A 288,358-nucleotide genomic window follows, 5' to 3' on the forward strand; every position below is an offset into this window, starting at 1 on the left:
GGTTGCACAAGTGAATTGCTTTCACCTGTGAACCCAGGGATGGCTCTGCCCCTTCACCAGGTGCTCAGTGATTGGTTCAGGCCATTACTTATTAATTCCCATACAAAAGACAAATGGCCAGAACTGAGGATTGGGCTTTTGGGGATTCTGTGTGAGTTCTGAAGTGAAATTGGTCTGGTTTGCTAGCTGCTCTGATGCTAATTGGTAGCTTATGGATTCTTATTGTATTAAAACACTAGTTTCATTAGTATGCTGTACTGTATGTATAATTTCAAGCTACTATAGAAAACGTGGTAATTCTTACTATTCATAGTTTTAACAGTGTTACTGTAGTTGCTTGTAACGTTCTAAAGTTCTTGATAGAATCAGTAGCATACAGAGTTCAGTCCTCAATTTTAGTCCTCTTCTGTACTGTTACTGTGTAATGCACATCTTAATAAGTAAATATACTTAGCTACTTATTTTGTTTTGCTTTCCCAAATTCTGATGACTATCACTTAATCTTTTGGATCCGGTTTTTCAGAGCAGGTTCCTGCTTAGGAGAGTTTGTTTTTCTTAGTTAAGATTTTAACACAAGCTCTTTGTCCATATTCAAGTAAAAAAGAAAAAAGCAAGAGAATGAGTATTTGTATGGTGAGTAAGAGCAAAGAAATAGTCAAGGTACGAACTGCCTTATGTATCATAATGCACAACACAGTTTGAGCCCCATGTTTTCTGATTCTTGGTATTGAAGACAACTTAAAGGCTGGCTGATTTCTGGTTTTCTGCATGGTCCCTTATAAAATGTGGAAAGTTAAGGAGTTGAAAGATCATTTCATCTTTCAGATGGCAAATTTCCATTTCTCAGCAGCAGTCTGCTTCAGAAGCAGCTGCCATCCCAACTATTTGGCCAGATAATCAAGCCTAAAAATCAGATTGCATGAAGTCCCATTAGCTTTCTATTACTTCAGGATAAATTAAATCTGAAACATTATTGTGAAGTTCCATTACTGCTAAAAAGAAGGATCTATTTCTGAGAAATGTATTTTCATACCACTGGTCATTTTAATGATGTGCAGTCTTTTGTGTTTTCTGGAGTGAAACTTCACATAACATGTAGGGAGGTATAGGTGAGACTGAGCAAGAGTGCATTTTTTGGACATTAACAATATTAGGTCTCAAATATTTTTGGGGGATAATTTCTATTTACCATGAATGTGTAACTTAGAAATGTAAGGAAGAATGGGCACTATGAAGCACCTAGATGAGTTATAGACCTTAAACTAGTGAGCCACGCTTCAGCATTTTACTTCTAGCATATGCTTTTATTCACAGGTGAATGGGCACTTGACCTCATTAACATCAGGCCAGTACTCTCAGATATGTTTCGTAGGCTTGTTATGGTCTGAGTTTTTCAAAGTCACAGAATATTCTGCACTGTTTGACTTGTCATTATACACACACTCTGCTTAGTTGGTACTTTGTTTTTCAGAACATATACTGAGCTGGGGTCAAGTTGCAGTAGTCAGGAGGTCCTAACGCTTCTGTGCAGATGGTTTCATCAACAAAGGCTAATACTTGAATCAATCAAATATTTATTCCCTGTTTCATAAGTTTCTATTGTCTAAAACAGAAAACCACATGATTATTCCTAATCCAAGTACCAGAGGTATATTTGGGCTGTTCTGCTCTAATCGCTCTCCAACTGAGACGCTTCCAAATGGAGTATGGATATACTCAAAATTCCTTGCTAACTCTGAGCCTGTCTAACTTGCACAATCCACAAAACACTGAAGTCTTCTATGACAAGTATACCATAGCATGGTAGATATCTGAGCAGCATCTGCCCACTGCATACTGCCTGCCCATTCAGGTAGACAGCTGAGCAGTACCTTCTTCCTGTCTACATGCACTGCATTCTTGAATCCAAAGAATTGGCAACTGCAGGGGACTATCCCAGGGCAGGAAGGTTCCTTGGTCAACGGTACAGATTTACTGGTGAGCACAAATTTTACTGGTTTCAACCTAGGAGAATATTCCAAAGGACTTGCCTTGCCACACTCACACTATTTTTATCCAGTCATACTCTTCCCTAGGAAATACCCCTCCTTGATGCTTTTTTGGAGGCCTAGCCTGTCCTCTAGTGGTTGGGTCATTAAACAGTATGCACATATGAAAGGACTTCACAGAGGTGGCTTGAAGGAACACTAAACAGTTGCAGCATCTGTAGTGAGCTTGCTGTTGCCATGCACAAAACTGCTGGTACTGGTATAAGTAATGCTGTTTGTGTCAGTGAAACATTATCCATGAGAAAAGATAAAAAAGCCTTTAGGGAAGAGTGATTGCTGGGCTCTTTCAAAGGCCTGATGTCATTTAAGAGAACTGAGCATCTACTGCAGCTTAAGCTGTGTTGAGGGGGAAAAGAGCAGTAAGGGCTGCCCTGTATGATTGTTCTGGAAGGAAAACTGTAATTATGTGGAATAATGTGATGAATATTTTATAATGGAAGTACAAAACTAGTGAGCTTTATTGATTCACCTGTAATGCACACAATATGCTATAAATCATTAATTTGAGAATTAAGAGTTTTTTTATATTTGAAGCTCTTGTTCTGTTGGTTCCCAAAAACATGCTGAAAAATGAAAGTATCAATTTTCCACCAGTAGATTGATTGCTCAGATGCAAGCATTTCTCATATTTTCCCCAGGGACTATAGCAAAGTAAGAGCTGCAGCTTTGATCTCAGGGACTGGCAGTCTCCTCTATTCCTCTGGCATGCATTCACCTTAATTATTTTAAGACAAAATTGGCTTTTGTGGTATTCTCTGTGCTCTGCCAATTTCTTAGCCATGTCCTTTCAGCACAAGAGATTTCTAGGTATGTTTCCATAGATTTATTTCATCATTTTGTTCAGTTCCCTGACAGTAACATTTATCCCTGTTAAAGTGCTGAAGGAGCTGTGGCAGAAATGAGATCAATAAAAGCAGATGCAAAATGTAAAGTAGTGCATGTATGCAAGAAAATGACACTTAGTCCAGCAAAACAGGGGGCAGAGAAGATAGCCCACGGAGAACTGTGGAAATCACTAATATCAGCATCTGAATGAATCATTTGTGTCCCCACTGTACAACAGAGAGGAACTATAAGCCTGCAGGAGGGCACTGTTTGAGTGTTACTTTCCTGTCATCTGCATGTAACTCAAAACATCCTGCTGAGATTCATGTAGCTTCCCATCCTTCTCCCACGCGCTCAAGGCAGGTTGTGTTGACTGTAAGCTCAAGCTTATGGTTATACACAAATTACATGGGAAGATACAATCTATATCCTGAAATATTTTGCAGAAAATATTTCACATAGAGCTTTGCAAAACCTGGCAGCCAGGGAGACCTGCAGCTCTGCATTCCTTCCTCTGCTCTTTGTTTTTTAAGTCACACATGCTCTTCACCATCCTCAAAACACCTGCGTCTTGGAGGCCACAGGAACACAACAGAAAGTAGTGGATGGCTTTCACTGTACACTACACTCACCTTTCTCCTGCTGTATGCCACGTTTCTTCTAGCTGTTAAATCCCATTCAGATCATATTCACCCTGATCCTTTTTCACCTGCAATAAACCAGAGCCTTTATTTTCATGGCAAATGACTGGATGAGCACCCCAGGCTGGAAGAAGGCTTCAAGAAAAAAAAAGCCCTGAGGTGTAGACTGCACGTTCTTTCCAGCTGGTGTGGGTTTACCACGGGGGAGAAGTCTCCGAAATATGCTTGAGCTGCTTATTTTAACTAAATGCTATATATTTTCCCATAACCCTGTCAAGGACACCTCTGGTGAGGCAAAGGCGGATGCCGGTAAATCGGGCTCAAGCTGCCTACCGGGGAGCTCATAGAGGCTCCTCTGATCACACCTGGCTTTCCCCTACAGCCCCGTTCCGAGGGTCACGCCGGGGGCCGCTACCCGGCTCGCTACCTGCCGCGCTGAGGCGGCGGGGCCCTGGGCGAGCCCATCGCGCGGAGGAAGGGAGGGAGGGAGCTTGGGAGCGGCGGAGGACGGACCGAGCGACCGGCGGGCGGCAGGGAGGGGGGAGCAGCAGCCGCCACCAGCCGGGTGTGCGGCGACCTGAGCCCTGTCCAACATGGTCGCCGCTCACACCTCCCATTCCGCGTCCTCTGGCGAGTGGATCGCGTGCCTGGATAAAAGGTATCGGGCGCGTTCACAGGAGCGGCTGCAGGGGGATGCTGCGTGCATGTATGTATGTATGTGCGCGTGTGTGCGTGATGGTCCTCCCTGCTCCCCATCAAGAGCTGCCTTACATAAGAACGGGCAGGTGGGAAGCAAAATGCCCGGAGGAAGCCGAGCGGGGTAGAGGGAAAAGGCAGAATGAAGGGCTCGGAACGCTCCCGGCTGCGGAGGCGACGGACAGCCCCCGGGGTAGCCGCTCCGCGCCGCTGCCCGGAAAATGGTGCACGTGGCGGAGGAGAGGGAGCGCCAGGGCGGGGAAGGGGCGCCGAGAAGTGAGGCTGCCGGGCGGAGATGTGCCATGCCCGCCATAGCGGGCCCGTCGCGCTCGCTCACGGCTCCGCGCAGCGCCTAACCTCACAGCCCCGAACAGCTCCTCGCATCACCGCACAGCCCCGCGCTGCCCCTCGCATCACCGCACAGCCCCGCGCTGCCCCTCGCATCATCGCACAGCCCCGCGCCGCCACTCACCTCACCTCATAGCCCCTCACTGCCACTCGCCTCACCGCACAGCCCCGCGTCTCAGCGCCCCGCGCCCCTCTCAGCGCAGTGCCTGCCTGCCCCAGGCGCCTAACGATCGGGTGGGAAGGGCTGGGTGCCCCGTGGCACAGGCAGATGCACGGCTGCTGGCGGTAGGAGGACGTGAGGGGAGCACGTCTGCCCCGAAGGCTCCCGCAGGGGCAGCCACCTCTGGTAGAGAGGCCGGTGGCATAGCCTAGGGAAACATTTAAGAGAAATGCAGGCCACAGCCACACAGTGCTGCTCAGAACTCCAGAGCTGGCTGGGTGCCGAGGCAGCCAACCTCTGGCACCAGGTGTGCCCCTGTGTGCACAGAAAGAAACATCCTTGCATCAGTTCTGCGTTTTCCAGGTGACTTCCTGGTGTTCTCAGGACTGCAGCACCAGGAATGTTCTCCTTACTCCCAGCAGCAAGATGTGAGGGGCTGAAACTTGCTGTCTACTGAAACACTGTCCAGTCAGCCTCCCCAGCCCCCACCTTTGGTGCATAACTTAAAAAAAACCAAAAACTACACACCTCTTAGAGCTTAGGTAATGCATGTAAGTGTTGAAAGCACTCCAGATGTCAATATGAACAGAAGTGGTGATGGTAACCCAGCCATAAATAAACAGTGAAGTGGAGGGCCTGATTCTTCACTCTAAACTGACGGTGCTCAGGTGTGAAGAAGCAGAGTGCAATTCTCAGCACTTTGGTGGTACTGTCACATTTCTCAGGATACTCACATGCAACACATGGCGACTCAGTTTGTAAAATGAAATTCAGGGGTTCATGCTTAATGAAGAGTGTAGCCTTGGGTTGTGAGTGTCATTTCTAGGAAGTATAAATGAGGAATTTCATTTAGGAATCTGCCAATTTGATGTTGAAAGTCTTTTTCATCCTAAATGATTCTCTGATTCTCTATATATGTATATGTAAAATTGATATACTGACTTTTGTTATAACGGTAACCTCATTGGAGCTGTTAAGATGAAACTTTTTCTTCCCTTTCTGTGATTTGATATAATTTGGTAGCACCTGACAAGTGGAAAGAATCAATTCCAATTGCCCTGAAGGATTATTTACTATGATCCATCTTTCCAGAAGGCAATCTGGAGGCAGGAGAAACCCGGGGTAGGAGAGACTGCAGGCTTTTTCCTAGGTCCTGCTGTGCTTTGTTTTGTAATCCTAAATTACGTATGCATACTTTCTTCTGTTTTTCCATTTAAAAAATACTGTTACAGTTATGTCGGTAAAGTACTGTAGGAGTCTTACTGTTTGTTAAATAAAGTATTTGTTACATAGCTCTTATTTCTCTAGGCCTGATCAGAGTTTAGAATTCAAACAAGAGCTTTAATTTGATTCAGATACAAACTTTTTAAATAATGCACAGCATTCACAAATCAGATTCCAGGATCTCATAGCTACCTGCAACATCCTGTTTTCATCTTATTAAATACAACCTTCAGTGCCTTAGCAGACTGGAGGAGCAGATCACAGAGCAAAGCATGCAGCTGTTGTGCTATGAATGTTATGATCTTTGCTCAGTTGCTTATAAATTATTTAAATATGAATAGGTGTTTCACAGACATATTATTCCCACTGAGCTTTTGTGTCTAAGGTAGACCTTAGGCTTGCGTGGATTTACTTTTAACAAGACCACAATAATGTGTACAGGATAATAGTTAAGATTTATACTTTAAGCCAAGCTCCCATAGATTTGAATGTAGGTTCAGACTGAAGCTATGTAACAGGAACAGATTTGAATTTGTCTCGTGGCTCATCATAACATGTCTTTGAGTTGTAAGTTACGCGCTTAACAGTCAGTATTTTCTTCTACATGTGCAGATGGACTAGAATAAAGAGCCGATATTCTGAAAGAATTGTAAAAACATAAGGACAATTATTTTTTCCACAACTTGTAATTGTCTCAGAGATAACAGGATATAGACTTACAATCAGGCAATAGAGTGAATATTTTAGACTTAGGGACAATGTTTTAATTTACTCTTAAAATATATCTTTTTAAGACTGATAAATTTTCTTAGTTTGGGACAAAATCACAGGCGTACACTGCAGCTCCTGTTGGCTTACGCACTGTGCATTTTTTCTGTGTGTGCGCCACATGGCTGAGCAGGTGCATGCTTAGCTCATGCCTGCCTTGCAGTACCTACAGCAAGCGTCAGGATGTAGAAACCAAGAGAAAGAACAGTCTAGTTCTAGTAGGCGTAGCCTAAGTGCTTGCTAGCACTCTCGCAAAGGTGCAAACTTCTGAGAGTGATGAATGATAACAAGTTTGTATTTCCACATCACACACCTCATTTTCTAGTCCAGTACAAAGGTGCAGCCTTTGATGAATAAGAAGGTACTTTTTCTTTCTGCATCTCCTCAGAAAGACCAAAATAATTGTTAGTGTAGCCTGCCATAAACCTGTTGCTTTCTGCATTTTTGTGAGTATGCAATGTCAAAATAGCTCATAGTGAAAGCAGAAGTTGTATTCTGAACAAATTCTAGCTGTTTCATTCTCTTCTATCAGAGATTTAGTACCTGCAATACCAGCCTCAATTTCTTACACTTGGTTGTACTAAGTTATTTACCTTTTCTGTGCATGCGTATTACAACACAGAAGAAGCAATAACCCTAACATTAACGAACATGAACATTATCACGGCTCACTAGAACAGACTAATATGTACATAGATCCACTAGAGCATGAAATCTGCAGTTTTAGTTGGTAGCCTTTCGGAGCAGTGCAGCAATTAGATTGGTACAACAGGAAAGACATTACAACAAAGGTGCAATGATAAAAGGACCAGCATAATAGAGAGATGACATAAAGGAAAAGAAGAAGATTGCCCATATGCTAATATTTGATGAATATCTAGTGGTTGCTGGACTTAGAGAACACAGTTTCAATGAGCCAGGTTTGTTGATACTTTTTTCCTCTGCTGGAATATGAGCTTCTGTTATAAAAGACACTTAGCCTGCAAAATATTTATTTATAGAATACGTAAAAACATCAAAACCACTCCATCTGTGAATATTTTTTTCATCAACAACCATCCCACTTTTACTAACAAAAACCAGAGACTTTCAATGAAAATAGACAATTAACACACAATATCATTAATGCCATACAGCATTCTGCTCAAAATCAACATTTGAGAGATGAAATCCTAACTGCAAATAATTCCAGCAAATCAGTTTATATAGTTTTCCAGTTTTGACCTGTAGCAGACAACATCTGCAGTTGCAAGAGTAGCACACCAATCAGGTAGCCACTTGTATGGGAACTGAGTCATGGCCTGAAGCACTGATTGAACACCTGGGGAAAGGACCTGGTCAGCCCTGGGAGCACAGGTGAAGACAATTCAGCTGTGTGACCAGAAGGGGTGGAGCCTGGCTGCACCTCTCTTAGACAGCATTTAAGGGCTGACTGCCACTGGGGAACAATTTCTTCCTGGGGGTCTCTCCTTGGTAAAGTTTTTCCCTGTGAGCCTAGAATCTTCTGGTATGGTATGGGTGAGCAATCTTCCTTTCCTTCATGTCATCTCTCTGTTGTGTTAGTTCTCTTATCATCATTCTGTTGTTGTATTGTACTTTTCCCTATGTATTGATCTGTTTAATTGCTGTAGTTAGTATTTCTTTCATCTAGGGTGGTGCTGTTTTTATCTGCATTTTATGTTTTCCTACATTGTCATGATATTGTTCTCTGTTAGTATTTTCTCTGCCGTATGAATGTGCCTCTCATTGCTCCTGCTACTTTATCTTTTCTTCAGTGAATATTTCCTGAATTGACTTTTTACTTCATGTTTGAATTCAGCAGCTCTCAAAAATGTATGCAGATCAATTTAAACATGGTGTTATTTCTTAATTATTAAATATCTGTTTTCTTTAATAACATAAGCCAAAATGACCAAGTATGTGTTTTGTGTAGTTTGTTTTGAGAATGATAGTGGCCAGAGTTCAGATGAAAGTGTATTGTTTCTTGTGCATGTTGTTCAGTTCTGAAATACACTTGTAGTGTATCCCTTAGTTTGTCTTCATCTTAAAGTACTTTTATTGACTACTATGAAGTTGCAGTGCTGGTTAATGTAACTTCATTCATCTCTATTCCAATCAAATGGTATGTTACCAGTGCTGAGCTACGAAAGTTGAAGGCTTAATTCAGTTAAAGCAAGTTATACCTTAGTTGCAAAGAGTGCAGCATACGCTTTTTAAGAATTGAAAGGTGAAAACTTCCTTGCAGTTTCTTTTTCCCTTGAAGTATTTTGCCCTTTTAACAATGTAAAGGTACAAGAAAATAACTATTCTTGCTTCCTGTTATCAGTGTATTGTTCAAACAATTCATTTTTAATTTTGAATCTTTTTGAATATAATGCTTAATAAATACATTGTTTGCCATTCTACTGCTTATCCAGTTTTAAAAACTGATTTGTTGGGAAGATGCATAATTTGTAGGGCAGGAAAGAAATAAAGCATAGTTGATTGCTTTGTCTTTCTAATAGTTACTCACTGCTTTGGCCAAACAGATTGAAGGTGCAAGTATAATTGAGTGATATAATACTATGAAATGAGTATGTAGGTGAAGGGGGAACTCTAGTATTTGCACTGCCTGTCACTGAGGAAGACAGAAGAAATTGTCTGACAGAAGCTGATAGACTGTCAGTCTGCATTTAACGGAGTAGTCAATCAGTGCCCACATAAGTCAGGATTATCTATGGCATTTCTTGGACTCTGCATAGCAGAACATCAGAAATTTATTCTGATTTGTTGGAAACAAAGTTTTGCTTGTGTTGTTCTGTTGATTTGTTAGTTTAGATTTTATTTCTGGAAGGATATGTATGTGTAAGAATCCTAGGGAAAGGGATTTAACTAAATTTTGACTACCTGTGTTGCAGAGGAAATTAAAAACAAATAAACAAACAAACAAAAAAAAAAAACAGGAATCCTGAAGTCACACAATGACAAGCAAAGGAAATGAACTGTCACTGATTTTCTGAAAGCCTCATTATGGGAGAGCAAGGGAATGTTGAAGTGAATGTTGAAAACAAATGTTGGAAACATGGATTTGGTATATTACATCGCATGTGCTAAGTGCCTCTTGAGAAGTGAATTGCCTTCTGCCCAGGGAAGTAAGCCCTTGCATGGACATTGCTCATGTTACAAGTGGCTTTGTTTATAGTTAAGACCTCAGTCTTACTGGAAGTCTAAAGTATTTTGATAGTATGCTGGTATCCCTCTCTTAGACTTCTTTTTCAATGAGAATTTAAAAGTCATAAAGCCCTACAGCACTGCACAGAGGATAGGGGTGCTGTAGTGTTGAGAAGCAATTAATTGATTCTACAGTATTTTATTATTGCTGTTCTATTTCCTCACTGAGTAAAACTATCCTGCTGAAACAAGTCTCATTGTTACAGATTATAAGTTATTAAAAGAAATGAGTTTGAATATTGCCATTGCACTCCAATCTGAAGTTTTTCACCTGCAAAATTCTGTGTTCTAGTAAAGATTAAGGGCTACTTCAACTTAGGGCACCTAGTGTAAGGTAATTCCTTACTCCTAAGTGCTGGGGATTTCTCCAAGGAAAGCTCTATAGTATTCAAAGTGACCATTTAGTGGACGGTGTGCAGACATGCTCTGGACAGAAAGAGGAATCCAGATTTTTGAGCATAAGCATAGTTGCAGTCCAAGTGGAAGTAACATCTGCAACCACAAGGCACTGTGGCTCAACTGCTTGCTGAAGTTAGCCACTAAGAACGTTACTTTATTTTTCTCAGTAACTATGGAATTTAGTTTCTCACTGCTGTGCTTGTGTTGAAAATCCTGAGAAGCATGGCTTAGCCACATGTGACAATGCTCACCCTCCTGTGATGGCTCATGTTACCAGAGCCAAGAAGCAGTTTTGTCAAAAAAGCAAGTTTTTCCTACACTTGATCTGTTTAAGATGTGACATTCTGCATCAAGGGAAGCGAGCCCTACTGTCACCTTATTCTGAACTAGATGGAAACCCTGTCCCTTTAGCAACTCAGAATAAAAAAAGCTGTATGTTCTGTGGTGTATGGTAAGCCCCCCAATCTTGTCCTTCTGGCAGTCCCAAAAGTAGAAGGGATTCCAGCATTCATATTTCAAGAATATTGGATGATGTTGATTAAATTTATAAAACCTGATGTGTCTATTTTATGTTTAATTCTGTTTGACTTTCCCACCATCCAATGGCATTAAGCAATGAAGGAATGCTGAACACTAAGATCCTACACTCAATTCTATGCAGACAAACTGGTGAACTTGTTCAATCTTCGAAGAGCAGTTGTATGAGTGAAACAGCCTCAAGGGGCTTTCTAGCAAAAGAGGATATATGGAGAATGATTTCCTTTTCTCCTTTCTGGGTTTTGCGTATTCATTTTGAGAGTCCAAAAAGGATTGCAGTGTTCCAAGTGCTATTGTAGCTTGGGTAGGGATCTTGTAAAAATGGATTTTAATTCTATTTGCTGGCTGCACCTTCTTATCATCTTAAAAGGGTTTTGACAAGAGAATTATGTTTATTAGTACCTGTCAGCTAAAAAAGATAAAGGTGAATATCTTCCTGGAGAGATTTCAAAAAGGAGCTGCTGTAGTTTGAAGTGGTAAGAGGATATCACTGTGCTGTAGAAGCAACTGTATACACCAGAGAGTTATTATTCAGATCTGTAGTTAATAAGGGTAAGTTGGAGTATAAATGAAGGTAGACATTTAATCCCTGCTTGACTTAATTTAATAAGAGAGGTAAGAGCCAGAGACTTAATGTGAAGAGGATCTGGGATTCTCTCATGAGACAAAGATTTGGATTCCTAAAGTCATTCCAAAAAGAAGTCACTAAATTCCTGCTCCAAGGAGTGCTTGGACTGAATTTGAATTGTAAAGATTTTATTTTACCCAGATAGAGAGCATGAGTTTTTGGAACTGGTTCTGGAGGCTACTTGTGTGTTCGTGCATCTATGCATCTGTTCCCTTATAGACTTTACTATATATATTATATAGTATATATATTTTACTGTATATGATTCTAAGCTCATCAGGATGTAGACTGTACCATCATGTGGACTTTCATAGATACTGCTACAGCAGGATTTTGTGCTCAGTGGGGCTTCTATGTTGAGATAATAACAATCGTGCTAAAGTTGATAACTGAAAGTAGGATGCCTTGAAAGGATTTCATTATGTACCTGTAAAATGATTTTAGTTAATTTATACTATGGTGTGACTTCTAACGTCAATATTTGTGAATTTAGTACATGCAGATGGATAGGTTTCTCTGATAAAGCCATTAAGAACTGTTTCCTTTTGTTGTCTTGCAGACCTTTGGAACGTTCCAGTGAAGATGTAGATATAATATTCACACGATTGAAAGAAGTGAAAGCCTTTGAGAAATTTCATCCAAACCTTCTGCAGCAGATATGTCTGTGTGGATATTATGAAAATCTGGAAAAGGGGATCACATGTAAGAAAGCTTCATATAATGATTTATTTTAAGTAGGTAAAGTTGATGTTTAGGTAAGAATTGTTTCTAGGAGATTGTTGAGAGAGCACTATCAGTGCTGTAAATGGCTGTAAAAATGTTTACAGTCTTAGTGATGGGAGAAGGCAGGACTAAGTTCTGCTTGCTCTACAAATACAATATGTGGTGAATCTATGGTAACAAGACACACATTATTGGATTTAGGACTCTGCCACCATTTTGTTGAAAGATTAGCAGCAGTTGTTGCACTTAAGCCTCCTTCTTCCCCTGTAAATGTATCATTGATCTCCTTAATATATGTACTTATATCACTGAGGCATATCACTAATTGCATATGCTTTCAATCACAACATCTGCAGAACTGCATAGTTCTGTAGGGTGCAAAAGCTCTGTGCTTGCTCAGGTGATCAAAGTGCAGATAAAGCTGGACAGTTGTGCTGAGTCTGTGAAGCTGAAGTGGAAGTGATTGCCCTGTCATAGAAACATAAGAATTGCTGGAGTTAGACCAGGAGTGTAGCTAGTAGAAAACTTCTGTAAGCAATGTTTGGTAAATTCTGAGACCCCCTCAGATAAATCTGACATTCTTTATGTACACAGCACTGAGGTTAGAGTAATAGGAATTCTGATGCTCTGTAATCACACTGATGGAATATCTGAGTATCAAAGTCCTGCAGTTGTTTCTCAGCCAGAACTCTGAGGGCAGTTCAGTGCAGGTAGTACTTGAAGATTCTAAATTTCAAGGGTACATTTTTCAGAAAACTTTTTTGTTACTGTTCATTTGTTAACTAAATAACAGTTTAAAAAAAAAAAAAAGCAAACTGGAAAAGAACAAAGTTATGTGTGATTTCACTGGTTCAGAAGTCTCTTGATCACTTTACTAAAATGTGTACTTTCCAGTGTCATTGGAAATACAATTGGACATAGTAAATAGTCTGATATGGCAAATATTTTACTGCCAGCAGTGACTATCGCAGTATAGTAATATGAGGGAAAATATTTGATAATGTTGCTATATGTGAGGTGATACCTCTTATTTACAGTATTTCTTTTTTCCAGTATTCCGTCAAGGTGATATTGGGTCGAACTGGTATGCTGTTCTGACAGGATCACTGGATGTGAAGGTTTCTGATACAAGCAACCACCAGGTAAAACACTGTTTGTTGTACTGTCAATTGGATGGTTTTAACAAGAGCTTAGGAGTTATATCAAGATAGAAAACAATGGGATGTATTGTACAGAGATTTTTTTTCTCAGTGGTCCTTTTCTCTATGGAGGCAAATCATGCCGTTGATTTCAAGAACGCTGGAATGAAATGCTCTGAAGAGGGATCTGCATGTGAATATGAAACAGGAGTCCTAGTATTTTCTCATAGTGCTGTATTCAGTTAAACTAAAGATGTGTGAGTTGTTGATTCCCAAGAAATATAACTCAGTTTTGGTTTGAAGTTAAAAAAGAAACCCACCAACAGCACAGTCTAACAGCATACTGCAGTCTCTCCTGAAGGAAGGGAAAGATGTGAAAGTAATAATGGAGTATCAGAACTGTTATGTTGAACCTGGAGGAAATATATTTTCAGTCTAAAGAAATAGAAGAACGAGTAAAATACCAGCAATTTGCAAGTGATTACTCAATATTTTGACACTCCTGATTTTACAGAAATTGGAGTTTTGAATAGTTTCCAATAAAAGGATGTCAATTTAAAAAATCCATTACCCAAATTTTATTATTGTGTCCCAGAATGTGTTGTGAGAAATTATAGTTAGGGTTTAGACCTATTTTGATTGAAGGGGGTTTGATCAGTGTAGCTATGGAATAAAGATTGATACACATACATGTGTGTATGTGCTTTCTTCCAAGTAGCTTGATGTGCCACATCAATTTTTAACTTTGGATAAAGCAGTAGAAATGTTTTCTCAAAAAACCAGCTGTATGAAGGATATCTGCAGTAACTCAGTGGTGACTACTTCCCCCCCCCCCTTTTTTTTTTTTTTTTTTTTTACCACTGGATGAGTCTGGCTTAGGAATTGGTGCTTCTCCCAGCAGTGAAATATCTCCTCTCAACTGTCTAGGGCGCTCTCGGATAAGTAGTAGTGCCTGCCTTAGAGTTGTCCTAGGATTCAGAGCTCAGGATAGGCTTCGAAACCTTAGAAATGGATTGTTCCATCTTATGACATGACTCAGTGTGCCTTCACATTAGTGGTATAGCTTAGCTACCAACCACATGAAGTGTAACACTACCTCCTCAAATACAGAGTGCACCTGTCTGTACATACAGTTGTGATTCTTTGTGTGAAGTTCAACTGACTGGGGAAGGCTTCTTTCTGATGATGGACTGATGAAAACTGGAGTTCTCACTTAGCTGAGTGCAGTGTTACTGGTGAATTTGGATTAGAATGCAAATCAGGGCACTGGGTGAATGCTGGGTCTTTCAACTTCCAGTAAAATGATATAAAAAAGGAGCTGCTTTCATGTAACTTTTTTTTAGCAACCTCTTCATTATAGTACCTAGAGACCTAGTAGAGAGTAATTAGCCCAGTTTGACCAATTCTCCACATTGCCTGGCTGTTGTTGATATTTGGACTTTGAGACACTTTGTGTCTCAAAGTGTTTGAGACACTGTGCAAGTCAGAAGCAATAAGGAATATTATCTGGTGTTTGCCGAGAGATGGCACTGCACCATTGTTAAGACAAATACTCTTTACTGAATGAGAAATAAATGTATTCCCATGAGTGTTCTGAATGTGAAAGTTAAGAATCTGGAGTGTTGATTTGTTGCAGTAGGTGGAGGATTGAGCAGTTCAGCCTCTTAAGAAATGTAAATATTTTTTCTGCTCATTCAGGTTCACTGCATTTTCCTGCCAACAGGGAACTACAGAAATACAGTTCATGTAGTTCTAGTAATGGAAATTATATTGTGCAGTAATTTCTAAACCGTTCATTTCCTTCTCACAGGAACAATGAACTGAACTCTACCACTGTCTAGTTGCCATAGGATACAGCCTCACTGCTAGAAGGAGCAGCTCATACATTTACCATTCTAATGCTGGAGAGGTTGTATGGGTGGGGACCCCTGAATAATATCTGAGCCCAGTATTTTCTCTGGCTTTGCTCCCATTTTCTGTTTATCCTGCCATATCCTTCCTGTTCCTTGCTTTTCTGCTCCTTGTCCTGATTTCAGCTCCAGTGTGTCCTGTTCTCGTGATACCTTGGCTCCCTCACTGGGATAGTGCCAGTCCTTCTTGAGTTTGAAATACTTACTAACTCTCTTTCCTACTGTGCTTACTGCAAACCCAGATGATGGAGGACATATGCTGTAGCTCCATGGACTCAGCACTGGTAGATTGAGTTGCTCGCATCGTCCTAGCTATGAATGGATGACCAGTGCTCAAATGCCTGTAATCTGTCCTGGAATGCATTTTCTAATAGCAGCTCCAAGGAGCCAAAGCTACCTTGGCCAAGTCGTGTTTGTTATTAATTGCTTTTTTTTATTCTTGTGCCATAAATAGCACTAATGCTGATGGAAAATAATTCCTAATATTTGAAGGGAATTAATCTATTAATGACACCATTCCTCATTTTGTTCTTTTAACCTGTGGTGCGCATGCCTAGATGGGCTGTTACCGCTATGAAGAGAAAGTGTTCCTGGGAGACAGCTGCTTGTGATAAAGGCTGTTTGCTGCTTTGTGTATCCATGGAATCAGTGATTGGTGGTACTGCAAAACAAATGATTTCATCCTATTTTTGGAATATACAGCAGAGCCAATAATCAACTCTCCCGGCAACTTCCATCTTCTGTTCCACGCCTGTTGAAGATGAGCTAAATCTGACTATTTGTCAGTACCAGAAATGATACATTACCAGTCACGCTTGGGTTATGAACCATGTGTATTGATTCTAGAGCTCTGAATAGTCTCACTGACGGAGTCTTGGCCAAGAAATAGGAGGTTTTAAGTTTGCTCACAGGTTGGCTTCTCAATCATCTTGTGTTCAAAAGTATGCCTTCCAAGTAGAGGTTTAAAGCTGCCTTTAGGGATTGCGTTTTGTTTTAGTTCATGCTGTTTATTGCTAGAAAATAAATAGCTGTCCTCACAGAAGTGATCTGGGAAAGAAAATAAAACTCAGATCTGCTTCACTTCCATTATTGTTTCATTAGTCTGGTTATGGTCTCTTAACTGGCAACAATTAACCAAATTTCAACAGGTGCTTTTCATTTGTTAAGCCTGTTTATCATGCTGGCCTGTAGCTGCGGAAGAGACTGAGTGCCTCCTGGAAATTGTTAATTTCACATCCAGAACCAAGAAACTTGGATCAACAACTTTGGCTCTTGTCCCTTCGTAGTTGTAGTGGACAGTCTTTCTGAGATTTTGAGCTCTTCTACTGTGGGGTTTATTGAGTCTTGAAAGGTCTCTTTAATCTGGGTACCTGTAGGACTTAGAAGCTTCATTCTGCTATTTTCCAGGACATGGACATGTTGTTCTGAGCCTAGAAATCCAGGCCCTATGCTTTTCTTGTGGTGTGTGTTTGCATTTAGCAATGCTCTGACCCAGAAACAAGGTCTTATTTTTAAATATTTTTTTCAGTGGATATCTTGCTCATAACAAAGTGTCCTTAGAAAGGCTAGCCTTCATTCGCTATTTAGTGCATGTCTTGCTCTGTCTTTTAAACCTTAATCTGCCTTTGTTACTTGTTACTAAGCTTCCTTTGCATTTTCTTCAACTTCTTGGACCATTTTTACTTCAGTTTTCTGCACATACTAGTGCAGAAAGTGTTACAAAAATCTGTCTAGGCTTATGTGTTTATGAAGTAGAATTGTAGAAATACTATTTTGTATCCCTGAGAAAAAGAGAAGCTATTCTTATTAATTAGCTTAAATTGTTATTAGTTAAAAAGTTATTTGTGGTCTATAACTGTTGATGTTTAAGTTTGTGAAAGTTAAAGTGGATGACCTGAGGTTTTTTTGCAGCTTGTTATCCTGTAATTGTATGATACTGAGTATGATGTTAATGTAAATATGACAATGGTATTTTTTATTAAAAATGAGATAATACTTCCTCTTTTGGTGTTTGTTTACCTAGGGAGCTTGTCTTTCATTGAGCTTGAGAATAAATGTTGTATAGCTGCTAATATGTTCTAACTCCTTATGAAGCTATGTTTGGAGATCGGCTGCTTTCTTTTGTTGAAAGCAGTCAGTTATTGTGTTGTATCCTTACTAGGAGTATCTCAATGGCTTTTATTCTTACCAAGGCATGTAGTTACATATCTTGCACAGGAAAATGTATCTAAATGTGTGATTGTATCAAGTCTTCAGTGAACCTAATGAAGCATATCTTCATAGAAGATCTTGGTGTGTATAAGGTCATCCAGACACCTGTGATTATTTGCAGGAAATGTTAGTAATGCTGCTAAGGACCAACTTGTAAACATGTAAACAGTGTTAATGCTTACATTACCTAGGATTTTCTAACATAATAGGAGGCATTTTTCTATTTATTAATTCAATAATAAACATTTGGGATCTCATAGATAAACTCTGAATTTCATCTCACTTTGGAAAAACTTTTTGACTCCTTGCAGAGCTGTGTTATGTCACAAGAGGGCAGTGTTAGAATACGTAATGAACAATACAGGTGCTGTTTAGCACTGAAATGGCTGGTTTGAAAATCATATCAAACTGTTTACTGAATGCCTTAAAGAATTCTACTAGTTCAGATTTCTGTTACTGTTATTTCTGTTCCATTGAGGCAGTAAAATATGCTGGCTGCTGATGATCATGGCAGTAAATTCATTTGTCATTGAAATGGGGTGATACTATATTATTTACTATATATGGTATTATAATAGATTTTACAATCACCTACCCAGTATATCCTGAATGGTGGTTGGTCTGCTTTCTATACAAAATATTTTCAAATTTTCTGGATGTTGAATAGTTGAGAAGAGACTGAAGAGGAGGATGTGAGTTTTTGATTTTCAAGGTAGTATCAATGCTAACACGTGTAGAGGTAAGTGTAATGAAATGCTTGGTCTTACCTCATTTTACTTTTAACAAATAACCTGGTTGATACTAAATCTTTATGAAACGTTTAAATATAGTAAGTACACTTCAAAATAAACAGAATTGGCAGCCTGTTTCTGTTTAGAGATACTGCCCTCAGTTATGAACAGATTCTGAATGTAATTCTTACTTGTCACTGTTATCTACCAAAATATATAGCAGTATAAGTTCATTTTAGAGATTTCTAGTTTAATGTTGTCTCAAACGCTGTCAACTGCCTCATCTTTGCTTAGGTTTTGAGGTTTACTTCGAAAATGAACAGGTTATGAAGGATGACTGTGAGTAGTGTCTCAGAATAAAGCTGGGAACAAACGCATGACAAAAAGATCAGTATGACATCTCTGCCAGATTCCTCAGTGTTGTTTCACTGGATTTGATTCAGAGGCTTTTACCCTAAATGATAAAGATTTATATGCTTGTCTGATACTAGAGGAAATTTCTTCTGGGAAGAAATGAAAAGAAGGACAAAGATCAAACAGCACTTTAATCTGTGGTTTTGCTGTAGTTTGCCAGCTGATTCAGTGCATGCTCAGGGCTGTGGATAATTTGTCTGTTTGGAGATTTTTTTTTTAAATGACAAGATTTTAGATGTTAGAAGCAGACCAAACTGCTAAATGCAAGGTACTGACTTCACAAACAATTAGCCTTCTTTAGCTAAGCTTTGAAGGAGGAGCTATGAGTGCTTAGGTAGTACAATGCTGTCAGCTGTAGGAAAACGCAGAGGGCTGAGGATCAAAAGCCAAGTTAGTGGTATTGCTGGAAAAAATGACCATGAAGAAAGAGATACAAGTGTCTGTATGAGAAAGAAAAGAATTTCCTGTGTGTCTGAAGCTGAGAATAAAGAAGGTATGTGATAAGATGAAGTGGAAATGAGGGAAAGGATTTCAAGATGACAGTCCTTGCAATGCTGTGTTGTAAATGTAAAATGGCATTATGAATTTTAGGGATAACTTACAAGAAGCTGAGACATAGGTTTTTACTGCAGTCTGTAGTGAAGTGTAAATGTGAAGTCTTAAGTTATTTAAGCGTGATAACTGCTCTACTTTTTGTAATACAAGGATTGGGTGGATAGACAGACTTTGGTGAGAAGCCAGGTGTTTTAGTGTGCGCTGAGCTCTACAGCATTGTGGTTATCTTTACATAAGCTAAGTTAAATCAAGAACATCTAGAAAAATAATTTTGATTGTCTGCCAGACACCCTAGGAAAAAGACTGAGGTGTTGCAGATACATTTATAGGATTAGATGGGAATGTACGGAAATAATGTTATTACAGTACAGTTAATCTGATCTGCAAATACTTAAATTAGGAACTAGAGGAGAACTTGTTCCCGGTCTTTCTAGGAGTAACGATTCCTTTAAGCAAATCACTTTGTTGCTTGAAAGAATGGCCTAATGTGTTGTCAAACTGCAGTTCTGCTGTGGAAGGATATTGCTGTGTTACCATTAAAAGTAGTGATAATAAAGATTTCCTTTCTGAATTGGGACTGAAGCACATTTTGCAGTGGAGGCTATGGAGCAGGGAGATCACTTCATAGAAAATTTAATTTACTTTCACATGAATCCTTTGGCTTCTCTGTTACAAAGGGAGATTTTTTGCTGAAAGCAGGCTGAGCTGTGTTAAAGTACTAATAAGCAAATTTTCAAAATGCTGGCTTTTGCAAATTTCCAGTTAAACATTGAGATGATATCGAGTCCTGGAGGGACACATGCAGAAGTGACATAAAAGTAGAAAGTATGGGAAAATGATGAAATTAAAAACAAACAAACACAAAAACACTACAGCAAGTATAGTGGAAACTCTAAGTCAGAGCTTGAATCAGTGATTGTGCATGTGGTGGGAAGGCAGGGGCTACCCAGGGAAGTTCAGGTGCATGCAATGCCTCTGAGTGACTGGGAGGGGTGGAGCCAGGATCCACCCCTTCCCAGACCTCATCTGAGGGTTGGGTGGAGGTGAGGGAGTCTTGCTGGAGATTCCTGTGTACCTGTGGCCTTACTAAGGTAGTTTCTTTATTTCTGTACCCACAATGGCTGCATTCGAGTAAATCCGAACTTGCTGCAGTCTGGATCTTGCTGCCCTGCTATCACTGCCATGCTTTCCATCTCATTACAACCAGATCCATCAGTTTCCCTTTAAATGCAAAATATTATTAATATTAACTTCAATTTCATTAAAAAAAATCCCACTACAGCAAAAACCTTCACCCTGTTTCTTTCTTCCTAACATCAGTCAATTTTTAAATTTTCTTTGTTTCTGTCTTATACCGTGATTTTGCTTAGAATGCAAAAGCTTTGTATGTTGGGTTAGAAAGTAGAGAGTCATGAGTCAGGAGAAGAGAGTATGCAGGGATGCGTCTTATGGTTGGGGAGGGAATTGTGCAGAACCTTAAATTACTAATTCATAGCTGTAGAATGCTTGGACAAAATCTTTGTTTTAGATTGGTTTGGGGTGAGATGGGCAGATGGCTGACGTGAACTCTGTCACCATGTATCTTACCTGCTAGTGATAATGAAACTGAATGTACGATCAGCCTGTGCTTTGAATGGTACCGTTTTTACAGTGTGTTCAGAGAACAGAAAGCAATGGAAACAATCTCATCTTTTTAAGTCTTTAATACTGCCTTTTAAAGAACTGTTTGAATTTTAGCTGGCTACCACCAGCTAGAATTTCCTGCTGCTTCTGTGATTGTGGAGGGCAACAGCAAACTGAGTTTTGAGCTGTCAGCAATCCTCCTGAAGTCTTCACTGAACAGCAGGGGACTCTTGAGTGTAATGTTAGCAGGTGTAACAGGAAATGCACACCTGATTCCTGAGGGGCTAAAGATGTGTAAGTTGAGGGCAGAGAGAAAACAGATCTCTGAAGCCTTCAGGAAGGCAGATGGGCTTGCTCCTTAGTTGGTTGAGGATCTGCATCTCTGTGGAAAGGGATGATGGGTGGAGGAGGAAAAAAAAAAACAAAACTTTCACTTGATAGTAGCCTGAACTTTTCTTTAATGAAGATGGGCAGGACTGGTCCATCTCCTTCACCTAATGCTTCTCAGTGTTAACTTACTTCTAAGGCCGAACAGCTGCCTAATCAGATGTTCTCTTAGAAAGTGGTTCCTTAACCAGTGTTTCTCCTTTTCTCTTTTTCTATTCTGCATGTACATTCTCTAAAGTTGTAAAGAAACAAAAAAGTGAAGGTTTTCTATGGAGTTGCTTGGGGTGCGGAGGCAGGGGGAAAGAAGAAGGGGAGAAAGAAGTTTAGAGATGTAAACATGACTTAAAATCCACCTAATAGAAACTGATCGTTATTCTGCCCTGAACAAATCTTCTATCTGAACTTTCTCAAAGTTGAGCATAATTTTAGTGCTCTACCTGTATTGTAGCCTACTTGTAGGGGCACCCTTTTCTTATGTACTCACTGCAAATATTCTTTTTTCAGACAGTGCCTGTTCATATCTGCTTTCCTTAAGTGTGTTTCTGAAAGCCAGTAAATTCTTCCCGGATCTTCTCTAAAACAGACTTGATTTTGTTTTCTTGAACAGATAATGTTATATGGTAATATCAGCAAAAGCAATTTGATGTGGTTCAGGGAACTGGACTGTTATGGACATTTGTCTTAGTAATGCAGTTATAAAGCTACAAACTTGATCTTAATAACATTTGCCTATTACCACTTATTAGATACTTGAAAGGAAAACTGCAATTCTTAAACACAAATGATGCTGAAATATGCTTATGTATCTCTCCTGAATTATCATCTAAGATGAAGTAGTAGATGGAATGACAACATTTTCTGCTTCTCTTTTTGTAGCCATTATGTGAATCTTACACTTTGGAATTAATCTACATTTTTAATGATGTATCAAGTAAAATTAGCATATTTTTGTTTATGTATTTGTCTAAACACATGTACTATTTCCTTAGAACACTGCAGCTTACGTCTGTTTAGATTTTTAATGCTGCTTCTATTTTTGTTTTTAAATTACGGAGAAGGTCAGTTAGGATCCAGCTTAGGAGATCTGTGCTCATCTACAGTGCGGTGCTCAGGAACAAAACCACTTCTAAGCACAGAATAGGGCGTGTAACTAAAGACCTTTATTCAGTAAGGTATTTAATTTCTAGTAGTCTAATGCTTTTGCCTGCAGGGCCTCTTGATTTATACTGGAACAGTCACATAGGAGTTCCTGGCCAATAGATTTGAAGTAGATATTTTTCTATCACATGAATGGTGTGTGCTCTTAGATCTTTTGAAGTGGCCTTTACTGTGTGCTTAGGATAATCCCAATTACTCCAGACTTAGTCCAGGATGTTTTCAAGCTTAATAGTTTTCTTGAAATACCTGAATTATGTGAATTTGATATTTGTTTTTAATCAACAGGCAAATCATTATGAATGGAAGAGTGTATTGTAATAATTTTTATTACTAAGAAAATGTAAGACAAATTTCCTTTTTGATGAAGGTATACTGTAGTGGGCAAGAATTTTTGTTCCAAGTTTGCCTTATTGACACTAGTTACCTTCTGATCACTCTATTTCTAAAGGATTTTGTCATCACAGCAGTCTTTACAGAATATTTAAAGATAGATAAACAGAGATCATAACTTTCTTCCAGAGGTGAAGGTTATTACTTGCAGCCTGATACTTCTCATCCAACTGGTGGTCATAGAAAACAGAAGTTCTTGCTTCCACACTGAAACTTTGTGTGCTACCAACCAGCATATTGTGAGCTTTCTTTGTTTGGTACTCCAAACTTTTTTAAAAGAAAATTGCTAAAATATGTTAAGGTGGTGCTGTTAGCAAATGTGGTATTAATTCTCCAGGATTTATGGGTCTTTAATATGTCCCTTTTAATTCAAAGGATGCTGTAACAATATGCACTCTGGGAATAGGAACTGCTTTTGGAGAGTCCATTCTGGATAACACTCCTCGCCATGCTACCATCGTTACCAGAGAATATAGCGAGCTCCTTCGAATTGAGCAGAAGGACTTCAAAGCACTTTGGGAGGTAAGTTCAGATTTATTTGCAGTTTATGCAGAACAGAGATTTAATATTTTAAGTGTTAATAATGAAATGCAAGCACTCTTGTAGCCTAAGCATAGGAATAATGCTTTAAAGTTAGTTTGGACAAAAAGGAAAGTCTCTTATTTTGACTGTGTGACTACACACTACTGTATTGCTTTCTTATGGGCTTCCAAATTAATTTCTTATTTCATGTCTTCTAATGAAGTAACTTAGGTGGAGTTTCCACTGGAATTTGTATACATGCTGCAGGTGTTGCTGTCTTACACTCAAGCTTGCTGTTATTACTGCCTGCATTTGCGAAGAGTGCACCCGTACATACTGTGCACTGGTTTTAAATTATTCTGCTTTACTCTGGTTTCATTAGCAGTTATAAGGAATTTATATAGGCAGATGGATAAAATCACTTTAAGTAATCGATTATGTCTGAGTTCCCTGAGTTCACTTTTCCTTCTAGAGAGCATACAGCTGAAGGTCTTTATTCTTTACACTGTGTGTACTTCGGTATTCGTGCTGAGAAAACTCAATCAACACATTGCTGTGCTAAGATTTCAATATGTTTGTTTTCGTAAGCATAGCTGGAAAAATATTCTGGGGATTTCAAGGTATGCTTTTGGCTTGGCCTGTGCTGTACTGCACTTGTATTGCCCATTTTAAATGGCAGCTGCACAAGTTTAGGTGTTCCATAGAACTGTCAGATGGTAAAATGGTGTCCGGAAGGTGCTGCTCTAGTGGCTGCACTTAATTAATTTTAAGAAATAGATACTGATTGTGGCACTTCCCCTGCAGAAACTGAGTTACAGTTCTGTGCCATGGCTTTACGAGCTTAAATACGCTCTTTTATTTATTGATCTATTTTAACATATGTTATAGAAATTTTTCATATAGGTACTTTACAAAGTCCTGGTGTAGGGTAATAAATCCAATCAGAGGTTTCTTAAGGAAAAAAATGATTTTTTTCTTTAAATTCACTTCTAACTGATAAAAGCAGAGCCCTTTATGTATATGACTTTTCTGTAAAGCATTTAGAGGTGTTAGTGTCCTATCAGAAATACTGGGAGAGTAGAGGATAAGTTCCTGTGTTTAAAATCTTGAATTTAAAAGTATGCTTAAAGCTGTTTTAAAACAAAAATACCTGCATCATTTGCTCTTTGATCACTAATATAATGTTTCTAATAATTTTACTGACTTGATGAGTCTTACTCTTAAAATGAGTCTTTGCTCTTAAAAAGGCCACATGTTGAAAGCGTGGGGAGCTTTAGCAAAATTTTTAAATGTCAAATTTTATGAAATTTTAGAATGTGTCACAGATACTGCAGGGGTCAGTCAGAGACCACAGTAAAGCTTTATGGTGCTTTTTTGTTTGCAGTGAAATGTTCCATGTTTGGTGTGGTTTATTTTGGGGAGACTGGAACTTTGCTTTTAGTAAGAATGCAAAATTATGCAGTACACAAAATAACTCTATTGGTTAGTCAGAGGTAGAGAACAGTGTAATTCACTTTTTTGTTTTCAAGGTAATATTACCTTGGTAAGTACTAATCCCGACACCTCCCTAAAGTGCAGTTCAGGTATGGTGAGCAGTGTATTCAAAACAGACAAAATTATTTGAGAAAATTCCCCTGAAAACATATTAGCAATGGAAGTAGTAGCAATGGTATGTTCTTATCCCATTTAATATCTCTAAAGCAAATAATTTTTCTCTAGGGAAGCTTTTATGTTATGTATTGTGTTGTGGTGTTCAATGTGACTTATCCTGAAATTCATATATCTTTGGTTTGTTAAAGCCCATATGAGGAAATGATTAGTGATACCATTCTCATAACTTAAAATGTAATGAAAATCCTTACACAGTGACCACAGACACTTATTATCAGTGGTACAATGGAAAAAATGCGACAGGGCAACAATGTCAGTATCATCACAGCATAAATAAAGCAGAAACTGAAGTCTTGTGCATACACATATCAACTCTTGTATGATGAGAACTTAATTCCAGAAAAAAGTAGTTTCTCTATAACCAAAATGTAGTACTGCAGTTTAAGAGCAACCTAACTTGTTGGTCTGTCTTTCTTACCATTGTTACTACTTTATGAATTTAGGATTTCTTTGATTAATGATAAAAAGTGCAAAAATTATGATTGAGGATGGCTATTTTTCATGTTTGTTTGTTTTGTTCTGTGATACTTCCTTTTAGTTAAGAGAAAATGAAAATTTCCTGACTACAGACTTCTGGCAAACCATAACTGCATGTGAGTTATGAAGCTGCAATTAAGATATATATATATATTAGGAGGTGAATATAAGCTTGGAAAATGAACAAATATATACTGACATTCAGTTATTGTGCAGCTGACCAGAAATGATAGGACTGGGAGCTACGATCTTCTTTCCTTTATAGTAGAAGTATCTTAATGCTGAAGCCTATTGAATCCCACTTGCAAGAAATGGGCTTCTGCTATCACAAATCTAGGCAGTGTCTTGGAAGATAAATTTACATTCATACTGCTTATGAGGCTTTTGGTATAAGTTCTAAAGCTATATCGTAAGAGGGAGAGAGATCTATTTTAATTTTTATTTATATAAAAATTTTCAATATCTCTATGATATGTTCTATGAATTTAAACAAACTTTTCTGCTTTTTGCTTAAGTAGAAAAGTAATCTTCTGTATTAGCTGTATTGCTTTAAGAAACTGTACTTGTATTCATGTGTTTAACAGGCCACTTGTGGCTTTTAACATATTTAATGTACAAAATGCAGCAGGATGTGGTGATTTCTTAAAGTGCAATTATAATTGGGTTTTATCTGAAAGATTGCTGAAAGATTTCTAGGTGACTCTTTATCGTTTTCCTTTTTTCAGTTTTATGGACTTGAATACTCTTTGTGGAAAAGACAGGATATTCTTTATCAAAAACATGATTAGCTGCCTTCTGTGATGCACAGAGCCTCATACTCAGCTCTTTACAGAAAGATTTTTCTACAATCTCCACCTTTAACATTCAGGGAATGCCAGTCTAAACAAATAATACTGTCCCATTAACACCAGTTACCACTTAAAATGGCCTAGTCTTATCTCTGGTGGCTGTATCCATTTAAGTAGCATCCTGTTCAGGAACCTCTGCTGAACTTCCGCGCTTACTCATCCTTGGAGACCTATTTTTCTATCACAGCTGCTAGAATAGATTGGAGATGATGAAAACTGTGGTTAGGTTTTCACCCAGCCAAACACTGTTCTGAGGAAAGGAGCTCTAGGAGACTGTGGGAATCACGGGTGTCAGATGTTGGTGTGCCTCCTGTCCCTGGTGCTCATTTCTGAGGATCTGTAGCAACTGCAATAAGCACTGTAGACTTCAGTGGTCCTCCATGAATGTGTGAGGATAATATACTCTCTGGTGGTAAGAGTGTGCTTTCCCTCTTTAGCATCGCTGAATGCAGTATTAACTACCTTGCCCCAAACCACAAGGGTGGTTACATCCAAAAAAAACTCAAAACAAACAAACAAACAAAAAAAAAAACGCACACAAGCAGCTCTGGTCAGGCATGCCCTGATGGGTCAGTGGCTTGCTCTACCTTCTACTAGTTTAATATTTTAAACAGAGTGGGAGCAAAATGATTCTATTTGAACTGTGTTATTGTTGCAGAAGTTCTCTGTAGTTCATCCCCAAGCTTTGTCCTTCCACACAATTGTGAAGTGATTCAAGTCCAGACAGGAAGGGAGTGAATCTGCTGAGAGGTGGCTTATTTTTAGAGGTCTTTCCTACCACAGTGAATTACTCAGGCTTCCTTGAATAACATACAAATAACCAATTTCCTTTTGTGTGGAATAAGATTCAGTTAGGAGTTACTGAATGTGCTCGGAGAAACACTTGATCTTGAGTAAAGGAAGAGCAACTACTACCTCGGAATGCCATAACTTCAGAGAGAGGGTGTCTTGGCCCCTGGAAGGTCAGAATGAATATTTTAATTTTTTTCTTTGTAACCATTAACACTTAAGCATCTCATTGTCTGGTTAACAGTAGTGTCATTTGTTTCCTAGTTTTGTCTGCTTGATCATCTGGTAGCCCTCAGCAGGCTTCAGAGGTCTGAAACAACAGCTTTGGAAGAAACTGCTTTCTTAACTTTATATTCTGAACATTATAAATATTTGTGTTTAGTAAACTCTTTCAAAACAGGCTGCCTGTCAAAAACAAAAAATAAATTTTTAAAATAACTTGAATGGAATGCTGTTTAGGAAATAGCTGGTCACTTGATACATGTGATTTAAGTGCAGCATACAGTGATACTTCTGAGTAAGTTCTGTTTATGTTCAACTGAATTGAGGGTGTAGCTCTCAGTGCATTTCCTTATATCAGTTTGTCTTTTGAAATTGTATCTAAATATTACAGTAGGCACTGTAAAAATACATTAATGGAAATAAACATAGACAAATTTTTCATTTTTTAAAATTCATTTTTGCCATAAGTGCATTATCTATCAATATATGTCACGGAGTCACAGGGAAAGCAATACAGTAGGCAGCATTTTAGAGAGGCAGCCTTTTCCTTGCCTTAGGCTACTGAGAATATGTCACATTGTTACAGGAGAGAGTTCTTGCTTCTCTCTTTGGTATACTTCTGATTACTTGGACATTTTTGAAGAGTACCAGGAATCTCATGTCAGTATCAATACTTCCTGATGCAGTGTTCCAGATCAGAAATTTCCATCTCATAAAGTGAGAGAATTGTTAGGATGTGAGAAATTAGGTACTGGAGAAGGGGGGTGATGGTGTGATTGGAAGTGAATCAAAGAAATAATTGGATTAAAGCCCATCCAAACAGACTCTCAGATTGATTTTACTGTACTACTGTCAGTATGTTGTCTAGCAATCAGTTGCAGAAGTCTTTGCAACAATTCACTGATTTTCTGTAGATAAGTATAGCAGGGACATAAAACTGTAGTTAATAAAATGAAAGCAGTTTAGCTTTACAGAATGGATGATAGTGTTATTTAAAATAGTGAAGAGCTTGGAGACCCACAAAAGTGTAAGAAGGTAGTAGTGGAATGTCTGGCTTTCTTTGCCTGCTTCATGTCACGCTCTCCATTGACTACTCAAACTATATCTTGATTATTCGTGTCTCTAATGCAGTTTTATTTGAGAAATGTGGAAGATGAGGTTCTAGTAGCTTGTCTTTGGACTGTAGCTGGAATACTGTGTTCATCAAACTTTCAAACAACCATCTTATAAGAATAAGGAAGAACTTTTCCATGGTATTGGATGGGGAATACAACATGGAATTTAGATGTGGAAGGACTCAAGTGTGTAGAATTTGTTGTCTTGTGCTGTCTGCAAGTCTTCAACTGCTGAGAGATTCAAATTTGTATGCAAAGAGGCAGAGCCAGTGTGTTAGACATTGAAATACGAAGTGATGATAGGCAATCAGTTTTCCTAGACTAACACATGGAAGGGGGGAGGAATAAGAAAAATCCTTCCTCCTGGCTTTAGAATATGACAGCAAACACAGAGTTGGCAAGATATGAGCAAAGATTTGTAAGTAACATTCCACCTTCATACCTTCTGTGTTAATACTGGTAAAAACATGAAGTGAGTAGTAGGGGAAGATTCCAAAGTTGTTGGTTTACAAGCATAAATTGTGAAATTGTACCCCTAGTTTTACTGGTGCAAAGTGAGTATATTTCAAATGAAGACAATACAATTTGATATACATGAAGCTAAGTGGGAGCAGAGCCTTGCCTTTAATATTGCTGTTTTGTTGCCTTTCATTACTGTTGTAATCAACTCCTTGGATCTTCCCTTTTGTTTTTGTGATCGCTTCTCATGACTCTATCTTATAAGGTGGACTTCTGGTTTGTTGATGGTGCAGTTTCTGCAAAAAATAAAGGGGATCCAGTCTGAAGTTTGTAAATTTCCCTTTCCTTGTTCTTTGTTTATGGTGACTTAGGCACTCAGGATATTCCTTAAACAACAGAAAATGCTGAAAAATAACAAGTAAGTTGCGAAGACCTGAGCCTTCCTTATGTTTCTCTGCAACATGTCTTCTTGGTTCTTGTTCTTCAGTGTCATCTGTTTGCACCTCAGTGTTCCTTTTTATTCCTATTTCTATTTTAGTTGCAACACTTTGTGGCTGTCATTAATTAACCACTTGGAGACAAAAGTTTTGTAGAGCAGTGTTTTCTTAACCTTAGTGTGCCATTTCTCATAGATACAATTCTGTGTCCCCATAATAACGCCCGTTAGCTTGAAGCCCATGATGCCAGATAGTGTGCAAATATATGGTTACTTTTGCTTACATCCCTTGTGAATATTTATCTTTATTAGCACTTCAAAAGAGTCTTAAATTATATTGTGAAGAGCTTGACTTAGAGATTCCTCACTAGGAAAAGAGCAAATAGACTAACATGCTTGCTGGATTTCTCTTCCTGCTAAGTAATTCATTTATTGGCTTTTCTCATGTTTTTTCAATTTTATTTCTAACATAATAAAATATGGACTCATCCAGTTTTCAAGAAAAGGAAGTGTTTTGATTATTCCTAAAATATTTAAATTTCAGAAGAGCAAACTGCAGTGTATATACTTAAGCTGTGCAGATGCTTTTGAGGCTATGATATATATATTTTTTTTCCTTGGAAGCATTACTGCCAAACTTGCATTTTCTATAACCAGCTTTTTTATTAGTAAAGCAACTGCTTTTCATCCTCAGCAGATTGTATTACTTAATGTGGTATCTCTAAGCTTGATATGCTAAACAGGGAAAAGTCATGTATTGTAACACAATTGGAAGCCTATGCATATTATTTCGGGGAGCAAACTTTCATTAGTCCTTTTTTATTATGTCTTTCAGAAGAATCAGATTTGATGCTTAAAAAATAGGTTTTTTGGTCAAATATACATTTTAACTATTGATCTTGTTCTCATCTGTCAGAGGAAAAAGAGCTAACACTTTGTATGTAGCTATGTGTACATAATCTATTATCTATCTTGCATGTATATATTATTGCATTAAATAACTCGCTCAACGTGTCAAAGTTCTGTGTCAAATTGCCTGGAGCTTGGAACTGCACTTGCTGGCAGGGTATTTTATTGCCTTTAGAGTGGGTACCAAAATGATCAACTCCACAAGGCTTCGTTCATTTCTTAACTTTTGGGTTTGACACTGCTCCTCTTCTCAACCACGAGGGTGATGTGGATGAGTTGGTTTTGGAGACTGATGCTTTCTGATCTTCTAGTCAGCCTTATCTCAGTCCTTCATTTCTTTACTTCCTCACACAAAACAAATCTATTGTCTATCCTGAGGCAATTTGGTTCCTGCATGTTCTTGAAAACAGGAATTCCTTAGCAACTGCTTTTCAGCAATGAATTACAGACATTTATGGTTGCTTTATGGCAATGGATATGGTTGTGTGTTCCTCCAAGACATTTCTTTAGAATGCATGCTTGCATACTGCATTTGAATATATGCTTTCTGGTTGTGCTTTACAGTGGGTAGGGCGATTAATGTAATGCCATTTATTAGATCAATGAATGTGTTTTAACATTGATGTTTTTAAAATCCATTTGCTTAAAGCTGCTGGCACTTAATAAAAGAAAAAGACTAAGATCTGTAGTGGTAGAAGATACTTTGCAGATGAGCACATTGAAAGCAGCACAGTTATACTTTAGTCTCTTTTCTGACACTTTCGTTTATAAAATACCTTGTGAAATAGTTTGTGTCCACTTGTTCAGCAAGAACAGTATAACCTGCAAGAGCCACTTATCACAATGTGAATTCATCTTCCCTTAAGGAAGCACTTGCTTGAATGAGCATTCAACACCTTAAAAGACAAAACAAGCTAAAACACTAAAACATACCTATTTATTAGTTTTAGAGTTTAATAAATGGACTCAAAAAGAAAGACTTTTATTTGCATTAGAACAGTTCTAATAGATGTCTTTCATTTTCTTCGATGTAATCAGAGCTGTAAGGTTCGGCATTTGCCCTTTCATTTGGACTGTATCCTTTCCTCTTCATCCATGGTAAATACTACCTTACTGAAGTCAAGGAATGTTGTGGGACTTCAGCCCAGGTAATCAGTAATTTCTTTCATCTCCTTATGTAGGATGCATTGCAGGCTGTTTAAATTCTGTTTACCCTTTTTCTCTTCTGTGATTGTTTTTTATCCAGTGACATATCTGGTGTGGTGTGAGAGCTTGGCATCACTGAAATGATTTGGTGGCTTGGTAGTTTGGGGTGCTTAATAAAATGCTCAACTCAATAGTTGTACTGGGGTAAGCTGTATCAAAGAGTTAAAACTCTTGGCATCTTGGAGATGCATTTGAAAGTGAAAATATAAAGCACTATTGACTGAATGAGGAATATCTCCTTCAGCAGAAAATAACAATTAGAGGACCCAGCCTTTCATTTATGCTGGTTATGGCTGGTACTAGGTGAGGGGAAAGAGGAAATGAATAAAAAGGTCTGCTCTGTAATCAATCCTTGTTTCAGTCTGAACACTGGTACTCAAGCAATTAGAGTTCACAGGGTTTGTGCGTTGCTGTGATTCCATTATTTTTTCCTGTGAGCTACAAAATTCCTAGAAATGTGTTCAGTAGCAGTGTAGAAGTACCAGGTCTGAAACATGCTCTAATGGGGCCACAGGTCCCCTTAAATGCTTAAATCTCATGGGAATTTATGGAACAGTCTGCTTGTGTGGATGTATTTATGTAGTGTTTTGGTGAGTGGCTATATAACAAATGTTCATGAACAGCACATAAGAGATAGGGGCCCTGTAAAGCATATACACTCTGTATCTTTGGAATCTGTAAAGGAGTGGATGTTCACAGAATGATTGTATCTATTATTGCTGTTTCGTGCTGTTGTTGAATTCAGGGGTTTATAGGAATGTGTAAATTCATACCATGCTGTCAGTGATGTGGCGCTGAAAGTTCTGTTCCTTTTTCATTCATTTTGTCTTGATTATATAATGCCACTAATGTGTATTTTCACTGAACTCTTCTTAAAATAGTTATTTGGTTGCATTTCAAAAGCAAAAATTAAAAAATGTGAGGTTTCCAAATAAAAGCTTATATTCCAAGTATCTTCTGATTTCTGTTCATTTTAAATTACATTAGTAAAATTCTTTCTTTTTACACATGGCGCTTGGCTCTTAACTAGGCTTGTATGCCATGCGTTTGAGGGTGATAAATAATCAGCATTTAAAATTAAGCCTTGCCATCTTGTGTTTAGTACTTATTGATGTAATTAAACTTACATTCTAACCTCTGACCATTTCCCGAGTAATTTCTACTTAATTTTGCATTCCACTTCTCTCGTGACCTTTGAAAAATACCATTTTTTTTTTTGACAACCAGCACAAAATATTTTATTGTGGTATGAACCACTTCATTTTTTAAGAACACTCAGACAAGCTTTATTCTGTGAGTTTCCCAAGAACCTCATTCAGACACTCTCAAGTACTGATTAGTGGAAAACAGCTAGAATATCATGGTTCTGTTTTAGCATCATAAAAATATGCTGTGCAGTACTATTTTTATATGACCCAGTCTTTGAGAAACTGAGTCATTCAAAGAAGTTATGCTGTTTTGAAAGGGCTGACTTGGAACTTGCTTGAGTTACCTTGTCTTTTATGCTTAATTCTCTCCGGGGATAATGCTGGAGACTCTTAGTACAATTAAGGGAAGATTAAAAGCTTGGTACAGGTTTTTCTCCCATTTTCCCTTCTGCCAATAGTCTCCAAGCCTGTCTCCTCTGTAAAAGCATGGAACTCTTTCCAAAGGTCCCTTTCTAAAATTTTACCATCATTTTTGAGACAGTTTTCTGATATGCTTCCCTTCTATACATTTATCCATGTGGTCTCTCTTTCTGCACTTGTCATTATTTATCCTGCTAGCATTTTATGCTGCAATAGTTGATCTCCAAGGAAGAGTTCATTGAGTATTTCTCCCTAGGTTTTTCTGGGTGGTTAGATAATCAGAGATCGAGTGGTTAGGAAATAACTCTTGTATCATTGGTGAGAATTATACCGTAACTATGTGTATTTCTTAGTACTCTTTCTAGCTCTACAGAGAGAATGTAAAATGTGGTAAATGTATGGACAATTAAGCAGTTGTCTGAATACACTGATTCAGTTGTGAAGAAGGTACCATTTTATGTAAATCATAGTTCCTCCTTTAAAGAGAAGTGTAATCTGGGCAGGTAATAGCTGGAGAATTTACCTATGCTGTTGCTGTGACAATGGTCAAAAGTCTATATACTTTGAGGTTGCAACAGAAGTTCACAACAAAACTGATTTAGCAGGTTGTCTGATGTGTTTACATACATCTGCCATATGGAATTTCCTTAAAGAGTGTGTTACTTCGATCTGATCTCATAAACAAAATGTACTCTGTGCTATTTTCTTCTGAGACAGGCTTTTCCTGTTTTAACAAGGGGGGAGGATTTTTCTGCCTTCAAAACTTTCTGAAGGTTTTTCAATTATTACTTATATTTCATCAGAAAACAGTGCATGCTACCAACCAGCCCACAAGAACTGATCTTTCAGTGAACTGCTGTCAACTTTGTTCTTTCATGTTATATAAAGCTGCAGGGAACAGGAAATTCTGGAAATGCATGCTTCAAGCCATAGAAACGGTAGTAATGCGTATTTTATTACCATAGGAGTTCTAGGAGGAATGGATGTTACAAAGGCATCCAAACTGTTAATGCAAGTATCATTGCAGAGTGGTAGGGGAATTGTTTTTCCTGGTACCAATGTCTTTGGATGAGAATTGAGTTTATCTACATTGACTAAAACATAATAACTGATAACGTTATCCAGAAGCAAAACATGAGTTATATTTCCCTCCCATTCTTTAACAAAATAATTCCTACAGTGAATAGTGATTGTGCACGCAAAAAGTGTGAGAAAACAGCAGAGTACACAAAATACAATCTTTGTGAGGCTGCTCTGTTGCAAGTAGCTTTCACAGAGCTTGAGAGGTTCTTTATACATGCCTATTCCCCGTATTGAATATATATAGAATTATAGAATAAAGACACAGCTCACCCTTTATGTGATTGCATGTATATGTTAAAATACTGAAATAGTATACAGGAAGTTGACTGAAATAGATTCTTGACCATGATTGACTATCATGATTGCCCAGCTATTGCAAAGCTTTAGTATGCTCATATCCTTGCCAATTAATGTTTCTTTTGATTTTTTTTCCTTTCAAGTATGTCTTCATTGCTGGAATTTCATCCTTGGTTTATGCATTCGTAACTTTGTTACCTGATGAAAGTGTTGCTGTATGTACAAATGAAAATGTTAATTTAATATGCTAAAGAGCTTTTATGGAAGGAAAAAGCAACTCTTACTTTCAAATCTATTAAAACAATAATGAATGCTATCTATTATATTTAAATGATCAGTTTTGAATAGTTTTATGTGCAAGTAGGATTTGCTATAGGAGATGCCCATGTAACTTCTCAGAATTAGATTGCTCAATATGATAAAAAATAAGAATGTCTGATGCCACAGAAAGGAAAATCGCCTAAGAAAGGGAAAATTTAAAAGTTTTAATTGTCAAATTGTAAGTAGGGCACACACTGCCTTCCTCACCGTGAATGCACTGCCTTTCAGCAGTTCCGTAATAGCAGCACTCTCTCGGCATTTTTTACTTCTTCAGCTGTGCTCATCTCTTTGCAGCAGGCATCAGCCACAGACTGCTCCAACAGGGAGCTGAAGGAAATTCTTGTTAGATGCTCTGTGTGGTGAGAGAGCAGTAGCACACATCAAGTATTTAGAGTCTTAAGGTAGTGAGCTTCCATTAAGTTGTACTTTTAATAGGATGTAGAAAGGTGCAATGCTTTAAGTGTCCAGTTCCAGTAATTTCAGTGCAATAAAGGACAGTAGACTTTGTCACACATGGGGCAAAGGGCTCTGCATCCTCTGGCTTCTGTCTCTTGCTGTTGTCTATGTATTTTTAGAGATTGAGTTTAACAACATAGCAAACTGCATAAATGAAACCTGTCGTGCTTTCTCCTGGTCAGTTTTAAAGAGTAGTACCAGATCTGTCCCTTCTTTTGAAGCTAGAATGTCTTTATGTGATAGGATCTTTATATCCATTTCTATTTTTCCATTCACTGTTTTTATCTCCCTTCCAGGCATATATTATTCTGTTCTGTGTATTCTCTAAAGTTTTGTCTGTTCACATGTAAAGTAGCCATCCTGAATGATTTGTGAATGGCCACAAGTTATAGAGAAATATGCCGCAGTTCAGTGTGTCGAGTGCTACAGACAAGGTTATTCTCATTTCCCTTCCCAATTTTAAGACTTTATTCTTTGGTTCTTATATCTACTGCTTTCATGTATTTGAGATAATTTTTGCCTTCAGTACTTACATTCGTATGTTTGCACACAGTTGTCATAGCTATGTACTGGCATCACTTAAAAGGAAAATTTTATACATAACTATTGATAATTTTTCTGGAATTCCATCATACTACTGTGAATTTTCTGATCTGTCTTTCCTCTCTACCTGGACCACATTAAATTAGCAGTATTTTATGCTAGAACTTGGTAATTGTTACAGTAACGGCTTTTTGTCTGTGTTAAGAAAGGCTGTTGTTGCAGTTAATCTTTTATAAGTATCTACAAAGAAATGGGGATGATAGTGATAAGTAATGTGCCATGTACTTGAACTATGTTCAGGATTGTTTCCACTCACTGGCTCTACTTAAACATCTCCCTCGAATTTTTTCCAAATTGACTTTTCCTTAAGCATTTCTAAGTCTTTGCAGACCTATGCATCACTTACTTATTTTGACTATTGTTTCTACCTTTTCCTTCTTTGGTGCTTTTATAGTGCTATGAAGTAGTTTATTCTCTTTCTGAGACTTTATATAAAAAAAAAAAAAAAACCAACAAAAAAACCATGCCCTTTTAGTACATCTTTGGACTCCTCTTTTTTTTGTGTTGCCATGTTTCATTACCTTTGGTTTGCAGTCATGTAACTTTTTTTTTAAATTTGCATGACAATGTTTCCACCCAAGGCATTTTTTTTGAGCTATCACTGTTTGGGATTATACTGATATCCAAGTATGTGACAGCTACTGCAGCTCTTTCTTCTACCACTTCAGCAATATAAAAAATAAAGCTTATGATTGTTGCTGTTGATATGAGGAGTGAGCTCTGTAATCCAGTGGGAGTCATGTTTCTTCCCTTGCTTATGAAAAATATTTTCCAAGTGTTTTTGATTTTGTACAAGTTGTAAAGTGTCCCAGTATGCTAGGTAAGTTCTGAACCAAAGTGAAGTTAATGGTGTAAATTACACCACCTATGTGCACTGGATGATAAATAGTGAAATAACCAGGGTTCTGATACTGGAAAGTTATACAGAATCTCTTGTGAAGTTCACTCTTAAAAGAATGAAGTGTTAGAAAATGAGGCATTAAAGAATGCAAAACTCAAATTATTTACTCCCCAGAGTTCTATTCCTCCCCTGAGTTATTCCTAGCTCTAAGGGCAAAATTCACCAGTGTAACCTGGTGTAACCTTCATTGCATTATTTTTTGGCACATCTACTAACACTTAAAGCAACTTAAGCTTTTTGACCTTTTATCATGATTATTGCTTTGCTAAATTTACCCCTCTATCAGTATGTGTGTTGTTACAGAAATAAATAAATTGTATAGAATCTCTCAATGGTAAATTCCATTGGTGACTCTGAGATAAGCAAGTATTTTTCCATATGTTGAAGTTGTGTCCCGGTGTTTGTGCAGTATTCCTTTCTGTTAATGTTGCAAGAAAGGAGAGGAGGGAAGAAGTGATCCCATGCCTTTTTGCTTCATGAAGGTTTGTTTTTTCTCCAGTCAAAAACCATGTGGCTAACTGCATACTGGCAGCTGAATTAAGGGAGAAACAAAGTAGAAATGAAATAAATGTTTTATCGTGCAGAACCTGTACCGTTCAATGCATGTGCTGTTGACTTCATTGACTATCAGAAGTTATGAATCCACTTCTGTGGATTCTGTAAATAGTCATGTGAAAGTATATTAAGCAACTTCGTCTGTTTTCAACTCCTGCAGACAAATTTGCTCATCTGAAGCTTGGTTATAAGTGTTGTTTTTGACTTTTCAGAAGTACAAGCACAACTCCTTTTTTGCCTGCTCCAACCTGGTGGTTGATGGCTTCCTTATTCATTTCTGATCTCTAAAATGCTTTGATTTTCAAAATGCAGTAATGTTTAAGCAATCATAACTCATTTTTCAATAACTCTTTATTTCTCTATTTCTTCTTTGGACTCTTGGATTTTTACCACTGCATGACTGTTTCACCTTTTTCAACATGCTGTTCTGTGAGAAAACTACCTTATTCAGGTCTTTCTGATTGAGATGAGAGGGATGTTGCTAGGAACCAGAAACCTTTGGAAGTTTTTCTGTATGGAAAAGTGAAAGTATCTTCATCAAACTTGATTGAAAAATATAAAAAGAATCCCCTGTGGGACAACCATACATTTAGCATATCAGGATTTACTTATTCCAAGCTTAGTTGCAGGAAGAGAAATTATCTGCATGATATCCAATGAAAAATTCAAGGAATTGATTTCTGGACACTTTATGTAACATTATTCTTTCATCTAGGGGTAGCTGTTTACCTTTGCAGAAAGTGTTTTTTTCTCTTCACTCAAATTGGATTTTAACCATCTCTAATGTATTTCAACTGTGATTTAAAATGTCTTACAATGGCCTTTACTCATGAACTACCTGAAGCTAAATGCTAATTAATGAGGGCTTGTCTGTCAATTGAACAAATGCAGCATTCCCTTTCTCAGTTAAGGAATTAATTTCGTCAGACCAGGTTGAAGTTTTTAAAGCTTTTGAATATACATAAACATATATATGAATTAATGAAAGATTCAGCATGTCAAATATTCCTTAAGGGAAATCAAGAGATAAAACAACTGCAATGTTTACATTGCTTTGCAGTCACTTTATAGCTGTCATCCTTTATTGTGTTCAACCTTAAGCAAACCACTGGAGCTTACAAAGAGCAGTTGATTCTTTTTAGTGATAGTGATATGATGGCTGTCCTAGTACCTGGTGGGGTGGGGGGGGGAAGAAGGTGTAGTCTTGAATGTTTGGGGAATTCACGTGTTGCCACTTCATGGACTGCTGTTTTGACTCTGGCTTGTAATGGTGATAGCATATCTTGTCACTGGTAATGACATGATCCACAAAACTGCCATCTTCACCCTTATATTGGTTCAGTGGCTCCTAGCAAACTTGCATATAGCGTTCATTCTGTTCCTGAGTGAGCAGTCATAGAACTTACCTGGCTCAAACTTTGCACTATTCCAATGCCACCATTGTTTCCAGCATGTTGAAGCACATACACAGTTCTCGGGTTGTAATCCTCTGATTCTCATGAATGAGCTGATAAGATGCTCTCCACTTTGTGGTGTGACAGCTGTGCGTAGCCATCCAGAGTGTGGATTATCATTCACGTTGCTGTTGCTGCTGCCAAAATGCACCATTTATTCCCTGATGGTGCTCACACCTGCTGTTTGGTCCCCACGAAGGTTCAGCAAGTGTCAATGAATGTCAGTGGGTGCAATTTTTTCTGCATGAAGGAATTCAGTGGCACATCTTTGCTTCATACACAGTTCCAGGTCAGATACTTTTTTGTCAGACTGCCCCTCTGCTGCCATCTGTCGTACAACAACAAAATGTAATGGAATATTGATGGAAGGGTTCAGCCTCTAGTGCCATACCACCAACATCTGCCTCTGTCATCGTGGACCAATGTAATAAAATAAGAGGCATTACTTTTGGAGCAGCCCTGGTAGATTTAGATTTGTTGTTAGGGTGAAATTTTTGACTCAGATGGTGATGAGGTGCTGGCAACATGTTGCCCAGAGAAGCTGTGGATGCTGCATTCCTGGAGGTGTCAAGGCCAGGTTGGATGATCTGGATAACCAGCCTGAGCTGGTGCCTAATTTAGTGGCTGATAAGAGCCTGACTGGGATTTAGAGCTGGATGATATTTAAGTTCCCCTCCAATCCAAGCCATTCTTTGATTTTGTATTTTCTCTTACCCATGTTTAGAAGAGACAAACTCAAACTGGAGTAGATGTGGCGAAGAGCTGCCATGGTAAGAAGAAATGGAGTGTCTATTTTATATCATGAGACTAAAAGAGCATATCTTGTCCATTGATGTGAAAGCTGATAGGAAATGAGATTGCCTTCTACAAATACATAAAACCACCATTCAGGAGAAAGAAGCTGTTAAACAGTGCTGTTCAGGGACAGGTTGTCACTAATGCAGCTTGGCTATGTATTAGAAGCATCTCTCTGACCATTAAGAATGAAGCTCTGAAATAGCCTTCTCGTGGGATTTTGGGGGCAAAGAAAGTCCCTGATTGGGTCTGTTTAAAGTGGAGTTGAGCATTTTTAGGCTAACTTTCTACTTACTTAGAATAGTGGTGCTGATGGTATGCTTATTCACCAGATTTCAGTATTTTGGCAACATGTTTTTTTTTTTTCCTGCTTCAGCAAAGACCTACCTGAAACCATAGAGTTCAGATCTTGTATCAGTTCTTAGTGGAAAAAGTGTCCATATGACTGACCCTTGACTTTCAAAGTTACAGTACATTTCACTTTTGTTTGCCACGTCAGTGTTATGCTTTGCTTTGCAGATAGAAGCCTGTCAGGATTCTTCTCTTCCATGGGGAGACACTTGAATTTTTTTGTTTTTGTAGCACACTTTTCCACAGATGGCGCATGGATTGGAGCGCAGCTAGCAGAGTAGATATATTTCTTTAAGACATTGTCATGAGATGAGAAAGTTGGGCACTTGAATCACAGTACCAACGATGCAGTACAGAATTACTGCTCATTGGGTGAGTGCAGTCCTGAGAAGGATTCAAAATAAAAGAGAGGAGCAGCACTGTCTTCTGTGCCAGATTTCTTTTAAACTCCTTCAGTTGTTTGAATTGTGGTGGTAGGTACTTAGCATCCACAGGCTTCCCAAACTCAAAATTGTAGGATGCTTACTCAGCATCTGTGAGGAGCTTAGACTTGCAGTTATGTGATCTCCTCAGTGTTCATTTTGCCAGCTTCTGGATGTGCTTTGAAACACTTTTTGAGCTTCAGCTCTTTCCTGAGGAGGTCCTCATTCTGGCTTCTGAGTGCCCTTCTGCAGTCACACATTTCATTCCTTATCAACAATGCACAAAAAGTGGAAGAAATCTGGGGAGGCTTGAAGGAGTCATGTGAAGTGCAGCAACTAGATTTTTGTTACTCTCACAGAATTGTTTTTTCTGTGATAATGAGCATGGATAAGTCTTAGATTCTGTGGCCTAGGTATTGTGTTCCTGTGGTAAATATATGTAAAATGCAGAAAGCACTTTGAAATGGATACTACTGCATTTTGCCACAGAAGACTTTCATGTTAGAAGAAAAATAACCCCTCTTTGTTTTAGGGTTTATTGTAAAGCAGTAAACTAATTCTATTTTCCTCTTTCCTGGTTTTCTGTTTAGGGTGAGATATTCTGTGTACCATTTGTTTAAAATGGATGCTGATGATAAGCAGAAGATAGGTCTTTGAGTAGGCGGAATTTGTGTGCTATTTAAATATTACCGATGTTTGAGTGGTACATATTTCTTGGTTAATATTCAGCTATGGCATTTGATTTTTGGAGGATTACTTAGCCTCTGTGATCAGAAGGAGTAGCAGTTAAGAACAGCAGTGATGTGAATCATTTTGACAGTGAGCAAACTTGTCAGAATGTTCACATTTTCAAGACTAGATAGTCTAAGACATCCATTTTTCCTAAATATTTTTCAAAGTCCTAATGAAAATTTAAATAGCTGTGTCTTGTGGTTCCTTGAATTGAAAAGATCATGAATTAACAATTGCTTTTTACTGCTGAAATATTTTTTGTTTACTGGAAAGTCACAATAATAATAATAAGGTTCAGTGAGGTTCTTTGTAACACTTTTAATAGCTAAATTTGACAGTTCCATATGTAAAATATGTCAGTTGTAGGGAGAAAAGAGAGAATTCATAATGAAAAAATACACTGTAAGGCAGTGAAATATTTTTTAGCTGAGTGAATTAATATGGTAAGTACCTTTAAGCCCAAGCTTTTTTTTTTTTTCTTTCTCTCTGTAAGCTCTATTTGTATTAATTGCTCATTAACCACTTTGGTATAAATCAGAGTTCTACTGCGTGCATATGATACCTTTGTGTTAGAAAGTGAAAACTTCATGTTTTTGACTGAAATGTTTGTGTATTACAGCCGTTTCTTGCCTAGGGCCATCTGCATAGGAGAATATTCTTTTAACAGTAAATCATAAAAAGATTATAGCAGACTTACTGGAACCATTCTGCTATATCCCTGACTACTGTTAATACTAAAGCTATTAAAAAGAGGCTCACTAGATCAAAACATGGTATTTATGTGAGAATACCTTCTTCGCTGTTGTTTCAGAGAGAAAATTCTGTTCTGTGTTCACTGGCTCTTTAATTTGGATTGCCAATGATAATGCAGAGTCTACTGCTAAAGGAAGGTAGGATGCAGAGGCAGAAACATTAGTGCTAATCTGCTGCAGAAGGACTAGATAAATCAGCACAGCTCTCATACATCACTAAGAGAGAAGCTGATTGCAACTTGACCATGTGCCTAAGTGGTCACATCAGCAACAAGAACGCAGCATGGATAAAAAAACTAAAATGTACCCTTAGGGCTACTTGCTGTGCAGGACACATAATAACACATCAATGTAAGTTTAAGATTTCTTTATTTTTTGTTTCCTTCTGTAATCATTGGTGTTTACAAGATTGTTTTTTTATTTTGCATAGATTTAGAGGGAATATAATGAAGTATAATGCTAAACAGCTGTTAGTTTGACAATGTTTGTGAATAATAACTGGCTTTACTGCTGTGTCAACATAGCTCTTTTTTCAGGGATGTTTTAATATTTAATCTTAACAGTTGTATCTCAGAAAATGAATAAGCTTTTGGGAGAGATGATAGTGAGATCTCTTCATCTCTGTTGTCTTACATTTTGAAAGGGCTTGATAGGCAGAATGCCACAAATATATGTTACTTCTCCTGGGAGATTTTTTGCATTATTTTACTATTTTGGTTAAGAAAAGTACTTACAAGGAGTGATTTCTGTGGACCTTTTTGTATTCCTGTATTATGTGCAAATGGTGATTTTCCTGCTGTTTTAAAAACCTGTGCAATTGTTTAATTTAATGTCACTTGAGCATCTGCAAAAAGGGGAGGCAGGGATAACATGGAAACTGAATAAGCATTGATTGCCAGTCTGAAAATTAAATTTAAAAAGTTTTAGCAGTAAATCTGATTCCAATTTTGTTTTTTACTAAATTAAATTATCATATTTAAATTCAGACTATAATATAGCAAACAAATGTGTGAGAGTATCCTGGATAGCCCACATTTCTAGCTCTGTAAGACTGTGAAAATCTTGTTATTTTTGCTACCAGGAATCTCTCTATAGCAATCAGTGCAGCATGTTTAAGTAATACATGGAAAAACAGAATATCGCAGTTCAGGTGTTAAGGTGATGCTTTGCTCAAAGAAAAAAGTGTACAATAAAAACTACCGAGGTGGAATCTTATACTTTCTCTCATGACTTTCGAAGAAGAGGCAGGAAAATCCAAGATAGCTTTTGCTGTGCAATTGGAAAATGGGGAAAGTTTGGAAGCACTTCAAAATGCAAAACAACAAACAAAGATGCTTTAAAGGCTTACGATGCATCAGTGAAAAGACACAGAAGAATACCTGTTTATTTTGTATTTTGCAGTTGTGGACAAATATAATTAGGCTTAGAAACAGGTGTAGTTTGCATTTAATCTACTAATGAGCTGTTTCTGTGGCAGTTTTAAACTGTAGGTATAGTTGTATGCTTTTTTTTTTTCCCCCCACTTCATAGAGCTAAAATACTCAAAGTGAGCCAATTTCAGGTCTTGGGGTGCAGATGCTTTTGTTTTGACTAATGCCTGTACCAAATATATGTTCTTCTAGTTAGCTTACACTTATTAGTAGATAAGAGATGAGATTGGAAAAAGGGTGAGGCTTTATGAAAAAAGGTTGTTCTTCTCAGCAAAATACATAACCAACCTGGCAAGCTCACAGGTGAAATGTGGACCAAGTGGACAGTTGATTTTTGTGCAGAAAATGTGTATGTGTGATCAAACAGGCTCTCAGTTACTCATTCCCTGAAGCTGCTGAGTTTCTATTGGGAATCCATAAGCTTAACATTCTCATTGGAAAAATAATGGAAAATAAGAGGAAAGCTGTATGGCTATGGGAAACATGGAGGATTGGAGGTTTCTTGGACGTGGTTTCTTGTGTTCTCATTTACCCAGTGTGGTATTAAGATGTAAACTGCATGACAGATTCCTGTATTTTTCACATGTGACAACAGTGGAATCAGTCTGTTCCTGGGAGTAAAATCTACTTCTGTTAGTGAAATAGAGGCATCTTTTTTTTACTGAGTTCATTGCAATAGCAACATATTACTCTGGTTTACAAAGATAATGAAACAAATGTGTAGTCTTCCTTCACTTGTACCTGGACAAAGTTTTAAAAGATTCATTTCAAAGTTATACTGAACAGTTCAAAAGTGTTACATAGTCTGTAGTTGTGTTTATAGTGTGATCTTAATGCAAAAATTTGTTTCTGTGTATTTCTATGAAGTTTACTGTGTAGTTGTACTTAGATTATGTGCTAAACGAATTGCGTTGTATGTGGCAAAACTGGATCATGTTTTCTATTGTTTTATTTTCAGCTGAAGAGGCAAAAGTGCATTTTGGAGGCTGAGTTTGGCTTTGTATGTAGTTCAGGTTAGTCAAGAGAAGGCACGTACTTTTGCTCTAGAATGAAACTCTGAGTTTGTTTATTATGCTGTAGTTCACAGTTATCTTTTTAGATCTTTCACTGGACTCCAATCTGGTCTTCATTTTCACTCTGTTTTAATCAAATTTATGCTAATTATGTTATGCTTAAGGGAAAAGTATGCTAACAGACATCATTCCCTGCACTTTCAGAGCAGTAGGGGATTCACTGATGCTGACTTCAGGATATTGAATTTGCTTAGACCTAAGATGTTCAGGTAAAAATATACACAATATTTTTGCTCATGTTGAGTTCGGTGGAAGGGCTTCTATTCACCAATATTATTAATGCAGTGCCTGTATCCTTAAAGCTTTGTTTGCCTATGTGGTATCTTGCACAAAGATATCTCAAGAAAAATATCTGAGCATAATCATAGGGATTCAAACTGTTTTGCTTAAAACATTTATTTTAATTTTCCATCTATAAAATAGTGCAACTTCATTCTGAAGCTGAAAGTCTGGTCTCTTTTATCTCAGTGCCTATCTCTTAAGAAAGCTGTATTGCCCCAGGGAGAGGCCCTTCAAGCTCTGTGACACCAAAAGAGAGAATGTGCTCCTTTTTTGTACAGCTTCTTCATTGTATTCCTGTCCCAAATCTTGCTAGTTGTGTTGCCAAGGCTGAGGTGTGACCTGGCTGTCCTTCTTGTTCATCCTTGTCCTTCTTGGGCTGTAGTCACCTCTGTGAAGAGACACTGTTTCCCAGATAGCCTAAGAATCTTGAGAACTGCAGGTCTTTGAAGAATGTCAGAAAAGCTCCTGTCTTACTTAATTCACACAGACCTAAGAGCTCATTGATTTCTTCCACAAGTTCAATAATCACAAAACCATTCACTGGACTGTTTGGATAGTCCTTATCACTACCAACTTCCTATGTGTTAACCTGCAATCTGTAGTATATGAAGTAACTGCAGATCAACTCGTACTTTCACATCAGTTATCACCTGAAGTACACCTGGAAAATTGTGTTGAACAACTTTGCCCTCAGACAGCATTGCACATTCTGTAAAGGGGATGTAAATGATAACTGTCTCAACATAGTGAATTATGATCCAATGAATCTCTGAAAGAAGCAAGAGAATTTTTGTGTGATTTGACTAAAGTGTCAATAGTCCCAGTTTCAGTTGACAGAAAACTGGGTTATTTTACACCCTGATTAGATCCTCCAACCCAATCTTGAATCTTGCATTGAAAACCGCTGAATACTTCTGAACTATTACAGAAGATGATCACACATGGAAAGGAATTATCTTTATCTCTCCTACTTTTTACATTGTCTTCCCAATCTTGCTAAATGCTACCTCTGAAGTGGATTTCTTCCAGAACATTGTGCACTGCATGATACCAGACCGCTGGGACATGTAGCAGTGATCTCAAACAGGTAACTCCTAAGGATAAACAGATAACTCTGAAGGACAACCACTCAGCTGATCTTTGAGTCTTGTTTAATGGTGGCTTATAATGAAAATACATTCGAAGAGGGAATCATGCAGACTGATATCTATAATGCTCTTATTCAGTGGAAATCCTGATTAGGATGGTGGTGGCTTGTGAAGTTTTATGAAGCTTTCAGCAGTTTGTTACCTCTCTGTTATTATCCTGGAAAGTAAATAGTTACATATTGGGTAACCATATGGATGATGTGTTGGTGTATTTTAAGAAGATTGCTCAGATGGCTCAGAGCCCATAGTGACAATGCCAGGATTTTTGTGTGCTGAAAATCTAAGCAAATAACTGAAAGATAGAGGGGGCAATCACTGAAAGGAAGAGGGGCAATCAAATGTAGAGTTTACTGTCAGCATTGGTGATAGGAATCAAGGCTGCGGGAGAAGTATCCCGTGGCTTCTTGTACTACAGATGGGCTGCCTTCCAGTGAGCTTCCTGCATGAGCTGTGGGTGCAGATGGGTGACCGTTTCTTATTTCCAGCCACAGCATGAGGCTGCCAGTGCTCTTTCTTGCCTGCTTCTGCCTCCGTTTTGTGTTCCCTCTGTGACTGTAGCTGAACTTTGCAGGAAAAGGGAAAGAGGTTGAACTTTTCACTTCAGGTCAATACAAACCCCACTTCTCAATTTACCAACTTAGCTTGGCAACTTTGTATAATAAGAGGGCCACTGAGTAATCTAGTGTTTATCCATTTGGAGATGATGACTGGTGGAAGACAGGAGACAAAGGGTGGTATGATGAAAAATACAAAGAAAATTCTTGAGATATTGAGTAATTCTGTAAGGACAACATTTGTCACCGTTTTTGTTCAGTGCTTGAATACTGCTTATATATATTAGCAATCTGTCAAGAGAGGAAGGACCTTGTCTACCTACTCCCCTCACTGCACTGTAAATGTAACCTTCCTGAAGGAAAGGAACTGTTTGAAACACTGTCACTTTCATCTTGTAGTCAGGATTTATCATGATATGTAAATCACATAATTCTCATAACAAGAAAGTTTTAGATGTTTTAAATCCCGGCAGTTCTTCATCCAGCAAGGAGATTTGAGAAACACCCAGGCAATGAGCCTTCTCTCAGACTAGACAGAGTGGGCTGTTTTATATCAGGAGCTGGATTTCCTAGTTTGCTTCCTCTGCCAGAAATTCTTTTGCCTGCAACTCTGTCATTTGAGCTTTTATCTGTTTTTGTGGGGATGGAACTTAACCATCCTAGTTACACTGCCATCACTGCAAGAATAGTTCTGCAGACTGCAAAAGGCTATGGGAAACAGATCATGCACATAAATGTGTAATTTTCTCAGCCCATTATGAATAACAACAGAATTGCCAACACCATTTTGCAGAGGAAGATACTTCAGTACAGATCTATGCTTTTAATACTAAAGCAACCTGTGGACAATTCTGACTAAACAGGGTGGCAAGTATAATTTTTTTAATGCCTGTTACTATTTTTGCTTCTAGATATGCTATTAACTGTCACAACTAACTCAGTTTTCTGTTACTGGATCTGCATTTTTGAGGGATTGCTTGAGCACAAGTTGGATTTTTTCCAGGAACCAGGAACAAAAAAAATGATATAATCATGAAGCTTCTCAATGAGTTTAGTTATGACGATCAGAACTCTGCCTTGTTTAATCTCAGTAGGTATACACAAGCCACGTAGGCTTCAGTGGAAAAGCTCTTGTGTGTATTTCAGTGGAGAATTTGACCAGGAGTGGTTTGCAACATACAAAGCAAGCTAGAAGTTTCAATATACATAAGACAGCTTATCTCTTATACCATGTGATAACTGTTCCTGTTTGCTGAGCTCTTTCTGAGTAAGCTATATGTTAGTAGGGGATATTTGAATGTCACTGTGGATCTCAGCTTGCTGAGCAATGTGCAGTGCTCACCAGTCAGAGAGATATTTTTCATTTGCTGCTTCTCATATGAAGAATTGCTACTGTGGTAAATGGCAATATGCCAGATTGCGTCTAAGTCACATGGATTATTGGAGCAATGCTTTACTGGAAAAGGAGAATATGGAGGGTTTGGATTTTAAGTAGGGTGTCTTTTTTTTTGTTTTTTTTTTTTTTCTTTTCAGTTTTGATGTGCTCACCCAAGAACTGGAAATACTTTGTGCAAGTGTAGCTGCTGAAAGTCTGTTGCATGTTAGCTGTCCGAGGAGAGACTGTGCCAGAGATCAAAGTAAAGAACTACGTGTCATCTTTTTTCTACCCCCTTCCCCACTGAGATGTAATGTGCTAAGAACTGCATCACAGTGATGACTGAAATGCTTGTTGTATTTGATGTACATGTACTGTGGTCAATTTTGAAAGAGGCTAACACCTATCCAGAAGATCCAGTGACATTTAGGGAGCAGTGGTGATAGTAGTGGCATGGGGTGTTGTAAAAACAAGAAGCTTCAGCAGGAGTGAAGCAGACACTTCCTGAAGGAGCTAGAGCTCTGGAAGACAAACAGAAAGCTGCTAAAGCAATATTGCTTTCACTTCAAATATATGGAGAGCAACTGGTCAAACGTATCAGCCTGTGTATATTCTTTGTTGTTTGGAGGACATCTATTACCACTGAGCAGTCTTGAGGGCACTGATGATGGTTTTCAGCCACCTAATTCACTTTATTTTTATTCACATATGCATATAATCCAAATAATCTAAGCACAAAAATCCTATGCAGAAAGGATATTATAAAAAGCCTTAGATGTTAATGCTCCAAAGGAGACTCAGTATCTCCTGGGATTAATGAGTAGGTGGGAGGAGTTCATTGCCTGAGGCAGAGCCTGGGGCCATTAATTCCAGCTAGTCATTAATCCCTGTATAATGCCCTATGTTGATGCAACAGTTCCTGTTATAACACAGAAATAGAACTGACTGATCTATGGATTTTGATGGGTTATGTTATTCTTATAACGATTGCTTATACTTCTAAATGCTCATTGCTATAGTGTTGAACAGAGTTCTTATAAGCTGCATGTCTTTCCAGAGATAATGCATTGTACATTACTCATGCGGAAGCCTGAAATGGTGTTATTAGAATTCCATTATACCCTAGTCTTTAAGTAAACATTTAAGTAGTCTTCAGAAAAGAAAAATTGATATCAATACTCTCTGAAGTGTGTTAGCGTATGTATTTTCATATCTAGAGTAAACGAAAATTGAACATACAGTTCTTTTACTTTGTGGCTGCCAAGTAAGGTGCAGTGCAGTTTAAATTGCATTCAGTTTGTTTAAAAATAACACATGAAAAAATTCCTGAACTACTGAAATGCTAATAAAGTTACTTCCATACCCAAATATATAAAGATAAAGGACAGACTAGTATAAGCTGTTTAGAAGCAACTGACATCGTGTGCCCTTTACATATGTTTGTGTACTCAGTAGTGTACAATAAACACATTGCTGGGCAGATCTTGAAGTGAAGGAGACAAAAGTTCAAGAGCAAAACAGCCTCCAGCTTAGCAGATCATATGAACGCACATGACTCTAAGGAGGCATGGTGTTTAGCTAGGAAGCAGCAGCTATAAGAAATGCCAGCATGCTAGAATTGCACCTCTGTTTAAATTCTCCTGAAAATACTTTTTTGCAAGAAAAACGTTATTAATCTGACCTTTACATAGATCCCTTCACTGTCAGGAAATCAAAAGCATTTTACAGATGCAGGTATTTGGTATTGACATGCATGTGTCAGAAGGAAAACTGCACAATGATTGCACAGAGCTTTGGAAATGTAGCAGTGTCACCACAGCTGGGTCTGACTCCTTCGTTCTCTGAAAAACTGTGCAGGAGTACTACAGAGCAGCTCAGGTCAGGAAGTGTGGGATACTTTGCTGAAAATATAGGTGAGTTAACAAAGTTAGACTGTATGAGAACAGTGGTAGACAGCTTTATAAAGAGAATTGACTGAGCTATCTGTAATTAGTGCTTGTGGTGAAGATATGGATTGTATTACTGAAATGTGAAATTCCCGTACTATATTGGTTCCACAAATTAGGGTATGAGTTGTATGGGGCTGATTTAAAATAAACAAATAACCACTTCCTTAAGAGAACTGTCTGTGCTCATTATTTAGCCAGCTGGGCCTTGTTTAGTGTATAAATTCAAACTTGCTCGCAGCAAAGCATGTTGGGGCATAGTAGAGCAAGAAAAGAAGCTTAGGTATCACTTGGTATATTGAAGATGTCTGAAATGTATAGCATATATTCATAGGAGAAGTTGTATTTAAACTTTAGAAAATGTATTAAATGTATTGTGAAAAAAAGACTGGTGTATAATACATATTTCTTCCTCATTGTGAAATTTTGTTGACCCTTGTGCTCATTTCATGCACTGAATCTAGAGGCAGCATTCTTTCGTTTTACAAAGACTAGTTGGAATTCAGTTCCATTCAGTTGTGATTACCAATTCCAATGCTTATAGCACCTTTCTGTGAAAACCAGTGTTTTGAAAATTGAGTTTAGTGATGTCATTCCTTTTCCTTGCTTTAGCTGTCTTTGCTGTTACAATTCAGCTTGCTGCTGTGCAGGAGGAGGAGAGATGGATGGAGAAGGAGGCAGCAGCCCTCTTTGCTCACTGCCCATTCTCCCACTTTCCATTGGTTGTATTCTGTACTGTTTACAGGGCTGTTAGAGGAAAAAGTAGGGTGGGAGGAAGGAAGAGGAGGGGAGGACAAATTGAGACTAGGAGGAGCCCTTTGCCCTATGGGTTGTTGTAAGGAAAGCATAAATCCGTTCACTCCTTTGAGATTCACTGTAACGTAAATTAGACCATTTCAGGGGATGATGAGGATTTCTACTTCCATAAAAAGAGATTAATAACATTCATTTTATTCCTTGGTGAACTAAGTATTTGTGAAGACTTAAGATGCTTTTCAGTTTTTTAGTTCTATTGGAGATTGCGTTTATGTGGTGGATGGGAAGCTGAGATGATCCTGATGTTCCTCAAAGATGTGAGTGAGGCTTTATCAAGTACTCCACACTGGCCTTAGCAAAACCAGTGGAGGATGGTTCCAGCAGGCAGCACGTGCAAGGTTCTGCAAACTTTATGAAAATAAGGGACTGTGCCTTTATCCTAAAAACTTGAAAGGAGTTTGCTTCATTTTTGCTTAGCAAGTTCAATGCCTGTTAGCTTCTATCATTCCCAGTCTTCTGTTTCAAAGATTGTCTTATGGATGGGAGTGTTTGAAACTGAAGGGAGGATATATTGGAACTCTGTGCAGACATGATTTGGAGTTTAATTTGTGTTGGACGCAAATAGTTGGAGAGCTGGAGTATCAGCATATACAGGAACAACTGGAAACCCCTGAGTTAAACCCTTCTAAAGATAACAATGACTTCCTGCTACGTCTGAAGTGTTCCAGAGAGCACTAGCAATACTGATGTGCTGTTTCCAAAAGAGATGTATTACTGCAATTTGGGGCTGACTTATTTTTAATATAACTAGTCTATTTCCTTTTTCTTTGAAATTACTTTTTTCCAAATATTTTTAAACTTCCTTCCTGAAGTTTGTCTTTCTTTCCAGATTCCAAAATTAGTTCGTCACATTTCCTTATGAAGCTTCTGGTTCAAGGAGGCATTGAGGTTTTGCAGTCTGAAGGTGTCTGTTCCAATAGACGACCGGTGCTGTCATGCACACTATCCCAAACCAGTTGGACAGTGGCAAACTTTGAAAAGTCAGTGCATGTGTTAACTACTGTTCCATGCCCCTCAGTTTGTGCATTCTGACACTTGCTTGATGTTGCTGAGTCCTATTCGTTTATGGCACCGTTTAATCTGTGACTTGCGTGCTGCTTTCTTTTTTGAACTAAAAGCTGTTAAACCAAAAAAGTCATTTTAAGAATGGGCTTGTCAGAGAGTGCATCTTCTCTCTTCAAAGACCTCTGAGATTTTTTTAATTAAGATGTGACTGCAGCATTAAAATGGATGCCCTGTGTCTTTTCATAAATGGATGACTACTGAACTTGTGGACTGTCTAGCTTTTAATTGGCAGATTATTCACTGAGTGCTTCATGGGGAATTGTAGGAGAGGGTGAGAAGTTAGTTGATTTTCAGATGAATTCATTACTGCTTTTATTTCTAGTGATAGTTTGAAGTTGATTAAATCCCTGGATAGATCCACAGATTAATTTTCAAATTTTTCCTGTGAAATGTGAAAGATGGTATGCTTAAAAACATGTAGTAAAACTCCAGGCTTGAGGTGGGCAGCCCCACATCAAAAACAGGATGTTAGGCTTGTGGTCATCTCAGCTGTGGCTGTACTCATGACCTGTACAGCTGCTGCACCAGCCTTTTCCTCTGTTGGCTTCTTTCTTTATGAACTCCAGTGAATGACTGTTAATAAAATCTGCTCTCAAATGGGCTTGGAGTCCAGATGCCTGCCCATTTTTATACTCTGATGGATCATAAGTACAGCCAAATCTATAGATATGCTTATGTTCTCTACGGAAGTTTCTAGGACAGTTAGTGCAGGGAGGAAAAAGAGTGGATAGACATACTGTGAACTGAACCTAATGCACTGGAACTCTTCATTGCTGTATCAGTCTATGGGAAAAGACCGTGGCATCAGGGTATTAGAACGAGGAAAGAAGCTTTGTTTGAGTTAATGGAATTTTATTTTGAGTTTGAAAGTTGTGATAGTGCTTAATGGGCTACCCCATTTGGTGCTTATGAGTTTGGTGTTGCTGTTTTTGTTTGTCTAAGTAATGTAATCTAATGTTACAGTGCATGACTATGTTATGATTCTAAGGCCTCTGGAAATAGACCTGCATGAGTATGTCTGATGCTTGGTCATTTTGGGGCTCCTCCTAGGGTCTTGGACTTTTTCAGTAATGGTCTGCTATCCACTTGTTTATAGAAACAGAATGACTCATAACTAAACAACAAAGAGAAAAGTACACTTTCAAATCAGATGTTGATAAAAGTGTGATATGTGGATAACCTTCAGGACTTAGGTGCTCCTTGCCCTGTGAGCAGGCTTAAGGGTGGCAGTGATGGCTCATCATGGATTCTATAACCTGCTTTGTTATTTGGAAGACAGTTGGAAGTGTCTGACCAATCTTTGTATAGGTGTAGGTGAGGTGGGGTGTGCAAGTTCAGGGCGGACAGGAGAATTAACTACTGTTTTAGTTTTCCTTTGGTAGTAAAATTGACATTATTTTAATGAGAAGATTATACAACTAGATTGTGAATCATTGTGCTAGATGAATATTTTTTTCTTTTCTAGTGTTAATTAAATTGCTTCAATAAGATACTCTAAATGCAGTATGGAGGAGTAATGTAGGCAGTATGTACATGTGTGTACATCTTCTTTTTGCATTGAAATATTACTGAGATTTTTATAGGAATAAGTATATATTAACATTGAAAAGTCAAACCAAATGATCTGTTCCTATGTTAGTGTTTTGCATTGCTTTGATTTCTTCTGTAAATGCCTCATTGGAGATGGTGTTGTGCAGGAAAAAATGTGGTTATTTTCTTGGTTTTCAAGGGAATTGATTGCAGTGTTGTCTCAAGATTTGCGTCACCCCTTTTTGGCTATTCTTTCTGCCTGCAGCAATTTTCAAAATTTATTCATTCATTCATCCCTGTTCACAGTAGAACCCCATCACATCTTTGCAGACCTGGCCAACAAGTAGCCATGTGCAGCACGGGGGCAGGAACCAGAAGCTGGCAAACTGCTGGTTGCTGTTGTGTTTAATGCTTTCTATTGTAGAACAAATGGAAATACGTGACAAGCTGAATGTAATCTGCATTTACACAGGTTATTCAGGAAAGGAATTTCAAGAAATGAGATTTGTAAACAGTAACATGCTGTCACTCAGTCCCATCAGTGTCTACGAAGTTTAAAAGCTGAATGTGTAGGTAATCCAATGTATATTGTAGATATACCAGTGTATGTGCAAAAGTTTCAAGAAAATGATGTTGAATGGCTGCATCTGTTACTGGCATGAACTATTTAAAATGTAAACTAGATACAGTTATACCTGAATGAAAGCTTAGCATTTGTGGTCTTTGGTACAAGCCTTACTACGTTTGGGGAAGAACAACTTATTTTTCTGAAAATACTTTGTTAAAAAGTTTTGTGTTGTGGTGGTTTTTCTGTGTGTGGATCTCAACTCTGATAACTGTGATGATTTCTGTGGCTAACAGTAACAATCCTTGATTTTAGCATGCTGCTTTGGCTTTACTAAATTAATGATTTCTGTCACGTCTTAAGAGGTGACAGAAGAGCCAGGCAGCAGTTTGCAGCAATGTGAAAGATTTTTAAACCTAGCACAGGGTTGTGAGAGGTTTTGGATCTTGGCTGACCTCATCACTGGATAGCAATGCCCCAGTCACGGCAGTCTGGCTGTCATCATCACTATAGGTTTTCTCCCTGTGGAAATTCCTAGGATTGGTCATATAACCTGGTAATGTGACATGCTCACTCACTTAAACAATTCATAGTCAGTCTAAGCTGTTCGTATCATGTTCGTATCATGTACGTTTGTAATTTAAATTAAAATGGCCAGCAACAACAGCAATAGCTAAGTGAAAAATAATTTAGAAATGCATGCGATAGATTAAATTATTGGTCTAACCTAAATGCCTGAGCTGCACGTATGCTATATTGAATTCAGGCAGAGTGGAGGCCTGGGAGGAATATATAGTCTCCGCTGCTAGACAAATTATTTCAGTCATAAAGAAATTGTAATCAAAATTCATGCTGATATCTCACTGACATCCTTGACCTTCCTTCTGCAATGTAGTTTATCATCACAGAGTTTCTCTTGCTTCTCTCTAGCTTGATCACATTGGGAAAATATTTTCCAGTTAGCCGGGATAGTCTTGTAATTCACAAGTTGCCTTTGTGCCCAGGGTCAGATTTCCGTGCCACCTTAGCTCTATTTATCCTCGGGGAGTTGGTACTGACTTGCCAGACTGGACCTGTTCTCAACAGCCAGCATAATGATTCACATTAGGGCTGCTCTTTTCAGAAGCTGCCTTTGAGATTAACGGAAACAGAACTGGCCTAGTGCTTACCATGCTGGAAAAGCCATCCTGTTTGGAAAAAGCATTTTAATTCTGAATAAAACATTGGTCTGGCTTTTAGCTCGTGAATAGCGCTTTATTCCACTTCAATAAATATCAGAAACGACAAGTAACCACATCATGTCATGACCTTATGTAAGTGTATGGTGAAGTTCCAAGTTATTTCCACAAATGCACTGTGCAGGTTGCTGTGGGTGTCTGAGTTAGACAGTACTGTGTAGACAGGGCCCATAAAATAACCTGGAAAATATCCAAGATCTGTGGACTAGTCCTGGCTTGGCAGATACTGCAGTATCTCAGGTACTTCATTCCCAGGCTCCTTAGCATGGTTGAATATAAGCAGAAAACTGACAAGGATTTTGTACAAAGATTTGGAAAGCAACACTGCTTTGTTAACAGGGGAAATTCAAGAGACAGGTCAGGTCACTAGAAGACTCATGCCTTCTCATCCTACTTGTCTGCCTGTGTGCAATGATGAGTCTGCTCTGTTTGAACAGCCTTAATCAAACACAAAATGTCTCCTGCAGTTTTGAAAGCTTCTAGTGCTACTAGAGATCACTCCCTGCACAGTCTCACCCTGCAACTGCATGCCTTGTCAAATGCTGTCGTTGTGAAAGTGAACTTCATGGTTCCCTTGTATTATATTTTAATAGGGGATTATTTTTATTTAATAAACTTTTTTTTATTTGGTGGCTTGATAAAGATGAGAATTCTTCATGTGGAAACCCCAACCTGTCATTTATCTGTTGTGCGATTATTAAAAGAGTCAGTGCTTATATAACTTTTTCTGAATGCTTAAATATGTTTAAATTCTGTCCCTTGTGTCATTGAAAGTCAGCGCTGCATAGCTTCTGATATGTCTAAGTCATTGCTGTAAATGGAGGTGGTTGAGTCATTCTGGTGTTTTGGCAAATTTTGTAGCCACAGTTTGTTTGTGAGTTAGGTAGGGAAGGTTATTTTATTGCAGATGCTTTGTGTAGGATATCACTCAAAATATTAACATTAAGAAGTGTAGACTCCTGCCAGATTTCTCTTGACGTTTTTTATTTAGAACAGAGAAAATCAGATTGAAGTTCTGTCATTTAGTGTTGGATGGAAGGCTCGCTCGCTTTCAGTGCTCTGTTTCTATACAGCAATCAAATCCCACATACTGTACTATGCCAGGAAATCTGCTAACCTTTCATGTAATATGTAATAGATTTTATAGCTGGTGCTGCAGAGCCATTTTCCATGCAGAAGGGTTTTCAACTATTTTTTTTCTGCTGCCTTGGTAAGATTTGCAGTGGTTCTTTCTGCAATGCCGGATGCTGTATATAAAACAGGAAATTATGTACTGTTCTCTTGCTTGCTGAGCAGGAGAGAAGAATCTAGTTTCAGACCTTTCTGGGAGAGGTTGCTAGAAATGCTGAGTTTAAAAAGGCAGATCAAGCGTGGGAGATGAGAAAGCAAGGCAAAACTTGCCAGAATGTGATGACAAATGCTGAAGCTCAATAGAAGCACAGTTGATGTACTGACATAAAAGGGAATATACTGAATATATAACTGTTCTGGATATATGCATTGGGCTTGCATTGTAAGATAATCAATTGAGTAGCTCTTTGTACATACATTTACTGACACTGAGGGGAATCGCACTGGAACTCTAATGATCTATATTTAAAGAGAGATCAGCCCAGTTACACTGTATAGTGTATATCTGTGTATTCCTGAAGGAATACAGTGTCAGAATAATAATATTTTGGCTGGCACATCGGTGGTATCCTTAATCTACGTATCTTGAAGCATTTTACAAATACTAAGCACTTCATTCAGCAGCATCTTACTGGGCTGTGTGTTCATCAGGATGGTGATGAATTGATACAGACTGGGAATTAGAGTCCTTCATGAATAGCCTTGGTGTCCACTGGGTCATGTTTGGCCTGTAAGCTCCTTTACTTGTCCTGCTTTCTTTCCTGTCAGGTACTGGGTTAGCAGGTGTTAGGCCAGTGTGTTCATCTAGTTGACAAGTGTTCCTTGCTGTCCCTTCTGCTAATGCAGTGCCAGCAAGCTGAATTGTACCACAATACATGAAGAGGGGGATATGGCCTGGGCTGTGTTGCAAGGAGCTGTTTCAAAATGGGACTCTGGATGTTGCAGATGTAGAGGTTTGGCTGTCCTGCTGCAAGGCTTGAGAGAAGAACCATAAAGGAGCACATCAAACATGGGAGAGAGTCTCATTAGTGAGCAAAGCCTAACTTGTGACACTGAGAATTAGAGTTCTAAATGGATACATCTTTTATCTTTCAGTGACTATAAAAACATAGTGATAAATTCAGAGATTATTTGGCTCAGCCTCTTTGAAGACTTTTCTTCCAGATAGAGCCACTTGAGGGTTTTTTTTTTTTTTGTATGCGTGTGCTACTGTTCTTTGTACTGTTTGGAGTGATGATGATAGATCTAAGTAAAATGTAGTTTTGCAAGTTAGAGAAAAGGCAATTTTTTCTCTTTAGTGAGACTGCTGCTCCAGTAAAGAAAGTGACAGTTGAATCCAGAGTCTTGTCACCTCAACATTGCATCTTCTGGTAGTTTGAAACAGCTTTTCTGGCCATCATTGTCTCTTTCTGCTACTTATACACTCTGGATACATCAGCTTAATCACATCTCTCACTCTAAGTGACCTATATGAGCATTATTTGAATTTTTTGTCCCTTTGGAAAAATGTTTAACTGGTCTGTAATTGGAGTAATGTTGATGTACAAGGTGCTTAACTTCTGTCTTAAGGCAGAGCGAAGCAGCAGACCCGTGCAGGCAGTGTTGATTGTGCTTGGCAACTTTACATTGGCTCTTCTTTACTTGCTTCTTTATTGAAGTGGTACTTCTGGACACTTGTAGGAGCGCTAAGCTTGCAGGAAGGATTAGCCCCATTTCAAGCTAGCACTACTGGCCCTCACTGGGGAGTGCAGTCATTCAGTAGTATGTCTGCAAGCCTACTTAGACTACTCTTTCTAATCATGTCACATCTGTTATACCTGTTAAGTTTTCTAAATTTAAGTGATACTGATACACAAATTTTGTGATTTTTGCCATGAGAAATCACCACCATACTACAGCTCAAGCTGTAGCTTGTTTTTACAGCTCTTCTATTATGAGGACTTTCTTAGAATGGTGACTAGATAGACAGTATCAAAGGGGCAATAATAAGCTTTGTCTACATTGCTTCACAATAGAGAAAAAGCCCTACAAGAATGAACAGGAGTGTAAGTCATTACAAATTAAGTAGCCCTTCAGTTAAGAAGTGCTCAACTCTAATATTGCCAGTGACTTTGGTTGTCTAGAAGTACTGAAAGTCTCATCTCAGTATGCCAATTCACTTCAAGATTTAATGATTTCTTGCTGCTGCGAGAAGGGTGTAGTATATCACATCCCTTCTCAATAAAACCTGTTTCACTTCTGTCAGGAGTGCAAGAGAATGCCCATGTATATGTGTTATCACTACAGTGCAGAGCCACCTGCTTCAAATACGTAAGTTTTGATACTGGTATGCCACAAAACTAAAAAGTTGCAACTTCAGTATATTGGTGCATAGCAGTAAGTGATAACACTTATGGGAATTGTAAATATTAGGAATTGAAATTGAGAAATGAATTTGGAATATAGAAATAATCATAGCCAATGAAAATAACGGAGGCTTTTCTGCAGGTGGAATTAATGAACAAGTTTTTCCTTTCCATTTGGACTCCTTCCTGTTACAGATATTATAAGTCCTGTGATGCACCTACTTGATGAGTGACACTGTGTGTGGTGCCTAGTATGGGGTAGTACCCATGGCCATTAGCCGGCCAGAGTGTGCACAGTCTGCTCAGCTGGCTGTCATCCAATGAAGTAGATGAGATAGAGAACTCAAACTGATTTGCTCTGCTCCCTGTGTAAAAACAGTGAGTTCATTTTCTAGCATTGCTGCTTGCTTTGTGGAAATCTTAGCCCTTGTAGTGCCTTTCTTCTAGTGGGGTTGGAGCAAGAATGGCCAGGGTTCATGAGAATTAGGTGTTGTGGTATATCTATTACTACCTTTTTGTCATCTTTTAAACAAAATATGATTCCATTAAAAAGGATCAAGATACAAAGATATTTAAAAATTAAACAACTGAATGGGACTAAAAAGCTGTTTTACTTTGGCAATGACAGCCCGCTCTATCATGGCTGTTTTAACCTATCTAAATGGGATAGGTTGAGATTTCGGTATACCACTGAAATTACTTTGACTGTGTGCAATATGGGTACGAAGAAGAAGAAATGGTTGTTTGCTGAAGTGGAATGGCTGCATAAAAGTTCAGAAAACCAGTTTGCTTCCCAATGAGTTTGCCATCAAGTATGTCATTTTTATAACCAAATATAAGAATTACAGTATCCTTTTTAAAGCCAGGTCTTCCAGAATGACCAACTTAATGCTTCAGCATTGCTTCAGCAGGAGGGTTGGACTCCAGAGATCTTTTCCAACCCCTATGATTCTGTGATTCTTTGCTGGAATATGGTTGTTTCCATACACTAGAAAAAGTAGGTTATGTTCAGTCATACTCTCTGAATTATAATTATGCAGTTTGCTTTCAAATTTTCTCCCTAATTATTTAGTATTGTACATGTTTTGATTTCACAGCAGTGTTGCTGAGAGAGCTTCACAAGCTGCTTTTAAAGCAACTCGCTGTAATCAAAATAATTTTTAAAGCATTGAAATAAGACTGATATTACAAAGAAAATTTCCCTGTATGTTTATTTATTTGCATTAACAAAATATCCTCGCTATTGTTAGGCACAACTGTAGTGGAAACAGGCACATTGAAAGTTGATGTTTGCTTGTTTCTGTGAGAAGCAAAGGCAGTGAAGGTGGAGCATTAGGCTGATCCTACTGAACTCATTAAGAGGTTTGTATTGATTCAAGAGGAATTAATATTTAACCCAGAGTTTCTTTCCGGATTAAAACAAATTTCTGGACCAACATGCTTCTGTGTTTGGAGGTTATAAATCTGAAAGCAGAATTAAAAATCAGCTCACCAGTTTATTTTTTTTTTGTTTCAAATCTTGTGAAATCTGTGAGAGTAGAGAAGAAAATGTACTGTTGATGTGTAATGGATGAAGCCACTGCTGCACAGTGTCAGTTCCAGGCCATTTAAGTGTCATTTAAGTTGCACTTAAAACCTATTTTTAGACTTAAGTACTGCACAGACCTTGTGCTGACCTTACAGAATTCCACTAGAGGAGCATGACTTCAGCCTGCTGCTGGAGCCTTGCCTGCCCTGGAAGCTTTGCACTTTTCCTGTATCAGTGGTACATAGCTAGTTACTCTTCTTCAGATACTGCCTTTATCATAGCATTCTTGCAAAGATGCATTGGTTGTGCGCATTGGAACTTGATAATTTGAAAGGTGGTGATCTCAGGCTGGAGCAATGATTTCGTTTAGAGGCTCTTGCTGATTCTGACTTCTCTAGCACATGAATTTGCAATGCAGCTTACTGTATGTGATCAGATAAAAGGTATGCACATTATGCAATTAAACAGAATTTACTGTTAAAGCTATTTAAAAACAAAAGCCTCTTTCTGGTGTGACCTTTTGTCCGAGCTGAAGCTCTGCTCCAGAAGGATGAAAGGGATCTGTTCAGGTAGAAGTATCATATGGAGAGTATGATGTAGAAAGCAGCTCATAGCTGCCCAGACAATGAGCTGAGAATTACCAGCCTTATCTTCATCTTGTAAGTCTGTTAGTACATGTATCCAATATCTCTTTCAGGCTCTTTTCTTGCATAGTGTACCCAGACTGAGTCCTCCTGAAAGAACATCTTTGGTTCTCCTCTCACTGAAGGATTATGTCTGAAAAATAGAAAATGTCGCTGAAAATGAAAGGAGGTCTTCTGCTTCCAGAACTTTTAGAAATTATTCTTGGAGTAGGTTTGCCCTGTACACAACTCATGAGATGACACCAGACTTAATACAAGTGCTGTCACTGTTGGTTTAAAGGTTGGCTGTAGTGGTAGGAAAACTTATATTAAAATAATGTCTTTCTCAATGTAGCTCAGCACTTTGTTTTCAAGTGTTTTCTGTTGGTTTTGCTAATCAAGATGCAGACTTGCAATTCTTAACTTTGCAGAACGTTTTCAATTGGGGTGAAATTACATTCTGCATCATTCAGAAAATTCCAGTTAAGGTGCGATTTGCTCCATCTCTCCTACCAGTGATAATGAAAAAGGAAGAAAGTGGAGCACTGCTTGATTTTTCTGATCTTGTATAGAGTTTGGAGCACCACCACTGACAGATATTGTCATCTCATTTTAATGTGAACAAATAACACAGACGTGATTGTAAAAAATTAAATACAGAATTGCAGGATGCTCTTTTTCAGGTATATTTGAAAACATGAACTTCATGTTGAGGGCAGTTGAATTGTTATATAGTGGATTTTTTTTTTTTTTTTTTTTTTTTGCCATAACTGCATTATTCAGTGGTTACACAAATGCAGTAAAAAAATGTGTAACCCAGATGGCCTGTTTTTTCTTCTTTATATATTTCCTTTGCCCTTTTTAATATACATGTTGTCTTCCCACCCCTCCCAAACAAGTCCTATCTCCACCCAATTGCATTTCCTGAGTGGATTCTTCCAGGAGACAGAATCAGAGGGCTGCATGATGTCATTTCTATCTTTAAATGAGATGGAGCAGAATAGGCTGTGTAATTTGTTTAATGATTGCTCATGCTCTAATTTCCTTGGATTTGATTTTTTGCAGTGCAGTCTTATCTTTGGATTTCTATCTGGTAGCCAAGTCTGCTATTTGGCATGATTTCAGTGAGCAGGGTACATTTCTCTGTTCAACTAAGACTCAAGGGGATTCTGTGATCGAGCAAATTCTGCATACAGAGGTTTTCAAGCATGATAAATTGATTTAAGCAGGAATGTGACAGAAAAATATATATCTCCAAAACAAAGAGATCAAATAAAGTCAAGAGCACAGTTGATTAGAGCCATATAGAAACATTCAGAAGATGGTAAGTAGATGGTAGAAAAGATGCAGATTCATCTGCTGTTATATAATCTGTACTAATTCTGGTTCAGCAAGTACAGGCATTTCCTGTATTTATTTTATCTCAATACAACTAAATAGTACTTCAGTTCTGCTATTACAAGTCTTGTGTATCTTTTTTTAATTACTTGAGTAGACTGACATACATAGAAGAGTCTGTTCAATGAATCGTGTGGTAGAATCTTCTTTTTCTATTTTTCCACTATACATCAAGATGCTTTCTCTCTTGTGATATTGTTTGGTTTTTATTCTGATTTGTCTTTACCCTTTCCTTTAGAAATATTTCAGTTCTGTTCCGTTACCTGTAACTTGGGTGATGTCTTGGGAATCACAAACGCTAGTGTTTAGCAATATTCAGGATTCTTGGTATTCTCTGTTCTAATATGGAGAGTTAGACAGTTTCAACATGAAATTCCCCTTGGTATTGAGATAAACACCCTTCAATATCCTATTGTGCTGTATATGTGCCTAATGAACTGAAACTGATTTCAAGTGCAAAGACGCACAGTGAGGTGCATGCAAGCTGTGCAACATTACTCATGAAGCACATCTTAGCGTGCAGAAAGAGGTAGATGACTGGATACCTATGCTAGAGGTGAGGAAGATCCTCTGCTGTAGCCAACCTGCTGGGTAGCAGAGCTGAGGATGCCAGCAAAATCCTATATGAAGAGGTCAAGGCTACAGTCCTGAAAGGGAGGGAGCCTTGAGTTCTGCAAGCTCTCTCAGCCCAAATGGACCTCACTTGTAGATGGGGCCAGAGCTATTACTACATGTAGCCCAAACTTGAAGCACATTGTGAGAGAGTCCAGTTCTTTCTTGTTTGAGAAGCTGTCAGAGCCCTGTCACACTGTTCAGCCAGTTTTCTACTTCTATACAAAGTATAGTCAAAGTCATTTTTCTTTTGTTCTGATTACCTGAGATTTTACCTGTCTGTTAGTTCAGTTACTTCATTTAAGAGTGATGTTTGTAAGGGGAAGAATTGGATCTAAAGACAAAGATCTAGACTTTAGATGCCAATCCGTGCTTGCTTTGGGAAATGAAAAGGGGAGCTAGAGATCTTTTGGACTCATTCACATCTCTTCTTGTTGTTCTGGAGGAAGGAGAAGAAACATGGCACCATGCTGAGCTCACAAGGGAGTTTATTTTCAAAATGATATAACAGGCACAACCAACTTAGAGGAAGAACAGAGCTGCACTGAGAGCATCACTGATGAATTATTTATTATTAAAAGAAAATAGAGAAGCTGGCCTACAGTGAATAGCTACATGTCATATCCCCTAGGAGGAACAGTAACAGGAGTTGTGGTAGATAGCAGAGAGGATCACAGAACTCAAGTAACAGTCAAAGGAACATCATCTAATAGAATAGTTACATGAGGTTTTGAAGAATGTGTGGAAAGGTCAACTTGATGTTTGAACTAAGATTTCTAGAACTGAAATGAATTACAATGTATTTTGTCTCACTGACAAGTCTGCAAGTAATGCATAATCTACTTTAACTTCTGTGCAACTGGTGGTAGGTAGAGTTGGAGGCAGCAGGAGCGCACCTGATAATACAGGGTCTTGAGGTTACATTGATCCAGCAGCTTCAGAAGAGGATTTACCACCCAGTGTTTTATGGCCATGGGGCAGGGCAGTGCATAGTGGCATTGTGTTTTGAGGCTGAGAGTGGGGACGTTAAGAAGAAAGATAAGATTGTGTGTGTTATGGTCTGCATAACCTCCTTCAGTGTTAGAAGACTGTCACTTCCAGTTATGTGTATTCACTATGGCATGGGGAACCTTTAGAACCTTTAGAAGTTGGGCTTGGCTCCCTAGTGCTTTGCAAGTGAAGTTCTTACTGAACAGCCCATAGTTACTCCTTCCTGACCAGAGGACTGCTGGACTTAGGAGTATATCTGGAGTGGATCTTGACCAGTTGGGCATAAATCTGTGAGCTGGTTGTGTTAATACTGATGCTTTGCTATGCAACATGTGTGGAAGACAACAGAGACACCTCAATTTTCTTTGCATCTTCCTGGCTTGTTTTGGAATGTTTGTATTAGATCTCTTCTTTTGGTCAGTCTTTCCCTTTAAACAGAGATTAGGTCTTCAGTACTTGCAGTAGATGAGACTAATGCTGAGATGTTTTATACGCCTTGTGTACAATAGGAGATGCGTAAGGGGTTCAAACAGAGTTTGTGCTGGAATTATAGTAATGGCCTTTCTAAACATAATCATATAAAAAATTTACCAAAGTGCATTTGTGGTATAGAAGAAAATCCAGTGAAGTCGTGAAGGCAGCTGAGACTCATCACCAGCTAACCAAGAGGCGCCTTTAAAAACTGTTTGCATGAAAATTCACCTCCAGCACATCCCCAGTGAGGAAAGCATGCTACTTGTTATTCATCTTTTCCTCCTTTCCTCCCATCCTCTGCTGCTCCTCACCAGTGCTCTTCTGTGCTTTAGGCTATAGCAGTGACTGGAAAGGTCATGTTAATTTTTACTACTGTGTGGATGTGGGATAGTCACTAACTGGAAGAAAAAAATATGGTCTTTATTACTTGTGCTGTCAGATTAGCTGCAAGAAGTGTCTGATCTTTAAGCTATTGCGTGATAGAGTTTGTAAATTGGTAGAAATCTGAAGACTGAATGAATAGGTCACTGAGTGTAGTTCTAAAACCTGCTGTCACATTGGATTTACAGAACATGACAACTGCTAATAAACAAGCTTATATGATAGTTTCACAATGAAACCTTATCCAGAGGACACTCCAACAGTGGAATACACTCTCAGAAGCCTTTTGTAAATATTTAGTCTGTTTATCTTCAGGATCATTTTAAATGTCATCTACCAGAAAAATTTTACTGATTGCATTTTCTTTTCATTAACAGATATTACATGCTCAATTATTGTGTTCTCCTGATTGTCTCAGCTTTGAGGGAGCTCAGCTTGTGAATTTTTATGCAGTTATTTTTATTTTTGCATATTTATGTTTCCCAGTGGACAGCATTTACCATACTTTTTGACTAGTGTCCTTTGACATTTAACTTGGCTGATAAGCTGGCAACATTTTAGGTGTAAATTGTGCCTTCCTCCCCAAACCCGGGTATCTTACGGACTCCATGTGTAGGCAGTCCTGTCAGCCTTCCCTCAAGGTACCTAGGTATAGAAGGTAGCTTAATTTATACTGAAATCTGCTGGAGGAGTCTGAACAGATGAGCCTTCTGAGGGCATGTCCGGAACTGGTGCCTCTTCTGGTATTTTGCCTGACTTTCTGCAAAGACTGCACTATGCTGTGCTTGCTCCTTCAGTCTCCTCAGTAGACTTACCCAGGACAGGTTAGGGCTTTCGTGTGGAAGATGACAAAGTGCAAGTCCTTGGCAGCCTATGCTTATGTTCTTTTCGGACTTTGCCATCCTGAGTGTCAGGTGGGGCTCAGTATGGCTAGGGGCCTCCGTAAATGAGAAGTCTTCTAGTGTTCCTAAAACTTACACTGAGTGTAAATAATGCAGCAAATAATACAGCGGAGTGCAAAACTGCATCTGTCTTCCCTGCCTGTTTGGTGAAAATCAGACCTCCATCCAAAGTCAGATGTTTTTTATTGTTTTTTAATTTTCTTTGAAAGATGCATTGTGTTCCAAAACCTGCAAAGTGACAGCTTCTTAAAATATCTTTGGATATTTTACTGCTTCATGGCAAAAAACTGTGTGGTTTTTTCCCAGCTTATGTTGTACAGGGCAGTTGCATAAGAAAGTCAGAGGAATTATCCCTAAGCAGAAATTATGCACATTTGGTACTCAATAGCAAGCGATTCTATCCTCTTCATGTGCTATATGCAATTCTGGCTTATTCTACCTGCAAGACTTGTGCAGGTAGCTAGGCTTCAAAATTTCGTGGAAATTGCATGGTGTTCTGTTTTATTTCATAAGAAGAACAAGCAGGAGAAATATTAGAGAATTAATGAAAGAAAACTGCTCTGCAGTGTATGATGATTGTGAGTGTGATATAGGGAATGCATATATTTGAAAACTAAAAAGAGAAAATTACTGTTGTCCTACTATTGAAGTTCCTTGTCAAGGTGCATTAAATGTGGACTAATGATGTATTTCTGGAAAAATGCTACCTTGGATAAAACAAAACAAAGAACCGAATATCATCTGATTGATCTAATTTGATTTTAATCTTATTTCCAATGAAACATTTCAGCTTTCCATTTTTAAACCGAATTCCAAGATGAAATTAAGTAGAAAAATAGAACAAAGGGTTTACCTACTCTGTGAATAAAATGTGATTTCAGCCCCTTATAACATGTTCTCCTTTCTCTCATTTTGTCAACCAAAATGAGTCTTTTCCCTTGTTTTATATGTACGGCTTACTTACTGAACTGAGAATGTAGTTACTTCTTGTGTTATTCCTCTTGCTGAGTTTCAGGCATAGGACTGGAAACAAAGCATGGGAAAGTGAATGGCTTGGGAAAGAAAATAGGAGAGCCTTATTCTCAAATTCAATAGTAGATTGTATTTTGTGTGACTGACCTGGAATAAAACATAATTTAACTCCTATGAGTTTTCAGCTGGATTATGGGTGAGATTTAAATAATGTTACTAAGCTTTAGGATGTAATCGCACGTCTAAAAATAGGATTGGATTAAGATTAATGTAATCTTTGTAGCTTTTGTTATTATTTAGAATGCAAGACATTCATTCTTCAGTATTAGAACAAATAAGATTTTCATATGCATCTCTAGGAAAAAAACATCATTAAAAGAATAATTCAAGCATCTGTTAAACTCTAGCAGACAGCATTTAGAAAGTGAACACATGCATCCCAACAGCTCCATAATGCAAAGGACAAATCTTTTTCATTAAAATCGGTCTATCAGGAAAGCTTTTTAACTCAATTGTTATGCGTGTTTACTTGAAACCTATGTGTATTTCTACTGACTGTTCATGTTCAGCTCGCTGCACAACCTACGGACCACATAATACGTTTTGTTTATGCTGATCAGCAGCATCCCTGTTGCACAAGCTTGCTTTGTGGCTGTTCCAAAAAAGGGAATTATAATAGTTTATCCTTGACTATGGCAGTAGCATAGCGTGATTGAAAACTCGAATGTATCAGTTATTCTTTGAATGATTTGTATGTGACAAGGAAGTTGTGTTTTTTTTCCCCGTGGTGTTATACTTGTGGATTTCTTAAGCCCCAGACAGAGCTTTGAACCTTTTTCATCTTGTCACTGACATTCACTGAAGAAAAACATCAGTTACTTACATCAATTACAATTACGTAGTTTACAGTTGTACAAAAGGCATTATTTTTACAGTTACAAAATTTTATTTGACTGCCTGATTTATGTGAATGTATACATAGAATTGGTGCTGTGTCTGTTGCGTAGCCTTACAGTTTTGAAAACCAAACTTTTGCTTCCCTAATGTGTTAGAAGTACATGTTTGGAGTCTTAGCAGTAAATCCTGTCTGTTTCAAATCTGCTACCAAAATTATAGTGGTATATGAGTCTTATTCTTATTTCACAGATTTGTTTCCATCCATCCTTACAATAAAGCTTGAGCTTTCTAGCTCAAGTTTAGCAGAGCGGCGTAATTTCAAACAAGCTTTTAAGCAGTCTGTATGGGAAATCACACAACTAAGGACGATATTAATTTATTAGAACCCTACAAGCCATGCTTTGGGGAAATCAAGGAGGGAACTGTCTTAGCACAGCTCTTAATAAAATAAAGATGGTGTGCTCAAATCAAGAACACTAGCCTTGTAGCACTAATAGTAAAGACATGTTCAACTGTCTCAGTCACGAACTGCTTGTGGGCATGTGAAGTACGAAGCAACAGGCACACAGATACAAGTATTACAGCATACATCTGTACTGACTTATACATCTGTAACTGACTGAATTTGCCATTGTTGTCTTTCAGAAATACCGACAGTATATGTCTGGACTTCTTACTCCTCCTTATGGTGTTATGGAAACTGGCTCCAACAATGACAGTAAGTATGAGAAAATACAAATCAAATGTTATGGAAATTAGAGGGAAGAAGAAAAAGGTCGATGAACATCTTTTGGTTTGTGATGTGAGAATTTAAATGTTAAATTCAAGTCAGATATTCAACAGATATTTCTGTTCTGCATAGGAGGAAATAATTTGGAACTTTCTTGATTGCTTTCTTAACTGTATACCACTGCATACAGAACTGTACACAAATCAGTACACTGATTGTATTATGTCACATAGCATTTAAATAGTTGTAGATGCTACATAAATTCTGTGGAATGCAACTATGAGTCCTGCTAGTAAAATACATTTTACAGACTGGCTGACTTACTATTATTATTCTCTAGTTATGGTATGCTATGCAACTTATTTGATAACATGAGTTAGCATTTGGAAAGAGAGCCTGCAGCAGGCATGCTGTTCTCTGACCCTAGTTATGCAGGTAAATAAGTTTCAGTGTGGTTTTGCCTCATGAGAATCTGTCAGACTGTGGGATAACAGTTTAAACATGAGTCCAAGGGCAGTCTTTGGAATGTACCACTTCTGTTAATTCAAAGTATTTGCACTGAATTGCCAGAGGATTACTTAGATGCCTACTTGGATGCTATCTAATGGCCTACTCTTGCATCAGTACATTTTGGGCCGTATGTTTTGTGATCAGTATATTGTACATAGCACAGTGTAGCATAACTGTCCTAGGTAGTACAAACACAGTGCTGCATCTGACTTCAGATAATAAAACACAGATAACATCAAATGAAAAAATATAACTAATTCCTGTATATGTACTTCAAATAGTAAGTTGTGAGCAAGTATAATTTCTAGCAACCTTAAACTAAGGAGCTAACTTTGTCTTTTTTTTCTAATGGAAGAATTTTGCCAGAATAAATGTTCTTGTTTTTTTTTTTTTTTTTAATCTAAAAATCATATATGAATATTTGTTATCAAAGTTTTAAAGATGTCAAATTCCTTAGTAATAAATATCTCTTTTGTGACATAAAGAATATGCAGTATTTATTTACTGTATTCTTTTTTCAGGAATGCCAGATAAGGACAGTATGTCAAGCGGTGCTCTTTGCCAAGTTTCTAAAAATTATAGTAAGGTAAACAGCTTATTTTTGCCTTTGGATTTTGATGGGAAACTTTTGGTAGATGGGAAGATCTGTGAGAGTTTGTGTCACAGTCTGATTATCATCTCCCTGTAAAGAAGGTAGGTGGTGAAGGCAAAGAAGAAAGGCATCTTGGTGATAGGACCTGAATATAGCCAACTGATCATAAAATTCAGAGTTCTGTTTTAAGGCTGTACTGAGTCTAACTGATGTGTGGGCATAGTTCAAGCGCTTTGCACAGGGCGAATCTTCTACTGTGTTCAGAGTGCAGCTGTATTTCCCAGTTCCCCTTTATAAAGAATTCTGTGCCTTTGGTCTCACCAGATCAGGACTCCCATGAAAGAACTTGTGATTATTACTATGCTGGCATTCTGCAATTATAGTGTGGGAAGAACACTATAGTATTGGACATGGGTGTGAAGATTCTAAACTTTTAGGGTTTATTTTATAGAGAGAGTAGGAAGGTTATAGTAACAAATAACTCCTTGGATGCCTCCTTTCTGGATAAAGGAGTTTAATTGGATGCATTTATGTGATGTCTATAAAAGGTAAAAGGATTTTTTTGTTATATAAAATGCATCTCTTAACAGCAGATAAAGACAATATTTTAGCATGTTTCCCTCGTGGAAATAACTACTTCCACCTCTCTTTCTGTCTGTCCTGCTTCATTGAGGGTACTTTCTTAATTGCCACATTTAGCCTTTAATAAATGTATAAATGAAATAGTATGCAGTACCTTTTGCTTGTCTTATTCACTAATGTTGTACCACTTCCTGACACAATCTTACCCTTTATGATAATAAGTATTCTTCCATGCTTTAAGTAATAATTCATAGATACTTTTGTATCTCTTACTCTGTAAGCATCTTAAAAAGATTTGAAAAGTCAGTGTTGTAAAGGAGCACTTGCAAAGCTGTACGTGAGAGTTAAGACCCCTCAACAAAAGTGTCAAATGTAGTATACAAACGGAAAGATGCATTATTTTCTGAAGGAGGTAGAGCTAACAAGTTAAATGCATCCTGGTCCATACTGGTGGTATTCCCCCAGTGATGGGCAGTAATGCTTGGCTAAGAAGCATATGCACTTTCAGGTTCCGAGTATTTTAGAAACCACGCAAAGTCTTGTGATTATCACTGCTGCTGATAGCTGTGCTTTTCTAGCAGAAGTGGACTCTTTGCGTACAAAGTAATGTTCAGTTGTGTTGGAGACAGAACTTGACTGGGAAACCTTAAAATTATACAATCACTTTTACAGGAATTAGGTCCTTAGCAAACTTAGCTTCTCTTCCAAGACATATAAAACAGCCATCCTTTTCCCTCCCACGCTCTGTAGACATTTCAGTGGAGAGAAACTGAGAGAGTAAATATGTGACAGATGCTTGTCACCTTGTTTTGTCCTGGAGGAGCTCAGACAGTCCCATGACAAATGTAGCAGTACCTACACAGCACAGAAATAGTTCATGAATTCTAGTTCAGTGTTTTTGCCATATGTCCATAGTTCTAATTCTGTTAAATGAAAGGTAAGTGTAACAGAAGTAAATACTTAAGTATTTTATTTACTGCATGCGAGCTTCTTTCCTGCATTTTAAAATAGTACAACTGTTACAGCATTACACATCTAGATCATTGTGTCCTGCTGTCAGTTTTGAATGATCAGAGAAAAACTATGATTGCAGGGCCAAATTCCCAAAGTGTTGCCAGCTATTTGAAATACAAAGCAACAAGCTACCAGAACACAGTCTGTGTTCATATGTTTTATATATTTTGTACGTTCCACTGTCATATGCGGCTGCAGAAATTGCTAATGCATCAGGGACAGGCATTCAGTCAGGGAAATGGTAGTGTTTGCAGAATATCTTTGAATTACTTTATCTTATTATTGCTGGAATGATGCTTGTAGGACTGGCAGCCAAGGGTGAGGCCTGCAAGCTGCTCCATAATGGCCTGACAGACTGAGCAAGGGACTTTCTGAAATTCAGAGAAAGTTTCTCAAAGTCTTTCATGTTGCAAGAAGATATTACATGCTTAGAAGGAGATAACATCATTTCTTCAGTAATCTTAATGATACACTTATATCTGTTTCTCTGGTTTAGTTTTGCAGGGAAATTAATAACTATAAATAATTCTAATAAAATCAAATATATTCCACTCTTGATGTAGAAAAATGTGTGTTTTTCTGTTACAGCTTGTGCTGAGCCATTTTTAAGGACTATAATAGTTTAGTTTCCATGTTTGCTAATTATTTGGGTTTCATCTTCATAGCTTATTTTTTTCTCTTATCACATCTCTTATTTTTTGATGAGTAACGCAAGATTTTTCTTTTAATGTATGCCTTGAAATTTTCTCACCATATGGGGATGTTTGCTTTTCCTAGTTCATTAAAATCTATTAAAAATAATTCTGTTTGGAGAAGGCAGCAAAGAGATTTTCTAACACCAAACAAGAATTAATTTGCATTTAGGATTACATTATTGAGCATCACTTAATACAATGTAACAGTTAAATTGAGCATAAAATACGTGGAATATGTTACACTCTCCGGTTACATCTTGAGAAATGGAAACAGAATCAAATTTAAGCCATATTAAATAAGGAAAAATCACACATCATCTGTCTTTCTAACTAGTCAGTCTGATATCAGTGCAATGGTCTTACTAGCTCCAGTTTTTGAACCTTCTGATGGAATAGATTGGAATGTAACTGGATCTGCTAGGTGATTATAACCATAAAGAAAAAATGACAAAATCAATAATAATTTCAAATACATTTTTGGAAAATATACAGAAGAGTACTTAAAAGACAGGGGAGGTCAGGCTCCAGTGAGCAGACAGAATAGGTAGTGGTTCTTTCTCCATATATTACCAGCAGAGCTGGCAGCAGGGTTGCGTGGTGGTTCCACTACAAGATCTTGTTTTTACAATTTGGCCAGTTTCTCACTGCTTAGACTGAATTTTTCATGCTGAGAGTTTGCTCTGGCTGATTTTTAAGTGGAAATATATCAAACCTCTCTGACATTGAGGTTGGGGGGGAAATGCACACTGCAGGTTAAAGAGCTTTTCCCAATGATACTTGGGAACCTGTCCTGTTGACTAGGAGCTTGACATTTAGGGCTTGTTCTGACAGGAACGAGTGCTATTGGTGACTCTACAAAATAAGCCATCATATTATGCCTTGAAAAACATTATTTGAAACAGACTAATTAGGGGCACATAAAAGTTTTTCCATGCAGGCTGTGTGCCTTGTATGTAGAATTCCCAAACTATGTCTTTGGTCCTGCACTGCTTGGGCATTACTGTGTCCATGGTGAAGAATATGTTTTTTGTTGCAGTGGCTGGTTCTAGTTATTAGAGTAACATTTTGAGTTCCAGCCAGAGACTGTAAACAAGAATGATTCTTGTCTCCCCTGTATGTTTACACCCTCTAGCTAGGAAAGGAGTAGAGAAATAACCCGTTGTTCTCTGGAGACATGAGATATATGATGGTTTTAAAGTAGAAAACAGCATGTCACAGAAAAGAGCTGTACAGACACAGGAATGAATGTGGATGAGAGGACAGTCCAACTGAGAGCATGAATCTTCACTCTACTGTGGTGCTTGGTGCTGCATGTGTTTTTCTGCTGTCAGAAAATGCCTAAAACTCCTTTGTATATTCAGCCCAAGAGATGATGGGAGCAATCCACAAGAAGGATAGAACTCTGATTAATGATAATTATTCTATTTATTTGAGTAGTTGGTAGTAAAAAAAAAAAAAAAAAAGTTCTAACCACGTTGATATTTCTAGTTGAAGTTCTGTGTTCTTTTCTGTAATGTGCAGTTCTTTTCTCCATAGAGCAGTTTGCTAAAAGAGCCCCCACGTTCTCAAGAAATGACACCAAAAACAAACAAAAAGCCCAACAACAAAAATAGTCTGCATGAAAGGGACGCTGAAAACTCAAGTGCTTGAAAGCAAAGCTTCAAGAGTGAAGGTTGACTGAGCAGTGTTAATGAAGTCCTCTTATCCGTGTTTGTTATGGTGCAGACTTAATTTCTTCATGTTTATTATGGTACAGACTTTGATTACCTACTCATATATATTTTTCCTGTGGCACATTCAATTAAAACAACACCTCACCTCAAAAAATCATGCCAGTTTTCTTTTTTTCTGCAACTTAATCTCTATGGCTGCTTTGAATAAATAAATAACCTGCAGAAATCTGTATCCTTTGTGTTAAAGCCTACATCCTTCTTTAGAAGGAAAGTGCTTCTGCATATTCTGAAGAAGGCATACTAAACACAGAAGATGTAAGGAGATTAATTGTATGAATTAGCACAACTTAGTCTTGATCCCAGGTGAAGATATATGGATATCTTTTTCTTTCTGAATTTTCTTATGTTTTGTTGCCTTTATCTTCCCTGTGTTGTCTTTAGTTTCTGTTGTGATAAAGAATTGCAGGAGCTCCCTCTAGTGCATGAAGTAATATTCAGAAAATACGCAAAACAAGTCTGTTAAATTTACAGGCTGGAAAGTCTCTTTTGTGTTTTTGATGTAATTGCTTGAAATCCTTTAGAGTGGAAGCTTATTGAAAGTGACTTATTTGAAGATATTTTTGTAGAGCAAACCTTCTTTCTGTAGGATGTGCAGGAACTCCTCTAAAAGTTACCTTTTTACCCAACTTCCTCCCTGATTAATTTTGACATCAAAAAAATGTAGATCGTATGTAGTTCCTTACTGAACTTTCAGTAAGGCTTGGATGCCATACTGATTGGTATGTATTTAAACAATTGGAATTATTGTGAAAATATAATTTACTATTTTATCAACTTTAACTGCATTTTAAGAAAGCACACTTAAGAGATCTTTCAGTTGACAGAGAAGGACATAATCTAAGTGTTAATTCCCAAAATACTGACATTTTCAACATTACCGGGCAAATGAATATTTGCTTATTTCAATTTTTGAACACTTAACTGCATCTATGGGCATTTTGAAGTATATTGTTTGTGAAGATGACAACACAGTTCACTAGATGCAGCCTTGAAGAGTCCATGCAAGATACAAGTAGTAACCGTGTTCACCCACCACGTTAGCTACTCTAGCGAAAACCATAGTAATTCCACTTCTGATTTCCCTGTAGTTCAATTTTCTTTTCCCAAATGACTGAGAAGAAAGCTTATCTTTTAACATATTCAGTAGACTATCAGATGTGAAGTTCGATAGACAATTAGCATAATACTAAAGGAAATTTTTCACATGCCTATGAAATTCAGAGCCTACAAGGCTGAATTGAAGAAAGGCAAAGCAGTAAAGCTAGCGGTGAATTTATAGTTGGAATGACAAGATACTCATTTGGAAGTGGTAACCTCTCTAACATTTACATAAAACTTGTAGAAGAGTTGTTTTCTGTGTGAATGTTTTATGTAACTGTCCAGTAGGAAGCATACACTAATTCCTAACCTTGCCTGGGTTCTATGCCAGAGTCTGTTGTCCAATAAAATGTTAACACAGGATTAAAAAAAAAATAAATTCTTTCATTTTCTGTTTTAAAGTGGTTGCATAAAAGCACTCTGTGCAACTATTTCTAAATAATGTCTCCATGCAGTCCTAACTACTGGTTACTTTTATGCGAAGGTAAAATATTCTTAGATGTCTGTTCTCAATTTTGCATTGAGGTGCTTAGGGTTCATTTGTCAACACAGCCTGTAACTATTTGGCTAGTGTAGAGGCTGTGCATATAGTTCTGGCCATGAGTCACATGGTGACAGCATATGGCAGGAGATATAACAAAGACAAAAGTGTGATGTGAGTAGGAGTCTGTGACAAATACGTTTTTCATATGTTAGTGATGAACTTCATCATGAAAAATGTGAAGGTCTATATGTCATCAGAGCTCTTTAATGTAAACAGAATTGTTAGTAGGGCTGCAGGTTTACAAAAGTAAGTTTTACGGAAGATAAATTTTTGCAGAACCATTGGGGAAGTTTCTGGGGCATGGCTGTGTGTAGCTCTAGCCATGTGGAGATTATGTACAGCTGTAGGCCTTCCTTCCAGACACCAGTGTGAATAGCAATGCCTCAAAGAAATGCTTGTGCCGCTTCATCATCTTTTATCCAATGCAGCTATCTGATGATCTGTAAAGTATCTGTGATCCGTAATTTTATTGTGTCTCCTGAATTCTGGAGGCCATAACAGCAGTTTCTATTGGAACCTATTTATTCTAATCATATAACAATACTTCAGTCTGACCAAGAGAGAGCTAGCCAGACTCATCTCAAAATGGAATTTGTAGTTGTGGTCAGCGATTCTCCTTTGATCTTTTATAATGCCAGAAGGAATAATATTGTAGGGGGAAATATAACCAAAAAAAGAGTCCTTGATTCAAATTGCTGCTTATCTATCAGTGTACTTGTCAAAATAATTTTACTTTGTAACATTCTTGATCCAGTTCAGGGATCCCTGTTCCTTGAAGCCTTCCATGAATTTGAAAGAAAAAAAACATGATCCCTACTTATGAAATGAGGACTTTTCATTGCTGTGACTCAGGACAGAATGAGGGATAAAGTATTCTACAGCATAGTGAGATTGTTGAGAGAGACAAGACTTCTCTTGGTACCTTTTGAACCTTTTACAGCAAACGGTGGAATTTTGCAACTTAAAGGTCCTGAAGAAATAGTTTTATCTTGAATTTTGATCTCTTTTTCTAAGAATAACAACACTGGACTGGGATGAAATATATCTAGGTGTTTTTATGTTTTAAAATATAAGCAAATGGCCGCATTTATCTTGGGATAATGGGAAAAATCATGAATAATACCCGGTAATACAGCACAGTTGTGTTGTGAGCAATGAAAAGAGTGTATCCCTTTTCTATCCCAATTGCAAAATATCTTTGGAACAATCATTGCTCATTTCTGAGGAATAGAAAACTAAACTTGAAAGAACGTGTCTATATCCATATGTAAGTGTTGCATGACTTTTTTTGAGGCATTGTGAAGCTACCTGAAAGACCAGATCAGAATAGTGTGGGTTTCATCATGAGGAAGAAATGAAAAGATGAAGAACTGAGGGGTGGGGAGGAGAGAGAAACCTTCCATCTCCAAGGTAACAAGTCGCATTCTAAACTAAATGTTAGAAGTAAGCAATGTGAGTTTTAAGTTCCTTGACTTCTATATTTGAGAGTTGCATAACATGTAAGATGTACTCTGCATTTGTCTCAGCCAAGAGTCTCTTCAAGCAAATGTTATTTTTGTGCTCTCACTCCTCTTATTGTTTGTTTTTCATGTCAGTCTTTGTAGCAATTTGTTTGCATCCTAATCCTATGTAATTCTGATTTGTACTGCCTGCTATGATGCAAGGAAGTACTGCTCCAAGCAGCTTGCAGCCACAGAAAAGATGGACTGACTGTCAGGCAGAAAGGTGCTGGTTGCTTCAGAACCTTGTAAGGCACACAACTTACACGTGAACTTATATTTTAACTGATTTTTTTTTCTGATTTTTTTTTTTCTTCTGTGATCATCCTGGAACACACTGGGAGTGGGAGGACAAAGTTCGGAAATCAGCAGACATCAACAGACACAACTGAGTGATACATATTTATTTATTTTGCTATTCAAAAGGAATCTGCCTTACAGTTTCATTTGTTAGACTAGGAATGCTGAGTAAAAGCAGTAAGCAAGTACTTGACTGCTCCCAGTGTAACCTTTCCAGAACTAGATTTCAGAGGTGAATGGGCGATCTAGGGAAAGCAATTTGGATACTGAAATGTTTCCTCTTTGTGGGAATAAAGTGCATTTTCCCACTGTTGCCTAATTGAATGAGTATTGTTGTCATAGTTTAGACAAACACAATGAACAAAAGGAAAATAAGAAATTCCAAGAAGATGCTAAAAATTGTAGAACATTCATTATAGTGAAGCAGCTGTGGAAAGTTATTTGGATATGAAAATCGATCTTGCTTTCAGCTGTGTAGAGCAACATAGCATATAGCTTTACCTGCCAGTGCTGGCAAGGGCAGTCTGACTGTATGTACTGTGGAGTCACATTTAATGACTCTTGTTCTATGGCTGTGTCTTTTGTGTGATTCTGTCCCAACCCGTAAAAACATGCACATATGCTCCATTTATCTCTTGCAGTTGAAAGGCAGAAAGAGTGGGTAATTACAGTGAAAAAAAAAAAAGGTCCTTTTCAAGGTTCATGTCTTCAGGCAAGTCAAGCGTATACAAGTAGCATTTGGCACTTATATTTGAAACAGCAAAGTGAATTTTTTGAATCTTATAATTATTTTTTCAAGTTTGGCAGATGAATTAGGTCAAGGATCTTAAAATCAGATTCCATTTAGTTACTCATTTCATCTCTGAGAGCACTTTGACTTCTTGTCCTACAGTGCATGCAGGAAATTGGAATTCCACAAAGTCGAATATAGTTCTGAAGTAATCAATGTGTCTGACTTAGCAACATCTTTTCTTTAGCTATGTACAGATGACAAAAATTTGAGAGGTTAATAAATAGTGTGGAAAAGCAAGCTGTCCAGCGACTTTTGTTTTTTCTTAGTGTTGCCTAGATGTAAGCCAGGAACCTCGTGTACTGACAACACCACCAAAACTATGGAGCTCAATTACAGCCATTTGGAATGAGAAAAGCTGAGGCAAAAATGTCAGATAGCTACAAAAGAGATGAAAATGTAATTTCCCGTGATGTTAGGGGCAAATGCAGTTTGGGTATTTAAAGATTTATGATTTTTCATTATTTATTCTTTTTGTAAATTTCCTTCTGGAAGAAAACTTGGCAAAAGAGTGTGAATGTTTGATCTCTGCATGCTTTATCATCAGTGATGCAGCTGTCTTAAAATTAAAGATTGCAGTTAGTGAGGAAATACAAATACATATTGCTGAGTTGGCTAACAGAGAAATGAAAAGAATACATAATTTGGGTTTTGAAGTAAAAACGAGGAGGGGGAAAAAAGCATACTTCCATTACGAGTTATTACATTGCTGCTAATTAGTGTTATCCAGTCACATTTCTTTTCATCTTAGGAAATAAGCACATATAAACAATTTGTATAATAACCTTAAATATAAACTGGACGGAGGAGGAGCCAGTAATTTAATGGGGGTGTGTTATGATTAAGTCTTTGTAAACTTCTCAGTACCGCTTTGTTCACTCTCACTGTGTAAGGTCACTGACTTCAAATATCTGAATCTGAGGAGTCTTAAAGGAGCATCTCTCATGCCACATTCTTCCCTTGTAGCATTTTGCACAGTGGTTCAGCTGGTTATTTCTCACCTGAACCATAAACTAATTCAGTCCACCTGAGAGCCCCACAGGTGTCAGCAGTGTCCTCAGGCAAAGAAGCAGATAAGGGTGACTGGGCAGTAAGCCATGTTGGGAGCAGACCTTATGGTAAGAGAGCAGAACTGTCAGAAGAACATTAACCTTTTTTTTCTGAGCTTAATTTTCTGCTCTTCTACCTGAGATTTAACTTCCTGACCAAGGGTGGAACACAGCAGTCTTGCTTCAGGCTGCTGTGAACTATCTGGGGTGTTAAATATCTAACCTCTGGACAAAGCATTGCTGGGCTTGTCAGCTGTGGGCTGTGAGAATCTCTGCAGCCTTCTTGTATCTCGTATCTCTGCAGCGATCTTCAGCTGCTGGGTGGGCAGAGGAGTAGCAGACTAGGCAAGTTTTCATCAGGCCTTCTTGCAGTGCTGTTGCAGCTCACTGCAAAGTCACCGACAAATCTGTATGATTTCAATCTCAAGCGCCTAAACACAGATTTGTATGATGTATTCCTGTTACAGCTGTAATACTCATGCAGAAATAGGCAAACAGTTTTCCTCTCTCTCTCTTCCCCTCTTCTTGGGTTGTCTTAATTGTATTCAGAGACAGCCTAAATTACGGACTGTGGTCTGCTAACTGCTGCATTCTGGCACCTGTTCCAAATGAGTCTGGGAAATGGGCCCAGGAGCCTTTTGTCGCTAGCTGCGCAAGGTTCCTCATCTAGTCCGGCAAAACTCTAGGGGTCCACAAGATAAAGCGGTCTCACCCTTCCTTCTTTATTTTTCCTTTGTCTTCTTTTTTTCCCCCCTTTTTCTGTCTCCTTCCCTTACCCCTCCCCCCCCCCCCCATTTCAGTTTGCACTCACCAAATGATAGTGCGCTTCTGCAGATTACAGGGGAATGTTGCAAAAAACATCTTGACAAACCTGTAAAAGTAAGTTTAGTTAAATTTCTTCTACTGTAAATGTTTATGCTGCTCCACAGTGATTCTGGGCCTCTCTGTGTAGCAGTGGCTCTCCCATCTTCCTGGGATAGTAGTCCAAGCTGGGAAGTGAGGAGGGAGAAGGAAACCAGGAGACTGCCTGAATGCTACTCCATCTGTTCAATTTCTTCAGTATTACAGTGTTCTTGATAGACTGTCTTTTGCTTGGCTTTTCTGCTGTGAAGTTTGGGGTAGAGAGTATGGACTGCTGCCTGGGAAGTGCTGCATGACCTTGTGGCACTACAGATACGTGGCAATCTGCAACAGTGTTTATTGGCCTTTACTGTTCCAGAGGTTCTTCTGGGGAGGATGTACTACCCTTTCCCCAAGGTAGTCTCTTAGACTTACTGTAATGGAAAAGCTGCATATTTATACATTTTTTCAGAAACGTTTGGTATTTTAGACAAACAAGTCAGCTGTGAGTATTCTGTGTGATCAGAGTCTCCAGGCTGGTTTGGATTACAGTAATTAAACTTCTCTGCAGCAGTGAGCATTAGCTGTTCATCTTCATGCTGTGATTTACTTAACCTAATGCAGAAGTAGCTATCTTTTATACAGCCTACAGCGGTCCTCTCTAAGGAGACAGTTAAGCCAAAGAAGATTTGGAGTTTATGATTAAAAAGGAGGTGAGCAGTTGAGAGATGGTAGGGACAGAATTTCAGTTGAAGGAAGCAATGTTTTTAGTACTGATGTAAAAATTAACAGCAACATTAAGGATAAAAAGAGGAAAGGAGATAAATTATGAAATACAACAGGTCCCTTTCCATTTCATGAAGACAAGGTTGGTTCTGTGATGTCCCTATAAGCTAGACATCATAGAATTTACAGAACTTGAGATACATACTGAGGGAGGTAAAAAAAGGTCATTTCTTTCAGAAACATACTGTAGAGAATTGGGATGTAAAGAGATGTGGCTAGCTAGGGAAAATGTCAGGTAGAGTAATTCTACCTCTCTGTATCAGTCCTGAATTAATTATTTTAATTATTCCAGTGTTCTGTGAGCATTTCTGGAACTTCCTCCCCCACCCCCCCATGCCCCCACGTTGCAGTAGAGGTCCATTTAGCAGCAGAAAATGCTCACATTATGCATATAAGTGTCTGAGCCCAACTAGTTATTGGGGAAGGTGACCTGAAACTCAAAACAATAAAAACAAATGTGAATGTGTTGATTTAAATGGCAGCAAACTGGGCAGTTGCAAGCTCTGTAGGAAGGTGGGAGGGGGTAAAGAGCAAATCTATAAAAATGAAATCTTTATTATTCAATACTAATTATGTTTTGTTCAGATAAGTAGGATTTGCTAGTATTGTTCTTTTACTATTTTCCTTAGGAATGCCGACTACTCACACAGATGTGTATTAGCTCATTTGTATTTTATTTACTGATTATTCTAATTGTATTATGGAATTAATATGAAAAACGGGATGTTAATCCATATTTTTTCAGATCTAATAATTTGATTCCAAGTACCCTTGTGTGATTTTAATCAATACAGTTACTTCCAATGAAGTATCAGAACAACACTGAATTAACTGATTGTATGTACGTCAGTTATGAGATTCATTTTATGCTGGTTAAATCTGTGGGATTACAGTTAGGTTTTATTGTGAAAGAGATGTTCCTACCCTTTATAGCCGTTATTTTCTCCCTGAATTTATAATGTTGGACTTCTCCCTTTGCTGAATAATCGGATCCTGATGTCTCTTGATGTTGGAAGGGGGATTTGATGTTCCTGAGTTTTCCTCAGAAGATGCATATTGCCTTCTGTGATTTGGTTCTGAGCTGTGAGGGCTGTTGTGTCCCAGGCAGGAACAGAAGCTGTCTGATGTCAAAACCAGTAGGAAAAAGGGTGTTTGCATAAGGAAATAAAATCTGGTATTCAGATGAAAGCACCCAATAAACTGCACAGTATTTGATATAGATGGGGCAGGACAGTTAACAGGTTCAGCATAAGAGCACCGTAGACTTTGACAAGGCTTTTGAAGTCAGGGAGAAAGAGGAGTTTTGAGGAAGATAAGAAGATTGTTTTGTGGATATTTGCCAAGAGCAGAATGCTTGTCTTTTTCACTGATGCACAAATAGGTAAATTAAATAGAAGTGCTTGAATGGGTTTTATGTTTATGACAGAAGACTGTAAGCTGTTGAAGTAATACTGGGCTGAAAGAAAAATGTTTGTGCTTTTTAAAAATGTGTTCTGGTCTAGCATTTATTGTGGGATTTCTTCTGTTTACTTTCATATGCTACAGAAACAGCCATTTACCTGTATTAGAAAGTATATTCTATGTAGATGGAAGAGATCTATGTAGATCATTAAAAATCATGTGATTTCCTTCTGAAGTAGCATAATGGATGATGTGGCATTGGATATTGCTAGATTATTCCTTCTCAGTTCATTTTTATAAATAATTCATTTCTGAAAAGGATGACAGGAAGGAGGAGGAGTAGATAGAGCAGTTGGAATCTGACACAGCTGTGCTTCCTTCCTTCAATGTTTCTTCATTTCGTGTATGTTCACACAGTACACTGTCCTGAACTGAGAAGACGAAGGAACCTGGAATCACCAGAAGAGACACAAAACAGGTTTAAATTAACATGCCTTCTCTGCTTGCCAGAGATGTTATCCTGGTGCTGCCCTCCCTGAGGAATTCAGGATATAATCTTCAATGAGCCCCATGTCACTTTGATGACTTCCTTTTTTTGTTAAAAACATTATAAAATACTTAGGGTGAAATTGTAGTGACTTGACTGCCAGGATTTTGCTTGCAACATTCAGTTGCTCGTTCTCGTTACTTGTCAGTGATGTGAATAGATACTGTCATCCTCATTTTACAGATGGAGAAGTTGAAACACTTTGAGGCAGAACAACTATCTGAGGTCATGTGATAAACTGGTATCACTCAAATGACAGTAGGGCTCTTGGCTCATTTGGTTGTTGTTTTCACTACACTGTAGAGTTTTAACAGGGTCACAATTTCACCCCTTAATTCACACTCTATCCAGTTTTTGCACCTAAGACTTCATCAAGTATTTCTCAGAGGGCAGTTCTGGTGATGGGTTTGCTCAAGGCACAGGTGAGTCCGTATAGCCACATTTGTCTACAGGCATGGCTCCTGAGAGCTTTGGAGCTTGTATGTGCAGAAGTTACAAAGGAATCTGGAAACAAATCCTCCTGAGCTTGTCAGTCTTTAGCTTCAATTTGGTTTGCTTTTGAATTGCTTATCTGAAGAATGTATTAGTGGCAAGTCTTAACATTGCTGTCTAATATTATTTTAATTTTTCATCTTCATTATAGTTTGCTTTTCAAGATGTATTTCAAGTAAACAGACTATTAAAGCAATAGATAATAAGAAAACAGTAGTTCTCAGGCAATTAAAAAAAAAAAATCATTGATTCTTTTGTAGATTAATAAAATGCAGCAGCAGAGCAGCCTTTAACAATATTGGATTGAGATTCCTTATGACAACTGCAGCCACACCTCTACCAGAATATCAGGAATACTCACAGTGGTGTTAACATTTTCTGACATTTTATTCAATGCATGCAGTGTAGTTGTAACAGCTGTTTCATTGTAGTAGGGAAGTAGAAAAATGACAGGAAAATAAGAGATCATTAGGCGTGTTCTGGCTTTTTTTGTGCACTGGTCATAGTCTGTTTCAATATTCTTTTTCTCTTTGACATTCACAGTGAGGTATCATTTTTGGTAATGGCTGAATCATTTTGTGCTAAGAGGGATAGGCATTTACAATTTGTCAAAGAAATGTTGTAGAAGTGCTAAATAATGCAATTTCAGTTTAACTTTCTAAAGTAAATTTACTACACTAATAGTGTTCGAGATTGTAAAGGGACACATTTTCCTGTTTATGCTATTAATGCATTTAGATTGCTAAAGAAAAGCAATTTTGGAATGGACTTTAAAATACAGCTTAATTTTTACATTGCGTTACATTTAGACAATGTAGATTTTAAAAGTTAATATTACTCTGAATATTTTGAGAGTAGACCATTTACTGATAGTATGCAAAGCATTTTACTAAGAAATTACTAGCATTCCTTTCCCCAAAGAGGAAAAAGTGAGACACAGTGCAATGATGTGACTTGCTCAAGGTCATGCAGTCAATTAATTCTAAAAATGAATAAAACTGAGCTGTCTTAACTAGTGTTCTTGACAATTTATACTAGTCTATTTAGTTTAGTTAGCTTGTACTTAGTTAAACCTCTGGGTGATTAGATTACAGTTGCTGGTTTTTTTTGAAGCTCATATGATGTGAAACAAGCTTCTGTGGAGGTTCCATGGTTTTATAGACATCTTTGTGTCTCTGTTTTCCTCCACCTATACTTTGTTTGGCTTTCCACTTCTGCTGCTTATAGATGTTTCTTAAGAAAGTATGATCATCTTTTGTGAGCATGGGTAACTTGATGATGCTTCAATAATACTGATTTAGAGTGTTTAGAAACTAGCTACAGGTCAATTGAATTCTCACAGTGTTAGCTATACATAAGTGAAGGGAAGAAACAAGTGCTTTTTCTGTGTAATTTGTCCTTTGCTAATCACAAAGCGTTGCTGAATCAATGACAGAGATGGCAGGAGGTTGGTCGTTGTCGGGTTTGGATTTTTCCAGTTATGAGACCTGAGGAAGCGCTTCGTCCTTTGACTATGGATGCTGTTTTGTGGAGAGTAGGCAGTGGAGAGCGCAGATTGGTTCTCCAGCTGCTACGTGCCTTTGTGGAGAGATGCTATAATATCCAAAATGTTTCCGGCGTGGTAATAGTGCCTGTGTTTCTATTTACACTTCTATATTCCAGAGCAGGGTGAGGTCTCCCTGGAGCTGTGACTGCAGTCTGGTGAGACTTGGGCTCAGCGCTGGTGCTGTGTCTCACAGTCCTGCAGGGCTGAGGAGAATCTGTCAGAAATGCCCAGAGCTGGGCGTATGTGCCTAGGCTTATCACTGATCAGTGTATCAGTAGGTTATACATAGGTCTGCTCCCAAGATCCAGCAAAGGCTAACTGACTCCAAGAATTCCTACAGTGTTAGTTATATATTCTGTAAGGCTGAGATAAAAAATGCTTTTCAAACAACCTTTTTACAACTGGATCTTTCACCAGCTGCTTCTCTGATGTTTTTTAGCAAGCTGCTTTCTCCACATGGATTGTTTTACCAAAAACGTATTAGCAGACACGATGCAGTCTGCACAGATGCACTATTTCTGCAGATAAGACAACTGACTTAGGTTGCTCTATCCAAGATCACTTTCCATCTGGAAATGTATTCTCACTGCTATGTTTCTGTATGCTTAGTCGTATACCTGATACCTGATTACTCTTTACTCTCTACTGGTGGAAATACTGGTTTGTTTTGAGAAAAGAGTCATATTTGGATTTCTTGTCTATACTCTGGGTATGAAATAGCTCACATAGCTAACGTTACAAAACAGGCAACTTTTTGAAAAGAATTCTATGGAACTTGAGAAAGACTGTAAAGAATAAAAGGAGAAAGTGTTGCATAGGAGTGCTGTGGGGACTTCTGTTAGCTTTCAGCTCTATCATACTGACTGTCTGCACTTTCAACATTCTCACTGCTGTGAGAATGGTTTTCATATGTTTTATTTTTTCATTGGTAAACAAGGAAAGACATTGTTAGCCTTTCAGGATGCTTGTAAGCAGATAGTTGAGCACCATTCTAAATTACAGGCACCAGACAACAGTTGGAACCGGTAAGAGCTGAAGATGCTCTACTTCCTGAAGTATGCCTAAACAGAATCAGATGCTGTGGGCCTGACTTGAAACTCATTAAGTCAGTTACTTCCCAGTGATTTCAGTGGGTTTGGGTTGGACTCTAAATCACCAAGAGCATTAACTTCCAGTGGTGTAAAACAAGGAAACGTCTTAGTGATGCTGCTGTTGCTGTTGATGCTGCCACCTTTCAACTTGTGTGTCTTTTGTCCTTTGTTTTCTTTGGAACCTGTGCCAGCCAGCAGTAAAACAGATGTCATTTGCAGTTCTTTTCAATGCCCCAGTTGTAAATAAGGGATCAACGGTCCTGTGCAGGTTTATCTGATCGCCCTAGTAACCTCACACACCTTATTTAACTCCAGTAAATACAGAAATTTGTTCTCTGCTTAAGATGATCTATACTGAGGTCATGGGAAAGAAACATGATTCACTGACTTTTATTTTCTTTCTTTTTTGTTCTTTGCAATACACATTTCCTACCTTAACATTTGAGAGTAAAAAGATTCATGTTGCTTAAAAAGATACTAATTCATATGTAAAATCTCAGAAGAAACATCTCTTTACAGGTACTTAAAGGGAAAGTATTTTTATATGAGATGTCCTTGGATTTTTTTTCAGCAGATATGAACAACAAATACAGATGTCATGTTAGGTCTCTATTATTGTTATTCACTGTATTGTTTAGTTGTTTATGTGTGGTTTGCTCATTGATGTAGGAAGCACAGAAGTAAAGGAAACTCATGCCTTACAGATTGCAATCTAAAGCTCATTTCTTCAGAGGTTAGATGTGTGCATAATGTTAAACATTGGAATACTGCTGTTTAGATTTGGATGCATGAATATTTGAATCTTCAGAGGACTGCAAGCTAAGATTTTTACTCCTCTGCTTCAACCCAATTTAAAGAGAGTTTCTATGATTGGCTTCATGAATGGTTTGCTTGAATGTGAATTCATAAACGTACAGAGATTGTTTGTCAGCGTTAAACTGAAAACCATTTTGCTTTCTCTTTCTACTTCCCTCTTCTGACACCTGTAGTCCCCTGTTCTCTACCGTCCAGATCCATCTACATCTTCTTTAAAGTGGCAACAGCAGATCATAGTAAACTGTCTGAGGGCACAAATTGGAAAAGGGCATGAATTAGCTAAAGCTTGGCACTACTGTGGCCAAGAGATAATTTGTTAAACTATTATAAAAGGTTTGCAAATTAGAGGTCTTCACCTGATAACTTTTCCTCTGATTCAGAAGTCCTGGAAAATGTGATCAATAGACACATGCAGGTGCTTTACCCACATTATTTCTTCAAGAATCCAAGAATGTGTGAAGAAAGTAATTAAACACACTGTACTCTGCTGTTTTATGGGGAGAGCTCCCTCATTACTTCTTAGTGCTTTCTAATTATCCCTTAATGGAGGATCCAAAATTGTAAAGACTTGTAAAACTTGGGCTTCAACCAAATTGTGATAATTATTTTGATTCCTTGCAAAATCCAGTTTTTCTGATGGGAAGTTTTTATAGGAGCATTGTATCTGCTATTAATGAATTGATATTATGCTTCTCTGTGTTTGAAGTATGACTTGCCTTTCTATTCCAAACCCAGTCCAAACCATATGGTTTCATTTATTGCGTTTCATCCTGTGGTTGGTGCAACCAAAGCTCAATGCAGTATCTATGAGAAGCTGCAGCTTGGGCAGGCAAGTGGTTCCTTGGTGGCTGCCTTCCTTTCTTGAGACCAGTGTAGTTGCTTGGAGGTTTTGTTATTGATCATCTCTTTCAGCATCACCTTCTGGCCGAAGTACTTTTGGACACATAAAGGTGTCCTTGAAAACTGCATAGTGCTACAGAATATAAAAGATTTTTAGGAAATCATCTAGTCCATCCATGAGCCACGTGCACAACTGTACCTGTCACTCCTGGCAGGCACCCTGTGTATTGTCTCAAGCCTCCAAAGAGGAATGAGCCTTATCTCCCTGCCAGTGTGTGCCAGTATCGCTGTCTGTTCTGTTAGAAAAGCTTCACTGATGCCTAATCTGAATTCTTTCTCACAGCAATTTATACTCTGTTTTCTGATCTCTACGCAATGGACTAGGTCTGTTCTTTTTTCTTTTTAAAGACCTTTTAAATATGAAGAGTTTGGTGTTTTTTAAAATTGCACTCTATGACTTGTCTTTTCTGTAACTAAACAACTTCGATTGTTTTTGTTTGTGTTGTGCTTTCTCATAATTCTTGTTGCTGTTCTGTAAATTCAGTTGGTTTAGTTGGTTTTGAAATTACGTATCCAGACAAGACACAGTGCTTTAGCTTAGGTCTTATCTAGATTCACTAAAGCAGAACTGCATTATATATCTAATCAGCCACTGCATCCTCATACTGTATTTGTCAGTCTCAGAGTAGTATGGCACTGGTTAATCAGCTCTGTTTAATATCTGTTATCAACCTTGTTTTTCTTTGAAATTACTGCAAAGACATTTGTTCTCTACTCTCTTTCTATAGCAGGTTATGTCTACTTCAGAAAAGTGATCAGTACTATCTGTGTTGCATAATAACATCATGTATTTTCAGGCCAGTATCAAAACTGTAACAAATTTATAAGCTTGTTCTCCAGTGAGTGTGCAGTCCACTCCATCCTGAAGTTCCCTGCAAAATCAATCACTGTACATTCTGCTTCATCCCACGCTAGTAGTATCAGATATATGACATGTTTTTGAGAACACTTTTCAAAACAGACCTTTAGTATGACTGCCTGCTGGGAAGTACTTCACTAGGAATTGCTTTTAAAATGGAGTTTTTCAACTGGCTTTGCACCTATTTTGTAAGAATTTAATCTGCCTTTTGTAGAAGAGAAGATCATATAAACCGACACCAGAAGTTTTGCTAAATTAAGAGAGGTGAAAATCTACTGGTTCTTTCCAACCCATCAAAATTGCTGGATGGAAATTAGATCAGTTTGACATGATTTCTTCTTGATTAATGTATATCATGTGTTACTCAGCTCCACGTTCTTTTCCATCTGTTTACAAATGGACTTTTTTTTCTGGGAAGACAAGTTAGGCTGACATGTCTATATGCTTCAGTTCCCCTAGTTTTGTATCTTCTACTGCTTAGTCTGCAAGAACTCTCCGAGATGAGTGCCGATAGTTCTGAGATGGCTGCAGCTGTCTTTGGTTCATCAAACTTTTCAGATTTTCTGCATGTAATTCTCCAAAGCCAGCCAATTTGAAATTACCTAGTTGACATAAATTTTCTCATCCATTCTTTTTGTTTTTTCAGGCTGACATTTTAGTCTCTAATTGTGCTACTGTGCTATTAGGGATTCTAGCCATCTCTCTGCTGCTTATCTGTTTAATGAAGACTGCCAAAAAAAACAACAAACTGCTTTTGGACTTTCTGAGTTATCTGACAACAGATTTCCTTCTGTTGAGCAAGCAGATCAATACTTTTCCTTTACTGTTAGTGTACTTCTGGAACATGTTTTGTAACTCCTTAAGTCCTTAAGTTTTAGTTCACTTTAGTAAACTAGTTTTAGTTTAGCTCCTTAAGTTTTAGTTTACACTTGCCATACATTTAGTTTTCCCTTCCCATCCTCCCACCCCTCCCCCAGCTTCCTCTGCAGGCATTTTTTCTTCCCAACCCATTTTTTTCTATTTTGATGTTTTTATTTCCTTCAGAAAGGTGTTGATACTGGATCATTTCATGAAATCACCTTCATCCAAGACACTTTGTGCTTTTTTAATTGGTCCTTCTGAATTAGTCAGAATCTAATGCAGGAGAGCAACATTCCTGCTGCAGATTCTCGTGTTCTGATTGAGCTTTTACCTTGATTTCTTTACTTTTTTTTTTTTTTTTTTTTCCATGCTGCATGCGTTCAGCTTGAATCTTATTTCTTCAAAAGTTCTCTCATATTCTGTTTCGATTAGAATAGGAGGTTTATTGATAGTTCTTCATTAATCTTTGCTTTTTTTCAATGACTGATTTGATGCATTTTTGTTGTAACTGAATGAAAACTCACTACAGAGTAAAAAAGTGCATTCATTTTCACTAGTCTAGTGAAAGAATCTTTTATATAGTCACTATTCTAGAAGAGTCTTGTATTTTTTATGTTACATATTTTATCTCTCCTCTGAAGTATGTTCATATCTGGAAGCTAGATTTTAGTATATTATGCTTTGTTGATTAAAAAAAGTCTATTTTAAGTATATAGAATTTAAAAATACTTTTTACATGACTTCAGTGCCATTTTAACTTATTAAGCATGTATTTCCTTCAGTCTCATTGAAATTGAACAGAATATCAAATCATTTTAAAATAAAATGGAAGCAAAAATTATTAATGCTCGGGGTGATGTCTCTGAATTTGTCATTCTTATCTACATATTTGAAACCTTTACTTGATGGTTTTGTTTGCATCAGAGGCAAATTACAAAAGATTCTTGCTTATTTTAGTATGTTTTAACCCTAAACAGACTGACTAAAGAATGCTCTGCACAGGTTCAGATCAAATATCAATGTTCCGCCCCCTTTTTGGTGGCAGAAACTTAACTGAATCTTTGAAAAAAGAGATTTAGATTTAGTATTAAAAAAACCAGAACCATAATTTTTCATCTACAGGCCTCTCCATGCCACGCTTCTTATCTTTATTGATTTCTGTGGCATGCTTCCCTCATCTTCCCCTTCTCAGCTGACCTCTAGTCTCTTGCTGCACTCCTAGTTCTAGCACTATCTGGTTTCCACAAGGCCTTTGTTACAGCATTAAAATCCTGTTTGAGTTAGCAAACAGATGCCCATCTGATGGACACCAGTTCCTGGCAGTTCAGCAGTGCTTAGCGTAGAGGTGCAAGGTGTCTTTGCCACAATGCACAGTCCTGCCCTGGCAGGAGACTTCTGTGTTAGGTGCAGACTGATGTTGGTGACCCCAGAGCACCAAATTCAGCCCTTGTATTGTGCCACACTGGAAACATATTTGGTCCTGTTAACTACTATTTGCAACATAGCTGAACGTTTTCCCAACAAGTCTGAGGTGGCTGCTGAAATTCAGTTTTGTTTTCCCTCCATTTCAAGAGTCATTTCAACCTCTGCTTTCTTTTTCCATTCATCCTGTAACGTGCTTCCTCTCCCCCTCTGTTTCACCTTCTCCTCTTGACCCTTCTAGAGGCCTGGCCATTCACTCCTCCTCTTGCAGATTTAAGTCACCTGCTCTGCTCTTACTTTTCTTTCCCTAGCTCCATTGTTGAAGTCACTACCCAGGCCTCTGTGAGTGGTCTGTGGGCTCTTGCACTTCAGAGGGCTCTGGTAAGCAGCTGTGAAAATGTTGCTGACAGTGTGTGACAGTTTAGGAAAGACATAGTGGGAGCAGAGCTTTTCCTTCATTCCTGTTCATTTGTTATGCCAGGAGAAGAGAGCTAAATAGAAATAGGTGCTATAGGAGGTAAGAGTTTCTGAGGTGGGGGGGAGTGATGGTAGAGACAGTCATGTGCAGAGAAATGCTGTTATGCCCACAGGGGACTGAGAGTAGCAAGCAGAGGAGCTAACCCTGCCTTCACAGCCCCAGCTCTGGTCCGGTGTTTGGCCACTGAAACATTCATTAGCACTTCAGAACGCTTAGAGTTTGTTTATTCATCTTTATTCATATCATGGGTTTTACAGCTTTTTTTAGTTCATTTTGTGGTAGTTTTTTGGTGTTTTTTTTTTTTTGTTTGTTTGTTTGTTTGTTTTTAAGTGTGTTTATTTTACCTTATTGTTCTACCTTTAAAATATATTTAATTTAATTTTATTTTTCAGACACCTCTTATTGACTCTCACATCCCACATCGTCCCTCTAAAACCATTACACAGGTAATAGGACACAGATGTGCTGTAGAGACAGGCTGCTAAATAAATAGAATCAGCTGACCTCATGCCTTTCTTAATGTGCTAATTATGAGAGACTTAATGTATATGATATATTGCATTGCTCCGCATAAGTAAGCATTTACACAAGAACTTTTAATTTAGGGGGAAAAGAATTTGTATTTTGTCTTGCAGAAATCAGTACAGAGACTGTGGAAAGATTTAAATGTGTGTGTCTTGGTCCCTTTTTTTCCTCCATGATCACCAAGGTTCCTTCAGAAAAGATCCTCAGAGCTGGAAAGATTTTGCGGAATACCATTCTGTCCCGAGCCCCTCACATGATAAGAGATCGTAAATATCATCTGAAGACTTACAGGTGTGTGAGCTGATTGTATAGAGGTCTCTGAATTTTTATGCCTGCCATCCTCTGATTTGTGATTTAAGCTTTAGCACACTCTAAGGTCTCAAAAGGTCTGAAATTATCCTGTGATACTATTTGAACTTGTATGTTATGAGTCTTCAGTGAGCCTGGTAAATCCTTTCTGAAGTGATTTGACTGGAAATTGAGTCCACAATTCTGAACAGATCGTTCACTTAAAAAAGCTCTTCCAAAGTTAATAGCATAGTTAGCTGGGATATTCTGTGCAAAATGTAGATTCTGTTTTCTTTGTGTGTTGGTGAGATGTAATAGGAAAGCTCAATTAGATTGTTACCGTACTGATTGCTCCAACGAGGTTGCTCATTGTGGAACCTGAAAGTTCACCTTGTGAGAATCGCTCCTTATGTAGATTTTCTGCCCTATTCAGTCGCCTTTTTCAGTGTATCGTCAGGCTCTCTTATCTTCCTGCTGGTGGCAGCACTGTCTTGTTGTAGTGGGATAACAATGGCACTTTCAGAACAGCAACCTGACTTTAGGGATTCAGTTTTTATCTACAGTTGCCTTAGAAAAATGATCAGTTAATTTTAGCGTCTAATAATGCATAAATACCTTATGCATTATTTGGTGAATATTTAAATAAAAATTGATTTAAAACCTCTGTGTATGGCCTTTTCTAAATAGTAAATCAATACGTTGCTGATTCACTTTTAAAATAAGTGCATTGATTTTCCATATTAGTGTCCAAAATATATTTAATATTGTATAAGGTATTTGGAGCTTGTGTGATGATCTGTCATGACATGGCATTGGCTCATTGTTTTAGGACAACAAAAGAGCAAGTGTGATATATGAAGACTTATGCTGATCCAAACAACTGCAGCATTTTATCTTGTACAGAACTGGGGAAAACTACACTGTTATCCTTGTTTTTTTTTTTTAAATATGGAATTTCAAAGGTTAGATTGTATCCAGGTGAGGAAAAGTTTTGTCATCAAAATGGGATGTTAATTGCGAGAGCGTTATTTAAGCTACATTGCAATAGTTTCAGTAACATCTACTTCGTTGGTCTCAGAAAATGAAGCATGAACTGCAGAACCAGGCTGTTCTACATGTCATCAGTTATAGATTTGTGCAGTTTTGATCACGTTACTTTGCTTCTGTTCCGCTCTCTTAGGGTGTGTTAAGACAGAGAATTTTACATAGTGACAACAGGCCCCCCCCCCTCTTTTTTTTTTCTTGTTCCTCCCCAACTCCACTTTGGCACTCTGCAGAACAGCTTGAGGCCTGCTGCTGTTCACCTCCAGGTCAGTAAGGAGCTGCAAGGTGACTAGAACTTGGAGTGAGAGAGTCTCAGAAACACTGTAGACATACAAACAAGTGCCCTTAAGTACAGTGTAACCAGAGCTTGGTTACAAATTGAGGAAAATCCGCATAATACTCACTCTCCCTGTAATAGGCAGAGCTATTATAATGTTAAATGTTTTCATGCAGAATGCTGAAAAATTGGAGGCTTTCGCTATCCCATTGTATGCACAGCAGATTTCCTCTGAAATATGGGTTGAAGGTTGTGGCACCAATGCTATGGTTTTGACCAAGTGTTAGAGGCTCACTCTGATTATCTGGATGTTGTATTTCCCTAAATATTTCCTGGTCTTTGGAGCAGATTCTCTCAAAACTTAAGTGCCTTCACTAGTATTTCAGACATATAGGCAGAGACAGTGTCATTGTCTTCTACAGTGAGATATGACTAAAACAGAGTTTGAGGTATCACTATTATTGGTAGATACTGTTTATGATCTCTCTCTTGATTAGTACCCTTTTCATTCCTTTCTGTTCATTTGTCCTTCAGGCAATGCTGCGTGGGGACAGAACTTGTTGACTGGATGATGCAGCAAAGTACTTGTGTCCATTCACGAAGTCAGGCTGTTGGCATGTGGCAAGTATTGCTGGAAGAAGGCGTTCTTAACCATGGTAAGTTAAAGAAATTCAGAGCCTTGACTAAAATTTTGTGAATGTGTCCCACCAGTCTTTCTGTGGATTATTTTCATGAAAAATAAAGTGATCATGAGCCCAAATGAAAAACTACAAATAAACCTCTTCAGAAGTTTGATTTGCATATACAATATACAGATGATAACAATTGAATCTTGCTACCAACATACCTTTATAATTTATGAAAATATTGAAAAGTAAGTGAAACTGCAACATAAGAGTAGCAATTCTAATTAGACTTCTTATTACACTGATTTGTGATTATGTTCCAAAAGCTGGATATCACCTGAACCAAAACCAAGATGTATATTGCCGTTCATAAAACTGATCTTCACTTCCAAATGCTGCAAATTTTTAACTTGACTGTCAGTATTTTGGTTTGCTCATATCCATAATTTTGGGATGATTTTCAGTGGTTTTTGAATGGTTCCCAAATTCAGCACTCCAAATATCCCAGTGCAGAGATCTAGAATTTATGCTAGCTTTCTGATTGTATTTTACATTGCCTCGTGGGTTCCACTTGGCAGGATTTACTAGGTAGCAGAATGTTATAGCCCTCCAAAGTTCAGCTTTCTAGAGCAGCATTCGTATCTGAAGCTGTGTTTGTACAGTTTTATGAAGTTCAGAACAGCAGCATATTACAGTATGCTTCTAGTCATTGTCTGTTGTGTTTCCCACATCTCAGGGAGAACTTTACATTCTGAGAAGAGAGATTGTTTCCACCATTTCCTTTCATAAAAGGCTGTAGCTTACGTTCCTGCCTAATACTGTCTTGAATTCGTAGGGTCAAGCTGTTGCAACTGCATCACACTATCCAGCTCAACACACCATTCTGACTTGCTTGGAAGACCAAGAGTTTGTCTTTTGCTGTGTCACAGACTTTCTTTAGCAGTCTTCCAAGAGAAGACTTACTCTTACACTCTCCACTAAGATACAGGTCAATGATTTTCACTCTGATATTACATATTGATGATACGTATTACTGGAACATGATTTTAGCTGCTTCTTGGTTTGCTACTTTTCAGCCCTGTCTGAAACAGTTAAGATGTTCATGCTAGAGTACAACCCTTAGAAATTATTGATGCATCTATTCTCCAAGTATGAATTGTTTGCTTAAATGAAATGGTTTGAAACAATGAGAACTGAAAAAGTTCTAGCAAGAAGAATGTGTGCACGTACATACATATACACCCACAGTGTGCATATATAGAAATATTATGGAAAGTATTTGTTGTACACAGTTTAGAAATGTACCATCCAAATTATATAATTCAGACATGTGAGAAATAAATGTTGCTCTTGAAGTTTCTAGGAGTTTTCTTTCCCTTCCTCACAAATATGTCTGCAGCACATGCAGTGCTATGCAGATTTCTACAAAGTTAATTTTAGAGGGTAGAGTGAAGTGTCTGAAATGTTTTGTTGTTTTCAGTGGACCAAGAACACTACTTTCAGGACAAATACTTATTTTATCGGTTTTTGGATGATGAGCGTGAAGATGCCCCGTTGCCAACAGAAGAAGAGAAAAAGGAGTGTGACGAGGAGCTACAGGACACTATGCTGCTTCTGTCTCAGATTGGGCCGGATGCTCATATGAGGATGATTCTCAGAAAACCGTAAGCAGATTTGTAAATTAACACTGAACATAGACCTTTCTTGTTACAATGGGAGATGGGAAGGCTACATGTATTACCAGGTATCCTTTAGCTAGTTATTTCATTTTAGTGCAGGTTTACTCAGCCTCTTAAGTTTGTTAGTCAATGCCAAGAAATTTCCAGTCCTTATTCATAAATTAGAATGTGTATTAGCATAGTCATCAAAGGCTATGAAAAATGCAGCACGTAAGTTTTTATTCATTTCAGAGTATCCCTAAAAGTAAGGTGCAAGTTCCATTAACACTTTCAGTGCTGGTATGCCATTCAGTTAACTACACCACTTTCAGTTGTTACCAGTGCTTGGATGGAAAGGTTGTCAGCACAGTAAGTGCCTTTCAATTAGTCATCATAGGGAGCCCTTAATTAATTTCATGTTTGGTAGAAGTTTATTGAATTGAGAAAGTCTGGACTTTGCCTGTTGTATTGCACTAGCAAGGTGTAAATATGATTCTGTGGGTTTATTTTCATTGCTTTTTTTTTTTAAAAAAAAAAAATATATACGTTTTCTATACCTAGGCCACAGAAGATGTCTGTCTAACCCTTTCATTGCTATCAGATTATGTCTTCTCACTCACTGGTTGGCTAACTAACCATCCTTTCAGCAGTACATTCTGCTCACATTGAACACTCTGCAAAGCCTCTTCTTTACAGGCAGCTTTACAGTCTTCAAAGCAACCAATATCATATCTGTTCAACCTTCCATTGAAAGCAGTCTCCTTATTATGCAGGTAGTGTTTAGGGGCCACTGAAGACATACTTTACTGCTAATTAAGTGCACTGAGAATAATGATTTACTTAAGGTCATCCTCACAAATGATTTACTTGTAAGAGTCACATCAAGAAAGGTAAGTATATAAAGCTGGATCCTACTCCTTTTGAGGCCAGTGGCAAAGTTTGTCTTTGTTCTGGGACTGGCTTGGGCTGTGGCTACTGTGTAGGAGAAATCTTATGCTAAAAATGTCTTGAATCCATCTAGCACAACTGCTTGTTCTTGTTCTGTTTCTATCTGAATCCTTTCCCTGCTCTATTCTTGTCCCAGTGCTGTCTATTTAGATCATAATCTTATTTGCAAGGTGAGTCAACATACTTAGGAATACAGGTTAGGTGGCACCCTGACAAAGGCATTGAATTTCAGGAAGTTCAACCAGGTATTTGTGCTCATAAAAGTGGGTAACCCTACTGTTCCAGAATAGTTTCTCTTTCCTACATTTGGTAGAAGTCTAGTCCGGGACAATCCCTATCACACAAAACACATAGACAAACCAGTCTAGTGTGTATGTAAACTACTATAGTGTCAGAGAAGTGAAGTATTTTCTCCTAACAAAAGTATCCTGTGCACTCTCCACTGAGGAGTGAAAGAGGGCTGTGAGTAGATGCTGGTCATCAGGAGACTATGAGCAGCATCCTGCATGCTGTGACTTCATTTCTGCACCGTCTCCTTTGCCTCAGGCAGAGTGCGGGTTGGATCTTAGAGAATTGCCCCCTTAGGTCACTGTGCTTTCAGCTGCCTACTACATTCTCTTTCCATCATGACTTTCTGATCAGCCAGTGTAAGTTTACACTGGCAAGATCAGAGTTGATTATCATCTGCACTCCTTGCAGAGTTGAAAGGTTGATATGATGCTGTGAAAAGTATCGCTCTCCCCCCTGTGTTGTTACTTGCACAGCATCACCTGAAAGAATATTCATAGGAGATTTTTCATGCAATATACTGAGGGGAATTGTGTTTTCCCAAGACTGACAGTCATCTGACATTTTTCCCTTTCTCTGTCCCTGTAAGTGCTTATTTTTGCTGCCCTTTGCTCACAGGAGCAAGTTTGTACTGTCAGGCACCATATTAACTACTCTTCTGGTATTCAGTTTACATACGTTATGACCCTTTTAGTTGAGAATCCAGTCTGTGCTGAGGTGCATCAAAGCTGCTGAAATCCCTGTGAATCCTCAAAGTCCTGCTAGTTTTGACTAGACACCATTACAGCTGCCAAAAGTTCAAGGGATGGTCAGGTCTTCAGAGATTGTAGCTGCAGGTGACCTGAACAGGACCACAATTTTTAAACTGGCACAGCTGCCTTTTGTAGCAGTTACCATTTCCGGAGAGGTTGCAGAACTTTGATAATTACCATGAAGGAAATAAGACAATATTCTTTGATGAGAAGATTACTTTGAGAATTTGATTGTATAATGAAGCTGTTGCTTTGAAAGGTACTTTCTATTGTTCAAAATCTGAAAATCTCTAGAAAAAAGTGTCACTTGTTTTGACAGCCGACTTAAAAAATTCTCTGTTTATTACATTAACTGCAGCATTTTAACTGTCAAAGAATGTAAAAGAATGTTCTATAGTTTAAAAAACAGAATAGAGCTCAGGGAATTTTTTTTTTGCAGGCTCTTGTTGCTATTGAGGGATTTTTTTTTCCCATTTTTTGAAACACATACACTGTGAATGTGAAAACAGCTTTTTGTGAAGCAGCAAATACATCTCTCTGTTCCCTTGAGCAAGGTGCAGACCTCGCACAAGTCACTGTAGAATTAACACAGCTCTTCCTCACAAGGTTTTCAATCCTCCAGTGTGAAAATACAGGCTGAAAATGTATTCTAAGTTGATTTTAATAACATTCAGGTATAGCTAACCACATGGTTACTCCTAATTAAATAGCATACTATTGTACAAAGCTGAACATGGCGGTAACAGAAGTCTTTAAGGAGAGTGTGATGTTCATTAGAAAATGATATTTAACTAAGATGGATTATATGTTGTGTTTTAATACAGTCTACAGTAAATTAACAGTGTGGTGGAACAGTAATTCTCTGTCATATATTCTTGGTGATTTCACTCAGCAAATTTTATCCTAAGTACAAAGATTTTGATTCCACATTTGATTTGCAAATTTTAGTGTCACTTGCAGAGTGAAACTGAACAAGATGCTAGGGAGATCTGAACTTAGTAATGAATGGCATAAACACATATATAGTAACAACTTAATTACTGTTAGTAATACATAGTTTTTTGAAGATGCTCTTAAAAATAAACAAGATCCATTCTTTTGTCTTGAAGAATTTTTATTTAGGCATCATTTTACACAGCTGTCAGTAATAACCATACTGAATTTCTCCATAACAACTATATTATGTTCCATAGTCCTTGATGGGGTTTTCTGACAATGACATTGAATAAACCAAATGTTATTTGTGGTGCAGGTAAAACAGTCTTTCCACATATCAGTTCAGTGATATTTGCAGGTATTATTTATGACAAGTATTTGTATCCAAGGTATTTATGGAGTTAATCAAAGGGTACTGATTCAAGTACAAAGATTATATAATTAGCTTTCATGCTAGAGTAAACGAATGTTCATTCACTTCCACGTTCAGATGCAGCTGGTGGGCAAAATTATTCGTCTCCTATCCAGACTTTGTAGTACTTGCAGGCAAAACTTGTACTCTGAAAAGATATGCTTATTTGACATACAATATTATGGGGCCTCTGATCTTTTCTATTGTTCTTATAATCTGAGAATTTTCTGGTTAACAGCGTAATGAGAAATAATCAATGATATTTTTGTATGTGCATAGTTTATCAATGGCAAAGTGCTATGTTGTTGTCAACATCCTAGTCACAGAGAAGCTCAATGTCTCTGACCTTGATAAATTCTCCAAACACTGAACTGTTTTTATTGATCACTTAATACCACCTGAGTTCTCCTGTCCATTAACTTGTAGCCTTGTTCTCTGTCTATGCCGTTTATTATCCTGTCTGTAACCAGCTATTGCTGTTGAAATATGTCCCCTGCTGAAACTAGGCCTTTACACAGCAGGATCTTACAAATCAACATCAGTGGGTCACCACACAGGTTTTACAGAAGCAGTGATGCCTAATATCTCTCCATGTGACATCTGCAGAAGCAGATGTAAAGAGTGGGTATATCCAGTATGGATTGTCAGTCTTCCCGATGTGCTAACGCGGGGCACAAGTGGACATACTGAAAGAAGAGCGTACTCTTTTGTCTTGACAGAGATCTGATGTAGTTGGACATCATCCATTCATATGCTAATCTCATGCAGGAATTTGTATATTCAACACACTATCTTTTCCGTTTTTCAAGACATGCTGAATTTGCAAGGATGCAATAAAATTCATGTTGTTACTTCCTGTGGAGAGAACTTTTTATTAAAATCTTTATCTACAGTTTCTTACATTTCCAAGGAAAAGTGAATGGTGCTAACTTATTTTTCTTTATTTTATACTTAATTAAGCTGTTACTGCTCCATATAAATCACTAGGAGTGGCAGCCTTGTAATTTCAAGCCAGATTTAGAAATAGAAAAGAATGAGTCACTAGAGGGCACAGCAGTACCGGATCAGATTCTATTTCTTCCTAACCGTATTCTATTCTGTATGAAGAAAGAATTTGATCCAAGGCATTTTGTTACAAATTGATCTTTCATCTGGCAATAATAAGTGTGTGTCATTGGTAAATGAAGAATAGATAAAAAATACAATTTGCTTGGCAGAGAAGAGGTCAGTTGTCCTTGTATTTTCTATGACTTGTCAGTATTTCTTTCTTCCAAAAGAAGTCTCTGTCTAGCTTATTTTGTAGAAAAATGAAATACAGCTGCAAAGTGGCATGACTGCCGGATGCTCTCCCTATTTCTCGCATGATCTAGACAGACTGTTGAACCAAGTGGATTTTACACAGAAAAACTGTGGACCGCTATATCCGGGATGATTCTCTTGATCCTTTAGGTGTTGAACTCTCCTGTAATATTCTGTGAGAAAGATTTTGTGTTTCAGATCCTTTAGTACTGTCCAGAAATTTGTCTGTCCTACTAATTTGTTGCAGTCCTCAGAGCATTTGTTCTTTTTTTTAGGAATCAGTAAATCTGCTAGTGTATGGCTCTGCAGAAATGCAGCTACTTAAACCACACCGAGAGCCTCATTCCTTGTTATCCTATGGGAAGAATATTCCTTTGTTGATGCATGCGTTTTATTCATGGCAGCATCTTGTGTTTCTCAGTGAAAGAAGGTAGAAAAACTGAGTGGTCCTTACTTACCTGTGTGGCTGAACAACAGCACTCAGCATTAACTCTGGAGCAGGTCATTTGATGTCCACTGGGATGCACTGCTTACTCCTGGAATTTGTGCAGCAGAAATTCAGACGTTCCTTTACAAAGCACTACAATTGTCCATTTGCTACACCTAATTAATGCCTCGTGAAAAATAGTACAGGTCTCATCCAGGGCTTTGGAGTCCTTTTGAAAGGAACAGGTCTTTATATATAATTTCTGATTTATCTGACCATTTTACATACAGAACGCTTGATTTCTTCAAGAAAGCTGCCAAATCAGGTCTCTGTAAGGTGGTTGCCATGGTGAATGAAGTAAAGGTGCTTAGGGGCTGTATTGTTTTCTGTAGCCATATGGTGCACACCATATTTGTGACTGAAATGGATGTCATGTCCTGGTGAGCAGTAGGCAGCAGTCAGGGTCATTGGCAGTGCTCTAGTACTCAGCGACAGTGAGCTTCAACAGCCCTGCTGCTGCAGGAAAGGAACATGTGCTTCAATGACTTGGTACAACTGGCAAAGCTGCTGCTGTTTAGACCTAGTAAAAGAATGATAGGTTGTATAACAGAAGCTGGGCACACACCCCTGCAGAGCAGAGTGCTGGAGGTGGCTCTGGACTCAGAATGGCCTATACATACTCCTGCGTGGCCTTTTTTTCTTATCCTGAAATGAGTGTTACTCTACATCAGCTTGGGCAGTAATATTAAAAGTCAATGTATTTTTTTTTTTTAGCAAAAAAATCTGCCTTTTATGAAGATGTAAAAATGTCTGAATGAGTTCCTGTTCTTGTCTTGGCTTGATGTGATACTTATTCTTTTTCTCTGCTTCTGCAAAATGCATGGTTTAATTGAGTCATATCCAGCATACAATTATGTTTTACCTAAAAACGTAACCGACATATTCAATAGACTATACAGTAGCGTTATGGGTTATTTTGTACTTCTCTGAAGATTTTATTTTGGGGGTTTATTGCATTTTGATGTTCTTTTATCTTCTGTCTATAGGCCTGGTCAGAGAAGTATAGATGATTTAGAAATTATATACGAAGAACTTCTTCACATTAAAGCCTTATCTCATCTTTCTACTACAGTAAGTGATTTTAAACACATAGCTTATTTCCAATAGGAAGTTTGAATTCGTGCATTCAAATAGGAGCTTCTACCACCCTTCCCATTTGTATTTTTTCCATGCAATGATGGTATTCCCACCTGTGAGTACCACAGATCTAGATTGTGTTTGGTTATTAGCTAAAATGATCTTTGTATGTTTCTGTGCAGCCCAGAGCTCCCTCACCTGTTGCAGGTGCCTCTGTCTGGGTCCAAATGTGAGTTTAAATTGAGATGTGTGGTATCTGACTTCACACCTGGGGTTGTGATGCTACTGAATTTCAGCAGAACAGACGTTTGATTTTTGAACTTTAAGAAGTCTTGTCTTGAACTGGTTAGGAGAAGGAATTACATGGTACAGAATGGTATTCTGTGAAGTGCTGGCTGTTGGAGTCTGGTCCTAGATTGAAGGAAAATTCATCACATGCATTCCCTCTGAGTGGGCAAGAACAGTACAGAAAAGCAAGAATGAATTATGTGCAGAAAATACCTGGAGGAGAGAATGCAACTGTTGAAAGTCTCACCAGCAGTTATTCACTGTAAGCAACTGAAACAAGCTAAACAACACTTGGTAGCAGCAAGCTTTTAGTGCTTTCAGAAAAAGAAAGCCAGTCAAAAGGTAGACTTATTTTCGGTAACAGCTTCTTTGGAAGCTCTCGATTTCTGCTAACTTGGACTGATGGAGATAATTATGGAACTGCATTATAGATAGTATTCTGTGCAAAAATGTAACATATGGGCAATGTTTTTCAAACAGAATATACACCCAGAATTGGTAACTGAGGTAAGAGGGAACAGCCAGCCAAAATCCTTATGCATCTTTGGAATATGGAATAAAAGGTAATTAAAGATTTCAGTAAGAAGCTGTCCTAAACAAGATACAGGGAGTGGAGAACACTATTGATGCTACAGATATAACCAAGACAAAAAAAAAAAAAAAAAAATCAACAACAAAAAAAAACAACAACATATATTCCCACATCAGAAGAAACTCAGATTTGAGGTTAGAATTCAAAGCAAGAAATACGGCAAATGATACGGACTTCAAGAAATACTTGGCGTTTTGAGAAAATGCAAAAAATATGGTTCTTGTATGTTTCTATTAAGAATTTGGAAACGGTGGCTTATTTTTTTGTCTCATGAAGTAAAGCAGAGGACGGAAATCACTTCTTGCTTGGAGAAATTCTTTAGAGGATCAATAGGCAACATTGCTCCCATGAACAGGAAGATTAATGATCAGTCAGCTTGAAAGCAAATTATAAATGCTTATTTGTTTTAAGCAAGGCATAATTCCGAAAATAGTAACTTTTCTAGGTAAGCTACAGGCAGCAGGAAGTAAAATGGATAAAACTCAAGTTCGTGGTAGTGAACTAATCCATGCTGGAGAAGTCTGTGAACATGTATAAATGAAAAACAATTATGTAACATAGTGTTAAAAACAAATCAAATCCTTGGCTTCATCAAGAGGACTCATTCACTGCAGAGACATGTGACTGAAACAACTGAGATGACATCTGGGGATACATATGGGATGTGAAAGCTCTCCACAATGTGCATAACAGTGCTAATGGTGGCATATTCCTGACCTTATTAAAGCTTCTTTGCCTTTGGGCACAGGATATAGGCGAGTTGTTGGCTTGTTATAGAAATAACAGGCCTGCAGGTTTGTTCATTTGTCAGTGCTCTAATAAGGAACGTCCAAACTCTCTCTATCCCTCTTCTTACACATAGTGCAAACAAGGAGTGCTCTGTGCAGTCTATCAGGAAGGAGCTCGGGGAGAGATAGCTGGTGTGGAATGTTTCTGCTGGGCACCCAAGCAAGGGTTTGGTGCATGCTGTTAGGATATCAGACCCTGAATTTGTCTACTCATTTTAAGAGATACAGCCACCATCTAGTTATCTGCATTGTGTCCAGAATTTGAGGGTTTCTGCCCAAAACTTACTTAATGGCCTAAAGATTATCCATCTTGAAATACAACTGTTCTCAGATTAAACATATGGGAGAATGGTGTGAAAACACTGCTACTTAAGTAGATGTTGGAGCCAGCTTTTGATTTGTATTTGGCTGTTTGAAGTTACCTAGTAGTCTCTCTGAAGCAGCTTATCACCAGCTGATATTCTCTGAAAATAAGAATCCCTTTGCCTGGTAATTGGCCTCAAAGTCAGTGGAGACTCATGGTTGTGTGGGGAGAGAGATTAAGCATACAGAAACACTCAAGATAATGTGAGCTTTGCAGTGCTGCTGTTACTTTGTGAAAATAATGCCAATGGTGTTTTTACAGCGAGAAAAAGCAGTTTCAAACAGCAGCTTTCTCACTAGAAATAACTTCTCTTTTAATCAGAGTCAATCACACCAGAGTAATAAAAACCCAAAGAAGAACAGGTGGATGTCAAGTGCAGTGTCACATTCTGCAGTTCTTGGAGGAGGTGGTGAACTGGGCGTTTTGTCTGTTTGGGCCAGAGAGGGATCTCAGCACGTCCCGGATGGCTGTGCCTCACAGCTTGACACAGCAGAAGTGGCCAATTTAAATCTGTAGGGGGAAGATATTGATTTCTCAGGGAAGAACAGGTGTACCACAGAGCCCCATGGAGTAACTGGCAATTGCTAGCAATCTTTTTTAATAGATTAGCTATTAGTGGTTACGTTTTTCCATCATGTTAATTTTTAATATGGTTTCGTTTGTATTTATATGAAGAAAGATGTGGATAACTGTCTAAAGGGAGCCCTTTCCTGAGTCATTTGCAGGGGGTAAACACAGAGCTTGTGAAATGAAGCCAATCAGTTGGGAACAGGAGCCTGAGAGAAGCAGGCAACCGCCTGACTGCATGACTGTATAAGTGCTGAATGGCGCAGAGGAAGGAGGAAGAGTGGTTGGGTTATACTGTATAAAACGTGGAAGGATGAAATACATCTGAAAGCTATAATTTCTCTCTATTTCAAGGTAAAGCGAGAATTAGCAGGTGTCCTCATTTTCGAGTCACATCCCAAAGCTGGAACAGTCTGTAAGTAAAAAGAGTCCTGTCAGATCTTCTTTCTTATCTGTGGCACAAACGTTTGTGTTCTTAATGTTTAAATGACAAGAGAATAAACTTACATGCACTCCTCAAACTTGACTGGCAGTCGATGTTCAAAACCTGTATTAGGTGCTAATTTAGCCTGCTACCCGTTGCAGGGGTTGTAGCAAAATTAAGTCTATAGTCATGGTTGGATGTTTACAACACCTGTGATTTGGATGAGTTTGTATCTGGAATTTTGGTTTGGTCCAATCTTTATTTAAAATGTAATTTAATGTTTTCTTTGTATCAAGAAGCCATCTTACTGCCCAAAATAAAGGACATAAAGTGCATGCTATTTATACTAAAAGGTTTTACCAAATGAATGTCAAATTCACAGCTGCTAGACAATTGGATTAGAACACTGTGCTTCTGGTGGGATCCGAGTCTGTGTGTTGACTAGAAATTGGTAGTCTGATATATTATGGTAGAGGAGTTGTTGCAATTGTCATACAAAATAGAAGTAGTCTTCATGTCAGCGCAATAAAATAATTCCTATATGGGTGTGGTTTTTTTCCATAAAATCTGAAGGCAGTGGCTTGTTAAATCACAAGATGACCTTTTTCAAGGCAATCATGAATATGTCTGTAATAGTTAACTTGAGTTTTATTGAATGCAGAATCTGGCCCATTTGTGTTTTGAATAACTATATTCTGACCATAAAACTTTTCTCTCTTTTGTAGTATTTAATCAGGGAGAAGAAGGTACATCTTGGTACATTATCCTAAAGGGATCAGTAAACGTAGTCATTTATGGCAAGGTACATCTTTCAGAATTCTTTTTTATGTAATTCTCATTATTGAAATTGTAAGAATAAACTATGAAGGAATGCACTTTAATTTAGAGTAGAATTAATTATCTGAGGAAACAAATCAAGTGTTGTTTTGTTAAGAAATGATCCACTGGTTTCTTTGACTGTGCTTCTAGTTGATTGCTATATGATTTTGGTATATATTACACATATTCCGAGTATAATTCAACACAGTGACATCAGTATCTTTAGAACAGTGTCATTTGCTGGAATTCAGGGAATTAGCAGGTTTGCATCTCATGGGGGTTTTTGTCCTGTAACTTTTACCACCATCTTCTCTTACATTTATACCACTGACTTATCACAGATGTCAAGTATGTCTGATGAGCTGCTCTGTGGCTAGAGGTTATCAAGCTGAACGTGACCCTGCCAAATTTATGTCACCTCTTCATTTTGATAAAGTTTCAGTCTTAAAAGTATCTCTACTGAATTTCCTGTTTATGAGAGTTTTGTCAAGGACTTTGGTATGCAACAATCCCTTGAGTCTTTTAAAAATCCCTGTTTCTCTACTAATTTCTCATTCTGTGAATGAGAGTCCGCACCAAGCATTTCACCAAAATCTTGCACAAGAACTAGTGAATTTCACAGAGCCAGATCATCCATTACTGTAAATTCAAGTAAATGGCTTTGCACTATCTGGAGATATGATGTTATGTACTGCAAATTTGATTTTCTTTTTCAGCGCCTCCTTGAACAAAGCAAAGAACATCTTTCTGTCTTGAGAAGGGCTAGAAGAGTCCTTCATGCTGAATGTAATTTCAGAGAACAAGCCAATTCTTTTCTATTCTTGTCTTTCTTTAGTAATAGTAATAACCAGTTATCAAGTATTGTTTCCTAGTCATTATTTTGGCTGTTGATTTCCTGCCAAATACATTTGTTTTGGTATTTGATTGTGAAGTCCGGTGTTTGTATAAGGTTTTTCAATAGAATCCACAGTAATGATGGGTTTCTGCATATAAATGTTTTGCTCTGTGCAGGGTGTGGTGTGTACTCTACATGAAGGAGATGATTTTGGCAAGCTAGCACTTGTGAATGATGCTCCCAGAGCAGCATCTATCGTTCTACGTGAAGACAACTGCCACTTCTTGAGAGTAGACAAAGAGGACTTCAACAGAATCCTTAGGGTGGGTGTGGGAAGGTCTGCTCTGGCAGCATGATGTCAGAACTTGTAAATCTTTCTCGATTTTATCTTATTTGCGTGGATATATTCATATCAACAACCATGTTTGGAGTGTTCTCTAATTACAGAGCAGAGATGAGACAATCTAGAAGATCAAGCAAAGAATAATAATTTTTCCTGCTTTTTGGTTCCTACCTCAGCCATGAAAACAGAAGCAATTGGACTCTATCTCTCACATGCCTGTAAATCTAGAATTTGCTTAGTGCTGAGTTTGTCTTTGATTCCAAAGTGATCTCCCATCCAAATAGTGAATAAAACAAGATCTTATCTCCCAAACAGATCAGTGGTAAACGTACTAACTTACAGGTAGATGTACAGATGTTTTTACTATAGGACTCTAAAAAGATATTCTCAGCTTAATTTTACAGTTATTAAAGTCAGAACAAATATATTCCAAAATTGAGCTGTAATTCTGTAACTCAAACCTGCAACCAAATACAAGCTGTTTTATGATCATTCATAGTATAGAAAGTAAAATACACTATCATCCTGTATTGGAATTAGAGCATGCCTAGTGATTCAGCAATTAAATCAGCCCAGACAGAGTACCGTGCTAGAAAAATGATACATTATTGTGTTTGAGTTGTGCACTTTTTCAGAGTAACTAATCAGCCAAATCCGTGCAATTTCTTTCTTAATATTAACTTGTCTTTCAGGATGTGGAAGCAAATACTGTGAGGCTCAAAGAACATGACCAGGATGTCTTGGTGTTGGAGAAGATCCCAGCAGGAAACAGAGTTTCTAATCAAGGAAGTTCACAGCCTCAACACAAGTATGTTACCATTCACTATTTTAGATGATTCACTTTTTCTTCTGTATTATTAACCAAACAATAGCATATCTTCTCTATCTATGGAAGAGTGCAGAATATATACAATTTTCTTTTATTTTTTTAATCATAAGCCCATCACTTGTCCCACAGTGCATAATACATCCATTTCTAGCCGTACACAAATTCTATGACTTTACACAATAATTCTGTAAGGATCTCACTGTAAATACTTATCTCATATAATAGCTTCTAAATAGACTACACATGGAGAATGCTGAAACCCCATTAAGCAGAGCTACTGTGTAAAAGACATGAGGAAATACATTGTTTTATCGTTAAGTGCAGATATATTCATTCTGGATTTTAAATTCTGGATTTTAAGTGTTTTATACATACTATTTATAAACAAATGATGATTTGATGCAATGAAAATCGCACAGTTTATCTTACAGAACAGGTTTGCACTGTAATAAAAATACTCCTTATAGTTTCTTTACTTTCTTTCTGAAAGGGGAAAAGTACATTTGTGTTTGGATGCTACTGTGATAAGAATGGACTGAGGCTATTATAATTCCAAATGTTGGTTAAACCCCCAAAGGGTTTGTAATTGCCTTATTTACAAGTGGATGGACAATTTCCTGTCACATAATCATTTTCTTTAGAAAAGAAATTTGAATCCTTCACTTTTTTCTCAAAAAAAAAAAAACACAACAGAAAAACAAAAAAAAAACAACAAAAAAAATTGATTTACTGGGGGGATGTTTTGTGTTTCTGGGTATAGATTTTATCTGATCTGGGATTTCACATAAGTATTTTATCTGCAAAATTGAATATAAAGTTATGTAAAGACTTTTGAACAGTTAAATAAACCATTCTTTATATTTCACACATTTCATGTATTTCAGAAACTACCATTTCATCCTTCACTTGATCTACTAGAAAAAAGATCAAAGAAATTATATACTCTTAGGGCTAATTTTTCCTCAAGTTTCTAGGGAAACTTGACTGCAGTCAGTGGATTTGCTTCTACAGCTGATGTGCACAGTAACTTGATCATAAACTTAAATCCATTTTCTTTGACCAAATACATGTTTTGAATACTTTCAAAAGTGACAATTTTATTTAAATGTATTTTAAATGGAACTTTCTTTGCAAACTCTTTGCACCAGCATTACTTCTATTACTTAACATTTTCTTGCTCAGCATTTGATAAAAATAGCTGGAGACATTAATGGTGGCAGGTTATTTTACAACTTACATTTCAGGACTATTCGCAGGTAAGTAAGAAGAATTCATTTCTGTAGATATTTTACGCAGGTGGCCAGCATTTGGGTCCCATCAATTTGCTAGTGAGGGAACTTTAGCTGATAACTATGACAGTGAACACAAGCAACATGAGAGAGGAAGTTACTTAGAAAGCTCACTGGCTGCTTTTCAGCAGTCATATTACTTTGTTAGCCCTGCATAGGCAACATCTTTTTGTTTAAAATCTTTCAAAGTGAGTTAACTGACTTGAAGATGATTTTTCCTTTTTTTCTTAATAGGTAGAGTAAATGGCTACTTTTATGCTTGAGAGTCCAAATCAAAGTTACTGCTGTGTTCGGATTTCTAGAATGTGTTACTGGAGTTTGTTTGTTGAGTGCTCAGTACTTTGGAAGATCACTGGGCCTCAAAGAGAAGCTTCTTGAAGGCTTGCTGTTTTGCCTTCAAGCAGATAGTTCACATCTCTGATGCTGTCTCTAAAGATGGACTGCCCTTTGGGCTTTGTTCACTAAACTGGTACATAGCATTTGAACTGGAGAAATGTTCTACAATCTAGAATTGTTCCCCAGCACATCCAGTCATTTTCTCCATCTTCATCTTGGTGAAAACTTCATTTTGTGAGCAAATCCTCTGAGCTGTAGTTTGGATTCTATTGCCTCCTCTCCTGAGGAGATGTAGCTCCCAGAGCCATGGTTTCATACAGTGACAATTTTGCTTCAAAGCTCTGAAGTTCTCACTCCCAAGATCTAACTTCTCTCTTTATGGGTGATCACACTCATGCAGGATAAATCCAGCAGCCCTGCAAGTCACTTCACTGTTCATTTTCGCTTTCATATTCAGAGTACAGCAACCTGTGATTTCTCTGCTTCACTCACTTAGATACTTGGTTAGTATCTCTGTGAGAATGTGCACTGGCTTAACAAGTGTTTGTGTTCTTGGGACATCAATACAGTTTTTCCAAAGGGGTTGGCAGGTAAAAGAACTGTGACGGTCAGCTCTCAAAGTGAGGAGGAGCTCCCAGGAGCTCAGCTCCACCACTTATTTCTCAGCAGGAGCAAGTATCTTCACTTCTCAGGGTTTTTTCTTTCTTTCTTTCTTTCATTTTTTTTAAAGTTTTATACTTCATCATTTGGATTCCAAAAAAAAAGAAAGAAAGAAAAGAAAAAAAAGAAATGCAAAGATTGGAAGAGTGGAGGGAAAGATTAAAAAAAAAAAAAAAAATCGGATCTGCAAGGAGAGTCGAAAAAAAAGATGGCAGGACAAGTGTGGTATTATCCTGTGACATTCTGATCTGCTGGTTCTTAAAATGTTGCCTGTATTTCTGCATTGGACAGGGTAACCCAACTACTGCACTGGTCTAATCACCTCCTTCATTTTAGTCCTGGAAATGGTACAATAATCAGTTTATCCTCTTCCAAAAGCTTACTTTCCTCAGCTATCTAAGGTGTTACACAAATCTGAAGGTTCAGCATGGTATTTATCTGCTCCCATCTTCTCATACCAGACCCTATCAATGATACTGGAGAAAATTGTTTGCTTGCTCTGACAGTGATACAAACCCGTTCTCATTTCATGCCCATAGTAAGTCTGTTAAAACCCTCTAATGACTACGAATTGCTGTCATTACTGAGATATTCATTCTCTGTGGAGAAGCATTTCTGATTGCACTTCCCTGGGTTTGCACCAGTGCAGTTCTGTTGATTGCAGCATAACTGTGGTGATGTTATAGCAGAGTACTTGTACAGGAAGGGGGCTGTCTGTCATCTCACACTCCCTGGGTAGGATGGAGAGCGTTACTGTATGCATTACAAAGGGCAACAAAGACTATGTGTGGTCTCATCCTAAGACACTCAGAAATTCTGGTCAGAGCAGGTTTTTGCACTTAGCACTCTTTATTTTCTCGCTTAGCGTGCAAATGTTTCTTGATTTCTTGTTCTGTCTATGAGACACTAACTGCTCCTTTCCCTCTCTCAGATATATTGTGATGTCAGGAACTCCAGAGAAAATTTTAGAGCACTTTCTAGAAACTATGCGCCTTGAAGCAACTTTAAATGAAGCAACAGGTGCGTGACAAAAACTGTATTGTTGTGGTTGTTGTTATTACTGCATAAAGTCTTGCTGACAGTGTGCTGTAACGTGATGTTTTGAAAAGAAACTAGTAGAAGTTTTTCCCAGAATAAAAACTATGCGGTGAAACAACCTCAGAAAACATAAGAAATCCGGGATTAAAAACAACAATTCACTCTTTCTGCTCTATTGTATTTATACCTTCAGTTCTGAGTAGAACTGCAGAATCTCAGAAGATGCCAGACCACTAGTCAGAACTTTAAATAAGCACAGCTATAATGCCAGAAAAGAGCATGCATTACCACCAGAGGGTAATGGTATTCAAACTTATTATTTTGGTTGTCACCTGATACTTTGAACTGGCTTGATCCCTCCAGCCATTTTGTTGCATATGAGGATAAGTTTACTCACACTTTTATATCCTTATCACATTACTTTTACATTGCTTGTTTGTGATACTTTCCCGTGTGCAGGGTAAGAAGGATTTTTACATAAAGGAGAAGAACTCAGCACACCATGGGCTGAGTCCCAAGAATGTAGGTTGCTGTAGCTGCACTTACTAGGATGCTTTTCATTAGTGTAAAGAGAACAGCGAATTTACCTCTAAGGATAGAAATATTTACTGCTTTACTATCAGTAAGTACTCTAATTTAGGAGAAAAAAAGAGATTCAGGAACAAAAATAATCCTTATTACGATAAAGTGATGCAGAGACTTTTATGTTAAGCTGCAGGATATTGCTTTAGCAAGTTTTTTGACATTGCAGATGTCTAAAAAGTATATATTCAAAGCTGTTAATCCTCAGCTAGTCTGTTACTGACCTCAGCGTACTGGAGAGACATGTACAGTGGACCATAAGTAGTGGAAGAATTGAAAGATTACAGAAATCCTTCTACGCTGTATGTTTTAATCACTTTTAAGAATAACAATTATACTTCTCATAGATACCTAATTATTAGGATTACAGGCAGAATGCTCCTCTTTAAATCCGAAAGTATGTAATAGCAACTTCACTGTTCATACTATGCCTGTATTTTATACGTTTTTCTTAACTAAATTGTTTTTCGAATCCTTTCAAACTTTGACTCTTACAATCCAGTGACAAGATTATACACGCATCCCATGGGACAAAAATGTCACAATTCACAAGCCAGGCTATTTTTAGGTTATAGGAGTTCAGACAGCTAGAAAATCTCGGTTTTGATTTTTGCAGTCCCTTAATTTAAGAATAATTAAAATTCATCTTATCCTGTGTATTATGCAAGAAAAAGTCCCACCATTCTGGAGATGCTTTGTCAACTGAGAGATTTTCAAATATGAATTACAATGAGGCAATGGTGCAACGTCAGGCTGCAATTATCTCACCGTATTTTCTCTGACATCACTTGCTTACAGCATTTTGAAGTGTTTCTTTTACCTGAAAAGTTGCACTGTATAAGTGACTCCTCTAGATCTCTACACTCTTCAGGAGGAATATACCCAAATGTTTCATTTTTGTACAGACTATTCTAGTTTGTTTTCTTTATGCTGGGCCAAACTTTCTTTTGACACAGGCAGAAACCTCTTAACATAAATGCAATTAAATCCAAACAAATGAGTAAAAGATTAATATTTCAGCACATATTGATTCATTTATATTTTCATACTTAATGTCTACAAAGTGCAAAATGACACCTTTATTATCTACCAAGAACTAATAAGGTTTTTTCACTTAAAGAAGCCTCATTCTTGTGTTCCCCCAAATGCTCAATTTGCTATTTTCTTTCTTTTCTTTTCACAGATTCTGTTTTAAATGATTTTATTATGATGCACTGTGTTTTTATGCCAAATAGTCAGCTCTGCCCAGCCTTGATGGCACAATATCCTTTTGTTACGGATAAGTTATTTTCCTTTTACAGCTTTCCATGCCATTGATGGAACACAAGCTTTTCCCTCTCAAGAATCAAATTGCATTTCATGGAGGCTGTGCCTTGTTGCCTTGTTGGTGGGTTCTCAGTGTCTGACTGACAGCTTGTCTTATAGTTCAACAAGTCTAAAATGGGTAGCATACAGCCATGATGCGATGCAGGCCTGGAACATGGTGATTGTATCTTTCCTGGGTTATTGTTATACCAAGGAAAAGAAACCTGCTTTCCCTTCACCGGATAGCTGTTCAAGGCCAGGTTAGTTGGCCAGCTTGGTCTAGGGAAAGGTGTCCCTTCCAGCCCAAACAATTCTATGATTCTATAAGTAAAATTATGCACAAGTTTAGATCAGCCCTCCTTTATCCTTCCTCTTTCTGTTTTTCTTGATTTTTGCAAAACCACCGCACTAAGATTTAAACTAAAAGTACTGTGTTTTAGTGATTTCTGTGGCCCACTTTACAGGTTACAAGCCACAAACTGTCTCAAGCAAAAGAGTGCCTGAACTATTAGAACAGTGAGTAAGTGGTTCCTCGGCACTGTCATAATATGTCTATGAACAATAATATATAATATTTTATAGGAAGCTTTAACAAACTACAAAAAATCTGAATTGAATGTGAATACTTAGTAGAAAACACAGTTATATACCATCAGGAGTTGAAATCATTCTCATACTATCTTTGTCTTATGTAGAAGGCATCTGTAAAATTTCCATCCATGAGCTACTGGCAAGACGTGTCATTCAGAGAGCTGCGGGAGGCTGAAAAGTTTTGCTTGTGTGTAGTGACTTGAAGGAATCAAGTGATGGCGGGCATTAAATAAACATAAAATGTTTTGTTTTATAGATTTTTGACAAGAGGTATAACTTCAATTTGCTGGTGGTTTTTTGTTTTTTTTTGAATCAGATTGGTGTGAAAGTATGCACTTCTTGAAGCTCAGCAGGGCAAGTGACATCTGGGAAAGCTAACATCCTGAAACCACAAAATAGAGCATCGTGTCTTGTCTGGCAAGCTAGAGAATTCATTTGTGTTACTACTAGCAAGGACAGTAATTGCTTCGAAAACCTTTGGACCTACAAAACTGGTCTATAGAAAATTGTTCATACACCTGCAACAAACACATTTTCCAAAACTCCATAGTTTTAGATAGCAAAAATATTATGAAGTGCTGTTGCTGACAGCTTTAAGAAGAGGTAAAAGAAAAGAAAAGGACAGCAGTTTTTTTTTTTTTTTTTTTTTTTTTTTTCCCAGACTTGTCTAGGTTGTCTGTTAGTCAGTCAGTCCATTTGAGATCCAAGCTTGTCTGTCCTTCATTATAATAGTATACCTCTGATATCCAGTAATTAGGAAAATAAGACGCATAAGAAAATGCACCTCATTGTTCATAGGGGAAAGGCTTTTCTGAAGATAGACATTCACTTATTATGAAATCTATTCCAGAGAGGCTAAGACCAGTATGCTGTTTAGTGGGTCATGGCAAGCATCAAGCTAATTCCTTTTCAGGTAGGAGGAAGAGAAGGGGCTGAAAGTAGCTAGTGTCCCACTGCTTTAGTGTCAGCTTTTCCTAGTGCTGAATTATTGTTTATTTTGGTCCATTTTGAATGTGGAAAATCAAACTGTGCTCTGTTGATTGTACCATTGAAATTTATTGTTAGAGTTGAAAGGTTGCTAACAAAGCTCATCTTTTTTGAGCAGAATCACGGTACAAAAATGTTTTCTGGCACTGTGAGACTGAAGAGAGGTTATTTATGCTCAGCGAGGAAATTAAAATGGTAAAAGAGAAATAAGAAAAGTGATTCAGTCAGAGATACTGTTTTTGCTACAACTCCCAATTTTGAATCAATGAAAGACTATTTTCTTACACCCACGTTGGCTACTATTTTAGATGGCAGCATGCAGGTATGAGTGGAGCTAAAACATTATAGTGCTTTCAAGTATAGTACAGGGTACACATTTTGGGTTTTTTTTCTTCCTTTTGGAAGAAAAGGTCATCTGTGTTTGGTCATCTGTATGTCCTTCAAGACTGAAAGGAATGAATGGGTGCACCTTTTTGTTTAATTAACGATATAGGTTGCTCCTAACTCAGTGCTGTGCTGCCCCTTGGTACAGCTCATTTTTAATCACTAATGTGTATGGATGCTTCAATTTTAAAGAATCACATATTTCTTTATTAATTGGAAAGCAAAGAAAATGCTCCTTTGGTCCTCGATCGTGTAATAAGCATGCATCCTGTCTGTTAGATCAAGACTCCTTCCCTCTTTACTGTACAGAAATGGAAAATTGTCAGAGCTACAGCTTGTCAGAAGGAAGGAAGATAAGTCACAAAATAAAACTTGATGTAGAGGAATACTTCCAAAAGTACAGTTAGGGAAGTGCTCTTGGGGTAGAACAAGCCTGTGATCACGTGTGTAAGTTTTCATCTTTTAAGGGCCATTGTCTAAATACTTTCAAACACTCTTTTACTTTTTGTAGGCAATAGTCCTTTAGCATGTTTTCTTACGAAGGTTTAGTGAATTTCCTTTGCCACTGTGCCAGCAAAATAGTTTGCGTTCCACTGCAGTAACAGGTGCTGATTTTACAGAGCTTCCAGTCCAGCTAAATGTTCCCACACGGAGAGGAACAGATGTGAGAATTGATATAATTTCCTAGTATGTGTTAGACAGAATTGGGTATATGTGTATAAAACTATGTTGGTGTTGATAAATATTTTACAATTATCTGACACTGCAAGAAGACATGATATTTTACTTCTGATTGTAATCTGCATTGAATCTGTGTCCTGTGGGTCCCATAAAAATGGGAGAACCCTTCACTGACTTTCCCTGTGATAATGTTAATAAAAGAGCAATTAATAAAAATGAGCAGTAAAAATACAGAAAAATTACCAGTGCCTGTGGTGAGTCAGTTAATAAGAAAGTAAAAACACGTGAAATAATTGCAGTGTTTGAAAAGTAAAAATGACATGAGAGAAATGACTCAGTGGAATATTAAACTTGCTCCCTGAGACATTAGAGCACATAGCTTACAATATATTATTTACTTATGACCCTTCGGCTTACTTACTCCCATAAATACACTGACATGTTTAGTTCCCTAGTCATTTGAAGCCTTTCTGAATGAAATTAAAATGCAAATGTCTGAAAGTTTGTCAGTCAAGTGTGTGCCCCAATAACCCCTGTATCATGTCGAATCTCTGCAGGGATTTGGGGCTGGAGGATCATTTGTAAAGTGTGAGTTAACAGATACTTTTTCCCATAGCATTTTATTAGTACAATGTATGTTAACATTTGTTAGAGAAAACAGCAGTAATCTTGTTATAATTATAAATAAGAAGCTTAAAATATATGTCTTAGATACTTTTTTTTTCTAATTAATATTCACATTTTCTAATTAATATTTTAAAATCTTTTATTTGAGCAATGGAAATTGCAGCTTGAAAGGATACTGAACCTCACAATTTTTGTAATGCAGACACTTCAGCATGAAAAAGATCAGTTAAGTGTTTCCCAGCTTTTCTTACTGTCCCTTACAAAATAACTGTCACAAAGTGTTGTTTCCCAAATATCCTGTAATTGTTGTTAGAATGGAAACTATGATTTCTTCATATATAAGAAGAAAATATGCTACAAAATTTATTCTCTTAGACCATGTCTGTGGTCAGTTAAGCCTGTGAACTAGGTTCTCCTACTATAAGGGGATTGAGGTTCACCCTGCTTTATGGTAGCTTCTGTAAATAAAAGATATGGCACTGGTGTTTCACTCCAGAATCATACTGGAATTGTGTATGAATACAAAGTGACATTTTTCTGCCACAGCCTCCAAAGAAGCACAGGAAAGAACATCCTTCTTCAGTCTTAACCATTAATTCTGCTCTCTGTTATTCCAAATGTCATTTCTGTTCTGTTCCTCCACAGCAACTTTCTCTGTGGCGGCACTGTTCATTCCTGCTCTGTTTAGTGACCTCACTGTCTTCTTACTTTTTAGTATGAGTATTAAAGTTTCACAAACCTTTATGCTAGCAACAGTCAGAAATCAAAAGTATATAGTGGAAAGTTACATTTGAACACACTGCAAATGGGTTGTTGGAATTCACTTGTTTGTAAAATCATACTGGTTCTGATACTTTCAATCACTGATCATTTTCCTTGACACCATGGCACTTATCATGCCCAGCCTTCCCAGGGTACAGAGCAAGAGAAAATGGATTATTCTCTCAACAATAAAAGGCGAGTCATTCGACTGGTTCTTCAGTGGGCTGCTTTATATGGAGATTTGCTACAAGAGGATGAAGCAGCAATGGCCTTTTTGGAGGTAAAAGGTGTACTGGAAAGTATTTACATAGCAAGATAAGTTGAAAGCCTGTTCAGAACATGTTGAACTCTGGTACAAAGTAAAGAGAAGTGGATCACTTCAGAGTGAAACTCATAACTGTGTTTAATTGTTTTTTAGCCGCAGTCAGTATACACAGAACAGCAGCATTTGAGCTATTGTTGGATCTCTGAAATTATCTGCTGGAGTTGCACATCCTATTGAAAGTTCTGCATGGGTAGACTGTTGAACAAGAATACGTTAAGTTGCTTTTTTTGGTGGGCATTGTCTAAGCTACAGTGAGCTTTGGTTAATGTTTAAATTCTTCTACAGATTTATACTGAACTAAACCAAACAGATCTGGAGCACAAAGGCAGATTATTGGTTGCCGCCATGAGGATGATAGTTTAATTAGCACAGAAGAGCAATTAATCAATGACAGTGTTCAAGAAAGGGAGAAGTAAAACATGGGTGGAGATAAGTCTTCCCAAAATATGGATCTGAATGAAAATAATTCTCTGAATGAAGATGTTGAAAGCAGGATCAAAGGCAGGAAGACAGTAAAGGGAAGACAAGGTCACAGAAGTCAACTGCGGAAAAGATTTTAAGTAGAACAAGGTTTCAAGTGCTCCATATCATGGAGAATGTGTGTGGTGCACTGGTTCCACATTTTGCCTAAGAAGAGATCATGAGCACCTCAGAAAAAAGTGGAATACAAAGTATAGAAGCCAGAATCCAGGATTGTGCTGAAGAGAGGAATTCAAAGCCATGACTGAAAATAGTACAGTAATAGAAATTGAAGATTAGACGGGAGATGGGCTTATGCTAGTAAGCATGGTCAAGATTGCTGGGTGATTTTATGTTTTGGTTTTTAAGAAAAATGAAAGAAATTGCTTTTACTATCAATAACAGTGATAAGGGAAGAATGGTTTTTTAAAAAAATCATTAGCCTACAAAAACAAAAAAACAAAAAACACCAGTTGTTGTGCCACATTAATTGTGAATCTTCTTTCTTTTCTCCTTGATAATCTGAAAATGCAGTATTTGCACAAGCAGTGAGTGGCTGAACAGTAGTATAAGTAAATACTTATGTCTAGATTAGCGTTCTTTATTATCATTAAACTATCAGATGTCATCTCATAAGCCTCTATCCTTAGTACTGCCCATTTACCCCTATAGTTATTTAAAGAGTATTCTATGTCATTTACAGGAATTTTATGTATCTGTGTCGGATGATACCAGAATGATTGCAGCACTAAAGGAGCAACTTCCAGAGCTAGAGAAAATTGTAAAGCAAGTGTAAGCAAAAAATTACGTTTCCTTCTTTCTTGTTTGTTGCTCTTTTTCCCAGGAAATAGATGAAGAAAATTATTTCTTATATCTTTTAAAAGTGTGTTTTGTGAATGGCACTCAGTCGCTGCAGACTGAATGTTTTCATGCAGACATGTTTGGATGAATGCCTGTGACCCCATCTTTCCATGTAATTCTTGCATACACCAGACTGCCTCATGGAAGGGTTGACAGAAGGAATAAGAAATTATGTATACACCATTGAAACTATACTGCGTGCTTGCGTGAACTTCGTGTAGTATTTTCTGTGCCTTTGTTGTGATATAGCTTACCTGTAGTATCATCTAGTCTTCTTTCCTAAATACAAACAAGAAGGTGTTGATACTCTAGTTTGACAAGTGGTCTGTGTTCTTTGTGCTTTGTGCACAAAATCTTTTAGGCAATATCTAATGATACGTACTGTATTTTAAATTTTATAGAGCTGAGGAACCTAAAGCACCACAAAAGAAGGTAAGATAATTTATTTCTGTTTCCTAAATAAAAGCTTTAGGATGGCAAACTTGTAAGCATCTTCTCTTTAGTAATTTGGGATTTATTAAAACAAGACGTTCAGATATAACTTTTAACTTTGTGTCAAATTTTGCATTGCTACCCTTTTTCCGGCCATTGATCTTTTTTAAATTCAGATCTATACCCTAATGTTTATTCTTGCCATAATGTGAATCCTGGTGATTAATTTTCAGCACAAAGTTCTTCTGCAGCTGTTTAACACAAGTGATGACAGAACACAGAAACGCCAACCTATCAGGGGCAGCGATGAAGGTGAGTTCCTTCTCTGAAGAGTCTTCTTGAGCCCTGGGACTTGCAGTAAAGTTGCCTCTCTGAAAGCAAAGGGTCTGAAAATTAACAAAAGCACTGGCAGTTTAGAAGTCTGGCCTGAAGCAAACTTTGCATTTTCTGAACCAACATTCTCCATCGTTGCTTTGAAATACTCCTGATCTTTTCTCATCTGTGTGCTATAAAGCACTGTGCTTCCTCAGAGGAAGAATGTAGCAACCCTTAAAACGGGATGGACAAAACAGGCAAGAACCAATACAGACAGTGTCCATGTAGGTAGTGTCAGTGCAATAAGTATTCGATGCTGAAGGTCATGTTTGAGTCCCTTTCTCTTCTGTATAGTTTGAGCTAATACGTACAGCTGTTTCACCAGAAATGCTCCTTTGTGAGATGTGAGTGGAGCAGATAATCATTCCCTGGAGCTCTGCCGTGTGGCACACAGCCTAGAAAACGGAATCTGCTCTTTTGCCCTATTGGTATTGTGTGACTCTGTGGAGAGATCAAGGTAAAATTTACAGCAGTGTGTTAGACTGTCATTTTCAGTTGTACTGGCTTTTCAAGTTGTCATTCACTTTAGGCAGGAAAAAGCACTTCTATATAACAATATCCTGAGATCTGTTCAGTGTAAACCAAATATGCATTCTTTAAAACTAATATATATGGGGATTTCTTTGCAACTGCCTGGGTCAGTCCCTCGTTGTTCTGGTGCATCTTCATCACAAAAAATACCTTCTGCTACAGAACGTTTGAACTTAAGGGGTAGCTCTTGCTACTGCACAATGGTAAAAATAAGGGAACAAAATGCAAAGTCATTTATCTGAGAAAGCCAATGGCATTTCAAAAGCAGGAGGTAAATATATATGAACAGCAGAAATCCTGCCATGCATCCAGTTCCTGTTGTTCATCTCAGTGTTTCTTCTATGTCTACAAAGAGCAGAACAATTGCTACAGCACTGAAAGTACTACTTCTCCTGTCTGTAGGGACAGAAATTAACTGCTGCTTTCATATGACTGTACCTTTCTCATTTGTAGTGCTGGCAGCAAAGCGAGCCTTGAAAATATGTAGACAACCATAACTCCTGAGACTCCTTAGCTTGGCTTGACAGCTCAGCTGAGGGAGTATTTTGCTACCTTCTATCTTAAATTCATGTCACGGCATGCTGCCTTGCTTTTTTCAGCCTAATGTTCTATCGTATTGACTCCTAGGTTTGTGTATAAGCATGTGAGCCAATGTGTATTGTACACTCAAGTTTTAATGAATTTTTCTTCACTGTCTACAGTATTCCTGTGTCAGAAACATACTTGCCTGTAAAAAAATTACTGCAGTACAGTTTTAGTTCTGGTTGTAACCTCAACTTTATTTTCAAACCTATTTTGTGAAATGAAAAGTATTTTACTGTAATTAAGAGAGTTTTTCTGACTCCTGAAAGCAATTATACTATTATAATATCTGTACTATTATAATATCTGGGACATAATAAAGTACCAGGTGAAACTAGCATCCATAAGTAGCATAGCAGTACTAAAATGGGAGTACTTCGTGTTTTACTAAAAGCTCTAGGAAGTCAGAGATTTCTAGGCTAGAAATTGTAGAATGTCTGAAGAATGGGGAATTAGCAAAACAGTAATGACTTGTTTTTGCTTTTGTTCTTTCATTTGTGAGCAATGGTTAACAAAGTGAAAGTAGTTTGCGCAATAACATCTCTGTGATTGTTACACGTGGCATACATCATGGAATGGTTTTTCTCCAGTTCTTTTTAAGGTGTACTGCATAGACCAAACTTATACCACTATCCGCGTGCCGGTGTCTTCGTCTGTGAAGGAAGTGATCAGCGCAGTAGCAGACAAGCTGGGTTCTGGAGAAGGCCTCATCATAGTAAAGATGAGTTCAGGAGGAGGTACTGCATTTCCATTATGTTAAATGTTTCTCATAGTGAAAGAGAAGGTCAGGAGGGATTGAAAAGCAAGACTAATTCAGTCGTGGCTTTATTACCGTATGCACGTTCAGCTAGTACAAGCTATGTCTGAGGCAAGTCCTGTCCGTGCTGCAGGCACAGACTGCAGCTCACATGGCATACAGGGAAAATGAGCAGCTGTGTATCTGCATGTATCTGAATAGAGCTACCCCAAGTTCCCTTCAGTGTAGAACTTTCAGTTTTCTTAACAGCAGAAATATGAGGTAAACATGGATGTCAGTTTAGATGAAGAATCAGAAGCAGCAAAAAATGCTGCAGTGCTGACAATCCCATATTGGTCCATGTCAGTCTGACCTCCATTTAGCATCTTGGTGCCAAGCCCACTGACCTGGTGTTGGCAAAGGGTCAAGAGTCAGCCCCCTACTGTAGGCTGTAGAAATGGGAGAGTGACCTCAAGGTGGGTTCTGCTGGAGAATTAGCCTTGCTAAAGTGCTCTGGTTGAGTATGATTGTGAGGACATGCAGCGCTAATGAGAGCTGTTTCGGAAGGCATTTTTGTAGACAGTGATGCCTGCCAAAAACATTCACTTCCTGAGGACTGACACCAGGCAGCTCTTGTTTTTGCAGTTGCAGCAATTTTTTATTGTCAGATTTGCTGACAGCCAAATCTCTCTCTGACAGAGATTTTTGTAAGTTACCTCATTATCTTTTCTTTACCTGCAATGTGATGTTCTTTTAGAACTGCTGCAATGAGATCTGAATACAGTTACATTTCATCACCTTCTTATGCAGTTATGTTCCAGGGAAATTTCTAGCAGGAACAGCTCTCCACATGCTTAAAGCTCAGACAAAAATGAAGAGTTGTAATGATTGCTAGATTTTTGCAAGTAGTTCCTAGAGATGTCAGACTTCTCTTAAACTTCCTGCACAGATTGAGGCCAAGATTTTGGTTCTTGATGCCACTTCCAAATGAGACTCGCTGGGGCTGAGCTTCTGATGTTTCTTCACAAAGAGGACCTTATTGCCATCTAGTTCTGTCCTGGACATACATTGGTTGACTGTAAAATTTGTTCCCAGAACGCTGATTTTTGCAGCTGGGTCAGTCCTGCTGTCAATTCTGCAAATATTTAATGAAGTCTTCCATTTCATGTTTACAGAAAAAGTCGTGCTCAAGCCTCATGATGTTTCAGTGTTTACAACTCTCAGTGTTAATGGACGACTCTTTGCTTGCCCACGTGACCAGTTTGATTCACTGGTATGTATGTATGCAGTGCTCAGAAAGTTCAGCTCCTCAGTTAATTTGAATGCTTGGTATTTTTTGTATTATCAATGCTTTGGGTAGAAACTAGTGGAAATACTCACAATGAAGGACTTGTAATAGTTCTATGGGACGAGCCGTGAAATGAAAATGGAGTCATGTAATCATTTCCTTAACTAGAGCAGAAATCCACTTGATCCACCTGACAGAACTTGATTCCAGTATTCTCTGTGTCATGCTGAGCATGTAGGAAGAGCTGAATATTATCACCAATACAAACAGTAATTCCTGATTACAAAATTAACTCCTGGTGGCCACAAGGATGTATTAGAGAATACAGATGTTTGCAATTGCATTATGAAGACTTGGTTCTGACAGTAAATTCCTTAGAATCTTCTCTATCTGAGCCCCAGTAAATACTCAAAATCTCTGATTCTAACTAGAATCACAGAACATATTCCTCCTAGAACGTCTTTTTTTTTTTTTTTTTTTTTTTTGAGAAAAATTGCTTATAAGTACTTACAGTTTATACAGCTATTCTAACAATCTCATGGGGTCTGCTTTTACAGGGTTTGATTTGACTGTACTTTTTGTTCCTTTTATTTCATTAAAAACAAATGTCATTGCCAAGTCATGTCAGCATGAACTCTGTTACTCCTACCCTTGTTTCAGCCTCCTGTGTGCCTTTAACAAGCCACTTACTATGTATGCCTGATTTCTTTTATAGATATGGTAAAATCTGTGCTTTGCTGCTGAGTTCAATTTAGTAACCAGGGAATGCACATACAGCATACTGTAATTCCATGCAGGGATATGTCTTGTTCAGTTTATTAAATTCTGATGCTCCCTCAAGGTTAATTAATCCTGCTAAATAGATACCTGTGTGAGGCATTCTACTCTAAAGTGAGGTTGCATTAGTACAATGTTGAGTACTTTCATATGGCTTTGCATGTCTGTGCAGACATGCCTTTGGCAGCATACTGTCTTGGCTTTCTGTGCCTTTTCTCCTCTGCTGCCTATCTACCTTGGATCAAGGCTTTAATATATACGTCAACTGCAAAAGGAAAATCCAGGCGAGCGTACCCCAGTAGTGTGCAGTACAGGCATGCCAGTAACAACGAACTAGGAGAAGGCTGAGGTACTGAAGAGCTTTTTTTGCCTCAGTCTTCACTAGTGACTGCTCTACACACAGCCCTTGAGCAGATTATTCAGAAGGTGAGAGAACTGGAGGATGATGCCCCTCCTGCTGTATGCGAAGATCAGGTTCATGACTACCTCAGGAACTGCATATTCATAAGTCTATGAGTCTGGATGCATCCCAGAGTCCTGGGGGAAGTGGCTGACGTAGTCATGGTGATCAGGTGAAGGCCCTGGTCACTGGAAAAAAGGCCGTAGAAAAAAGGGTAGAAAAGATGTCCATGGAACTGCCAATCTGTTAGCCTTACCTCAGTGCTGGGGAAGATCATGGAGCAGATACTCCAGGAAGCTAAGACACATGGAAGATACTCCAGGAAGCTAAGACACATGGAAGAGAGGCAGGTCCTGCCTGACCAACCTTGTCACTGTTCATGATGGTGTAGCTGTGTCAGTGGACAAGGGAAGACAAGCTGATGTAATCTATCTGGACTTCAGTAAGGCCTTTGACACGGTCTGCCATAATATCCTTCTCTCCAAATCGGAATGAAATGGATTTGATGGATGGACCATTCAGTGGATGAGGCACTGGTTGTTAGGTCATACCGAGAGTGGTAGTCAATGGCTCAATATCCAGATGGAGATTGGGGACAAGTGGCGTCCCTCAGGGGTCGGTTATGGGACCAGTGCTCTTTAACATCTTCATCAATTATATCAACAGTGGGATCGAGTGTACCCTCAATAAGTCTGTGGATGACACCAAGCTGAGTGCAGTCAACGCACCAGAGGGATGGGATGCCATTCAGATTGATCTAGAGGACTTGAGCAAAGAGACCAGGAGAGCCCCATGAGTCTCAACAAATCCAAGTGCAGGGTCTTGCACCCGGGTCATGGCAACCTCAACTATCAGTGCAAGCTGGAGGGTGTAATGTAAGAACAGAGCACAGCCCTGCCAAAGGACTTTGGGGTTCTGGTAGATGGTAAGCTGGGCGTGAGCCAGCAACATGCCCTTGCAGCCCAGAAGGACAATTGTATCTTGGGCTGCATCAAAAGAACTGTGGCTAGCAGGGCAGGGGAGATGATCTTGCCCCTCTGTTCTGTGTTGGCGAGACCTCACTTGGGGTACTGTGTCCAGATGTGGAGTCCTCAGTACAGGAGAGACGTGGACCTGTTGGAGCAGGTCCAGAGGAGGGACACAAAAACGATCCGAGGGATGGAACACATCCCATGTGAGGCTGAGAGAACTGAGACTGTTCAGCCTGGAGAAGAGAAGGTTCTGGGAAGACCTGAAAGCAGCTTTTCAGTATCTAAAGGGAATTTGTAATACAGAAGTGAACAGACTCTTCAGCAGGGTCTGTTGTGATAGGACAATGGGAAATGGATTCAAAGTAACGGAGGGGATATTTTGATTGGACATAAGGAAGTTTTTTCAATAAGGGTGGTAAGGCACTGGCACGGGTTGCCCAGAGAGGTGGTAGATTACCTGGCCTTGGAGACATTAAAGTCCAGCTGAACAGGGCTCTGAACAACCTGATCTAGCTGTAGTGTCCCTGCAGAAGAGTTGGACCAGATTGCCTTTGAAGGTCTCTTCCAACTCAAACAAGTCTAAGTGCTCCAAATGCTACAATGAGCTCTGAGCAGCTACAGGACTGCAGTGTGCTAGTCTTTGTCAATTGGACAGGCTTCGATAGGAACTACGGGGTGAACACTCAGCACCTTATATGAAGCTCTCAGCACTGCACGACAGAATTCATCTCCTTATCAACTGCATTTTTTCAAAGAGGTATAAACAACTTCAAAAATCTTATGACCTTCCTCCCTCCCAATTTAATCCTTTTATATTCTGGTTTCTTGCTGCAGCCTATGAGGGTGCATTTATTTGTATTGCACTTGGCAGTTCCCGTGTGAATATTGTTCTGGGTCAGACAAATTTGCAAGTATGCAGTGAGTTTACATCTACGTGCTTTTTCCTAGTCTTGGAAAACATGTGTTTGTTATGGTAACAGCTATATTGTATTTGTCTCCAAATAGGGGAAATAAGCCCGAAGTCTTATTCCACAAATTTCCACGCAATAAGATTTTCTACACATAACTGTATTTTTCATTCATACTTTGTCTTCAACTGAAGAAACTTTTGGGTTTATGCAAATCCCAGGCTGTAAGGTTAATGGCTGTCCTGAGGTTTTTTTTTTTTTAAGATAATGTTATACTTAAATACTTTATTTAAAAAATTGTAGATGGATATTTAAAGGCAATAATGTCTGTGGGTAAGTTTAATTATTTTTAATGATATGTATATTTAAATAACATCATATTTGTATATGATGGTATTTGACATAAAGGCTTTCCCTAGCAAGAACTCAAACAGAAATAAAGCTACAATACTGTGTATTGTTGATGTATTAATCCAGCCACTTTTTTTTCTGTAGGTAATAGAATATTCCTTTATAGAAGACAGTTGATTTAATAAGCTCAATTTTAGTGCTACAGTACGTAAATATGGCCTGTTAATCTTCGAGACTCTATTCAGTTGCTACTCAGAAAGGAGCCTGTTGACAATTCCCTGCTCTGCAATTAACTAACAAAGACCTTGTAAGACATAGAGAAACTTGTGAGTGAACTCTACTGCCCTCTCCTGGAAACAAAACAATTAAAACGTGGGCTTGCAAGAAGCTTTACTGATGTTTTCCCAATGGAAATTTCAGAATGCATGTGAACTTGCAAGATTGTTTGTTAGTATTTAGCCGGGGCTGGCTCAAATGTGTTGACCTTAATATATACAGCAGGTTACTTCAAAAGTGCCTTGATCTCAAGCCATGTTTTAAATCTCTTCAGTGTAAGATCTGCTTATGTGCAACACCATAGATCACATTTCTTTTATTGGATGGTATGGAATTGTCTTTTGAAAATACTTTATACTTGAATGGTATAAAGAATTCTTTCTTAAAGAATTCTTTCTTATAAGACCGTGTGTTTATAATTTTCATTACCGTAATGAGGAGTTTTGCAATCAGGTAATAGTGCATCGTGGTACTGACAAAGAGAAAGTATGGGCATGTTTTAAATGCCTCACATAAATGAGCAGAAGATCTTGCAATCACTGCAGATTTCTGAAATATGGTGGGTGTAATAATTCTCATTGGTATGGTCAGTAATTTACAAAAGTATCTGGCTTCTGCTTTGTGACTCAGTTGTTTGTGTATGTGAAAGAGGAAATTGATAACAAAAGCTTTGTGAACAGACCTATGCTCCTAAACAAATAAGCATGCTTAAGGAGCAAAACGCACATTATTTCTGGCTTCAAATTCTAGAACAATGCTAATAATAACATACTGACAACAGTCCCTCTTACTTCCTTACAGTACCTCTGAAGTAATTTTAGAATTTCACTCAGCATCCTCTGCATAGTGGATACTGATTTTTTGCATAGGACTTCTCTTTTCCTAATGCCAGCCTGTGCAAAACAGCAAATTTCAGTTTTCCTATTAGATGCAGGTGCAGGGAAATGGTCACACTGGAAACAAACAAACAAACAAAGAAAAACGTTATGGAAGAAATGCTCCAACCACGTAATTTAGCATTTCTAAAATATTTTTTCTGTTTGTAGACACCGTTACCAGAACAAGAGGGACCATCAGTTGGTACGGTTGGAACGTTTGAGCTGATGAGCTCCAAAGACCTTGCACATCAGATGACAATTTATGACTGGGAGCTCTTCAACTGTGTGCATGAGGTAAAAAAAAAGTCCATCTATTCAGATTCAGATCTGTCAGGAAATGTTTAATTGGTGCGTTGTATGGTAGGTATGTTCAGTACCTGCAAATCTCTGATCTTGATTTTCAAAAATACTGCCTACAAGTTTTGAAAGCACGAGGCATTCTTTGTCTGATTTTATCTTTGCATCTTTTCTATAAAACTTCCCCCAAACACATGCTGTTTAAGTGCATTTTATTCAAGATATTAAGCTATTTATGCATAATCTATAGTTACGCTTTTAGTATGCTTCAGCTATTGACTGTTGGATTGGAACCAAAGTTCTTGTAATTGGTGCAACAATAAATGTAAACTGCAGAGCAAGTTTCAGGCTAGTGTAGGAAGTAGATACTTACTGGTTACTGTTTCTACCTTCTTTCCACTGTCCAAAGTATAAGATTTCTAAGAAAAAAACTAATCCCAAATGCTTTTCTTTTTCCTAGCTGGAACTGATCTATCACACTTTTGGAAGGCACAATTTCAAAAAGACCACAGCAAATCTGGATTTATTTTTAAGAAGATTTAATGAAATTCAGTTCTGGGTGGTCACTGAGATTTGTCTTTGCTCTCAACTCAGCAAGCGTGTGCAGCTACTGAAGAAATATATTAAGATTGCTGCCCAGTAAGTACACAATCATCTATGAGCTGGAAATGAGGCTGAATATAGTAAATTTGTTGCTACTGTCCTTTTTCTGTTTGTTTGTTTTTGTTTCCAAGAAGCCACGCGTTCAGAGGTTAAAACGTTTTTATTCAGTAATTCTGTTTCCTTACCGTGTGGTATAGAAGTGGTATACATATTTCTGCCTTACTCTTCATTGATCCTTTATATGTGAAAATCTCTGGATTTTTAGGGCTATGCTTTCACATCGAGTTTGTGAGTAAATATATACTTCAGCTCCCTAAGAGAATCCATCATTTACCCTTAAGCACATTAGGAAAAACTAATTTTAGTAAAGGATATAGTATTGAGATGATGAGGCTTGTGCAGCTGCAGGTGGTGATCACTGTTACCTTCTTCCTTTGCACTTTGCAATATGTTTATTACACTTCTCACCTGTCATTCACTGTCTGAACTAAGTTCACTGAGGCATGCAGTGAGGAGCTGCTGTTCTTAGCATCTGTCTGAGACTTTGGGTGTTGTGAGTGGAGACTTTAAGCAGTGTTACGGAACAAAGCAGTCCTTATTTGTTGGTAAACCATGAATTTTAACATATGTTGCACTCCTTGGTGAAGTAGTGTGAAGAAATTACAGCTGTGATGTCTCTGTCCTCACAGTTCGTGATTCCACATGGCTGAAATCAGTGTTCACATCAAAACTATGGCTCAGCATCCTGCTGTGCTGCAGGCTGAGCCCTGCTCCTCAGTGCTGCTTCCTTCCTGGGACCTGCTTCAGGCCCTCTGGAGGCTGGGGGTTCCTAGAAGCTGAAGATTTTCAAAATCTGGCAGTGTGCATGCAGGATTGGGTTTCTGTGCAGAACAGTGAACAGCATTTACCTCTTCAGTTTCTAAAAATAAGCATGCTGCATATTCCATGATCCTGCAGCCGGGAGAGGGCAGTGGCAGCCGCACACAGCACAGGGAGCTGGGGCCTCTGCTGAGCTCAGAGACGTGTAGCAGGGAAATGGTGAAATATGGGAAATTGAGATACAATAGTCATTTCCATAAACACTTGAAATCGAGTACCTGAAAAATACAGTTAAATATCTCCTTAATAAGCCGCCCTAGCCAGTGAGTTCCTCAGTGTCATGAGTTTAGCCCTATGCTATTTACAACAGCTTGACAACCTCCTGTTTACTTCCATGTTTCTGGTATCACTACAATGCTAAAAATAAATAGCTAAAAGTGGCTTGCTCTGCCGAGTCCTCTTTGTCTCCTGGATGCAGAGAAAGCCAAAGCACAAGATCTGCCGAAGCACAGACGGAGCAGGCAGGACTGATTGCAGGGTGGGAAAGGCACTGGGAAGTTCTGCCAGGCTCCTGCCCCCGGCGCGGGGCTGCTGTAGTAACAAGTGCTATAGCATGCCTGAGACAAACACTGCACCCGAGTCTGAGGGGAGAGAAAGCCAAGAAACTGAATCAGCAGCTGGGGGCCTAGGCCTCCAAGCAAGATCTGTAAGAAAGCTTTGCTTGCAAAGACCCTTGAGACCTTTACCCTACCTGGAACTAAAAGGCTCATTAGAAAAGTGTCTGGTGCAGTTCAGTGCTGCACAATTCATCTTGCATGGCAGGTGGTAACAAGATGCCTTGCATATACCAATTTTCAAAGATAGCAGTTGTTGAGAGCCCTGTTTCGATTCTGTGACAGGGGGCCCAGATACCATTGCAGGAGGCACATTGCTCTACATCTGCCCCCAGCACACCCTGTGCTGTGTATTGCCTGGTGCCAAGCCCTGGCTCCCAGTGCTGTGCACACATGCTGTCAGTTCCAGAAGCTGTTGTTGCCTTTGCATCTGCTGGGAAAGGATGTGGAGGTTACCAGGTTCATCTTTTCCCTCCAGCCATTGTAGGATCAAACTTTGAAACAATGAGAAGAAGCAAACCATGTTTCCTGTAGTGAGTTCTTCCCACAGTAACTGCATTTGAAAGGCCTTCTAGGAAGTACTTGCACAAACTTTTGTGGATAGCCACAGACACTGTATGCATTTCCTCTTTGCAGATACACCCACAGGCTATTTAGAAACTTTCCTGTGCATCACTACACTCAGACACTTTCACCTAGTTTTTGAAAAATGTTCTTTCCCTACGCATGCATGTATTATAAGCCCAAAGAGCCTCTAAGAAATTTTTGAAGGGTATGTGTGTGTGCAGAGATAATAAGATAAATCTGCTCATGTAAGTACTGAGAAGTTTTAACCATACTTGTGCTGGAGACAAGAGCACATGTTTGTTTATATATATGTTGACAATTTGTAGTAATGCAAAGATATCTCCAATACAGTCATTTCTGGGAGGCTGAGGAACCTCTGCTCCAAACACACCATGGTGCTTGTGGAGAATCCACTTACTGACATTTTGCAGGCAGAACGTATGCACCACTGCCAGTGGTGCCACACTGCACTGTTTCTCATTACAGTGTTCCTCTATTTGGATCTAAGCTATTCAGTGTAGAGCCCGCAGAATTTACAGAACATTTGGTACACAGAATCTTAAACCTAGATTGATTCTAGGGTCTTAGTCAAATGGCACTGCTTAGCAGAATATTTAGCAAACTTTCCTTTTTAAAATGAAAGATAAATTCAAATTGTATATTGCAGACAGATTTGCAGCTGCCTGCATTTGAGCACTACTGATGTGTGCTACTAATTATTTTTATTATGCCAGAATTTATTCTCAGCATCACAAACTGCAGACAGATCTCCGTTTCTGGATTTAGTTGTGCTTAGGGAAGAGCTTATCACCAACAACCTATCCTGGTTACTTTTCGTCCTTATTTCTCCTCAGATCCACTAACAAGGCACTCCTTAACTTGCTCTAGTCACAATAAGTTGGAGTAGCTTTAGCATTTCAGCTTATCTTCACCAATCTTACTTGGCTGTCCCTAATCTGATGTGGGAGAATTTGTATAAGCAGCTCTGCCAGACGCTGTGAGTGTGCAGCAGTCTCCTACAGGCAGACCATCAGGTGGGGAGAGATTTTTTCATATGCTCAGTGCTCACACTGCGTAGACACAAGTGAGGTCCAGATCTAAAGGACTCACCTCTTCAATATATCAAGTCTGGTGAAACGGGGGGACAGAAAGAGCAGAGCTCATATGGCATTTATAGAGTCAGACAGTAGTGTATGATGATTATACTAATTTTATGTTGAGCTGAGGATGCCTCAGAGGAGCTAAGAGTGTCAGTAGTTAATTGAAATTCTCAAACCATCTGAGAAATGTAGGTTAAATCTTGTGGAAGCTTTCTTCGAAAACAGCAAAAGAAGCAGAGACTGAGATTCTGAAATCAGATTTTGGGAATTAGTTGTGGAAAACAGCAAGTTATTCGCAGGAACCTTGTAGGAGGCAGATTTGTGTGGCTTTATTCTCTGTCTTCCGTCTCCACTGAGTAAATGAGCCATGCAGTGCAGTCATAGTCAAGGAACTGTTTGAGCTTCTCCTGTCAGAGCTGGACTGTGCCGACTCCTGCGTATGGTGTACTGAATCTTCCATAATTACATAATACATAATTACATAAGTTACGTTTTCCAGCTTTTCTGGCTGGTAACAACAATTCTCCATTGCATTAGGGATAAAGGTTAACCTAGAGCTCCTACTGCCTCGGACCTCATTAATGATGCTGATAGCAAATGGTAGTTCTTTGCCTGAAGCATCCTAAAAAGTTCCAGAATATACAAGTACTATTTAGAAGCCATACACAGCAAGAAATCACACAGGCACACACAGGCATCTCTAGACAGCTGGTCTTCTCTTTAAAAAGACACAGTGCCCTTGTAAACTGCAAGGAAGATCTTCTAGGGACAGCCTCCAGCATTCATAGCTGTTTTTGGAAGCTGTCAGCAAGTTCTTCTGCAAATGGGATTCTAAAGCAGTTGCTTCCACTGGTATTTCTGGGGTCTGGGTTAAGCCCAGATCCGATACTGTCTTTCTGGATGGGAAGGAACTTCAAAGACTCCTTTAATGTCTTGCAGATGCTGGCACACAGTGAAGTAGGAGCAGGAGGTTGTTTTAAGAGGGAGAGTAAAGAAGTCTCACAGTGAATTAATGCCATAGCAGAGTAATGGTGCATTGCTGGTCAGAGCTGCAAAGCTCCTGTCAGGTTATGTTGGGTTTCTGGCTTAGCTCCCTTCAGGTTGTCTTGTGTACTTCTGTTCCTACTGATGCTTACAACTTAAAACTTTGTGTTTCAGCTGTAAAGAATACAAAAATCTGAATTCCTTTTTCGCTATTATTATGGGGCTGAGTAATGTTGCCGTGAGCCGTCTTTCACTGACATGGGAGGTAAGTTGTAGCTACAGCCCATTTCCAAGAAGTTTGACTGGTATGCCTGCTTTTAGTTAGCAGAAACATGTTACGACTTTATTATAGGAAACACTAGATCTAATAATTCAGGTCCTGAGCAGAAGCCTTTAACTTAGGGTAATAATTTTTACTGATAAGGCAGTATACCTGTAGGTGTGCTCGGTGCTCACAATCAGTTAATAAGTATGACAGCACCAGTTTTAGTAACTAAATCATCCAACAGGATAAGCAGTGCAGCCTCTTACATCAGCCCATCCCCTCGTTGCCTTAACTAGCCATTTGTTGAGTTCACTCACATGTTGTTCTCTAAAATCCATCCTCTATTTGCACATATTATTTTCTGATCCCTATATGGACTCTGCTACCCTAATAACATATGGATTCTGTTTTTCTCTCTGGTATGTCCCCTTGATTACTGTCAATTTGATCTGCACTCTCAGAGCTTCCACTTGTTTCTGTGGCTTTGTTCTTTTCTTTGTGAGCATCTGGAAAGGGCAGCGTCCAGCAGGATGAGACAGTAAGCATGTGTAACCACTAGGAACACTCTGGTTGTCAAAAGCAGTGCAGATTTGAATGTGCATGTACTTCCTTCATTAGAAATGGAAATAGTTGGCACGATGCAACTGAGACCAGAATTTGAACACCTAAAAAAGGAATTTAGACTAACATGTCTGAGAAAGCACCAGCTTAATCTGCAGTAGTACATGTTGAAAGTGGTATATAGAATCAGTGCTGAAATCAAAGATTTGCAGATCGGTTTCAAAAAATAATGAGCTTTCATTTGTGGGTAGAGAGAGGGGTAGCTGGGAGAGCCAAGGCAGTATGAAGACAGAAGAGGTACCTGGAGTTACCTCAGCAGTATGAAGCGGATGCAGGTTCTGAGCTGTGGGGGACACACGTCTGTTAGCATTAGTGAACCTGAGCTCAGGAAACGTTATCAAGTGGTTGTGTAGGGCGGTCAGTCAGTTTGCCAGGAGAATCTCTGCAGCTTGATGTTTAAACCTTACATGTGTACAGATTATGCTAAAAACCAAACATATAAAGAGCTGATTTTTGCTGTATTGTCATGCATTTACATTAGTTGCACGCACAAATTAGATATTTGCAGGTGCAAATGTCCAATTATACCACTTATTTCACAAATACCTAATCTGCATGCATATGCAAACGAGGCAGACAGTTGTTCACACACATCATTAAAAATTAGGCCCTTGCTGTGGCACACTGTAAATATCTTGCTAGGGCACGCACTCCAAATGTAGAAAGTACTAAAAAAAATCATCTCTGCACCACAAAGTCTCACAATCTTTAAATGTTGCTCGTTGGCCAATATTAGTTTATCAAAACGAGAAAGCTGACATTGTCTGAGTGTGCATTAAAAGTCACTCTGATTTCTGAATAATTTATAACACATCTTATTGTCTTTATAGAAAAATATCAATTAATATATCTATTACTAGTATAGTATACTATATATATAATAGTATGAGAGGGAAAAATATTTACTAACAGCCATTTCATCCTATTTGCTGTGCAACCAACTGGCCACATTTATTAGTGTCAGTACTGTGAGCTAAGATCTATTCATTATCTTATGGCCTAGAAAGCACTAGAGGCTGCTGGGCACATCGAGAATGCTGATTGTCATGACCAGAAAACCTTCTGGAAATGCCTAGGGATGGACTTGAATGTTGTGAGGGCAGTTCCTTGTAGGTATGAATGATGAAGCTGAGCCACCCCTTCACAAGCTGTGTTTAATTTATATTTTGTGATAGACTGTAGTGGGGAACGTCCTGAAGCCACTCACTAAACTTCCACTTCCATTCTGAATTCAGTGATGACAATGTAAACCAAACAAAAATCTGAATCTAAACATCCCATAGGAGTACATTCAAGTTGGGATTTAGATCAGGATGCAGGTTTCATGGCTGGTCCCGTCTCTATTTATAATCCGGTTGCTAGGAGACATGTTGTATTTTAGATTAGCACATTGTTAGAAATATCTGGCAAAAAGAGCACTTTCCTGACTTAGGGCGTTGTAGAAGGAACTAGCATTTACAGTAAAATTACTGTACTAATTGGATTTAATTAAGGTTTGCTATTTTTGTTTTTCATTAACAGAAACTTCCAAGCAAGTTCAAGAAGATCTATGCAGAATTTGAAAGCTTAATGGTGAATAGCAATAGATCCCTTATTCTGTGCACAATCTGAGCTAATTCAGTTTCTGAGTAACTGATTTGAATTCCTTGATTCAGAACATTTTATATGCCCTTGTTTGACTTTAAGAAGTTTATGATCCCATTTTAGAGCTGCTAAAACAAGTATGTATGACTAATAAATTATACTCTTAGGAACCTACTCTGAGAGAACGTATGTATCACTCAAAGTTAAACTGAGAAACTCTGAAAAGCTTTATTGCATGTTTTCCGATAGCACATGTGGGAAATTATATTTTACAACCTGGATTTTTCCAGGCAATGCATTTAATGTTACAGCATATGCATTACTGGCTCTGCAGCTGCAATGGAGGAGGTAAAATCTTCAGTCCTTTTATAAACAATTTTTTCATAATCACCTCTTCCCTTGCTATTTGGCATGAAAAATGTTTGTGTTCAGAATGTAAATGGAATGGGAAAATGATAAAAGGCTTAGCTTGCAGATGCACTTTTAAAGCTGCACGAGAAAATAGCGATTTTAATAAATGCCATGGCATCTAAATGAATGCATACAGTGTCTTAATACATGTAATAATACATATTACTAATTATTTTATTTTTTTCTTAAGGATCCATCAAGAAACCATAGGGCCTACAGACTGACAGTAGCTAAATTGGATCCTCCAATAATTCCTTTCATGCCTCTACTTATAAAAGGTAAGCTTGTATGCTACCAGAACTATTAACTTGAAAGCTATTTGTCAAATATTTGAAGAGTCAGAGTAAAAAGCAGCAAGAAAAAGCAAAAATCAATCTCAGTGTGGGGTATGATCTTTTTCCGTTAGAAAAAGTGTGACACAGAGTCAGGAAAAAAATGCTTTGGTGCATCTGAATATTATACCTCAATTTTACTAGCCTCAGAAATGCTGTAAATGAAAGCCTAAATGTTTTACTTTTATAGCTGCTTTGATTGTTATAAGAAATAGATAAAACGTTCTGTTGTTTTGTTTCTGTTCCATTGTTTCTGTATGCCATGATTCAGTTACGGGCTTTAATGTGTCTTTTATTCCCATACAGACATGACGTTTACTCATGAGGGAAATAAGACACTCACCGACAATCTAGTAAACTTCGAAAAGATGGTATGTATTACATTTTGAAATGATGGTTGTGGGATGAAAATTAAAAAAAAAAAAAAAAAAGCCTTCTTATTCTCCTCTTCAAGAGTGAATTTTGCAGCAATGACTTCTAGAGCCAGAAGAAGGGAAGGCAGCTCCTAGAGCTGGCAACAACAGTGCATTGTGCACAGAGCCTGTGCCCTCTGTATTTCTGGAAAACCTCATGGAGGTAGAAAAGAAACTGCCCACTGAGCCGTGCACAGCCAGAATGTTTCCTAGGAGAGGCAGCAGCAGTGACGGGAAGCAGAGCTGTTAGAGGCGGCTTTTAACAGCCAGTTTGAGACCATGCTGTGATTTAACTGCTGTTCCTTCAAACAAGACTGAACTGCCTCGGGCTGGGGCAGTTCTGCATTGCTCCTCGGAGAGTGAAAGGAGCTTTAAAACAGAACATGTACATCTTATTTCCACTTTAACAAGTGGAAAGAGTTTTCTATGACTTGTTTGCTTTCCTATTGGAAAGAGATCAGTGACAGTAGGTTTGATTTTTTTTTTTTTTTTTTTTTAATTTTATTTATTTTAAATTCTGCACCCAAGCCCTCATCATTTCAAACACTGTCAAAAACTGCAGGCACGCATAGGAGAGATCTTGACTGAAACTCAAGTTTCTCAGTAGTGAGAAGAAATTTTCTTGGCTACTGAGGCCACATTCTCAATTAATGTGATTAATGGCGCATAGATCTGAGTGCCAGGGTTAGCCATGCTCAACTATTAGCAACCAAACCTTGCAAAACCAAACCTTGACTTTCTCTGTCTGCAGTTAAACTCCATTCAGCAGTGCTGGACTGTATCTATCTACTGTGGCACCTGTGTCTACTTGTTCTAAGTACTACAGCAACCACATCCACTGCACTCCTGAGGAGCGTTGCGAGCTGTGATCTTTTTCCAAATGGAAAAAAAATGATAACTTTCAGCTCTTTAGAAAGCTTCATAGAAAAGTGATTATCAATGAGTCCTAGGGTGGAAATGCCATTCTACTTAGCTGAGACTCTCATGTGTGTAAATGGTTGTACTAATGCCTGCGTAAGGGCCTGACCTCACTTTTCAGGAATGAAATATGTAATTGCATATGCAGACGCTGTTAACAATTCCTTCCTAAGGCCCTGAGCTTTTCTGCCTGGGGCAAATGACTTTTTCCTAGACTGCCTGTTCTTGTTAGACAGATAAATATAAATAAGTGTAGATGAGAAGTATTAGTGGTAATACAAAGAGATCTCAGACTTGACTGGAGCCCCGCCAAACGATGGGGATGGTAATGGTATTGTTAGAACCATCTAAATCACTGGTTCTCTACCTTGCATGGCCTACTTACATGTCCCAGGGCCAAGAGTGAAACTTAAACTTGAACTGACCTATATGTAGGCTGCTGCAGATCTGCCCCTCTCACTCATATCTGCACATACCTTTATCTTCAAAGTAGAACAAGAAACAAATCAGAACGTGGTTTTACTAGTAGCACTTAAAGGTTTGAAACAAAATTTTATACTGAATGAATACAGTATTACCTGTTTTGATCAGTAATCTGAGCTTCAACTATTTCACTTAGGAGAGGAAACTGAAGTTCAGTTGTTTTATTTTTGATGCCATTTATTTTTCAAAGAATTAAAATATCTCATGCTCCTCCACACATGAGGGCAAGAAATGTTCTCCTTGCTCAGACCTCTAAGCCTTTTTTTAGTTAGTACTGTACCTAAAGGCTCTTTCTTCTTTTTCTCCAGGCCTTACTACAGGTGTATATTGTGCTTTTTTACTGCTCTCTACTGGCTATTCTGCATGTGTCTATTGCTTCTCTCAACACTTAGCTCTTCAAAACAGCATGTATTTGGATTGCACTAACATAACTCATTCAAATCCTAATGTGAGCCTAGCAGTTCTTAGATTTTTGCCTGTGCCATCAGGTCAAGCAAAAAAAGACCTACTGTTAAAACTCAGTCACTACCACCTACTTATGTTAAGCTTACAACAATCATATCCACAAATAATTGCCAGCTATTAACTAGTGAAGACAAGACAAGACCATTCAGTCAGATAACTCGCAGATAAAGATACTCTTTATCAAGTATAAAATCAAAGTAGTTCTGTGATGTTATTCTACTCTTTTCAGGAGAAAAGTAGAAACTAGATTTCATCACAGGAATTATGACCTGCTATTTGTCATTTCTGCATGTTTGTTCTAGTGCATGTTATTCTGCTCCAAATGGAGGTATCTCTAAATATTGCTAGGAACCATTCTATTACTGATCTGTCTAAAACATCTTCATTCTTTGCAAAATGATTTCCCTTGAACTTAACTTCGACGCTTGCTTAAATTTATGAATAAAAATGTCCAGGTAGTTCCCACTGGTGGTGCCATTTTCTGCTGTAGGAGATTGGTCTCTCCATTTCTTGTGTAAGCAGTGATGAAACTGAGAACAGCCGCTGGCATTGTATCTGCATTCTCACCACAGAGCTCTGATCCCGACAGCTGATGTGCTGCTGACAACTTTATTCCTGTAACTGGCAGCCAAAAGCAGAAGTTTGATCTGGTGGCAACCTTCAGCTGAAACTGAAGCTTCCTTTAAATCTTTTATGTTTCCTGATGTTCCTGCTGTTGTTTATATTAAACGATGCATCTTGAAACATACAGGAGCTGTCAGGCAGTGTCTGAGCCAGGAATTCTGTCAGTGCCAGAAATTGTGAGGCCTGATTTCCTCCGAGTTTTTGCACCATGGCTGCCTGAGCTCTGCTCGGAGCTTTCCTCATGGCTGGGGCTTGTGTGCTTTCTTCATGGCTGCGGAATTCTGCACAAATAAGCTTTTGTCATAACATAGGAACTTACAGCCTTTTCCCTAAAGGGGACAGAAGAGGCCCTTTATGTGATCCTTCTCCATAGCTCTGTGTTTTCACAGAGAATTGGTAGGAACTTCCTTATGATTGAGACTTTGGACTTTTTCTCAAATTTGACAAAATTACTCAGAGGAAGAGGGGAAAACAGATTGATGTTAAACACATAAGCCTAATTTGTTTGCTTATTTTTAGAAAGTCAGACTAGAAGGGAAAGGAACTAAGCCCAATTTTTCCTGCTGCAGTTCTCTGTGAATCAGTCTTTTCAGAGGCAATGTTGAGGGGAACATTGCTCCACAGAGCATCACCAACTTTTACCTGCTGCTATCTTTGTGACTCCCTGCTCCTTCTTCCCCTTGCCCATCTCCTGAACACCATGGAAATCTCTTAGCTAGGAGTGGCTGTGATGAACAGGAGATAGGGAAGGTAAACCAGGGAAGAGAAAGCAATATGTGATAGAGCCACAGTTATGTGCAAGCAGGGAAGTTTGTAAGCTGATCCAGGTAATCTGTATGTGATGTGGGCAAGCAATATTTAATGCCTCAGAAATATGAACACTTTTTGTATTTGCTATGCTTTTTGCCATGTCACTTTGTTTCATGAAGGAGGCAGGAATATGGAAGAAATGAGAATTTGCCCTTAAAATCCAGCCTGAAACTGGCTTTTGTAAGTAAGTAGACAGAATAAATTTCTGCTATTAGTAGTATAAGTGCTTTGTAAAAGATTTGTCTTCAGTACCAAAAAAGACATTGTTTTAGAGCAATACTGAAGGTCTTCTACCTATCTCACTGTAAAAAGCTGATATAGACAAGTGTTGCTTAGATGTGCCTTCCACATTCTCTTTGACCTTGTGTGGTAAAAACTACCTGCATCTTTTCCCCACTTAGTAATAAGTGGTGCTTTATAAGGCACATATCTGTACAAACTGAAAGATCTGTTGTCATAGAGGACTGAGGAATGAATAGGCTTGTAAAATTTTCTGAATGCTGCAGTTGTAGTTTGGCAGGTTGAAGGTATTTTGAGATCTGTAAGCAGGTGAAAGTATGATAAAAGATATTCATAGATAGCAAACAATTTATGATCTGGAATACACATTTGTCTTTTAGTTCCATTAATGGCCCTCTTTTCACATGAAGAAGAACCCCCCAAAAAGCTGCTAGATGTTTTAGTTCCTACAAACTGTATAACATCAATAAAAGTGGGACAACTTGCAACCTGTAAGGCACTAATATGGACGCAGTAATATATCTGTGATTCTCCTTAGAGACAGGCAATGCTTCATACAATTTTTCTTTATCTTCTTGACTGCACAATTTTGTCCCCATCTTGGTTGTACTGTCCTGCTCTCTAACTGCCACTACTGAATTTTGTATTCATAGAGAGAAGGAAGATGCAGTTATTTAGGAACTTTACTGATGTCATTTCTCAAACCATCAGACAGCCTGAACTTTCCCTGGCACAATCTCCATGAAGCATGACTGCGCAGCATCTCAGAAATGGCACCTGTAGAGGGAGCAGAAGTCACAAAAGTGCTCTGAAACCGCTGACCTGCCGTGACAGCTCAAGGCAGTGCCATGATGCTGGTCACTGATTCTTCTTTTTGTCAAACTTCTTCACCCTTCAGGTGTGAAATGAGGATTAGAGAATCCGTGCATATTGGTTTTCAGGTTTTGTGGAGATGAACAAAAGGGAATTCTCACTCTGATCCTTATGCAAAAAAGGGCAAACATTCTTTCATTTTTGGAACATAAAGATTATGCAAAAAGTGTGTGACTAAAGCCCTTACTAGTTTTCTATGGCATGTATGAATATGTATAGCATTTTAAAACCTTGGTTTGGAATGGATTAGAAGATAATGTGCTGGCCTGCTGCCACTATTCCAGATTGCATAAAACTTGAAAGGGTATTGTTGTGTATATATAGCATGCTGGTAGTTGCAGTTGCTTGTTATATTATGCAGTTGATTCATTTCAGAAAGATACATATTTCGTCTTGTATGGCTTTCTGATAACGGTCTTTCTTAGCACAGTGAGTAAACAGAGGTTTATTTTTGCAGCCATTGACTAGAGGTAATCCTCTGAAGAGGAAAAAAAAAAAAAAAAAGGAGCTGGCAATTAAACTTCTGTTTGACCATTTTCTCTGTATGTTTCCAGTTTCCTTGCCTCAAAAGAAGAGAATCAAATTTATCTGCATGATTCAGAAAGGAAAATTCACTTCATGTGCTGATTTTCTGTCCAATTCACACCTTCCAAAGAGGAGAGTTTGGGTTTATATTAGATAGTGAAACAGCTCTTGAAAAAAGCAATGTGAAAGGAGATCTTGAAGGATGTACAATACTCCAGAATCTCCCTGTTTGGCTACAGTGTTCTTTTCTGGCCAGAGTTCCTCTGCTTTTTTTCTGCAATAACACCCACTTCTTTACTCCTTTGTGTTTCGTCATTGCCAGGATATTTCTGAATGCACAGATCAAATAAGATTATCGCCAGGAACAAGCAAACTAACTCCTTAAAATTAAAACTTTCAGCCAACTGAAGCAGACGAGGCGGTTCAGCCCTTAACCAGAACTCAGAGGAGTTCATTGTCATTTCTGTTTTCCTTGCCAGTAACTATTATGAATGTTTCTCACATAAAGGAAACAAAGAATAAAATTATTTCACAGAACAGTCTTTTTGATAAGTGTAAGTTTTCAACGAAGAAACTTAATGCTAAACTAATAAAAAACTGAGCATGCAGCCTAGCTTCAAAGCCCATTTTTAATTGAGGCTTCAAAACTTAAAACTTTACCAATATTAACAGTTAGGGTATATATATTGACAATCCAACTAGAAAGCACATCAAGCAACACCAGAAATCTTCATGAGAATGAACTGTACTTAGGAAAGCACCTCCTTTGAGTTAGACACTCTTGACACTTTATCAGGTTGACAGGTCCAATCCAACTTCATGATCTTTCCTTTAAGCAGTTATTTTGGAGAAGAGCTTCTTGAAATAATACATTTGTCAGAGACAAATATGAAAGCACAGAGTTATAAAACATTCCTGTTTTCATGTTCATGTTGTTTTGATTTTTTTTTATTAGGTTAGACTTGAAGAACCAACATGGTAATGCACAGTGGTTCTGTCTCAATCCACTGTTATAATGGGTGCTTATCCTTGAGTATTTAAGAGGTTCCATCAAAGTCAATGGGGCTTATTCATATGCTTAATGCTAAGCACATATGAGAATTTTTGCAAGATAAGTGCCTTAGAAAATCTGTTTAGTAATAATGGCTTGAAGAATTATGAAAACCAGCATACTATGAAAGTGACTCTTACTTGAAATCTACCTATTTTCCACATGTAAATCCATATGACTTTAGAAGCAAAGTAAGCAGACTCATCCAAATTCCCATGATCTTTTGTAAATTTGTGTTACAAAGTATTTTTTCCATCAGCTTCTGAGTGATGGCATTTCATCTGATTACAAAATATGCAGTCTACAAAAATGTAATATGTATCACTAAGCATTTCCACCAGCCATAACATTTTGGATCTTGACAATGCAATAAAATGTCAAAAATTATTCATCTGGTGTGTGTGGAAGGAATGTTTTACATTAGTGCTTCCCATTCTTGGAATGATACTGATATTTATTTATCCTCTTTCACTTAAGATTATAGTTGTGTATGAATTTTGAGGAACATACAGGTTAACTGTTTGCTAGTAACAAATATATAATTTTGTTGTGTAAGAACTTGTGAATCTCACGCAAAATTTCTAGTAGGTATGAAGCAGCCTTGTGAAAGTGTGCTATGTTAAAATACTGAACTTTGTTGTGATTATTGGATGATGTTAAAATGTTTGCTGGAGCAAACATTAGGCTCTGGTTAACTTTTCCCTGTTCTGCTAAACTTTATTTAAGCAAAAGAAACTGAAATAAAGGTTCAAAAAATCAGTGAATGAATAAAACTTTCTTGCGAAGGGAATTCAGTGCTGAAGTTTCAATTTATTTAATATTGTGAAGAATAATTCTAGCCAGCACTGGTGGATAGTGCTGTTAATTACAAAAGTCAGTTAAAATCTTGGAGTCCAGAATTAAAGCTGGAATGTTTTGCTTCATGACTTAGCATCATTTCTTCTTAAAAACTTTTGCAAAATAGCATCTGATTTATCAGAGCAAAATATATTGAACAGTTTCTTACTTGAGTGAAATTATGCATACTGAAGAGCAAGCACAGCCAAAGAGAACTGAAGTGAGTTCTGCTTTTTTGTGAATTGCCAGTAGGAGTATCCACCAAAAATGAATCTGCTTCTCATTTGGATCAGATACACTTGTGCAAGATAACACTGTTTGTTTGATGAAACCTGCCCAGGACCACAATACTAACCGTGTCCATTCCCACCTGTGAGTTCGGCATGCTTGAGAATTGGTGAAAGTAGCTCTCACCTAATCATTTTTACTGTCATTTCCAAGGAGGGCTCCATTTCATACTCAAACAGATATGAAACATGAAATCTCCTTAGCTGCCGACTCTGTTCTGGAACTGTCTTTGCTGTTAGGAGCTGATGGTCTGAAAATGAAAAAGTACACATACTCCAAGCCACTGCACATGATATTTCTTTTGCTTTTTAACATGGAAAGATGGTATCAAGTAAATGCATATTGAAGGAGATGATTTTCATCCTTAGTTAAAACATTTTGCAGCATCCAAGTAAGGGAAGGGGCTTTCTGAGTGCATGTAAATTACACTCATGCTCATTTAATGCCTGTGTAAATGCAAATCAGACCCTGCATATGAGAATATCAACCTTAAAATTATATTTTCATTCACAAGACTTCTTTTATTGGCATATATCTTCACACACAGGCACAATTAGGTGCTTCGTTTAAATGATGATGAAATACAGTGCTTGTTTCCTGATTGCATCCCATCTTTTCTTTCCAGCGCATGATTGCCAACACTGTCAGGACGGTGAAGTTCTGCCGAAGTCAATCTTTCAGTAAGTGTATTACAACATCTGCACAGTCAGCATTACCATCAGTAGCTACAGTAATTACAATCTGTGTGTAAGAGAATTGAAAAAGCCTGGTTTCCAAGGAATCTTCCCTGTTTGGATCCTCTAATGTTTCTCAGGGTGAACTATCCTTGTGAAAGTTTTAGTAAGCTCATTCTCCTCCATCTCTTTTCAAAGGATGCAAAGGAGGTAAGTTTCTGTGAGGTCTCTGCACAGCCCTCAAATTAGAACAGGTTCAACTTAGCCACTGGGCTCAGAAGCAGTTGAATTGAGGTCAGCAGACAGAAACACACAGATAGATGCAAGACGCTTGCTTGCATAAACCCTGCTTCTGTAGGAAACCAGGCCAGAAAGATGACTTTATGTGTGACATAACTGCCTAAGGTGATGAATTTAAAACTCGTTTGTCAGTATAATTATCTGAACCTATGTGGGGCCAGGTGAGATGATGGCACTGTGTGATAACCAGGCTTGCTCTGCTGGCCTTGTCCCACCTTGGACTCACTGGCACTGCATTTCTCAGTGCTTCACTTGCTTTGCCTCACAGCAGCCCTTCTCTTTCTCAACAGAACAGATAGTATAAAAATATATTTTTTTATTCTTTCTATCTGCATCAAAGTATAACTCTCGACTATCAAGGGAGCTTTTTTTCCAGCCCAAGTCTTTTTCTGGCCATATGTCTTTTAATTTCCATATACTATGGAAATTCCACTATGAGACCTCCACATATGAGTTATTGAGAAATTGAAATGGATTTTCACTATACTTGATATAACAAAATGTCAGTAGTTAGATGTACTGTATCTAAGTCCTTTGCTTGGCGTGTATTTGTATAGTGGATGCGTCAGTATCTTTCTATTGGAGAAGTTTGTGAAGTTACCTACCACACATTTCATTAAATTGTAAGCTGTCCACTGTGAGGCTGAAGATACTCAAATTGGGAATTAGTGGTATTTCATAATTGTTGTAGGAGTACTTACAATGCAGTTATACTAAATACTGTAAATAGGTGGTAAACTTTGAGTCTTGAATGGGACAGCCGCGAAGCACTGTGTTACACAGTATTACAGAGATTTAATACTGAGATAGAAATGGGAATTTTTCATGAAAGGAGGCTTAAATCTATTATATATTTTTGAACCAGTGTGAACGCTGCTGGTTCAAAAGCAAATAAGAAGCTTTAAATCATGCTAGTTAGTTACTGAATTTATAGTTATTGACAGCTAAGGCGATGTATAAAACAGTAACCAAAGCCATCAATTCCAGTAAATGTAGCTACAGATATCTGGGAGGAAAAGTTAATTTGTAGGGGCAGTAACCAGAAAGACTATCAGATATGAAGGAAAGGTTTCAAAGAGAGAGATTTCTAAATATTTTCTTTTTAACTCACCAGGATCTGGTGCTTCCTGTGACAGCTTGTAATGAGTTATGCATTCTGTTCAGGCATTTGTTCATTTAAGTGTATCAATCCTACATCATTTCTCTTTCACTAGATCCTGACGCAGCCCTAGCTAATAAGAACCATCAGGATGTTCGGAGCTATGTGAGGCAATTAAATGTGATTGACAACCAGAGAACTTTATCACAGATGTCTCACCGACTAGAGCCGCGTCGGGCATAAACATTTGAGGCAATGATGAGAAATGATCTTTTATCCTGTCAAGGTCACTTGTTAAGAACTTCACTTTCTCTGCGACTGCACTGCCACTACAAAAATAAGCAAAAATGTATTGTAAGGTCTTAGGCAACGCACAATGTACTGCCTGTCAGAGAACTTTGGCTGAGAAAGAATTTATGCACTATAGCTCTAAGGGTGGCCATGTTGTGAACTATTAACTCATTTTAAAGTGCAGTAAATGATTTTTGTATGAATTTTAAAAAAGGGGAAGAAGAAAAATAGTTTAAAATGCACAAAAAAATAAGGCTCCTAACACTTCTAAGGGAGCTAGTGTTTTTCTCTCTAACAAAAAATATATGTTTTATAATTTCTTGCCTAGGTCAGGAAAGAACTGACAGTTTTGCTTCCCCAGCTACTGTTGATCTCAATACGAGATGTATGTAAGCATCTGATGAAAGAGCAGAGGTTTGGGAGAATTGTCCAAGGTATAATTCCATTCAGGGAATACTTAAAAATTTCCCTTTGAAATACAGCAGATACTAAAAAAAAATTCTAATGTTATTCACACTGCCTACTACTTCAAGCAGTGTGGCCACTTCAGAAAACTGACAGGACTGAAAATATTTTGAACGATAACTAGATTAATCTGTGTTTACATTTTATTTCTTTTTTTAAACTATCAGGTTTTTACAAAATTCCACTATGAATTAGTAAGGCTGTCAAAATCATCAATAGCATAAAGGTAGCAAAAGACTGGTTCAAAATGAGCACAATATGCACAAACAGATTTCATGAGAATAGTTTCCTGAACATCAGAACCTTCAGCTATGATTAATACTGGCTGGCTAACATGTATTTTCTGGTCTTAAGCATTTACAAATATCTAAATTTTCATCCAATTGTTTTGCACTTTCAACAGACTGTAAATAAATATTAATTCATTATGTTCTAGAATATTTATTTATGTAGTAGCCATTGTGCAAAAATAATTGTTTTATTTATTTTGTTTAGCATGTTCTCAAGTGCAGCTTTTGTCTTTATACTTTGTGTGCATCTCATGTGTAGGAATTGTGTGATGTGTTTTCTGTAAATAACACTCAGTACCTTATTAAACGTAATTGCCGGAAAGGTTTGGTCACTGGCCTTATTTGCACATTCAGCTTTGTTTTCCTGCGTAAGTCCTGGTGCTGCTTCTTGGCAGTTACAGTAAATTCACTTGTATTTTGCTGGGCCTTGAGACTACACGTAGCCCACATCTACACTGGTGGAGATGACCACCATAAACCCAGTGCGATGCACCCCTGCCACGGCAGAGCTGTAGCACTGCAGTTCGACGCCAGCTCATTCAGGCTAAGAAGGGCCCTGACACTCCCATGTAAAGACAGAAACCACTTATAGTGGAAAGGTTTAAATGAAGAAATGATGAATTCTTAATTTTATTTAACTCAGAAGTTTGTCATCCTCACTCACAAATGTGAACACTCCAACCTACTGACCTCAGACAAGATTTTACCTCGAGTAAGACCTTGGCTGATGTGGCACCTGGGAGGCCCCTGGCTCCTGCCCTCCAGAGGACCCAGAACCACAGAGTGATCTGGTCAGGCCCCTTTCCCACCAGGATCTGTAGTGATCATCTGAACACTCCTGGGATGGCTGTGCTACTGCTGAGCAAGCACATGTGGGGCCTGGCAGATGCCAAGGAAATGATAATGTTTACATGGCCAAAGTCTTTCCTATTGCATTCGCACAGGCTCTGCTCAGGGAAGTTGAATGTCATAAAATCAATTAAGCCGATATTAGAAGCTGCAGGTATTTTCTCATAATTAAGTTTCAGAGATTGATACAGACTACCTCTCAGATGTAGAGTATGCTTTTCTTGGAGTTGACCAGGATGCTGTACTGTCAGTGTACACATAAAGATTATATTTTTTAATCTCTAAACAATAATTTCAACCTTTTAGTTAAAACAAAGTCTGCAAAAGCTGAGGATCACCAGGGAAATACTGACGTGCCAGGCTGCTAGCTGTTCTGTACCTGCATTCTGCAAAGGAAAGAATTACACGGTTAAGAAATATTCTGCAGCATGATGACATAATTTATTTTAACTTTGCTGTCTGACTAGAAGTTCAAGATGATTCAGAGGAAAACCAGCTAAAACCATAGAGACAAGTTTCTGTCTTGTTATTTCAAGTGATAAATATTTCTTATTTTCCTTTGTACTGCTCTATCAGTATACTTTGTATAGCTTTTTCAGATGCAGAATCTTCCCAGAAGCAAAGCATGCATTAGAGTAAACTTCAGGGACAGAATTAATTCGTAAGATGTTTTTATCTTTACAATCAATACGTAACATTTCTGAGTTCATGGTTTTATTTGTTCCAGATTTATTCCTATTGTTTGGACTTTCATTTATTACTGTGTTAACTGGTCTATAAAGCTGCCAAGTTTGAACTTGGCTCAGCACAAAGGCTGATTCTTCATCCATTTAATGTGTTTTTATCCCCTTTATTTATTCTTTTATTCCTTAGAACCTCTAACTGCCTTGCTTATTTGTTGCCAAACAGTCTCTATCACATAGATACATCCCAGTGATTCAGAGATTTTATGGTACCTCTGTATCAACAAATAAATGCAGTTTACCTATGTCAATGAAACTGGTGTCTGGCATTTTTAAATTTTCCAATAAGAGGTACTGTATAAATAACAGCTCGCTATCTGTGCATCTAACTCATTCGAGTGGCTCAGATAGTTGCTATGGCACTGATCGCAGCCTGCATACCTAGAGATTAAATGAATTAAGCTACCTTCTGGCTCTAGGATCTGTGTGGGGCTCCTCTCATTCCTGTTGTTGACTTTACAACTGGAAAGCAGCTGCTGATCCATTGCTTTTGCTGCCTGAAGCCTCAGTGTCACAATAGCACAAAGAATGAACAGGAACTCCAGAAACATTGAAATATTAATGCCCCTATCACCTTCACCCTGCGCGTGCAGCCACGAGTCACAATTCCCTGTATGGGAGCACTCTGCTGGGTCCATGCTGGGTGAGTTGCAGCATGCTGCTTGGCCTGATTTTGGCATGTACCAACTCCAGAGCATGGAATTGCCCAGGCATGATCTGGTGGGACATTCTCATTGAAAATGGGGAGACATTTGGCCTGTCTGCATTTTCCCCTTGCAGCCCTTAAGGGACCTCAAGGTTTCACACCCCATTCCATACTGCTTGAGAAGGTACTTACGTCAGCACTTCAGACTGCACAAATGTAAACCTATTCAAAACAAGGACTACACCTTAGGGTCTTGGGGACCCAAGAGGACTTAAAGCCAGCTCATAGCCCAGAGCTCCTGTCCCTGTTTTCTTCTGGCAAAGTCACAGCAGCGCTTTTGAGATAGGCAATCTGAGGCAGCATCCATTGTCTTTTTTCTGGGGACAAGTGAGGTTCCAGATCCCAGAGTCTGTACAGTAACACCTTGGGCATTTTGGAAAACATCTAACAGAATCCCACAACTGATACAGGTTTTGGCAGTAAGTATGGAGCATCAACATCTCTATTAAGGGCTACAGAGTCAAAAGAGTTACAAGATTGTGCTCTCCCCTCCACAGCACATTTTCCTGTTGTAGGTTTGTTAGGATTTATTGTTTTTCTCCACGCTTAGCTCTGGTGCAGGTCAGCACTGTATAGAGCTATGGAACAAAAGCTAAATCCAGGGAGACTGAGCCCAGAGTACCAGAAGGCTATTGCAGTTTGGTAAAGGCAGGATCCAGACACTTTGTCTTAACCTGATCAATTGTAAAGACAAGTTACTGCCAGACAAAAGAGTTCAGATGTGTTTGCAGGACTCTTAGAGGATTTTGCATTTTTTCCTCCTAAGGAAAGTGCTGTGAAGGTGCATGGCCTCAGCAGACAGAATACAAAGACACAGAGACAAAAAAAAATCCCTCTTTTCAAATACGCGGTGGCAAAACAATCTTTTAGGTATGAGAAGTTTAAATATAATTTAAAAATCTTACAAAATAAGTCAGAAAGAAATCAAAAGATTTAAGCTGCAGGGATTCCAAAAGAGATAATGAATATTGCTTAAAAAAAAAAAAAAAAAAAACCAACCAAAATGTAACGGCAGAAAATTATAAGTCTAAATTGTTAACGTAGCTTCTTAGTAAGGTCAACTGCATAATATACAGCACCTTAACCTTTTCCAGCAATTTTTAAACACCATGCAGCTTAAATAGACTACTTCTGAATTCAGCAGTATTTCTTCTGGGAGCTCTGAATGCAAATCAAGAGGTAATAGTGGAAGAAAATTAAAAGATGTGCTATTCCCATTTCATTTTTTGTACTGATAATAAGGAAAGCAGCATAGAGAGTGATACAGCAAAGTGAAGCTCTAACTTGAATAGCCCTTCTTTCACTGTTAATCTGAAATGCATTACACTGTACCTTTTCAAATAATCATAATGTTCTTTACTTTATCCTGCATTAAAGTTTAGCGGGCACAAGCAGCAGCTGTCACCAGAGGTCAATGTATTAGCAATCAAAGAAAATAATGACCAGATTAAAAAGTTATCGTTAAAATCACTAAGCCAGAAACTTCTTTGGTTGCCTGTGTTCAACTAGAGCTCAAACACACAGTGCAGCCCCGTGTCCCACCAGGCCACAGCTGCCTCTCCTGCCTTTAGTCACACTGAGGGAGACCGGGGAGGGCCAGGGATACACCAGGTATGGCAGGGCCATTCCTGACCAACTCAGGCTGCATTGCTGCTGGGCAAGGGGCTCCCTGACACTGTGGCTAAAACCCAATTTTTAGCTTCTCCCTGTGGTGAGAAGCCATAGTCCAGCTTTGCCATGCCAGGGCAGGAAAGATTCACTCACATTTCTTCTGCTCTGAGCACTGTATTAGCAAGAAAATACTCCTCTCTAACTAAGGAAATACCTTGCAAGATCCTAAGGAATGTAATCCATCCATGGTCTTCAGGTCTCGGTGGCTTATGACTCAAGTGATGAAGGGACTACTGTAAAAAGGAAAATTCTTATAATCAAATGGGTGAAAAAAAGCAAGCATGTACAGCTATAAAATCTGTAACATACACTTAACTGCTGGGGGATATTTCACAAAAGGGTGGATTTTAATAGGCTTGGCACTCAAAGGTAATTTTTAAATTCAAAATAAACTCAGAAAACGATATGAAAATACATAAAGAACACATAATTACTGACGCAAATTGGAATATTTTTCTTGGAAACTCTATGTTACAAAAATGTGACACACGGGGTACTGGTAGAGATTGACCTTTATTTCCTGGCCCTAATCCATCTGGGTCAGAGGGACAAAAAGCTTAGCCTTTATCACATGGCAGGGGTCAGCGAGTTGTGCTTCATTTTTTCCCTCTTTTTGCTTTCAAATGCAAATAAAGCACATTACCAATGAAAATAATGATTGTAAATGAATACTTCAATTAGAAGAAATTTACATAAGGATACGTAGGTTAGTGGTGACAGTAGATACTCCACCATTCTACCAGACAATAATCCATTTCTTAATCAACTTCTGTCAATAATCATAAGCTTCCTGCTCTCCATGGTTTCCTCATTATAACACCACCTCTTGTGTTTTTAAATAGTTCTTTCTTCAGATGCTGTATAAACCAGCAAGTGAATCTGCTCGCTGCATTCGCTGACTCTTTGTGGGTTTTTGCAGGTGTACATTATTTCCGTGCAGGAGTACTCTGGGCAGCATTGTGGCTCTTCTCAGAAAACAGAAAGCCAATGTTGCCTCAGGTTTTCTTTAGATGTCCTCATTCTCTGTAGGACTGACCCTTGAGGGCTGCAGTACTAGCAGGTTGCTGCCGAGCATCTGTTTGAAATCCAGCATTTCCTTCCATTTGAAGTTCCTGCCCTAATGTTTCTCCTGTTCTAGCTGTCTGGCATGCAATTCTTTTGTGATGCTCCCGAGTAGCTAGCAGAGCTTCCAGAAACTAGTTAGAGGTTTGCATGGATTTCTTTTCCTTCCTGTCACAACTTGCTGTTGCTCAAGAGTTTGCTAGTGTTTGGGGAGACTTGGTCACATTTCTTGGAAATACAGGCAGAGGGACTGAGATGGTATAGCTAAACAGATCTATATAGAAATTGTGTTTTTCTGAGGCAGCCTAATGTTATGGACATTTTCTAGACTTACTTCATCTCTAACCACAAAAAGATGTGATCTGCAATATATGGATTTGTTTCTAATTAATGAACTCCGGATTAAACAAGCAGCAAAAAATGTAAGCTTATAGTAAAATATAATTACAAAGGAGCATTAGCTTTCTGTCAGTGGTGGCCAAAGCCTTCAAGCTTTTCAAGCTTGAGGGACATGGTTTAGTGGGCGTGGTGGTGATGGGTTGATGGTTGGATTAGATGATCTTAGTGGTCTTTTCCAACCTTAATGATTCCACAGTTCTATTACTCCAGTCACTACCTTTACATTTCAAGAAAGGTAAGTTAGTGTACTAACTATGGATATTAATTAGTGTTAACAAAGAAAGCTGACCACCTGTTGAACCTTCTGTGTTGCCATCTTCCTTTGGTGGTCCTTTCTGGTAGAACTGTCCTAGCCTCTGCCCAGGCTCACTGTGACCAAGCGTTGGAAAGCAACATGAGGAAATTGAGGCTCTGCTGCTCCCATGGAGCTTGCTGCAGCATGAGCTGTAAAACAGAAATGGGCACAGCGGCAATGAATTTAGGAGAGCTTTAAAACAATGGAAAACTGCATTATAGTTTAGAGAAAAAAAAATGTGCAGAAATTAGAGCAACACATTAAATCTACTGGACCACAAAATTTAATAATAAGAATGAGTACAAGCAATATATGTAATTAAAAATATGTAATGAAATAGTAACTGAGCGAAGTCCTAATGGTTGGATAACAGCCAAGTACAATGATTAGCTGAAAATGGTAGCAGCAGTAAAAGCCGAATCAATCGTTCTCACAAAACAATCAGGAAATGTATTTCTTGATAATACTTTGCCATCTCATTTTTATCTCACTGTTAATGATATTGACATTTTTGTGGAAATTCCACGTACTCTCATACTGCACACATGCTGGCCTGAAAGACACACAGAGTACAAGTTGCAACCTGCCCCTTCTGAAAACCATTGTGCACGGAGCACACAACATCGGCTCATGGAAGCCAGCCCTGAAGCATTAGCAGTACTCAGACATACAGGCCTCCACAACCACAGGAATGCCTGTATTTAGAATCATGTTTGTGATCATTTTAAGTATCATTTTAAATTTAAAATTAGTATTCTATCATTGCATATTTATTATTTCATGTTAAATGTATACCATGGGCACTTTCACATATCCCTTACTTTTCTCTGACACAAAAACCAGATGAGAGAACAACTGCAGAACAAAGCAGCAGCCAGGTGGGACAGCAAGGTGAGTGCTGGTTTCTGCAGGCTCTGCCATTCTCCGTGCTGCAGCAACAGCTAATGACCAGTCTGCTGAGGCAGATGGGAGGCACGGTGCTCGTTGCATGGGCATGGGGTGTGTCTGTGGGCAAACTGCCATTTGCTCCAGGAAGGAGACCTGCCTTCAAGCCCAAGCTAAAGTCAATCTCTTCAATTTTCCACTATGGAGCTCTCTGACTCCATCTAAGAGAAGGACTGGATGGAGCTCCTGTGGGCTGCAAGCACCACACAAACTACCTTTTGATCATGAAAAAGAGCTGTGGGTTGTGTTTGGCACCAGAGATGTGGCAGGGCACCCTGAGCAGGCAAGCCGTTAGTGTGCCTGTTCCTGGCACAAGCATGATGGTACTAATCACAGACATTTCATGCCACCTCCACTTCACTGCCACCACGGCTTAGGCTGGCAGGATCAATCCCAACACATGGTTGTGCTTCCAGTGCAGTGTGCGCACAGCTCTGCAGGCAGTGCATCTCAGCCAGGCATGAACCTATGTTTTCAGGCCAACGTTTTTGAGCTCAAAGCTCATTAAGCCATAGCAGCCTGAGAAACACACATAGCACTTCAGAGAAATCTCAGAACTGGGAACAGAGGAGCACTGAGCACTGAGCTGAACTCTGAACTAGTCTTAAAGGAGAACTATAAAATATAGAGCAGGTGTCCTCCAAACGATCCATGTCTTGAGTTTCAAGAGCCTCAGGCTGGCACAACTCCCTGCCACTACTTGAAGAGCACTTCCACACTGTCCCCTTCCAATCGCCCTCCACCTGCGTGCTGGCACAGAGCTGTGGGACTGCCCACTGACCCACATGCAGGCACTGAGCTGGAGAAAGCCATGTTATTTGTCCCAAGATCTTGTCAGCCCATTACAGCACGCACCTCGAAGCACTCTGCTGGGCAGGGCCTTGGTGGGCGTGGGGCTGGTGGGGCATAGGAAACTCTTTTTGGCACAGAGCGACTCAACCTGCCTAGATGCATGCATGAAGCTCGATTTTCCATGCCGGGAGGCGGGAGACGTCTCTGCACGCCCAGTGTGGCAATGAGTTGTGAAGAAGTATTTGACATGAAAATAAAATTTAGTCAAAAGTTGCTCTAGCTGCCCTTCTCTTACATGGTTGTCATGGCTTTACAATAACTTTTGTTTACTGTTAAGTCTCTTCTTTTTCTGTGTTCTGCATGTACACTGAAGAAGACTGAGGTTAGTATAACTCACATTTTCTCAGTTTGAATTTTCTGCCTCACAAAGAGGAAAAAGCCACCCTGCCACATGCTGCCCACTGCTTTAGAGGTGTTGAACCTGTACAAGAAATGTGACTGCCCAGATTTCTGTTCCTTTCTAGTCCATTTTTCAGTTCTTAAGATACTGGAAAAAAGCTTGAAAATATCTGAACACTCAGTAACAGAAAGCACAAAGAATCAAAACCCAAGATACACACTGAAGGCCTAGTTATTGTAATTAAAAGTTTTACGGTAGTTCACCATGTAGGTTTGACAGTACCCATGCAACGCAGCATAGGCTCAGGTTCCTGTTTGTGATCCACTGTCCTCTAGTAGAGGAAGTGTGATTGGGTTCATTTGCACGGCCCTTGGCGCAGACTCTGCTCTCCTACTCCTGGAGCAGGAAATATTCGCCATCACTGTGAATGATTGTTTATCTCATGCTCTGCTGCAGTAATTCATTTATTTCTACAGCCAGGGCCTAAAGGTAGACATGATATATCCTAATTCTGCATGGCCCCATGGACAAAATACCTGGGGCAAGAGACCTCTGAGTGCAAGCACACTGCTGCCTGAAACAGATACCTATGGATTGAGTGATTAAACATTCAAATAGATTTTGAAGCCATTTGACTAATAGGCAATTGTCTCAGACTGAGGGATAAACACCTTAGTCACAGCATTAATGAGACTGAGTGGCACCTCTCCTCCTTTACAGGATGAGCTTCCTTTTGCTGTTTGCCATTGGTACCTGTGCTTTCCTCTACAAAGCTTCACCTTTGGCTTTGCCTGGAGACTGGCTCAGGCACACAGCCACCCTTTGGTATTGCACAGGCACAGCTCAGACAGAAAATGCCTGAGGTGGGTGCCCAGGCAAAGCCAGCTTATGTTCTACTGGTTTAACTTTTGGCAGCCTCTTCTCCCCTGTGGTAGAATAACATGCCTGGGGGAAAACCCTCTAACGCTCATGAAATCACTGTACTGAATTCACAGTAAGGAGTTCTTCCATGATTCACCTCGATACCATACATCTCAGGGATGTACAGTTAGTGTCCGTGATTCACAGTGATGCTGCCCACCTCTTCATGATTCATTGTGCAGTTTGTGCAGCACAGCTGATTTTTATATGCCATGTCAACACAGGGATGTAACCATGGATGAGGAATACCATGAGGGATACCAAGGGCCAGAGGTTCCCCAGCAGCACAGGCACTGCTGGCAGAGCTGGGAGCACGGCGCAGGGCAGTGATGGGCTGTACAGCCTTCACGATGCTGATACCAAAGCCATAGCATCACATCCGAGTGATGTGTTTACCTCAGCAGAAAGATCCAGCTTGCCCCCGAGTCTTCTGAGTCACTTCCTCTGAACATGACAGCTTATTTTCAAGTTGCAAAAACTCTTCCGTAACAGCAGTGTATGGCAATGCCAGCAGAATGCTTGGATGAGGGCCATGCACCCTGTGAGGATGCGGCATGCCCTGTGAGAGAGGTGCCACCATTTTGCTGCCTGATTTAAGGTGATCTTCTGAAGGCTGGAGCTGTGCTGTCAGTGCTGCCCCCTTTTCCCCCAGACCCTCTCACTGTGAGCTACCATCACCCCGGCATTTTGGCGGTAATTCATAATAACTATATTGCTTTATAGCCCCTTCCGATGCTTCTTGGCATCACCTCTCACTGCTCAGCACACCCCAGAACAGCCCGCTGGTCAACCGTGGCTTTTGTGCGTGCGTTGGGAACACAGCCCTGCGCCGGCCCGAGGGGCTCGAAGCCCCCCGGCCCCTCTAGCAGGCGTTCGCTTCCGCCAGCGTGAGGGGCCGGGTAGGGGGGGCTCGCGCCCCTCGGGCCGGCGCCCGCAGCGCCTCCTCGCGCCCTCAGGCGGCGGGCTGGCTCCCCGCAGCGCGGGGTGGTGCCGCGGGCAGGCGGCGCGGGGGCGGCGGCGGCTCCCCGGCATGAACCGGAAGCGCGGGGGAAGGAGCGCGGAGAAGCGCTAGCGTCGGTCGCAGCCTCCAGCAGCGGCGAGGGGGCCGCGGCTTCGGGGTCGGCCGCCAGCCCGGAGTCCTCGGGAAAGGTGAGGAGGGATGGGAGGGCTGCCGGGACGAGTTTGAAAGTGCTCGGAGAGCGCTGCGCGGGGCCGCGTGTCCCGACATATCGTGAACGGAGGGAGGGAAGGAAGGAGGGAGAGGCGCCCGCCGAGTCGTTGTGTGCTGTGGTCATAAGATCCCCCAGGTTGGGCTTTAAGGTGCGACGTCCTTGTCTTCCTTTTTTTTTCTTTCCTTCTTTCTTCTTTCCCACTCCTCATTCCCGTAGCGCTGCCAGCCTTTCCCTCCGTCCTCTCCCCCACTTCGCGGTGCCTGCCCAAGTTGGCCGCTGTCCGCTCACACGTGAGCGGCGCTCCGCCGTGCGGCGCTGCGCCTCGAGGTCCCGTGCCGTGCGCTGCTTCCCCTGCCGAGTCCGGGGGCGGAGGGATTGAGAAGCGCCGGATCCGTGGAGTCACCGCCTGAGAACATCGCAGCTTTCTGCTGGAGGCGTGCAGTTCGGCGTTGTCAGCACTTTGCTCTTGAAGCCCTCGGAAGCCGGCCTGCGTTACCTACCGGGAGCGAACCCGGCTTGCGGGTGGCACGGTGCTAGCCATGGCGGTGCCGGGTTAGCCGCGTGGACGGCATTGGGCCGGAGCTCCAGCCTGTGCCCTGCAGCCTTTTGCGGTGCTGGCAGCGGCCCCACGCACCCCGCGCAGGTGCGGCCGCGCTGCTGCCATCAGCGCGGGGTGGCAGGGCGAGCCCTAAGGGTTGTGCAACATGACGGTCTCTGCTACTGGTGCGTCTCCGAGTGAAGATAGAACAGCTTGTTTTTTGAAGTACTCAACTTATTTCGGCTGAGTTTTGTTTTTTTTTCACTAGTGCCCGAGCCTGTATAAATTCAAATGAAAGTAGAAACGTTATTAATGGGCGATGAGCAGAATTCCTGTCCCCTGACACAAGGCATGCGTGGTGCTGCTGCTCGTGTAACCAAGGCTCTGCCTGGCGTGCTGACACCTGCACTGCTGCTGCTGGGTCTGGTCGGGGAAGGTTGGTGTTACTGTAACTTTGGATTTGGATACATTTAGTTTGGAGGTGCGCGTGAAATTTGCCTGCATCTGTCCCATGAGCAGTTCGCAGCTTGATTACAGGGTCTCTCACAGAAGCTCCTTCTGCAGTATCTCCTGTAGCTCAGTATTGCTACAGCTCCTTCTCTGTTTTCTGCTTACATTAAGTGACAGGTAGCCGTACTTCAGGACATTTCTGTTTTTGCATTTTTGTGGCTGTTTTTTCTTTTTTCTTTTTTTTTTTTTTGTTAAATTCCAAGTAAAGCTGCAGCTGCAGCAGCCCAGGTTGGTGTCTCCACACCCTGTAGGCCCTGGTGGATACAAAGGATGATTGAGATCTAAAAATGGGTGGTCAAAGATCCTGGAAGCAAAAGGGCTGTTTTGCCAAATAAGGAAACTTGGCACATTCTGCTGTGTATTTTAAGATAGCGCAAGTGTAGTGTGCTACTACTTTATTGGCAATTTGTTGGCAGGATGCCTTCCCAAAAGAAACACTGAATCCGGCTTTGAGGAGCCATACTGTGAGGAGAAGCAGTGAATTACAGAGGGGTTTCCTTGCATAGACATAAAGGTGCATTTTCATTCGGGGCATTTTTTTTGTGCTTTTGGAGCCATCAAATATCTGAAGCATCCAGGTGCATGTGCAAGTTGTGAGATGTGGTTCAAAGTCTGCAGACATGTGCTGAGCTGCAGTCACAGTGCTGCTTGTGCTGGACTCTCCCTTCCCACTGCTCGTTGCTCGCAGGCCACGAAGGGGAAGCTGTCAGTGCTGGGGAGCAGCAGTGATGAACAGCAGGGCCCTGGCTCTATGTGAAGAATGAGGCAGCGTGCTGCTTCCTGGCCATCCCCCTGCTGCTCAGCCCCTTCTGGGGCACAGGAGGGAGCGCCGGTGGCCACGCAGGGTTTTTCCTATTTTGGTACTCTGAGATGCAGGCAACGCTCCCCCAAAATGCTTACTGCCAAAAACCAGCCCCAGGCCTGCAAGGCAGTAGCGGGGCTGTTCTCCTGGCCTGGAAACGCATGGTCTGCAAACGTGCTGCAAGTGATGCACTTGCTTTGGGTAGACATAAGAATCTGGAGTTTAAGGAAATACCAGATATTTCTCTTAACCAATGGTGTAAACTCAGATTGTTAAGTATCTTTTAGAACAGGATGACAAGTTAATAACTGTGTGTGTAATTGTCACGTGCAGCTGTTGCTCTAAACACTTGTTTTCTCTAACATAACAAAGGGATTGATCTGTCTAATTGAGGATTAACTGCCTTGTATCCAGAAACATGGGGTAATATTGAAACAGGTTTGTTCTTTCATCTAAAAGAAAATCCTGCGCCTACTTTAGGCTGTCATTAATTATAGAACTCTAAATGAAAGCTGTCCCAGCTATGACACTTTTCCACTTTCTCTTGAAAAAGACGTATTGGAGAACCTAATAAAAATCCACAAGTTGTTCTTTAGATTGAATTACTTTATTGTATGCTGGTGACTGTAGCATTAGCAGCCGACTGTTGTAGATAAATCTGAAAAGGTGCTAAAGGGATGAAAGCTTCTGGAAATGCTTGTGTGCTGGGCATCACATTGTCATTGCAGAAAGATTTGGGAATTGGTGGGCTTTTAAGCAGCAGGAAGGATGCACAGGTGGCTGCTCACTTGTATTTAACAAATGTCTGATGTGGATGTTATTGCATATTAGTAAATGTTGAGGTCTGTTCTTTAGTGAAATCTCAGAATAACAGCTTGTTCTAACTTTTAGAAGTCAAATCATTTAATAAAATTGATAACCTTTTTTTTTTGAAGGAGAGTAATTTAAAATAATTGACAGTTTTTCAGAGTAATCAAGTTCCTACAGTAAAGCCCAGAAATGTTTGTTTCCTTTGATGCATTTTTCCTTTCACTTGGCCTTCTGCTTTTTCTGCCATCTCCAGCAGAACCACCTGCTGTCAGCTGCTCACACTGTTCAATGGATGGTCCCACTGTGCTGCATAAGCTTTTGTCTGTGAGTGGTGTTACCCTTCTGAATAATCCTGCTGTCAGTAGGGAGGTTGTTTTCTTCACCATTGTTACCCACCTGCATAAGTGTGTTCAGGGCCATGCCTTAAGTTGTTCACATTGGGAAGTTCACCTGTTTTATTTGCCTGCAAGGTGATATATATTCTGAGGCACAGGTACACACTGTTGGTGTGGGTGGATGGCTGAATTAGAAATGACAAATGGGCTTTTGTTTCTGAAGAGCGGGTTATTAAGCAGCACGGACAGAGAAGCATAAAGTCAGAGCTGCCTTCATTATGCTCCTGATTTGCAGGAGTGACCGATTTCCTTCCCCTTGAGCTTTTCCTCGGAGAAAGTGTGTGTTTGGGCAGTGCAGAAGATGACCCTGATCTTCCGTAGGAATGCAGGAGATGAAAGAAAAACCAGTGAGAACACAGCAAGGTTGAAACAAGAATGAAAGGTCAGCAGAAGGGTCCGGGCACTTCTGCCAGCAGAGGAGCTGATAGATAATGGAAGAGCAGCCTTCGTTTCCTGCTGCAGGAATTGCTGCAGCCAGCACCGGGCCTCCTTGTCACAGCCCAGCAGCTGCTGCCTCCAGCCTTGTGGGTAGTGAGGAGATTTACAGCACACCAGGCAGTTCCAGAAAAGACTGTATGCTCTTTTATACAACATGGAAAAAAATCCGAGTGTCTTCGTGGCTTGTTTGGACAGAGTGACAAATTTATGGTCAAATGATACCTCAAATTGTTAATCAACGTGCGCACACGTTCTGGAGAACTGGGAGGGGAAAATTGTGTGTTTGTGTTGCAAAAGGGCTGTTGCTTGTGTGGTGAGCAGAGGCAGGTGGTACGTGAAGCGTGCAGCTCCAAGTCCCAGACAGCACATGAAGTCTGGTGCCATCCCCAGGAGCCTCTGGCTTGCAGGGCTTTCTGGCACAAAGTAGATAGGTGGTATAACTGCAGATGTGGTTTTCATCAGCAAAACCAGACCTCTATGTGTTTGCTCTATTCAGACCCATCTCTTCTTCATCAGATGCTGTATGCTCACTCTTCTTGCTTGCCTGTGCAATAACTCGGTGGTGATTCTGGCAGGTTTGTGGAAGCAGGTGAAGATTTCTCCCACAGTCTCATGGTTCTGGTTCTGGAGGACCTTGCCTGCTCTGCTCTCTTCTGAAGACCTTACAGCTTGCCAATCCAGTGAAAAAGGATCCTAAAATTACATGCTGTCCACTCACTTAGATGATAGCGTTGCTTGAAGTCTGCAGCAGGCACGTGGCTTACTTACTGCGTTGAGATCTCTGAGAAGGACGTTCTGTTCTGGCAGCCAAAATGGATCGTCTCTCAGAACTGCCGAAGCCGGTCTTGGCACATGCTTCACAATTCCGCATATTGTAACTTAGATAAATTACTGTGAGCTCGCGCTGCGCTGTAACATGTGCACAGAACTGACTCACTTGGAAAGAGACATTTGTTGTGGCCAGGCTTCTGGGCGTCCCAGCGCAGTGCTTGTACCTGGCTGGCAGCGGGCACGCCGTGTGCTGTGCGTGTGCTTGGCATGCCTGAGCTGCTGTGTGAGCTGGGAGCTGAAAGCACAGCTCTGTTCACCAGCAAGCTCGGTGCTGGCAACACGGAGGCATGTGTGCTTTCTGCGCGGCTCCTTCCAAGGTGCTTGGGAGGAGTATTTTTAGTCTCTTCTGTCTCCCAGCTGTTCCTAGTAGCTTGTGCAAATAATGTAAACATTTGCACAGCCTGTTGGGCAGTGAGCTTGTAGGCTTTTTCTTCTTATGCACAGTAGATTTTTGCTGCAGCGTGCTTGTTGCAACAGGTTCTTGTTTTGGGGTGTCTGAACGTAGGTAAGAATGTCCATAAATCTGTGGTGAGTGCGTAATGATTACAGCTTTTCTCTTTGCAGGTTTCGCTGTGGTATATTTTGTCATTATGAGATGTCGTCTACCAGTGCTTCATTTGTGCAAATTAGATTTGATGACTTGCAGTTTTTTGAAAACTGCGGCGGAGGAAGTTTTGGGAGCGTCTATCGAGCCCGATGGATTTCTCAGGACAAGGAAGTGGCTGTGAAGAAGCTGCTCAAAATAGAAAAGGAGGTAAGAGTTCACTTCTAGTTTCTTTGCTGTGAAAACAAGGACATAAGTGCCTTTTGTCTTCTGTTCTGTTAATTGAAGCAATTTACCCTGGTTTTTATTTGTTTCATTATGTAAGCGCATGTTGGTACAGCAAATACCTACCGATGGGGCTCAGTCTGCATTTGTCTCTGATTTAAGGTGTTTCTGTTAGGGTTTTTTTTGTTTTTTTTTTTGCCACCCTCCTCTGCCTTCCTGGTGCAGCAACTCCTCTCTCTTCTGACCCAGAGGAGGAGGAAAACTGCACCTATGGACCCAATAATTCTAATTTGATGACACTGACCATGTAATTAGGTGGAAGTATCTAGTGTTTCCTGTCTCTGCATGCACTGGTTTTCTCCTCCGTATGTGTGGTCACAAGCACTGTGGCTGGTGTCTGTACGTTCACTACAGGTGCTGCACGTGCTGCCGGGCGGTACTTCTGCCCTGCTGCTGCAGGAGCTCCCGGGCAACTCTGTGGGCTCTAAGCTGCCCACAGCTGCGCTTGTCTCGCAGTGTGGTTTAAGGCTAACCGGCACACCAGTCACCTTGTCCAGTGGCTTCCTGTGGGCCTGGGAAGACAGACGGGTCCTTTAGCAATTCTATGGGAAAAGGCAGAATGACTGCTTACTGCAGCTTAGTCGTCTGTAAGAGGTTTACCTGGAAATCCTCTTGACCCTTAGCTCTGCACAGCCCCAGCAGAGATGCGGTGCCTGCCGTCCTCGCAGAACCTTGGACTGTGTGCAGGTCACTACCGGGGCAGCTCCATACAGCAATGGACAGCACCAGACTCTGTATAATCTTACATTTATACAGGATATCATTTTATAACACAATATCATTAGAGCATTTTAGAAAGATAATTACAAGTGGAAGGACAGCAAAGCGGTTGTGAGGATGACATGCTCAGGAAATAACCAGACACTTGAATTCACCTACTGTTGCAGTTACTGAGTTAGCTTAGTGATGTGATAAGCGTGTTTGATCATGATTATGCAAGTTCCTGTCTAAAATTGTGTGGAAGGATCTCATGTTTCTTCCTGTTGACGATGGTGAAAGGTGTATGCATTCTGTCCAATGTCTATTTGCACTGCTCTCTATGTACTTTTTGACGTTAACAAATATTAAAAATCAAAAGATAAGTAAAATCAGTGCTAGGCAGCGTCTGTAAAGCACTACTTCAAAGTCAGACCGCTGGCAGATCTCAGTAGCAATCAGTGAAGCATCTTTATTGAATAGATTCATCTGTTTTAGATGTGTTGTTATGTACTACAAGCGCTTTTGAAAGACTACTTTAGAACAGTATTACTGCACTTATGATGTCATAAACTATAACAGAACGGGAGGTAATGAAGAAAGTAGGACAGCCACTTATCTATCACTTATGTATCACCTGATAAGTTTGAGACTATTCAAATAACGTATTTTCTGTAAACATCCAAATGGAAAGTTCAGCTTGTAATGAGGGATACAGGTTGGGAAAAGGAAACTGTATGCTGGAAAGAATTTAGTATCATTTGAGGATTTGTTTAGATATTAATGAAGGCCTGCACCCTTTTCATGGTGGTGTTACAAGTAAAGTTAATGCCCTTGCATATATGGATGAGGATCAAGTCTTGTTTTTCAGAACTGGTTTTTGTCTGGGTAAATGGCATCGGGAGAGGATGTTAAGCAGTAGGTGCAGTCCTGGCTGTGCTGTTCCTGCAAGAATGCTGACAAACTGGAGAGGCAGCCCTGGGAAATTGCAACACAGAGAGAGTGGAAAGTATAGGGATGCAAGGGTGTGAGGGGGACATGACAGTTAGGAGTGTTGACAGAAGGAGGCGAGTGCCTTCAAGTACAAGATCTGTGTGTTTTCCTTCAGACTGGTCCATTTGCAACTTAAACAGAAGGCTGAGTTGTAGTTGGAAGCAGCTGGTGTGGACATCTTTTCTTGGGAGCTCTTAGGAGAGGCAGGATACGGGCAACTGCTGATACCTTAAATATGCCTAGAAAGCTTTGTGAGAATCAGTCTGTCAAAAACCTTAGAGAGTTAATTTAAAAAAAAACAAGAGCTTTCTTACAACAGTTGCATTTTCATACAAAGAAAATGCTGGGCTCATTTAATCTAGTAGAAGGTAAAGTAAAGTAAAAAGGTATTATAAGAACTAAAGGTTGGGATCTGAAGCCAGACAAATTAGAATGGGAAATAAAGCACAAATTATAAGGAGTGAGGATGAGTAACACTTGGAACAGACTACAGAGAGAAGGAACAGAGTTGAGAATCCTTCCCATCTCTTCATGCCTTTACATTGAAATGTCTGTTTGGACAACTACTTGTGTCAGGTTGTTGAGCTCAGCAGAACAGAGCCTGGTGAGGTGTCCTGTCCTGTGAAATGCTGGAGGCCAGCCTCAGTGGTCTAAAAGTCTTTTCTGACCTTAATGGCTGTCCGTCTGTTTACATACAGTGTTTGTCTGTAGTATGTTTATCTGTAGTTATGACAATATTGAATGTCAGTGACTTCATTGTGCTGAAAGTCATGGTGAGGCAATGACTCTTGTGATAGCGGTAGGAAAATAACTTGCTCTAACTGTGCGTAGATGTTTGGAAAGCTTGCGTTTAATCCAGAAAACTAATTGTTGCCCTTTCTGACTTCTTTGAAAGGAAATGTCCTTTTTAACTCCGTGACTGATTGTTTTTTATTTCTCTTAACTGCTGCCAATAATCCATAACAACTGAATAAAGAGAAAACAGAGCAGAGTCGGGAAAAGCTTGCTCAGAGGAATTTCATGCTTGCCGAGTCTGAGGGGCACAAGCCAAGTGAATAGAGCTGTGGTGTCATTCTGCAAATATGTTGTATCTGTGCTTCATTTTATTAAACAATCCCAGCTAAACCAGGCTTTGTGTTAGCCAAATGGCTAGTAAGTTCTGACATGTAAAACAAAGCATTTTTTGTTCCAGTATGTAGCAGCATCTCAGACTAAAACACATTCTCAGCAAAGCTGATAAATACTTAAAAGAGTGTAGCTCAATCAGTTCTCTTCAAAAGTCTTTCAAATGTGGAAAGTCCTCTGCAAAGCACTGCCTCTTTATGGATGAGTAGTAAAGTCTGTGTGCCCAAGAAGAGGTGCATGTTCCTGTGGATGAGTACAGCTAAATAGATGCATGGACAGAGCAACCCTCTGCAAGGCCCTGATTAGAGCATCGGGCCCAAGACTTGGGGCAGAACTTCTGCTGATTAAGCAAACCTTAAGTGTGTCCTGAGTGATTAAGTAACGACAAAAACAAATTTAAATTGCAGTTTTGCTGTCCTGTATGAGCACTCTGGTAACATTTGGTTTTAAAGAGATTGTTTTATGGGAAATCAGATTACCAGCATGATGTTTCTGATGCATACAGAGCAAGAAGAAATGCCTCTGCTGATCAGGACCGTGCTTCTTCGCTGTGAGCTTTGTGCTACTGGAGTTTTACCTGAAACTTGCTCTGAATTGTAATGTGTTCACTCTCTAGGAATGCTCTGTGGCTTGGGAACCCTGTGCTATCATTGAGCAGTAGTGTTACATCTGGCTTGCTTACTTCAGCTGTTGAAACTGTAGCACTTGTGTAGGTTTGCTGGGTTCCGTGCAGTATGGCTGCCCTTGGAGCCCTTCCCAGGGCTGGCAGTGGCCTCAACAAGTTGCGGGGTGAGATGGGGACACCAGTAAAATGCAATTGAGATCTTACTGGAAAGTGCTGCTGCTGAACTAACAGCCACTCGTGCAGAAAACATGTTAACCGGGTCTGATGAACAGCGCCTGCCTTGTTCAGTCATGTCTGTGCGGTGCAAATGGATTTTATGAGGCTCGAGAATAAAAGCATGTTTTTGCTGGTTTTTGTGCCGTATTGCTGGAAGTTTGGCTGTTAGATTTTCTCGCATGTAACACACTTGTACAATAAGCTTTAGGGGATCTTTTCAACTACTCTATAAAACTTTTCATATGGAAAATAATGCGGCTGGTTTCTTCTTTTTATTTTATGATCCACTTTTGGAAGGGACTGTCCAGAAGATGTTGGTTGTGCCTGTAACTTTCAAACTGCATGAATTAAGTTTAATCATCAGCATGTCTCTGGCCTTACCTCACTCATGTTTGTACTCATAACAGAGTGCGTGGTAATTTTAATGTAGGTCATAAGAGTAGGACTGGGAATGGCTTTCAGGAGTAACATGAGAAAAACAACAGAGTAAAATAGAGCAAAACAAATAAAACCAAACTGAAATTGATACAAAGCCCAGACAAAACTTAAAATACTAGATGTTTTTGCTTGCAGTTTATAGCTATCGAGGGTGCTTGGGTGCCAGTCTTGAATGATGACTTCTTTCTGGACTCTAGATGTAAGGAAGGGCAATATTGATGCTTTCTTAATATTTTATTAGATCTTTCCAAGAGCTTCCATGAATATTAGCCCTTTCAGTTCTGAATTGGTCAGTTTGTGAAGTGATTCAAGAGAACATCTTGAGAGGGCAACAAACTCAGGGCTCCCAACCTGTGCTCCCTGCATGCTCGTAGCATTGCAAACAAGCTATGAAAGGTGACCCAAAGTATTTCCTATAAGCATAGGAGTCAGACTTCTCAGAGATCTGCACCTATACTGGAAAATTACAGAGTTCACTATTTATTTTTTTTTTTTAAAGGTCGAATATCCCCAGTCTAAGGATCTCATGGGTATATATCCAGCCCAATAGTTATCTAAAGGAATGCTTCTGTAGTTTGTAAAACGTTTTATTTCTTTGCAGTTGTATTTATTATATTGAAGGTAGGCTTTTTTTTTTTTTTTTTTTTTCCAATACAGTGATTATTTTGTTGGTGTTTTTTGTTTCTTTTTCATATTTTGTTAAAGGAAATGGCTTAGAGTGCTTCTCTTAGTGCTATGGTATTCCCAGAAAGATAACAAAAGGATACCTGGTGCCCTTGCCTGCTCTGTGGCAGCTGTGAGGATGGGCTCGGGTGCTCCTTATGTCTTATACTTTGCATCTCACAAAATAAACCATGGTGGATAGGACAGACTTCTGCAAAACATCTCTGGCTGTGTCTGTTTTTGGTTTTACCCTACTCTTGGCCTTCATTCAAGAGAGATTTTCTTGAGAACTATTTGTTTTTGTAAAGGAATGTCATGTTCTCAGGTCTAAGGAAAGTCAGTGCATTAGGAGATTTTCTTAGTGGTTGTTTTGGGTAAGAATGTTATAAGTATGAAGCAGAATATGCATTAAAACCAAAATGAATTCAAAGCCCCCTGGTATTTGGGAGATAACAGTCTAATGAAAAAATCATTCAACGTTGCCAGATACGTCTGTTCCTGGGAAGAAGTGGCATGGCTTTCATTTTGCCTGTTTTAAAGAGAGGCTGTATTTTGCTACATTTTATTGTACTGATTTTATTCTTATTATTTATTTATGTGTTTAAACATTTTATGGCAAGGTTTTCATTAGATGACTAACATCTTTTGGAGTTACTTCATGTGAATAATGAATATTTGTAGTACAAGCTGTGTGGCTTATTGAGATTTTTTTGACCAGCTTAATTTGAGCTTCTTACTGGCTGGTGTATACATAGTTGTTCTAAATCGAGCCAATTATGGCTTAATTTGATTTAGACATTAACTTCAATGAAACTGGCATGGAAGACTCAGACTGGCACTCAGTGTTTTCAGAAGTTATTTTGGTTCACTTGAGACACAGTGACCGTCAGTGTTGTCATCTGAGCTTGCAATAAATGGAAAACTCTTTTGCACTGGTGAATCTCACTACAGACTCATGTTAAGAAGTTATCCTATATATATGTGTGTATCAGCTAAAATACCAGATTTTGTACTGAAATTGTAAAGAGTGAAGTGCACATTTTCACCTGCTGACCGTTAGACATCTATGAACAATAACTTCACAAACTTGATGAACAGCTAAATAAATAAAAATGCATTGGTTTTTTTGTGTTGCTACCTTTCTCCTGATTCTCTTGAATTATCCTGAAATTTGTCAGGGTAAAGAAAAGCTACTGTGTGTGTGCTGTTGGCCAGGCAAATGCAGGCAGTTTTCATAGCTCAGTTAATGCACGTGCATTGTCCAAGAGTATCTGTGAGGAGTCTAGGACCCTTTCAATTTGGTTGTCTTTACATTTGCATTTTCAGAAGGTGCAACATCTGCAGGCAAGTGTTAACACCAGTTTCCTACAAATTGTCAGTAAATAGCCTTTCTGTAAGGGAAAAAATGTGTTTCTGTTGATTATTTGAATAGCACTCTTCATTTTTGTTTTTGTACTCACAATATCCAGCCTATCTTGTTATTCTTAAGTGTTCTTCCAATTTGAAATTAATTTAATTCCATTATATAATCTCTCAAAAATAATTCTGCTGCAAACTTTTGTTACTGCTGGTGTTGCCAGTAGATACTTGGTCTCTATTAAGGCTGGTTTGTTTGTTTTTCTCTAAATACATTTCTCCTTTTTCTGTCATCTTTTTGCATGGGCTCAGTTATTATTTACAATTTGGAGGAGAGGTTGTGGTGCTTATTTCTCTATGCCAGTAACCTCTGACATCAAATTGGTGCTCTTCTATGTCCCCTCCCACGACATTTGCTGACCCTGGGCTTCTGTTGAAGTGAACAACAACTGTGCAGTGGTATTTTGGGATGCTGAAGCTGTACTGAAGCGTCAGTGTAGGAATCTCACAGATGTAGAAGAGCTCCTTTTCTCTCAGTGTGCTGTTTTAGGCTCTTTGCTAACTAGACTCAAACAATTGAGAGTTAGTTCAGATTAGTCTTATCTCTACATTTATCTAGCTCTTATTTTCTTAAAGCAAACTTGAGATAATGAAATCACCCTACAAGTGGTGTCTATTAATAACTTTATGCTAAGTGCTTGTGTTTGAGGGACAGGTGACAATCAAATATCTGTGACCAGCTCTGGAGTCCATTGGTGTTGCAGTCCCTGGGAGCTCTCATTAGATAATCCACATGCATTGCCACGTGTGGAATGGCACGTTACCATTTCTGACGATACCAGAGTTGCTGCTGAGGTATAAGAAAGTATTTTAAATTTCTTGTAACTTTTCTGTCTTGCTGTATGTAAGCATGTGGTTGATGAAATGCAGTTCAGAGCTGTGCTGTGCCCTGCACTGTGGAGCCAACGGCCCATTCCTACTCTTTGTTATTCAAAGCTGAGCAGAGCAGCTGTGGTCTTGACTGGAGTACCCCAAAATACCCACTACGTGCACTGTGGCAGTGCCATTCTGAACTGTTGGGTTTTGTCCCCTGCCGCTAAGAGTCTTGGTAAAACTAAGTATGCCCTCCTTTTCTTGCCTTGTCTTTTTTGTCTTTAATTTTTCCCTGGCTGCACGTGAGTTCCATGAGGGGGCACAAGATTTCATTGAAAGTGAAGTTGAAGAGTATATAGATTCTAACTTTGTGTGAAGCATCAAAATCAGTGTGATTTTAATTGTAAATGATGCAGCTCTGCCTGTAAAGCTTATTGCGTGCTTACCTATTGCAACTTATTAAGGTGCTGATAGAGAAAGTTTCCTTTTTAAGAGGACAGTATAAACAGTGAGAGGGAGCACTGCAGCCTGTTTATTTTAGCAGGCGGCTGCTGAGGAGCCCAGGGAATAGCTCCAGATTAACCCTTCTCACACTCAATTGATCACACAGTTGATCAGCAGGGCAAGTAAGGAGCTGCTGTCCTGGTCCAGTTGCCTCCAGGCTGCCCTGTGTGCTATCTTTTGTGTGGTTCGTGGTCCCCAGGTGAAGTGCTGGGGAGAAAGACTGTTTGCAATCATTCTGCATAATTTTCTGTTTCTGGAAGCCAGGTAGCAAAAGTGGCAGCGACCATTTCTGTGCCACCTTGGTCCCCTCCAAGGGGCTCAGGGCAGCTGGGCCCACGGGATGTGGCAGCGCAGGGCCTCGCTGTGAGGGGAGTGTGCCATGTGTGTTCCCTTCCTCCTCTGCCTGTATTTGCGTTCTACTCTCAGACTCCCAAAACCTGAGGCTTGTGATGGCTGTATGTTTTAAGGAAAGGAGAGAAAGAAACATGTCGTGATGCACACTGTGATTGCATTTTTTTGCGTGTGTGCTGGGCATGTGATTTTCTAGTAGGTATATTAAAAACAAGCGTAGTTTGTTAAAACAAAAAGACCTGAAAACTAACCTTTGAGTTGCTGCAGGAGAGGCAAGGAAGCTGTTGGTGGACAGAGGATTCAGTTGTCTGATATTGAGTTCACATTTGGAATGTGAGGAAAAAACATGCAGGCTGTGCAGTCATCAGCTTTTATATGAGAACATGGATTTTTTTTTTTGGCAGAGGCAAGAGATGAGATGTGCGTAGGTTGTTGTTCTGGAAACTTGCTAAGATAATCTAATTGCTGCACCTTCTGCTGAGTGATTGGCATTTTCCAATATAATATCTTTTCCTTTGTAGAGTCACAGAACAATGAAAATGTAATGTGTGCCAGTGTGCACTTAGAGGGCAGAAGCGTTGCAAAATTACTTTTTGTCTAATCATATAATAGCCTTTGTTTTAGTAATGCTAGGTGTGTTTGAGATGATCCTATCAGCCATGGTTGCTTATGAATAGTTGTTGCTGTTTTTCCAGTGAACTGTGCACCTTTAATCTTCTAAACTGAGGAGGAGACTTTTTACTTTGATTTCTTGGCGATGTGTCTGCATGCGCTGGATAAAGTATGTAGCAACAGATGGATAAAATCCAGAGCTGTTGAACTAATTTTGCTCTGGTCACATTGCAAACCACTTCCCTGTTGGTGCTGTATTTCTGGATGGAGGACTATAATTTCTCACTGATGGGGAGTAAGGCTCAGTCCTCCCAAGGTAAACAAGCATACCACTGTTACTTAATAAACTTAAAATGTGTGGTGTGAAGCCTCCTGTCTTTTTATTCTTATGTTATCTGAAATGTAGTAAAAAGGGAGAAATTCCTTGCTTGTTCCAGGCCGTTACTGGGAGGAGCAATGAGTAGTGCCACTAACGGGGTGCCTGCCTTAATAAATTCTTTCAGGGTAAGTGACACTTGATTCTGTGACAACACTGGCGTCGGCTGTTAGCACAAGTGACATGTTCATTGCCTTGAAACTGTGACCCAAGTTTCCTTTTTGGGAAAGAAAAAACCTATAGACCCCTTCAAAGACTAGGGCAGTTGCTTTGTTTGTCTTTTAAAATCTCTGTTTCTGCCTTTTTGCTTGGTCAGTGTTTAGAACCATTAAAAAAGTAAACGTGACATGAGGACCGAGATCCTGCAGCTAGAGCTCCTCTATAATTACATATTCGGCCACAACAGTACAAAGGAAAATGAGAGTCCCTTTTTCTTTATGTACCACATTTCAGTTTTCCCTTAGGTTTAAATTGGCATTTTGGACTATGTTCACTGGAGCCACTGAAGTGCTTATCAGGAAAAGAAGGAAACAGAGGGAGGGAAAGAAAGATAGATTTCCAAATGACAACCTTTTGAATAGTCCAAGTTCAATCCCTAAAACAAAAAGTGGAATCTTTTTTTTTCTAAATAATGTGCTCTACAGTCTCACCTCTCATCTTGAGAAACATGAAAGAGCAAGTAAAAGAGATGACCCAAATCACAGAGTTCCTTTGAAAGAAGAAATTCAGCTGTTTTGAACACTTACAATCAAAGGAAGTGGTTTCCCTAATTACATGAACTATGTGAAATCTCTCAGAATAGCTCTTCCACCCCAGGATTCCTTGCACTTTAGAAGTTTGCATAAAAGCTCACATGGTGAATCAGATGCAAAGTGTTTGATTCAAATTTTATTAGACAGAAGTGGGCATACATTCATATCTCTGGGTTTGACAGCTGGTTGGGTTTGGACCACAATCCTGGTTTTGATGGATTTCAGTCCTATACTTTAAAATCTTTCACTCTTTAGGTTCTCTGGTGAGATGCCCCTTTCAAGAGAAAAGTGAAAATGAAAAAATGGAGAAGGGATAGAGGGGTGCTTTTGTGAGCTTTTGGTTGAGGTTTCTTCACCCTGATTAGGCTATTCATTGTTGCAAAAATCCATCCCTGTATACAGCTTTTAAAAGAATGAGGAATTAAATTTCTTCAGAATTTAAAGAAGCCATCCATCTTAAAATACATATTTTGAAGAACTGGATCTGAACTGTATAATTTCAGTATACTTCTGGTACCACCATTTGCTTCAACCTGTCAAAATGCTGAATTCAGTACAGCCTTTCAGCAAAAAATGGATCTGTTCAGAAGGCTGTTATACCTTCTGTTTTCTTTTTGTACACAAAATGATAAAGGTACATTAGTCTGAACTAAATAGTGGCTACATACAGAAACATGCAGAATACTTCTAAAGGCTTAGCATCTGTTCATCAAGATTTCCTTTTCAGAAGAATGGTTTTGGTTTTTTTGGTGGTTTGGCAGTAATGGGAACAAAGCGTATCATTAATGAAGATCTTGAAGCAATGTCATGATAATTTGAAAATATAAGCTAAAGTTAGATGCACCATTTACCCAACTGAAATGCTTAGTTGTATTAGAACTCCAAATTTTGCCGAATAGGAGTACAATTTTATTTCTTCCCCTCTCCCCAGGAAATATCTTTATTTTGCTAACAGGTTTATTACCTGCTGACATAGTTAGATTTTAATGAAAGTTATGAGTGTTAATCGCAAAACTGTTTGTCCTCTAAATGCTAGAAATAGGTATCTAATCTTTATCCATTTAAGACTGTGATACTTCCTTGCCAAACAGCCCCTGAAACTGATAACACAGAGCAGTCCCTGAGGATGTGATATTAAGATTTCACTCACTAGTGACTGCATAAGTTATATTTTCCAAGTTTGCAGTAATACAATCATACTTGCTCTTTACAACAGCAATTTCCAAATGGTCTTCTATTTTCCCCTCAGACTCAACTACGGTAATTTTACCCAGATTTGATAAAGACAAAGATAGTTGCAGAAATTGGCACTGAAAGGAGGCATCAGAGCCCTCTCAACTGCAACAATTCAAACACAAGAAGGGGAAAAGCCAGAAGGATTCTGAGTGCCTTCTAGGTGCACAGGGTCAGCCAAACCCTCTTTACGGTAACAGACTGACTGCAAGATGTCACTGACTGTTTGAAGAGGAAATGTTTCTTTGGGTGTTTTTTTTTCCTAACCAGACTGCATCTTTTCTGCAAGAGGTAACCATCCTGAACTCCAATTCTTACTTTTCTGTGCAGAAGAGAGGACTTTTTGTGGAATCAGGGACACGTGTCACAGAAGTGAACACCAGAGCAGTTATGCTGCCAGTACGGTGTGCAGCACATTTACAACACATACTGCAAAGGTGGAGAAATTCTTGTAGCTGTACAGCACTGTGGCAGTGTGATGGCACTATCCAAAGAGCTCTGCCTGTGCCATCTGGAGAGCTGTGTCTCGTGATCAGCTTTGCTGAAGCATGGTTTTCTTGGTTGAAGAAGAATCTTTAAGGTTTTAAGTGTTGTCTGTCTTGAAAGTGGTGTGGAGAATTGTACATGCTCATGTCATTCCTTGCTGGGGGGTTGATTTCCCTCTGCTTGTAAATTAGAGCAGTCCTCAGAGGAGGAGTTGTTTACCTCTGGCACTGGAAGGTGGAAAGCAGTGGTATGTGCAATGCTTTTATTCTTCTACCCCAGAAGACACGTTCCAGGTTTGAACGAGCTCTTTATCAATGAAGCAGCACATAGCTCCTGAGCCCTGGACCTGTCATCCTTGTGGTACTCCAAGTGGAAACAAAACAGCAAGGATGTGGGGACAGATGGAGGAAATGTCACACGTTGAGACCTGTCTGGCTGAACAGGAGAAGGGACAATTATTTGGAGATGCAGGTTTGTTTTGCTGCATTTGTTTACATAGCTGTAGCATGTGGCATCCTCCTCAGCTTTTCGAGTACAGCCCATGTGAGAGGGGGGTTTTGTTATTACAATGCATACCGTGACCCTGGTCCTGAAGTTCCAGTGAGTTCATGAAATACCACATTCCAGCTACCTTTTTACTGTTTAATTTATTAGAAGACCTCGGGAAGCCCTGGTCAGAATGGCAGGGGAAGTAGTGTAAGTGAAATGTTTTGTAATCACAAAACAGATTATCTGAATTTTTTCACTGGCTTTTTAAATATTCTTATTTCCCATTGGGTTTGTATGCATCATTTATTTCTGATTTCTGGATTTTTTTCTAATAAAACGATGAAAGACAAAATTCAAATTAAGTCTGGAGTAGCAGATTACTGGAAGTAGAAACAAATGGAGAAAAGGCAAAGCTGACTGCAAGATGTTCTTTCCCATTGCACATTTACCCCCATAATATACTGTGGTTACATAGTGGAGTATTACTGCAGTACTGTTGTTTTTGCGTTGTGGACTGTTTGTCTATGCAAGTTAAAACAGTTCTCAAAAAACATTTGGTACACCCATAGTGTCAGAGAGTGAAAAGTAATGGGAGATGTGATGCTGTGATTCTTCCTTGTAACTCTTAAGAGAAAATTCATCTGGTTTGCATGCATTCTCATTTATCAAGCCATCACAAAGGCACTGGTCTTCGGCTTCATGTTTGGATGCACTAAGTTGTGTGATTTCACTGCACCTTGTACATCTGCTGCATATAAAACTTAGAGCCACTGCCTTCACAGGGTACAGGATCACTCTGTAAATAGTATTTGTCACTCCTCCAGGTAGAATGTTCTAGATTTTCAGTTTCTGCAGAGTTCAAAGATACTGGTATTCAGGTTACATCTTTTAAAACTATTTTGAAACTTGTTGTAACATAGAAATGAAAATAAAAGAAAAACAAACAAGAAATAAAGGTTTATTTTCTGAAAACAAATTTTGCATAACAAACAATAGAAATGGAATGGTTCTTAATGACATGTCTTTGTAAGTAGGTGGCTATGAAGAAGTCTAGATAAGATAAAGAATGTACTGAAGAGAATGAAGGGAAAAACTGAACCTATATGAGAAATATAAAGTACAAGAGTGTTGTAAAAAATGTGTTTTTATGATATTAAGTCTGATTTATAAATATTGCAAGTTTTTTCTCACAGTGTTTATTTTGGGCATTGTTCTGTTTGAATATTTTTAATCTCGATGGCAAAAAATTGAAATTTCATGAAGGCAGCATGCAGTAAAATAAAGATGAATGTACTGTACATAATGGTGAGAACTTCAGATTTCAGGATTTTTGTCTTGGCTCTTTTTTTTTTCCATCACTACCTAGTAGGAGCGGCATTTGAGCCAAGTTTCTAAGTACAATGTAATTTTCAAATTTTCAATCTTATATAAAGAAGAGTGACTTTTCTGGAAAGCAGTTGAAGAATTTTTCCTGAAGCCTTCATTTTTGTGGGGAATGGTGCCTGTCATGCTCTAGGTGCAGGCGTAGCTGGAGAGCTGCAGAGAGGGCTGTGGGTCTGGCTGTTGCTTGCTGGGAAGGCGCTGACTGAAGGGCAGTGATGCTCAATTGAGAAGGAATGAGTGATATTTTTGTGGAGTTTCTGTTGTGTCTCCCCAGAGCCTGTTGTTAATCTAAGCAAGGTGAAGGGGAGATAGATCTGTCTGTAACCTGAGGTGGGATGCTTACTGCTTAAGTATAGGAAAAACACTAGGGAAGTCACAGAGATTGTTCCTCTGAGCTTGGGAGGAAAGTTGATTTGTTGTTCTTACGTGATAAAACTAAAACTGGAAGGAGAGTCACAGGGAAGGCTTTTATGTATGAGAAATTTGTACAGTTGCAGATAAAACTGCTGATGTATGTTATTACAATAATGCTTTAAAGGAATGCGCAGCAGTCAGAGATACAGATTATAATGGAGTCTTGTTCTCTTGAGATACTGCAAACTTGTGCTGTGATGTAAGTAAATGTGTCACGAGAAACACATCTTGTCTGTGAAGGAGCCTCTGACGCTTTGTCTGTAACTGGAGACTACTTTTTGTGTCAGCTTCAGCTGGTCACTGCTAGAATTTCTGTGCTGGAAGTTTTGTGTCTTCAAAGTAGGTGGTCCCTGAGTGGGGTGTGATTCTTTGGTTCTCTGTAGTCTCTGAGGGGGTATAGTTTTTGAGTGATAACTGAGGGCGTGCTTTCTACACAGCTCTCAGTCCATTTGGATAGCAAAACCTCACATGACTCGCCAGCAATTGCTGCTAGAACGTAATGGGCAAGTATCATGTATTTTCTGTTCTCATTAATGTCAGCTCAGCCTGTCCTGTTTGGGGAAACTTGTCTGGAATTTTAACAGTCACTAGGGTTTCAGAAAGCTGAGATAGTTTAATTTGGAGGAGGCTCAGTGGAGACCTTATCACTCTCTGCAACTCCCTTAAAGGACGCTGTGTTGAGGTGAGTGTCTGCTTCTTCTCCCGAGTAACAATGATAGGACTAGAGGGAATGGCCTTAAGTTGCACCAGGGAGGCTTTGGTTCTGATTGGATTATGAAGAATTTCTTCTCAGAAAGACTGGCGAGGTGTTGGAATAGTCTGCCCATGGGGGTAATGGAGTCATCATCCCTGGGGGTGTTTAAGGAAAGGACAGATGTAGTACTTAGGAATATGGTTTAGCAGGCAGTGTTGGTGCGAGGTGGGAAGATTGGACTTCCAGCCTTTATGATTCAGTGAGTCTAAGCACTGTTGCTATCTAACTACAGTAGGTTGGCCTTAAATAACTCTAAGGTAGGAGTAAAATGAGTGCTTATTAAGAGCTTGACATTATTTTTCTTAGTCAAATTACAATTTTTGAAATTGTGTTTGAGAAAATACTTGAGTGTAAATACAACTGGTTCAGAAGAGTTGAGCAGGATCCATGACTACAGCTGCTGCAGTCTTTGTTGGAGTCCTAGTGCTATCTGTACAGCAGATGCTGTATAGCGATCAGACTTCTCTTTTAAACTATCTCATCCAGATCCCTTACTAATACTCTGTAATCTCAGGCTGAAAATCAGTTCTCTAGTTAGATAAACACGGACTTTATCCAGACACCTCTTTGATACTATCTTCTCTTCTGCAGCTTCTAAGCACTGCCAGAATTTCCTTGAGAGGGGCTTGGTTTTGCCCATCCTTGTTGTACCAGAACATTTTTCCACGAGGCCCGTATGAGATTTGTAGTGACTTTGATCTTGTAAATAATTTCCGCTGATATTTTTCCATTTGTTCATAACCAAAAGGTTATGTTGCATATTAGCCATGATAACCATGATATTTTTGGCTGAGGAATGAGAATTTAGATGAAGTGAGCAGGAGGCCAGAAAGTTTTTGTATTTCATTATTCCTTAGTATTTTAGAAATGTTATGGGGTTTGTTGCAGGCTTATGTTCAGAGTGCTTGAGAGTAAATGCCAAAATTTCCTGACATTGAGAGGAGAAGTGACAACTACTGAAAAGCAAGTGCTCTGTGGGAGCTCAGGTATTTCAGAGGTGCCACTGAGTAGGCTAATTGATTGCTTCTACTCAGTTGCCGGTGTTGTGTTGCAGTTGGAGACAGCTTTTTACTGTACATTGGCCTGAATGAAATATTTATACTCATTTCTAAACTCCTAGACCACTACAGATACATTGTTTATGAAGGTTCTAGGGATTGTGAAAACTACTCTTGCTCCCGGCATGTCTTCATCAGGTGCCTTAATAGTACTGAATGCTGATGCTACTCAAGCTGTGTGCTGTTCCTGTGGGCTGTGTCTGGGTGTAATAAATTTTTATTTGAAATCTGTGTGGAAATTAGTTGTTTGCTCATGATCTCTGTGCTATTTTTGTAAATTGCATTGTAGCTGTACCTCAGAATGCAGTTTTCAAGCTTATTAAGCCTTTTGTAAGGATATCCTGCAGACAGTGCACTTAATTGTATCTTAAATGCTACGGCTTTTGTCTCTTCTCTGACTGATAGCAAGTTTCTAAACCTTGTCACAAAGAAGACCGTGTGATTCTGTGATGCCTTGGTAACTGCTGGATGGGCTCTGCGAGTGTGCTGTATTTGGCTGCTGTGTGGCAGTGGCAGCACCAAGCCGGTTAACTTCATCTGAGTCCCTTGAACTGCATAAGGCAGAGGGTCTGCTGCCATGTTGCTAGGAAAAAGATCTCCCTGTGATTTTGGGAGGGCTCAACCTGCTTTCCATATGCTGAGCAAACCTTTATTTTGCAGTAGTTTGAAGGACATGTTCCAAACTCATTCGGTAGTACATCTAAAGTTGTAATACTCAAATTATCCTTGAAACTGCTGAATTTAATGCAAATAAACTGCAAAGGTTTGTGTAAAAAGTTACCGAAGACTATAAAGCTCAGTTTTCTTTTTGAGAGGCTCGTATACATTTTCTAATACATGGTAGAAATGAAATGTTTTAAAATAAATTACATAAGATTGTGTGAGCCTGTAATATCACATAATAAATTTATGTCCATATCATTTCAGTGCATTATGCTATGACAGTTTAACAGACTTGTGGTATCTTGGTAATGTGCTTTTTCTTTTTTTCCCCCTCTGAGGCTACAACCTCAAAGTCAGAGCAAGCTATATTAAATCATCTGTTTCTGCCACTCCACTTAAAAGGTGTGATGATAAAACAGATTTACTGTAAGATGAGTATTACTTTCCTTTATATTTCTTAGAGTTTCTGGGACTTGTAACATTGTAGGACGTGATTTTGGGTGCAAATTTGCTGCTTTCAAACATTTGCTCAGTCAAAATGCTTTTAAAAATGAGCTTTCTATGTCATAATAGATGTACTTAGGAGGATGTAATTCTGCTATTGATAACACTGCTGTTGGTGTCACTGTGAGAACATAATTTTATCCTGGTTTTCTAAGATTTACAAAAGAATATTCCAGTAGACTGCATGTATGACTGTCTTCTAAGAACAAATACTGATAGAGTTTAAACTTCTTGTTAATAAACTATAGGGAGTAGCTTTTAACTGGGATAAGTGATCCTACAAATGAACGTGAAAAGAACCCCAGCCTCACAACTGTAATACACAAGAATTGCTTTAAGTAATGTGAGTGTGCTTTTCAAAATATGGGATAACTCAGTTCAGTTGGGAGAGTGCCCACACTCATCAGAACAAGTGATAACTTTTATTTGCACTTAGAAGATCTCACTGAGGATGCTTTGGCTCTGCCATGTTGATGTAATTTTCATCTTGCTTTCTTGTTATCAGCGACAGTTTAATAGATCTAACAAAATTTCTCCTAATGGGATTATCAGTGTGCTTTGCTTATTAAGAACATTCTTCTTGGGGGGGTCCTAAAGTGTAAAACTTTCATATTAGTTTCTTAGAAAAGTTTATGAGAAAGCAGTCTAAACTGTAGGCAAATTCATAAATGTTTAGCTTGTATCTACTTGGATTTTCTATTTAGTGCTCAGAACTGTAGTAATTGCATAATACCCCTACTGTATGATTCTTTTTAAGAATTTCGTATTGCTGAAATTCTTTAGGTATTCCATTATTAATTGCTTATTTTGACTTGAAAATTTGTTTCCAGTAATAGATAGCTGTCCAAGACTGTGGCATGATAATTATCCAAAAGAGCTAAGTTACATAAACTGTTTATGTATCCTGCTCATTAAGATTTGTATGAAGTTTAGCTTTTTAGAAAGAACAGAAAGAATGAGGTAATAAAAATTATTATCTGGCTCCTGGCAAAAGTATTCCCATGTGATTGTATAATGTATGTGTCAAAGCATATAAAACTTAAACGTGTGGAAAAGTATTCTTTTTTTGGGGTGGATGATTTGTCAGCATTGCATATAAGAAATTGGAAGCCTGTAGGATTCTAAGATGCATGTTTTATTTGTGTTTTGTATTTGAACTACAGCATTAGATGCTGATTACCTTAGCATTGTGCATCTAAAACAAATTTGGGCTTCTCTATCTAGAGAAATGAGTATCATGATCACTCCTTCTCTTATTATTCCAATAACTTTTGAGTTGATTTTCTCTCTCACTGTCAACTGTTTTTTAACAAAGGACTGTGCAATGCTTTGTTCTCACCTTGCTTACAAACACAAAAGCTTTCACAGAGGAAAGAGGGGATCCTATTCCACCCAAGAGGTAAACAGTCTTGTAAGGAACAGCGTCATGTACTATATACATCAGTCATTTCACAGAAATGCATTCCTGAGTTACTGGAAAGTTGCAATTCTAATGTGCACTGAATGAATGTATTTTTCATCAGAGATCTGTAAATAAATGTTTAGGATTAATTTGTGCTAGCATTCTTTTTTTTTTAAATTTGATTGTCAGTAAATAGAATGATTTTAATGAAGCATCAGCCCTTCCAGATGCCCTTTTATTAGACTGTAAAGACGTGAGAGTAGCTATGTTGCAAATCTCCCAAGAACATGACAGAGGTCAAAGCCTCTAAACTGCTAAAGACTTAAAAAAACGTTTTCAGAGTTGCCTTAAGTGTGTCTAAATACCTTCTTAATAAATGTGACAAACATTTATTTGGAAAAGTAAATAACCAAACTATTGCTCAATGTAATAATAAATATTAGAAGGCTCTTAAGGATTGTTGTATTAATCAGATTCCTTGAGTGGCTAACCATTTCTAAACCTGTAATTTTGCAGAGAATGATGGTGCCTCTTACTGTGCAATTAACTGATTTGTTAGCAGCAGAGCTGGTTGGTGGCTGGCTACCCTGATGGTCTCGCATTTATTTCTCATGTTAATCCTAAACCACAGTGGAAGACCAGGGTGGAAGACAGGTAGTACTTAGTCCTCTCCAGCCAGCCACTCCACAGGTACCCAGCAGAAACAGCGATTAATTTGCTGTGGGACCAGTTTGTCCAGACTTGAACAAAAAAAAGTCTTTTGATGCTGAGAAAACACTGTTGACAGATGTTGTTTTGCAGATCAAGCTGTGCTGGTGGAATGGGTTCCTAGCCAAGCTTTCAATCAATTGTCTTGACTAAAAGCACAAGTTAAAAATTTCCTAGCCCTCTTTCAGAGCAGAGTAACTCCAGCAGAGCGAGAAGTTTGGTCTTTGCTAACTTCAGCTGAATCAGGACCAGGAACTCTGACGAGAGCAGCTGGTGCAAGGAGCTGCAGGCGACAACACAGCTGTATGCAGAGTGCCTTGGTCTGCATCCTCTCACACGTGGCTGCAATTAAAGATCTGACGATAAGGCCTTTTCTGCATTCCGGGGTAGTGCCAAATCAGCACTGGATGGCCATTGCCTGCACCTGCAGTCAGCACAACCTTGGAGATGTTGTCAGAGCTGAGTTGTGTGCTGCTCCTTCAGCCCCTGTCAGCATTGTAGTTTTACCTGCAGAAAACATTGAAGTTGCAAGTATTTCTGCATAGCTATTTGTACTAAAAACGTGAGAGCAGTACTAGCAGGTCTCGAGGCAGCTGTAGTGGCATGTCAGCCATAGATGAGGTAATTGACACTTTTGCATACGTCAATAAGGAGAGATTTAACAAGTATAAAAATAAATTATCCGTTAAGCACTACAGCGCATAATCCAGACTGGTTCATAGGACACAATTAGTTTGTACACTTAGGGTTTATCTTAATTTCTACTTATACTGTAGGTTTTTGTGAATATCTGGTGGGTTTGATTTACAGTAATACTACAAGAGCCAGTAAGTGAGTATTCAGTTAGAATGTTTTTAACGTCTTTTGTTCTGACCTTGACTTTCTTGATAGTGGTTGAATGTTATAAATAGTGGATTAGGTTTGTTTAGACTCTTGAATACCTCTGCCTTTGAGAAATGACATCAAGTTTGTCATAAGGGAAGTCTGTCAGCAACACTCAGGAGAGGCATATAATTTTACCTGTACTTGTGGTGTAAATACAGGGGCAGGTAGTTTTAGCATGGTTTGTTGATCAGTAAATCAGTACCAGATTGTGACTAAGTTTATCATGAGACTAAGAACAATATTCAGCTCCATTGCAATCAGCTTGTATGCTTGAAGAACTCTCAGAATTTTGCATTGGCATATTTAGGTTCTACTTTTCCTTCAGTTGAGCCTCCTGTAGTTCTATTTCAATCCAACATTTAAAGAAATTAAAAAAGTAATACAATGAAGTAACTAAAACTTGCTACTTGTCATCAGGGTGGCTTTAGGAAGGAATTTCTTGCTCACTTAGATTGTATAAGATAGGTAGCAGCTTTACCAAAGTAAGTGAGCATGTGATATCCAAGCCAGTGAGAGCTGCCATTCTTAAATGGCCTCTGGAGAGATATGTGCTTGGCAGGATTTTATTCCAAACATCTAGGCATTTAGGATTTAAGTATGAGTCTGATGCTAAAAGGTGATTCCAGATATTCTTGTAAGTGCCTTTGAAACACCAGTCTTTAACCAGTACTTTGTAATTTGCTATGTGAAGGTTACAGTCTTTCATTGAAATATGGTACCTTCTTCTCAAAAAGTACAAAAGCTTCAAAGATGTGGACTGACATGCATCTGGTTCTCACTGCAAGGAGAAAGCGTCCTTAAATTGCCTAATATATTTCACAGCTGATCTACAGCAACTGAAAAGAACAGAAGATGAAAGGAATAGCCTAGAATGATTAAAAGTGTTTAGAAAGGATCTATTTTAAAAGTAATGGTCCTTAGGAAGAGTTGGCAATTTTTCTTCCTATGATTCTTAATTTGAGATATCTGTGTGCAATTAGTAGGTGCTTTTCCTCATACTTAGATGGAAGCTTGCTTTGGCATCTGTTAAATCCCATTTTAGAATCTGGACATCATTTTTAATATGATTATAATAGCTGCAGTCGACACAGCATTTCTTCAAACTCCTAGAATGTGACCTTAGTGTGCAATACACTGTAAATAAAATAATCTTTGAAAGTAGTTCTTTCTGAATCTTTAAGTAATAAGAGCAGTGCAGCCCCTCCTGTTGCCCTGTGGCTCCAGTGAGGCCCTCGGTGGCCCAGTAGCCCATCGCCAGGCAATCTGTGCCCATGGGGTCTGGTACCTCCTTGCATGTGCTCGTCATGTGGTGATGCAATCCTTCTACAAAAGATTTGTCTGGTGCTGCTTCTAAATGCATAATGCTACAGGAATGTTACATGTGGGGCCAGTCATTTAATTTTCGAACAGCCTATTTTGGTAGCAGGTGGTGTGCTGTATTGAATTCATGGATTTTATGTATATATACAATAAATACATTATATTATACATTATATATACAAGAAGATAGTTTTTATCTATTCTTGTTAACCTACATATTCAAGAAAACACAGCATAAATGGCTTGTCCAAAGGTGACTGGGGCCTGGTGTGCCTGTCTTGTTTATAGCAGTATTCAGGTAGATAGTCAAGGAGTACTGGGTCTCCTGGTTATCTAATGGGAATGCTGATAGAGGACATTCCGCAGTTCAGTATTTCCTGAAGTAATTTTAAGCATAATACAAAAGTTTTTGAAGCACAGTGGCCTTGGGTCTGCTAGCATGTGGAGATGCAGTTTTGAAGGAGTAGGCTGCCATCTCCATTCCAGAGGATGCTATCAAAGATATTGGAGGGCACAGCTGGTAAAATAGGCATTGCCACTGCTGCAGAGGTCAGCTGTCCAGGAAGGCTGGTGGGAGGCAGCTTGGAGGGTGGAGCTGCTGCTGCCAGAGCCCTGGCAGGCCCTACACATCCTCAGTCACATCCTGCCACTGCCTGTGGGAGTGTTCATCAGCAGCTGAAGCTTCCCACCTTTGCTTACACAGCTGCCAGTTCTGTTCTTTGATTGCCTTGTGGATGATTTGTGTCCTATGGCCTACTACAGTATGATTTGCTGAAAACGCCATCTGTTTTGAAAATGACTTTTCTGATACTGTGAGAGATCTCTCTCTTCATAGTAGCACCATTTCACTAGCTTGCAGAAGAGCTGATGCAACCCAAGTTCAAAGCTATAGTTTGAGATTTAAATGAGTATGCATAAATGTTCATGCATTAGCTGGAGGTGTGAATTCAAAACTGTTGAAGTTACTCAGAAAAGGCTTTAAACAGCAACTTTAAACAACAGTTAAAAATATTTGAACCCTTTGAAGCTTGTATCTGTGGTTGTTTATTTACCCATGTATCACTGTTCCAGCTATAAAACATAGGTAAAAAATTGTTGTTTTGCAGTGTCTTTACATTTTTTACAGTAGCACTAGCTACTTTAACATATTTTGCTGCATCAAAGCTGTTAGTCTTTCTAGATTTCAACAAATCTATACAAAGTGAAAGCCACAAAGGAGTGTAATTGGCAGCTCTCTATGCAGATTTGTGAAGACTCACCTTCAGATAAACAGCAACACTCTTACAGTCAGTCAAAGGATCTGAGAAGTGCTTTGTTAGAAGGGATACTTGCTAAGTTCAGAGTAACTGACAGTAACGTTTTCCTTCTTAAATGCACGACTGGTATGAAGTTAGCATACTCTCGACCTATTAGTCTGTAAGTAATGCTCCAACTCTGGTGATTCTGTGATTATCTGTATTTGTGCAATACATACTTCTGTTTAAAAATTTGTTTGCAAAATCTTTTGAGTGTTTATTTTAATATACTACTAAAGCAAAACCACTGTGAGGTCTCAAAGGTAATATCTGTTACTTTCCCTCAAAAAGCCTGGTGGATTGTGTGATTTAATGGCTGTGGATACATTTTCAGTATCCTTCAGTCTTTATCATACCTAAAAACATTTTTCAAGTGGAATTCAAAGATTCTTTATATTTATCCAGAATTTCTAAACATCTTCTAATCATCAGAGCCTGCGCTGAAAAACAGTTTCAACCGCACTGCTGGCTATTTGGCAATCTCAAGCATGCTTGCTGTGCATGTTTGATTAGACCTGCAATGCATGCGTAGCAAACTCCATGTCTCCAGTAAACATCAGATTGAGCTGTATGGTGCACAGTATGCTCTCAACTGCCTGGAGCTCTGGGCTCACTGATCTCACAGTGCTCTGTACACAAACACAATTTTTGGGTTAAACTTCTACAGCCCTGCCAAATATTGCAGATCTGTCTTTGAACTGCATTTTCTAGGCCTTCAGATTTTTACAGAGACCTAGCATCTACATCTGTGCCTTGATATGAAGGAATAGTATGATCTTTTTTTCTGAACAAGCTAAGCACTCGTCTACTGAACTCACACATGAGGTTTCTAAGTTCTAGGCATTTGTGGGTAGTCTTTCCTAGACACGTATATGTATGTGTGTACATATATATGTTAAATATTTGTGTATTTCCACTGGAGTCTAAAATACCACAGTAAAGGCACCATTCTTAATTGTCTGCCTTTTTTATTTTCAACAGGCAGAAATACTCAGCGTGCTCAGTCACAAAAACATCATTCAGTTCTATGGAGCTGTCATCGAACCTCCAAATTACGGCATAGTTACAGGTAAGAATTTTCTTTTGATTTTCATTATGACTCTGTAAAACTCTGGTCTTATGAGTACACCCAATTTCAGTATTTTGCTGTCCTCAAAAGAGACAACAACATTTGGCACTACGGTTCTGTTTATTGGGTGGCATCAGATGCAGAGTAGATGCAGCTGCCAGAACAAGGCATCCTGTACCACAAAGATAACAAAGTGGGTATAGCTGTAATCTGTCACCTGCTGGGCATATATGAAGATATCCAGAACCTGTTTTTTGTGTGTAGGTATCTCCAAACTGTAGGCAATATCTTCTGTTTGTCAGCCTTTGCAAATGCTGGCCCTAGCCAAGGTTTCATTTTGGTGTTAGCTATCTCCAGGGCATCTGCTGGAGAGGATCCACCCCAGATTGTGTGCTGGAAAAAACACAGCTTCTAATCAGCTGTAGAAATCCCTCCAGTGGTGCACAAAACCTGTGGAAATTCACTTACTTCTGCCTGTCTCTTACGCCTTATGTTAACACCATAGATGGCAGCATAATACTGTGGTAGCACTTCTGAGATGCACAACTGCTTCATTGCCTATTTGGATGTCGCAGTTTGGAAAACAGTACCACCAGTACTCCAGAGATGCATGAAGGATGATCTTAGTGTATACTGCTCAGAGGTTAGACTGATTATATCATTATCAGACAGGAAATTAAATACCTTTTTTATGTAATAAAAATCTTAATAAATCAAGTAATATAGCTATAATTTCTAATGCAGAGGTAATAAGTGCAAACTAGAGAGCAGACTAACAAAGCAAATGTGTGATCAGATCATCCAGAATGATGTCTGGCTCAGAAAGTCCTCAGTTGCTCTCACAGAAGGTCAGTGTTTGGAGAAGGTCATTTGACATGCTTGCTCATCACTGGACAGAGAACAGCTGAAATAGTTCATTATGTCATTGGGAATATGGACCATCTGTGTGAAGGAGACTATTCTGTAGTCCTCTTTGTTACTGGAAGAGCTCTGAATCTATTCTGAATCTATTCTGGTTAAAGGAAAGAAAAAAAAAAAAAAAAGCATTCTGATTTTAAACGGCATTGGCTTCTCCCTGCAGTTGAGTTCCTTGAGTTCCTCGGGCTGAAAGGGAAGTAAGGCTTGATTTCTCCAGCTGTTTTCAAATGAGAGAATGGAGACTTAGGAAAAAATGCTAATTGTGCTTGACGTATCTTTGAGAGAGGTTTTTACTCTATGATCTTCTGTGTAGTTTTCAGTGCAGCAGTCTTAATCCTATGGTTTATTCAGAGATCTATGTCCTGCCAGGGAAAAACCCAAATGAGAAAAAAATCCCGAGAACCTAATGATCTTCAGAATGATGGAGATGAGGACATTCAGCCAAGCATATACTGAGTTTTGGCTGTACATAACATCTTATATGGGGTTGTCAGAGAGTTCTCTGGGACTGCTCTGTCCAAATGATAAAAGCTACATCTGCAGTCAAAACATGTACAGGGATGTATGTAGGTCACTCCATAAGTAATTCCTCCTATTTATTTCCGTGGAAACCACTACAACAGATAGAAAGAGCACAATAGCACTGATTGATAGAGTAAATTCTCAAATACAAAACACTTTTTTTCAGTACGGTCATCACTGCTAGCTATGCATTTTTGCCTGCCATGAACAAGAGCCTGTATGCCATGCTTGTAAAATCTGTGTGACTGTCTGGAACGTACCTTCTCTGTCATCACTGCTGAAATGTATCGCTCACTGCGCTCCCATCCACCATTTGGTCTCTATAAAAGTTCAGCAAGTGTCTATGAATGTCAGTGGGTGCCTTTTCTTCTGCATAGAGGTATTTGTTAACAAACCACTGCTCCGTATGCACTTACATGTCAAAGGCCATTTTGTCAAATTCCTCCTCTGCTGCCATTTGCCACATGGCAGCACAACATAATGGAATATTGGCAGGAAAGTTCGACCTCTACAACGGTCTGCCTCTGACATTGAGGACCAACATAGTTAAAACATTTTTGGAGCTGCTCTTTTATCAGTGTTACAACTGGTTGTTGAGCCCATTGAGCTGCTAACGTGAATCACATTGTTTTAGATGTTGCAGACTGCAAACAGCAGTCTTGGTGTGTAGCTTTCAGGTCTAGGTTTTGATCACTGCTGCCTCCTCCCAAAGGATTTTTAGTGCTTATGTATCCTATCTGTGCAGATGCGTGCAATGTATCCCAGTCAGTGGTAGAGCAAGTCAAATTCTGCATTCACAACCTTACTTTCTAAAGCAAATACCTCTTTTCTATCACTGAAAGAAATTACAGTGGCAGTGTAATTTCCAAATCTATAATTTTGTGGTAGAATCCTGTGGCACAATATATACTAGGAGAACTAGTGAAAAATCAAGCTATATCGCTTGAAGATCGCTTGCCTCTGTTCATACAGAGCAGCAAAGGGCTTGGGGATCTCAGTTATCCCTGACTCTGGTGGATCGAATTATGCATTGTAAAGGCATGAAAAGCATGCAGGCAGACTATTCCTGAAGAATCCATTTATAAGACACATGATGACTTCATGGGTAAAAAAAGCTGATGTTTTAATTGAGGAAATGTGCAGGTCAGCATCTTAGTCCTCTTTCAGTGACATCAGAAGCAACATGCCTGTCTCCTGCAGAGCCTCCTTGCAGCAGGAGGTCCTGCAGCAATGAACCAAAACTAACTTGCAACTAGAGCGTTTACTTTCAAGGGACTTAGTATTTATTCCCTCATTCCTTACATTTAGCAACAGAATCTTCTTATGTGATGTACCATATTCTGGGCTGCAGATGTCTTGACCCACACGGTACTCTCCCAGTGGTTTTGATCTCATTGATGAGGAACACTGTTTACTTTTTATACATTTAGCCTATGATGTATTGTTCTTTGATTAATACTATCATAAACAGCAATTTGGATATATTTTTTGTAGTCTGAGAGGAGAATGATTTTGTTGCTGCTTTGAAATGGCAGATATGAAGCATTTCAGTTGTAAACCAGCTGGTTTGCTTCATGCCCTGCTGCTCATGAAAATTTGCCCCACTTTGCTTCAAAGTTAGACCTGTAGTTTCTTCCTTCCTTCCTGTGTGTTTTTGTTTTGTTTTTGTTTTAATTAATAAGTGATTTTATCTTCTCTGTTCCTGCATGAAGAGGTAGAAAATTTTGTCTTCATTTTCTACTACCGTTTTTTCTTAACAGAATATTATATATTTAATACTTGATTTTACTATATAAAAAATAAAATAATTGTCTTTTGTTATGGGGCATAATTTAAAGGCAGTACTTCTCACCACTGATGACTGTCCTCTTTGGAAACAGCAGTAAGGATCTGGTACTACCAGTCTCTCATCTCTTAACTGCTTTTGTGACTGAGAGAGGCAACTTCACTGTTCAAATATGGAAGAATTTGAAGTTATATAAAAGTAGTGCTGTGGGGATTTCAGTTGTTTCCAGTTTCCCAAAGTCTAAATGTAATGAGCTTGGTATTCCAGTTCATAGCCCAGTGGACTCTGGAAGTCAGATTGTGTTCTGTCTGACATGCTTGCAAACACTGATGGGCAGAAAAAGCCTTTGCTTCTGCCTGCAGGATCCTGCTTCGGGTTTCTGTAGGTGTAGGTGGAAAAAGTTAAGAAAAACAACTATTGGTGCTGAACAAGGAGCATAAGAAAACATCTTGCTTTCTTAGCTGTGCTGACTCATCCTGAGCTGAGGGAATGTAAAGCAGTGAAAGCATGCCTCTATTTGCATACAGTCTGTAAAGTCACAAGTGGACAAAATTGCTCAGCAGCACGTTACCATTTTTACAGCATTCTCTCTCTGAACAGAAATGACCCTCATAAATCTTAAAAAAGAAAATAATCACCAGAACCTTTTGTTCTGGAATTGGAACTGCCTGGCCTTAGCTCTCTTTATACCAGAGCTTTCTGATGCCTTTTCATTTTAAATCCCATCATAATAGATGATTTCACATTTCTTTTCCCTTAGCAGTAGGTATGCCTGTGTTGGGACAGTCAGAATGGACTTTTACTCTCCTGTTGTGTTACTAATAGTGTTAGTTGCTGAACCCAAGCTCTTTGTCATTAAGCTTCAAAGAGCTGCTTTTTGGAACTGGCAGAGTTTCCATTAAGGTTTATAGTTCTGGTGCAGTGTTTTAAAATGTCATATGCATTTATTTTATTTATTTTATGTTTTATTTTTCTAACAGAGTATGCTTCTGCTGGCTCACTGTTTGATTACATTAATAGTAACAAAAGTGAAGAGATGGATATGGATCATATAATGACCTGGGCAACTGACATAGCTAAAGGTAAGCAAGACCAGACCAGTGATGTCTTTTATTTTACGCAGCAAACAAATGAAGATACTTTCCTTATTAAGTCAGGAAAGCTTTCCTAAACTACTTTTTTCAAGTTGTCAAAAAAAAAAAAAAAAAAAAAAAGCAAAAGGAAAAGCAAAACAAATGAAAACAACTGTAATTAACACAAAAAGCAACAACAACAAACTCATTCACTGTTCTTTTCAATATGTTTCTTTGTTATTCTAAATCCAAAATCATTTCTGGAGTGAAAATGCCTTCTATGAGCTAGTTTTATACTTCTGGTTTGCTCCTAAGCCCCAAGAGGATAATTTTGATACAGTGTAATTATAAGGCATAATTATCCTTACATTTTATTTGAATTGGTATATTTAAGGAAGCTGGTTCTTCACAAACATGCTGACATTTTTCACAGAGTAATGCAGAGCCTTTGTGCTCTCTGTGGCCGTACAGGAAATAATGTAAACTAATGAACAGTGCATTCTTATCTTAGCTTCCCAGTGCAGAAAATACATTAGAGAAAGTAATTAAATATGAAGTTAAGAAGCATTAGCATACCCATGTAGGTGTTTTGAGCATAGCTTAGTTTTTTTTTTCTCAGAGTAGGTTATGCGGACCTTTCCTTCTCCTGCATCTGGCCTTCATGTATGTATGCCAGCCTGTAATGGGGACAAGAAATTAGAACTAAAAAACATGACTGCTGATAAGTAATGGCTACCTTCAGCCTGCCTAACTAGACTGTTGCTTGTTTTGTGTAGGCATGCACTATTTACACATGGAAGCTCCAGTCAAAGTAATCCACAGAGATCTGAAGTCCAGGAACGGTAAAGTAGCAGTAAAAACAATAAAATGTTCTGTATTTACTTTTAGTTGTTACTGTTGCAATCAAGTCTGTACTTGAGCTTTGTGAATGTGCAGAACTAACACCTTGGCTGTCATCAAGCTACACTGGCCATTGCTAAGGCACAGAAAAGCATGTTTGAGTGTCACTCCTCCTCTACATCCTGACACTGTTGTCTCTGTTACTGTCCTGGCATCATTTAGTGCACTGTGGAGGGCTCTTTTCAAGTTGTATCTGGCTGACCACAATAGTGTCCATCTTACCAGCTGTCAGACATTGCCTGGACATTCCTCACTTGCTTTTTCTATTTGAAAATGTTGAGTGCCATGAAGGACTGTTGTTCACTGGACGTAATAGACTGGATAAGGCCTGTAATTTCTAGTCTGAAAATCTTGTCACTATCATGGCCTGCTTTTGTGCAATAACTACTCAGTGTGGAGCTGCACTGTTGTAGACTGTACCTGGCAGTTGACAACCATTAACAAAACTTGTGAAATACTGATTTGAAATGAAGCAGGAACTAGTAATGGGGCAGGAGGAGTACAGATATTAATAATGCATGCAGAGTGATAATAGTCACAAAAAAGCCTATTTGTATGGTACTATTTTATTTTTTATTTTTAACTTTTCTCTCCTTTTTTCCTTTTTTTTTTTTTTTTTTTTAAATTGTTGTTAAGCCTAACTGCTACACTGGGGATAATGGAGCTTATCTACATTTTAGTTATAGTCGTCTTTCTACCTTTGAGCTCAGTAGGACCTGAAAAGTTTTGAAGTTGTTCAGAGGCTTGCATGGATTCAGCAGGTGTTCTTCAAAGATGCTCAAAGAAACCAGGACAATCATGCATATTTGTGCATCCTGTGCCGACTGGATCATTTTTCTTGATAAAGTGGATTTCTTTTTGCTGTGAAAATGTATTGTGTTTTGCTGTGAACATGTATTGCATTTGTTTTTAATAACATTCCTGTAATCTGTTGTTTTTTCATTTGTAGTTGTTATAGCTGCTGATGGCGTGTTAAAGGTATGAACACTTCAATTATATTAATTATGTGAGAGATCCTGCTGCGTGACTCGATATTTTGATGACTAGTAAATGAGGTTCATGCTCTACTGTCTTTTTATCTTTGCCAGATCTGTGATTTTGGTGCCTCAAGGTTCCATTCACATACAACACACATGTCGTTAGTTGGTACTTTTCCATGGATGGCCCCAGAAGTTATTCAGAGTCTCCCAGTGTCGGAGACGTGTGACACGTACTCATACGGAGTGGTGAGTGCCTTTTATTTCTCTGTGCACAGAAGCAGAACTCCAGTGTGACATAAATCATGGGATGCAAGAACAACAATTCTGAATAAGGACAACAATAACAAAAAAAATCAGACTTTTTCAAGACTGACCCATAATTCATAATTATGTGCTTGAAAATGATAGGAAGAACAGCGTCTTGCATGTTTAATAAGACACTTATCTGATTAAATTAGCAGCATGCCAGTGTGGGAAATGCAAGCTTTACCACAAGTATTTAGCATATGTCAGAAGGCTTGCAGGAGCTACTGAGCAATCTGCATCATTAATCTCTGCTTATGTTTTAGTGAAATAAGAGGGAAAAGTTGTAATAGGTGTATACCAGGGCTTTCCATAAAACAGGGTGTCACTGAGTTAAGATGAAAAAAGAGGCCACTTTTCCTTGCTTACCTGTTTGAAAGACCATGCTGTCATTAGCAGGTAGCTGAGAGAACGGAAGTTGAGGCCCAATCTAAAAATACAGCATGGGTTTACCTTTTATGCAAAAGGGAAATGACCAGTTACAATGCATCACGAAGTCAGGTTTGCAGGTGCAATTGTGAAGTATTTCATTCTGCCTGCAGTCAGATTCTGATGTGTTTTTACTCTGCAGTGTGAAATAGACTAGAAATTACTCTCCTGGTCAGACCAGTTCTAAGCCAGGCCCCAAAGCCTTTCTTATTACAACAGTACTTTAGGGGAAAAGAGAAAGGAAGCGGGGTCCTACTCTGCGTATGGATCTGCATACATAGCTTTTTGATTTTGGTTTCAGCAGTGAGGAATTGTTTCAGTACCTGCAAAATATTGCCTCCTTCTCTTTGAAGAGTTGATGGAGATGTAAGGTTGTTGGTTTTAAGCTAGTGACTGTGACCATGTATAGCTAAGCTGATGGTTCCAATAGAAGGTTACATAAACTTTTTGTCAAGCAGTTGTTCATAGAGTAAAAAAATAAAAAGACGATGTGAGATATCCTAGCAATGAAAGACTGAGACTTTGTAACGGGAGAGAAGCCTGTATTGGCAGATTTAAAGTATTTGCTTGCTTAACAGAGCTAGGTCACAAATAGTAATAGAACATAAGCTAACAAATGTAAATGTTAATGTAAACTGTTACTGGAAGCAATCGCATATTATCCACTGAAAGATAACATTCCAATTCCAAAATAAAGAAAAAATTTTAGAAGAGAAATGTTAAAAATAGTCTTACAATTCAGAACTACTCTCATCATCATCTTGGTGTGACTGACTTCAAGTAATATTCTAGAACTGGGAGAAAGTAAGCAATTGTTTAATATTTTCTCATGTCAAGTATTACTAGAGCCATAGGAACAGTATGTTGTATTGAGTTTATTTTTCCTTCTCCAAAAAGTAAACCTCCTTTGGCAGCTCTGTGCTTGGAGGCAAAACTCAACTACCCTCAGTATGAAAACAGTTCATTGTTAGTAGAATATATTAATGTGGTTACAGGTGTATAATGCTACTTCAGTATGCCTAATAATATCTGACCCACATGTTTAATATGTTGGTTTTTTGAGCTAATGTGCTCTAGTGTGGATAGAAGCTTATGAATTCTGAAGCACTTAGGAATGAATTCATCTTTGGATAACTCCATTGCCACATCTTGGAACACTATTGTTTTCATAGGAGATGCAAGGGGAGAAATGATGAATAGCCACAGCCCAGATTCTCACTTGATAAAGTTACTGATGTTATGGAGCTGTCAGGAAGCAGCAAATTGTTTCAAAATAACACTGAAAGCTGGAATCTCCCTACTGTAAGTGTTGGACTGCCAGAGAATTTGTTAAGAGACTGAAAACAACAACACAAAAATCTTCAAAGGAGTATTTTTTTTCTTAGCAAGTGATTATCATCTGTAAAAACAACATTTAAAGAGTCACCTTTGGAAGTGTAACACTTGCCAGCAGCTTTTGTGTTGGAGAGACAAATCTGCATTTCTTAAGTTAAAGTCTTGTTAACAAAGAACAGAATCATTTCAAATGTAAACTAGTAAGATGCTAAGAATAGATATTCTGTTCACAGTACTTGTTACCATACCGGTAAGATTTCTATTTCTTCTTTTTCCTAACTTTGCTTTCTATAATTGAGTCTGTGATTTTAAATGTTCTGCTTAAGCTTTGTGAGCACTTTGTCCATGAAGTACTAGTCTTTCTGTCACCATACAGGTCCAAGTTGCTTTTCACCTGGAATGAACTTCCCTCATTGCAAACAGTTACATATGTGTTCATAGATAATGTTCATATTAGTTTGTCCTGCTCTTTGTGGGTGGAGGAACAGTTCCATTTATTCTCTTTGAGATAAATAGCGAGTAATTTATAATACAGCATAGTAAATGCTAAATCTGAATGTTCCAGATTTATTGTGATACAAACATGGATCTTGCTCTGATTCTCTTTTCTAATCCATTTCAAAATGCATACTCTAAACAACAGACATGAAGCGCTGCAAATGATCAACCCACAAATCCATTCAGATCAGTAACAGTCTTATGTCATTGTGTGCAGAGCTCAAAAATGATCCTTTGCTCCTCTTCCACATATGAAAGTATATGTGGAATCACAACATTCCCCCTAAAAACTGTTCTGAAATCATGAAGATAAATGCTTGGGATATGTTAACCTGGAAAAAGTGTTTGTAGTGGACTGCAGTGTGTTTGTTATGTAAGTATATTTAATCATAGAAGGCTGTGTAGGTGAATATTTTTAAATGCAAGAACAAAAAATTAAAAGCATTAATTGACTATTGGTATACTGAGACTGAAGTTCAGTGTAGCAGCTGCTGTGCTCCTAGCAATAGTTCATGCATTGCTTTAGCTATGAGGACATAGGTTATTTATAGAGGGAATGTTGGCCAGCTCCAGGGGCTATCCCTTACTCTTTTTGAAAAGAATTATGAGATCTTTAACTTCCACTTGGATCAATCCAGAGGAGACTGACCTAATTTTCAAGGGCAGTATCTCTAAGAGAACAACACTTTCTGCTTATGCCTTACTTCTGATAATTGTAGCTCCTGAAACTCGTCTGTGTGCACTTGCCTACACTTTCCTACCAAGAGAAAGCATTTTCAGAGTGGGAGGATTTTTTTTTTTTTTTTTTTTTTTGCTTGTTAGTTTGTTTCTTCTTCAAATCATTTATTTGGGTGTTTCCTGTCTTTTATGGCTTTTGTTGGTTTTGAATTGGGGTTGAGGGATAGGACTATATTTTTTCTTTTTTCTTTAGATCATTGTCACATAGTTGACAGGATGAGAACTGAAATGCACAGTTCAGCTAATAGAACTGAGGACATATCAATCTTATTCTCAGCTTCATATATGGAATGAACATTCACATCTTTAATTCTCAACCTGTTTCTCTGCATGCAAAGAAGAGCCTAAAATCTTCAGAGGCCACAGCTTACAAACCATTGCATTAAATGATCTTGCTTTGTTTTCCATCATTGTGTCTGGCATGGCTATTTCACTGTGAACACCTGCTGTCTGTCGTCATAGGGATGTTATGTGATCAGGAAAGCTGGTGATCCTTACCATCAAAGATGGGAGGGGAAGTGAATCATGTCAGTGTCCCAATTAAATTATACCAGAAATGGTAGACAGATTAATTTCCATATAAGGTGAGCTGAGAATTTAGTTCTGAAAATGATCAGTGTGTATCTTGAGGGAGAAAAAAAAAAAAAAAAAAAAAAAAAAAAAAAAACCACCAAAAAAAAAACCAAGAACAGGTCAGGGTAAGTCAGATTCAGGAGCACTTTTTGTGGCTGTATGAACCTAGGGACAGGAAGCATCAAATGGTAAAGCAGAAGATACGATTTGCTGTTTTTGTAAGACTAATAATGCTCTCGTTCACCCAAGGTGTTATTTCAGAGTATCTAATTAATGAGTGGGGTATGAAAGTTCTCTAAGATACTTACATGTCACCCTCAGAAGAAAAGTCTTAAGCTTACAGCAGTAGCCTGGATATGAAATTTGCTTTGTTGTAAGAACATTGCTTTAAACTTGTATAAATAAATGCAAGGATTTGTTTTTTATCTTCTTATACTACTAGTGAAAAATGAGGCATTAAGAAAAAAATTTTGTATCTTGTGAGATTGCTGTTCACTCAAACTGTATGTAATCTTGAAGTGTTTCAAGTAATCACTGTTCATTTAGGAAAGTAGTGATCCATACAGGCAGTGGAAATAAACGCTAAAGGTGTCATGATGCAGAGTTTAGTACAAAATGTTCCACACAGACTTGCGTGCATGAATGAAAGTAGACAATTCAGTCTTTTGAAAGAAAAATAGCAGAACAGTGAGTTTTCCAGCTCAAGGTTCTTGGAGACATTTAACTGTACTTCATTGTGCTCTTTTCTTGAGAGCTGTATTTAGATACTTCTCTGTCTGATGTACAAACTTGGATTTCTTTGTGGTTTCCTGTTAGAACCATTCAGATGAGGTGATTCTGCAAGGCTACTCAGCTTGTGTTTGATTTGGTCCAAGCGTTTTTTGTTTTTGTATACTGCTTTCTGGACTGAAGTACATAAGACTGCTAAATTATTTCATTCATTCTCTCACAGTTAAATTTCCTACCTGTACCAGTAGAGAGGTGATAATTGGAATTAGAAGTCAAAATGTTGGTGTTGTTTTTTCTGAAGAGGGTGAATTGAGGAAAACAGCAGAATTGAATGCCCCTGTGAATAGCCTTCCTCATGTATTTCTTATATATGGTAAAATGTTCTTTTACTTATTATTCCAAGATGTGCTTACCTTTGCTGATCAGTTTTCTGACTGAAGCAGAATTATTCAAATAGGTCTATTGATGGAACCCTGTTCACTTGATTAAAGGCCCAAATCTGCTTCAATGCATTTTTTTTCTGCTTGAGCAGCATATGCCAATATCCTTGTGTTTTTCTTCTTATTACCTTCATAGTTGGCCAGAATCCATTCAGAATGATGTAGCGGCAATGAGCCTGGGTACTAACCCAGCCGGTGAGGATATAGAGACTTGCCTAAGGATCTTAATACATTTGGTCACGTGCTAAATTATTGATGTCTTTCATTGCTGTTGTACTTGGTATACAAATGGAAGAAGTTTCTATGTAGATATTGGTAACAAGAGATAAGTATGAAGATTCTGATAAAAATAGAGGCAAACACAAGCGAAGGTACAAAGTTCTTGTTAATTTAATTGAATGCCAGTATGTAGTCCTTGAGGCAGAAAACAAGTTGGATTCAGTGACATGAATCATTTAGTGGTGCCAAACTCTCTCTAGAAAGTACCTAAGGTTCTTATGCTAAAAAATTAGTACATCTTTCTGTATGTAAGGACAGTGTGTCTATAAGATATAGGGGAGAACAGAATTATTGTTGATATGCTATATATTGTATGGCTTAACATAATCACGTACTTGGAGATAGACAGTTATGGTTTTGCTTGCAAAATTATATTTACTATTTTTGTAGGCATGTAATAGGAATAAAATACCTTATGGATCACATCCTGACTACCGAAAAGCACTGGTTGCAATAATATAGAAATATTTTTAAATGAAAGATGACTGCAAGGCAAAGATGTGCCTAGCTGGGGCTAAGAAGGATAGGAGGAGTTCTCTGTCTTCCCAAGTCTCAACTGCCAAATATGAACTTTATAGTGTACAAAAAAAGTAAAAAAGCTTTTTCTGTGGCTCTCATAAAATTGCAGGCATTAGGCCCCACACAACCCAGTTTTTACTGTAGAGGAAAAATCAGAAACATTCAAATTAATTTAGCAAGAGGATCTTGCACACAAACACTGGTCCAAGTTCCTGCAAATGGAAACTGGTTGCCTGATAATTGGATACAGAATAGTGCTGTATCAAGGTTTAATAATGTATTTAAAATACAAAGTGCAGAAATAAAAATTCTTTTCTTTCTCTCTGTTCCAGGTTCTCTGGGAGATGCTAACAAGGGAGGTCCCCTTTAAAGGCTTGGAAGGATTACAAGTAGCTTGGCTTGTAGTGGAAAAAAACGAGGTAAGACTACGTTTCTACATTCAGGTACATAGATCAGAAAACAGTATTGGGGTTTTGCAAAAGACTTTTTCATCTTCTTCAAATTGAAAGTAAGTTCACGCGTATGGAAAGATTAGCAGTAGGAGCTAACACAAAGGGTCAAAGTGATGTTATTCCTCATGAATGGACCCTTTACATCTAATTGTTGCAGCTTCACGTCGTGATGCTGTAGATCAAAAATTGTACAAGTACTGTACTAGTTTCTCAGTCTCAATTGTAAAACCTAGGGGTTTGTTCTTAGTGATGAAAGAAGCCATTGCGTCCAAGGTAGGGGAACAGTTTAACTCCATCTCCTGCGTTTAGGACATCTTTTTACTGGCCGGGAGTTGATATATCTGTAAGAGACCTTCAGCTACTTCAACTTAACTCTCCCAGCAGGAGTCACTATAGTACAAGAAACTGCCGCTTAGATGAAAATTTCAAAAATAAAAGAAGAAAAAATAGTTTTAAAAAAAGAGAGAAATTACAGTTTTGCCACCTACGTTCAACACTACATTGAAGATGAGCTCCTCACTGGTATCGGCAAGGCTGCGGCATAGCTGCAAGCCTCCTCATGCAGAGTCTTTCCATTTCAAAAGCACTTCAGTGGTGTAAACACCGTTTGTACAGTGTCCCCAGCCTCGCTTTTCTTCTTATCACAAATTGAGGCTTTCAGTTAGTTGGACATGTGAGCGTATATCTGAACACATAGTCCCTTGATATCAAAGAGAGTAACTACATTTAAAAAACATTTAAAGTTGTGACTGTACCACACACAGACAAGCATGGAAATCCTCCACAAAGATGAAACCTCCTCTATCTAGACACAGTGGAAGCTTGGGAAACATTACAATGGTGAGGCAGTGTCTGCGTAATACAGATTTCTATTATTCTACATAAACTGTTTCTCAAAATGCTTCAGAGTTAAATAGTGGAGTTAGGTTTCCTCCTCTTAGTTTAATATTTTTTGTTGTTGACTTTTTTTGTTTCTGTTGCTTTTTTTTTTTTTTAAACTTCAGTTTGAGAACTGGATTAATTCCAGTAAGCAATACTGATATACTGAATAGTTGGAAATGCTACATTACCAGTCCGAAGATTATGACCATGGTCTTCTACAGTGTTTATCACAGCAGGAGGTACAATGGGACTCTTTCTCCCAGTTTAGGAAAAGCCTTATATATCAGTTTGAAGAAGGTGGAACCAATGAACAACACTATGTTCTATTATGTACAGTTTTACATAAGTGGTTTATAGTGACACTGATAGCATTGTAAAGAGATTGTCCTATGTTGAAAGATGATGGAGATACGATGCACATTTCTCTGCAGTTTTCCAGAGCAGGGAACTGTGTAAAATACAGTATGAACAAAATGTGGACATGAGAACTGTTTTATTCACGGCTGGAGAAACTTTAGTGTTGAGATTTTCAAAGACAGTTATTTATCTGCCAGGTAGTACTAGCCTGTTGCCACCATCTTCTTTGTAATAGTGCCAGGAAGCCTTGAGAATATTAACACTTGCTAATATAGATTTTATTTTCTCTGTCCATGACTTAGGGACCATATCCAGTGTATGCCTTGTAAGAGTTGGCATGCATTACTTTCGTTTTTTTTTTCCCCCCCATAGTTTCTGTGTCCTGAAACAAGTATGAGGATCAGGTTCTGTTCTCAGTTCTATCTACTGACATTAATAGACTTGCATGGATCTACTTCACAACAGAATTGAGTCACTGTTGAGCTAGGCCTTCATTCTTTTCACTCTAAGTCTCTTGTTAAAAACAGTGTGGGACTGAGGCCAAAGCATAATTGTTTAGGTTGAAAAGTCCCGCTTTGCAAATCTGGAGTGTAAGAAATAAAATGGGTTTTAAGGATTTCATATGGGTCCTTTCCAAGGCTCTGCATAATTTCACAATGTAATTTTTATTTTGGTACAATTTTTATATAAATTTATCATTTAAATTCAGAAGAGAAAAACACGTGAATTCATGATATACTAGGGATAATCCCATACAAAATTACGAATGAGAAATGTCTTTTCCATTACAATCCGAAAGCTTTGGAACCTGCTACCTCTATATTCCATGACAGATAACATTCTGCACAAGTGAGACAGCTGTAAATGAAGACTACAACTTATTTTCTACCTCCTGGAACTGTGAGGGTTACAGACAAATACTGCAGAAAGATGAGGCAGTGTATTTTTAGGGTAATGACTCAAACAAAGATCAAGTGCCAGTACAGTTTGTTTATGCATTGTACAAATTTCTGTGTATTTCTTGCATAGAAAGCTTTGCACCTTAAGGTATTTACATTATTAAAATAATCAAATTCCTGCAATGCCCTGATTCTGTATGTCATGCTTCTAATTTTCATGGTATTCAAATACTTGTATAGCAGAATTTGTTAACTCTTTGGCTTTTAAGGCTTTCCAGGTCATGCTATAGTAATACAATGGTACAAAATTTGACAGAACTTGCTTTGATTTACTTCTGAAATTCCAAGAGTGGGACTGATCAAAAGGTCTTCCTGGCAGGTTGGACTGAACAGGTTCAGGTTCTCACCTGCTGTAGGACAGGGAGCTCTTTTTCCAGCTTGATTTCCTCATATTTGGTCTCATTTGCACTGCAGAACTGCTTTTTATCTACTTTTTTTTTTTTTAACTTAGCATGAAGTGTCTGAAGTAAGTTAGTTGCATTAGTGGGAGCAAAGGGATCACGTCTTAAGTTTTATGTTGTTGGGATACGCCTACCAGTAACTGGAGAGGCTTGGGTACTCGTGTGTATTTGACAATGGAATTGTTTTTAGCGTTTGCAGTCTGGAGGCAAAGTCTTTAAGCTACGTGTTGCTTAAGACTCACTGAACAAATACTTTTCATGGCTTAAAACTCTCTGCAAAAGAAACCAAGCCAGCTTCAAAGTAATCCTCTGTAGTTAGTGGATCTGGCTGTAACCAGCAAGTCTTTGTCTTGCGTCATCAGAAAATATTTATATGAGTTCACTGTGCTCTGTGAGTGCTCTCTGAGATCTGCATGTCCTCATTAATCGTTCTGACCACAGGCTTATGAAATGTCTCTTGTGTCATGTAGAGCTTCAGTTAACTCTTTATAACTCAGTGTAGTCTGTATTTTACCCATTTGGTATATCAAAATTGACTATAGTGTTGTAGACTTGTATGAGAGAAAGGAATTATACCAGACTGTACATTATGCCTGTTTTGATAAGCATCTTAAATATTGTGCAATGCAGTAGTTATCTCTACAAACTATGATATTTTAGTATTAAAATCTCTTTGCCTCATTTTTTACTTCCTTGTCTCCTAGTTTTCTTGAGCAACTCCATTGGTTTATTTTTTCCTTTCCTTCTTTATAAATCTATTAATTAATAGTACGTCTTACTAGTGCTACCCTTTTTTATGTCAATCGTCAGTTTTGTATTATGTTTAAATGAAAGAAGAGTGTGTCTCGCTTATTTTAATTGCTCTGCTCTTATAGGAAATCTATTATTAGCACCTCAAAGGGAAATGTTTCTAATAACTGCTACCTACGTTCTTTCTCCTTTAGAGATTAACCATTCCAAGCAGTTGTCCCAGAAGTTTTGCAGAACTGATGCATCAATGTTGGGAAGCTGACTCAAAGGTAATTTAATTTCTGTTATATTTTATATCCTCCACCTCTTATTTCTCTGTGTATGCTAAACTGTTTTCAGAGGACAAGTCTGAGCTATCAAAAATATTTGCTTCACAAAAATATTAGCTGGGGATGTCTTTTCAGAATGTATATATATTTACGTATTTATACTTAAATATGTTTCTGTCCCTTTAATCAAGAGTTGTTACTCTAAATTGCCTCACTACTGAAGACAGAGATTGTAAATAGAGAGAGATAGCAAGAATGCTGCCATTTTTGATCAAGTGAAAAATCGTTTTGCTTTTATTTCAGTAGTTAATCTTTCTTGAATGTTTTTGAATAATATGTTTCAAATAACTATTTCAAAGTCCAGTTCTGATTTCTTTCTTGTGCTGGAAATGTATAAAGAATAAATTAATCCACAGAATATGGGTAGGAATGGCAGAAACACATTCAAGATTAACATTTTAAAATGTTCTGGTCTTTTCCTTTAGGACTTTGAATTACGAACTTTCTGACAATTATACTGTAACAGTACTAGAATAGTAATAGAAGTACTGTAGCATACCGCTTAACTTTCCTCTATAAGAATAAATCAAAAGAGATATGAAAGACTATGTTTGCTCAGTAAATACTTTTGTAGATCCTGGCAATTACCTTCCTTAAATTGGCCCTGCTACCATCCTGTTGTTTACATACTGGCTGGAAAGAACCTGTGGGCATACCAGTTCTGAAACCAAGTGTCAGGAGATATTTTGTTTTACCTGTGAGGGTACTTAGGAGAGGAAAGGACAGTTAAGGATAGGGAATTTTGCACTTTTTCTCAAGTAAACGCACCAGGAAGACCTCTTAGTGACTTTGAACTCTGAAGAAAGAGAACTGCTACTTCAGAGACACCAAGATTAATCCCAAAATGAATTATAGCACTTAGGTGATCTAACGCCAGAATGGATTATCACTGGAAAGTAGTCACAGGAGAGCAGTGTGAGGAAAGGAGATTTCCCTTCCCCTTTTTCCTTTTTCCTTTTTCCTTTTTCCTTTTTTCCTTTTTTCCTTTTTTCCTTTTTTCCTTTTTTCCTTTTTTCCTTTTTTCCTTTTTTCCTTTTTTCCTTTTTTCCTTTTCTTTCTTTTTCCTTTTCTTTCTTTTTCCTTTTTTGTTGTTGTTAAATTTTATTTTTGAAGCAAGGAGTTGCCTCCTACAGAATTGATCTGGAAGCTTGAGATCATCAGCAATATGGTTTCTAAATGAATGCCCGTTTAAATGCTACTCCCTTAATGATAGTCCTCTTTCTTCTCTCCACAAGGCAAGGGGAGAAAAATGTTTTCAATCTTTGAATCTGTAATAGGGCTGTTAAGTTCTAGGTCAGTAATTATTGAAGAGCCCTTCCCATTGGTAACTACATGTCTTATTAATAACTACTCCTCAATTAGCATCATTATTAAAGGCCACAGAAGAATTTTTGGATCTTTTAGAGTGTGCATTGGTGCACATACTAGAGCACATACTTGCTCTTTAGATTGCTCCAGCCAGATGTATGAGAATCTGGAAGTCTGTTGCTGTATTTACAGGAAAGGGAGGGATCTGCACATAGGAAAAGGGATGCCTGAGCATCAAACCCTGACCTGGGTTTGAACTGCATTTCTGGGATCATTGTTCCCAGATACACGCATCAGAGATGTAAAGAGCAAATACAAGGTTGGGTGAAGTTTTCTGACAGTCTGCTCTTTACTACTTTTTTTCATTCAGCTTCTTGTTTTTTAAACAGTTATAAATGCCTTGTTCACATGAGTGAAATGAAGTAATCTCTGGTCACATTTTGGGCATGTGACTGACAAACTCGGTCACGTGTTGGGAACGGATCAGTACTTACAGCTATCAGAATGCCTTGATAAAAGACTGTGAGGCCTGCTTGAGCCAAAAGATGGAGCACATTCCTCTAAAATGCCGCACTGTGCAGCTTTCCCTTTGGCCAGGATTAGCTTAAGAAAATCAGCAGTAAATGTATGAACAAGTTACTGAAGGTCAAGTGAGAGTGTCAGCTGCTCAGAAGCAATTGCTCATATGCATAATTTCAGCTCGCAGAAAGCCTGAGGCATTTTTGTGACTTAGCCCTGAGAAAAGAGGGATGTGCTTTTACTGTGGGGCTAAGGAGTACACTTAGGTGCTGCAAACAGCTGCAGTGTCAGACACTGCTCACACTGTAACCTCCTCGTGGGCATGAATATGGCTATTCACTTGCTTTGAATTTCTAAAAATTTGTTTGTTCTTGGAGAAAAATGACCATAGTGTGCTGCTCCAGGTGATGTATATTCAAAGTCTTCACGCAGTTTAAGCTGTGCAGGTGAAACAGTCCCTGGTGGGTTCAAAGTATATTACTAAAATGCTAATTACTAATTACTTTAAATCAGTGATTATTTAATAATTTCTGTGGTAATGGAGCGTCTTAAATAACTACTACCAAATGTAAAATCCCTATGAAATAAGCAACCTTTGCTTGGGTACTAGAAAATTGTACAAATGTTGCTCATCACTAATGCTTTCATTTACTGGGGGCACCTGCTTTGGAAACACAGGTGAGTGCATATTTGTAATTTCCTCTGTTCCCTCAGTTTATCCCCACTTTAACTTCAGAGATGATTACAAATTATTGTATGTTTTGATGGAACTCAGAAATCTGAGAACAGAGAAGCAGCAATAAAGGAAAGGCATATGGTTTAAATATCTTGGTTTTAGGCAGATGCGTCTAGTGAGAAATACCGAGTGGAAGGAAACAGTGAAAGCATTAGCCAGAACTATTTCTGGAGGAGCAGATATATTTTAAAGATTTTTTGCATGATACATACAGATATGAAGGGAAACAATTTTCAAAGGTGACTCATGCCTTGACATTTTGAGTCTCTTACAAGGAACCATTTATGATGCCTGGCTTCCTGGGAAGTACCAAGCAGCTGTCCACTGGAAATAAGACTTGATTTTTTTTTTTTTTTTAATAAAAATAAAGCTCCTCAGCTTGTATTCCCAGCTTCAGCAATCACCTCTTGCCAATCTTATCCAGGTTATCAGTCTACACCTAGAGTGCACGTGTTAAATATAAAGTCTTCATTGCCTCTGGGGAAAGAAACTGACAAAAACAAATACCAATGTAGGTCTGTGTCTTGCTGTTTTCTGCACCTCCAGAAAAAGCTATTACCTGTATGTCTGGCATCTGTAAAGCTGGCAGAATAGCTGACAGCTGTTCACAGAAACTGCACAGCCAGAGAAGCTTTGTCAGTACTGTGACTGTACAGTTATTCTAGCTGCAGTCATGAAACAGAACAGCTTGTTTTCAGCCTGTAAAGATTTGCTGCATACCAGCTTGGTCTGCTCTGTGCAGGTCCAACAGAGTGTGTGTTGTTGCTACTCTCAATCAATCTATTGGTGCTTCAGCCTCCCTTGCTAAAAGCCCTGATCTCTTGCCATTGCTGTTCTTAAGTCCAATTTTTCTAGGCAGGCCTGATGGCAGTGCTGATGATGTTCATTTGGTGTTCTTGGTTCCAGAAGCATTGTGTATGCAGGGGGGCTGTTGCTTTCCCCGCCCCTCTGTGAGCCCATCTCTGAGGGCAAGGGTCCCCACTGGGCTTCTACACTGGGAGTACATTAACAGGTGCACACTGTGCTGCTGAAAGGCTTGTTGCATGGTGGGCTGGAGGCCAGACTGTACAGGCACAAGTGGTTGGGGCAGGTGCCACAAAGAAACCTGCATAGCTCACTCCACTGCCCATTTGCCCAAATTCATGGAAATGGACCAAAAAGCGACAGACAAAGCCTCCAGTCACTGCAGCATTACAATATAAGATAGCTTGTCTTTTTTTTTGTTATGCATTTGACACTTTTTCATGCTGTTTGACATTTAAAATAAAGAAATTGTCTTCTTTTATAATGTGGAAATCACTTGGATCTTCCTGGGAGAGACACCTCAGCATTGTTCCTAATTGTTTTTGTGCTCCCAAATTAAAATGCACGTTTTAATTGCGGCATCTGTAATTTTAGCAGGAATGGTATAATTAGAGGCGAGATACAGAGAGAATGCGCATCATTCCCTTATTATATATCTACATTTTGTTTCAACCTTTTGTCTCAACTTTGTCTGGAGTCTGTCAAACAGACTAACAGAGTCAGCGTTCTTTCACGAAATGCGTTTTACTCTGGCTTTTTCAGTTACTCTCCGACTTCATAGCTTCATTTCGGGACTATAGGGGAAGCATAAAACGCAGAGAAGCTGTGACTGCTCTCCATAAGTGGCGAGTGTGCTTGTGTTGTCAGCACAGTGGCTGCTGGGCACAGAGCTGTGGACAGAAACTTGAACAAATGAGTTCCTGTGAGCCCTGCTGGCAAAGGGAAGGCAGCATCATTTAGCCCAGATCTCTGCAGCTGCCCAGGCTACCCATTAGCTAACCAAGTAGAGGGTTTTCTGGAAAGTGTCCTTTTCTGCAAGAACCGAGCTCTGCAGTCAGGCGACCATTTGTGATGGGCAGCTAATAGCATCTTCATGCATTAAAGAGTTTATGTTAGTTCTGTAAATGCCATCTGTCTAATGACCAGTTGCTGATTGGTCCAGCCTTCTCTCTGAGGTGCTATTTTCCTTCTTAGCTTGAGGCAAACTTCATTTATAGAATAGAGAATCTTTATAGTTATTAGTTATTATTATTACTAATGTTGTTTAATGTTGTTTAATGTTGTTTCAAGCTATGGCAGGGGAGATTCATGCTGGACATTAGGAAGTATTACTTTTCAGAAAGGGTGGTCAGGCACTGGAACGGACTGCCCAGGGAGGTGGTGGAGTCACCGACCCTGGGGGTGTTCAAGGAAAGGCTGGATGTTGTGTTGAGGGACATGGTTTAGTGGGAGCTATTGGGAATAGGTGAACAGTTGGACTGGATGATCTTTTAAGTCTTTTCCAACCTTGGTGATTCTATGATTCTAATGTTTTTAGTGCTATCCCAGGAAGTAGTAAATGGTTATTTAGGTAGATACTAAGCAAAGGTTGGAGTCTTACTGGCTTGTGTGACTTTTTCCAAATTTAACATTTCAGCATACAAGAAAAAAAATTAAAACTTTACACTCCTGATGCAGATGCTCTGTCCGAAAGTAGTATCCCAATTTCAGTTGCTTGTAGTCCATCACTTTCAGCTGAACGAATGACATTGCATAGTAATAGTCATATATGAATGCAAATGCTGATTCTTATTTTTTATTTTTTTTCCTCAGAAAAGGCCATCTTTCAAGCAGATAATTTCAATTCTGGAATCCATGTCAAACGACAGCAACCTTCCAGACCAGTGCAATTCATTCCTGCATAACAAGGCAGAGTGGAGGTAAGCTTCCTGCCTCCCAGGATGAAATGACACGGTTTTCCTTTTTAATGGCAGAAGTCCATACTGTTTTCAGATGGACATCAGGCACTGATGAGGTATTGGCAGAAAAATTTCTATTTTTAGAACACGATTTACCTTGTTGTTTTTCAGGAATGCTCAGAATGTTGTGAAATTTGTATTAAGAGCCAATACACTTAGCTGTACACTATGTTTATTATTGCATTGGTTTTGGTATCACGTTATTTATGGTTTTGTAATTCACATGTTTTCAGTGAGGGCCAAACAACTCAGGTGTATGTACTGTTTGATGCAGGTTTAACAGGAAGCATATAGACAGTATGTGTTTATTTTAGAAAAAAAAAAGGACATAAAGGAATAATTTTTCAAGTTAAGCCTTTATTTGTCTTCACTTGTGTTTTGTCATAGCTGTAGCCCTGTATCCAGGCCAGCCCTGCTTTTGCAAAGTGCGTTTGCAGATATGGAATTTTATCTATTGCCGATCATAATTTCTAGTCAAGCGTGATTATAAATGGAGATGAGATTTGAGAAAATAGCAGTACAAGCCCCATTTTTACAGTAAAAGTGCCAGCTTGTTTTACTGGTGTGCCAAAACTTCAAAAAATGTCCCCAGAGCACATTTGTCAGTTGGAAAGCCTGCAGCCTCACAGTACATCCTGTGTTTGGAAAAGCAAATTGAAAACAGATCTGCACAGGCAGAAGACTTTTACCAGCCGATTGCATTCGGTCTATATTAAGCAGCTTGGCCCCCCTCCAGTTGAGCAGAGAGGAGAGCTATTAAAAGTGCCCCACCTGCACCGTGCTGCGGCAGGAGCCCGCAGAGCACGGGGACAAGAGCAGGGGAACGGGCCTTGCAGCAAAACCCGAATCCGGTATTCCCTTCGCGGACTTCCCAGTAAAACCGAGACTTGTGCTTTTAATTGGAAGAAGTGGAAAAAGTGACTGGGAGCCGGGACGCTTCCCCGGTCACATGGCAGCAGTATAAATAGCCGGGACGGCTCCTGCCCTGACTCAGCAGCGCGCTGCCGCGGCCCCCGCACCGCCAGCACCGGCGACGGCAGCGCGACACCTGCTGGCGGCCGCCCGCCCTGTGCCCGCTGCCGCCCCGGACCCGGCCCGCCGGCCCGGCCCGCTGCCTCGCTGCTTGCTCGCGCTTGCGCTGGCCCCGGTGTGGTGCTGAATGGCTCCGCCCGTGCCACGGCTTTTGCGGAATGTCGCTGTCTAAACTAAGGAAGCTCATGATCTCGCAGAAGCAGCCAGTAAAACGAAATTTGCCAGAATGTGTTTGTGGAAATGGAACCTCATTTTAATGATGAGCAAGTACTCAAAATCCTTTAGCAGAAACAAGTATTTATTTAGCTCTTACGAAGACAGCAGAGTAAAAGATGCTGTAGTTGTCAGTAAACTTGATGGAGTTGATTCACTTTTTGGAGTGTGATCAAATATTCAAGTTTTCACCAAAAAAGTTATTTTGATGCACCTAAGCTGCTGTATAAGGAATGGTTGACAAGGTCTTAAAGGAAAGCAATGTAGGAACAAAAATCTTTCTTCTGTGAAGAAATGCCAACATTTCTTAACCATGGAGAGTTGCGTTAATGGTAAAGTTGGCAAATTTTGTTTCTGGAAGAACAAATAACATGGAGACAAGGAGATGTGAGAGAGAAAAGATGAATTTGGGATTGGGCATGACTTGCCTGAAAGCAAAGATGACTTCTGAATTAAGCTAAAATGAAAACACAACTGCAAGAAGTGCACAAATTGCATGGGGACTCGTTTAGACACTGGGATAAGAGTGGTTCTTTCATACGTGAATTCTAGTAATTGAGGTGGAAGTCATGTCTGCATGGAGACACACAGGAAGGTTAAAACAAATTAATAGGAAGTATGGAAAAAAGAAAAAAAAGAAAAAAAAAAAAAAAAAAGCAAGTTAAAACAGATTAAAGGCTTGTATGCATAAAGTGATCCCAAGAGGTAAACCAAAACAGACTAAGACCATTTCTGAGAAGAGCTGTGCAAAAATTTCATGTGCTTTATCTTCTGCATTGAAAAATCTTACCTTTTACTTGTGGCTTTATTTATTTATTTATTTACAATCCCATCATCATTTGGAAAGAAATAACAATGGGGAAAGAATTGGATATGTTACGAAGAAATAGGAATTTTTAATAAAGCCTGACTGTCAGAGCACTGGAGAGTGATGGAGGGAAAAGTGAAGGTTATGCTTAACCTGCAAATTAGTAATACAGATACTGCACTTTCATGATGATGCTGCACTTACCAAAGTGAATCAAAGCTGGGACAACTTGGGTCGCGTTGTTTCCCAACTCCATAATGTGTTCTTTGACCAGCTGGCATGAGAGCAGAATGTGCTGAGTCCATACACAACTGTGCAGGTGAAAGGTCAAAATGTAATTTATCACTTCTTTAATGTGGTCTTACTGGCAAAATGTAATGGTATTCACATTTATATTAATAATGATTCAATCTCCCTGTTCTATAATGTCCTTATTTTATTTCCTTACTGTTCTGTGCCTCACATTTTTATAAGGCAGCATTGACACACTGTCCTATGACTAAGTTGCACAGATCTGCCTTATGTTTACATTCATGTTCTTTCATATCTTTGGAGCTCTTTCCCAAGTCACTTTTATTATGGTAGAAAAAAATTAGTGTTGAAGTAATGATGTTCCAATTCAGTGAGAAATCGCATTTGTCTGCATTTAGCCACGTGTACTAACTGCGTTTCTTGAACTTGCATCCTTTCCCTACAAGCAACTGTTCAAATGATTAAAAGCAGTCTATTAGTGATACATATATTAGTGTACCACTAACAATTCAAGACATACAAACAAATACCACTCATTGTTTTTAATCTGTGGCTGTTTATCATTATAATCTCTAGTAACAGTATACACATTCTTCAGTGTCACAGAATGAGATTATTCTAGAAAGCAAGCAAGCTGAAACTGTAGAAGCAAACAAATATACGCTCCCTGCAATGCATAATGTTTCAAGCTGCTTCATTTATGAAGGAAGACTCATTAACTGGGCAATGTACGGTAGCTTTCTCTTTTAATTACACAGTTTTATTATACAGAGGAATTATTTTCTGGAATGCAACTGTTTTTGCAGACTGACCTTTTATTGTAAGAGAAGTTTCTAGTTAATGAAGAGAGATAATTGCAGCACAAAATAGACTTTTGACATATAGAAAGCTATTGTTACCAAGACATTGCTAGTGCAGAATGTTATCTAAAAGAGAGCCTTAATTTACATATTTAAAAAATTACAGAGTTGCACGTATGTTGCAGTGATGTTGAGACCTAAGAAAAGTAGTGTGCAGCAATCCTGTAATTGCTCTGTAGTTGCTGTAGTAGATTGAGGCGTACATGTTGCACTGACCAGGAAGGGTTTGTGACAAGGAAACGAATGCTGGGAAAAGAGTTGCTTTCTGACCTTCCGTGCAGTGCTTTTCAATTTAGAGAATGACAAGATTTAGTCAGGAATTCTGCCTAATGTATGTATCAGAAGATCTGTCTGGAGCATTGCTTTCAGTATTTTCTAGGCATTTTAAAACAAATGTTGAATTTGCTGTTTATTAGGATATATGATGACTTTCCATCCATCACAGAGATGAGCCCTGACCTTTACATGCCTAAAAAAGAGAGAATTTTTCTTGAAATCTGAAGCATAATAATTGTGAGGGACGTTTGTTCTGACCACCGCACTGAGCAGCTCACTCAGCATGGTTTAAGTGGGATAAATGCCCTTGCCCCAGGTGGCTGATTTTTGCAGTGGAATTAAGCGTGGCTGTAGAGTTTGCAGTAGTTTGCTACTTATTCACACTCCGTGTCTTTTCATGGACTTCTGTGAGCACTGCTCTCTGTCAGAGATTTCTTAATATAGTAGAGCATGTACAGAATTTAGGATATTTAAATTCTCTCATTTACTTAAGTAGGCTCTTTTGGTATGTACTTTCCCACATTAAGAGCCGAACTCCTTTAGTGTGATAGAGGAGAATAGCTAAATCACTCTGTATTAAGACAGAGAAAAAAAGCACTTTATTTTTTACCAAACAGAAATGACAGCTACCGTTGTGGTAGACCTTCTATTTTCTTATTGTAAATATCAGAAGGAACAGATTTTCTGCAGTATGTTAACAGAAGAAAATATTGTGAAAGTTTGAGCGGAAGTGTTTGGCATTGCCAATTCTTCCTAGCTATCGTAAGAGCTCTCTTCAGGATCGATCTCATTAGAAGCTTGCTCTCTTTTTTTATGAGCAAAACCAGAGCACTGTGATGGACTGCTCTTACAATGTGAATGAGAAGTAACTGAAGTAACTGTTTGCTAAATAACTTCAATACAAATGAAGCATCTGATGGAATTTTTTTCCTTTGGTTATCTTACAAGCAAAAAATGTAGCTGCATTTACTGATGAAATTACTTTTCTCTGTGTTCTAATACACACCCATGCCTTTGCAGTGCTTGTTAAAGTCTTTTCCAGAAGCAGACCAGTTCATGAACACACTTAAAAGATACTATTAGAAAGCATGTCAAAGGAAACCACTTGTTTAAGGGATGAAGTACATGCAATGCAACCCAACAGAGACCATATCTAAGTTCCTTTGAATACAGCCTTTGCTTCCTGTCTTTCTTGTTTGTCTCACCTTTGCTTGTGTGGTAAAAAGCAGAAAAAAAATGTAAACCAAATCCTTTAATTAACTATTCCTAACTTGAGAAGCTGGTGACCATTTGGAGGGCTGAATCATATGCGTTATGTTCTTGCTCATATTTACATGCTCTTATCTTGACCTAGAGAAACAGGAAGGTTAGCAGTGAAAATACTGGAATCCTGAATCAAGTAAAATTTATGGCCATTTTATAAAACTAAGCAAATGGGCTTCTCCAGACTAGTCACATTGTATTGCTAATGATTGTCCCATTATCTTTATTTAGTGTAGTGCTTTATGGATAATATATTTCCTGGAAAAATGGCATTTTCGTTTTTAGAATTTTATTATAACATGGCATTCCTACTCTTTTTAAAATTCTGTTTTTCTTCAGTTGGAGGTATTATGGTTATTCTGAAGTATAAACATTGCCAGTTGTTCTTAAAGCTCTGAAAGGCTTTGCATTTGGTAATTAAATGAACTGCTTGAGTTAGTGTTGTACTTTTCAGCCTTTCACATTTAATTAACATTGAAGTGGGAATTATGAACAATTTATATCTGTCAAGAAAAGACAAGACGTAACAAATTGTCTCCGTGCAGATGTGAAATTGAGGCAACCTTAGAAAGACTAAAGAAACTGGAGCGTGATCTGAGCTTTAAAGAGCAGGAACTAAAGGAACGGGAGCGACGTCTGAAGATGTGGGAGCAGAAGTTAACTGAACAGTCCAATACTCCTGTAAGTAGACAATAATTCATCCTTTCATTTTACTTCAGAAAGCATTTCAAGCTTTGCCTATGCAAATCTAGGTATACACCAAGGGACTAGTGCTCCAGTTTTCTTTGTGTTGTGTTGGGTCTATTTTGTAATATCACTGCAAATGACTACATTATTTAAAAAAAAAAATTAATGTAATACATTGGATATCAGATATTGCTTATAGTTCATTTTGTGCCCTGGGCTTTTGAGTAGTTTCCCATTGATTTAATTTCAGTTCTCAGCATTAAAATTTGTTTGCATTCAGTAAAGTCATTTTCAACTAGAAAGTTGTTGACTTTAAATGGACACAGCATTTGGTCTTAAAAGTAAGATTGTTTGTTGCAGAAGAAAGCTTGAGATGCCTATGTATTATTTTTTTTTTAATATTCTTTTAATATGAGAAGAAGCAAATTTCCATGCCATGGAAGAAGGTCAAAATTAGAGCTGTTAATCTGGGACTTTGTGCATAGCTAGAGTTAATGTGCTCATGCTGGCTGGTGGGACCTCCACATTCTTAATAATAATAATAATAAAACAGTAATAAACTGAACCAAAAAAATCCTTTGTATCATCTTGAATTTCCTAATGAAGTATGATATCCTCAGTGACTGATTGGCAGAAGGAAGACTACAGGGTTAGTGCCTGAATAAAAGCATACTATGACAGAATTGTTGCTAAGAAAAATACTGTTATTAACCCACTTGTTTTTAAAGTACTAGCCAAAAGAAGTATGAAATTGAGTTTGCAATAGCATCTTATATACTTATGCACAATTGTATCTCACTTATATCACTGATTCTGATCAGAGCCATTTACATACAACTTGTGTTTAAGGCAGAGCTTATTCCTACTGTTTGAATGAAGTTGCATTCATGTTCCAGCTGTGACCATGTAAAGAAACAATGAAGAATGAATGTTTTCATATGTGCAGATAAACTGTGTGTTCTTAGATATCCCTGTGTCTGCTTTAATGCTTGCAAACTTCTAGTAACTGAGCTGTGGACTGTTGTCTGTCTTGCTCACAGCATGAGACACAGCTTTAATGAGCAAATTTTTTTGCAGGCAAGGCCGTAGGGTTTTTATGCTGTACCTGCTTATGACTTCTATTTTCTTCTTGTATCTGGCATTGCTGAAAGTATGAAGCATTGTGCAATGGTGTGTTGTGCAGAGCATGAACTATCTTTTCTGCATAATATTAACGCAACTCTTCTATTGCATTTAAGTGCAATTTCTTCTAACAGAAAAATAGATATATTTCTTTTTCCATAGATCTCTAGTGAACTGTTGCATGGAACAGCTTTAAAAAAGAAAAAGGAAAAAAAAAAATTACATATTGACAAAAATTGACTTGTTCTAGCAGGATCGGTTTCTTCATAGCGAATGCATTTGTAACCAGTGCCATGTAGAATTTCAACTCTTTCTTAAATTCATAGCTATATATCATTTGGAAAACATGCCCGGGCATTCTCTCTGCAAGTTGTAATCCTTGGAGTCAGGTGTCTCCCTTCATCCCTCAGTTCAGGGTACGTCTGCTTAGCAATGCCAAACCATATGATTGCAGCAGAGAGGTGCACTGCTTGATTTTAAGCTACCTTGGCTGTCAGAACAGTTGTGAAGACATGCAACCTGGAGCTAATAACACAGCTTAGAGTGCCCACTAGGCTTGTGCTTGGTTTTTAGCCAGCTCTAGGCCCTGTTCTGTCTCAGATGGTACTGTTGTCCCTGCTGTGCACTCTGCAGTCACTTCTTCATTTTGCTCTGCAGCAAAGACAGGAGGCCAGCAGACACTTTTAAAGTGGTGTGCGGGAGGAGAAACTCAAACCAAGTGAAAGGGAAACAGGGAAGCTGACTCTGCCACAGAGTTGGTAGAAGCTTCATCCTGGAATCCCGCATGGTAGGTAGCTCTGAGTAGCAGAAGACTGTGCCTATTCCAAAGAATAAAGCATGTCTTTGTACACGTCAGCATTGTAAATCAGCATGAGAGAAAGATAAGGCCAAACCTTACAAACACTTCTGTGACAGTAGTGTTTCTCCCTGCTCTCATTTTGACTGTTTCTGCTGTGACTCATGTAACAGACACCTCCAGGTCTTATCCCAGCAAATTTCCCTTGTGCAGAGTGTCTTGCACAAGGGAATATGGAGCCTTTTGCAGGAATAAAATATGTCCACAGCTCTCTTTTGAAAGACAACCTGGCTCAACAAGGGAGGTCCATGTAGCTAAACCGAATTTCGTATAGAGGAGGACAGCAAGCAAGACATGAAATCTGAAGATTTACCTGTGGTGTCATGCACCTGCAGGTCATCATTTAAGAACAGTGACTTGTATGGAGACAGAGGATCCCAGCGATCTATAAAAGGCCTTGATGATGGTCACCACATGTAATGTGACAACAAATACGGGTCTTGTCACAAAGAACTCCTAAGCTTTCAAAATAACAAGACGTGGTAAAATGTGGAGGAAGTTAGGTTTTTATAACCCACAAAATGTACCATAGCTGTGGCCTACTAGCACCTTAACCTCTTGACAAACATTGCATAGTGATACAGAAATATGTTTCAGAGGAGAGTTCTTCTGCTTTGTTGATTATGAAGGAGTTCTTCCTGTGTTTCAGGGGATGCATTTCCATGGTTCTTAAGCGATTAAAACGCTGATAGCGGATTAAAGAACTACCTGGCACTCAATCAGTGTGCTGAGCATCCTGTTTTTGTGGTTATTTCTTGTTTTTCCTCTATATCAATAGGAGCTATTTATTTTCTCCTTTTATAGGAGCTATTGGTGTTCTTGATTTAAGTGGTGTTCTGGTGATCATCTTTTCCTGTACAGCCAGGTGTACATAGGCTTAGCTGGGGATCATGTAGACAGCCTTAGGACACAAGAGAGTGTTAAGAGCTCCCTTGTTAATTTTACTTTCATTTCTTAAACAACAACCACTGACTTTTGTCACCACAATGCAAATGGAAAGCCAATGTAAGTAGGAAAAACCTGAAAGAGACAAAAGACAGATATTTTCCTTTTTAAATCATAGACAGTTAATGAAAGTGGTTTTGAAAAGAAATGGGCACACTTTGAGCAGCCTGGCCATGAAGCCTCCTGTATGGCCGTGGCACCAGCATAATCCTCTCATAACCTGCTGCGATTAACTGTTGTCAACACTTCAGTCAGTTTTCTGATTAGCTTAAAAGAAAGATGTAGAAAAAATGACTTTGGGGCAGGTCATTTTTGGGGCAACTTTGAAAAGAAAGACCATTTCAGTTGTTTGCATGTAGCTCCTTTGCTCTTGCTTTAGTTGGTAGCTTAATTTAGGTCCATACACCTGAGGATTTGCTCCCTGTGAAAAATAGGCAGGCGTTTCACTGAAGTTACTTGCTGTGGCACTCTGAAGAGGCATTGTTATTTAGCTGGGAATGGTTTCAATTTGTAAAACTCTGTAATTGCAGACTGACAAAAGAAAACACAATTTTCTGTAGATGAAGAATTAATCAGTAGAGATTTAAAATCATGTGCAACCAAATGAGAGATATCTAGAATTTTATACCACTGAAAAGATTAAAAAAAAAAAAAAAAAAAAAAGCCAACCAAGCTGAAGAATCTGACCAAGCAGCCCCCTCATTCCATGCCTGCTTCTCTCTGGAACAGTTTCCAGAAGCAGTGTGCTGTCAAGCTCAAGGTGGTTCCTGTCTCCTTTGAATTGGTGAGAGGCTTGTTTCTGACTGCGGCCATAGCAGGATGACCCTTTCTTCTTTTGAGTATATGCTCAAAAAGAGTCTTTGCACAAATAATACTGCTACTGTTATTTCTAATATTTTTGAGGGCTGCTGCTTCTGCACCAAACTTCAGGAACTTGTTTGGGTTCTCTATTCTTAATATGTTTGATTCTTCAATCCTGAAAGGTTCGGTTAAGCAACTAACTCAGACTTATGTTGTGACCCAGGAGTCAGTTGACCTGGTTAGAAAGCATCACAATCTGTTTTATGCTGTACAAAATGAAGGATTGAAGAGCCTGAACCTCCTTTGATCATGAAAGCTCTGCTACCTGTGATTCTTGCCATGTAATTCTGTGATTTTGCGCTTCCTTTTGAGAACATTGAGCACAGAATTAAGCAGTTGTAATGAATTCTTGAACTCCATGTTCAGATTCACTAATCATTATGCTTTCTGTTTATTGCCAACTAATCTGGTGGTGTCTTTTTCCTTGATTTTTAAATTGGTTCTAACTTTCACTTTTGCTCTGTCCTTTCCTTCTTCAAATAGTTTCTCTTACCTCTTGCTGCAAGAATGTCTGAGGAGTCTTACTTTGAATCTAAAACAGAGGAGTCAAAGAGTGCAGAGATGTCATGTCAGATCACAGCAACAAGTAACGGGGAGGTAGCTGGCATGAACCAAAGTCTGAAGGCCTTGATGATGACGGGCTTTGGGGATGTCTTCTCTCTGAACCAAGCAGGATCTGTCCTGCGTTCTGGAATGCAGATAAACATGCAAGCCAAAAAGAATTCTTCTAAAACCACCTCTATGAGAAAAGGAAAGAAAATCAACATGGCTTTGGGTTTCAGTGAATTCGACTGGTCAGATGACGATGATGATGATGATGATTTTGATGACACAGATGATAGCAGCGAATGAAATCAGTTACAGAATTAAATTTGAAATCGGTTTTAGCAAAGCAAAACAATAAAGTTTGAGAACAAGAATCCTGTCAGTTTGGTCTGTTCAAATCCTGTAAAAGAAAAAAAGTGAGACACTTTCCAGGCCGAGCATGTTTGTGTGTAGGAAGACATTGTTCTTGTTTAGACTGCGTTGACTTATTTCTATTTTGATGAAATTTGGTACTAAACTTCCAAAGTAATTGAGATTACTATTAAGAAATATGATTATGTCTGTAATTCTTGATGCCTGATTACAGAAACTATGGCTTGATAAACTTAAGAACTGAAAACACTGGGGGAAACTTCAATGCCTTTAATGCAATTAATGTACTGCAAATTTTTCTGGGTTTTTTTGTTGTTGTTGCTTGTCACTATCTTTACCCCTTTAATTGTCAATCATATGATACACTTGTGCTTTCAGATTTGCTGTTCTCCGCAATCCAATCTTTCTCACTGTTGCAGTGAAGGGGTTTGCTGTGTTTCTATTTTAAAGCTTTTTCAAGGTGAGGTTGTGGGAAGTCACAAATACGTTTCTAGGAAAAGAGAAGCTTAGCTGAGAGAAATAAAAGGGTAAGCTAAATATACAGTTTAAAAACCAAGTAGCAGCAGAATCCAGATAATCCCTATTAGTAGATGGTTTGTATAAATGCTTTTCCCCTTGCGTGTGTGTGCATGTGTATATAATTCACTCTAGCAAAGTGAATCGCAATCAGACTTCTGCATCCATTATCAGATATTGTGATCTAGAAGCTAATTTTCAGTTATGTTGATGTAAATTCAGGAAGCCTCGTTAACTTTGATGTACTTACTCTGGTACCTGAGAGTAAAAATGGGTGTTAGCAAATTTTGATTCTGTTGCTTCTCTTAAGGCACGTGTGCTATCCTTACAAAAGGACAAGGAAAAGTCATGGTGACATTTCAGCTTGGACCCTGCTTCCGTGGCTTGTGTGAAATTCTCAGTGGTGGCAGCAATATGAGGAATATTTACAGTCCCTGAGTATGTGGGGTTTTTTTTCAGCTAAATCACTTCTAAAGCATTGCCACTACTGTTATGACTTTCCATAAAACTCGGCATGTAACAATCTGCTGCAATAATTGCCTGCCAGGCACTTGTGTTGAGAGCAGTGAGTATTTTTCTCCTGATGACCCCTTTAGCAGTAATGCAGGAGGAGGGAGGGAAACCAGCACAAACACGAATGCAGGTTAGAAAGGAAGCTGATGTAAAATATTTGCCCAAGGAAGAAGGACAGCATTTTAAAAGAGAAATGTTACTGTCTTGTTCAGCTACAGTGGGAAATTCCATAAGGAATACAGTCAAAATTCCATTCTCTGTTACTGGAGGGGTTTCTTTTATGAAAACTTCTGGTTTTGAGCGGCTTCTTTAATTATAGGCTTGTCTGTTACACAGCTCTAACCTATGTATTATATGAGCATTTTTGTAGATTGCTTAGAGAAAAATGGATACATTAGATAACAGCAGGCCTGAAATCATTGCATGTTCAGACAACAAAAGAGAAAGTTCTTTGAAGGAGTTTTCCCAGAGTGATGAGTGGGGCACTTCTTTGCGATGTGAGACAGAATTGTTTTATTCTGAAACGCCAGCACTGGTCTGGTAGCCTGCGAGGCAGTGAGTGCTTCAGCCGGAGCTGGCATGCTCCACTCAGTTTTCACCAGTCTTGGCCCTCCAGAATGCTTCCTTTCAAGTAGGATATCATTCCTCATTCCCCTTCTTCCTAACAGTTGCAGGTTCATTGGCTTGAAGATAACCCTCAAGTATCAGGAGGCTATTTCATGTCTGAATTGTAATATACATGATGTGATAAGCTTACTCCATATCCTGGAGGCAACATGCTCTTTAGACACAGGTAGGGATGGCATTTTAGGTCCATCAAAGCAATCTGACTTTAGAGAGAAGAGATGCTGAAAGAATAAACTGGAAATAAGAACAAATAGGCTATTTCCAGTGCAGATTTGCACTCTTTCTATAAGTTTATGTCTGCTAACACCCAGAGCAGTTATATTATTTTTTTTAACTTCCACATTGCACACAGGAAAATTTGACCTAATGTGTACACTTAAGATGTGTGTTGTTGCACGTAGATTATTGTACCACATATGCAGTGTTGTACAGCTTTAACTGAAAACAAAATTTCATTCAGTTTGATTAGCGTTCAGAAATTACTTGTCCCTAGCACTGATGTTTTGCACTTTTTTTAGGATCTGACACTCTCAGAGCACTTTATACATATTTATATTTGTGTAAGTTTTAATTGAATTTTTTACATTCACTCCTTAGTGTTTACAGAATTAAAAATAGTCCTTGAGTAGTACACTACAGGAATTCTTAGTTAAAAAATACCCAAATTTGGGTCTCTTTTCAAATTTTTATACTTACCACCCATGTGTGTGTCTTATTTCAGCAGAATATTATCAGAATTTGGTAACATGCCCCTAGGAGTTTTGGCTATTTATTTAGTTCCAGTTCTTTTATGGGGAAAAGAAATAGAAAGAAAAAAAGATTTTATTCTTTACCTTGTACACACTTTGCTTCTCAAAGCAAGTTTAGCTGTATTAAGAAAAAATTTAGACTCTCTTAAAACAACTTGCTTCATGCTTAAAGTAGCAAAGATCTCTGAATTGTAAAGAAAGTTAAGATATGACAGATAACATATGATAGGCTCTGTTGGTGCAGTTCTATCATCACAGTATTATACTTAGGATATTGGCTATGCTTATAAGAAAGAAACGATACTGATTGAATTTTTACTTTCTGTGATGGCTTTCGTAACAGATGTCTGCAGTTTACAAGCCAAAAATTGCATGTGAGAATCAGCTTGTTGTTTCTGCCTCTGACAATCTCCTAGCTAGATAAAGATTTTGGAAGCATCTCTGGTGGCAGGTGTGTTGTTTGGAGGAGATCATAATATTTTCATCTTCCAGACCTGATTTTGCTCTGCCGTGTAGTCTGGCCTGTTTTCTGCCTGTGTCAGCAGCACAGAAGTCCACAGCCACTTGCTGTGCCAGCTTAGGAAAGCATTTATCAAACCCCAGAAGTATTTCTCTGGCTACTCTGGGCTGTGAGCAAAAGCACCCAAAGCCTTCCCATGCTTCACGCACCCCTAAGCACACTCATCTCCATCGGTCCTTTTGGGGTCCCAGATTTCTCTGCCTTTCATAAAGTTCTGCAGGTATCTGCAGCAGAATGGTTTTGCTGTACTTGACAGAGGGGAAATGCAAGAACTGGGCCTCAGCTTCTCATTTTCACCAGGCTGTTGTTCTGCCAACATTTACTAGGGTGGCTCAAGAGAAGAATGGTGAGGATTGTCTGTTGGCTCGCTTGAAGATACAGAATGAGCTGGGACCAAGACAGGATGTCCTAACTCCCAACTCTGTTTCTTTTCCTTCAGCGTTGGGAGAAAAAACAGGGGAGGAATTAATGGCGTAAAACTCTTAATCTGGTCTTTTTTTGTGACTTGATTTGACCAGTTTTGTGATCACTAATTCCTTGGATGTATGGGGTGTAGGTGGTGCATCCCCAGCTGGCTGGAGGCCTGGCCTGGAGTTTGTCCCATCTACCTATGGAGGCTTTGGGGAGGTGAAGTCTGGAGTAGCTCCTTGTCTCACAGTCTTGTTTGACTTGTCGTTATTGTTTGAGAAGTTCTGTTAGATGTTGATTCCCTCTCCTTCTAGATGTTGAAACAGTTATTAAGAATTAAATATTTGTTAAAATAACAAGTCATTTTGCTCTCAGCAGTATTAGTAAATCTATAGTGTGCATACTGCTATTCAGTATGCAGCAGAGTCACCGTGTCTTTAATACTGTAGTTTCTTTTTCTGTAATCAGGCAGCTTTTACAGGTTTTCAATAGGACCTCTAACTTGACAGAGGTTTTGACTACAGTCCTATTTCAGGTAAAAAGATAAGTTCATTTAGTAATTTTCACAGCCCTTAAAATGCACTAGTAGGAATCTGGAGGAGAATCCTTTCTCCTTTTCCCCAGACTTCGACTTGGTGTATACACTGTAAAATCTGCACAGAGATTTCTGATGTGTGAAGATTTAATTTTGAAAATGTAGAACCAACAACCTTCTTTAAACATTTTGTATTGTGTGCTAACTATCCATATGCCTTTGAAAGTCAGATATAGTCCACTGCATTTCTTGCTTTTGCACTACTGAAAAAGTTTTGTACTGAATTATAGAAATTGATGCCACTTACACTTCAGGTGTGAACGGATGAAATTTGGATAGAAGATATTTTCAAAATAATCATTCTCCCTTCTGAGAAAATGGTGAGCACAGTGCCTGTGCCAAGACTCTTGTGCTGTAAACTGAATATATAATTTGTGTGGAACATGCAATGTTACACTTCTGTGTGGTAAAACCTTGCAGCGTCAGTTACTCTCTTTATTGCACTTGACATATGATGTCTTGTTTTATTCACACTGTGGATTTGATTTTCCAGTGTAAAAACATAGCATACAACCAAAAAGAAACCATGCAATGTATTCAATTTCCTCAATTGGTGTCATGAACTTTCTATTGATGTGAACTTTTTCCTTTGCTTCTCTTTGTTCCAAACTCTATTTTGCAATAAACATTTTGACAGTAAATTTTATGCATCTGTGTCCCTGTGTAAAATGCTGATGTTTGAAGAGTTCCTTACTGTCTGGTGGTTCAAGTCATTTTTATGTTACTCACTGTGTAACATTTCTACTTTACTCTGCCCATCTTTTCTTTCCATTTTTTTTTTAATTTTGAAAGAATATGGGATATACTCTGTCTCTGGTTATATTTGAATGTGGGAAAGCCTGAAAACATCTATTATGCAATCAAAAAATGCAGTACTGGACTTCTGCAGTGAGTGGTTTAATCATACCAATTATTCTACAAGTTCCTCACACAGCACCAGCCCTTCTGACAATAAGTACCCACAAAAGGCCCAACCCACTGCCTTCGCAAGGGTCTTTGTGGTGGCCATTTGCCCTTCCTTGGGCTCAGTTGTTGCCTCAGCACTGCTGCCCAGGCAGCAGGTATCTTTTTGCACAAGATAAGACTGACTAGCAGTAGGTAGATTTAGAAGATTGTCTTTACAATGCCATGTTTTCAGTCAGTGCTTTTAGCAAGCACATTTTCCCATCTGACGTTTCACTATGATGCCTTTGGCACTGTCCGTTTTGGGGTTGCAGAGGGCAGGAGGATAGGTGTAAAGGCCCACCAGGTCCTTCTTGCAGAGGTCTTTCAGATCTTTCAGATCTCATGGATGATTTGTGCACAGCAGACTGTAATGGTGATGGTAGGAGGAAGAGGGTCTGAAGAGTCCTCAAGCTCAAAGCAGGGGGTGGATGTCAAAAGCCGTAGTTATGGAGGACGTGTCAAGGAACATTGGGCAATCATAAATCCTCCAGTGGGAGCTTCACATGAATGTTGTGATGGGCACAGTTGGAAGTCTTGGGTGAATTATACTAGAGCCTGGTCTTGGTACTGGAGATCCGGGGATGTGCTCAGTTTGGGCCAGAAGGGACAGCTCTGCTGTGGGCTCAGCTGGGCACAGACAGGGTGAAGACCTGGCCTGTGCCTGGAGGCTGGGGTGCTCACAGGCCAGCAAAGCTCACTTACTGGAGGTAAGAAGGGCCTGGAGGCCAGTGGGTAACTGAGCTGTCACTCTCTTAGGTCACTGTTACATACATCAAGCTTACAAGCGCATCATGGCATGGAGCCTTAAGGAGATTCTGACTGTCCAAATGTGTACATACAAATTAATATTAATTCTTTTTCTGGATAAGAATGCAAATAAGGTGAAGCCTGGGTAGCATATGCTTGTGTGAGTAAAACAGCAATCAGTATTGCAATGAGATCTTCTATTGTGTCAACTTTTCCAAATCATCCCAGAATTTCACATCTGTCCTTTGTGGTTTCAAGAGCTACGACAAAGCATGCCATATGTCGGCTGCAATGCCAGAGGGGCTGGGAAGTGCTGTGCTCACAGAGCCTCAGGCAAGCAGTTACGGAGCGTTGGCAGAAACCAGAGGAGAATTGTCCCAACAAGAAGACTGACCACAGCAGCCTGACTCCAAATCCTGTTTTCTCTGCTGTCTAGTGGCAGTTTTACTTCCTTCTGCAGAAAATGTTCCTCATCATTTTGGATGGTGTCATAATCACAGCATTGTTTTTCCTGCAGAAATGATATCGAATCCATAACAAAAGCAAAAGCCTTTTTGTAGTATCAAACAAGAAGTGAGATAGCTGGAGTAAGCCCGCAATCAGTTTGAATCCAAAGGGTTGTTCTGTTGGTCTGGGAAGCACGCTCTGGTGCCCCATATGGGAGTCGCGGGTTAAAGTCCTCCCCTTCACTGGAGGAAAAGAACCAAATAAAGCCACCGGAGTGAGTTTTGGGTGGAGGGGAGAGCAACAGTCAGATGTTTTTTTTTTTCAATTCGTATCTCTCACACAGTTGCTGCCCTCCTTTGATATTTGTGCATGGACTGAAGAAGATGTGGTGAGTATCTTGTGTTAACATGGCCAGTGCTGTGCTGCTGGAGCTCTCTGCCAATTGCGGTGGGTATGGAGGGAATATGACCTGGATCAGAATATCTAGGTGAGCTTTTACTGCTATTTGCTTAGTGGAACTTGTGTCCCAGAAAGGCTTTTAAAATGACCATACATAAGTTAAGAATTTATGTGACCCTGATTAAACAGATACATTCTTCAATGTCCGGAAAAATAATCTGTGCTGTGAGTTTTCAGCAGCCAGAACTGCATTCCTCAGCAATCATTTAGGAAATGTGGAAGTGCTACGAGAAGACCTGTCTAAGCAAGGCTTTTCCTGGAGAGTTTAAAATAGGTTTGAAGGTTTTATTTTGCTGTATGCTATTGGAATGGAAATTAACTGAAAGTTAAGGGTATATTAAGGGGTGTGGGCTATCTCGTAGTAAAAAAAAGGCATTGAGCCTTCTTTTTGAGCTTTTATTCAATTAAAATGCTAAACCAGTAAAACCAATTATTCATCTTTAGCATGTCACTGCGTCACAGTGGTTCTCATGTCCCATTTAGCACTCTTGGTATGGTGCAGCATGGGATTGTTTAGCTAAGGCTTATTGAAGGACTCCGTGTAAAGACAGTGCAAAAGCCAGGATAGCTCTTGCTGCTTCTAAGGGCTTAACTAAAGCCCATTTATCGAGTGGCAGGTTGCTATGCTGTTTGCCTCAGTCATTTTGGTTGTTCTTCATAATGATAAGCTAAGGAATGGACCTGCAAAGTAGAAGGCAGTCTTAAAAAGATAAATAACATTGGAGAATCCTGAATCCTTTAATGAAAGCTTATAAATATTCTTAACATTAATTTTCTAAAAGAGTGATTTGTGAGCTCGAAGTAATATAAAATTTTGCTAACAAGAACTTCCAAGATTAATTCTTTTTTTTTTTTTTTTTCAGTTTTTCTGGATGCAACAACTTACTAGAAAAGGTAAAAGCTGTTCATATGTACCTTCATGTTCATATTAACGAATACAAATACGTTTATCTGTCTTTTTCTTCCCTCATCGAAAAGCCTTATGGATTTCTGAATAACCTCTCTTACCTTAAGGCGATGCTTCTGGTGAAATGAGTGCATATGCTAGCTTGTTTAAAGAACATCATATCACTGGAAAGCGATTGCTTCTTCTAGAAGAAGAAGATTTAAAGGACATGGGAATCATTTCCAGAGGACACATCATCCACCTAAAGGTATCTAATAGTATATGTTGAACATCGGAGTAGATTACAGTGTAGGTATTGAGAGAGATTTTACAGTTTTATAGTAGCATTAAGTATTTTTTACTTGTAAATTACAAAGCAAAATAGAGAGCTTGTTTGGTACAAAAAGAATCAGAGTTACAGGTTCATATGGCTCTGAAACCCAAAGAACCCTGAACGTTCTATGAGCTGTGAAATGTGCCATGATCTTCATTCTCTTCCTCATCTATGAATTTTGTTGAGGGTGGGACTGACAATGCTGCTGGAGATTTGTGTAATAGGGCAGAGCCAGTTATCCAGCAAAAAGCTTTGGATATCTTCAGAGTGCTGTCCCTCCTTTAGCTAGGAGAGGATCAGATATGGAGAAATTGTTTGAACTGAAATCTCTAAACTTCCCCACTTAGACTACTTTTAAGCTGATTGATGGCCAGGTTGCTTTGCTTGTAATGCTTTGTTTCCTGGTCTTTTGAATATATAATGTTTGTTATGAATTCAGACAATTATGGTCTGGAAAATGTGATCACAACAGCAATAATGGTATTAATAATGTATCCACAGGAGATAGTTACATTTTCCTGGCTATCAGCTTTGGAAAATGATCTCTCTAAAAGCCGCATCTGGGATTCTGTTGGGTCTCAGTGACTTTATACCACAATTTACTAGTAAAGAGATACTTTTATCGTAATTGCTAGTCCTGCAAATTTAGCTTCATCTCTGTAAGTCACAGATTTATTCCTCTTTGCTCATCAGCCATTTTTCCATAGCACATACCATTGCTGATATCTTTAATTTACATTTCCTACAGGGAAAATTATTGAAACTTAATAAAGTCAATAATGCCCAAAATGAAAGACTTTGGCTTCCTGGGTTGATTGAGCATAAATAAAAACAACCCCCAGGCATTTATTTTTTTCTGATTAAGCAGCTCAGATTCTGAATGTGAAATGTGGTCGATCTACTGAGACAGTTTCCAGAGCTGAGCTGTATTTTAAACTGCAGTCACATGCCCTGATGTAGCTGCAATGAAAAGCACAGCACATGCTGAACTGCTCTGCTTTTCATGCTGGTATTTGTGATATTTGATGCTGAATAACACTCATTGGATTTTGTTGTTTGTTTTTTTTTATAGACTGCTATTGAGAAGTTAACCCATGACTACCTAAATCTGTTTCATTTTCCACCATTAATTAAGGCAAGTCTCATTGTTTATAGAAGTGCTTCTCATGTTGGTATAAATACTTCACTGCTTTCATGCCTCAGCTTTCTGCCATTGGCAGGAGGGCGAGGCAGCTGCTTACACAGCAGCTCTGCCACTGCTTTTGACAAATGTGGAAGGTCACCAGCAGCAATGGGTTGCATGAGAACAAGTGGTATGATAATAGATGTTGTTTTCAATGAGGATCTCAGATGTTGTCATGAAACCAGTGCTGGGTCCAGTCTTGTTCAACATCTTCATCAATGACCTGCATGATGGGATAGAGTCCACCCTAGGCAAGTTTGCTGATTATACAAAGCTGGGAGGAGTGGCTGACATGACAGAAGGCTGTTCTGCCACTCAGTGAGACCTGGACAGACCGAAGAGTTGAGCAAAAAGGAAACTGATGAAGTTCAACAAAAACAAGTGTAGAGTGTAAAGGAATAACTGCATGCATCAGTACAGGTTGAGGCTGTCCTGCTGTAGAGGAGCTCTGCAGAAAAGGATCTGGGTGTCCTGGTGAACAACAGGTTGGCTGTGAGCCAGCAGTGTGCTCTTGTGGCCAAGAAGGCCAATGGTATCCTGGGATGTATTAAAACAAGCATGGCCAGCAGGTTGAGGGAAGAGATCCTTCCCTTTGTCCTGGTGAGGCCACATCTGGAATATAGTGTCCAGTTCTAGGATCCAATTCAAAAAAGACAGGCATCTCCTAGAAAGAGTGCAGTGGAAGGTGACAAAGATGATAAAGGATCTGGATGAAATCCCAAAAGGGAAATGAAAACCTGAACACCACTGCCGTGCTGTGATTGCAGTGCTGGTGGCTGCTGCAGTGTCATGAAACTGTGGAGCAGGAGCCAGTGTCTCCCAGCAGAACCACAGCCCTCTGCTGCAGGTGACAGTGTGAGCAGCAGGCTTATGACATAGGAAAGGCAAATCCTTGTTCCCAGAAAAGGCCTTCCTTCTGCCTCCTAGAGGGCTGAAGTAGCTACAAGCTCTCACCTTTTTATTTTTATTTTTTCCTTTTTTTTTTTTCAGGATTCTGCGGGTGAAGCTGGGGAAAACATAGAGAAAGTAGTGAATCTTGAACTCGTTTTTGGCTATCACTTAAAGCTGGGAAATGGTCCAAAGGTAATCTGGGTGTGTTGTATCAGCTTGGCTGTCTTTTTAGTCGGTACCCAGAGTATCCCGTGTCTTCTGGATGCAAAAAAAAATGAACCCTCTTGTTCTGGAAACTGCAGAGCTAATTAATGTCAAGGTAGCACGTAGGGCTGAGCAGTGATAAGCAGCCATGCCTGAGAGCGAGCATGGGAGAGCACAGTGATGCAGAAAGCTTTGAATGAAAGCTTTTGTTTCCTCACCAACAGTTTTTCTAACTGTCATTTCTGTAATTTGGGCTTTCGCTTTGTTTCTTTATCCCAATGGGTGTGCAGTAACAAGCCATTTATGCAGAAGAGCCTATTCAGACAGAGGAGTTTGATGGTGAGAGACATTTGGGCAGCAGCATGTGCATGGTATCTGTGGACATGAGTTGGTTCTGCCTCAGCAGAAAGGTGGTGTCTGGCTCTGCAGCTGGGAAGAGATGGACAGCATGTGGCACGCATGGCTGGGGAGAACAGGAAAGGTCCTGGTGTGGCTATATTCCCTCACAGTGCAGTGGGGAAGTGCAGCCCACTGCAGACAGCGAGACCGCTGTGCCAGGGTGGTCACACGACTGCCAGAGGGCCGCATCCTGACCAAACCTTGGCTCTGCACTGCTTCAGGTACCTCTTGGCACACCCTGTGTAGTGGGAGCGTTGATGACCCCAGATGTTCCTGCAAAGCATTTCCACCACGTTGTCTGTTCTTGAGAGCAAGGATTATCCCATGCCTTTCATTTTCTTTATCCAGCCTGCCACGGACTTTGAGTTCAAGGGTTTTAGAATTAATTATCTATGTGAAAATGGTGTGCAAAGCATTTCTGAGTTGAAGTCAGGGGTTGCGACAGCAGGATTTGTTTCTTTTTGTATTTGGCAGATCTGCATTGTGTGTCCACCCCAAACTTGTGGGTGGCTGACTTTCATCTTGTGTTATCTGACTGCTTTGCTTTCAGGGCACATTGTTTGCAGAAGTCTCTTGATTTCAGTACTTAGTGGTGCTTGCAGAGAAAGCATTTAGGTTTGTACTTAGTAGGAACTTGGACTCGTACTGAAATCATTTCATCAATTTGAAAAAAGCATTTTACTTTTTGTCTGGCGATTTCCTTTTTTGTTTGTTTGTTTCTTTTATCTTGAGCACATTTTTCCTATGAAAATCTTCTTTATCGCTGTGTGAATTACTTAGACTTTCTCAGTGTTCTTGAATGCTCTTATGAGCTGTAGAGCTGCTTTTCTGTAGGCATGTGCAACTCCACAAGGAACTAAAAGGCTATGCAATACCTCTTGTCTCACTTGTATTTCCTGTATGGTCTATGAGCCATAGCGCAGGGAGGTGGGCAGCCACAGGAAATTCAGTTTGCCAGCTGAGTTTGAGGACAAGTAGATATTTTAGCTGGACAGCTGCTGTGAGCAAGTAGTTTGAGTGAGTTGTGCATAAACATAACACCAGCAAAGCATGCTCTTTAATGTACAGCACAAAAAATTTGGTTAGCTTGCTTCCTTGAAAACCCCTGAATATAATCTTCTAGCTCCCCTAGAGGCTGCCTTAACTATGCAACTATTGTTGCCATCACCCACATTTGTTGTGAAATGGAGACACTGGAGAAACAAGAATGGAAGGATTTCAATTTCCTTTACTGTCCCATTTTTGTGTAAGAGTGGCACCTGTTCCTGTAAAACTGGGTCAACAGAAGCACTCAGAACATGCCTTCTGCCAGCTTTATAGTGAAAAAGCTGGTCTACATCAGTCTAAAATTCAGTTTCTTAAAGAAACTTGGCACGTATAATCTCAGTAACGGGTTGCCTACCTAACAAAAAAACCTACCTGACATCTCTCCTGTTTCAGCCATGAGGGAAAAGAGGCAATAAGCTGAAATCAAACTTACAAGTCAGGCTCTACAGGAGCTGGTGCAGCATAGCAGGAAGGGGCTGTGCCATAGAACTGCTAATGCTAGGGGTTCAGCCTCAGCTGATTCTGCCCTGGTCCCCTGGGCTGCTCTCCTACCAGTGGTTGTAGCACATCTGCTGGGGTAAGGGTATTGGCACTTGGAAGCAACCAGCCCCTGTGCCCAGAGGTGCTCTGCCAAAGCTTGGCATAGAGACACATGAGACAGGAGTGTGCTCCCCCATCCCAGCTAAAGCACTGATGTGGCACAGCCACAGTGATTTTTAACAAGGGACCTGCAGAATATGCTTCAGGATGGTAGCTTTATCTATACACTAGATGTTCGGTCTTGTCTGTACACTAAATGAAATGTTGACTTCCCAGTATGCGACCTTACCATCCTCAGATTTGTTATCTAATTTAAACGCATCTAGTGAGATTATGTTGGTTTCCACCAGCTGATAGGCGCAGTCATTTTGTTACAGTTTCCTTCCCTTTTTAGCTGCATCTTTAGAGGTGATGAAAGCTCGATGACCTTTGTGCTCTCCGAAAGCATCAGGAGTGAACGCTGCAAAGCTAACCTGGTTTTTAGAGGTTTTTTTCCAGTTCTTTTAGTTCAAGTTATGTGGTTACTTCCATTTACTTCCTGTTAATGACCTTTCTGTACACAATTCCCACTGAGCTAAAAGGTGATAGCTTTAGACATTTTGTAAGAATTTTTATTCCACAAATTAAAAAAAAAAGTGGGGGGACACCAATTAACTCCAGGATACCAAAGAGGGTAAAAAACAAACCCTGGCAATTGTGGCTTGAGCTGATTCACAGAACTGCAGAGGGAATTTTTGATGGTTTTCTTATCCTAGGTGGCTCATTAAAATTTCCCAATCAAGGGAAGGTGTCTGAGCTGTGTCGGCTCCACACGGATGAATCATCCAACCCCTTAAGAAGGATGGTTCACTGTCTTTTTTGTCTCCTGTTGATGCATTCCTTAGTTTTGGTCATCAGAAAGGCAGATTTCACCATGCCTTTGAATGTTTTCATTTTTACCGAGTGTGGCACAGTCTGACCTACATCTAAACACAAAGCCTTGAGGGTGGCTTACCATTTTTGCTGTCTTTTCCCCCTCTGTCTCCATTTGACAAGGTAAGGAGCAGAGCCTTGTCAAAAACATCTGCTATCTCTGTGAACTATTTTCTAGCCTCAAATAACCAGACTGGCATATATTTTAATGCTGTTATTTAAACACATAGTGCAAAACTGAATATAATATTAAGGCTACTTTATAGAGAAATTGTGACCAGCTCTTCACGTGAAGAAACACTGGCTGGCAAAATGTGGAAATACCAGGCAAAACAGTGCTATAACACTCATTGTAACTGAGCTGCAGTTTCATGAGGACTTGAAACCATTTCTACTAGTTTTCCCTCTCCAGCCTCCCAATAGGTTGACTCTGATAAAACCTTTCTTTGCTTTATTAAAAATAATTCCCGGTTCAGACAGATGTGGTATAGCATGTTTAGTTTACTAAGGTATTCAGCACATTACAAACATGGCACAAATAAAGCAGTGGCCTAGGTCACAAATTAGAAATTCCAGTTTATTTTTTTTTCAGTTGTACTGCACTATCTTTATCCTACCATTCCTTTGCCAAGATACTTGCAAGTAGCTTGGCTTTCTAGTGTGGAGTCATCTAGCCTTACCTCAAAACCTTATTCAAAGCTTTCTCTTTAATTACAACTTGAAGCATGATGCTCTCAATACTAAAGGCTGAGTTAAAGTGTGCAGCAGAGTGGTATTCTCATAGGTTTGGTTTGTTCAGTCTCCAGTAAGTAGTTGTTATAGGAGGAAATACATTGTGAAGGCTAAAAAACAATACCTAAGATGTAAACTAACTCCACAGCCATATTTAAATATAACCAGCAAGAGTAATTGCTGTTAGTGCAGTCCGCCAAGGCAGCGGGTTGGTGGCAGTGCCAGACCTTCAGTGCAGATGTGTTCTTCCCAGAGGGTTTCATGGGCCATGCCCCGGCTCTGCAGGAGGACGTGCACAGAGGCAGTCCCATGTCAGCTGGGCCACGACGCCTGTGCTGCTCTGCTCCATTCTGTCACGTTTCCCCAGCACTGGGCAGGAGGTGCCCTCACAGCACAGTGCTCGCCGTAGGGCGCGTGCTTTCCTTGCATCCAATGGAGAAGTGCAAGGCTGCGTGCCTGCCCAGGCTGGATCCCAGTCTGCCACAGCCTGTGCCTCGCAGAGGAGCATCAGGGCTCTGGCTTTCTGGGAGACGAGCCGGTACCACCAACACACCTCTTGCTTTGTTTCTTCGCGCTATAAAGCCGTCTCTCTCACAAGGCCTTCCCTCCACCCGTGTTTTTCTCTTCCCCCACGAGTGAAAGAAACCAGCAGCGCAGCCACCTTGTCTTGCTGGAGCCCGGCTGGCAACAGCCTGCCCTGACCTGAGACATGAGCCATTGTTAAGGGTATAACACATTTACATATTTTGCAATAAAACATCAGTTATTTGCATTACTGTGTCAAGTTTTATTTGATTCTTTCACCTAAAAATGACTCATTTTCCTTTCTTGTATTTTAAAAACCAACTACTCTAAGCTTGTTTGAGAATAATCAAAAATTGCCCATTTAGCTAGAAGTCATTTTCTTTTCAAAAGGCAAATGTTATTTAATCTTTCAGCTGTTCATTGTGCCATCATAAATACTTTCTTTTCAGCACAGTTGTGGGGACTGAAATGAGCCCACTAATTGCCTCCCATTTCGACTGACATGTGGTGGTTTAGTGGAAAGAGAACACAGCGGGGAGAAGGAAATAGGAGGCTGAGAAAATGAGAGCTAATTATTTTCACTGCCTCATGTCAGGCTCTGTGTCAGCCTTGTTTTTACAAACTGGAAGGTTTAGCACTAAATAAAACAAACTGGCGTCATGTTTTTATATACTGGCAGTGTCATGGAAGCAGCTGCACATCTCAAAGACAATATAATGCCTGCATTCGCATGGACACCATCTGACAGCCACTGTGAGCCACTGCTAATGAGGATATCACAGTGGTGCCAAGTGAAAGGTGCTGAATTATGTATGATTCTTCATCAGTGCAGCAATAGTCCTGTACATCATTATGAGACATTGTTTTGCTGAAGAGATTAAAACATTCTTAGTTCCAGACCCTGCAACCTATACACGCTACAAGAGGTTATTAATGGAATTTTTAGGGAGAGTTTCTTGTGGATTTCTTTTTGGTTAAAAATATCTCATGGGACAAAGCCGTGGTGGGTCATGACACTATGTATATAAAGAAGAGAAGCAAATTAACCGTAATTGTGTTATCTTCCTTTAAATCCAGAATAATAAAATATAGTGTAGCAGGGTGATACATAATGATAAATAACCCAAGTGCTGTCACTAGATGTTCAACTCTAATGCCTTTAAAACAGCAGGTTTCAGCAGCTGAGATAGATAATAGCTAAGAATGTAAAGGAGCTTCTGGGGACCTAAATCACCAACATGCTACTACTTTTAGTGCCAGCATGACCGACGTTTTTTTCATATTTGTTTCATCTCATGTTACATCTTACTTTCCTTCTAATACCCAGTTGCCTGCTACAATGTCATGGGTTTTTTTTTTTTGCTTGAATCATAAAAAAAAAAAAAAAAAAGTTTATTGCAACCTGCTGATTCTGAAATGAATCCTGAACTTGGGCCTCCTTGGGAAAGGAGGTGTCATCCCAGAGAGTTTGAAGCAGTTGTTGCAGGAGACATGTTTGTTACTTAAAGCCTGTACCTGAGCTTTTTCGTTTCCCTTGCTGTTGTTTTTTTTTAACATGTTAGTACACATGGGGTTAAAGGAGCATCGTCGCTGCACTAAGCAGGAGCCTTAATTTTCAAAGTGTTCTTATTTTCTGTTTTGAAGCTGGGAAGTGGCTCAAAATACATTTGTGATTTGCTTTTCTGCTTCTGCTATCAGTTGCACAGGTTGCCAATTTAGTAGCTTTGTCAAAACGTTATTCAGAAATGCTTTCCAACTGAAGTTGTACTGGTTGTGCCTCTGGTTACAAAAACAAAATTTTTTAACACAAAGCTGAAATTATTTATATCAAAATTGAACTGGTAAATATTGAGAGATAGTTTGATGTTTGAATTGCAAGATGCCTCGGGAAATCTCTTTGATGCACCTTGTGTAAATATATTTGTCTACAAGACATTTCAAATGAGCCATTTCCAAATTATTTCCCTCAGTAAGGCTGTTACTAAGTGTAGCCTCAGTCCAAGAAATCTTCTGGCTCCAATTCATCAAAGATTTAAATTACATTTTCTTGATTTTCTAGCCACGTTTTTGGTTATGCAGTTGAACATCTCTCTCTTATTACCTCTCTTATTCTTTTGAAAGTAAGAACCTAAAAATCAATTGGAAAACAGGGAAATATGTCCCTTTTTGTGGTTGCAAACCTAGCTTTATCTACTGTGTGTTAGAGCAGAATGGGGGGTTACAAGCTTGTAAGAAAAGCAGCCAGCCACTTCTCTTAGAAATTTCCCAAGGACCTTGATTCTGAAGTCACTGAGCTGCGTGCTTTTTCCTTCCTTTTCTTCCTTTCTTCTCTTTCTTTTTTCGTCTGTTATATCTTTTCTGTTTTTTTCTCTTTTTCTCCCAGCCTCTCCTCACTCTGTCTATTTTTATTTCTCTGTCTTCCCCCCACTCTGCTGACTCCTTTACCGTAACACAAAATGAAAGCCTTTCCGAATAAGACACAGGCTTTTGAATGACCAGAGAGCAAATATTCAGTGCCATTATTTTCTCTTTTGGTCTCTGCACAGTGTGCCTGGAGAGGACCCTGAGGAGGATGGAAGGTTTTGGGGCTGGATTTTAAGGATGGGTGAGAATGTTTCTGCCTCTAAAGCCATAGCTCAAAGCAGGGGAAGGTGGTGTTCATGCTGGGCTTGCGCATCCACAGCTGTGTGGGGCAGCCTGATTTGTTCCTGCACAGAGCACTCCTGTGTGTGAGGCTGATCTGGCAAAGGGCTGGGTGCTGGCAAGTGCCCACCGCATGTTGGACTCCATATTGACAGAGTCTGTCAGCCTTGTAGATACGGGAGTTTGATTTACAGGGTTTATTGAGACAAGCTCATGCTTTTCAGATGTGGTATGGGAGAAGCAGAAAACCCTGAGCATTGAAGGTGCAGGAGCCCTAACACAGGGCAGCAGACTGCTTTGGCACTTGGTGTGGCACCAGGCTCATGACAGGAGATCCACTAAAGTAGCTGGGTGCTACTGATTTTTGTCAACATGTTGGTCTTTACTTGTCTGAGGTGTTTTTGTTCTTAAGCACTTTGTCTCTAACCTCAGCTTAGGTCTGCAACAGAGAACTCAGGTAGCACAAAATTAGGAAATCCTATTAGAAAGTCAGGCAAGGAGAACAGTGCAGGCAGCGACAGGAGCACAGGTTGAGAGGCGAGGAGGAGTCAAAGCCGACTTCCTGCACTGCTGCAGCTCAGTCACACAGCATGAACAGTCCTCGGCCGACAGCCTGTGCCATGCCGTGCTGTACCCACCTTACAAGAGGCAGCCCACAGCCCAAAGCAACAGGATAGAAGAAGACCATGTGGAGTGATACAGTCTGTGATTAGGCAATGGAGGCATGGAGCGACTTTGTACCTTTTGTGGATCACTCAGGAAAATGAAGCCAGGACTGGAAGCTGAGCTCAGTGCATGTGAGCCTCAGGCCAGTGCCCTGAGTGCCAGCTCGTGGCGGTGCTAAAACCAACTCCCATGTCCACTCTCCTCATAAAACTCGTGAGCTTTCAATGGGGACAGATGGACACACGGGGCCATGTGCTTTCACAAGCGTCATTTGTTGCCGCGATTTGGAAATGATTATACTCCAGTTTTCTTTTATCTTGGAATTGCCAATTCAGTGCCTGATTGAAAGCTTTGAGACTTCTGAGGGCTGAGCTCCTGCGTTACATTTATGAGAGATGCACGTGCAAACACTAATAATCGCATGTAGGGATGGGTATTTCTTAGGGCTGCTGTACATTTGTGTGTGCAAATAACTGCTTATGCCAGCCCTTGGCCCTGAGCGGCCATCCGTGTCCCCATTGAAGGTTTTTGCATTTTTTGAGTAACCTTGAGGAGATGACTGCCTCCTGCAAATGCCAAGATGGCAGCTGCATGGCCAGCAGCATGTGGGGACGCTCCTGATCCTCAGGCACACCTAGAAGGGCTCCTCCTCTGCCATGCAGTCCCTGTCCGGGATGCACAGAGATAGAGCTGCCCTGCTTGGTGCCACCCGTCTTGTCCTTCAGGGAACAGACTTCTGGAGGAGCTGGACAGCATCAAATCCCAAAATCACCTGCTGTGGTCTGCAGCAAATCTGCTGTCCCCCGCAGGAACCTCCCTGGCCATTGGCCAGCGCTCAGCCCACCTAATAGCCCTGCAGAGCCACAGCCTCTTGCAGGCTTACACTCACTCAAAGTGCTGGATTTGGTGCTATGTTCAGCCCATGGGATTATTTAAAGATAACTTTCACTGCTTCAGTTATTAGACTTGCTGTTTCAAAGCTGAGCTCCCTTAAAATCACCAGTGCTACTGGAGATGAGAGGAGCTGAGGATGGTCAGTGCCTCACTGCGCACTCAGGATCTGAAGGAACTGAGCTGCACTAATCAGCTTATCCTCCTGCCCACTATTAGAGTGACTGTCCTAAAAGTGTTGCACACACCCTCTGGTCCTTCATTCCCAGGTTCACCAGGAAGATGTCCCAAGGGCCAGGCTCTGCCTGTGGCTCCAGGTGATGGCTTCCATGGGCTGTGCCTCACCACCACTGCTCATATGGGCAGGCTGTGCTGCTGGGGGAAGTGCTGCCATCCTGGGGCCCTCCAGGGACCACTGAGGACAGTCAGACCTGCCAAGGTGTCTGCTGTCTCTCAGAGGGACCTGAGTGGGAAGTGAGCCAGAGAACCTGAGGGTTTTCGATTAACAACACTCGCTGCAAAATGTGCATATACTAAAACATGTATATATATGCTCCTTGCCTTCGTCGCTGTTTCTGGTTTTATTTTTTTCCATTTACAGGGAGAACTAGGCTGGATTTGGTTAGTCTTTGTTTTTTTATACTTTGAATTTTATTTTTTGTATTCTAACAATCAAGCATTCTTTTTATTATTATTCATAGGACTGTAAATGGAAAATGTACATGGAGATGGACGGGGATGAAATTGCAATAACCTACATAAAAGATGTGACATTCAACACTAACCTACCTGATGTAGAGATTTTAAAGATGACAAAGGTATTTACAGCCTTACAGCTTTCACGAATTCACAGATCTCAAACAAAGACATTAAAATACCACAGCAGTCGACTTTTGTGCTTGCAGAAGCTCAGTCTCTTGACAGCTTTTAAATAAAATGCACATTTTAAACAGATGTGTATCATAATAAGAGTTAGCTATTTTGGTTCTCTTTTAAGCTGACAATAATGTTAACAATAGAAAAACAAGAGAAGGAACTAATTTCTGTTTTCTTGTTTTAATTCCACGTCATAGCATCATTACTCCTTTTAAAGATGAGAATGTTAAAAACTTATGCTCCTTTTCAGGAGGAGAAACTGATTTAAATGTTCCAATTTGAAACTTCACATGATTTGTCTGGGTTTTTTTTCTTTTTCTTTTTTTTTTTTTTTCTTTTCTCTTTTTTGCATAGTTTTAGAACTTTACATGCTTTTAAAACTCCCTCTTTCATGCAACGATGGGTTCCAAAGACTGAAACCCATCAACATGTTGTTGATCACGGGCATACAGCCCTGCACATCTGCAGTTCAGTGCCACTGGGCATTTACCCTATTTGAGTAAACCTGCCTGTAAGTATTTACCAGTCAGCATTTAGACCATAAGCAACGGAAGGTTTGTTAAAGCACAGAATGCACTGAACATTCCGTTTGCTGTTATTTTGATTGTTTTTATTAATATGCTCTACTTAATAGAATAGTAGCTAACATCATAAATGAAAAAATATACATCTTCATGACCAGTTACCACGCTTCTCTAATGTGCACTGATTGAAATACAAAACAAAACCAAAAAAACCTCCTGAATGCCTTTAACTGTGGTTGGTTGTTTTTTTTTTTTTTTTTTGGCAAAATTATGGCTGTTTTTTTGCTGAAGGAAAAACTGAAAATCATTCTTTCAACAGAATTTTAGGGAAAATATGTTTTTGGCAGAAAGTATTCTTGTATTTAATGTCATAGTCAGCTAAGACTATTGTTATAGCTAGGGATTTCTTCACCGTTGGAATTTTATTGTTGTTGTTATGTCATTGCAAAATAGCTTTCTGTTTCATTTCCAGAAATTCCATCTTGGACATTTCCATTTTTTCATTAAAAAAAAAGAAAAAAGAAAAAAGAAAAAAGAAAAAAAGAAAAAAAGGCTTAAAGTTATATGCAGTAGTCTCCAGATACAGTAGGATTAGCACATACTTCAGGATCTGTATTATCTATCAGGGACCATCTCCAGGAATATTTATTGCATGTGTGTAAAACTGAAGGGCGATGCCCCCAGGAAAATATTCCATACACGTTTGTCCCATAACATTTTTAGATGTTAACAGTACGGAAAAGGATGAGAAAAGGCAAAAGTTACAAGTACTTTTAGGGAGTTTCAGAGACAAGTCAGGAGCTGAGGAGCACCTTATAAACCACCGCCGTGTTCTTTTCAGCCACCGTTTGTCATGGAGAAGTGGATCGTGGGGATCGAAGAACACCAGTCTGTAGAATGTATTGTTACATATGAGGTAAGTTCTAAGAAACAACAGCATGTTTATCTAAGATAACCTGTATGGGAGATGTGGCAATAGCATCCCATAGCTCTGCTGTATCCTGTAATCAAGTCTCAGCACCCTGTAATTAATTGTAAAATCTAAAGTTTGGAGCAAAAGCTGAATATGATTTACAAAGACTGTGTCCTCAGGCAGCCTCCCAGGACAGCTTTTTTTCTCAAGGACGACAATTCCTTTTACTTGAAGTGTAATGTGTGCTCAGGTCACTTGGAGGCTGAGGTTTTTTTTTACCTTTCCAGTGAAGTGCTAATTAGGAGAGCTGAGGAGCAACAGGAGAAGAAAGAGAATTCTAAGTCAAAAGTAAAAGAGGAAAACAAAATATCAAAGACAATTTAGCCATGTAAAATGACAGAAATTAGCCTTTGTAAAAAGAGCTGGCGATTGCTTACAGAAGTGATTTTATGAAGACCAATGCTGTGCTTCACAGTGAGGCTAATAATTGAAATTCCAGCTCTGTCATAGGCAAGGATTCGAGCACTGATGAAGTGATGAGGAAATTTTGCACCTTTTTTGGTTTGTCTCAGAAGTGAAGAGCAAGAGTTTTCTGTTGCTCTAGGTTTCTTTCAGCCTTTCAGAATTGCAGGCAGCACGGCTCCTGTAACTGAAGAGCTTGATACTCCAAACAAGCAAATCTGGAGTGTTACCTTGCAAAAATACCTATTTAGTCCTACCTCTTTTAGCAGAAGGTGCTGCCTGTCTGGTCTTCACATTATACAACAAGTAAAATACTCTTTGTATTTGTAGAGGAAGGCTTTCAGATCTTTCCTCCACATGGTACATGAATTGGAACACTTATTCACTGCCACATTTTTAGCATAATCATAAAATACCAGCCAAAATTATCTACTCTAAAAATACATGAGAACTGGCTAAGTGGTTTTGCAAAACAAAGTCTATTCAGAGTGCTGCTGCCACCCAGGCACTAGTGGAAGTTCCCAGGCAGGAGAGCTTAGTTGGTTGTGTGTTGCTATGTCCTCACATGCCTTGTGTCCTTACGTGTGTTGTGTCCTTTTTGAGCAGAGCGACGTTCGAGCTCCCAAATCCACCAGGCACGTCCAAGCTATCTGCTGGAGCAAGGTGAAAGCACAGGATGAGGTCAAGGCGGTGCAGCTTATGATACAGACCTCACTCCCCAACTCAGAGGGGCATTCACGGAGCAGATCTGACTCAAGTAAGTCGCTACGTGTGAACTGCCTGCCTCTATTGCTGGCATGGGCAAAGTGTTTATGTGGAGAATAGCAACAAGACAATGCTATTATTCCCGTCTAACAGCAGAGCACCATCTTGCAGCATCAGCTAGCATTGTGGTCCCTGTGACATCTTCATGGTCACATGCAGGAGCACCCTGGCATGTAAGGATGACTTAGCTTAAAAGCTAAAAGTTAGGTAGTGACACATTTTATATCACAGTGTGATTTAAGGATGAGTGATCTGCATGTTTCTATAGAAAGTATGCTGGAAATAGTCCAGGGTAATTAGCTACAAATCCGTGGTATAAACTGTAAATCACTTGCAGTAGCTTATCAGTAGCTCAGATCCTTCTGCTCCAAAACCCCCAGTACTTCACATCTTCCAGTATTGAGAGAACCACAAAGCTGCACCAGTGCAGGGCTGACACCATGTGTCTGAGTCCACCAGCAAGGTGGGTCTTGTCAGCAAGGATGCGATCATATGGCAGTGCATCTAATCAGCTTTGGGACTGGACTGAGAGCATAGGCAGGATACTGTAATTATCTGTGTAACATATCTGTGCCATAGAGGAAGATGTGTTTCTCAACCAGGATTTCAGGAAGGCATCTGCTGAGAAAGGAGACAATCTCTTCAAACTCTTCCCTCCATCTGTTGGGAAATACGGTTTTCTACAGTCTTTTTGGGAACCTGGCAAGCCAGTGTTTTCAGTAGGTTTTTCTACTTTTTCTCCTTGCAATCCAAACTCACCAAAACTGCTGTGGTCAGTTCTTTCCTCCTGCTGCTGGCTACCCAGCACACAGACAGCTTTGACAAATGTCTCAGAGACGAGCAGACCCAAAACGTGTTCTTGATGGCTGTAAAGAGGAGTGGAAATCTTCCAATTGAATTCTTTTTCCACAGCTCTGCCTGCCCATTCTGGTCTGCCCTGTCTCCATTCTGGCTTCTCCTGGAACAGGGCTTTGGAAAAGGTTCTATGCATCTTAAAGAAGTTACTCTTTTTGTACAGGTGTTTGTTAGCCAAAGTGGTGGTTTTTTTAATTTTTTTTTTTTTTTTCTGATTCAGTTCACAGTAGCGCAGTAGAAATACATGGGCTGGAACAAGACAGAAGTCAGTGGAATTTCCTCAATCACATGGCACTACTGCTGCATCTGGAGCAGTGGCCTTGTGAATTGAGCACTGGTGGTTTAACAGATACATTTAAAATGGGTGCTCATATTCCTAAGTAATCTATCAATGTGCAGAACAACTGTGTTTTGTAATGCATGTGGGACGCAGCATGTCCTGAAAGACCTTTTCACTGCAGATCAGCTCTGGTGATCCAGGTCTTGGGCTGATGAGCCATACAGCCATACCCAAGTGTGGTGTTGTATCTTCACAGGTTGGCTCTGCTGCAGTAAGCCAAGCTGCTTTCATTTTTTTGTGGCAAGCGGTGGGAGAGCTTGTCTGTCCCTCTGGCACATGGAGGAGTTGCACGAAGCCACTAATGTATTGTCTGCACCCAAGTGAATAGGCACAGTTCAGAGGAAATGGGTTACCAGCCAGCGTGAAAGCTGCGCCTCAGCTCTAGCAAATCTCCTGGCCTGTCTTCTTTACCAGATCACCTACCCCAGGTTTAAAACAACACCAAATCCAAGCACAAAGGTAAGGGTAATAATACCTGTGTAAGAGGCTAAAATAACTGGCAGTGAAGGTGCTGCCCATGCAGGTTATTGTGTGGAGCATTTAATTCAGCATGCAGAACTGGTGGCTCAGAGACCTCATGAGGAAGAAGACCCCAGCCTACGAGAGGACTGGGCCTATGGCCCGTCCCATGGTGCTGGGTGATCCACATTGGGCAGCTGCTCTCTAGACAGGGCACTGGAGGAAGCTGGTCCCACAGGGTGTGTGGTTGCCCCCGAGAGCTGGTGGCACCAAGGACCCAAATTCAAGTCCTGAGCCAGCTGCTTTCAGATTTATGAGGTCTGTGTTTTACATCCAGAGTTTTTGTAGGAAGAAATAGGGAAATGGTAGAGGAGGCTGTCTGAAAAATGCATTCGAATCAGCATGCATATTTCTCTTGAAACAATGAATTTCAAGGAGGTTAGGAAACAGAGAAGTTGATTCCCACCTTTTTGTGAAAGGAGGTTCATCTCAGTGCAGTCAGAGCTCTCTGCTGTGGCAGCGTCAGACCTGCACTTTGACAGGAAAGACAATTTCCTTTTGACATATTTGACATTAAGTTGAAGTGACTGAAATCTCCGGAGACTCCAGCAAAGTCTAGGGGAAGGAGGAATGGAAGAGATCATCCACTATATCCTAAGAAGGAGCAATCTTAGCAAGGACAAAGCCACTACCAGCTCCCACAGAATTCTGCAGGCAGATGCAGCACTGCCATGGGAGAGAGGAGCTTACAGCAGAGGATCTCTCTCTGGTATCTTCAAAAGATGAGAGAGGAGCTGGGGTCCTCTGCTGCAGGTAATAAAATCTTGTTTGTGTTTATCCTGCTGCAAACTGCTAGGGCCACACTTTTCTGTTAGAGTGACATAACCATTTTTTAAGGAAAATCACTCAGATTTCTTTAGAGCAAAATTACATAAGCTACGCTTTATGCCTGAAGCTGGATGGAGGCTGTGGGGTGCAGCTGGGTCTTAGTAATGGTTATGTGAAATGTGTTGACTTCTGAATTTGTAATGATAATAAGAAACGAAGTGGCTCTGGCTGTTGTGGTGAGAAAATGGAAAGAGAGAGGGTGAGTCTGGCTAGGGTTTGCACCACCTCCACCACTGTGAAGGGCATGGCCAGTGCTGGCTGGGAGCAACACAGGCTGCAGCTGTGGTGCTGGCACCAGCAGGTGCCCATGTTGTGCCTGCTCTGGAGGTCTGCAGGATCTTTTGTTGTGGAATCTGAGGAGGAATCTGCTGAGACTCTGGGGAAAAAAAGAGTTTACCATCTCTGGGAGAAGGGGCAGGCAACTCAGAAAGAGTACAGGAATTCTGCTAAGGTATAATTTTAATCAGGGGAGACCTTATCACTTTCTACGGTGATCTGAAAAGAGGTTGTAGTGGGGTGAGGGTCAGCCTCTTCTCCCAGCTAACAGTGAAAGGAGGAGAGGGAACGGCCTTAAATTGTGCCAGGGGAGGTTCAGGTTTGAAACTAGGAAAATTTTCTTCTCAAAAGGAGTGGTGAGGTGTTGGAACAGGCTGTCCAGGCAAGCGGTAGATTCACCTTCTCTGGAGGTGTTCAGAAAAAGAGTAGATGTGGCACTTGGGAATGTGGTTGAGTGGGCATTGGTGATGGGTTGATGCTTGGACTAGATGATCTCAGTGGTCTTTTTCAACCATTATGATTCTACGATTCTGCAATCTGTAGAGGTTTATCAGAGAGAGAAAACCTAACTCACCCCGTATCTGAACCAGAATGTATTTTCCCAGCAATTCACACAACGCTCACCTTGTTTCATTTCCCTGCCAGGCATCGACAGCCAGTGGATGCAGACGCTGCGCATGCACCAGATAGCCAAAGCCATTTCCCTGCAGCACGGCCATCCGCACAGCCCCACCACCATCTCACACTACCTGCCCTACCTGCAGAGCCAGGACTCCTACGCCGCTGCCGTGAGGCGGACGCGCGGGCCCATCAGTTACCACTACACCTCCATCAGCCACTCCAGGAACTCCTCTCCCCTCTCGCACAGTTTGGTGAGAAACCTGTCGAACCTACACCTCAACTCAAAGGGCAGCAGCACTTCCAGCACAGCATCGGACACCGCTTCAGAGAGGGACAGGTCCACGGGCAAGGCCAGGCACAGCGGCAACTCCCGCAGCTCCTCTGATGGGCGGCGCAGCGGGACGAGCTCCCCGGTGCCCCCCAGGTCCTCGGGCAGGGCTGGCAGGACTGGCTCCTTGCCCCCAGCCCACGAGCAACGCAGGTATCCCCGCAACTCCCCCCAGCCCAAGGCCATCCCAGGCATGCCGCTGCAGGGGGACAGCGAGCCCAGAAGAAGCGAAGGGGAGGGCAGGGTGAGCGAGGGGGGGTGGATAAAGGTGCAGCACGTGAAGAAGCCCCACAGGCAGAGCACCGGCAAGCAGGGTAAGGAAAGGCCCAAGGGCAGCTGGCGGGGCCGAAGGACGTTCTAACGCGGGGAACAGCCGTGAGCTGCGATGGAGCCAACTTTCCTCTTGTTCCATTGAACATTGAACTGGGAGATGACACATGCTTCTGCTCGACGTGCTCCAGCTCTCGGCGCACTGCACTGAAGCCATGACTCTACCTCGCTGGGCTGGCTGCACCGCTCTGCATGCAGCTGGCTGGTGGGCACCTGGAAGGAGCCTGCCCTCAGCAACGAGACTTCTTCCCTCCCAGTACTGATGGATTTAATATGGTTGCCTCCCCTCCCTTTGGCTGCTCGTGTTCTTAGCAGACTGGATGTGCACTAATTTGCTTAATATTTCAAAAATAAAATCAGTAATACACAGCCATGCGCTGTCACAAAAACCTCTCCTTTTCATCTACAGAGGAGTTGTGCTGCTAACTCTCTTGTCACCTCTGGCTCTGAGCACTGTTTCTACACGCTTTATTCACTCTGCTTCTGCCAAGGCCATAGGAAAAGGTAATATTTTGGTCAGACCATCACAATCTCAAAAAGCAGAAGCACACACATTTTTCTTCAGGCCCACTCTGGTAACTTCACTTCTCCACTTCCAGCCATCCATCCCCTATCAGGAATTTCTCACCTCTCTCTTTGTTAAAACCCAGACACCTGGTATCTGACACTGCAGAGCAGACGCTGCGACACATACAGTTGTCGTAATCAGAAGGATAAAAAAAAAATAGGCTTTATGCTTTTAGAAAAAAAAGAAAAAGAGAGGGAGAACAAGGCACTGCCTTTATAATGGATAGATCCATCCCCTCTGAGGTCTGTGATAATGTTTATCCCTGGGCAGCAGGCATTTTTTAATTGAATTTTTAAATGTGGCCAGGCTGTGCTGCTTTTGTCTTTCAGTCTTCAGGCAGTAAAGACAAGGTCAGCAAAGTTTGTGATTAATGTGGTCTATAGCTCCACTGAGAACAAAGGCACAGCCGTAGACTCACTTGTCTTCAGAAAGTTCCTTGTTGGCCTTTTCACTCCAAGTTGATTTCACACAATTAAACAGGGAAAAAAAGTTAGGATTTCCCAAGATGCAAGAGGGAAAAAAAGAATGAAACAGATAAAGGAAGCTGAACCCAATGCAACACATGGTACCCTCTGAAAGCCAAGAAACTGTAAATTAGTCATGCCTTTGAGTGAGGTACAAGATACCATCAGTACCAAGCGATGCTCACTGGCATGCAACTGTGAGCACTGCTGGAGGAGCTGCCAGCACATCACCCCTGATGAGCCCCCGTCACCACTGCCCCCTCACTGCATTGTCAAAAGGGCACATGCTAGGGCTGTTCCGAAAGTAACGCCTCTTACTTTAGTACGTTGGCCCACAACAACAGGCAGCTGAGGTTGAACCTTGTTTCCATGTAAATAAATCAGAGGCATTACTTCTGGAGTGACCTCCATACATCTCCTGTTCTACACAGATGCCAACCAGGGCCATGTGCTGTTCACCATCCTCTGGTTCTCACCAGACCCTTTTAACAACTGGGCCAGCAGAAATCCTAGAAAGAAACTGTGAGAGTTCGGAAGGGTGCGTTCCTCTTGCAGGGTGATGAGGACAGCGGTGTAGTTGCACAACAGGGCCCCACCCAGTAGGCACCAAGGCAGTGGCAATTCAAGATCTATTGTCTGCTTGTGGTTGATTGTCAAGATGTCCAGAAGGACTGCTCTGCTCTTTGTAAGCAATTTAATGCTGTGCCTAATTTTAATCTGCAGTGTACTGTCTGTCCACATCTGTTGTATTAAAGTGTTCATTAGCATTTAAAGGAGGAGTGGATGGTATTGATCACTCCTTTTAACATTAAACAATCGTGCAATAGTGACTGATTAGGAATCCTCTTGTTGTTTCAGAATTGGTGGTCAAAGCAAGAGTAACTGATCTTGCGGAGAAAAAAAATAATCTTATTATTCTATGCATGCCCTAAACCATGGCACCAAAGCTCTTCTTGTATTAAAAAAGCAATAAATACATAATTCAGTGGCAAACAATTTTTAAATCCCTAAAAATCCTCACATTGAAATATATTTACATACAGTTCCTGCTTCAAGTGTGGAAACTTTCTTTAGTTTTAATTGTAAAAAATTCACTTCTATCTTCTGTATACAGTCTTCTCCTGAAACTTGCTCAGGTGAAAATTTCGTAACAAAATTTCATTTTCCATCTCATTTTTATCACTCTCACCATATCTAGTCCCTAACTTGGTAATAATTCACTATACAGCAAATGTGCCCATGTTTTCACCCCCAGTACTTCGTGAAACTGAGGAATTTATATCCACATTTTACCACCACACAGCCACTGCTGGCTGAAAGGCCACACAGCAATATGGAAAATCAGAATATCTTGGGGATATACACCCCAGCAAATCTCTGCTCTTTACAAAGGAGCCATACTGTTGTATTTTTTTTTATTTATTCGTTCATTGATTTATGTATCATAAATCTGTCAAAACCAAGCATATTTAAGTACTGGTAAGTCTAGAATCGCACACTAGGAATGAAACACCCTGCCCTCCTGTTTACCAGCATGGCTGACCCTACAAGTCGCACAACCTATTGCTGCGATAGAGACAACCCTTGTTTTCCCAGCTCTCCTTTCCCTAGGTCTTCATATCTCTGTGTATAGATGTTGCTGTGTTCCTAGTCCCCGTGAGGTACCTGCATTTTCCCTTTCCAGAGTGTAAAATCCAATTACAAGAGTTACAAGAAGCCAGCTCTGGCACTTCTTCTGGCTTGGGTTATGAAAAATAGAGAATTCAAGAAGGCAAATGCAAAACTGGATGTCCAAAGCGAGTGAATATCTGCATCCAGTAGGAAGCATGTTTAGTAAGTCAGATACAAATTTTCTTCTTTATTTATTTCATGAATGTGTGAGGTTATGACATAGGATCTGCTTCTTCACTTGGTAATGTTTGACTCCGGCTCTCCTGGGAGACACAAGAGTTGCCATCCTTGCACTCAGCAAGCCCCACACACCCTATTTCCATGGATCTCCACTCCTCACATGTGTGAGTAGTAACAACACACCAAATTTGTCTAGGTCCTGACAAATTTGGACAGGCCAACAAGATAGCTGCAGTCACAGCCCTTTGAACCCAGCATCATCTGCTTTTTAAAGAAAATATTAGCTAATGTATTTTCACCTCTTCCTATCCTGCTCCCACTGAATGCTTTCTGGCAGCTGGTGACGTCTGAGTGCAATGCCCCTCTCCTTGGTCACGCACCACGGCCCCGTGCACTCGCCATGTTCTTGCTGAGCCCATTTAAGGAGAAAGATTGCCCAAAGCCTCTGTGCCTCCTCCACTGCTCCCCAAACTATATTCCTTTCCAAGTGGACCCCATGCTAATGGGGACCAAACTCCGAGCATTTTAGGACTTAATGCAAACGTTCTGCCAAGAATACTGGGCCGTGTGTCAAAGATGAGCACTTGAATTTTTTGACTGTGCTAGCGAGTGCACTTTGACCTAAATATTATTCTCATTACTACTTTAGGCTGGGAAAGACAGGCAGTTGCTTTTGTAATTGTGGGGGGAAAAAAAAACAAACCGGAAGACCTCCTGACATCTTGCATCACTTAAAATGGAGCCAAATAGCTGTGCTACCTCTGCAAATTACATCTGACAGCATTATTTTCTGTATATGTTTCCACCATATAAGGGTTTTTTACATAATTTTCTTATCTAATGAACTGCCAACGCTTGGCAGTTCAAGCCAGTCTGTTGCGAAAAGTGAGAGGTTATGGAGGAGAAGTCTATTATGGCAATAACACTAATAAGGGTCTGCCAAGATCCTGTTTTTACACAGGGCATTTGGGATGATCCTCTCAGAGGATGGCAACAGCAGGGGGTGGCAGACAGCCCCAAGGATCAGTACCTCCTCTGAGAAACCCCATGGGATGGTCCTGTAGGTGACGCTGCACAACAGAGCAGCTTCGTGCACCTGAGGCTCAACGTACAGATTTCTTGCCCTGCCTCAGCAAGAAAGGTCAGTGCTCCTGCAGCAGAGACAGGGCATTTTCCTTGTGCTGTGAGAAAGCACATGAAGGACATGAACCCTGGGGGGCTTCCTGCCTGCCCCCACCCCGCCTGTCCCCTCTGCCCTCCTGGCGGCTGGTGGAGGCAACACAAATCAGCCCTCACAGTAAAATGTATATAAAAGGGCAGAAAAACAGAGTGCAGAGAGCAATTTTTATTACTTCCTGATGGCCTCCTGTTTCCCACCATTATGCATTTGTAGAACATTTTGTAAGCAATTTCTTTATGATGTGACTTAATCTATTCTTGTTTTCAAAGGGAAATATAAATCGAAGCCCAAGAGTGAAAGGGCTGGGATCTCGAGCTTTCAAAAGTGGTCTCTGCATATCAACAGCAGCCAGGTTTTTTTTATCAACATTTTTTTTCAATGCATTTTGTAGAATGGCTACAGGATACTCAAATGAGTGTTGTAATTACGCTCCATAATGTGCATCACAATGCCCTAGGCTCCAAACGATTCGCTGCGATGTGTACTTGGAATAATCATTAAGATTTCTGTCAGAGCTGACCACATTTCAGCTGTTCTCTAAGGGCACTGATGAATGCAGGCTCCTAGAGGCATTTATCAACATGTACTTTTCCTCTCGCTGGGCTGCAGTTATTCCTTTGGCTTTCTTTTCTCTTATTCTTTCTATTTTTATGGCCTCAGCAGTCTGGGTCAAAGAAACACACTGTCAAATAGGACTAGACGTGGCCACCTTCAGTTCAGCAGGCAGGACCTGTCTGCACCCAGCCTGTGCTACCAAGGAAATTGCAGCAAAGCACAAGGAGGTATGAATTAAAAAGCAAAAAATATTTTTTTCCTTGCAGAGAAAAAAAGGGGAAAAAGATACTAATTGCACTGTGGAGGTATTTTGTGGAGCAGCGGCCTTGGCTATGAACCAATTATCCATGCTAAATTCCAGTTCAGAGCACAATGCCAAGGCGAAAAATCACTTCCTAAAAAACTACGTCCAGCAGACATGTGGAGGTCCAATTACAATGAAGTCCACAGAAGCAGCCACCGTCCTTTCTCTGGGTGGCAGCCAATGGTAGGGGAGCTGGCGATGCACCTCACACATCCTGTATAGAGCAGTAGCCACTGCAGGGCAGCAGATGAGCAAATACACGTGCCTGATCAGATCTTTTACAGAAACACACCTTTCACAAGAGAGGAAAACAATTAGTGCATGTTATAGGTTACCGATTTACAATTTACATCATAAATCAAGCCCTGATTATTTTAATGCAAGACGTTTTTAGCTTCATTTTGTGGCACTAACGGTTTTACTAACACACTATAATTTGCTCGGATGAAGAGGTGATTGGACAGCTCTTAGAGAAATTTTTAATTACTGTCATTAGTGGCTGCAATCTTATTCTTTTCTACGGAGCCAAGATACGTGTTATTGCTTTGTGCCACAGGTACTCTGCGGTCACGAGAATCTCTACTCTCCCCTTCTGCTGAAGGAGTAGACCACGAGGACCAAGAAGCCAAGGGGACAGAGGTGTCCAGCAAGCACACAGAGGTCTTGGTGTAAATCTACAAAAGCAGCCATCCTCCTGCACCTGTGTAACAGCAAGCATCCTTTTGGGGCTGCAGGAGCTCAGCACGTCGATTTATTTCCCTGTCTCAACAAGCAGGGCTGCAGCCCCTCTGCCAAACAGCTTTCCCAGCTCCCAGCTACTTTTCCCGCAAAGTCCCTGCTTGGGCCAGTACATTTTAAAGCTGTCTGATTACATACATGGCTTGGACAACGCTGTTTCCATGAAGCATTAATTGGGAAATAAGCTGCACTCTGAAGCGCAGGCTAGCCCCACAACATTTTACATGTTATTGATGGCTATTTTCTAGTAAAATCTTGACTCTCCAGGCTCAGAATGTCAACAGGAGCTGCTGCCACTGACAAACCATATGGTATTTGTGATTTTTTTTCTGGAAGGAGCAGAGCCCGTGGCTACTTAGAACATGTCTTTAGCTGCTTGGATGCTGCCTGGGTGGCCATTCCGGGCAGCGCCCCCAGCTTTGTGCTCTGTGCAGGTAAGGCTGTAATTACAGGCTGACTGAAAGCGGAGCTGCTTTTGCACGGGGAGACTCGCCCACAGAAAACATACACCCTGAGCAGGGCTGGCGCCCATTGTGCCTCAGCTATTCACAGCCCGGGCTGGGCTGCGGGCCTGCGTGTGCGGGGCCGCTTCTCTCGTGCCTGACGTGGGCCGTGCCTGCTGCTGGGAGGCCCCGAGCAGGATAAAGGATAAAGGCAGGATTACAGCAAGCACCGGGGCTACAAATCACACACAGCTTTCAGGGCCTCACCCGATCCTGGCTGCCAAATCCCGGCGGCACTTTGTGGCGTGTAACGGCTGCGCTTGGTTTAACGTGAGATTGTAGCATTACATAGAACAGTTTGCAGTCACTGCAGGTTTGTTTTCCTCTGGCCCAGCTTCAAGTTTGCGGAGCCAACTCCTTTCTGAAACCCCACTGCACTGCTGTACCCTCAAGGACGTGGAGGCTTCACCCCTAAGGCAACACCCCACCTGTTGGCAGCAGGGCACACAAGCCCTGCGTGCTGCCGGCCGCCTGCACAAAGCAGGCTGTGCTCCCCGCAGGAGCTGTCAGCCCTGGGGCAGCAGGGCCGCGGGCTCCACGCCTCCCTGCGCGGAGATACGAGGCACGTATGAGAACCCCTTCGTCCCCTCTCCCCAGCCCTTGAAAACCGGCAGTTGTGTGGCGGTCTTTTATTTTTTAATTATGTTTATCTTCTCCCAGAATGGTGGGGGAAAAAGCAGCAGTTACAAGTGGAAGCACAACACAGCCCCAGACCACGCGGGCACCCCCAGCCCCGGCCCCGGCCCCGGCCCCGCCCCTCAAGCGCTCGCGTCCCGCCGCGTTCCGGCCAGGAGATTTTCGCGCCACAAGATCAGGTCCTTGCAGCTCCACAAACCCCGCACCTCCCAGAGAAAAAAAAAAGGAGGCCCCCGCACCGGGCCCTCTGGGGCGCTCCGGAAGAGCCTCTCCATGCTCTCTGCGGGGGTGCGCGGATGGGCGCGAGGAGGGGGCGCGAGGTGCTGGGTTCCGTGTGTGTCGGACTCATCTGCCAGGACGCGGGCGGCAGCGCGGGAAAGGCGCCGCCGGGCTCCGCCCCTTTCTGCCCCCGCCGCTTTGGCGCGAACCTTCATTTCCCGCCACCCGTCCCGCCGTCAGCATGGCTCCGCAGCGCCCGCAGGTGAGTGCTGTCCCGCGGGGGCCAGTTAGAGCGGGGGGAAGCGTTGTGCCGGACGCTCGGCGGGAGGAGCGGCCTCCGGGCGGCGGCTACGGGTATCTCCAGCCGCGGGGCTGGGGCAGAGGATCGGCTTTCCCTCCGCTTCCCGTCCCGGAGGCCGTTGGGGCTGTTGCGGGGGAAGCAGCCCGTGGTTGCGGGGCGGGGGGTTCGCTGAGGGCCTCTGTTTTAGCGTGGCGCGCGGCCGGGGCGCGTTCTGTGTGCTAACTGGCCCGCGGCTAGTTGGTCCCGGCCGGGCCGTGGTGCACGGTGTGCTGCGATCGGTGGTGGGGCTCTATGAGGAGAGCTGCGCTGGTCGCTGTTGGAGCGGTGTGCTTTCAGTGCTCCGTGTGCTTAACGCTCGTCTTAAGCTAAAAGTATCTAGTTACTCAAAGCAGATCTCGGCGTGATGCCCTTGTGCGCGTTTCTAGTCCCATCCGTAAGGTGTGGGAGCACGTATGATGTTTGTGTATGTTCCTGCTTCACTGCGGAGCTAAAAGAAGTATTTGTTAAGAGCAAGCTAAGCTCTCCTGTAAAAGGATGTGAAATCTACCAGACTAGAACCTGTTCCCACTTTAACGCTGGGGATGTTTCGTTTAATGGTGCTGGTTCTGCTGAAGGGGAGGTGTGCTGTGTTCACGCAACACAGGTATTCTGAAGTGGGTAAGCCCACTGGCAGCAGCGTAGGGATGTGCCCCAGCGCCGTGCACTATGGCTGCTGCCCATCCATAACGGGGTTGGCACTGTTCTTTTGCAGCGCCGCTGCTCTGGTAGGAGAACCTTCACCACGTTCCGAAATACCAAGCTGATTCCCATGGAGACGTCCTCATCCTCTGATGACAGTTGTGACAGTTTCGGTTCTGACAACTTTGCTAACACAGTGAGTATAGGGCTGGAGCAAATAAACCTGAAGGAGCAGTGTTAGTGAAGACCTGCAGGTTGGCATGTGATAAATGCTGCTTCTATTTTGTACAGCAGTTACAGATCTGTGATACGTACTGTAATTCCACATCACTGCTTGCTTATGCTCCCAGCTGGTAGGTGTTGGAAGCAGATGAGCAACCTTTGAGACATCACCTAAACGAACGTGCCTAGTAGTTGCAACTGCAGTTCTGAAACTGCCTGTAAATTCATTTACTATTATTATTTTTTAATTAAAAAGAGCCATTTGCTTGTATTTTGGTTGTAAATGCAAGTTGGTTTTGCCCAATTAAAGTAAAGGGTATTTTGTTCTTTGCAGAAACGCACGTTGAGGTCGAATGTTAGAAAAGAACTGGCCAAAATCTTTCATGAATCCTCTGATGATGAATCCTTCTGTGGCTTTTCAGAAAAGAAAATTGAAAGTGCTTTGGTAAGATGGCTGATCTCACTTTGCAGCTTTAATCCTTTCACATTCTTTGGTATAACTGAAAAATGTCAGCTTCAGATTCCAAGTCAAATGTTGTCAGAAAGAAATGTGACTTTATTTAATGTAGTAAATGTAACTAGACATAGTTTGATTGTTTTGATTTTTTTTTGTCCTCCTAAAATCCCCTTAGCTCCTAAGCTTTGCAGGATCAGAGTAAAGTCTTCGTATGGACTGGAAAATCTATTACTTGGTAGAATTGCCCTTGATGCTTGTTGCTCTTTGTTAGACTCTAACACTTCTGGTTTCTTTAGCACAAAATGTTAACCTGGCTCATGGATCCAAACAAACCCGAGGAAAATATCTGCCTACACTGATGTGCAGTCAGATGTGCACTCTCACAGTGTAACAGAGAATGATGTAGCACTTGCACAGTGTAGAAGGAACGATAGATGATGGAATCCTGCTTTTTGTAACTGCAGTGCAAGAGCAGGTTTGTTGTTTAAAAATACCAAGAATTAGTATTGAGTAGTGAAAAATGTAATGTTAGCATGTTTGGCATTAATAAGTTCCTGTCAGAACTTAAGAACCTGCCGAGGAATAACTAGGTTGGCATCTGACTGGGAGAAGATGCGTGTCTGAGTTATAAAAAGCAGTAAGGAGAACAAGTAGGAGTCAGACTATTTAATTGCAGAGCAACTCATTCTGTTTTATGTGTTTGTTGTGATTTGTTAACAGAAATTGGAATCTGATTCAGAAAACAATGTCAGTGCTGACAGAGAGGCACCTCTGAGACTGAGGAAATGCACTGTTCCTCTCAAAGTAGCCATTAAGTTTCCACCTCGAAGATCAGGAAGGAGGAAGGCTGAGGTGGAATCTCTTCCTGAAGATACGATGCCTGTTCCAGATTCAGACTCTGATTCTGAGGAAAAGGGCTCTCTGTTTTTAGAAAAGAGAGCTTTAAACATCAAGGAAAACAAAGCGATGGCAAGTGCTCAACCTGTCCTCTGCTTTCTCTCTCTTCCCCTTGACTCTTGGTGGCTCTCCTTGTTTATTCAAATTAACCCTAATGGGAGTTATGTGAATTCATTAAGAGGAATTTACATTCCGAATATTTGAATCAAATGCTTCATGTTCACTGGTATTTGAAAATCTGAGAGAAGTCTTTCAGTAAAAAATCTGTGTGTTTAAGGCCTATTCTTTGTTTAGGCTTGAAGTCTATTAAGTTTGAGTGTTTTCAAATTACCTGTAGTCAGTAGAACATAAAAATGAGACATAAAAGTTAAAGAATGGCTGCGGTTGCTGTAATTGTAATTCCAGCCAATTGCTCTAATCTAATAGTCTGTAATAGCATGTGAACTCCCTCTTAAGGCTCTGCTTTCTTTTGCTAGCTTGCAAAACTAATGGCTGAGTTGCAAAATGTTTCTGGTATTTTCGATGGGAGAAGATCACTGCCAACGGCCAATAATGTAAGTACAAACTTAACGTATTTGCCTTAAGGTTTCTGATTCTTGAATTATTGCACTACAATACAGGACTCTTGATTACAAAGCTTATTAAACCTCATAATTCAGAGTCCAATTCAGAATTGTCATTTACTGAACTGGACATCCTCATTGTGCAATTTTCTTCTGATTTTCCACTGTATAAAATGGATCAGATTAATTCACAATGGCTTAAGTGTTTCCATAGGCCAATAAAACTGAACGAGATGCTGATATTTATACAGTGGCTAGAGATAAGGGAAGGCAGCCAAAGCTTTGAAGCTCAAGCCTGAGTCTTGTTTGAGTTCAGAGCCTTAAAAAAGACTCTGACCTTTGGATTAACTAGGTCCTTAAAGTAATAGGGTAGTGATTTAGCAGTGTGATGGATTTTGCTGCTGATTTACCTGTAAGCTGTGTGAGTAACAGTAAAAGCAGAAACTTGCTATAGATATGGGTTCTGCTGTTCTGTGTGGGAATTCCTGTACTGGGAGGACAGAAGTTGTTGTATCATTGGGTTCTCTTAAACTTCTCCAGACACCAAAACGACTTCCAAGGCGCTCACTTCCCAGAAGTGCGTTGAGGAGGAACCCAGACCGAAGTTCTCGGCCTCACACGAGATCCAGGTCCCTGATTGATGGCCCTCCTACTCCTTTACCAGAGGAGGAAGATGATGACCGATACCTCCTAGTGAGAAGGAGGAAGATGTCTGGTGAAGATCTGGAGGTATGCTGAGGTTCTGGTTCTTCAGTTGCTACTGAAGATGGTTTTGTATCCCCTCAAGGATATAAAAATTAATTCAGAGTACATTATGCTAGATAAATTCCTCTTGTACTCCAATTGTAGGCGAGAAAAATCCAGTGGCATTTCATTTGATCTGTCATCCTTTAGATACTAAAGCAGCATACACATCATAGGTGTTTGCAAAGATTTATCTCTCGTTTAAATATGGAATGGATGTTTGGGACTTCAGCACTGGATTTGAAGAGTCTTGCTTTGTGTAGAATTCTTGCTGAATCCCATCCTACCAATGTTGTCTTCATTATCCAGCATGATGCCCAAACTCCCAGGAGAGGTCACCGTGGTGCCATGGCTCTTCCACACATCGTGCGACCGGTTGAGGAGATAACAGAGGAAGAGCTGAGTAACATCTGTGGATCTGCAAGAGAGAAAGTGTATAACAGAACCATGGTAAGTGTATTCCAACTTCCTGAAATGCATGCTTTATGAAATCATTTGTTACTCTGTGTGATGTGAAATAGAGTGGACTTGCTTATCACTGAAAGGAGGGGTGTGATTTCTGGGAGAAAAATGGCTGAGGTTCTGGAGCACCATCTGCCATCTTTCCCTGAGTTAACAAAGTGGTGTTTGCCAAGCCAGCTGACTTGTTCTCTTCTTGGATCAACTGTAGTACCTTGGTGATACCAGTCTGTGAGAGTGTTTGTTAACAGGCACAGAAGATAAAATCTTGATTCAAATTTGTGAGGTGGCTTTCTGTTTCAGGATGAGTGGTGCCAGCTGCCAGGGAGATTGCTTGTTAAATGCTGTATTCCCTCAGCTAGAGAGCTGCTTCTAATGCTTTGTTTCTTGAATTACTTTCCCTGTGTTACAGGGATCTACCTGTCATCAGTGTCGTCAAAAAACCATAGACACCAAGACCAACTGTCGTAACCCTGATTGCATAGGAGTACGGGGCCAGTTCTGTGGGCCATGCCTCCGCAATAGGTATGGGGAAGATGTCAGAACAGCATTGCTGGATCCAGTAAGTCAACTTTTAATACTGACCTTAAATTGATTGAGTAGCAGATGCACCTTTCTGCTCATAGCTAAAGTGCCTTTGAAAGGGAACTGCTTGCAGTGTTGTAGTACATAAGGTATACTTAAAATCATGAAGGTTGGAGAAGACTTCCGAGATCATCTAGTCTAACCATAACACATCACCACCATGCCCAATAAACCATGTCTTAGTTTGAGTCAAACTGAATGATAGAACATTGTTGTCTAGAACTCTTTGTAGTTAGTATTTCTGCAGTTTCATTTTCAGGAATAAACTAGGAGAGCAGAGCAGAGCAGCTGACAGAATATTCCTGTATATTCAGAATAATGTTTACTATTTAGTTTTGTATTAGTGCTTAATGTACTCTGGAGAGGAATTGTATCATGGAGAAAGCAGTCTTGCTGCTGTGCACTATGGAAATGGCTCAGGAGCTGAACAGAGTAGAGTATTTCCTATGGTTGCATGCAAAGAAGAGTTTAATACCTTACAGACTGAGAAACTGGGACTTTTCTATCCCAGCCAGACAACTTCTGCAGCACTGGTGATCACTAAGTGGAGAGTTGGATTATTTTTACCTATGACTGTGAATTGTGCTTCATGCTGCAGTTCAGTTAAAGGGGATGTTGTCTGTTTTTATTTTTTTCTTTTGTCTAGACCTGGAGGTGCCCACCTTGCCGTGGAATTTGCAATTGTAGCTTCTGCAGACAGAGAGATGGCAGATGTGCTACGGGTGTCCTGGTCTATCTGGCCAAGTACCACGGCTATGATAATGTCCATGCCTATTTGAAAGGGTAATTATGCCATTGTGTCAGTAAAGTGGCCCTACTCTGTGTGGGATAGTGGCTGAAAACTGGGCAGCTGTTGCTCAGATATCTCAAGATCAGTCCACATTGTCTCTTGAGTCTGTTCTTTTTTCCACAAGACTTTTCTGACTTGTTAGTTCTTAGCCAAAGTAAGTGGTATATCCACTCCTTGCCTTTGCCAACTTGACCTTTGTTGTCATTATCTCCACTAATTTGTCTAAAGGATTTCTGAACTGTTTTGCTATAAACTAACTTGAGTTTCTGCTTGTCTTTCAGTCTGAAGCAAGAACTTGGAATGGAAGACTGAAGCTGTGGCTGCCTTTGACTTGCATACTCTTTCACCAGTGCCATATTATTACCTCCAATGAATTGTTTAATCAAATGAGACTACAAAGCCAGTGCTTGGTTCCCTCCCCTTCTGGATTTTTTTAGAAAAGAAAAGCATATTGCTGTGCAAATTGTGCTTTGAGAAACTGTTTAATAGAGATCTTTGCCCGTGGGCCATTGCTTTCTTTTTAAACAACTTTTGTAAAACAAAGTATGAGATAGCATCAGTCCCTGCTTTTATGCCGGCAACTTTTTTTATCCTGAAAGAAGATGGGGCTTTAAGCCATTGGAGTTCTGTTCATGCGTTGATCTGTACTGCAGGTTTATTTGTGCTTTGAAGTTGGTGACAAAAAGATAAGGATGTTCAGAACATTCAAGGCATTGTTCCCCACAGAACCAAGTGGGGAAAGGTGTGTGCTTAACTCCTGGCCAACTTCTGCTGCGATTGACTCTTACTGAATGTAAATGATCAAACAGAGCTAACAGTCATCCAAAGCAGCAATTCATTCATAAGTTCAAAAAGGAAGGTCTAAAGGTTGCAGTTGAGCCATCTCCAAGCATTAACATTTAGGTTTATAGAGCGCTTGAAGTGCACGTTGGATATTTTGAAGGAGATTGAGTGATTTAAATTGCAGCAGAAGCAATTAAGGGGTAAGCTCTTGTGTTTGTGTTTTCTCAGACAAGAGGAGGCCACTGCTGGAAGCTCCTATTGCACCAGCACTGCTGTTATGTAGTAGTGACTGATCTGAGAATGTGGGTATGTCTCATGAAGTGACCTCTGCTAAATTTTTGCTGGTTTTTGGATTCTCTTCTTAGTTGCCCTTTCCCTTCTCTTGCTGCCAACTGCAGTAATGCTTCTGTGCTGAATCAGCCTGGGGATTAACCAAGTTGAGGAGTAGCTGATGTAGTCATTGGCCAACGGCAAGAGGGTGAAGTGTGGTGACTTGTTGAATGTTATCACGAGAAGGGTCAGTGACAAATGATCATTCAGTTTTCTTTTCCCTATGAGCAAAAATAGAAAGCAGAGGCTTTCTAAGCTACAATCCAGCTTAAAATGAATTATTCTTTGGCTTGCATATAGAAGCACAAACATGGATAATGTTCTCAAGTGGCATGTCCACTTGATGAGGAAGAACAGTTGATTGAAAAGGCTTTTAAAAAATGAATAAAAAAGGAGATGCGTGCAGTTTGTGAGCACTTATAAATGTCACTGGCACTGTGGTCTCTTTAACAATCCATCCATACTTCTATTCATTCGTGGCTCTGTGTGACTGTAGAAGGGTATTTTGTGTGATGTTATTAATGGAGCACGTGTACAGCAAGAACTGAGCTGAAGAATACCTGGTGTTGTGTGGACAGCATCTTCTAAATGCTGTAGAATAGAAGGCAACATGAAGACTAACTGGAGAGCCACGGTGAATACATGCGCTTAGTTTGGTCATGGAGGAATGCAGTGTTATACGTAATGCACAGTTGAGTAGTAGGAAGAGTCAGCTTGGGTTTATTGAGCACTAGAACAAAATGCAGCTTCTGACCCTTCTGTTTACACAGTATTTGCGCTCTGTATATAACGAACCTTTTTGTACCTTTTTATACCCTTCTGGGAATTAGAACAGTGTGGGAGGAGGAGGACCTTGCAAACAGAATATTTTTGTCTCAGACATGCAGATCTGGTTTATAAATCACCTGTGCTGTTGAGAATCTCCCATCTCCTGCTTCCATAGTGTGACTAGATGTGCAATCTTGGGTGGAGTGTGCCCTGTTCTCCAGGTTCATCTCTTGAAGAAGGAACTCTAGAAGTACATGTTCTGACACATAAGAATGATTCTTTTTCTAATTGCTGTGCTTCCCTTCTGATTGCTGGAGTGTGGAAGAACTGTGCAGAAAGCTAATCTTTGCTCTGTATCCTGAAGACTGCTGTATTTAGATTTCTTCCCATTGACAAATTTATGTATGAAGGTTTTTATTTTAAAAATAAAACTTTTTCTCAGTTAGAATTCTTGTCTCTGAACTGTTTTTAAAAAACGTTGCTGCTTTCCAGATGAACTGTTGTATTGCTGCTGAGAAGCAGTGTTTGAGCTGCCCACAAATTGCTAAGTGCTTATTGCATTACTTTTGCTGAAGGCTGTGGGTGCTTGCCTTTCATCATGCTGGTAACATGAGAGTAAACTTGTGTTTAATTTGGGGAGTCTGTTACATTTAAGGTTTATGTGATCTCTTTACTAATCCTCTATATTACAGTTACTTCAGTACTGTTGATATTAACCTGATGGAGAGACTGTGGTTTATATCTGCAGCCCATGGGCAGCAATTAAGATACTTCTTGCAGAGAAAAATCTAACTGATAGATTGTTTGGAAAACAAAGATGCCTGGAAATAGGAAATCATGTAGAAGGAAGAACAGCTCTAGGGCCAGGTGATCTTATCTAGGTCTGATATCGTTTTTTTTTTTTTTTTTTTTTTTTTTTTTTTTTTTTTCCCCCCTAAAACCTGTTACAATATCTTATAATTGCTAGGAGGGACTAATAAGTAAATTATTCTCTTTAAACTTCATTCTTTTTCCCTTGGGTGTTCTTGGGGATGGATGCAAGGGGCATTTGTACCTGTGTAACAATCTGAGAGAAGTGGTACTGAAAGTGATGGCTAGCTTCTGTTTAATGTTAAATGTGTGAATATAATCTAAAGATAGCTTATGAGTCAACTTCTTATTACAGTGACACTATAGTGTCTGCCAGTGAAACTGGCCAATTCTCTTCTTGCTTTCAGAAGATTCTCTCATATATATTTATTTGGTTCCTTGCAGTCTCTAGTTATGCAACTTATGATGAAATATTAAGTCTCTTCAAAAGGGAAGAGGAGTGTTTGAAAGAGGCATTTTTATCTTCCTTACCTATAGAGCAAAATGTTTTCATGGTGAGTAAGCTACAGAAATAGCATTAAAGAGTTGCTTCACAGGCTGATAAAGTAAAACCCAGTACATTCCTAAGCAGGTCTGTTGCTTAACCAGTTACATCTGTGTAGGGAAATGCAATGGAAACTCTAAAAATAGACACTAGCTTTGGGAACCAGCTTTGCATCTGGTTGAAGAATGGCTGTTGCTGTTGTAGGATGAGGGAGTGCAGCTAGCTTTGAAACTTTATGTGATGTGCAGTGTGAAGGTGTAGTTTTGTGCATCTGATGCATTTAGCAAGGGAGTCACCCACTGACCTCTACTGGCATAAACCAGTTTGTTTCTCAGCTCTTTGCTAGTGCAGCTCCTGCATGACTGATAGCAGAAGCTACTATGGGGGTTTTGGAAAAACTTCTTGCCCTTTTTTAAGGTTCTTGTCCTCGAAACTAAATCATTGTGAGTAACAAGATAGAGCTTTATCTGTCAAGCTTTAGCTGGCTGGTCTTGTGGGATCCCAACTCCAACACCAATGCAGTGCTGGGCAATATAGAAATACATGAATAACTCAGTTATAGATGTTACAAGAGAACTTGAGTAGTTCTTGCTCCATTTAAGCCTAGGACTCCTGGTGGAGGTCCAAAACAAGTGAACAGATAGAAAAACCCACCTGTGCTTTGTAGTGAGGGTTGGCAAATGGAAGAAAACTGTACGTTTGAACCCAAAGGTGTAATGGTCAGTGGTAGTGATAGGAGTCCTAGAATTACAAGGTAAGGGCAGGATGGCAATGCTGCTGTGGCTTGTAACAAGCTGTGGATATTGACTTTGTGTAAAAGCATGTCTGGAAGGTAAAGCTACAGTCATGCTACACAAGATCTTCTTGGCATGGGCATTCTACTGACTGGAGTTTAATGTTCTCTAGTAGCAAGGGTGACAGATGGTTATGTTTAAAAATAAAAAAAAAATTAAAAATCACAGTATGTTCAGGATGAGGTATGAGGGCATTGCATTGGTGCTTCTTTATTAGCACTACTTCAGAAGGGCTTTTTGGAGCAGAAAAGCTTCTATCAGCTGAACTGTAGATCCTGCTGGATTGAGCTCTGCTCATCTTCCTGTTGGAGTATGTCTTTAGGTAAAACTTGGAAACAAAATGTTGCTTAGATTATGGCTCTGCATGTGGGCTCATGTTAGCTTTGTATCTATATGTTAACATCGTTGGAGACAGGGAGAAGGAAATTGTGCCCTAGGCTGTATGAAGAGGTTTAAGCAGCAGAATCCTACCGTAAGCGCCTTCATATTCTTGTAATTGCATACAGAGTAACAAAGCTGTCCTAGCAGCACTCCTGGTGGCCTTGCCTTGCTTTCTTTTAGTTTGAATTCCCTCATAGGCACAATGTTTGTGAGTGTTACATAAACTGGGTGAGCATAGCTGACTGCCACCAGGGCTGGGGACAAGAAGGCTCTGACAAAAAAAAAAAAAAAAAAAAATTCAGATATTCTCCATGAATATATAATCACGAGCCTGTTTGGAAACAAAGCCACAATCAGAGTGTACTAAAAATTCTCTCTTAATACCTTAGGTTTCAGAGATATGGAGACATTTTCAACTTAATCATATAGGTGAGATCAAACAAGTCCAACCAGTGCCAACCATCTGGTGTAGTTGCATGAAGACTCACCATCTTTAGACACGTTCTGAAGCTCCAGAACTTCCAGAACTAGAAGCTTAGTTATGTTACCACTCTAAGGTGAATGAACATAAGAGAATCACGCAAGAGCTCTTCTCATATAGCTTATTAGCAGAACTTAGCAGTGGGAAAGATCCTATTTCATAGCACTTCTGTGGCATGGGTTTTTTTTTGTTGTTAGGTGTAGGGGGTGGGGTTGGTTTGGTTTTTGGGTATTTCTTTTTGAGCCTGGTTATAATGTGAACACGACTGATAACAGTGAATCATCAGGGGGAAAAAAAACCTTTGGAAATAAGCCAGAGTCAAATTCTTTTCTCGTGCGCCGTTCAATCTGCTTCCTCTTTTAAAAGAAAACTTTCACATTAGCAGAAAAATAAATGCTTAGCCAGAGTTCTTTTTGTGTCCTTTTCAGCAGGGAGAAGGGATGAGTGTGCTGCACTCAATGCCCATGCTGGCTGCCTCCTGCTGCAGAGAGTTAGCACTCTAAAGCCTTTTTCTTCCCCCTTTATTTCTGGTTTCATTTAATTCTTGTGGAAAAAGTTGTCATGTTATAATTTTGGCACTGGAAACAAGCACAGAGTTTTGTTGTGAGGTACTGGCCTGCTTTGGTATGATCCCAGTTTCCTGTAGAAGTAATTCCAAGTTTTCAGATGGTTTCCATCAAGATATGCAGACTTCCCTACAGCAAGACTAATGCTCTTTTACTTCTCACCTTCTGAGTGCAGATTGAAGGCGCCTTTCTTCTCGCAAGCAGATTATTTCTTAGTCATGAGAAGCATCAGGTATGTTTTCATAGACTAGGTTCTGCATTATAGCTGGAAAAAAAAGGTAGTTGAAAGTATTGCAAGCCATCAGGTGCCATTTTTTCTGTTTGGTTTTTTTTTTTTTTTTTTTTTTTTTTTCCCGATTTCCCAGTTTCCAAAAGGTCCAAAATGCAATGTCTAGCAACTGTTTCTTTTGTTCTGAGGAAAAGTGACAGATGAGATGAATGGTTCAATAGATATCAGGCTTAGCTAACTTACTAACTAAGCCTGCCTGAAGTTTAGCTTCTGGTTTTCTCTGTATAGAGGTCACACAATACATTTAACATGCTGGACTGCTGGCCATCTAGTGAAGCTGTCAGCCTTGCTGGAGTGCTCTTGTTTCTTGTCTGCTGTGGCTCACTGTGTGATATGCAAGGAGATGCAAGGGTTTTGTGAAAGGGATTCTCAGATTTATGAGTGACTCAACTATTCCCCGTAGTTAGATACACCAATGACCTTTTTCTGTGTCCGTTTCAGAATCAGAGGAATGTTCTCCTTGTATTTGCTGGCCTACTTAAACCACATCAACCTTATCAATGTGGGTACCAATGGGAGTCGAAGAGCAAATGCTAGCTGTCACGATGTACAGACACTGTGCAGTGAAGCAGCAACAAAGGTGGACCTAGTGTTAGGGTCCTGTGGAGAGTTAGTTCCCCGAGGGAAGGGGGAGAAAGCTGCATGTTGGTGAAAGTCAGTGAGGCTGTTTTGGTGAGAAACTGCAAAGTCCATAACCACACTGTATTACCATATTTATTCTAGTGAAATTTAGTGGAAGACAGATCAAACCTTAACCACAGCAAGGCGATAGTGGGGAAAAAATAGAGTTAACAGTCTCAAGGCTTCCCCAGCTTTTCTTAAACTAGACAACAAGCAGAGAAAATACAGCTAATTTGAAACTGTCTATTAAAAATAAAAGGATAGATCCTGTTAGTCACACCAATTGCCTTCAGTGACCTTGGGTTTACCTACGCACCTTTTGCTCTTACCCTGAATGAAAGACTTGCTTAAAAACCAAAGCTGACTGCACAGTGCAGCACTGCTGTTTGGTAATGTAGAGAAATTTACTTGAAGAAAATGCTATTTAAGTAACCCAGGAGCTCTGGAATCAGCTATATAGAATGGTACCATATAGGAGGTGCAGAAAATGCTCTCAGATGATGGATATTTCAAGGCTTTTGTCCTGATGCTGAGCTCCTCTGATGTGTATCTTAAGATACTGCCAGTGTGTGCCTCTTCTTACATTTGAAAGTGGTTTATATGTTAAAACCTGCAATTGCTGAAGCAGGCATAATTGATGTTGAGAAGATAATTTACAGGTTTCCTTTGTACTGTAGGTTCATATTCAGTATGTAGTGTATATTTCTCTTCTACTCATTTCAAATAATCAACTGCATCTAAAAACAAATGAAACACAGGGCGCTATTGTTTGTTCCCAGGTTAGTTCTCTGAGATAAAGATGCTTTGTTTTGTCCTACTAATACAGCCTATATCTTGTAGAGCTGATTTGCAAAGAAAGCAGAAGGACCATAGCCTAACCTAGGCTGTTTCCTTGAGGGCTGGGAAAGGGACACACATCAGCCATTCCCAGACCTTTGTCTTCACTAATATGCATTCTTCTACTTTTTTGCAATAGATACCTCCAATTTTTGTTTTGCCATCTGCTCTCTGGCAATTGATGCTTCAGAGGGCTGGCTATTTATTACTCACTAGACATAGATAGGAATGCAGTAAATTCTTTACAAAATAAAAATCAATACTTACTGACATACCACGTATTGAAGAAAATAATTGTTTATGGCACTCAGCTTAAGCTGTTCTGGTAATCACGTTGAAAAATACAATATTTATTCATTAGATCAAATTTAATGAGGCCTCCTGGCAGTAATTATAAAAATTACTGTAGCAGTAAATTACTAATGAGTTGTGATGTGCTTCCTACCTGTGAGGAAGGACTGGGGGTTGAAAAACCTGATATCCAGACAACACGAGGGAGGGCGAGATCTGGAGGCTAGAAGTCATGCTCACAGCAGCGCGGAAGGTGTTCACTGCACCTGAATGGTGGGAAGGGGGGGAAAAGAGAAGCTCACGATCAGGAGTTTCACTTCAACTAGACACTAAACTCTAGGTTCATTTCCAAGTCTCTGTGCATAGGCAGGGGAACAATGTCATCAATGGGGGGAAGAAACTCCTTTGTCATATGTGCATCACCTCATCTACAAAAGCAGCTGGGGTGACCTAATTACTCGGGTAGATCTTAGGCTGGGAACGTTTTCTTATTTTCTTGTTGTTACAGAATTTCATGGAAAACACAGCAAAGAGGTGATGCTTTCTTAGTGCCCTCAAATCTTCAGAACAGTCACCTAAGACACGGATCTAAGACAAAGATTGAAATCCTCCACCAGCGTGCTTTGATGTGGAGAGTTTGACCCAGATTTTTTTCTTCTGAGACAAAGCTTTAAGAAATGCAAGGCTTTTGGTAGCAAATCGTCCACAGTCTGAATAGCACCAAGTCATAAAGATATAGAAATGGTGCTGCTTCTAGCAATGCCTGGGTTTCTGCTGAGCACAGGGTGCTGCTGCACTAGGGGAGCACAGCCAGGAAAATAGTTCTGCAGCAAAAATTAATGCACGAGTGGATTGGCATATAATTATGTTTCTATATGTAGCTTGCAAAGGTGCTGTAGAGGTGATGTGGCCTTCAGGATTGTAAAGCAGCAAATAGGCTGCTTTTGGCAAATGTCTGCTTCAAAAGATTGGTCTCCAGTTCAAACACCCATCCACAATCAGGTAGAAAAAAGATTGAATTTTAGTCTTTCATAGCACAGAAACTGTTCTTTATATAATCTTAAGGCTTGAAGGGGTGGGTGGATAGTCAGCACAATTTCGCTTCCTTACGCTGGTCAGTTGCACGAAGAGGGATGACTGGGTGTATAGATCCTTTCAATTGAGAAGCCAGAGGGGAGAGAAACATCCCTCTGCCTTTTAGTCACTTCCCAGCTCTCTCAGGGAAGCTGAAATTTGGGTGCTCCAGGGAATGTGTTGCCAGGTTCTGTGTGGAGATGTGGCTTTTGTGAAGCTATGTGTTCCTCTGGCTAAGAGCTGGGCATTGCAGTGCCAGTTCTTGGACCCTTTGTGGTAATAGCCTTGCATCTTGATAAACATATGTGCTGAGTCTTAAAGCTTCTCAGAAGAGCTGCAGTGCTTTAGTTAGTTAACATCACCTAGTCTGTTATTAAAATAAGGCAAGGAGATCTTTGGCTTAAATGCAATTATGACAAGCCAGCATCTTGCTGCCAGACAGAAATTAACCTTGTCTAACTGCATCATCAGAAACCTGCAGAGCCTGCTCTGTCTGCACTGTTACATCAGCACGAAAGAGCTGTAAAAGCAGTTATGCTGCAGGGAAAAAACCCTCCATTTTTGGCAAGGAAGGTGATATCATGGCTGCTGGGGTGTTGGGCTCTTTCCCTAGTGCTGTCACATGTCTCAGTCTCTATCTCCCTTTTTAAAGCATGGAAATCCTCCTCAGGCTTTCCCTTGCATTCTGGTCCTGTCTAGAGGAGAAAAGTGTGGGTTTTTTATTATTAGCTAAACTGAATTTGGCGATGGACAGATGTTCACTTTGCATACAGCTGTGCTGGCTGGAGATGCATATTCCTGTCTTTCTGGAGCTGTCGTGAGGCTAAATTAACGCTGGTACAAAATAACGCTGGTGATCTCCAGATAGAAGGCACTTTAGAAATAGAAGGTACTGTGGGCTGGATTTCTGAAAGTGCTGTCAGCCCCAGCCAAAATCAGTGGGAGCTGTGGGCTGAAAATCATGATGCAGCCCTGCTCTGCAATAGTTTACATGAACGTGGTAGCTTCTCATGGGTGGCACAAGAATTCAGATCAATCTGTTTTAAAAGCTCTCAGGTAAATACAAAAGGTAGAGTGGTGGAATGATCTTGTTTGTTTGTTTGGTGGGGGCTTTTAAATTTTATTTTTATTTTAAAACAGTGGTGTGCAATTCTGAGGACTTGCACCCAGAAAGCTACAGGCTTTCACAGGCTGGCTATTGTCTCATGATGCAAAACAGGTTTTTAAGTTGTTATTGTGAATTCTTAGAGAATCCTACAGTAGCAGAATGAAAGCAATTTGCCTACACCAATAAAATCAATTTAATATGTGTGTGGGGAGGAAATGCTGTAGAACTAAACCTGAAAACTAAGTAACAATGATGAAGCTTTTAATAGAGAATGTCTCACAATCTGACATAAGTAGTAAAATTGTTGCTGTGCACTATTACTATAATTAAATTACATTATGCTATTGCACTAAACTAATCCGTCAGTAATACTGTACTTAGCAGTAGGATTTTGTCACATAAACATTATGAAACTTTAAACTTCTGCATTTCATCTTGCAAAGTGCAGGGAAAATACAGAAATTGGAACAGCAGAATGTAACATGAAAAGCTATGGCAGTGGGAAGAGGCCAGCTGGTTCAACGTGCCCATCCTTTTAAAGCAGGTAAGCTAAGAGTGTTAGAATACGTTTACTAAAAGAGTAGAAAATGAGATGTGCGTGAGAGGTGCCTGTTAATACTTAGAAAATATTAGATGCCAATCTAAATGTTATTTGTCAGGTTTTTGTGATCTTCAGAACATGTAAGGTTAAATCAAGCTGCTGAGAATACACTGTTAAGAAAAACATGCAAATAACTGACATGAAGCTGCAATCTTTTCTCTGAGCAGAGGCAAAGAAAGGAGGCTGCAGATCACATAGGCTCTGATCAGTGAAACAGGGCGGCTGATCAGGGGATGTAGCTTTCAGAGCAACGTTAGCTCTTGCAGACCCCGGAGAACAGTATTTTTCAAACTGAAGATTTTACACCCATCATAACAGATCAAAGCATCATTCAGATGAGCAGATCCCATCCTCTCTCAGCCTGGTAAGCTGCCGAATGTTTATTTTGATGCTAGATCTCTTCCAAAAGGATTGCTGCAGCATTCATCCACATTGTGTCATATGGCCCTTTCTCACTTTAGGAAGATAGAGACAGTCTTACCTGTTCCTTTATATTAACAAGAACAAGCAATTACTGGATTTTAACAAAAATCATTGAGGGAAAAACAAGCAGACTTCTGCCCCTGTGCTTACATCTTTTACGTGTAGCAGAAAAATGCATACTATAAGCATATGCCACTATAGCATACCACTGCGACACTTGCTGTTCTTTCTCTTTTTGCCACTGCCTCTAGGTATATGCTGTACCATCTTGGTGCGCAGTGCTTGCAGTCTAATCGTGCATGCAATATCCATGCTAAACGAACAGCACGGCAATGGAATGGTTATGCTATTCATTAAGGATTCAGAATTTGTGCAGAGGTCCATTCTAGCTCCTGGGGGTAGGAGAAGGATGAAAGCATGATCCGTTATTAAGCCTTGTGAGAGTGTCACCCCTTGCCTCTAGCAGGCTCAGGAGTGGGACTTAGCATCTACGGGGCGGTTACCAGCCGTAATATATATTTATGCCGTGTCCATCGTGTATAAGAATGCTCTCAGTAAAACTTAGTCTAGGCTGTAATAATACTTTGCACTTCTTTGTTGCCTTTCATCCGAGGATTTCATTGTGCCTTTAAAAGCTTTCATTAACTAAAACTCACAACCCCATTGTGTAGTAACTGTACATTAACACCTCCACTGTATGTAAAATACAGTGCAGAAATGCAGGAACTGGTGTAAGTGATTTGAAAAGCTGGAAAGAACTGGGGGGGGGGGGAGAACAGAATCGATTATTGCCACGTCTCCGTGCTAGCCCTGTGCTTTCCATCTGAAATGTCTCAGCCTTGGATTGATGCTGTAACTGCACTTTGCTGTGTTTTTAAATGCTGACAAGCGCCAAATTTAGCATTGTTTCAAAAATCTCAAGATATTCGTTCCCAGGTTCATTTATTATCCTTTGATAACAGGATGCAGACGCAGCAATGAGTGTGCTGTAATTGCCTGCGGAGCTAAGGTGTGCGGTTTTGCTATTGTTAAGCTGCGGGGTCTTGTTTCCCCAGGATGTGTATGATTTCTGAATGCCGGTTACATACGTTCCCGAGAAGATAATGTGCTCCTGAAGCTACAGTGTCCTTCGTGCATAGCCTCCGATCCTCTACAAAGCTTACATTTCACAGGATTCAGTGGTATTGGTTCTTTTGGGATCAATGAGAAACTCACCACCCATCTCCAGTATCTCTGAATTACAGAGCAGAACCAGATCAAACGCAGAAGAGTTCCCTCATTTATCCTTCCTCTGTCATACATCAGAGTGTGTGCTGCATTCATTTCGTGTAGGCGGGCTGGTGTCTAATGTACTCTGTGAACATATTTATAGAGGATTAACCTGTGTCAGGTATTCCTAAAAACTGATTTCGTTAAAGTACAAATTTTATTCTACTTGTCTCAAACACAGAAATCATTCCTGCCTGGCTTTGATATTGGTCATCTTTTTGCTGGGGTGTGACACACTGAGCGATATCAGTAGCCCTGCTATGTGTGACAGCTTTTTTCCCCCCGGCCGACGCGTCCTGGCACATTGTATGATCTGCGCCTGAGGATGTCAGCCTGCAGTGAACGTGCTCTCTAATAGAATGTTCCATGTAGCAAACGCTGAAACACTGTGGCTCCAGCCTTCAAAGTGCTTACCAGCAAACAGCAAGTAGAAGGCGGGGAATGGCAGCTGCTGGGGAGGACCTGGAGGCACGGTGTGCCTGGGGATGCTGTGCGTGTGCGCACTGACCCAGTGCCTGGTTGTTTCAGGACCCATCCAGCAACGTAAAGCTACAGGAACACAGACAACAGCAGCCCTCCTTTCTTCCCCAAGTCAATAATACATTTTAAAATATTTACTTTGGCGCAGGCAACATCTAAACATTTATCTCATGTAGGAGAAGGATTAAAAGGAAATACAAAAGGATAGCATAGCAGTGGAGAATTCTGACCCTCATCTGCAATTTGTGAGGAAAGCTCCAAAACACTAATGGCAACTTGAGGAGTTGCCAGCTAGGAACTTGGGCTAGAACTGAGGAAGGGCAGACTTCTGATTAGGGGCAATTTACTAAAGATCAGAGCTGCAGAGAAAATGACCTGAGCAAGCAGTGGCAAACCTATTACTTGAATGTGTGACAGCAAGATTTAAGATTTCTTCTCACCTGGATTTTTGGCCTGGCATTCTGGGTTTTGTTGTGTTTTGTTGTTTAAATTTGTATCATTCCATACTGGGATAGAAATTGTATGACAAGGCTTATAGTGCTTTGTTTTCAATAGCTAATGTCTTCTAGTTGAAATGAATGGTGGGAGTTGACTTAATATTTGCCACTTATCTGATTGCTTTTGAATTCAAAGAGTTCAGCCCATTCTGAATGCTGCTCTTGATACTTGATGGTTTGTTGTTGTTGTTGTATTTGTTCTCCTATCAGTTCATCTTATCTGGATGTAAGAAAACACAAAAATCAGTTTGTGTGGGGGGAAGAAGGATTATGCCCAGCAGCCCATCAAGCACTTTATTTTTTGGTTCATTCTCTTCTCCTTTATTCAAATACCAACTCTGAAGCTTGCGAATGTTTCTTCTTGCCAAGACTTTTGCCCCAGCACACATTAATGTTCTTTTTCACCTTTTTGTGTGTTTTGAGTGCAGCAAATTCCCCTATTTAATAAGCAATGAACAACAAATTCCCCTATTTAACAAGCAACTTCCTCATGTTAAGTTTTTCCGTATCAAAGAGTCTTCTCTTGATTTTAGCACAGCTATGTGCTTGTATTCATTGATTAAGCGCTGATAAGTGTACAGCAGCAAATGCAATAGTACTGCATGTTCGTGAGCCTTCCTCAGCCCCTCTGCAGCCTGAGCCCATGCATCTCAAGGTGCCTTGGCAGCAGCTGCTCATCAAGAGGTATCCTGCAAGAGGGCAAGTGGGTATTCAAGAGATGAGAGCGGCACTTTCCGGAGAAGTGTGACCCCTTTTCTGCTGTCCAACAGACATTAGGCTTATGGTACTCAGAAAATATCATGTATGTTACATCCATTTCATACTTCTCCCTGAAACCTACATCATTTCAAGTTATACAATAGCAAAATAATTTGCTACCCATTTTCTGACCAATTTAAGAAGCTTTCTTTAAAAAGAAGCTGGCTTATCAGAGACGACTGGTGGACATGGACAGGGGGATGTGTGTGTGTGTGCATCTGGAGCTCTTTTGTTCTCTCTTGGTTAGCCTTGGTTGTTAAGACAGCTGTTTTGGTAATTTCTTGGCTGGCTTTGCAAGGAAAAAAATCTTGGTCTTTGCTGCTTGTGGAAGAGAGAATGTCATAATATTGCTCTTCCACTTGACTGACAGGCACCTCTGCTGAACACACAGCGTGTTTCATCTCGGAGCACTCGATGAATATCTTTCCCCCCCCTCCCCAGACCAGCCCACCTCCACTCGCTATGCTCCTTGCTTTTTCTACCAGGATTGCAATCTCTGCCTTTTGTTCCTTCTTCTCGGCAGTTAATACCTCCCCACCTTACAAGTCAGTGGTGGATTCTGTCAGTTAAAAAACCCAAATAACAAACCCTCTTACCCTGAAGGCCTCCTCCTTTCATGTGTGCATTTTCCTAGCCTGCAAGGGAGTTGGTGCCATAACCCTGAGCTTTCATGGAATAGTTTCTAAGCCTGTGTTATGAATATATTCTGAAGGGAGAATGAGCATCTCCTGTTCTGGCAGCTCACACATTGCATGACTTCCTGCCCTTCCCCTGTCCCTTACTACTTACAACCTTGGCACTTCTTCTCCTCTGCATGTAATGTCTCCCTTGAAATCCTCCAGCACTGTGCCATCACCTCAGCCTGCTCCAGCCATTGCCTGGCAATGCAGCAGCGGCACAGAACCTAACAAATTTGCCTCTGTTAAGATCCTCACTGTTGTGCTTTTGCAGGTTTCCAAAAGCTGGATGACCTGTGATACAGGATTCCCATCCTTCTCTTCCATCCACACTCTTCTTCCGTGTTCATTTCAGAAACCTGGAGAAGGATCCTGAAAGCAAACAGAAGATCCGATGTTATCAGGTGGTCTGACATTGCATCCTGCATTTAATCACTCACTTCTGCTATTTCTGACATATTTTTTGAGCCCACAGTGCTTAAACTGTGCATGTATTTAAATTTTTTTTTCCCTTCACCTCTTCACTCCTTTGCCTTACTTTGAAATGACATCTGCTTAAAAATCCAAGGCTTGACTCTGATGTCTCAGCCAGGGGTATGCCAGGTAGGTATATAAGAGACAGGGAGGTAAGGCTGTCAGGTGCCTGAGGCCACCTCATGCTTTGCAGTCTGTGTAGCGGCGTGGTATAGAGAGGGCATCCTACACTGCGGGAAGCTCACGGCTCCTGTTACGGACAACTATTCCTTCTGTCATTTTAAGTGGATGGTAATCCAAATTTTGCTTTTTTTTTTTTCCCCTTTCATCTCCCAGGCCCACAGGATGGGTGGCCAAACAGAGCTGGCCTGTCCCCTGCCTATGGCTGTGTGTGACCTGATGCTGATAGCAGACCTCCTCCTGCCCGCCTGCTCCTCTGTCCCTCCCCATCTGCCTCCCATCCCAGTAGGGAGGCTGTATCAGAGCCCAGCTGCAGAACACAACATGTCCTGGCAATGTTTTTGCTCCCTAGTGACTCACTGCATTTTGTACATGATGGCACAGGATAATCTGCCACCTCAAATCCTACTAGTTCTGCAAGATGGCTTTTATGCAATCAGCGGGTACTTTCACCCTCTCTCTTCCACACATGAATATAACGTCCAGCTTGACTCCCCCAATACATTTTGTTTTTAGAGAAAGCAGCTGTGTTGTCCTTCATGAAAACAGCTCGTAATTTAGCATTACTGCATTATGTCCCCTTGGCAACGCTTTCTATCTTCAGGACATACATTTATCACAGACATCACAGGATCTCTATGGTGCTTTATTTTTCCATCAAGGGAAGCTAAAAGAGCATTTCGTTCCATGAAGCTTTGATTGATCTTTCCGCAACATACTTCTGGTACTTCTCACAGTGTCTCTTCCTGCCAAATAGGATTTCTTCCTCCTTTCTTGATCTTGCATGAGTCTGAGTCTGAGCTGATCTCCACAGTGTGAGCTTGCTCTGCCTTCTAACAGTACCAATCTCTGTGCTAAGCAGAACAACTTCTTCAGTCAGCTCTTCAGCCCCGGTAAGCTTCAGCAGCCAGTGGCTCTTAGCCTTACCCAGAAGCTCCCAAGGTGAGCTGAATCACTAATTTGCTGGTGATGGATGGCTTTTCGGTTTGTTCTTTAACTTTTGGAATTACAAGGCAGCTACCAAGAGTAGATAGATGGGCACATAATAAATTAAGTTCCAGATGAACAGAATATGATGACCCTGTTACTTGCTGTAAAACTTCTTTCTTTGTTTGTACTGCAGGCTGCACTGTTGATGGTTCTCCTGCTGGTGCTCACTCCTGAGATTCCAAGCTTAGTCTTCTGAATAGGAGGTACAGCGTGCTGCCATGCTTGCCAAACCTGTTTGATCAGCACACATAGCTTGAGGAAAAAGCAAGGAAGAAGCAGGAACACAAATTTTAGAGAAATCTTTCAAACTCTGCAGTGATTGGTGAGGTAAATGCAAAGCTTTTTCTGCTTTTCAAAGCAGTGGTAGTATCAGTTTATGATATAAAGCTATTCTGGGTTACATAAGACAGCAAGGTATTTGCCAAAAAAAAAAAAATCTTTAGTTTCTGTTCTATTTCTCATGATGGACAAGAAACGCCATCCATACTGATTGACTGTTGGCATGCGACTTACCACTGAGCAACTGTATGTTGATGGATAAGCCAGTCTCATCCAAGTGTCAGGAAGATTATAAAAAAAAAAAAAGAGCTGTCTGTAGTTGCTCCATCTCTGAGGAGATTGCCAACTCACCCTAACAAAAGAAAACATTAGTGTGCTATTTGCGTCTCACAAAGAGACTGTGATAAGATGACATGATAAATGATAGAGGGCTTTTTTTTTTCTCCAGTAAAAACACATAAGGTAGCTAAATTGTCAAGTGTAAAGTATATCTTGGCTCTTGCAACTGGCGTGAGTCATTTATTTTTTAAAAGAGGGAAATGGTCAGAAAAGCAAGAGTGTAGGCTCTGGGCTTCCTGTATTTCTTAATACTACTCTAATTGCATTAAGAAATTATATGATATAGTAATTGATACACACATGCACAGAAGCACCCACCTACGCATATGTTCAAGGAGAAAATGATCAAGGGCCAAATGACTGATTTGCTTTTAGATATCCCATAGAAAATTGTGCAAGCAATCGAGTGACCGTTCTGCTGCCTTGCCTGCACTAATGGCTATTTGAGTGCCTCTGTTTTATTACTCTAAATTAGAGATCCAAAGGACGGTAATTTTAGGTGGCAAAAAAAGGAGGTACCAAAAAAAAAAAAAAAAAAAAAAAAAAAGCCCTTCAAAAACAATCTTATTTTCTGTGCCTAGTCTGGAGTCATATGCATTAACCACAGCTATGCGTGCATGCAGTGTGATTGTCTCTGCAGATTACTGGTGACGTGTAGGAAGCTGTTTGCCCAATTTCATGATTGGAATGTATGTTAAATGATAGTACAGCAGTTTGAGATTTGGCTGTTTGAGATTGCTAGATACTGTGGAAATTTGGCCCTGCATGAGTACAAACTCATGCTGTATATGGCAGCAGAGAGCATCCCCATCTTACCTTCTGCTCTGCATTGAAACACCAGAGCAACACGATGATTGGGGGCCTTGTTTTTTGCTTCCAAAGTTCTAGAGAAAGAAAGTTTCAATCTCCTAAGCACTTCTGCAGTAACTTTATTCATACAAATTAAACCATTTGACACACGGAGACAAGTTTGGAGGACGCGATTTATGAAAACATGGATCTTAAGTCAATGAAAGAAGAAATGCACGTGCTTTGCTTTACCCACCTCATGGCATCTTCAGACAAAAATTAAATTCTTGAAGAGAATGCTTTACCTCATATATTAGCAGTTCCAGCCTTGTATTCTTGCAGACAATTTGGTCTATTTCAAGTAACATTCTGCTGCTGCCTGGGTAAAATATCTGATGTTACTTTCTCCTTAATGTTTTTTTTTCACTGTACCGCTTAGGTCTGCTCTTACCTTGAGGAAGGACCGACTGTGCACTCAGTTCTGTGCTAATGAGAAGTTTAAACTTTGTGCATCTTCATGTAGCGTAAGTAGTTCTGCTTCCTTCATGTCACAATGTGAGAGAGATGGAGGAGTGGGAGATCTCCGTGTAGGAGAAGCAAGTACTGCATTGTAGTTTGCAAATAGTGGCATTTTGCAACATGACAAAGGACAGTCGGTGGCTCAGCGCTATTAATGCATTGTAACACGCCAGCAAGAGCTTTTTTGTGCAGTATAAAATAACGTGTGTTTATGTCTCATGCATGCTAGAGATCATTTTCCCACATTACAAATTTTGAATTGAAATCACTGTAAAAAGAAAACGAAACTAAACAGGTATCTAAAGTATCTAATTCTGTTGAAATTTGTGGCCACAGATGCGGACAAACCAACCCCATAAAACCAGAGAGATCGCACCATCTTGTGACAGGCGTGCCGCCTGCTCTGTGCTGTGTCTGACCTTGTCTTCCTCAGCTTGGGAGACTCCTTCCCAGTGACCAAGTATCTGAATTGCAGCCTAATAGCGTATGGAGCAGGTTGTCTGCAGTTATTACTGCAGAAGCAATCACTGCGTTGGGGTGTGGGCCGTAACGGCTGGGGCTTTGGGGAGGCAGCTTTTCATCCCTGTTCTTACGGCAACCTTCGCAATCCAGTTTTGAAAAGGCTGCAAACCCAGAAGCAAGCACTGACTTCCTATCAACCTGTCAAAGAAATAATAAAAACCCTATCACTGTGACACCAGTGGCTGTCCTCACCAGGCAGAATAGCAACCTGCTTAGGCATAAATCAGATCGTTCTGTTACGGAGTCGTTGCTGAGAACAAGACTTTTATATCACTCTGATATCCATAGAAATTAATCTAATTTGTTCCCCATTTTAATTAACCTCTGTATGTCACACCCAAGTTCCGATGCTTGCAAGAAAAAGAATTTGCTAATAATCAGATTATTCTTCAGTCAGAAAATAGCCAAGAGAGGATTTTAATTCAAAAATAAAGAGACAGAAATGTTTTAAAAGAAAAATGTTATTTCTTCCAAATTACCAAGTGCTGCTCTCTGGTGTAACATTATTATTCTGTGTAGCAATTTATTAAATGAAGCAATTTATGGTAGCATCTCTGCAAAATGCCATCCTTTATTGAAATGAAAGCGAGTAATAGCATAAGGACTGTAGAATAAAAAGGCAGAATATCTTCTTTTAGACTATTACAAAAATACACACATTGTCTATTTGACGATCAATACACTACCGTAAAATAAAATGGAGCTGTGGTATCATCATCATAATTTCTATTTCAAATGATTTGCCGAGAGCCAAACTGTGCCTTTTATGGAAAAGAATGACAAATGCTTTAATTCAATATCACTCGCACGTGTATATGCGAGCTGAAATTCTGTTGCAGCTCAGAGCCGTGAGGCAAATATTTTAGGATCATTGTGAGTTTAAAAACAACAGACATGTGGGAGTGCTTCCATTTATTTACACTTGTACTGACTTAAAATTCAAAATGTTATTTGATGCTTTTAAAGCGCTGCTGTGGGATGTTAAATTACTGCTGCGTTCTTGCTGCTCTGAGATACCTTTCAACCTGCCAAATGCACGAGGAGGATGATGATGATAATAATAACAGCAGCAGCACAGGGATCTTTAAAATCATGCGGGGCTCCTTCCTGTAAGATAAACACCATTTTCACAACCCCCCCCATTTTATGATTCAGCATTTCTGACGGAACAAAGTGAAATGATGAAAGTAAAATAACAACAGGTTTGTGTGGGATGGGAAAGGAAAAAGGAGTGCGTGCATTGTTACAATTTTTGCAGAAACTGGAGGGGAAAAAAAAAAAAAAAGCTTTTATAAAAAGCACCCCCCCCCCCCAGCACAGGAAAATTCCTCCTCTTGTTTTTATTATTCACCACATTTCCTTCTTTTATGCTTCTTTCTGATCTCCCTCTTTTGTTCCTTTTCCCTCCTCAGATGCTTCTTCTCTGCACAGCGGGGGCTCCGGCAGCTGGGGATGCAGGACGTGGGGCTGGCGGCAGGTGAGCTGTTGCGGGCATCGGCGGTCGAGGGAAGGCGGGTGGTTGCCCACCAGTGCAACTGGCCGAGCAGTGCAGGGCCTTCCTTCCCACCTGACTGCCCCAAGGACAGGGTGCGTACCAGGTGCCAGCGTGGTATTGCAGCATTCTGCACCTGCCTTGCTCAGGGCTGGGGGAGAGAGGGAGGAGGGACAGATGGGAAAGGAGGAGGTGGGATGGCAGATGTGTCTTCTGGTGGGGATGGGGCTGCCAGGCATCCGTGGGCCGTGCCGCAAGGATGTGTGTGCTGGCTGCTGCTGATCCTGCCTCCCGGCCCCATCCAGTGTAATTCTGAATGCAGGCATGTGGCAGTGGTAGCCACGAATGGCCCCGCGGGGCTGGAAAGGAGAGGGCTGTTCTGCCTTGCTTTTCTTGTTCTTGGTCTAGTATTAAACGTGGAGGTTGGTGGCCCTGATGTGACAGGAGGGTTGGAGATTCATGATCCTTGAGGTCCCTTCCAACCTTGGCCATTCTGTGATTCTGTGACTCCAAAGTAGTTTTATTGCTTATGGGCACTCAGTCAGTGCCACAGCCGTGCTGGCAGCATCACACAGTGTCTCAGCTCTCTGAGGGGAGATCAGAGGTCACTGCTGCAGTGCTTTAGGGGCTGATTTACTGAATAGCTAAATGCATTTAAAATGTAATTTCCCAAAGAAGATGGTGTAGTTGGGGCCACAAATGAGCAAGAGCATGGGCTGCTCAATGCCCCTGTGTTCTGCAGGCACAGCTCCAGGCACGGACACGAGCTGCTGCGGCCACCTCCACGAATCTGTGGCTTCTCTGGGCTGGTTCCTGCTCGTGCCACACCGGTGCCTTTTGGACGAGAAGTGCCGGTTGGGAGAAAATGGCGTTTGCTGGCATTGCTCCAACGATGCGTCCTAGCACTGGGGGAATAACCAGGGATCCCACTGCTGCCAGGCCAGGAGGGGCGAGCAAAGGCCCTGCTTGAAGGTTTCCCTGCGGCAGCCGGGTACTGTGCGGCGCCGGCCGAGACGAGCAGGGTCCCCGCGGAGCTCCCGGGCCTCCCCGCAGTACTCCCCCGCGGGACAGACCAGCCGGGCTCGGACCGGCTCGGTGCCCAGCCGGGCGGCGCCCGCCTCGGCCCGTGACGCCGGCAGGGGGCGCTCTGGCTCCGGGAACGCGCTGCCGCCGCCGCTCGGGTCGCGTCCCGGGCCCCGGCCCCTCCGCCGCCTGCCTGGGGCGGCCGTGCCCCATTCCGGCGGGCGGGGACGGGACGGGGCGGCAGGCGCGGCTGCTGCGGCGGTACGGAGGTGCGGAGCTGGGCTGAGGGAGCGGCCGGCAGAAGTTGGTGGCAAAGATGCCGTGCCCCCTGCTCGCAGACGGCGGGTTTCTTTGTGCTTTTAGCAGCGCGTCCCGATACCGTTCTCGCTCAGCGCGTTCGGCCGGCTGCTCTGACCTGTGTGCGTCGCTTAGAGAATTTATTCTATTGAAGAGGAAAAGCCTTCCTAATTTTTGCAGAGGTTTTCCGAACGTGGTGTTGAAATGGCAAGCGAAAAACAATTTCTTTTTTGGTAATTGTTGAGTTTTTTTAAATTCCAGTTAGTGCAGCACAGATACATGCTCTAAAGAGCCCCTGATTCTTTCATCTGTCGGTGTAACCTCACCTGTCATCACTGCATATGTGTATCTTGCATATGTGTATCTTTAAGGCTCAGTAACAAAAATGGTTTTTATTAAAAGCCTTCCAAAACAAAGGTGAAAGAGGAGAGAGGAAGATGTAAAAACCCAGCAGGCAATGCATTCCTTCCTCAGTGAGATGATCCAGACATCTGGGGCCAACCCCTCACACAGCAAATTGAGCGCCATGACCCCATGGTTCCCCCACTTGGTCCTTCCCAGGGCACCCTCAGACCGTGTGAGCATTTCAGGGGCACAGCAGCACAGTCTTGCATTGCAGGAAAGATCCAATTAAAACCAGGCTAACCCAAAATAAAGCCTTATTCTGTACTAGAGTAATTATCTGCGGTAACTATAAATTCTTTGTTTCCTGTGCACAGAGACGTGCTTTTAACCAGAGGCTGTATTTGGTGCTTTAGAACTAAAAGAACTATTTTCTTGGTGGTTTGGTTTTTTTGTTTTTTGGTGTTTTTGTTTGTTTGTTTGTTTTTCTTTCACTCTAGGATATGCAAACCAATTTTTAGGAAATTGAATGCATTCTGCTTTGTCACCCTGCTGCTGGCTTCACTGTTTTGAGTTGGCTTTGTGGTGAGAAGTTTTAATAATCATGTTTTTGAAGTTTTATTTCTTTGCTGTGTGACCGGCCAGGGATCCACTGCAGCACGATGCTCAGGCAGCACTTCAGGCAGTGCCTTCTCAGCTAGTTTAGCAGGAGGGCTGCAGAATGCCCTCCTGAGCGAGATGTTCTTCAGGAGAAGGGGCAGCTCCCTGCACTTGGACCGATCACACAGTACCTTCTTTCAGTGGGCTCCTGCAGTAATTTCTGTAATGTGCCAAACCGCTTTGCTGCAAAATAAATATTCAGAGATGTGGAAGGAGGAGGGGGAGAACAGAGGAAAAAATGGGCTTCCCAGTGAGCTATTGATTTGAAATACGACACGTTTTATTGATACAAGAAAACCCAGCCATAAGGAAGCGGTTTGATATTGCACAAAATTTGAAAAAAATCGTGTGCATCTGTTTAGCACAATATACTGCATAATGACAGCAATCTTCCCTGTTTGTATCTACTCATCTGATTATGCAGCGTAACAATTCTTTTTGTTACACATTTATTTACTGAAGGATTTTTTTTAATGGGTAATAAATTAGTAAATCAAATATCATGTGCTTGGGAAAATACGTTAGCGGAGTCCCTGCGCAGAAGATAGCTGCAATTCATATTTTATGTGAGATGCAGTGCTCCTCACATAAACAGCCCTCACTATGAAGTTATGTGCTTCTCTTGTGGAGAAGACAAAAGAAGTTTTAAATCACTATTTAGGACTCTTTCATCTAGGCACATATTATTTTGAAAAGCTTCGGTTTTTAACACTGCAATGCAGCACTGATGTAATGAAGAGCTTTGACTTACTTGAAGTATAACCCAGTGGCCTTCTTTTGATGCTTTTTCCATAGCTATTTCTGCTGCTGCTTCCTGTCCTTGACCCAACGATACATTGTGAACTTCTCCCCAGTCGATGGTAAATTCAAACTTGTTCCCTAAACAGAACAATATACTGTACTACTTCCAGCCAGATAATGAAGTGTTCCAACAAGCACATATTCTACACACCCTGTGTAAGTGGTATGCAGCACATGAGGCACTAAATGTAAAACAAAAATATCCCTCAAAAACACAATTTCAATAAACCAGCAGAGCTAGGACATTGAATCGCTTTCTGGCTGGGTGTTCTGTATCAGCAAAATGCTGCTGTATCTGAAGAGCAACCTGAACGTGGAGCAATTGATTCTTGCTAATGTGTCCCTACCTATAGCCTAGATAAATGTTTCAGTGCATGCAGAAATGGATATGCTGTAAATATACGGCTGATTAATCTGAAGAGAAAACGAGATCAGTGTCTCACTGAAGCTAGAGAGCATGCAGGGAGTAAACAAAGTCCTTAGGCTGTCACAAAAAGGTAGTTTGCTACAAGGAGGGGTAGCAGGTTCTCAGCTTGTGTAGCAGTAGGGTCAAATCTGTTGCTCAAGCGCACTTAAGCAAGGTGGATAGCTTGCTCTAGCGAAAAGGAGAAGAGCAGACAGCTACCTCTTGTTTCAGAAAGCAGGCAGGATTCTCCCCAGCAGCTGTGGGAGTCAAGCACTGCAACTTTCATCAGATAGTGTGTGTTCCAGCTGTAACACCGTCTGTGCATTAACATGTGACAGCACTCAGTGGTAATGGAAAGGCCTCTCTCATTTCTCTGCTTGTGGTAGTTAGAATAAAGACCACAAGTACCAAGCGCTACTAAGTAATTTGGTAGAAATTTCTTTAATGGGCAATGCTGTGTTTCCTTACGACTGTTAGTAATAGGGTCTGATATCATGATTCATAGTCGACATGGGGACCAGATCAGGAGATGCATTGCCAGGGAGCAGCACTACCCTCTCGGAAAGTTTTTGCCGATGCTGCCTTATGCCTCGTCACTCAATATGCTCCAAGCTTCATTTGGACAAAAACCTCGTAAATTAAGAAATACAGTTGACAGAGCCTCAGGGAAAGCAACAGGTAAGGTGTAAGACCTACCTCTGGGGTATGATATTTTATCATGATTGACTGACACTTGGTAGAGCTCCAAGTACAACACACATTAGGGTCGCTCGCGATGCAAAACCTGTCCTTCTGAGGGCTGAGGCTGCTAAGTGAGCTGGCAGCCCCAGCCATGCCAGCCCCTCGGCTGTCTCATGTCATTATCAGGTTTGGGAATGGACTTTCTGCTCTTCATCCTTCCAGAAATTTCTCTTTTCAGGACATATTGTAACCACAGTACTCCTGCTTCTTCTTTCTAGGAGCCTTCAGTATCTCTGAGTCACAACAGCTATTCCTTGTTATCTGCAGTTGAAGAATACATAGAGCCATCACGTTTCAGCGCGAGTATATGGATTATGAAAATCAGTATAAGCACAGGTCCTGATTTTTTAAAAACACTGTGTAGGATCTTCTTCATTATAGTGATGGCTCAGTGGTTGAAGGCATGCTGCACACTAATTTCTCTCCATGCAGAGTGAGAAGATCAGCTAGCTGATGAAATAGTGGTCAACATCAATTTAGAGAGTTTATTAAGCATTCAGTTCTTTTTATTTTTCTAACTAAGGGCACTGGACAGAATAGCCATGAAATTAATGGAAAAAAATTCTTTTACTTACCTGTGTTTATTTCTGCCAAAGCTTTGGATTTTACTTGTAGCTGATGTCCCTGTTTAATTCCCAGATGGTCAAGGTGCAAAGACCAATTAATTGAACCTCCACCAACATAGGGAGAAATTCTGAATGTGAGGCTCTTTTGAAATATCTACTTTCACGAATTAAATGTAGATTTTTGTGTATAAGCCTTTACTATACCAACAAGACAAGAACCAGTAAATTGTGTTCAAAAAGGATATTAACACAATATTCCAAGGTTAACTGAACTCAAATTTCTCTAGATGAGGAATAGTTACTGTTAAGAAATTGTCAGGTCAAAGATATGTGGTGAAAGACTTAAAAATTTAGAAGACTGTAACAGCCAGATGTAAATTTTCCATTGTTGTAGAAAACAAAAAGGGAGCTCTACACCATTATTTGCTGTGTTGTAGAGGGTTGTACTGTTAGTTGATATTTAATCCAGAAGTGCATTCAGCTATATACTGGTAGCGACCACAGAGTTATAAGCCATCAGAACAGCAAAAGATAGGAGAGAAATAAACTATTGACTGCAATTGCCCCTTTGAAAAAGAACAGGAATGTTGAGAGGGGAGGGAAGGAGTTTCCTTGTCTCTGGTGATTTATTATTCTCTGGGAACAGGTAAACCAACCCTGGCTCATGAAGATACTTTAGAATAGGAAATGTTTTGCCTTTGAAATGCACGAGATTACATGTCATTTCAAATAGTGTTCATGGCGAAGATACCCCTGGGACCACCTTACAAGAGCTTGATTTCTTGCCTGCAAATTAGTCAGTTCAAAACACTTCTCCTCTCATCTCTGCCTTCAGCTCTTAATACCACACACAGTATTTGTAAAATGGAGGATAGGAATGAAAAGACCCTGAATACAAAAATACAATTAAAAAAAATAAAAATAGAAGACTATAAAGGCAAGAACACATCACATTTCAGAGGACAAGAAAAAGAATGAAATTTTGTTGCATTTTTGGAGGCATTTCAATAAACCCTCCTTTTTCATCTGCAGCAGGGTCTCGTTGAAACAGCGATGTTTTCCAAGTGGCAGACAGACAATAGCATCTAAATTATTTTTGAGAAAGCACTCATAGCAGAAGAGCACCCACTACTACTAAATCCATCTTAGAGGAGAAGGGTGGAGGATAAGGAAAGGTCAACAAATATATCACTTTCTTTGTGTAATGCTTAACTGACGTTTTCCAACTCCCTTAGCCAGCTTTTATTTTATTTTTCCAGGAATCCTGGTAAAATGCAGCAAAGGATTTAAGGTTATCATCTGTCTCTCCCTAACTTCTGACATCTCTTTATAACAAGAAAGAGTCACAGCCAACTGTAACAGGAGGGCAACACAATGAATCCCGGTGAGACGGGGAAGGGGGGAGGTTCAACTTTGCTGCCCCTTTGCCCCTGTTCCTTCCTTGCACAACAGAAGTGCCATCTGTTCCAAGTCCTAACATGCATGCATCTTATTCCCATTCAGTAATAACTAACACAGGAAAAAGATTATCAAGTGATCTAAAGCACTAACAGCATGAGCAAGTCTTGCCCATCCAGCATGTTTTGTTTGCACGTCCAAGATCTGCCGATAAAATGGATATGAGCAAGTGCCTTAATTGCCTGGAATTATTCTGCTCCCTGGTAGAGAGGCGTGTGGTCAAGGTGTGGAACATGGAAGGATATTTAGGTGCTGGGGTCAGAAAGAGAAAATCTAACGAGAGGAAGGATGTTTAGATATTCCAAACTGAATTCAGTAAACCAGTCTCTATTACTCAGTGTTGTAATATATCATCAAAATAATGCAAAATCGAGTGTGCTGTGTTAGGCTAGACCGCCAGTATTAAAGTATGCATCTTATGCTTCATAGTCAAATTTACTGTATTCTCTAACTTAAAGCGCAACATCAACCTCCTCCTCCAACACCTTCTAGTCCTGCAAAGTCAGTTGGAGATCCAAAGAAACAATGAAAACTTCTTTTCTTCCTAACTCCCTGCAGGTGCTGAAGAAGCTGTGGATCCCTCAGTTATGCTCAGTTATGCCTGGTTTATCACTAATGAAGGTAATGGGTGGAGTAGCAGACATCGGTGAAGCAGCTACAAGGCAATGTTGGCAAAGCAAGGTAACGATTAACCACTATGTTCAGAGTCTCAGCTCTTTCACCATTTCAGTGGTATTTTCTCTTGATTTCGATACTCCATCATTTTATGTTTCTCATTTCTTCATCTTCTTATCTTTTTCTCCTTTCCTGGTGCTGCCTACCCACCATGTTCCTTAAAGTGTTTTCATCACCAGAACTTGTCCATTTTGTCAGATCCCAGCTTGCTCTCCAAGGGCTAGGGGAGGACCTCAGGCATGGGAGAAGTATAGACTGTTACAGTGTAAACAAACTCAGAAAAATTGCTTAAGAGGACAGAGTCAAGAAAGTGGCTAGCAAGTAGCTTGTGTTTCAGACTAGATTTTTTTGTGCAAGTCATGCATTTCTCAAGATGTATCTGAAGTCTGGAGCTGATCTGTCTGGCAAACCTACTGATGTCTACACTGTCAAAATACATGAGACAACATTTCATTTCTCCAAATTTCCCTTCAGTTCTTTGCCTTATTTTCTTTCTTTTCCTCCTACGCTGGGATGACATTTTTGAAGCATACTTTGAAGTAGATAATTTGATCAAATAATCCAAGGGAACTCCGCATAGACATCCATGATTTAACATAGATCTATTCTAAAGAATGGCACGTCTGACAATGGAAATGGGTTTAACCCCAGTTAATTTCTACATAAAAAATTAATTAAAAATTAATGTGTTTTTCCCAAGTTGGAAACGGCTGCCAGATACGCTAAATAAGACCAAGATGCAATCAGGTGTGGCGCTGAGTATGCTGAGCATCCCGGTCTGAGCAGGAGCAGAAGGGCTCAGCACCTTCCTGAGGCAGCCCTCATGCATGTCCTCCAGTGCACTCTTGTAGGTGACTTGCAGGCAACCACAAGGAGAGTGGGCAGGCATTCACCGGTCAGCTGATTTATGGCTTGGTATAGCTGATATTTTGTGCTCTGAAAACAAAAAAGGGCAGCAGTTTAATCTGAATTTTTGTCCTCCTTTTCTATTCTCCATTTGGGTTTTCACTTTCCAGCTCACAGCACATGTACTGGAAGCCAAGGCAGATTTTTTCATTGGCTTAATATTTTTCTCCTTGTCCTGACTCACATCCCTGCAGGCTTTGAGCTCCCCTGCTCTGTACCCATTTGTCACTCCTTTCAAAAAGAAGATGGAAACTCTTGGTATGGATGCAAAACTCAGAAGAGGTCTGTGCCAAATAAGAGCAAGAACACAGCTGCACAAGACTCAGCACACTTCTCATAGACAAAATGCAATGAAGGAAAAGAAGGCACTTTAAGCTAAATCAGAGATCATTATAGAATACTTTTCCCATTCAGCTTGCTCTAGAAGAAATATGTACATGCAGCAGCAGCACTTGGGGTATGAAGAGCTTCTTTGAAAGCAGAAGCAGTTGCCAGTATTTGAGGTGTGGATGGTGAGTGAGAAAATCAGCTGTTCCTGCAGAGGTGCCCCCAGCAACAGCAGCTTCTGAGAAATCCTGCTTTTGTGTCCTCAATGAGAACACAGCCTGGAATGACTGAGAGCAAGCTCTGTTTGCAGGAAGCATTTCGGACCAACATCCATTGCCTGAGGAGGTTTCCAGAGGCCAAGCAGAGGCAATCAGCTGTGTAAACATTTCAAGGCACAGAAGGAGCCATAAACACAGAGCAGCAAATGGAGTTTGTGCAGATCCTTGCTGTACTGGTCTGTGAAGGCATGCTGTTATCTTTCAAACAGTGGTGCACGGGGCGTTAGGCAGTGGTTGGGTCCTTCACTCTTGGTGTCTTACTGTGCTTGTTTTACCTTCCAACTCTTCATCTTAACACCTCCAGTCTATTTCAGATACTATACCCAAAGTCTTCCTGTTGGCAAAGGGGAACATACTGCATATATGGACCTATTAATTTATTGTTAGTCTAAGGTTTTCAACAGTCTGATAGTAAAAATTACCAAATCCATACAGGAAGATGTTATAAAATAGAATTGAAATTGTTAGACAAAATTTCCCTGTTCTCTTGCGTTGTGCTTACTCCTCCAGTGTGCCTTTGGGTCTTAAGATTGACATCTTAGTATTTCTCAAAAGGAATGGGGGAGTATGGTGAGTCATCGCCAGGACAAGCATGATATTCAGGGGTGGGGGGATGGCTTTTTTTCCTCAGTCTGGTGTATTCTTGAATTTTATTTGATATGATTTCTTAACACTAGAAGCTCACTGTGATTGAAAGACTGTGATCTGCTTCCTCTGTGTTTGCATTTCCATGACTTATTGTAGAGCCATAGGCAATTTAATTCACAAGGAAAAGCCACTTGTTTTTACTATAAACTAAAGTTAAATTGAAACAAATCGAGTTGCATGTACCAGACAGCTACATGCAGCCAAAAGAATTTAAAATCTACTTAGGCCAAGACAGAATTGCCAAGGCCCTGTACCATCACATCAACATAAAACACGTTTGGCCCTGCTTACCCACCAGGTGCTCAATCACTAGTTCAAGCCCTGACTTAGCATTTCTGCTATAGAGAATCATAGAATCATAGAATGGTCTGGGTTGAAAAGGACCATAATGATCATCCTAGTTTCAACCTCCCTGCTGTGTGCAAGGTCGCCAACCACCAGACCATGCTGCCCAGAGCTACGTACAGCTTGACCTTGAATGCCTTCAGGGACAGGGAGAGACCATAGTGTAATCTGTGAGGGTATAGGATAATTAAAATCATACACTTCAATCTAACATAGAAACTTTACACACACGCACAGAGGAATGTTTGTGAGGTAGTCCACAATTTCTGGAATTGGGAATGCACACAAATGCAGCTAGATCCCACATATATGATTATAGACTGCTTAGAAGCAGAAGGAGAAGTGCCATGATCATATATAGTTAACTTTCAAGCTAAGCAGTCATGTGAAGACTGGAAACTAATATCTTCACATATATATTGCATATTTCAACATTTTTTTCCAGCATTCTTCTGAAAGTCTCACTGGAATATTCCATTTTCTGTGATAGTCTGTGTTCACAGATGCACAGTTTTATTACAAGAAACACTCATTTTATATATCTCCAAAATTATGTGATCACCTTCTTGGTACAAAAGGAACTGTTCCAGCAACTTGGTACACGATTACATAGCTTACATATCTGTAGTGTTTGCAGCATGTGCTAAGTTCAGGATGTTTCAAAAGATTTCCAATACAGTAGTACACAAGTTTATTTAAGAACTCTGATTTTTCCATCACAAAAAATGTTTGTACCTTGTTGAACCGTCTTTGCTTTTATGTTCTTTAAACACGTGCCCTTGTGCACCTCTGAGAAAAATTTGGCTCTAATTTCTCTATAGCTTCCCATGATGTATTTTTAGGCAGCAATAAATCCCTGCCATCCCCTCAGCCTTTTCAGGGCTGAGGAATCGCAGCTCCCTCGGCCTCTCCTGGCACGCTGCCTAGCGCCTGGCCTGCTCTGCTCTAGCGCCGTATGGCAGTGTCTGCCTTGTACTGTAGGAGATACCATAATTAAATTCGTAATTTTCATTTATGGCTTCTACTTTCGTTCACATGCTTCTTGACAGTGGAATGCTTTTAACTTGTTCTGCAGCTGTACCCTCTTCTCAAGCGTTATGCTGTGCCAGTTCAGTTGGACGTGCTCCTGTTTCAGCTTTAAGTTTCCCTTCTGCAAACTCCAGATTTCTGCTAGCACTGCCTTTTCTACATTTTCTTCTCTTGCTGTTAACCAGCACATTATAGGCTAGGCAAGAGAAGAATTTAGACTTTGTTTTCTTTTAATTTTAGAAAAGGTTGCTTTGCTGCCTGAATAGTTTTGCAAGAAGCTGGATCCAAGGATATGCTCATCACTGGATTTAGACCAGACAAGTTTAGAAAGAAGAACATTTCCAAAGACGATTTAAGATAAGAAGAGCAGCAGAGCTCATCTGAGTTTGCACATGTCTGGCAGCATTTGGCTCTGCAGAGTGCGGACACAGAGGGTGTCTGAGTTTCCCCTGCAGTCAGTGAGAACAGGGGATAGTCATATTTGGCAGAAAGTATTCTCCCTTTTGCAGGATTTGACTCTTGAAGAACCCCACACTATAATGAAAAACTCTTCCTCACATCTCCCCAGTTCCAATTCAGGAGCTTAAAATGATTGCATTACCATTAGAATCATTACAAAGAAATCAGTCTAAAAATCACTCTAGCAAAGGCAGTGGAGCTGCAACTGCAGGTGTCATGGAATTTAGTGTGAAAGATGGTGTTTCCAAATTTGTTTCTGAAATATTTGAAAAGACTGTGTAAAGAGGGGAAACAAGCAAACTAGCAGGCAGTGTTTTTTCCCTCTGTGGTTTTTGTGGACTAAGAATAGAGAGAACACGTAGCAAGCATCTTGCTATTAAATTTGCCCATGACAAATAGTGCAGCTGCACATAGTGTGCAAGAACATCTGTAGACTCATGACACATGCAAAATTCCCCACACTAAGAACGTGACATTATGCTGAAAACAATTCAGTTGTAAAAGCAATATAAATCCATTTTACGTAGACTTTCTCCACCTTTCCTCCCCTTCTCTTTTGAATTGTGTTAACTGAAGAATTCTGTCTCTCCTACATGACATTAGTAAAAATCACAATGTAAAAGTGAGTAAACATTTCAGAATTGTCCCTTTTTTCATTAGCGGCTGGAAGGCAGGTATGCCTTTCCTGGAGGAAAAGAAAGTTTAAGAAAGAATAACCAGCAGCAGAAATGCATTAGACACAAAATCCTACTCCAAGTGGATCTTGTCAGGGTTTGGCAGCTGCAATTTAACTCTTCAGAAATCAAGAGGTGATTTCCTGTGTCTCTTGTGCAGTCGTTCAGTCCTAAGTGAGCAGTGGGATTGCTACCAGCCTTTACTTCGCTGATATAGATGCTTGCACAAAATGCAGCAATAGGGAACAATATGTCTAAAATGTGTAGGTTTCTAAGATAAAGGGAAATTCCCTAGCTGGGATTTATTTGAGTTCCCATAGTTTCTCTGACAAAATAATGCAGTTATTGTGGAATTCTCTAGAAGTTCATCTAAGCTCCACACTGCCATAATGAATCATAGAATGGCTTAGTTGGAAGGGACCTTAGAGATCATCTAGTTCCAAACCCCTCCTTCTCTAATACTTTCTTTGCAATCTTTAGACTTACTAAAGTAAAAAAATCTTAAAATGGCAACACAAACACTAATTTTTGTTGCGAGTCTGAGGTTATTTAAAGGCTTTGTGATGGTAATGTCATGAGAAGGCAGACCTAGGCATGCTATTAATATGTGGATCATAATTAACTTGTTTCTTTGGAAACATCTCACTTACTCACTCTGACATTCAGTCAGAACAGTTCATAGTAACTACCTGAACCTCCAAGAACATTTCCCTATTCTTTATATAGGGTGCAGAATGAGACTGAAGCTGGAGGTGTCATCCAGCTGGGTCCTAATTTTCAGCTCTCTGCCCATTAAATTCCTGCAACCTAACTGCAAAACCATAAGAGCAATGTAATGATGTTATTGATAGCATACATTTTGAGCATACTGACTTTCTGCATTCTTTCGTTAAGTCCTTAGAATTCAGTTTCCTTTCCTAAGTGAAGAAAGCCTTGTTTTTCAATTTCGGAGAGATATAGAGCACAAATGAGAATGTTTTTAAAGCACTCTGAAAATGGAAAAAGTGTGCAAGTACCACTGATGTCACCTGACAACATTTGTTTACTGTTAGGGGTATATTAATATCTTAGTTTAATTAGATTTGATTCCTTATTCAATAACACAATGATTTCTAAAATTCGCTTCCTGGTTTGATGTTCAGCGACTGTTTACACAAGATACGTGATGATGTACATCACCATAGCAGGAAGGAACATCCTGAGAAGCAGGAGTTGGGAAATGCCCCTTTTTTAACCTGTCTTATGTCCCCACCTCTCATGCAGAGAAGTACACGTTCAGTGGTGAGTTGTGGCTGCAGTCAGTTGTGGCCTCTCCATGCTGGCAATGACTGCCTGTTGTCCACACTGTGCGCTTGAACGTCACTGCTGTAATCCTTCTTTTGTCACTGCCTGTGCATTAGTTGCTCTCTGAGGTACACAGCACAGCAGTTGCAGGCAGCTCAATATAGTAATGGGCTCTGGCGAATAATGAAAGTAGCAATAAGGTTTTTAAAAAATTAGCACTGTCAGGAGTGCTTAAGGAGTGTAAGGAGTGTGGGAAAACGTAGCAAAGCTATTCTTACATGGTACGCAAAGCAGAGCACTTTAGTTCCACTTTTGCTCTTTTACTCTAAATAAATTGAAGGGTTTTATGATGATTTTAAAGGCCTCATTTTGTTTTTCTCAAGGCGGAATAACTGTGACTCTTAATGAGTAGACACTCTGTTTTCCCATAGACAAGCTATTTGAAAAATGCAGGTAATAAAATAAACACCAGTCTAGGAAAAACAAACATATTTGTTTTAGACCAGAAGGAGACAAAATCAGCATTAAGATTATTATTATTGTAGCTGATTTAATTCTCATTTGTTCATCTTCATTTCTGTCTCTGCTGCTGTGAGTCTTGTTTATTAGCTTCTCAGCCAGGAGACTATCCTGTAGGAAATTGCTGTCAGCAGCCAGAAAGAGTATCAGCAATTCATCCTCATGCACTGTCAACTTAAGTCTAAAGTAATTTAGCTGCCTTGCAAGTTCATGCTGAAGCAGTGAGTTTACAAATTGATAAATCAAACCATATTAATAAAGAAAACATATACCTCTTTTTCAAATATTCTGCTTTCTTAAAACTTTGTTGTAAGCACAGTTTTTAGTAATTGCATGTTCAATTTCTAGAAAAAAAAAGAGAAAGAAGTCAAATTATGAAGTGTATTCTGTACAAGGTTTACAACAGAAAGGCTATCTAACTACTCCTTATTCAGCCCTAACAAATGCACATTGAACATCCAGAATGGTAGCATGGTATTGTACCTTTAAATGGTACCTGCTTTTACTGGGCTATTTCATTTGTTTATTAGTCCTCACCTGTGGCTGAAGGCAATGTCCTGCAGCAGCAGATCCTGACTCCTTGGGTCCTTCTGCTCGTCCTATCAGCATGTGATGGAGGAGGCCTCAGGCCCAGAGTAGAAATTTGTTTGCAATGCTTCAGGTACCACAGAATGCGATGGTTTCAGGCATGGGATTATGCTGTAATTATAAAAGTCATTTGTGAATTTAAAAACTGAATGTATGCTGACTTTGTGGTGTCCTCTCAAGTCTACACAAGTATTGGATACCTGTCATGGGCATGCTAGCATCCACTGATCTGTGTGCATCCACTGCTTACAACCAAGTTTAACAGTCAGAAGACTTGCTCACTGGTGTCATTGTGCAGGCTGACAAATGGCCTCCGGGAACAGTGAGGCACTTGCATTCTAGCTCTGCTGTGAGTCTAGAGCGATCTCCTGGGTTGTGGGAAAGTTTCCCCAGGATGATAATGGCAGGAATGAGGTGGGGCTGTGTGTCCCTCTGAGCAGAGTGCTGCACGCAGGACGCAGCCTGCTGAGCACAGACAGCACAGCGCAGCCAGGGCTGTGCCTGTGGCCTCCATCAGATGCTCATCTAGTGTTCTTGAGCTGGTATTTCCAAATGTTTCCCAACTGACCTGTCACATCCTGAGAAACAGTGAAACTGGTTAAGGTTCTTTAGATCTAAAAGAAGTCCCAGTTAGACAGCAAGTGGGAAGCTTTCTGGGGGCTATAGCAAAAGGTCTAGCAGTGCCTAGAGCTGCAAGAGCACAACAGTCCATATGGGCACATCCTGTGCTTGTGGCTCAGCCCTCTGCCGAAACACATGGAACACATCACCCAGGGCACAGCTTATTGCCACAGGCAGCGCGAGGCCTCAGCGTGCATTCAGATTCAGAGCTGCAACCAGCAGTTACTGAATAGCAGCCACTTACCAAGTCTAGGCACACTATGAAAATCCTTC

The 288,358-nt window shown here is 39.9% G+C and overlaps 3 protein-coding genes and 1 long non-coding RNA gene across 12 annotated transcripts; all 4 read left to right on the plus strand.

The window, feature by feature from the left end:
* Window positions 1-4,013: 4,013 nt before the first annotated feature.
* Window positions 4,014-145,175, plus strand: RAPGEF4 (Rap guanine nucleotide exchange factor 4). Of its 5 annotated transcripts, XM_052675641.1 has the most exons (31): window positions 4,014-4,172; window positions 12,044-12,186; window positions 13,261-13,349; window positions 23,101-23,247; window positions 67,590-67,662; window positions 68,706-68,770; window positions 90,512-90,565; window positions 90,829-90,935; window positions 92,788-92,909; window positions 94,360-94,543; window positions 100,646-100,730; window positions 103,690-103,750; window positions 104,485-104,561; window positions 105,590-105,736; window positions 106,449-106,564; window positions 109,802-109,890; window positions 111,674-111,752; window positions 115,957-116,107; window positions 117,315-117,403; window positions 117,874-117,904; window positions 118,138-118,216; window positions 119,983-120,129; window positions 121,304-121,401; window positions 126,146-126,271; window positions 126,735-126,913; window positions 131,136-131,226; window positions 133,369-133,419; window positions 134,033-134,120; window positions 134,481-134,545; window positions 142,327-142,381; window positions 143,890-145,175. In XM_052675641.1, exons 1-31 carry the CDS (start codon window positions 4,108-4,110, stop codon window positions 144,015-144,017), a joined length of 3,081 nt encoding a protein of 1,026 aa, XP_052531601.1. In that variant the 5' UTR covers window positions 4,014-4,107; the 3' UTR covers window positions 144,018-145,175. The 5 variants fall into 5 exon arrangements, with proteins under 5 accessions (XP_052531601.1, XP_052531602.1, XP_052531605.1 ...); XM_052675642.1 differs by lacking the exon at window positions 90,512-90,565; XM_052675643.1 differs by lacking the exons at window positions 4,014-4,172; window positions 12,044-12,186; window positions 13,261-13,349; window positions 23,101-23,247 and adding an exon at window positions 27,063-27,205.
* A 9,438-nt stretch (window positions 145,176-154,613) lies between these two features.
* On the plus strand, window positions 154,614-241,146 carry MAP3K20 (mitogen-activated protein kinase kinase kinase 20). Of its 5 annotated transcripts, none has more exons than XM_052674597.1 (19): window positions 154,614-154,752; window positions 159,664-159,853; window positions 183,084-183,171; window positions 187,378-187,479; window positions 188,247-188,312; window positions 189,320-189,348; window positions 189,459-189,596; window positions 195,526-195,612; window positions 199,189-199,263; window positions 204,503-204,609; window positions 209,898-210,033; window positions 221,152-221,196; window positions 222,131-222,161; window positions 222,282-222,421; window positions 223,560-223,622; window positions 233,822-233,938; window positions 235,362-235,436; window positions 236,502-236,652; window positions 240,124-241,146. In XM_052674597.1, exons 2-19 carry the CDS (start codon window positions 159,695-159,697, stop codon window positions 240,786-240,788), a joined length of 2,274 nt encoding a protein of 757 aa, XP_052530557.1. In that variant the 5' UTR covers window positions 154,614-154,752; window positions 159,664-159,694; the 3' UTR covers window positions 240,789-241,146. The 5 variants fall into 5 exon arrangements, 4 of the variants coding, with proteins under 4 accessions (XP_052530557.1, XP_052530560.1, XP_052530558.1 ...); XR_008204578.1 differs by lacking the exon at window positions 154,614-154,752 and adding an exon at window positions 238,052-238,314 and having other exon boundaries at window positions 240,124-240,230; XM_052674600.1 differs by lacking the exon at window positions 154,614-154,752 and adding an exon at window positions 224,661-224,753.
* Window positions 241,147-247,566: 6,420 nt separating this feature from the next.
* On the plus strand, window positions 247,567-255,800 carry CDCA7 (cell division cycle associated 7). The gene is made up of 10 exons (XM_052675896.1): window positions 247,567-248,037; window positions 248,828-248,950; window positions 249,311-249,421; window positions 250,154-250,402; window positions 250,807-250,884; window positions 251,434-251,622; window positions 251,947-252,087; window positions 252,509-252,658; window positions 253,328-253,464; window positions 253,753-255,800. Exons 1-10 carry the CDS (start codon window positions 247,582-247,584, stop codon window positions 253,781-253,783), a joined length of 1,665 nt encoding a protein of 554 aa, XP_052531856.1. The 5' UTR covers window positions 247,567-247,581; the 3' UTR covers window positions 253,784-255,800.
* A 22,139-nt stretch (window positions 255,801-277,939) lies between these two features.
* On the plus strand, window positions 277,940-286,579 carry LOC128077233 (uncharacterized). Its single transcript, XR_008204892.1, has 4 exons — window positions 277,940-278,044; window positions 279,534-279,658; window positions 280,291-280,413; window positions 281,508-286,579. It is a non-coding gene; the product is annotated as an uncharacterized LOC128077233 (long non-coding RNA).
* The last annotated feature ends 1,779 nt before the right edge of the window (window positions 286,580-288,358 follow it).

This window comes from Tympanuchus pallidicinctus, unplaced genomic scaffold (genome assembly GCF_026119805.1).
Source record: "Tympanuchus pallidicinctus isolate F22 unplaced genomic scaffold, pur_lepc_1.0 scaffold15, whole genome shotgun sequence".
Lineage (NCBI taxonomy): Eukaryota > Metazoa > Chordata > Aves > Galliformes > Phasianidae > Tympanuchus > Tympanuchus pallidicinctus.

Excerpts from the sequence above, each read along its gene's own strand:
- MAP3K20 (XM_052674600.1), top strand. The coding sequence starts at position 159,695 with ATGTCGTCTACCAGTGCTTCATTTGTGCAAATTAGATTTGATGACTTG. Across the intron at positions 189,349-189,458 it reads CTGCTGATGGCGTGTTAAAG|ATCTGTGATTTTGGTGCCTC; the intron begins GTATGAACACTT and ends TATCTTTGCCAG. Across the intron at positions 224,754-233,821 it reads AGCTGGGAAATGGTCCAAAG|GACTGTAAATGGAAAATGTA; the intron begins GTAATCTGGGTG and ends TATTATTCATAG.
- RAPGEF4 (XM_052675641.1), top strand. The coding sequence starts at position 4,108 with ATGGTCGCCGCTCACACCTCCCATTCCGCGTCCTCTGGCGAGTGGATC. Across the intron at positions 90,936-92,787 it reads TATCATCTGAAGACTTACAG|GCAATGCTGCGTGGGGACAG; the intron begins GTGTGTGAGCTG and ends TTTGTCCTTCAG. Across the intron at positions 117,905-118,137 it reads CTAAAGCACCACAAAAGAAG|CACAAAGTTCTTCTGCAGCT; the intron begins GTAAGATAATTT and ends ATTAATTTTCAG.
- CDCA7 (XM_052675896.1), top strand. The coding sequence starts at position 247,582 with ATGGTGGGGGAAAAAGCAGCAGTTACAAGTGGAAGCACAACACAGCCC. Across the intron at positions 248,038-248,827 it reads TGGCTCCGCAGCGCCCGCAG|CGCCGCTGCTCTGGTAGGAG; the intron begins GTGAGTGCTGTC and ends GTTCTTTTGCAG. Across the intron at positions 248,951-249,310 it reads CTGACAACTTTGCTAACACA|AAACGCACGTTGAGGTCGAA; the intron begins GTGAGTATAGGG and ends TGTTCTTTGCAG.